Source organism: Mauremys mutica, chromosome 1, assembly GCF_020497125.1.
Source record: "Mauremys mutica isolate MM-2020 ecotype Southern chromosome 1, ASM2049712v1, whole genome shotgun sequence".
Classification (NCBI taxonomy): Eukaryota; Metazoa; Chordata; order Testudines; family Geoemydidae; genus Mauremys; species Mauremys mutica.
In genome coordinates this window covers 319536527-319824884 of record NC_059072.1, presented here as the reverse complement: position 1 = coordinate 319824884, position 288358 = coordinate 319536527, and the positions used below count along the sequence as shown (strand labels likewise).

The window sequence follows — 288358 nt, the reverse complement described above, 5'->3', positions numbered from 1 at the left end:
CAGCTGTCCTGTCTCTTCCCCACAGCCTCACCTCACCCGCTGCCCGCTCCTCTCCGTCTCTTCCCCACGGCCTCACCTCACCCGCTGCCCGCTCCTCTCTGTCTCTTCCCCACGGCCTCACCTCACCCACTGCCCGCTCCTCTCCGTCTCTTCCCCACGGCCTCACCTCACCCACTGCCCGCTCCTCTCCGTCTCTTCCCCACGGCCTCACCTCACCCACTGCCCGCTCCTCTCCGTCTCTTCCCCACGGCCTCACCTCACCCGCTGCCCGCTCCTCTCCGTCTCTTCCCCACGGCCTCACCTCACCCGCTGCCCGCTCCTCTCCGTCTCTTCCCCACGGCCTCACCTCACCCACTGCCCGCTCCTCTCCGTCTCTTCCCCACGGCCTCACCTCACCCGCTGCCCGCTCCTCTCCGTCTCTTCCCCACGGCCTCACCTCACCCGCTGCCCGCTCCTCTCCGTCTCTTCCCCACGGCCTCACCTCACCCGCTGCCCGCTCCTCTCCGTCTCTTCCCCACGGCCTCACCTCACCCGCTGCCCGCTCCTCTCCGTCTCTTCCCCACGGCCTCACCTCACCCGCTGTCCGCTCCTCTCCGTCTCTTCCCCACGGCCTCACCTCACCCGCTGCCCGCTCCTCTCCGTCTCTTCCCCACGGCCTCACCTCACCCGCTGCCCGCTCCTCTCCGTCTCTTCCCCACGGCCTCACCTCACCCGCTGCCCGCTCCTCTCCGTCTCTTCCCCACGGCCTCACCTCACTCGCTGCCCGCTCCTCTCCGTCTCTTCCCCACGGCCTCACCTCACCTGCTGCCCACTTCTCTCCATCTCTTCCCCAAGGTTCCCCCGCCTGCTACTCACTCCTCTCTGCCCCCTCTCCCCATCACTCACCTAAGGCAGAAAAAAGTGATGGGCCCATAGCCCTCTGGTCCCCCCTGTTCCAGGAAGGAAGCAGAGAGGAGTGAGCAGCGGGCGGGGGCAGAGGGGTTGGGGGAAGAGGCAGAGAGGAGCAAGCAGTGGCCAGGGAGAGGGGGCTTGGGCAGAGTAAGGGTGGAGAGTCGGGGGGGGGGCTCAGGGAAGGAAGCCAAATGGGGGTAGGACCCTGGTCCAGGTGTTGGTGGCTCTTCTGACTTCTAAGGAGCTTTTTGTGCTCCCGCCCAGCCTCCTCAAATGCAAGTGTCACGTGCTGCCTATGCTGCTGAGGATATGGGTACGGCCCAGCATGAGATTTACACCATCTCCCCCAGATTTTCAAGGACCAGTCAGAGCCCACTGGACACTGCTGGGACTGTGACACTTTCCAAGGCTCAGGCCCCTCTCTCAGAGCGAACCCATTCCAGGACGCCCCGCCCTTCATAAAGAAAAGAGAACTTTCCCCGGGGCTCCCACCGGCTTCTCCGGGATCAGTTGTATTACTGCACTAGATGCCTTGCAGTACCCATCTCTGCCACTCCGGATTTCGGGCTATGTGGAGCTGCACTGCCCCATGGGGAGATTGTCCTGATGAGATCCAACCGTCAGGCCTGCATGTTCACATGGGGACGCATGTTGCACCAGGCTGCCACAGATGGGCTCTCCTGCACACCAGCCTCACTTGGTGATCTTCCTTCCACCTTGTTAGTATCTTGCTCTCTACAGGGAGCTGAAGCAAGTAGTTGCTGCACTGTCTAGAAGATATGGTCTCCTATTGTGGGAGCATCTTGCACAAGGTGGGGAAGCTTCTTCTGCATCCCTACTTGCTTGCAATCTGGCCCAAATAAAGCAGTGTACCCTGCTCAAGCAGCATGGGCCTTCACCCCAGGAGCCAGGCTGCTACACTGCAGGGGCTGCATGTGGCTGAAAAGCTGCAGTTTGCCATCCCTGTTTGACCTAACTTCTTCTAACGAGGAAGCTTTCCATGCTGCTAGGAAGCATATTCTGCCACACCACAGATTTTTTTAATTAATCTCTTCTTCATCACAACTAATCTCCATCCAAATCCCACTTTAGATTTTAAGCAATCACAAAACATAGGGGTGTAATTCTCTAACAGAAAAGCATTTATGCTGTACAAGGTCCCTTTATGGGATCTTGGGAAACAGTCTGATGTAAAATAATATTTCTAATTATCAATGATAGTAACTTCTTGCTATTTCCTTTGACTGTTAGCTCCATCTTGTGGCTTCTAAATCACACTAGGTTTTAAAAAAACATCAAGAGCTAAGGTAAACTAGATTGATGTAAAATGTTACTTTTCTATGTTTAAGTCACCTAACACTCAGGAGAAAGACATCTTTTCTTCAGAATGTAATGATATTCATAGCACTAATATTGCCTCCCTTATGGGAAAACAGTATACTTAGAAGGAATGCACAAATACAGAGCAACCTTGATTATCCGAACATCACTACACCCAAACCTAACATTAGGTCACGGCCCCTGTTTATCCAAATCCCCAGTTACCTTTGGTTGTGGTGTCCCCCAAAGGCTTTCAGATAATTGGTGTTCTACTGTAATATAACAGTCATTTATATACTGCATTTAATTCCAAAGAGCTTTAAAAGCAATGTACATACAGTGCTACTAAATTACAGCCACTTCTGAGATGGAGAGGGTCCATTGCACATGACTGAACAACTGGGAGAGGGAAAGTTTTGGTAGAGAAGATCTGGGTTAACTCCTGTTCTTCTAAAAAGCCCTATAGGATCTTTAACGTCCATGCAAGGCATACTGCAACTCGTTGCTTAAGGTCTTACCCACAAGACCCTCACAGTAAACTGGATGGGATTTAAAAAAATCTAAGGCCTGGTCTACACTGGGGGGGGGGGGGTCGATGTAAGACACGCAACTTCAGCTATGGGAATAGCATAGCTGAAGTCAACGTATCTTATTTCAACTTACCTCCTGTCCTTATGGTGCAGCATTGACGGCCTTGGCTCCCCTGTCGACTCCGCTTCCGCCTCTCGCCCTGGTGGAGTTCTGGAGTCGACAGGAGCATGTTCGGGGATCGATTTATCACATCTAGACGAGACGAGATATATTGATCCCTGATAGATTGATCGCTACCCGCCGATCCAGTGGGTAGTGTGGATGTACCCAAAGTATTCAAAACCAGATGGTAAAGTCACTCAACTATCCCCTCTTGGAGGATATACAGTTTGCCCAAATGATGATACTACCACATGCTTTCTCTAGTTATATCCCTGCAAGGAACTTGCTTTATATTTTGCAATCCTAAGCAATCTAACAGCTCAGTAGAATAGAACGAATATTTGATTTTTCAGTTCATGGGCCAAACTGAAAACCCTGAAAAAAGTTGCAGGTGGGTTTGAACCCAAACTGAACTTTTTCAGCTTTTCATTCAATTTTGGGTCATTTTCTGGTATTTTCCACCCTTTTAAAAAAATAGCTACATGTCAAAACATAATGCAGTTTCAAAACGAAAAGTCCAGCCATTTTGTTTTGGCATGACTGAAAGGAACTGTTTCAACTTTTAAAAAAAACCCAACAATTTCCATTTTTCCAGTCAAAACTATTAGCCAAATCTGACCCAAATTCACATTGTTTCAGTGCCTAGAAAAACACATTTTTGGTGTAAAAATTTTGCTTAGCTCTACAGTTCAGATGGAAGAAACCCAACACACTGTGTGTGTATTACATTTGAAATATACCATGCCCAATACATGTTAAGTTTACAGTACTAATAGTTTACTGTTAAGGACAAGCAATTAGGCAGATTTGTATTGGGAGGGCCTATTATTCACCAGGGAATATTCAACGGTAGAAACATTTATAATGGAAATAGTAAGGGCAAAATAAACTGATGGGGAGGGAAGTGATGGAAACTGCAACACAGATGTTCAGCTCCTCGGCTTATGCAAACTGGTATAGCTCCACTGAAGACTTCAATGCTGCTATTCCGATTGACACCGTATATCACCAACCCTAAGTGTTCCCAAACAAGTCAGAGCCCACCAAAATCATGAGATTGGCTTAAAATTCAGCAGATTAAATGTTTTCTTTTTATTTGTCTTCTGGTCTTGAGCCTTTAGGGTTCACATTTTCAAGCTTTTTTTCTGCAGCCATGAGGGCTAGAAATGTAGGCTGCGCTGGCTGCAAGTTGACCTAACATAGGTTGACTTAAGTCTGTAGAGTAGACATGCCCTTACTTTAAAAAAAAAAAGAAGGCTGAAGTTCTCATGTACCAACATGATTCCAGGAGCTGGGGCTTTAAGTAAAATACCTAATATTGTGGCATTTCCAGCAGGTCTCTGCTCGGGTATCTGCATCCACATGTTCATGCAAAATGTTCCCCACTACAGGTTGCATAGGAAATTATGCAATATTTCCTGTGACAGTTCCACTTACCGCAGTGTTCTCTCCCTACATCTTCATGATCTTCAAATTAATATATAAAAACTAGTTCTAGATCTTTCCTTGGAAAGAAGGGCAATAGTCCCACTCTGCATGTCTCTAATAGTCCACATCCCTATCCATCTCTGTGGCAGTGTAAATGTTACCCATTTCAAAGAGCAATTAAAAAAAATGAAGAGAGTGAGTTTATTGAAGACTTATCCAAGCCGTATTCTGCAAAGCTTGATTATAGGAATACAGTAGTCCATCACAACAGCAAAAGCACAGAAAAACTGCAACTAAGATCCACAGGTGTATGCTGACAAAAGTTTTCAGTTCTCATTTCATTTGTCGGATTGCTTTGGCTTGGATGTGAATGTTCTGGTAAAGCAAACAGAGACAGAGTCTGATATTAGTTTCAGCAACATAAATCTGGCATTCCAAACTCCATTCAGCTCAAAGAAGCAACTCTACATCAGTGTATCTTGACTCAGCACCTTGGCCACAATCAAAGGCTAGAAAAGAATCTTGACAGAGTTAATGAATACAGACATTTACATTTACTAGTTTAATGACAATTACCTAAGAATAATTAAACGAGAAGTAAACTCTGTTAATGTTTTGTTGGCACAGTTTTATTTGGGAGCCATAGAAACATAAAAGGAAATAGAAGATAACTGTTGCAGGGGTTGACTCTGCAGACAAACACTGTATTTTTGAAGCCATTAGTTTGGGGTGATTTTACAAGGTGTTTTACATTTTTTTACTACTTTTAAGGAAATTAAATTGCTGTGCTTTTCTCTATAGAATTTCATGAAAGGCATATAAACCCCCAGTTCTTGCAGTGGTTTGAAGTCTCCATTTATTTTTTCCTGTAGAACTTCTGAATAGTTTTGCATACAAATAATAAAATTGACCAGCAGATGTCACTTCTGCGTCAGATACAAAATGTCCAAAACGTTCAAAAAAAGGTTAAAAATTTTGACTACATTTGAATGAACATTTAAAAATGTGATGAAAATGGAAAAATGGAGAATTTAAACAAGGAAGTGTTATTTACTCCTTCTCATAACACAAGAACTAGGGATCACCAAATGAAATTAATAGGCAGCAGGTTTAAAACAAACAAAAGGAAGTATTTCTTCACACAACGCAAAGTCAACCTGTGGAACTTCTTGCCAGAGGATGTTGTGAAGGCCAAGACTATAACCGATTAAAAAAAAGAATTAGATAAGTTCATGGAGCATAGGTCCATCAATAGCTATTAGCCAGGATGCACAGGGATGGTGTCCCTACCCTCTGCTTGCCAGAAGCTGGGAATGGGCAACAGGGAATGGATCACTTGATTCCCTGTTCTGTTCATTCCCTCTGGGGCACCTGTCATTGGCCACTGTTGGCAGACAGGATACTGGGCTAGATGGACCTTTGGTCTGACCCAGTATGGCTGTTCTTATGTTCTTATGATTAGCAGTAAGGTTTTATTTTTAAAAAAGGGAACAAGTTAACCGGGAAGCACTGAAATGCCCCACTAAGGAACAGATATTTATTGTCAGTGGGAAATGCAGGATGATTCCCCTGAGAGGTTACAAGTTCATTTTAGCTCTTCCTGAAACCCATTCTCTTTGTGGCCTTGGAGAAGTCACTTAACCTCTCGTTACTCCAGGCTGTAAGGGCCTGTTCCTGTTCCCATTTAAGTCAGTGGGATTTCTGACCTCAGTGGGAGCAGAACTAGGCCCTGAAATGGTGATAATGACACAGATGTTATGAAGAAGAGTTAGTGTTTTAAAGCATTATGAATCTCTAACATAGCTACAGATGACTAAGCAATTTAAATATTTATTTATAGAGCTTCAACAACAGGATCACTTGAGAGCTTTGGGAAAGAGGTTCTCTATTCACTCCTCAATAGGCACAGGCAACACAGCAGCCCTGCAACCTACCCCCACCATCCTACTCACTGCGCCTGAGCAGTCGTTTGGAGGGCCCAGCTCTCTGCCTCTGCGTGGGAGGATAGTTAATTCAGTCTCCATCCCTGTTCTGTTTTTAGCCTCTTTAACACTGTGGTCAACCAGGGTCCCAGTTGTGGAGGGGTTTATTAGTGAGGGGGACCACGTACCTAATAGGAAGAGGACATCAACTCCTCTGACGTAGGCTGCCGAGCAGCCATCAATTGACCATGATTCCTGTTCTCTACCAATGTGTGAAGATTTGAGCTTCATATCCCAATGTCAACCCTCCAAAATTATGTATCTCGCATTAATGAAGCTTTCTGCTATTTTTTCCTTTAAAAATCAATTGAAAGCCGCTCAACGTTGTCCGGCTTAATTATTAATGAGCACAGAGCTGGCTAATAGTATTTGCACAGCCTTTCTGTAAACCGTTTAAAAAAAAAAGAGTCCCTGAGAGTCTCGTATTGATTTGAAATATCAACACACCTCTTGGCCCTTGTGTCTTACTACAACAAGTTTGGAGATAGCCAAGATTACGCCCAGCTCAATTTATCATGAGGTAATTCTGGTTTCATCCATGCTCTTGATGCAGTTGAGGTACGGCAGAATGCCAGTTCCTTTGGCTAAACCTTTCCCATTGAGGGGTAAAATTATACTCGCCCCTGCGGAGACCCTTGTGGGAGGGATTTAGAGGGATCAGGAAACTCCACAAGGTTCATCTCCTGGAATTTCCTTCCATCTGCCCCCTTATGTAAGAGGGCTTGGAGCTGAGTATGGAAAAGACAGGGAAGGACCTCTCCTCTCACAGAGAGCTATCTGCTCTGCATCCCCCCTCCATCCTGTCAGCACAATTCCTGCAGGAGCTGCTGCTGACATTGGCCAAGCACTCTGGACTTAGGAAATTCCTTCTTATAGCCTGATCCACTGCCCATTGAAGTCAATAGGCATTTTTCCATGGACTTCAATCTGCTTTGGGTCAGGCCCTTTGAGAGGGTCCCCATGTGGAACATCAGTGAACACACTTAAGGAGCATTAACAGGGCTGGACAGCCATATGTCAAGGGAGGGAGATGTGCTGTGGAAACCCTCCCTTGAAAACCTGCAGAGCAACTAGCCCGATGGTGCAACTGTGAAGGGGCTTCTGTTGGGACCCAGCAAGAGAAAAGATGTGGCAGAGATGGGACTCCTGCCTCTTCTATCCACTCCCATGCCAGAGCCACCAGAGCTGAGTCCCCTCCATTTGCAGAGCAGACGGGATGATTTGACCCTAGATTTCCAATGCCTGGGAATTAAACACCTGTATCTGTGTTGGGGGCCAGAAGGTCTGGTCTGAGAGCTGAGCTCATTCAGGTTCATTATTTGTGAAAAATTGGCAGCCCAGGTGACAAACTAGCTGGGCTGAAGCTTCAGCCTAAACTTTAGAAACAACTGTTCTTCACAGTTCTGTAAGCCGATTCAGCCTCTACCTGACCACAAGGGGAGATAGAGGCTGAGCACATGAACTGCTTTCAGATGGACATTTTTGACATTCCTTAGACATCTGTCCCTGTTCTGAGGAGGGCTACTCTGCTCCCGCCCTCCCTCACTTCCCTGGGCCATAGGGGTTATAAAAGCTGAAGTTATTACTGTTCAGCATGAGTGGCCTCAGCTTCTCATCTGAGAAAGAAAGAGTGAGCTAGTTAAATACATGTGGAAGTTTTGCACTCTGCCGAGGTGGACAGCACCATCCGCTGTTCCTCCTTGACAAACAGGAGGCTTCAGGTAAAATGATGCTCACTTACTTTTGAAGTAAGACCACACTGCAGCTTTAGTTTAACACTGTAAGACACAACCTCCTTCTACTTTGTAAAAACAGGAGCCTTTTGACCTGGCCCTTTTGGTTTTAGATGTTTACTTTGCCTGGGGAAACAATATGAAACAATTAAAGAAACAAGCAAACAACAAGAGGTGTAATTGTCCCTGGTTTACATCAATCACAAAATGCCATCAATGTTTCTAACAATTCACATGGTAAGACTATCAAGGAATAAGATTTTCGGGGCAATTTCAACTGTACTGATGCCTGGTAAGTAAATTGATGACAACACACAATCTCTAACCTCCAGGAGCTTTAATGCCATGTGCTGGAGCGGGGGGTGGGGGGGGTGGGGTAGAGAAAGGGAGCAACCATCATTACGTCTTAATAACATTATTGGATGTATTGTTATTTTGATGTTGTATTTAAAAAATAAAGACAAAGTAAAAACAATCAGAGCATTCATTATTCTCAGACCTGTACAGCAGATCCAGTCTTTGTTTCCAAATTATACACCCCAGGTTGAGCTGAGTTCCCTTTGGTTATTTCTACCAAGTAGAATAGATAATAGACAATACTCAAATGAACCTGATCCTACAGATGACATTAAAATCCCATCATTGTGGAGTAATGACACGTCCCTCCACCTGGCTGCTGAGTTCCTTTACTCTGCCAGAAGCAAGAGAGAGGAGGATACAGGGTTGGACCTCATCAACCCTCCTTACTGCTGTGGCCCTGGGAGGACTCAGACCCCTGCAGAACGGTGACCACTCTCCCAAAAGCTGTGAGGAGGGGGGAAGAGAGGAGCACACCTTCTTCCAGCAATCATGACAATTTTTCTCTGATCATTCTATTTAGTGGGGTGTAGCTTGCTGTGAGGGGCAAGGGCACGAGTCTGGGGTTTGGCCTAGTAAAAGAGGGCAAGCCAAGACGTGAATATTAGTTGTTTAGCATAGTGTACTCAGTGCTGTACGAGAGACAAAGATAAAGACTGTCCCAGTCCCCAGAGAAGGTCGAGTGTTCTGAGAAATCCAGAGGAGGGAATAAAGCAAGTTACTATTTCTGTTGTTATATTATTTAATTATCAGCCTGAGAGTTTTCAAACAGCCCAGCCAAGCTCCCTCATGCTTCATCTGCTTTCTGTCTGCTTTGATAATGCAATGCAACTGGCAGGCTCCTCACTAGCCTCCACGTGGTGGCGCTGTCTCACCAGGCTTTGCAATGTTTTCATTCTGCCTTAAAGTAAGGAAAACAAGGGACCTACATAGCTGGCTCCTCACTGTAGGTCAGATCCTGTGGGGTGCTGCAATTGATGTTAAGCACCTGAGCACCTCTCCAATGCCACTTGGGACTCAATTTTCAAGAGTGACTAGTGATTTGAAGCATCTCAATTTTTGAGTGCCCAGTTTGAAACACCCTAGAGGGCCCTGGTTTTCAGAAAGCACTGAGCACCCATCTCTGAGAATCAGGCCCATTTAAGGGGCCCCAAGTTTGGCTTCCAGAGACACTTTTGAAAAAGCTAGGCACCGAACTCACTGCAGGATCAGGCCATAAAGCTGGATTCTGCAAAGTGCCAAGCACCTTCAACTCCTGGGTTCTGGGGTTCTTTTCCAGCAAGAATCACCATTTCCATTCTATAGCAACGCCAGAAGTGCTGTCTCAGGGAGCTGGTCTCAGAGGCAGGCATTTCTCTATACTCGATACCAGTCATGTTAACATCCCGGTAAACATGTTTTCTTTTCCAGGTACAGCTTGTAGCAGTATTTGCCCAAATTAGAGTGAGTTTGCTCTGCAAACTGCACTTACCTTTACCAGATACAGAGCAGCTGTTCCCTTTAGGTTCTCGCAAGGGCTCTTGTTTGCATAGACTTTTGTCAGCAAATATACCACCCTAAACAAGCCACTCACTCGTACTTTCCAGTGCTGATAGGGGAGTCATGAGCCCTGGCAAGACACCTTCCTCCTTGTCTTTTCATTTCATTAACAGGCAGCTGCCCCCGCGCCGGCGCCACCAATGATTTACTCACACCATCAATCATGTCGCGGGAGTTGACCGAGTCTTACAGAAATATAAAAGACAGCAGCAGAGGTTATTAATTCTTCCCTCAGTGAAAGCATTTTGATCATGCAAAGCTGACCCTCTCTTCATTCTCTAAATCTCCTCCTGGGAATAAATATCTCCCTCATCACAATGCTAGACAACACCTGAAGTGACAGAACCCCCACATACACCCAGCACCGGGAGAGCTTATCATGTAGCAGCGGGAGACAAGAACCCTGAAAAATGTCCAGATAGTGATGTTCTCCTTTGCCCATTCAGCGATGGTAAAGCAAACGGGTCTGCATGTGGGCTTTGCTCCTGCTCCCACTGAGAGGGACTGAGCTCATAATGTCTGGCTTTGGCCTTCTCCCTCAGTCACAGTTCTACCCCTCCCCCCACGACACACATTCTGAGTCCAAGGTGTGGGTCACTCCTAGAACAGGGGAAAGTGAATTTTACCAGCCATTTCCTGAGAAACATCCTTAGAAGAATCAAGGTAACTAGCCCAGGGACGTTTCATACCTGAATCGTGCTCATCAACCCAAGTTTAATCCTGCCATGCAATTACAGGAAATACTTCCTTAGAATGGCATTTGGTTTGTCACAGAATCACAAGATTCTGCTGTCCTTCTGCACCTTGAGTAATAGTTTACTCCCCAAGTATGCTGTTTATTTATTATTTGTATTACAGTAGCACCTAGAAGCCTTAACTGAGACCAGGGCCTCATTGCACAAGGCTCTGTACTTACACATGGCAAGAGACAGTCCCTGGCCTGAAGAGCTGCCAGTCTAAATAGACAAGGGACAAGAGAGACGGTGGCGTATTATCCTAATTTTACATTAAGGAACTGAGACACAGAGACATTAAGTGACTTGCCCATGGCCACCCAAGAAATTCTCTGGCAGAGCCAAGAACTGGCCCCAGATCTCCTGAGTCCCCATTCAGTGCCTGAACCAGAAGGCCATCCTTCCTCTCCATTTGATGGTTCAGTGATGAGTGTGAAATCTGTTTGTAAAAGTTGTAGCAGATGAATAATTCATATGATTTAACATGCTCTTCTGGCTGCTGAAATGACACTGGCTAGCACAGTGTGTAGTGTTTCATTGATGAAGATTCAGTATGTTAGGCCAGAAGCAGATTCAAAGAAATAGGATGATTACATTTATTTCTTTGAATCTGCTTCTGGCCTATGGCCCAATACACACGCACACACCATAGAAGCCAGCTGAGTTGGTAGATCGAACTGTAGACCAGCTACATCAGTCTCTCTAACATACGGAGAAGACAGACAATTCCTTATCAATCACAGTTGAGTTGCCACCTAAAAGAGGAACGAAGGCTGTTGCCATATTCCCTACAGCAGCTGTTTCACATCTGTTGCAATTAACTTTGCTGGGCACAGGCTCAGAGGATACCAAAAGTGCTTATCAGTTGTACCTGGGAGAGAGAGTTCTGGTGAGACTGGTAGTGACAAGCCCATCCATAAAGAAGATGGGTGGGGCCTGCCACAGATTAAGGCATTAAGGCAGTGCAATAAAATAAAGACACAAACTACACAGAACACATAGCATACACAAATCAGATAATGGTTACAATGATACTTAAGGCACAGAGAGACTCTGCATACATATGTATACAAGCCCTACTACAACACTGATATATAATACTGCACTTATACAATGCAGAGGATGGAGCCTCTCTCTCTATATATATATGAAAACATTTCACATTTGTACATGGAACAATTTAACATTACCATTCTGTGAGCACTGATCAAACAGTCACAGAATGTTGTGGGGTGGATCTCACTGAGAAGCAGGCATCCAGTTTTATTTACAAGCACACCCAGACAGTCTTAAAATAGACAGAAAATCAGATACACTCCTTCAGACTCCCTCTGAACCATCTTTTGGTCCTTCTGCTCTGTCTGGACACAAAAGAGTGATGGTTGACCAGGCTGTCTCACTGAGGCTGCTGCCTCAGAATGCCGTCTGCTGCTTCTGTGGCTGTTGTCTTCTAGAAGCTTTGGTTGCTGCTGCTTCAGGTAGCTACTTCTCTTCTCCTTGCTGGTTAATCTTCTCTGCTTGGTTTCACACCCACACATCAGCCAGCTAGCTGTTGTCAGTCTTATATTCAGTGTCTGGCCTTCCCTGATTGGTTGCTTTTCCATGCTCAGAAATTAGCATAGATCCTCTCTGCCTAATTATACCGGCTCAGCCAATCAACTTGAATTTATCAGCCTGGACCCCAATCCTGCCTAGATCCTCCTTCTAGCTATTAGTATAAGTCCTGGTTCTAGCTCCACCCTTCAGGCATTTGGAAGGAAGCTGAGTCATGCCTGTTGAACTCTATTTCACCCCTATTTCTTAACTGCCAATGGTCAACTTAGTCTGTGTCCTTCATTTTGACGTTTTCTAATAGAGAATTATTGCAGTGGCCATTTTGGATTTTTCACTATAAATTATCATTAATTATTACTTATTTAAAACCTTATTGCTAAAACTAACTATTTATTTTATGCAAGCTAAAGCGTTATGATACTGTCACCACCATTGTTATGCAAATTTGGAGAGGTGATTTTCACAATGTTTTAACCCCTCTTTCTAGCTGTTTTTTTTCTGTGTATCTCTGTCCTAGGTGCTGCAAGGTTTTTCAGAACAGCTAAAAGCAAAATCTCTGGTTTCAGAAGTAGCCAGGTAACTAGAAGAAACTTCCTCCTTCATCTGAGGGGGTCTGTGGAAAAAAAACCTTTAGTTTCAGTGTGACCACTTGCAATATTGCTCTGAATTGTCATGTTGGTTACTGCAGTATGTCCAACTACAGGTGACATGAGGAGGAGTAACATGAGCACTGGACCCAATGTTCTATGCCACGTTGACAGAATTCTCATTCATTGACTTGGCTTGACATTGTCTAAGGTCATTTAGCCAGACATCCTCTGAGAAGAGTGCTTTATGTGATTAGATTCTCTAACCTCCCATCCTCTTTCCTTTTATTAATCACACACCAAAGAACTTCTGTCTTCCAAGTGCTGCTCAGGCTAAATCAATCAATCAAAAGCAAAAAGGCAACAATGGTACATGCCTTCATCACTTCTCGGTTGTACTATTGCAATTTAGTCTATCTGGTGTGCAGAAAGATGGTCACATTATCTCTTGGCAGGATAGACAGGTACACACCCATCGTCAGCAATGTCCCATGCCCTCAACTGGCTCTCCGTTCATTTCCAGGCCGGTTCAAAGCCCTGGTATTAATCTAAATGGGCAAAGCTCTGTCAGAAGCCATCTCCCCATTAAATATACATTGAGAGATTGGGGACATTGCAACTGTCAAGAATCAGGGTGAATACGGGAAGCATCGGAATCAGGGTGTTCTCAGAAGAGGGCTGTAGTCTGTGGAACCCTATGAAGGATTGAACTGAGCCCAGGACTAACAGTGTTCATGAAAAAAATGCAAGACAAACCTTTTGCATTGTTTGTCCCACAATAGTGAGACAATTTCTCTCAGAGGAAGAAGTTTCTGCATCCTCATATTCACAGTTGAAACCCAATCTACACCCTCTATGTAAACGATAACTGTGAAGAAGAACATGGAGATACCCCTTTGGAGCTCCCTTCTGACATTTTTTAATATTCTTTAATATTCTGCTTTTGCATTTAGGGTATTTTTACACTGAAAACAAAAGGGTGTTCTTAATTCTGGTTAGCTAAGCCAGGTTAAAATAGCAATGAAGACATGGGAACATGGCTTTTAACTTAGGCTAGTTAAAGCCAATAGGGGAGCCTAGGGTTGACCTTGAGCTGCTAACTCAAGTTAAAAGCGGAGTTGCCATGTCTTCACAGCTGTTTTCACCCCAGTTAGCCATAGTGGGTTAGCTAATCCAAGCTAAGAGCACATGTTTTATTTGCAATGTAGACATACCCATAGATACTGCCATAAGGCAGCAGTGATTGCTGCCTTACAAGAGTGAAATGAAGAAAATCAAATTGAGGGGTCTGGACAGCTTAGCTGACTGATGCTGTGATACAAACCCTTACCCTGTAGGCATTACTAATTCAAATCCAGTTCAGGTCAGTAGTGACTGAAACTGTTGCTATCTGATGACTGTTGAGTAGCCTCAGTCCAATTCCCTTTGGGCAAGTGTCTCCATCACCACTACTGGCACTAATTGGTAATCCTGCTGGCAGCCTCAGCAGAAGGGTCAAAGACTTGAATAAGCCAGGAGTCTGAACTAACCTCTCACCCCTTGATCCCTCAGGGTCAGTGCTGAGGCATATTGACAGGGCGGTGTGTGCTGGACCTGTTCTGGCTCAAATACTCAGACCTGTCAATCAGGCACTTTTCAGAAACATTACGTTCACACCCCCACAAAGGCCATGTGACATTTCTGGCCATAAATAAGGCTGTTTCGTGCACCAGGACAGGTTTGACGTTGCCTGTTTCTTATAGACACAATTAGAATATTTTACCAGGCAGAAATATTTTCAACAGATGGCTTTCACTTTTCAAGGAAGTGTTTGTAACATATGTCTCCGGCGGAGCTGGCAGGCTGTCTGATGACCTGCTTCTGAGGATTCCAGCCCATACGGACAGCTGTGCACAAGAGAAGCAGCAGTTGTTGTATTATAGCCAAATGAGTATGTCAAGAAACCTAGCCAATGACATTCTAAGAGCAGATTGTTTTAATCAGACATTCTACTAAAGAGGCAGAAAACCTGATTACCATGTTATCTACTCTTCTCAGGCTGGGATTCACTTTGATGTGACAACCAAGTATAACAGTCTAGTGGGGGTAGGGAGGAGGAATTTACACAAACTTAAGAAAAGGCTTCAGCAAATGACATGGGTCCTGCCAGGGGGAGGCTGAAAAGAAAGTGATTGCAGAAGTGCTCTGTGAGACATGGATTTTTGCCCACCCTTTGGGACAGACCTATATACTTGGTCATCTTTATAATGTACAGTAAGTTCTTTGGGGCAGGGAGTTTGTCTCAGTATTTGTCCATATTGCTCCTAGCACAATGCAATACCAAATGCTTGTGATTACTAATACTTATTATTTTTAACAATAACCATAGACGCTATGGAGAATGATGTGTTTTTCCAAGAAACACTTAAAACAACCCCTGAAAAACAGAAAAAGGCAAATGTATGAGTTGGATAGCTGTCCATAAAGATGTAGATAATACTCTAGCTAATACATGACAACTTGTAAGCACTGCACCTTGCCATCTGGACAGGGAAAGAAGCAGAGGCAGCCTCGCTGACAGAGAAGTGATTGATCAGCACCGAGAGGCTGTGAAAGAACAGACTAGTGTTGCAACATTGATTTCTCTCCTTTCCACAGAGGCCATTAGACACTCTGGAATCAATGTTGGCATCTCCCAGCAATATAAAGTACTGTTACGAGCTGGATGAAACCTTATGATGGGTTAAAACCTCGTTCACACTGATGTGGGACCACATCTTTTGTTTAAGATAGTTGTAAGAGACAGCTAAAGGTCACACCTAAAACAAGGCCTATTAGGCTATGTCTACATGGTAGAATCCACTCCAAGGCAGTGAGTGTCAGAGCCCAGGTCTACAGACTTGGATTCCCGGGCACACGCCATGGTGCTAAAAATAGCCATGAAGACATTCCTGGCTTGGGCTGGAGTTCAGGCTCTGAAGCCTAGGGAGGGTGCAGGTTTCATGTGGGGATCTTACTTATCATGAAGAAGGTGGTGGTGGTGTTGGGGGAAGGGTGCAGTTCAGCTATGAGCAAGGGTGGCTCCAGGCACCAGCGCACTAAGTGCGTGCCTGGGGCGGCAAGCCGCGGGGAGGGCACCTGCCAGTCGCAGTGAGGGCGGCAGTCAGACTGCCTTCGGCAGCGTGCCTGCGGGAGGTCTGCTGGCCCCGCGGTTTCGGCAGCAATTTGGCGGTGGGGATGCTGAAGGCGGGGAACTGGTGGACCTCCTGCAGGCATGCCACCAAATCCGCGTTACCAGTGGACCACCCGCAGGCGTGCCGCCAAAAGCCGCCTGACTGCCGTGCTTGGGGTGGCAAAATACATAGAGCCGCCTCTGGCTATGAGACCTTACGAGACTCTTCCACAGGGCTGGAATCTGCAAGTGAGGAGCGGGCAGGTCACATTGAGAGGGGGCAGGGGTTTGGGGGTTGCCCATTGTCTCCTCCACTGGCCCAATTGTGTTTTAAATAATTCAGCAACGGGGGGGGGGGGGATGTGGGCTTTGAGTGGGCAGTAGTGGAGGACGACAGAGTGTGGAGGCGGGTGTTGAATCCTTTGCTACAAGTGATGTTATTTTAACAATAGACACCTTTATTGCTAAGGATTACAGTGCACCGTGGTGTCCAGGTCACAAAGTGGTTACAGACCAAAATAAGCAGAGAAGGACCTCAGGTGACTGTGGGGAGCAGATTGGAGGAGGGAAGGAAAACCTTCTGCATTCAGATGCAAATGCTACAGTAGCCAGAACTACAATGAGATGCAAGTTGTCATATTGGAAAGACTCAGCTGGAGACCTGCTGACCAGAATGCAGACTCAAGTGATTGTCTGTCAGAGGTCACTCCAGGGTCAGAAAGATGGTAGGAGTTTCAATGACAAAAGAGGAGAAACTTGTTCAATGCATACCCTCAACCCTCAAACAATTGCTTATTTCCTTAAGGAAATCTGTTACGTCATTGTCACTGTTCTGCAGAGGTGCACGATGTATTTATTTTTCCAGTATAACTATATCTTTTTCCATTTGCTGTTGAGCTTATATTTGCTGCTCATAAGAAGTCAATAAATCATCATCATCATCATCATATTTTACTTTTACGGGGAATGCCCTTCATTCTGAAGGCTATCACATCACATTACATATATATACACACAGCACAGTTGAAATGCAGACGTCCCTGGAGCAGAGAGTGTCAGCCTATTGGCAGGCCTCCTGCTGCACCACAGTAAAGATAGGGGAATTTTGGCTTAGGACACGAAGGCTGAACCCTACCCTCTTGCTATGAAATCTTCACTGTTCACCTCTAGATCTCTGACTACAGTAAGCTGCATTGTAGCTATTTCAGAGAGACGGAAGGAAGAGTTCACCCTTCTAGCATTTGATGTGACCTTGTGGCTTCAGGGAGTAGATCTGCTTGAAAAATTGTGAATTTAATTCCTTTCAACATGGAAGTGAAGAATTCCTAATGTGGACTTGGGCCAGGCTCCCAGCTTTCTTACAGCACTCCTTTCCACTACCCAGGCTGTTTCTGTCCTGGGACACAGAAGCTGCTATATTTTCAACAAGGCCTAACTCCAACCTTAGGAACTTGCTCTGTGGGAAATGACATTCTACAGGGGAAACTCTTTCACAGAACATGAAATCTCTTGGGAGGCTGTGTGTGTGTGTTGGGCTAAGAGTTAGGGACTGGAAGAAAAAACATAACTAGTGATAAGAAGGTCTACCGTGAAGTATGCCAAGAAAGTGCAAAGTCTTTGTCAGTAGACACTAAAGTGATGATGATTAAACAGTTAAAATGAGATAAAGCACAGTATGGATCAATTCCGCTCACCTTACTCACATGAGCAGTTCCACTCAGAACCAGAGGGCAAGCTCTCATTGCCACTTCACATGTCTTCCTTGCTCTGTGTTCTCACAGCTTTATCCGAGCTTTGGAAATGCTACATAAAGTTGTTAAAATACTGTTTATCCCTACTGCTGACTTAAGTACTTGCCAGTCAATGGGATGACTCACATGTTAAAGTTAGGAACATGTTTCCGTCCTTTGTTGAATCAGGGCCTTAGGTCCTGATCATGAATGATTGTGAGCATCTCTTGCAAGGCACACCTGGAACACTGGTCGCCCCATCTCAAAACAGATATATTAGAATTGGAAAAGGTGCAGAGAAGGGCAACAAAAATGATCAGGGGTATGGAAGAGCTTCCATATGAGGAGAGATTAAAAAGACTGGGACTTTTCAATTTAGAAAAGAGATGACTAAAGGGGGATATGATAGAGGTCTATAAAATTGTGACTGGTGTGGAGAAAGTAAATAAGGAAGTGTTATTTACTCCTTCTCATAACACAAGAATTAGGGGCTTACTGAATGAAAGTAATAGGCAGCAGGTTTAAAACAAACAAAAGGCAGTACTTCTTCACACAACCTGCAGAACATGTTGCCACGGGATGTTGTGAAGGCCAAAACTATAATGGGATTAAAAAAATAACTAGATAAGTCCATGGAGGATTGGTGCATCAATGGCTATTAACTGAGATGCAACCCAATGCTCTGGGTGCCTGTTGACTCTGGCTGCCTGAAGCTGGAAATGGACAACAGGGCATGGATCACTTGATTGTTCATTCCCTCTGGGGCACCTGACATTGGCCGCAGTCAGAAGACAGGATACTGGGCTACATGAACCTTTGGTCTGACCCTCTATGGCTGTTCTTATGTTCTTATTTCTGGGAACCACTGAAGAAGAAACTGAACACACTTCTCATGCGGCAGCCTGCCATTGGAGGGCACCCTAGGCTTGTCACAACTCAGAGTCTAGTTAATTCAGTTATATGGATTTAGTAATATTGGACCAGATTCAACCACGATGATGCAGGGAATTGCAGTTTACACTTCCCTACATTAGCCGGAGCCTCTGCCCCCACCACTCTCACTCAGGATTTCTACCAGGCCAGGCAGGTTTCAGTAATGGCATGAGCTCCTTAGGAACTGACTGGTGAAGACTGCAGTAGGGACACATTACATCAATATGTTCCCTGGCAGCCCTAGCTCTGTCACCACCCAATCCAGCACCATCCACTTTTTAAGCTGCTTTGTCCCTTAACCGGAGGGGAATCATGGCCACTTTTCACCACCAAACCTTCTGCTCCTGGAAAACTTTCCAAGACTGGGGCATGACAGCTGGATTTCTACTGCGGGAAGCCAGTGTAGTGAATTTGGACCCCATAGTATATAATAAAAATGTATCAAATCACACAGGAAAAACATGAGGCTATATCCCCAAAGTAGCTCACTTCTTAAGATAGGGAGAAGAGTTCTTTCACAAGTTAAAGTCAGTCCTACAAGCTTAGCCACTGCCCTGTAAAATAGCAAGCAAGCAGAAACACACGTTTCTCTAAAACTTTGGTCAATTATTTTGACCATCATCCCACAATACAGCAATGTGCAGCAGCTGTGGACTGCAGCTTGTGTCAGGTGCCTGGGCAGCTTAAGTGGCTTTCCTAATTAAGATCTTTAGAGTGAAGAGCTGCCCAAATAATGATTGAAGTGGCTGCTGCCCAAAACATAAGAAGTTTGGCTTGTGGACTCATCTATTTTTATTGCTTTACTTTTTCAACAGCTTCACTCAGCTGGAATGTGATGATAGACATTGCTTACTATCTATCTCTGGGACTTATCATAGAATCATAAGAATTAGGGCTGGGAGAGACCCCAAGAGGTCATCTACGCCATCCCCCATGATGAGGCAGCACCAAGTGTACCTAAGACCATCCCTGAGAGATGTTTGTATAACCTGTTCTTAAAATCTCCAATGACTGGGATTCCACAACCTTCTTAGGTAAACTGTTCCAGTGCTTAACTATCCTTATAGTTAGAAACTTTTTTCCTAATAACTAACCTGAATCACTGTTGCTGCAAACTAAAATGACGACTTCTTGTCCTGCCCTCAGTGCACATGGAGAGCAATGTAGCACTGTCCTCTTTATAACAAGATTTTGCAATTTTGAAGACTTATCAGGTCCCCACTCAGCCTTCCCTTCTCTAGACTAAATATGCCAAATTCTTTCAACCTTTCCTCATATATCATGTTTTCTAAACCTCTTAGTTTTGTTGCTCTCTGTAGCCCATAGAGTTAGAGTTAGCATTTATTTTGTTCAGCAGTAATGCAAGGAACCTACAGGCCTGATTCCTGGAAGAAACTCGCTTCAGGAGTTAGCATAAGGCTTGACACCTGTGAACTCTGGCACAGATAAATGGCCTAACAGTCCCCACTAAGTTCTGGAGAACTGGAAGTTGCTGGCAATGCCCCTACTTATACAGCCCAAAATGCCATTAGCCTTCTTGGCAACAAGGGCACACTGTCGACTCATATCCAGCTTCTTGTCCACTGTAACCCCTAGGTCCTTTTCTGCAGAACTGCTGCCTAGCCATTCGGTCCCTAGTCTGTAGCAGTGCATGGGGTTCTTTAGTCCTAAGTGCAGGACTCTGCACTTGTCCTTGTTGAACATCATCAGATTTCTTTTGGCCCAATCCTCTAATTTGCCTAGGTCCCTCTGTTTGCTATCCCTACCCTCCAGCGTATCTACCACTCCTCCCAGTTTAGTGTCATCTGCAAACTTGCTGAGGGTGCAGTCCACGCCATCCTCCAGATCATTAATGAAGATATTGAACAAAACCGGCCCCAGAACTGACCTTTGGGGCACTCCACTTGATACCAGCTGCCAACTAGACATGGAGCCATTGATCACTACCCATTGAGACCGACGATCTAGCCAGCTTTCTATCCACTTTATAGTCCATTCATCCAGCCCATACTTCTTTAACTTGCCAGCAAGAATACTGTGGGAGACTGCATCAAAAGCTTTGCTAAATAAGTCCTCACTAAATAAGTCCTCCCAGTGTGATGGTGAACCATTAATAATTACTTTTGGATGACTGTCTTTCAATCAGTTATACACCTACTTTATAGCAATTTAATCTAGACCACATTTTCTTACTTTGGTTGTGAGAATATCATGTGAGACTTTTTCAAAAGCCTTACTAAAGTCTATATATATTATATCTATTGCTTCCCACCATCCCATGCAGTAGATGTAAAATATCTGGAATTTAGTCAAAGTCCCACATGATATTCTCATAAACAAGCCAGGGAAATATAGTCTAGATGTAAATACGAACTATTACTAAAAAATTACTGTCAATAATCACTAAGCCAGTTATCCTGTCAAAGAGGGAAAATTCATTGGTTTGGCATGATTTCTTCTTGACAAATCCATATTGGCTATTACTTATCACCTTATTATCGTCCAGGTTTGAATAAACTGATTGTTTAACAATTTGTTCTAGTAGCTTTCCAGGTATTAAAGTGAGGCTGACTAATCTGTTATTCCCCCCGTCTTCCTTCTTCTTCTTTTTTGAAGATGGCTCCAGCTACTGTAGTTAAGGTGACCAGATGAGATGAAGAAAATATCGGGACACACTGGGGGGAGGGGCGGGGATCCACCAGCGGAGCAAAAAAAAAAAAGCCGAGTGCTGCCAGCAGAGCGAAATATCGGGACAAATTGAGGGACCTAAGATCGGTCGGTCAGGACGCGGGACAACCACCCAAATATCGGGACAGTCCCAATTTTATCGGGACATCTGGTCACCCTAACTGTAGTGTCCAAGCATCTGACTCACAGTCTTTAATCTATTTATCTTCACAACACCATTGTGAGGTAGGGAGTGCTCTTACCCCCACTTTATAGATGGGGAACTGATGCACTTAGAGACTAAATGACTTACCCCAGCTCACAGAAGAAATCTGTAGCAGAACAGCGACTTGAACGTGGGTCTTCTGAGTCCCAGGCTAGCTATCTTTAACCACTACCTTTCCTAATGAAATATGACTTCAAGAGTATATTTCTTGCATTATTTTATTATATCAGTTGTTGGTAGTTGCAGCTGAAATTAAGGCTGCAAAGCAGTTTCCCTTATAAACTCCTGTTTTCATATGCTCATCACTTTTTGGAACATTTGCCTTTCGGACTAAAATTTTCCATGTGTTGTGCTGCCCAAAGAGCACTTTCCCCAGTTGTTGTTAGATTATTTTATTGATGGCCTGGAGTATTCCCTGCTGAAGAAAATCCTACAGGAGGTTTCTGGGAGAGGAAATCTTAGTGAGGAGTCCCTGGTGGTAATTCCCCCACATTGTCCCACTGGCTTTCTCCCATGGAGATAGCTGCTCTAGCTCAAACTGAAGTTACGGGCTTGTGGCAGGAATTAGTGGCTGAAATCCTATGGCCTGTGTTATATGATCTTAACATTCCTCTCTGCCCTCAAATCTATTACTGTACTTGGGCTGCATGAAAAGGTGGAATTAAGATTAATTCAAATTCACTGAATAATAAAGAGCCCTCATTTGTATCTAGTGAGTAATTGTATGGAGTTATTCCGTAACTCTTAGTGTATGTAACAAGAACGCCAGACACATAAACTACGCTGAGTTAATGCAGAATCAAATCTACACCAATTTACATAATGAGAAAGAAATCTAGAGGGGCCTTGTACACCTAGTTTCTCTATTGTGTCTTTTCTTACACCCAGTGGATCATTTTTTATCTGGGCCTATTGTCACCTGTGTGTACGGGTGAAAAGACAGGAATGCTAGAGATAACTCTGTAAACAGATAATCTATGGAGGGGCCAAGACCCAACAGATAGGTCAACAAGCTGGCTTAGCACAGGAGACTCTGAGTGAGACAAACCAATCACATCCAATAGCCTGGTAGACAATTGTTACAAAAACCTGAGGTGCTCTATTTTCTGTCTTAAGGAAAAATTGCATATGACCTTTGCCTGCGTGCTACTGACACAGTCATGCAGGAATTACGAATGCTGGGGAGTGTGTTTGTGTGGGTGTGTGAGCACCCTGCAGGGATATGCTTTTGAGAAAAAGGAGGAAATTCCAAATACTTTATTTAATCTTTTCAGGGCCATCGGGCTTTCCATGTTTTTGTGACTTAGCAACATACTACAGTGAATAGCATGGCACTGATTGCACAGCAGTGTCTGTAGTCTCTGTGTCTTTGGGGGGCACAGCGTTATTTAACACACATTCACAGCTTGCTACAACCAATCTTTGAAGTCAAAGCCAAGTTGTAGCTGGTTGTGCCATGTGCACAAGTGCTTTTTTGGGGGGGGAGGGGTTGGGGAGAGGGATGTAGAATGTGGAGAAGGCTCAAGTTTCTTATCATCATTGAAGTCAACTGGGGTTTAACTATCGATTGCGATGGAAGCAGGACTGAACCCCATATAAAGTCCATCCTGTATCTAACAATACCTTTAATTCAAGGGCCAAAGTTTAATTCCCTTTGCACTCCCCGTTACCAGTATTGAGACTTTGTGCAGTGGCTACCCAGAATCCCAGTAAAGAGCACAAAGGTTGTGCAAGTCGGGACTGGATGGACCAAGGGTGTGGCCATCGCTCTGCTTCCCTTCCACAGTGACCAACAGCGCCATGCTGGCATGGAGGGAGTGCACACACTACACACTGTAAGAGCGGCCCAGCTGCCACTCTGGCCTGCACTCGCACAGAGCTGCTGAGAGACTTCTGGCTCAGCCCTCAGCATGTGGCACATCCATAATAAAAGGTAAAGAAGGAACCAGAGCCCATTCTGCATCTGGTTTTTTGGAAAGTTTCTGTTATTTCACAGTCTATAGGGCAGAGAGGCCTGTGTGAGTAATGACGGTGAATGTCAATTCCAGTAACAGCAGGGGAAGTGAGTTGTGGGACTGCCCTGTCCAGCAAAGTGTCTAAAAAAGTGATGTCAAACTCACTGAAAGTTCTGTATTTAATAATGGTGCGTAGCCAGGGGATCAGTTCAGAACTCTCTACTCCCTGCAGTGCACTGTGCATGCCTCCTGATGTCAGTAGGGGTTTGCACCGAGGTCAAGGGGGGAACACAGGTGTTGTGCAGTACCTACATTTTTAGTTATTTATTTGTTCAGTGCCTTATTGTCCCACACATGACACATACTCAATGAGAAAATATTCTCTTCCTTAAACGCACTGCAGTGTTTGCCTTTTCTTTCTTTTCCTTCCCCATCCTCTTTGTCGTCCTTCTCTCCCTCTTCCTGGTCCATGTGACTCCCCTGTGTTCTTTTCTCTGCCAGTTCCTGTGCTGCAGCAACTCCCAATTCCCAGAGGGAGCTGCACTCCCATCCCATTTCCTATTCCAATCCCCGAAACAATCAGTGATTCAATTATAGCTAATGTTCACACTGAAATATCATTTAAAGTTGATCAGATTTAATGGGGGACATGAAAGTTCACCCGTGAGTCACTTTTTCAGGCTGTCTGCAGGCCTCGCTGCTTGGGTTACTCTTGGTTCATGTTTAGAAGGTTCTCCATGCAGCCAGAAGGTCTAGAAACTTTTTTTTTTAAATGAAAGCTTACGTGGGCTACACTGATACATTATATGGGCTGGATCTGGCCTGCATGTTTCACACCCCTGGTCTAAAACATCCTTAGGCAAAGCAAGCGCAGAGCAGTCTGGTTTTTGTTCTTTTGTGTTTTTTTGTTGAATGTGCATATTATATTAGTACAGAGGGGGGGATAAGAAAAGGTTGAGTTTTAAGTTAATGCAACAAATCAGAGCTATTGCTTGGGTGATCTAGACATTAACTTCAATTCTCCACCTCATTTAGCATGTCTTAGGGCAGCTCCATCTTCCTCCTATGGTTAGAAATGTCAGGGTCCACCTGGGCTGTTTTTTGTTGGTGCATGTATCTGCCTAACATCTCATCTCTGCTTTCTACACCAGCCTTCACACTCCCCAATGTTCCCGCACGCTCCTTGCTCCCCGTCAGATTTCCCCTATTCCCTTTCCTGTGCTCCCATCTAAAACCTCCTTTCCACGCATGTGCAGGCTGCCATGGCCATCACTGCTGCTTCTAGTGGCTCTGCAATCCTCAACAGTGCTTGAAGAGTGTGTGTGTATGGGGAGGGGGCACGAGAGATCACAGACCCTGCAAACTCTGCCCCCCCCACTCCTCCCCCAAAAAAGATTAAAGTCGAGTTGAGTCAGAGAGGGGCACACTAAGCACTGTCATACCAAATATCTGCTCCCAGATTATGATAGACACCCTCCTGCTTTATTTCAGACCATTTTGAGCACTGTTCCTTAATGACTTCACAGCTCTCTTCCAGCTGAACTCACAGATTTCTAGGGACAATTATTTTAGGCCAGGGGGCAATCAAAGCAAGTCCCATAGCAACTGTTAGCAGGGATGGTATGAATTGGGGATCACTTAGCAAAACTAACCACAGCTGATTCCCAGTGCCACTACCAGGATCCTGTCACTGTACGAGGAAGGGCAAAATTCTAGTGCTGGTTCCATGGCACTAGTTAATAATCAGTGTTCTCTTTATCCAGCAAGGGTCAGTCTCCAGTTGAGCTTCCTCTCTGAGTTAGCCACCACAAGTGCCAGCTGAAGTCATCAGCTCGTCAGTGCTGGTGGAGGTCTAATTTTTCCATTCTGTTTTAGAAGGCAATGCAATATCAAGTTCTCCAGAGGTAATGAGCTTCTGATTCACTTCACCAAGTGCTGGGGCTCACGAGCTTACCGGTGTAAAAGCTTTCATCCCAGCTGAGCCCAATATTGACAGGATGCCTGGTTTTCACTATGTATCCTAAAATGCAAGCTGCCACTGTTTATCTGGTGCTATTGCTGGACTTCCATCTGCTTCTTCCTTTTCTCCTCCTGACCACACTGCATAATGCAACAGCCAATGGGATTTTCCATCAGGGATTTCTCCAGCCTATTACATCCTTTTTCGCTCCTGTTTTTACTTGATTAATAAGATCATATACAGAAACATACACCTGATCCACTGATACAGTTGCTTTATTTTTTCATCCTTGTCGCTATGGTTTTGGCACTGATTAAACAATACTTGGTACAAACGGAGGATAAACTCCTTTTCAGATAATAAGGCCCCATTTTCCCTTCCTACATGAAAATCTGTGGGAGGGGAAATCTGCTATAAAAATTCTGAGATTCACAGAGATACTTATTATGGGAGGAAAGATGGTCTTGTCTTGTGTGTAAGGTACTAGATTGGTGCTCAGGAGAGCTGTGTTCAGTTCACAGCTCTGCTACAGACATCCTGAATGACCTTGGGAAAGTCCCTCTGTCCATGTCTCCATTCCCCAGCTGAAAAATGGGGAGAATATTTCCGTCCCCCCCACAACCTCATGTCTTGTCTCTTTAGACTGCACATTCTCTGGTGAGAAATATCTCTCATTGTGGGTATTTGCTGTGTGTAACATAATGGGGTCCTTACCTTGGCTAGAATTCTAAGTGCTACCGTATTATGAATAATCATAATAATGATGCAAGCTTCAAAGAGGAAAGAGTGGTGACCCCATGGAGTGAAGGGGACACTGCCTGAAAATCCTGCAGCTCCATGGGAAAGGCAGAGCACACTTTACTTCTGGGGGAATTCTGTGTCACTGTACACATGCAGAATTCATGTCCCCCGCAGATTTCTTTGCTTTCCCACAGAAAAATGCTTTTCTCACAGGGAAGCAAAGGGAAGCCACAAAAGTGGTCATGCACCCCTCTCCAGCAGCATGGGCGTGTTGTTTCGAGTGCTCAGAACAGCTGGTGGAGAGGTAAATCACTGCTGGGGGTGGGACTTGGAACACCCCGGCTGGTGAAGTGAAGTGCTCAGATACTCCTTGGATACCTCAACAATGGGTAGGATGGGAATAGGAATCTCGACAGACAGAACACCATACAATTGGAGTCCTGAGCATGCAGCACTCACCCTAAGAATCCCACACAATCTAACAGAGAGGATTTAGCAGACAATGAATGCTTTTCTCCCTAGCACCCTTTGCTCCAGATTCCCAGTTTTCTTCTATCCAGCCAAACAAGAGAAAAAGCCTCGAGCCTTAAATTTGGGTGCTGACCTCTGCTCTGCAATCTTTCAGGTATGACGCAGGGTGGGGAAGCTTACTGACTTTGAGGTATGTTTATAACAAGCATGGCAGAGGTAGAATTGGTATATTTAGACCTGATTTTCATAAACCAACATATAAAGGAGCACGGATGGGAAACAGGAGAATTTACAGAGAGGGAAACACTTGCTATATTTAGAAAGCTGTAACTGGGCTCAGTGTACAGGTTGGTAATCATTTTCTTGCTACAATAAAGCCACATTAAACAGTGCATGTGAACGCCACCCTTACTGTGGAACTCTCCTTAAAGGTCAAGCATTTTGATGACAGCTGAGGTTTATGATGTCGAGAGCTGGTGCTATTACAGAGCAGCATCACCTTATGCTGAATTAGAGATAACATCTTTCAGATAAGGTGTTCAGCCAAGAACCCCTCAGTCCACCTCTACCTGGCCAGATGGGAGTTAAAGATCTCAGCGCTAAAAAAACCAAAAGTAGGTTATCTGTCTAATGCACCTCTATGGTCCTTAATGCTGCAGTATCTGAGCACTTCACTAACCTTGTAATGTATTTACCCTCACAACACCCCTGTGTGTGGGGAAATGAGGCACAGAGAGACTACATGACTTGCCCTAGGTCACACAGGAAGTATGTGGCAGAGTTGGGCACTGAATGTGGGTCTTCCAACTCCCAGGCTAGGACCCTAGCCACAGGCACCGACTTTCATTTTTCTGGGTGGGTGCTCCACCCCCACTCTGCCCAGGCCCCACCCCACTCCACCCCTTCCCCCAAGGCTACACCCTCATTCCACCTCTTCCTGCTCCTGCTCTGCCCCCTCCCACAGTGCCTCACTCTCACCCCACCTCTTCCTGCCCCTGCTCTGCTTCCACTCCACAGCACCTCCCGCCCACCACGGAACAGCTGATGGGTGCTGAGCACCTCCCGCCCACCACGGGTGGCTGGTGGGTGCTGAGCACCCACTATTTTTTTCCATGAGTGATCCAGGGCTAGAGCACCCACAGAGTCGGCACCTATGAGCCTAGCTACTGGACCATCTTCCATCAATATCCAAGCCAAGGTGACCCCACTCTAAGTTTAACTGGTTTTAACATCCAGCACAGGGGGCTTGACCGCACATCAACACAGATGCATAACGTGGAGCACAGAAGTGCAACGTGAAAAGTGTCAAGCAGGATAAGCAGTGCAGAGGAGCCTGATTCTGCTACTTCTTGGCCATCAAGTTATTCCTGCCTAGTAGCAAGAACACAACCAAAGAAGGGAGCACTTCATGTGCATGCTGAGCATCACACTGAAACCCATGTCTGCTCAGAGACAACTCTCTCACCTCACTCCCCAACTGTTTTTTACCTGATATTCTTGTAAATAAAGAATAGGGACACAAGGGATCTAGAACTTGTTAATACTTCGTGCAGAGAGTTACGTCTCATGCTTAACCTTATTTTCTCCCACAAGTAACCTCCCCTCCCACCTATGTTAGAGCACAACAAGCTTGTGCTCCCTGTTGTGAACCTCTCAAGGACTTGTAGGATTAAGGCCCATTTAACCACATAATGAGTATCATTACTGCCTGCATAGTCACTGTTCTACCAGCAACTGACTCACTACTCGGTAGGGTGCTTTGAGATTACTCGCATAGGAAAGGCATACTGTTAAACTAAGTTCTATTGCACAAGGATATTTGGTATATGACTTACACCACCACTGCACAATCAGAGTGCAGATGACTTCATAATGTTGGGAGAAGACCACCAAAAATGTCGCAGATTGGTTCCCCAAAAAGGTTCAGGAAAGACATAAGAACTCTCCACACGGGGCCTCCTTTGTCTTTGTGTTAATACTGGGTACAAATTGTGAGAGTCTATTTCTCTCTTGGAAGAGTCTGGAAAATGCCAGCATTCTCCGGGTTAATCACCAGCATTCTCCGTGTTAAACACATTCCTACATTTTTAAAGAGCAGCATGAGTCAGCCTATGACACAAGAACCACAGAGAATGTGGTGGGCAAAGAACGTGAAAAAATAACCCTCTGTAAATACAAGATGGATTTGTGCTTGTTTGCCTCAGCAGCAGCCAGGAGTGTTCCCCAAGCAGCCCCCGGTCCCATAAGACATACAGGTGATTCCAATCCTGGGAAAATTGGGACGTTATAAGCTGCTGTGTAAAAATAGCGTCTATCTTTGCTTCCCTTTTAACAAGATTAGTCTTGCTTTTCTCTCGGTCTTTATTTTGCTGTCTACTGGCCACCTCTTCACTCTCACACTAATGTGATTAGCTGGGCATGTGGACCATACTGGGAGCTACTGTCACAAAGATCTCTGCTTACTTGAGTGCACCTCTTTCCTGAATGAAACATCTTGTGTTTATAGTCACAGGGGGTATTGTTAACTCTTGGATTCTAATAGAAAGGGATATTTACAATCCCCCCATAAAAGTGGATTCAGGGAGACATTTAGGAAAAAAACAGACAGAAGACAGATGTGTTTCCTACCACAGATGCTGAGGAGGGTCAATTGTTCTGCATATGTAATGACTTTTTATGGTTCCTTACAAATGCCCTTTTACACTGCTAAAAAGGTGCCAAAGTCAAATATGTATAGTCAGTCACCACACACAATTTAGAAACCTTACAGGACACTACAGCTTTATAACTTGTTAAATATGTTAGAGATGGACCTCCTTCTCTCACTGTCTATATGTAACCATGAAGGAGAGTTTCTTACTGCACCGAAGAACTGCCATGTTATTGTGATTTCTAATGTCTTCACTGCTGTGTAGTTCTCATTTTTTCCCTAGATCATATCTTGAGTCTTCTGCAGCTTGTTTACCATCAAATCTCTCTGATTAAGGTTTAAGGAACTTCATGGATTTGTTCAGAGAGGTGCACAGTGTTGGTCTTAAGTGTAGTTGGAGTAGGAAAGGTTGCTAAATTATGAGCCTACATAGAATAGGTGATCAGTCAATAAAAAAGACCTGAATATAGACAGGGGAAGAGAGTTGAAAGATGACAAGTTGTGACAAGAGGTTTGGGTTCAGTGAATATGTGGGAAATATATAGTACAAGGCAAATTGGCATATGCTATTTAGAACAGCTGAGAATCTGGCCCAAGTTACTAATTTCATGTATTTGTATTCAGTCTTGTACCCGGTGAGCCCAGAAACACTCACGGATTTCAGTGAGAGGTTCGACTAAGAGCTGCAGTGCTGAGCCCTTTGTGAATATTTACACAGCAGATTGACCATATTTATTTCTAACCATGGCAAGAAAAGGCTCGGTAATCTCCTGAATAGCTAGCTGTGCATTGTCAGAGATGAAAGATATAGTTTATATAATACATAATGGAACAGTTATAACAAATGGGTTAGTTTCTTCCTACCCCAGTTTTCATCTCTGTCTCCTCTTTCATCACCTTGGGCTGCTTGTTACTGACAAATAAACTTTCACCTAGAATTGTCTAAGAATTCTCTTGACATAAGTAGAGTGCAGCATGTTTCACTTCATTTTAATTCTGTCCAAACACCATTCCGTTCCTTATTATGTGTTTGTACAGCACCTAGCACAATGGGGCCCTGATCCATGATGCCAGCCCTGCTGCAATACAAGTAATAAATAATAACATGCTAAAGTTATATTGTATTGTATCTATGAGCCTATTGGGAGAGGGTGAACAGGGAGAAGCCAGGCAATGTGGTATATTCTGCACTTGATTTTGTGGACTATAGCTAAACACCTCCAACTTTAAGAGAACGGTGATTTTTAAGCACAATGAAATAGTAAGGGTTTCAGTAGGGCTAGCTGAAGCTTTTGCAGAGCTCTGGGTGGAGTTTAAACCCAATCAGCTCCCTCCTCATTTATGCCCAGGTCCCCTAATTTCTGTGTAACCTATCCTCAAAGACAGAGACACAAATCATGAGTAGACAAATGATTTTCAGGTGCACAAGCTGGAGCTGCCTAGCTGAGACTTTTCCTCCATAGTAAACTGGGTATAATCTAGAGGTAAACTGCTGCTACGCCAACACTCCTATATGGATATACCTGTCATGCTGCCTCCCTGATACATGTATGTGCTCTTGAATAAATACATGGTACCGATGACTACCCCAGTCACAGTGGATAAAACAAGGAGTGGCTGAGACTGGGTGTTCCCCTTGGGGGAAAAAAAGAGCTCTTAACTTTGTACTTGATGCTTAGATAATATGGTAGTGGTGGACACATTAGAAATAATCTGATACATCACTGCAGTCTTCCCAGCCAGTTAGCGTGTGTGATTAAATGAAATCAGAAAAAAATTCAACACCAAGATTACCAGCTATGTTGTCTATGCTGCCCCACAGCACCAGTGAGACTCATAGACAGTAATGCTAACGGAGCACAAGTGCATTATAGGAAGGGCTGAGAAATGCCTTTAATTTTAGGCAGCTGTCTTTACAAGTTCTTGATTTCAAAGTATGTATTCAGTATGAGAGCCTAACTGTGCAGTCCCTACTCAGCCAAAACTCCCATTAATTTCAGTGAATAAATAACATCAGAATTAAGTCCTAGCTGTGCACGTTTTTTCCCCCTGTCTAAACGTGTGTGTAACACCAGAAACAGTCATTGCTTCATTCCCATGTCATAAGACATTGACCATTCATTACCCATATCTCCTCCTGTCTAGAAAGAAAACAGACCATTCTTAGACCTGGATGTTTTCTTTCCCCAGGTAAATAATTAATAAATGAAATAACAAACTGCTGCTTGTCTAATGCACACATACAACAAATGGTACTTTCTTTGCTTGGAAATGAGCCTGGCAAAATCTCATGGGAACAAAAGAAGTCTTTAAAAAGCCAAACTTTAGCTGCTGGAAAAATCTTTACTGAAATGACTGGAACAGACAAGTTTAACAAAGCGTTGAGTCATTTTTTTGTGCTTTTCTCCAGTAATTCATTGGTGAAAAGCCAAACTCAGTCCTCTCATTTTCTCTTTAATTGTAGGAGAGCTTAGTTCCAGTTCCACTTCCACTTCCACCAAGTTTTCTTCTAATACCTTTGGTTAATGTTCATCTTGGCCCGGTCACTTGTTCAACATACTAGAATTAAGCTGATGATCCAGGTTAGTGAGAAGAAATGGCACCAAGGATACACCCTGCAACCCATTCACCAAATCAGAGATGGGCGGAAGATGCAAAATTGAGGTATTTTGGAGAAGAGTGAGGGATCTTTCCATACACTGTTTGGGAGGCTTTTCTAGCTGTCAGTAATGGGTGGTGTATATTTAATGTATAAATATAGATTAAATTGGCATAAGGGAAAATGCTAATATACATGCAACTGAGATGTGTCTATTTTCTTTAGGTTCTTATACCATGCCCATCACTATAGCATCTTATCTTACGCCCCCCAAATGTATATTTTTAAAATCACATACCCACATTTGGGGTAAAATTCTGCCTTTAGATCCACATGTGGCTCCCATTAATTTTGGGAAATGAGACCAATCATTTCATTTGAGAAAATATTCATATTTCCCTTTTTGATGTGAGAAGAACATTTACATTTTAAAGGGGCTGTTGATCATAAAAATTCCCTTAGTAATGGCCTGGAAATCTGATGTTAACCCTGTCACAGACTGCTGCTTTTCACCTGTCTGTTCAAATTGCTAGTCATCTTGTACACAGACACGGAGGGCCCAATCCAACTGCCATCAAAGTCAAAGGAAGACTTTTCCATTGATTTCAGTGGGAGCTGAACCAGGCCCAGGGGCATTGTGGGTCAGAGCAGGGAAGTCAGATTGCATCTCTACCTGGTTCTGATGCAGCTGGCCCTGGAATGCTGTGTGGCGTTCTGAATACTTCGTTACTGGATAGTTTGGATGGAATTCTGAAAGGAGGAACAAAAAATCACTGTGGGCTGGGAGGGAAGGGATTAGTAAAAATAGTTAAATATGAACAATCAACCACTGTGGCCCTATTGAAATCAGAGGGGCTCAGAAAAGGGGCCTGCCCAAGTGGAGCTCATTGCAGGATCAGGGCCTTAGTTGTCATCTAGCTAAATTATGCATATTTTAATTCCTTTAATCTTTTCCCAAATTCGAGCTCTCCACAGCCATAATCATTTGTTTCCCTCTTATCTCAATTGCCTACAATTGCCATTGGCCCAGGCGAACAGTTGCTCCTGACAGCACAGGGTCTGTATTCATGGCAGCACTACATGAATCAGGAGGCACAGCCCTGCCATAAAGACCAACGGCTGGAAGCAGTTCGGAAATTAAGACAAGACTACGTTCTTGGCCATAAAAAATTTGCTCCAGGCTGACTCTTGCTGAACAAGGTGTCAGCGCCAAAAGGTTTTTTCACCATTTGTCATAAAATGTAGTTTAACCACCTTTAAGTTTCAGGAGGTGGGGGGTGTTCAGGGGTGTGTGAAAAGAGCGTATCTCGGAATGTGCTACCATTTGAGCTCAGTTTTGTAGATGCTCCTCCACTTACTGGTTTTATACTGACTTAACTCTATTGTTCTCAGTGGCACAAGTGATCAGAGAATTAGGTCCAAATAAACTAGACTGAGGACTGATTTCGCATTAAAAAAAAAAAGTAAAATAAAGGCCACGATTTTCAAACACAGCCATCTAAATTAGGCTTCTTAAGCCACAGCTCAGCAGCTGATTAAAGATATTTAGGTACTGTACCTAGATATGTTTTTTGGAGAGTAGCTTTAGGACCAGTCTTGAAAATTCTGCCCAAAGATAGCAAAGTTACTTTCTGAACCTCATTATATTGGCTTAGGGTGAACATACATCTCATTTTGGCAGGGACAGTTCTTTTTTAAGCCCTATCAAGGTCGTCCTGACTTTTTTGGCACAAGTGGGCATTTGGTCCATTTGTTCTTGCCAACTTGATCAGTTGGGCCAAATTCACCACAGTACACTGCCATATAGTGAAGCCATTTTTCAGCCCCACTTCAGCTGTCTGCTAACAGAGTCAGGAGGCCGGAATGGAGCTGTGTGAGTAACAGATTTTTTGGGGGTCAGCAGCAATTCCAAATAAAATAAATAAATAAATAAATAACTTGTTTTGGGTTGAACCAAACTCAATTTTTTTTTCAAAATTTCCAGCATATGGAAGAGTGGAAAAAATGTCACTGCTGGTTGAATGAAAAGTCTTCTTACAAGAAAATCAAAACGTTTCATTTCAATTTTGACCATTTTTACATAGTTTTGATTTAAAAAAAAAAGTAAGGACATTTTGAAACAAAAGAGTAAATGCTCACCAAAATATTTAAATTCAGATTTTCTTTTCACCCAGAACAATTCAGTAAAACGGACAAATTCACAAAACATTCCAGAATTGCAGAATCTGGGTTTTTCACTGAAAAACAGTTTTGGCTGAAAAATGTCACCCAACTTTAGGAGACTAATGAGGATCTGAATGTAGATTTGCTTGGTTAAGAGTACGTCTATACTGCATGCCTCTATTACATGCATAGCCCCTCCAGCACAGGTATAAAGAGCAATGGAGACCATGAGGCAGGGTTTACAGTAAAGACGCATCTCAAGGGCCTGGGTATAAACCTGAGTACACACCCTACAGGGCTCTCTACTCATCCAAGATGTGTCTCCCTGCTGACATTGCTAGTTTGAGCAGTGTTGTGTCCCACTGCCTCCCTGCTGCCTCCCCTCGTCCCGAGCCTTTCACTGATGCATGTAGCCACACACTACAGTGTGGATGCAGCCTGCTTTTCCCCGCAGCGTGTAGCTACATGTACACGACATGCCACTGACAGTGGTGTGTAGTGTAGATGAAGCCCACACGCAAAACCCTTTTGTCTGATCCCATGTATGTAAACATTCACAATGACCAGAGTTGCTGATGTTGGTGGGGTTTATGTTGGGTAACAGCAGAACATTGGGCTATATTCATCCCTGGTGTAACCCTACTGCAGTCACTGAACTTGATCCCTGGGGTAGATTACAAATACATTAACAAGGCACACACTCAGTGCATGCTCAGAAGACAGATCCTCAATCCCATGTTAAGGGGGCATTTACAATTATTCACAGTTTACTCTCACAGATAATTGGCCGCTTGCATATCTCTATTTGCCATGGCAAAGGCTGATTTAAACTGCTATGTAAAGCATTAATTAATAGAAATTTTGCCTTCATTCAGGCTCAAAGAGAATGACCAGCAAAGCATTCACACATTGAACAGAGCTTCTGGAAAGGAGTCTGCCGGCATCCCTTTATCAAATGCAGCCCACTTACACTGACCTTGATAGCTCTGGTGGCTGCACTGATCTCTTTTCCCACATTCTCTGTTTTTAGATTTCTTCCCAGTATGGAAGTACATTACTGTACTCAGCTCCTGCAGTACAGCACTTTTCTTTCACTGTTTATTGTTGCTCCTGGGTTTTCTTTAACATGCTGTCGAATACCAGGGGTTCCTGTGCACTTCGGTTATGCTGCTGATCAGTAGCTATCCTGAATTAGGGAATGAATGCTAACATTAGCACATACTATATATACATTGGCCTAAAGTCTCCTTTACAGTCAAGCCACATTACACCATTCTGGCCTCAAAGTGGGTGTAAATTACATTTCTGCCTGCTTTAAAGCCCCTTTACACTGCCAAAGTGCTATAAAGAGGCCTTAGTGTAAATGAGGATGAAACCAATTACGTATATATGTAACACAGACACCTCCTGGGTGTGGTGCTCTGTCCCCTCTAGTGGCACCGAGACCACTTAGAGAGAGCGATTAATGAGTTTGCGCTACATCTTTAGCTAACATCTTTTAGCTCCTGGGTAGAGGCTCATGCACTGAGTTCCAGAGGTCCCTGGTTCGATCCCACCCACCGATGACTGGGGTCTGTCAGTGTTACAAGTGGGGGCTCGTCCAGGATTTCAACTGGCAAGTCTCTGAAGCTCAGGATGCGCCTCCTCAGCTAGGGGAAGTATGTAACCCACACACCTTCTGGGAGTGGTGTTCAGTCTCATCTAGTGGCACTGAGACGAGAAAGAGAGACAAGATGAGTCTGCTAGCAGCCAGTTGGCTTTTGGCTCATGCACTAAGCTCCAGAGGCCCAGGTTTGATTCCAATAACCAAGGTCTGTCGGTGTTACATGTAGACGTTATATACTATATGCATGTGTGTACGATGTACATATTGGAGACAGATTTAGAGATAGACCCAAACTGGTCTCCCTCATCAGTGTTCTGATTTAGGGCACCAAAAGTGGGCCCACTCCCTGAAATGTTGGATCTAACCCAAGTTAGAAACCAGAGATAAGTCCCTGGTCTAAAGTTTGCGGGCAACTTCCTCCATTGATGATTTCACCAGGCAAGAAGATTGGCAGATGGCCAAGATTCAGAAAAGAGTTTGGTTGTTTATGTGGATGTCAAGAATACCCAGAGTTATTATAATGATAACATTTTGTGGAAGGGCTATTAAATCTCTAACTATTAGAGACTGGGATGAGACTTTACTGATTACCCTACCTCTGCCTACCATGGGGTCTGACACCTTCCTCTAAAACATCTGGTACAAGCCACTACAACACACTGGACTAAATGAATCTGAGGTCTGACCCGCTATGGCAACCCCTATGTTATGTGGATTGCTGGCCCCAAGCCCCACCAGCTATGGAAACAGAAGGCTGCATCAGTGCTGGGAAAATATTCAGGGATGGAGAACCAAAGCTGTTGTGAAATGGAGGATTCATAAAATAGGGGGAATGTACAAAACCCCAATGTCCTAGCATGACGAGCTATCCCGCTATTAGGGGCTTTGTCTTATATAGGCAACTATCCCCTCCCCTCTAAAAAAAGTGCCTCGATTTTTCACACTTCCTATCTGCACCTACACTTAGGACAGAAGAATCCCAGGCACCACTACAGGCTGGGGACCAACTGGCTAAGTGGCAGTTCTGCAGAAAAGGACCTGGGGATTACAGTGGATGAGAAGCTGGATATGAGTCAGCAGTGTGCCCTTGTTGCCAAGAAGGTTAATGGCATATTGGGCTGCATTAGTAGGAGCCTTGCCAGCCGATCGAGGGAAATGATTATTCCCCTCTATTTGGCACTGGGGAGACCACATCTGGAGTATTGCATCCAGTTTTGGCCCCCCCCCTACAGAAAGGATATGGACAAATTGGAGATAGTCCAGCGGAGGGCAATGAAAATTATTAGGGGGCTAAGGCACATGATTTATGAGGAGCGGCTGAGGGAACTGGGCTTATTTAGTCTGCAGAAGAGAAGAGTGAGGGGGGATTTGATAGCAGCCTTCAACTACCTGAAGGGGGGTTCCAAAGAGGATGGAGCTCAGCTGTTTTCAGTGGTGGCAGATGACAAAACAAGGAACAATGTTCTCAAGTTGCAGTGCGGGAGATCTAGGTTGGATATTAGGAAAAACTATTTCACTAGTAGGGTGGTGAAGCACTGGAATGGGTTACCTAGGGAGGAGGTGGAATCTCCATCCTTAGAGGTTTTTAAGGCTTGGCTTGACAAAGCCCTGGCTGGGATGATTTAGTTGGAGTTGGTCCTGCTTTGAGCAGAGGGTTGAACTAGATGACTTCCTGAGGTCTCTTCCAACCCTAATCTTCTCTGATTCTCTGATTCTTCTATGATTCTATGAGAGAGCTCTCCCATCGACATAATTACTCCACCTCCCCAAGAGCTTCTCCCACTGACATGGCACTGGCCATGCTGGCTCTTAGGTCGGTGTAGATTACCTCAGGCTTTTCCACACCCCTGAGCGACTAAAGTTATACTGAAGTAAGCACTAGTGAGTACAAGGCCTCAGTGGGAGCTGCCCATGCTCAGAAGTTTTAAAAGTCAGGCTGCGCGGTTAGCTACTGTATCAAGGCATCACGGCTGTCTGGCCAGACTTAGCACTCCCCTCTCTGGTGGTGGCAGGGCCTGAGGTAAATCAGTCTCACCCTGGACAGTGTTTGTCTTCCCCCTCTGGGTTTACTTGTCAGTATTTTTGAGGGAAGCCACAGGGCAGGGCCAAGAAGTGCGCCTCCACCAAACAAATATACAAACACAAAACCAAAGTGGCTTTCCTTTCCATGCCTCCTCACTGTGGGAGTATTGTCCTGTTGTTGGCCCCAGGGGTGTCAGTCCTTCCCCTACAAAACCAGCACTCAGTTTTAGTTGTTTCCCCTATCTCCCTGCTGCCACTAGCCTTGCAGCACTTGTCTCTCCTCTCTCTCTCTCTCTCTCTTACCAGAAGAGGGGTTTAAAAGGTCTCAGGCAGCCCTTAATTGGACTCAGGTGTCCTTAATTGACCTGAAGTAAAACCTTCTCAGCTTATAGGAAAAAAGGCCTTTATCATTCTAGGCAGGGGCATGTGCAAGGGGGGGACAAGTAGGGGCATGGGCCCCCCTCAATCAGCAGGGGCACAGAACTCCTCTGGGTCCAGGGTGGGGAGAGCGAGCTCCTCCGGCCCTGAGGCCGCAGGGGAAAAGCTATCTCCTCTGGCCGCTGCGGAAGAGTGAGCTCAACCGGCCCTGGGGCCTTGCGGGGAGAGAGCCAGCTCCGCCGGCCATAGCAGGGAGAGCCAGCTCCTCTGGCCCCAGGTGGGAGATGACAGCTCCTCCGGCCCTGGGGCCACAGGGGGAGATCCAGCTCCTCTAGCTGCCTGTGGAGAGCAAGCTCCACCGGCCGCAGAAGGAGCCAGCTTCGCTCGTGCTGCGGTAGGGAGAGGCAGCTCCTCCAGCCAAGGTCGGGGAGGGGAAGAAGCAGCTCCTCCAGCCGCCCGATTCTAGGGCTAGCAGACCTATCTTCCACCACTCTCTTACAGCAATCAGCCTGATGGGTCACACTACCTACATGGGGATTTGGATGTCAAGACTTTAGGCATCCTGAGCCTCAATTTCAGAGGAGGAATCTCCTGCTACAGCTCAGCACCACTGAAAATCAGGCCACTTAGTTAAGTACCCAAACATGGATTTAGAGGCCTAACTCTAGGCCACCCACAGTTTGAAAATTTTGCCCTATATAAAAATTGCTGTCTCTAATATTATTCATTTTCCCACATTAGTTCAATGGCTCTACCGAGCAGCTGGGGACAAAGATCACACAATTACAATCTGTTTTCTGATCGGCTTTGTAGGAGCCCTACCATCAACTTCCTTCCAATCCAGCTATGCTCTTCCTTTCACACTTACCCCAGCGCCACTGTTTATTGCTAAAGGTAACTGGGGGACAAGACCAGGTTGCAGTGTGATTTGGTTGCATGTAAAAATTTAAATGAATCAACAGATCCAGAGAGAGTGAGAGAAAAAAACTGCGTTCCAAGGAGCTGGAAGACTTAGCAGACAGTGAAGGGCAGGAGGTGATTTCTCTCCTTGCTGATTTAGTCTTGGGCTTTCAGGGGTGCTTTAGATAGGTTATGATCCAATGCACATTGAGCTTGGATTGCATTGATTTCATTTCCCTCTATTTATAAAATGGCAAAGGATCAGGGAGCTATTAGCTAATGTACTACTTGGTACTTTGCTAGCTGGACACACCCCATTGAGTCTAACTAATTCTCTCAAAGGTCGTGCTAATGCTTTCCATCTAGAGGGGATTAAAATGGCCTGTCTCAAACTTCTGACTCTCCAGGCCTATATCGGCATTTGCCGTAGCATCTAAATTGCTACAAGATTCATCCTTTTCAATGCACCTTGGCAGCCTTTTGGTAGCTTCTATTTATCAGTCATTCCAGTGGAAGGTTGCTTAAAGCTGGACTCCAACTATATTCCTGTAGTTCACCTGAGCCACCCCACTGCAAATGCAATGCTAATGTTTCCTTTGGGCCATTTCACATGGAGAAACAGCTGACTGAAGACACCACTTCCTTTGGTAGTTTGTTCCAATGATGAATCATCCTCACTGTGGAGGGCATTTTTCTCCAGCCCTCAAAACATTTTATGGCTCTTTGCTGCTCATCTCCAATTTTTCAACATCTTTTTAAAATGTGCACCCCCAGTATTCCAATTTCAACCTCACTGATGTTGTGTCACCTTCCCACCCTATTTACTACTCATATGTCTAATGATGGCTTTAGCCATAGGCAGCAGGTATAATAGGCCAGGGGAGGCTCTAATGACTGCGTTTCCCCTGGGCGGTGGGCAGGTTGGGTCCGGGGAGGGGAGGCACGGTGCAGCTGCGGCCCGCCCCCGGCTCTTATGGGTGGGGGGAGGCTCGGCTTGGGGCTTTGGCTAGCCTGGCTGGGGCTTCTCTGGGTTGGGAGGGGGTGCTCCAGGCTGCAGCTGGCCCAGGGCTCGTCTGGGCAGGTAGAAGGTGGGGGCTCTAGGCTTTGGCCAGCCTAGGGCTCCTCCGAGAGGGGGTTGGGGGGAGGTTCAGGGCTTTGGCCAGCCCGGGGCTCCTATGGCCGGGGGGGTGGGGAATCTCTGGGCTGCGGGGGGGAGCTTGTGGCTCCGTCCATGGTGGGGCAGGGGGTCTCGGGGCTCTGGCCGTGGGAAGGGCCTGGGCAGAAGGGTTGGAGCCGAGGGTTAACCTCCCCAGAGAGGGGCTCTCCCTGCCACCCATGGCTTTAGCATGATCATCACAGCATCATGCTGGGAGCTCATGTTGAGTGGCTTGCCCAGTATGTCCCCTACATCCTTGCCAAAGTCACTGCTTTCCTGGATACAGTTCCCCATTCTGTAGGTGTGGCCTGCATGGTGTGGTGCTAGGTATATGATCTTGTATTTGGCTCTGTTAAAATTTATTTTGCTTCAGCTTCCCACTATGCAGCTCAGACTGGACAAAGCTGGAGGCTTTCCACACAAAATGTCAACATTGTATATTGGGCATAAAGTGGAATGACTTCATCTGTAATGCAGATGTTTATGGTAATTCGGATCTACAGACTACTGGGGCCATTGTCCGCAGGTGGTGCCTTGCGCTTTTTGGATATGTCGCAAGGATGCCAAAAGATGTTCCAGCGAACGCTGTTCTCCGGGTTGCTTGTAACATCCGGGATAAAATTCCACCAACCGAGGGGTGGAGGCAGCCCAAAGGCAGACCCCCTATTACATGGGTTCATCAAGTCTGTTCCGATGTTGGACTCTCAGGCTGTCAAGCCTTTGCGGTTGTGCAGGAATAAACCAAATGGCAAACGATCGCTACAGCCGACTGTCTGGCTGAGTGTTGAAGGAGAAAAAGAAGCTTACCAAGTGATCCAGATTGCTCTGTATGACTGCCCTGTCCTTGTCCTTATTTACCACTCTGCCAGTATTTTGTCACCCACACATCTGATCAGCAGTGATTTTATATTTTCTTCCAGTTAATTGATAACAATTATTTTAAAAAGTTAGTTCCTGAGAGCCTCTTCAGACCCCTAGGATCAAGTACCCGCTCCCTGTAGCACAGCAGGAAAAGACCATCCAGCCCTGGTGTTACATAGGGGCTAAGCACAGAGCAAACACATGCTTAGGAGCTGTGTTATCCATAGGCTTTGAACAACACGTGGGGGTCAGCAGTGTGAAAATGCACTACAGTCCTGTAGTGTAGACAAGCCCCAACTGTGTGTCACTCTCCCACCCTGTAAAATGGGGATAGTAAATGAAACCTTGATTATCTCTATTTTATAGTTGGGGAAACAGAGGCACACAGAGGTGAAGAGACTTGCTCATGATCACAAAGTCAGGAATAGAAAATGGCAGGACTTCTGATTGCCAGTCCTGGGCCTTAGCTCAGATTATCCTGGCCTCTCTGCTTTAGTCTCAGTCCAACTAGAAGTTTTCTTCTTCTCCGTGTCCCTTAACTCCACATCACTACAGGAAACATGATTTTCTGTTAGCCATCTGGCTTTAATGCATGTGGATGCCTTTCCAAAATATGTGCTCTGGCTCAGTAACATGTTATGGCTTTGATGGAGGAATCACTTGGTGACATTTTAGGCCTGTGTTATACAAGAGGTCAGACTAGATGGACATAATGGTCCTTTCTGACCTTAAAATCTATGAATCTGCACATTTTTCTGCTGTGAGTAAGATAATTCTGGTCATATTTTCGATCATTCACTTTCAGTTGGAATAATAAAGCAGTACTTACAACCACACTCTACTCCGGGAAGTTTATTTATTCAGTATTGGCTCCTAATCCATAGCACTAAATTCTTCTTCTTTCTCTGAGCACATGCTTTATCTTGCCTCCTTTGCCACCTCCTTCCCCACTCTCTCTTCTAACAAACTACCAGCAATTTGCAGTAACACAGGGTAGAAGCAGGCAGAATTATATAAAGAGAGCACGGGAGAGACAGGGTGAGTTAGCAGCAGATACACAGTCATCTGTTTATCTTTATTAATGAACAACCTCAGAGAGGAGTGCATATATTTAGCACTGGAAAAGCAATTACATGTTGTCTGCATCCATAGAGTGGTGTGCTGTTGTAATATTTCACAAGATAAGCAGCATCAGGGATGGTTGGTGCTTGGATAAGTGACCTCTAAAGAAAACAATGTGCTGTGGGTGGTTTAGTAGGAAACACTTCTGTTTGAGTCGGTTTGGAATCAGGGTGCTGCTGGACATGCAGCTTTTTGGAAGAGACGGAAAACGATGCTAAAGCACTCTGGTGCTTGAAAATCCTAGTCCCAGTCTCCTGGCCAGATGCCAATGTAAAAAGCTATAATCTGCATACCCAAACCTCCTTTGAATATAGGACGCTATCTTAAATACCTGTCCTCAATAGCTTTTCAACAGCTCATAGTAATGCTGCACAACTATCACCTTCCACCCCAGAGGTAGCTGCATTTCAAAAGAAGACAAAATGATTCCTCTTTCATGGATCTGATTCAAAACCCAGTGAAGTCAATGAAGTTGACAGAAAGACTCCCAATGAGCATTGGCATCAATCCTATAGGTATTAAGGATAGCCTTATTAGATCACAACTGATCAGACCTTTCCAAGAGGTACTTTGTATAAGAAGAGCGTACTATAAAGGCTAATCCTATGGTAAGGCATTTATCACCCTTCTGACTATGTCTGGAATGGATTTCAGGCCAGCCAGAGAAGTGAAGGATTCCGGAGTTTAGACATCTCTATGATGGGCTTCATTGTAAATCAGAAAAGCGAAAGTAAAGATTTTTTTTTTACTATATATTAATTTAAACTTCAAAATGAAGTTGTACCAACTCCAAACAATTAGAACGTCTGTGTTTAGAAAATGTTGAAAGGGGGGAGGGAGGGCCTTTCAATAATTTTTTAACATATTTTTTCAATGTTTTGTTTAAGCGGGAAATTTGTCACAACCATTCTTTTCCCATGAACAGTTTCCGTTTCAACAAATCAACATTTTCCCAATGTAAAAGCCTTTCATCAAGAAATTCCCACCCTGCTCTAGATCCGAGGGTTAGCTCCACTGCCGCTGTGAGGCTGTGAAAACTATGAGCTCAGCTATGAGCTCCAAGGTGACCTCTGGCCACTTGCTTAATACAATCCAAAGAAAAGGCTGGATTCAGACACAGCCAGTATCTCCTGTTGGAGCTGTTCCACTCTGTATAAATATTCATTGAGCCAGAAACAAAGATTGACTCTATAACCTGGTGGGTAGAAGCCTGAGGACCAAATCCCAGTGCTGGCTGATTCAGTTCAGGGACCTGAGCTGGGGTCTCCCACATCCAAGAAGACTGTCCCAACTACTGGTTATTCTGGGGTCTCTATCTCGCATGTTTTTTCACAACAAATTTCAAAAGGCCTCATTTTCCTTCTGCACAGGAATGAAAATGAACTTCAAAACCTTGCAAATTTTTGCAAAACAGAATTATTATTTTCCAGTCAGCCCCAGTTACTGCTCCTAATACACTTTGTGGGTCATGGAGAAAAACAAATACATATTCTATGGCAACCACTTCTAATACCCGACTGCCTCAATCGTGACAGGACAGGTAGAGGATCTAGACAGGGGCACCACGCAGCCTCATAGTTCAATTCTCTCTGAACAAAATTGTAAAATACCTTTTCTTCTTCAATGGGAAACTGGCTGACTGACTGACTGAGTTAACTACATGTCACGAGAAGAGCTATTATGCTTGAGTTTTAAGAAGTCATAATACATCACTGCATACAAGTGTGAGAATTAGGGTGAAATCTCTGAGAGTATAGCAGAGATAAGCGTAAGTGCATGGCTAAATCCATTCGTAATCCATCAGCTCATGAAGAACTATAGAATATTCTCTGTACTGTTGATTAAGCATACACAAACAGAGCTGAATGTGTCATTCACAGCACAAAGCTTACTAGATAAATTCAACCTCTTTTTCTGCTTGCAAACTGTCCCTAAATTAATTGAAGTACTTGTGGCACCTTTAGAGACTAACAGATTTATTGTAGCATAAGCTTTCTACAATAAATGTGTTAGTCTCTAAGGTGCCACAAATACTCCTATTCTTTTTGCGGGTACAGACTAACACAGCTATTACTCTGAAACCTAAATTAATTGTAATTCCCTTGAACTGACTCATTGTTTGACATTACTCAATGCAACGTTTTTTATTCTATAGCCCGATTGCAAATAGTTTGCTACAAGAATTCAATATTCTATATTCAAAATATAAACTGTGTTGGTTAGTAACGATGATACACAGATCACATAATAATGTTTGTGTTGCTTGACTGGACAAGTAATGCCTATGGACAGGAGAGGGATTGAGTATGTTATTGGGGCTGGAGTGAATCTCTTTGAGAAAAGCAGCAGATAAACAGGTCTGAGGGAATGGCATAGCAGGTGGCATGGCCGGGGAGGTGTTAAGAGAGCCTGAGGGAAACAGGAAATGCTCCAGCTGGAGCTAGTTATAACTGAAGGTATATAAAAAGACTTCGCTCTCCAAAGGAAATGATTCTGGTCAGGGAAAGGATGTTTTTATTGAGCAGCAAAGCTCAGTTCTGCACAACCTGAAGTACCTAGCCAGAAAAGTCTGTATTACATCCCAGAGAGAGGAGTCTCCTGCTGAGAATGGATTGTATATTTTAAGGGACAGCTGAAGCAAGCTAATTCCCAAGTGTGAGCTGGACTTCTCTGAGAGATCAGGGAACTGATTACCCCCGTAACAGCTGGGGACTAGAACAGGCGGAAATTATTTCATCAAGACATTTTTTGTACGAAAAATAACTTAATATAATACAAAATTGTTTTGGTCAATTTGGTTTTTTTTGTTGCAACACTAAGAAAGGGTTAAAACTGATTTTTTTTCTTTTGTTAAAAACTAAAACGTCATACGAAGTGAAAAGTTGTTGGTTTGAAGCTATTTGCAGAAAACATATAGCCTATTTCACCAGCTTTCTAGGGGAGCTTTGAGGTACTAGGGAATTAAGAGTCCTCTTTGGGGACTTTTTAAAAAAAAAGATCTTGATTGTGTCTAAGCTGGTTGGTTGGCAGACAGAGCCATTACAGCAGGAGAGGGAACTTCAGAAAACAGCATTCCTCTTCCTTTTTGGATCACACACATTCTAGGAATAAGGCACATTATGAAGAACGTGAAGGAAACCTTTGGTCTAAAAATAAACCAGCACGTGCACAAGGTCTAGTTTTTGGGTGCACTTAACTTCAGTGCAGTTACTCCAGGTTTACATCTGTATAAGCAAGATCAGACTCAGGCCCTGCTATTACAGATACTCATCCATTATTATTTATTTATAGCCACACATGGAACCAGGACCCCCAATAAAGGATCAGGGCCCCATTGTGCTGGGTGCTGTGCAAACACTAATAAAAAAGACAGCCTCTGCCCTCAGACACCTTGGAATGTAGGTTGATGAGCAGCAGACAAAAACGGGTGGCTGAAACAGACAAATGGGTTGAGGGGACTTGGGAGGATGAGCTAACAATAAAAGGGGCAATGTCTGTGTGACAGCAGAAGTCTCAATTCACCACTTGCCTAGGCATTGTCAGGTGGCTGTGTTCTGCAGGCATCATAGCAGAGGTACATCTTTGTTATCTGAAGATGTCTAGCCTATATAAATGCATGTTTTTATTACTGTTTCATTCCTTCTTCCCTCCATCCTTTCTTCTGATTGCTTGTTCCACCCACACTCCTTATCTTGCCTTAATTAGGTGATTAGGTCTTTGGGGCAGGGGTTTGTCGAGCCCGTATGCTGACTGCATTTCAATAGAGGGTATGTCTACACTAGAGACCTTACAGTGACACAGCTGTACCAATGCAGCTGCCCTATTGTAAGGGCTCCCGGTGGGCCGCCGACATAGCGCTGTCCACACTGGTGCTTACGTAGGTCAAGGAGGTAGTTTTTTCACACCCCCGACAGACGGAAGTGCTAGTGTAGACAAAGCTATAGATTAATAAACTGTTAAGTAGAGCAGGTCAGCGGTTTTCTGACACAACATTTTTCCACCAGGAAATGCCTTTTTGTTAAAATCAAAATTTTTCCACAGGAATGTATCAACAGGGATGAAATTTTGTTTAGAAAAAATTTGGAAAAGCATTTTGATAAGGTGACTCAAAATATTTCATTGACATTTTTTGAACAGAAAGTTTACCCTTTTTTTTTTCAAAATTTGATCTTATCAAAAAAGATTTACATTTTTTGTAAAAGTCAGGATTGAAACAAAACTGTGACCTGAAATGATTTTTCTTCATCAAACATTTCATTCTGCAGGAAGTTTTGAAATGTTTATGTTCCTTCTAATTCAGAACAAAACCAAATATCATAGTCACAGGATTTCCCACAAACAAAAATTCCGAGTCCTGCACAGCTCTATTGTTAAGTCAATATTGTTAAAATCCTTTCATTCTCCTTCTCTCCCAACAAAGTCATAACTTGGTATGACCATCCCATTTGCTTCCTCTCATTCACTATGGGCCTGACCCTACAGTCTCTGCTCAGAGCCAGCTTGCACCTGACCCTCTTAAGGGTGCATAGGGAATGTTAAGTCTGTCTTTCCTTAGGGTGCACGATATTTCCAAGGGGTTGGACAAGAGACAGGGCCATTGTCACACCTCTCCCACTGCACTGATGCAAGCTGAGTGTGCAGTGGGAGTGCACTGGCATTGCCTCTCTGAGATGGGTGCACCTAGAGACATTCTCCTTGGGCAGGGTGGCTTTGTACCTCCCTCTACTCTGGGCTGTCACAATCAGACACACTCTAGCACTCAGGGGATACTGCTCTAAAACTGAACCGGAGTTTTACTGCAATAACTACTGCAGGATCTGGCCCCATGTTTGCTACCAATTTCAAATTAGCATTTCAAATGGCCAGCAGGATTTCTAGCTTTCCCCTTTCCACCTGCCACTAGAGAGCTCCATACAAAAGGGAAGTGCTGTATATTAACTAGCAATTATATTTGTGTGCATGTTTCTGTTACCGGGCATGGCCATGAGAACACTCCCTGAACACACATGCTGTTACTCTAAGTTATGCATTTAGAGGACGGAACAATCATTCTCCCTCCACTAACTATTCTTCTTGCCATTACAGTGAATATTCCATTATGGAAAAAAAGTCATATTGAATGTAACAGGGATTCAAGTAAGTGGGTGTACAGAAAGTTAAGTGCTCTATAGAAATCCCTCTGAGCACCTATAGAATTTTAAAAGCAGTGCCATACTTTCAATAGTTTTTGAACAATCTTATAGAAGGGACATAATCTCTATTAAATATTATACAATGGTTCAATAGCATAGACAAATTAGTTTTATGTTATATTTCATAAGACTGTTCCATGACTGTTTTCATCTCAATCATATCTTACGCAGCTCAGTGTTACTTTGTATACCAGTGAAAGAGAGGTAGCCCTGAGGAAATCCTGGCTCTGACAATGGACTTCCTCAGTAACCTTGGGCAAACTGCCTAACCTCTGTGCCTCAGTTTGCCCATCTCCAGTATGGGGATAATGATTGCCTCCCTCCCAAGGCTGTCTGAGGATTCCTTAAATGTCTGTAAAGGGTTCTATAAGTATAACATTCTCCCCCCCCCTTATCTTTTACTGACTGGTCTAACAGACGTTTGAAGACAAACTGAAAGACAAACTCTTCTGAGTACTCTGCTTATCCACTGTACAGAGAGAGTATACCGAAAGCAGTATTTGGGCCTTAATTTGCTATGAATGTAACCAAGTTACAGTTATGCAATTAGCCAGGAAAATAGCACATGCAATCAAATGAGGAGAGAATGGGACCACATGATGCTTATGTGCAGAAGGGGACTGATACAGCAAAGTCCTAAGCACTTCGTGTGAGATGGTGAACACGCTCAACTCTCACTGAGCCACACACTGATGTCTTACATAAGGGCAAAGCAACAATTTTTACTGACAGTCGCAGATCAATTATCCATGCACTTGGCTGCTTCCGCCCTCCCCTCAAACCTTCCTTATGCACTGGGTGCAGGGAACCCACTGTGCAAGGTCCTGCTCCACGCTCACGCGGATGAGCCTCTAACAGCTCCATTGCAGTCTGGGCTCTCCAAACCTGTGTGCATGGTCACAGTTCGCTCCATGGAATAAAGTTATTTAGCGAATGCAGTTGATTGACATTGCAATGTCATGGGAGTCTTGCTTCTATATTTCTAAAACCAAGTCTTGCTAGAATAAAACTAGGACCAAAAGAGGAACCATGTCAATATAGATCAATTTTGGCAGTCCAGACAATAGTGATTTAAAAAAAAAACCGAACCAAACCAGGCATACAAGTAAATTACTTTCAGTATGTGAGTTGGTAGAACAAGTTAGAGAACTATAAAATCTTGATAGCTAGTAATAAATGTTTCTTTGCCATGTGGGTTAAACCAGTTCAAAGGGAAAACTAGGATAGAGGCTTTTCTTTTTTTAGATACCAGCTGCTGTTAAGTGCAGTCAATCACTCAACCCCAAGTTAGAAGTGGAGTTTCATTTTCTTGCCACTAGGTGCCTCTGTTTGATCTTGATAAGAAACTATGTTCTTTCCCTTTTATAACTACAAATAAAGTAAGATTTACAGTAGGGTTAAGATTACAAGATAGGGTTTTCAAAAGCACTCAGCACTGGCCTAACTCTGCTCCCACTGGGGCCAACATGTAAGGCCCCAATACAGCAGCTGGCTGCACAGGTGCACACTGCCGCTCATGTGCTCAGCCAGTTGCAGGATTTCGGTCAAACACAAACACAACTATGCAGAGGAGGAGCTCATGCCATTCACCCTAATAGGAGTGGCCTGCCATGCGTCAGGGCCCTCAATGAAACCACACAGGTGAATCCGTTGAAGGAACAGCTGGGAAACCTTTACCTGAATTTTACTGAATAAATGATATTTTTCTTAAATTTCAAAAATAAATTCCAGTTGTTCGTTGTGATGGCACCACATTTCTGTCTTTGTAGAAAACTGGCCCTTCATGAATACAGAGTTATGGGCCTAATCCTGCAGGCTTCACTCAGGCCAAACTTTCACTGAAGCCAAAGGGAGTTTGGCATCTGTGAGGAGTCCATAACTGAACCCAAAGTTATCACCAACAGACGTGCCTTTGTCCTGGAAATACAGACACTAGGTGCCAATCTCCTATGGGCTAGAAAACAGTGGTTCTCAACTTCCATCCCGCAGGCCGTGTGCGGCCCAATCAGCATATAGCTGCAGCCCATGTGACATCCTCAGGGCCATACAGGCAGTATATATATTTTGTGGATGCGGCCCACATAACAGATGGAGAGCTGCATATGTGGCCCACAATAGTAAATGGGTTGAGAAACAGTAGGCTAAACTGTGGCAGGCCCTTGCTCAGTTGCATTGGATGGTGGCCCAAGAAATTTCCCTTTCTTACATGTCTGACACAAGAATTGCTCCCTGCGTGTGCATATAGGGGCACACCTCATCCAATAGTGGGCAAAGATGCAGAATTGGCCAAATGCCCAGAGGGAACAGCCAGCACCATTCTAATAGCACACTCCCATCACAGCAGGCACAATCCCTCCCTGAGCTGTCTGTGAGGTGGCAGCAGCTCTGAGCTGCTGCTTATTCAAGGCTGTGCCTCTAAGGCCCAAACTAGATGTAGAAAGACAGGCGTTTGGTCACTGCTAAAGTGATGTGTTGTTCAACCAACTGCTTTTGAGTTTCAGTGAATAGAAAAATCTTTTTATTCATAAGGGGTAAAATTCATGCTGGTGCATGGGTCCTGTACAATACCCATTGCACCAGTTAAGCCAGAGGCTGTGCTGGGGTGGGTGCAACAGGTAAATTAGCCGTGCATAGGAGTCTCTGCACCAGCTCTGACTATACTGGCATGCAGGGGAAATGGCCCCAAGATGTAGGCTTGTGCAGCTCCAATGGCCTGAAAGCCACATGGAGGGGGCACAGAAGGGCAGAAGCTGTTTTTCCAGCCCACAAACTAGAATCCGCAGCCATATCAGAACAGTTTGCAGCCTCAGGGTTCTCTAGGACTCTTTGCTGCTCCTGGCTTCGTAAACAGCAGCAGCTGCCAGAAATGCCTTCTTCCATCTACAACTGGCCTGGAAGCTATGCCTCATCCTGCCAGGTGCTGACCGGGCCCAATTATCAACTAATTTGTGACCCACCCCCCTTCCAGGCTTAACTACAGAACACTGTACCGGGGAATGACAATGACAGCCTTGGAAAATGTCCAGCTGCTTCTACATGCATCCCAAAACTGCATGGGGCTTTAATTTCAAATGTTTGTAACAATAAACATCAAAATGACAAGAAAAGAACCCAGATTAAAATATGGGAGAGGGATCTGGACAAAGAAATTGATCTGGATCAGTGGGTCTCTGTATGTGAAAGGGGATATCCATCTTCAATTTGTGTAGCTCATAAAGAAATTCTTTTATAAATTGCCACATAGGTGGCATTTGACTCCAGATAAGCTTCATCATATTTTTGCTACTAGGGAGGTGCTGTGTAGAAGGGATTGCAAGAAGAGGGAAATATACTTGCACCTGTGGTAGCTGTTTCCAGGAATTAGTTTTGGGAGGAAATTATTAATGAGATTAACGTTTTATGAGGAAGTTACAGGTTCCTAGAGATCCCCTGACCTGCTTAGTTGGTGCTTTAGTAAAAGAGCTACATTTTTTAAAGAGCAACAAATTACTTTTTTTTATTTTTAGCAGCAAGACTTTGGCTTGCACATGACTGGAAAAATGTGACTCCTCTTCCTCCTATGGAATTGTGATATAGTAAAATATGGACTGTCCTTGTGTACATACTTGGTGTGACATCTTTTCTATTACAAGAGAAGCTCCACAAAGGGCAAGTGTTTAGAAGTGTGGTCACCGTTTTTACCAACTCAGAGGAGAAGGGCTCTCCAGCCAGCAAAACATAATCTTTAGCCTGATTCTTTGACTATTAACCTGATCTTGAATAAGTAATGTGTGATGTAGTATACTAATGTTTTATTGTAACTTTGCCTTAATAAAAAGTTTCAAGATGATCTCAATATATTGTGATAGCATTCAATTTGTATTTTTTCCTTAAAGTCAAACATACTTAAGAGCTGTAAGCTTCTTGAGCTACAACGGATTTGGGTTTTGATGCTGTGTTCCTTGCACACACAGGACTCCTGTAGATTTCACTAGGACTTTTAGGTACACTCTAAATGCAGGATTGAGCCCCTAGTCTTTTAAAGGTGTTGCCTATGGTTTTTCTTAGGTATAAGAATTGGATTCATCTTGGACTGGGGTGCTGGAACAATTTGTATAGTGGAGGTGCTGAGAGCTATTGAACTAAACTATAAACCCTGTATATAATGGAAACCACTTCAAGCCAGCGGGTGAGGCAGCACCCCCTGCACCCTAGTTCCAGTACCTATGGTGGGAGAGGTCTCTTAGTATATGGTCATACAGTGTAGGTTGTTCAGTGTTTAGCACAAGGGTTTCCTGATTTCTGTTAGGGCCAATAAGCGTTATTGTAATATGGACAATAAATAATATTTCTGACCTCAGCCAGGTGAGTGGTATTCAAATTTTGATTTCAAACTCAAAAGCAGATGCAATTCTCCACATTGTTGGTACTTTAGAGGGATGTAAAAGTTCTTTATTAAGACTTCGCATGATGTATTATATGTTTTAGAATACAGTGGCTAGAAGCTACTGTTTATGTGACTTGGTCTCATATAAGTGGGAAAACATTTTGCAGACAGGACAGTGGAAAAAGCATCAATTTCATCTCCACAAACGGAGCTGTCCCCAAGACAAAGCAGCCAGGGCCGTCGAGAGAAATTTGAGACTGCGGTACATCATGTTCACTGGCCCCCCACCCCCCATTTCACTTTATTTACACAGATGTTACAGACATTCTCCCCCCCCCCCCCCGAGCATGGGACCCTGATATAATTGCCCCCCTTTATCCGCCTTCTCATCAGCCCTGTAAGCAGCAGTGGAGATTATGGACCCACGTACTAGGTTGAAATTAGGAGAAAATCTGCTTAAAAGGGACAAGATAGTAAGAAAAATACGTATCTTCAGTCACACAAAGTACCGTGATTTCTGACTCTTGATTTCTTCTATGTAAGTGGGAGCAGTACATCTAGAAATACTTAAAATAGACCTACCTACTAGGCAGGAGCCAGCAGAAAAACCTGCCAGAAACATGTTATTGTGAAAATGTGCCTTCAATACACATTCACTCCATTTATGTGCTTCTTGAGCACAGGAGAAAGCCAGTCTATAAAGTTCCTGGTGGCCTAAAAACAGAAACATCTGTTCGAGTCAGCTTGCTTGGCTGAATATAGCAGCAGGAAAGCCCAACTGATTAACTCTGTCCTCTTCCTAATGTGTTTTTGTAGTTAACAGAAATCCCTATAAAGGTCTTTTAAGGATACTGACATCATTACCAGCCAGACATAATTCTGTAAACAGAGAGATCCAGGAAATATCACCCTACTTACTAGTTACCAATGGTATCTAGTTTACACAATTCAAATATATTTCATCTGCCATCACCTACCTGTGAGACAAACAACCTGTATTCTAATATAGAAAGAGAGGGAGAATCAATGCATTGATGAAAAGAAGGATAAAAATGGTAGTACTGAGTGGGGGAGAAGGGCATTGGGAGAGCTCTCCAACCTCACAGCCAGATCTAAACTGTAGAAAACAGTGCAGTGGATTAAGGCAATATAGTAAATATAGGAGGCAATTCACATCAGAGCCAAGTTGATCCTTCTCAATGTAAATAATAATTACATCTCTTCCCCCTTCTTTCTTCTATATGTATTTTCTTAAATGGATGCTGTTGGTTTTTTTCTTAGCTTTTTCAGCTTGAACATGAGGGGTCAATATCTCAGCAGGTGTAAACTGACGTGTCTTCACTGAAAGCAATGAAGTTACACTGATCTATGTCAGGTGAGAAGCTGGCACCATATTTGTTAACATACTGATATCCACCAATCCAGCATTTCTACTGCACACACACAAGGGAGTGATTTGTTGGAGAAGGACTGCAGTGCCAGGCTAATGCCATTGATCTTTTAAAAATAAAAAATTATGGGGAAGAATTTAAGGGGAAAATGTATGTGAAGAATTATATGGTCTTTACAAAAAAGTAATGGGTCAAATGTTGGGCTCTTATTCCACAACACTTTAAAATTAATTATTATTGACATGTTCATGGTTCCATAGTTAAGGGTGAGTTGAGTTTTGCACTGAAAGCAGGGATTTGATCACTTGATTATGTATGAAGACTAAAGGGTATCATCCCTAAAATTACAACATTTAATCTTTGAGCCAAATGAGTTTTCTGAGAATTTACAAGTAAATCTGCTAATTAGTTTATTAGTTAAAATTAATTTTAAAATTGCCCATTACGAAATTTAGTACCCAATGTCAAGTCCTTTGTCTGGAATTTTGAATTAACTTTGTAATAGAACACCACAGATCCTTCAGAATTCCCCTATAGTGAAATCTTGTGCATAGGCTACATTGAGGGTGGGAGGGGCTTTGTGTTTTTTTTTCCTAATAGGATTACAGATAATTTTTCCTAGTTACTCTTCATAACGGAAAGTTTCTCCACCAGCAGGATCTGATGAATAATATATCTACAACAGGGAATACCCTGTAAAATTGCAGGCTTTCAAAATGGCTGATACCACCCATCCTTCTCAGTTAATTGGGGTCACAATTTACCCACCGTTAAGTGGCCATTTTGAGAGAGTGGTGTATATCTTCCATTGTTCTCAAGGGGATGCAGGCCACAGGCTGCTCTTAAAAAATGGCCCCTGGTTTCATGTTCATTGGAAACAATGAAAGGTAGTGACCAGTTTCAAAGAAGGCACATTGTATTGCTTCCTGCTGTTAGTGATACAATAGAGGAGGAGGAGGAGGAGGAGGAGGGGGAGGGGATTAATGCATCTTTACAAAGTAGGTCAATCTAATCTGGAACCACAAACCTTAAAACATCTTAATCATAAACAGATGGTTATTGCATGGTGTCACTGAAAAGCAAAGTTAAAGGTTATCTGGGTGTCCTAATGGTGCATTTCCACACCTCAAAATGATTTATTTTCAATTTAACTTTAACTCTGAAGTTCTTGGGTTTCTAACACCTGGTTTTGGAAACATTCCTATAATGTATTCTGCAAGTTACTGACATTTACTCTCAATCTTCATCTTGGTTTTTGTTTGGAAATTCATTGAAGGCCCAATTCTGAAATTCTTATTTATGCTTAGTAGTTTTGGACAGGTCAGGGCAACTACACCTGTATGTCCCCTTTGTGGTCCAGCAAAGGCACCCAATCTCAGGCTTCCAGTTCTGCACTGTTACCACTTTTGGGTGGAGACCGACATCTCTCTACGGGCCATTCCCAGGCTGCACAGTTCCCTGCCTTCACTATGTATTTTCCAGCCCAGACAGATTGCCCAAGGACACCTGCTTGCTTTCTCTGCAGAGACTGATAACTGAAATATAAGTTACAATACAAATCTTTCTAAACAAGCCTACTTTATTCTTAAGGTAAAAGGCATTAAAAACCTACACACCTGCTAATAAGCTTACTAATTATCATCCCATCCTAAGGGTTTCTTTGCGGTTACAAGTTCATCACAGCTTCAGCTGAGAATAACCACACAATCTTATGAGGCCTCAGTAGGCCCAATTCTCTCCTAAGGATTGGGGCCTGGCCCTCTCTGGACCAGGGGTCCCATCTGTTTGCTGTATCAGGAAAAAGGCCCTGAGTCATCTTAAACCCAGACTTTTTATCCAAAAATCTTTTCTTTGTTGGTCTCTGGAGAATCCAGTTTGAGCTAGTATATGCATATCTCCCCAGGGGATGCTTCAAAGGCTGATAAGGAAGTTCATCACCTCCCAACTAGAGAAGGTACACATAGTGCAACACCACATACACAACTGCATTTTTAATACAATATACCCAAAGGTATTAACCCTAATTCAGTAAGGTTTAGCTTAATTCAGTTAAGTGTATGTTAATTCCATAAGGTTTCTTTAGGATATTGTCAGTCTGTCACAATTCTTAATCACACAAGTGGTTCCACTGAGTTCAATGGCACCCTCAAGTGCTACTCAACATAAGGGTTGGGGAATCAGGCCCTAAATATTTGTCAAGCTTTCTTTATCAGGCTGAAGGGAAACACAATTCCCCTTTAACATTCAGAAAGTGAAAAGTTCTATGCTGAGTTGTGCTGGATCAGTTCATTGAAATGCCACGAAAATTACCTTAGGCACTGGGAGAGGGACAATTTCTCTTGCTGCCATCTGTCAGAAAAATATTTTCCCCTTTTAATATTTCTTATAGAGGAAGGTCCCGCCAGAGCTTGTACTCACTTGGCAGTATGAAGCTTTTTAATGTAAAGCCTTTTGTCCCTTAATCAATGGCATACTGGTATATAATCTAATCTCATGTAAGCAAATAAGAGACATAATTAGTCTCATCTCATCTTCTCCAGCTCTGTCCTATCTCTATTACTCTCTCCCCTTTTATATTCACCCTACTGTTTCAGTACCTACAGTATTCTTTAAATCTCCTGTTAACTATTCAGAGATGTTGCTTCAAATACACTGGAAAGTGGTGGTGTGTAGAACAGAAAGAAAGTTTTAATAAAACAAATATTATTCTTGGCAAGTAAAAAGAAAAAGTAAGTTTCTTTGCTATCTTCTGGGAACTTCTATAATAAACAATAATAAATAAATAATAATAATGTATTATTTGTACACCTTGAAGTCCCAACCAAGATCCGGCCCCATGTGGTGCTAGTCACTGTACATGCAAGGAGACAAATCATAACCCAAAAAGTTTATAATTTAAACAGACAAGGCAGACGATGGGTGAGAAAAACAAGGAAGTATTATCATCCCTGAACAGAGGCATAGAGAGGTTAATGACTCACCCGAAGTCATGCAGGAAATCAGTGACAGAGCTAGGAACTGAATTCAGGTCTCCCAAGTCCCAGTCAAGAACCTAAGCCTGACCTGAGAGATGCTGAGTTTTGTCATTTCCTTCACATTTTGAGGCCCTATGTGGCAGCCACAAATCTTCAGTCCAGAGACAACAGAATGGGATGCACTTTGGAGTCTGTGAACAGTGATGCCTAATCAACTAAACCAATCACTGTGGTATGACAAGAGGAATGCCCTTCCCTTAGGGGCTAAGTGCTTCAAAACTCCAGTGAAAGAGGGACTGGGTAGAAACCAAACCCTGGTCCTCCACAGGTAGGGGCAGACTTATTGGAAGTCTTTTGATTTAGAACACATTTTTCAGATCAGAAAATTTTATTACTCCACAGATTTTTCCAATGTTTTCCCTCTGTGGACCACTGGCTAATAGAAAGAGCCTCTCAGAGACCAGTTCAGTAATTCCCCCTAAGCTTTGTGAGACACCACTTCTAGAAATATTGCACTAGTCAGCATTATTGGGATAGGACAAGAAAGGAACATTTATACTAATGATTTCCCATCATCCCTCCTCTAGCAGGGTTTTCTTTTGCCTCACCTTGTTAGTAGAAGTTAGAACCATACATTGATATGTTGACTCATTGCTATTGAGATACTGTGGCAGGTGCAGCTTGCCCTGCATATAAGGGATGTGAGACGGGCTCTGTGGAAACTAGGACAATGCAAATACTGGAGAAAATCAATTGGAGAAACAGCCAAGCTATGCAAGGAAGTTTAGGCTGAGGTTTATGCTGTGCTATTATTTTTGAGTTACCAATAAAACCAAGCTACCAGAAGGGGATGAGTTTAAACACTCAGAATCTGTGTCCTCTTTTGAAGATGAGTTATACACTCAACCTATCTATTCACCAACAAAAATTTTACTCCTGCTGATTTTAAAAGTCTCTATATAGAGATATAACTTTATGTATATGAGTAGGATGGCCTTAAAATTTAAAGTTTGACAATGAACTGAATGACTTTGTCAGTAGATTAAACAATGCTAACTGCAAAATCAGATTACAATCCAAGATGGCTAATACATGAGCAGACTGAGAAAGGTATAGGAAGACAAACAAAATTTGTTTATTGCATGAGTAGGAAATTAAGGTGACAACCAGGGTTATTCAATATAGCATGAGCTCTCCTAGGGCTGCATAACAAACACCCATCCAAGAAAGAAAGCTTTGCTGGTGGATTTTTACTAACTACAGCTCAGAATATAAAACATTTTAATTGCAACATTTGTTTCTGTTTTATAGCATCTAAAATTGGGTACATGATAACAATGGAGAAGTTAAAGTGTGTAAGAATAATCTTAAACATTCAGCTATGGTACCTCAAATCTTCTTATGTGAAAGGCCTGTGCCCCATGGCATTGCTTACCCCATACAGCTATCCTAACTTGTGGTGGTAACTGGTGTTTGAGGCGGTTTGTATAAATAAATACATACACACACACTGTATTTTGCACCCCAGGCAGGGAGTTTGCCCAAGGATTAGATAGCAGGTAATCAGGCCCCTTCTTGAACTAGGCACATCAGGCACCCCTTGACTTTCTGCACCATTGATCCAACTGCTGTTAACACACCTTCACCCAGAAACTGTTACAAGGCATGTTGACAGAAGGAGCCACTGATAATTCTCTACACAGGCGGCTCATGGCCGCTTCCTGGCTCCTCCAACTGCTATAGCCAGTCGGGGAACAGAGCAGCGGAGGCTGGACTCGAACCCTGAGCTGCAGGCTCCCAACCCTCTCCCCTAAGGCAGGTCTCCACCGCCCCCCTTTAACACGGACTTGCCCCTCCCGCTCCCAAGGGAGAGACAGATAGCGGGCTACAGCGCCTGCGCACACTCTTTTATCCCAGGGAGCGCCGCCTCCAGGCTGCGTCCTGACGCTGGCTCGGGAGCACGTGACGCCCGCGGGCCGACGCGCCTCTTTGGCACGCGCACACAGCCCAGCAGGGGCTAATCCAATAGCAGCGCACAGAGGTCAAGCGGGCGCGCGCCGGAAGATAGGAGCCGAGAGGGGACACAAAGGAGACGCCGGGCGGCGCCAAGACTAACAGCGCATCACGTGGTGTCAGCATGGCCGGGGAGGAGGAGGAGGAGGAGGCTGCGGCGGGAGCGGCGGCCGAGTGCGTGCAGAGCCGGCGGTTGCCTGTGCGGGGCCTCGTGGGGGAGTCGAGACCCGCCGCGGACTGCGCCAAGCGCTTCATCTGCTCCTTCCCCGACTGCGAGGCCACGTTCAGCAAGGCCTGGAGGCTGAACGCGCACCTCTGCCGGCACACGGGGCAGGTGAGAGGGCGGGGCCGGGGCTGGCACTGGAGGGGGCGGGGCGAGGCCGCTCTCCTGGGCTGGGCTCTGCTCAGTGTCTCTCACCCCAAGAGCCCAGGGCTGTGGGAGCCTCTGCCTGCTGCGCTGCCCTGGCAGGGTGAGGCTCTGGGCCGACCTGCCAGATGAACCAGGCCTGGCTTGCTGCCACCTGGGGCTGCCCGTGGGCAGGGAAGCTGGCAGTCTGCATGGTGCAGCTGGCATGGGGCTAGCAAACGTGTGCTCTGAGCCTCATGCCTCTGCCCGCCTGAGAAACTGTCGCAAGCTGCCTGAAGTGCTTTGAAGACAAGTTGCCAGCACTGCTCACATAATCCCATAGAGCCCCCAGGACTGGTGTGTGCCAGGGGCCTGTGCCTCAGATGTGCAAGCTGCCCTATTGTGTGCTTTATGGGACCCTTTCCCCCCCCCCCCCCCACACACACACTGTAACATAGCCCTGGGGAGGGGCAGCAGTGTCTAACTGGGCATTTTGCAATGGCATAAGGCAGGAGTTGAGGGAGATCAAGAAACTTTAGGGCAAGGAGCTGAGCCTTCTCTTCAAGGCGGTGACTTATTTCAACAGGAAACAGTTCAGAGGAAATGATGCACTAGACATGCAGCACTTACTGAGCACAGCTGTGTAAATGGGCATTGGGACTCCTGGGTACCATTTATAACTTTGCTGGGCAGTATCAAGTTGGAAATCCACTATTTTCACCTGAAAAATCTGGTGTCTGCTGTTGTCACAAGCAACCGCTGTGATTACTGTGAGTGAGAGAGAATAAAAAACTCCTTGTTTTTCTCATTTTATTTTGAAGGTTTGGCAACACTGTCTAGGTTTCACTTTTATTGAGGGTACACACCCTTCCCTAGGTTCTGCATGAGGATGTTTACCATTCATAGTAACAGTAGAACTTAAACTGGAAGTAACCAAGTCACAGACAAGAGTGTGAATTGGGGGGGGGGGAAGGGGTGACTGAGCATGTTTGGTGATGGTATGCTCAGATTGGTTCAGAAGCCCTTTCTAAACATAACAGAAGAACACAAACACTAAATTGCCCTTTAAATTAAAAAGATTTTTAAAAAATCCTGGTATAAGAAAGGATATTCTCTCAGAAAATTGAATTTAAAAAATTGTCACTTAAAAAAAGCCCCCGCTCACATTGCACTTTAACCTGTCTGTGCTTTAGTCTTCTTATCTGTGAGGTGGTGGTACGCTTCACTTGGACCCTGATCCTTCAATTGACTTTGAACAGATTCCCTCTCCTGTCCTTTTCCCCTAGTGAAATCATTTGGGGCTCCCTGGGTTTGCATAGTCAATTGCAGGATTGGCAACATATCTCCACAGCACTTTACAAACCTCTGATAATTCCTCAAGCTCCTTGGGTGAAAGAATCTATAGAAATAGAAAGCATTGTACCATGTTAATAGCCTCCAGCAATTTAAAAGGACGCTATCTATTTGAAATCTAGTTAGTTAAAAGTAGATCCAGGTCCTTCAGGTGTCTGCCCTCCTACCAAATTTTGTGGCTTAACCATCAAACTTCCCTATTTTATTTATTTTTAAAGTGTGTGTGCTTTCCCATGTGGCTGTATGGAAAAACCAAACAAAAAGAGGAAACTAACTTTAGTAAAATTGACTATATTCAAAATGCTGTCAAATACACAATGTAAACAAAAACTGCATTAGTATTTTTCTCTCTTTCAGTTAAACTATTGTAAGATCACCCTGTGCTAATTCTGAAACATTAATCATCTTGTAAGAAACTTGTCTGAACTCTAGAAATAAACTCAAAGGCTTATGGGTACAGATTTTTGGCATTTTCTTAAATTAAAAAAAAAATCCAGATTAAAGTTTGAGACTCTTCTTTTTATCTAGGAAAATATTTTAAATGGGTTCCCATAACATTCAGTGTGCGCAACCTGAGGATATAAAAATGCTTTAATTGTCTTAAAAAAAAACCTTATGCACGCTAATGAATATTTTAAATATTTTCTGTAACTGTTAATGGTTTAACACCGACTAAACCTGTGCCCTGTATGCTTTGATTTTTTTCTCATGGTTCTTAAATGCACTGTTTATATGGGGAAAAAAATCACTTGGTTTCATTAATATAAGGGCAGCGTCTCCTGAAAATCAGTCTCCTAAAATAACGTACTTTTATGATTTTTTTTAAGCAGTCTCTCTCTCTCTCTCTCTTTCTTTCTGTCAGAGACCATTTATTTGCAATTATAATGGTTGTGGTAAAGGTTTCACCAGAGACTTTCATCTTACCCGCCACTTTCTTACGCACAGTGGGGAAAAACCATTTGAGTAAGTATTGTACTTGTTTCCTTCAGGCGCTGAAATGATGATTAACTGCTGTCCTACAGAAACAAACTAAAAAAGAAAACTTACATTCAGGAAAGCCAAACAAAGTATAACACTAGTATGATTTCAGTGTCATAGAAACCAACACGAGCTGGCATGCTGCTTCAGTCTAGTGAGCCATCTAGCTTGGTATCCTGTATCTGGTAATGGCCCATACCAGATGCTTCAGAGGATGGTGGGGTGGGAGGAATCCATAGTAGATGTTTATGGAATACCCTGTCCTTCTAGCACCAAGCAGTTAGTAGTTGGCTTGTGCAATGATGCCTGAGGGTTCTAGTTTATCTAATCTAAGGTAACTTTGCATGTTCTCAGTACAAATACCAAATCCTTTACTGGAATCCTACTAAGCTCTTGGCCTCTCCTTGCTGTCATTTAAACTTTCCTGTACTACTAAAATCTTCCGAAATCACTCCTTTATTTTTGTAATATGTTAAAAATGCATATTGCTATGTACAAAATTTTACATGCCTGACTAACTAGAGCTGGGTGGGAAATTGTTTTCCCGTCCCAGGAGAATTTTTGAGGTTTCATAAATTTTTCCTGTTGCGTAAGCAGATGAAAAAGATGTTTTACAGGTGTTTGTTTTCTTTTTTGTCGTCCCCCCCCCAATGAAACACCTTTGCCTGATTCAGAGCAGGGACTTGACCCTTGGTCTCCCACTTTCCAAGGAAAGTTTTTAATCAAATCTGGTAAATTCCCATGAAGGTTTTGGTTTAGAGAAAATGACAACAAAATCATTTTGTCAAAAAATTCCCAACTAGTTCTATTACTAATACAAATGGGAGGATGTAACTATGTATTTCTTACTCTTAATGAGGTCACTGAAGCAACTGCGTAAATAAACTTACCAAATAATTCTCTTACATTTTTTGCAGCTGAACCAAATTGAAAATGCAAAACCATATTAACTTGGTCAGTCAGGACTTTTGTGCTAAACAGGATTGGGCATGGACAGAACTTGGAATACTAAGAGAAACAGGTTCTGTAGGATGTTGGTGATTCAGCTGCTAGTATTTTGTCTTTGGCTCACTTCTTAATTGAATGTCCCAACATAGCTAGGGAGCACTGCTGCTGAAGGGCCCCTCTTTCAAATGAGACATAAAACAGAGAACACTGGTGATTGTGTAAATTTGTAGTGTTACTCTTCGCTGTTTAAACTACCACATATTGCCCCGTTTCAGTGGGTGAAGTGACTTCTATATAGGTTGAACTCTCTTGGAGCTTTCAGGATGAAAGAAACTGTACAATGATAAGACTGTTTATTAAAAGATTTCAGGAATTTTTAATACCATAATACTATAAAGCACTCCAACTTTTCTAACGCTAAGTACAAACTTCCAAGAATTGGTGTGGGTATGTGGTGGTCTGGGAGCCAGGAACCCCTAAATTTGAATTTTTGTGCTGACAGGGATTTCCACTGTAGCCTTAAACGAGTCACTTATCCTGCCATTTTATCTTTTAAAATATAGATAATACTCTGTAGGATGGTTGTGAGGTTTGATTAATGTTTGTGCAATATTTTGAAGACGCTGGTACGTTCATTTAAAAAATATTGACTTATGTGTATATAAAGAATTAAACTTGTTGCTCTAGCTCTTTCCCTTCACTCTCCCGATTATCTGAATACAGTATTAAGAAAATATAATTTATTTGCAGGTGCACAGCGGATGGTTGTAATCAAAAATTTACAACAAAATCAAACTTGAAGAAGCATGTTGAACGCAAGCATGAAAATCAGCAAAAGCAGTATGTAGTAAGTAACTCTTTGCAGCCTCCACTTAATTTAGTTAACCAAATATTTCAGACCCTGGAAACGTGAGTGCATGTTCAAATGTTGTTATAAAAAAGACGGTTACTCACCGTTGTAACTGTTGTTCTTCGAGATATGTTGCTCATATCCATTCCATGTAGGTGTGTGCACACCGCATGCACGTTCGTCGGAAGACTTTTACCCTAGCAACTCAGTGGGTCGGCTGGCGCCCCCTGGAGTGGCGCCACCATGGCCCCGGATATATACCCCAGCCGACCCACCCACTCCTCAGTTCCTTCTTGCCGGCTACTCCGACAGTGGGGAAGGAGAGTGGGTTTGGAATGGATATGAGCAACACATCTCGAAGAACAACAGTTACAACGGTGAGTAACCGTCTTTTCTTCTTCGAGTGATTGCTCATATCCATTCCATGTAGGTGATTCCCAAGCCTTACCTAGGCGGTGGGGTCAGAGTGAGATGTGGTGGAATGTAAAACCGCCGAGCCGAAGGCCGCATTGTCTCTAGATTGCTGGACCAGAGCGTAGTGTGAAGCAAACGTGTGGACCGATGACCAGGTCGCTGCACGGCATATCTCCTGGACCGGTACGTGTGCCAGGAAGGCGGCTGAAGAAGCCTGAGCCCTGGTAGAATGGGCAGTGAGATGGCCCGCTGGGACATGGGCCAAGTCATAGCACGTACGGATGCATGCTGTTAGCCAAGAGGAAATCCGTTGAGTGGAGATGGGAAGGCCTTTCATACGGTCCGCAACTGCCACGAAAAGCTGGAGGGACTTACGGAAGGGCCTTGTGCGGTCAATATAAAATGCAAGCGCCCTGCGGACATCTAGGGAGTGCAACCGCTGCTCCCGTAGAGATGAATGAGGTTTAGGGAAGAAAACTGGGAGGAAGATGTCCTGATTGGTATGGAAGGCCGAAACTACTTTAGGGAGAAAAGCGGGATGTGGCCGCAACTGAACCTTGTCCTTGTGAAAGACAGTGTAGGGTGGGTCTACGGTGAGTGCTCGGAGCTCGGAGACCCTCCTGGCCAAAGTAATAGCCACCAGAAAAACTGTCTTCCATGAAAGATATAGGAGAGAGCAGGTTGCCAGCGGCTCAAAGGGCGGACCCATAAGCCTGTTCAGTACTAGGTTAAGGTCCCAGGTAGGGGCAGGACGACAGACTTGAGGGTAGAGGCGTTCCAACCCCTTGCGGAACCTAGCAACCACCGGGTGAGAGAACACAGAGTGCCCACCCTCGCCGGAATGGAAAGCGGATATGGCCGCTAAGTGGACCTTCAGGGGAGATATGGCGAGGCCTTGCTGTCTAAGGTGCCAGAGGTAGTCTAGAATGACTGGAACGGGGACCTCCGAGGGCACAAGAGTCCTTGCCGCACACCAGACCGAGAAACGCTTCCACTTGGCCAAGTACATGGACCGAGTGGAAGGTTTCCTACTACTGAGCAGGATGTGCTGCACAGGGGCGGAGCAGCGCAACTCCGAGGTGTCTAGCCACGCAGGAGCCACGCCTTGAGGTGGAAAGCCGGGAGGTCCGGATGGCGGAGACTGCCGTGCTCCTGGGTTATAAGGTCCGCGCAGAGCGGGAGGGTGATCGGTGGAGACACAGAGAGGCTGAGCAGCGTGGTGTACCAGGGCTGCCTGGGCCACGCTGGAGCAATCAGGATCAGATGAGCCCTGTCCTGTCGGAGCTTCAACAGAACCCTGTGAACTAGTGGGAACGGGGGAAACGCATAGAGCAGTTGGTGCTTCCACTGAAGGAGAAATGCGTCCGAGATCGATCCTGGTGAGTGGCCCTGGAATGAGCAGAACGCATGGCACTTCCTGTTCACGCGCGTCGCGAACAGGTCCACCCGGGGAAAGCCCCACTTGCGGAAGATTGCATGGATAATGTCCGGTCTCATGGACCACTCGTGGCACAGGAAGGATCTGCTCAGCCGATCCGCGAGAGTGTTCCGAACTCCCGGGAGAAAGGATGCCACCAGGTTGATCGTATGTGCTATGCAGAATTCCCACAACTCGATGGCTTCTAGGCACAGAGGGGAGGAGCGAGTCCCTCCCTGCTTGTTTATGTAATACATGGCCATTGTGGTGTCCGTAAAGACGGAGACACAACGGCCTGACAGAAGCTTGAGGAATGCATGGCATGCTAGGCGAACCGCTCTGAGCTCCCGTACGATTATGTGAAGGGAGAGTTCCTCTGGCGACCACAGGCCTTGGGTGCGCAGGTGGCCGAGGTGGGCTCCCCAGCCGAGGGATGATGCATCTGTGGTCAAAGACAGGGTGGGCTGCGGCGGACGGAACGGCAACCCTGCACACACCATGGAGGGGTTCAGCCACCAGTCGAGGGATCGAAGCGCACTCGGCGGAACGGTGACTAAGGTGTCCATCGTGTCCCTGCTTGGACGGTATACCGAATGGAGCCACGACTGAAGAGGGCGAAGTCGGAGCCTGGCGAATTTGGTGACGTACGTACACGCCGCCATGTGGCCCAGTAGAGCAAGGCAAGTGCGGACCGAGGTCGTGGGAAAGGCCTGAAGGCTGCGGATGATGGTTGCCAGCGCCAGGAACCTTGGCTGAGGAAGACAGGCCTTGGCCAGAATAGAATCCAAGGTCGCTCCTATAAAGTCCAGCCTCTGAGTGGGAACCAGGGTGGATTTGTCTACATTGAGCAGCAGGCCGAGGCTCGTGAACAGGTCCTTTGCCACTCGCACATGCTCCCTGACTTGATCCCGGGAGGCTCCCTTGAGGAGCCAGTCATCCAGGTAGGGGAACACATGGATCCCTTGCTGACGGAGGTGGGCGGCCACCACTGCCATGCACTTCGTAAACACTCGAGGCGCTGTGGAGAGGTCGAAGGGAAGGATCGCAAACTGAAAATGCCGATGGCCTGCTACAAAGCGGAGGTATGGCCTGTGCGGAGGAAAAATGGCTATATGAAAGGAAGCGTCTTTCATGTCGAGGGCAGCATACCAGTCACTGGGATCCAAGGACGGGATAATGGTCCCTAGGGAAACCATCCGGAACTTTAACTTTATTAGGAATTTGTTGAGGCCGCGTAGGTCTAGGATAGGCCTGAGACCCCCTTTTGACTTGGGAATCAGGAAGTAACGGGAGTAGAACCCCTTGCCCCATTCCTTCCTTGGCACCTCCTCTATTGCCCCGATGTCGAGAAGCGTTTGGACCTCTTGTAAGAGGAATTGCTCGTGAGAGGTGTCCCTGAAGAGGGACTGGGAGGGAGGGCGGTAAGGCGGGGTTGAAGCAAACTGGAGGTGGTATCCTTGCTTCACGGTGCGCAGGACCCAGATGTCCGAGGTCAGGTGGGACCACTCAGAGAAAAAATGAGAGGCAGTTGGAGAAAGGAGGGAAAGGATCCTGAACTGGAAGTGGTATGCTGTCCCCAGGCGCGCCTTCAAAAGGACGACTTCGGGTCCGGTTGCGGTTTGGAGGGGCCACGATTTTGGCTGGATTGAGGGCCCGAAAAGCGCCTGTGGCCTCCGCGTCCTCAGCGTCTGCCGAAGTCTTGTCTCTGCCTAGGGACAGAGTACGGGCGGAAGAGCTGGGGGCGATAGGTTCGCCGCTGGGTCACGGGAGTATGCATACCCAGGTTACGCATAGTAACCCTATTGTCTTTTAAATTCTGGAGTCTGGTGTCAGTTTTCTCCGAGAATAAATCCTTGCCCTCGAACGGCAAGTCCTGAATGGTATACTGGAGCTCGGGCGAAAGGTTGGAAGCCTGCAGCCAGGAGATGCGCCTCATGGTAACATCGGCCGCCAAGGTCCTGGTGGCGGAGTCCGCCGCGTCCAGGGAAGCCTGCAAAGAGGTCCTGGCCACCTTTTTCCCTTCCTCAAGGAAGGCCTTAAACTCCTGGCGGGAATCTGGGGGAAGCAACTCCCGGAATTTAGCCATCTCTGCCCAGGTGTTATAATCATAGCGACTCAGCAGAGCATGCTGATTCGCTACGCGCAGCTGCAAGGTGCCCGCCGAATACACCTTGCGGCCCAGAAGGTCCATCCGTCTGGCCTCCTTGTATTTTGGAGCGGGGGCCGGCTGTCCATGGCGCTCCTTATCATTGACGGACTGGACCACCAGGGAGGAAGGAGGAGGATGCATATACAGGTACTCATACCCTCGGGATGGCACCATATATTTTCGCTCGACTCCCTTTGCCGTCGGCGGAATAGATGCCGGCGATTGCCACAATGTATCTGCCTTAGCTTGGATTGTTTTAATAAACGGCAGAGCCACTCTGGTGGGCGCGTCAGCCGCCAGGATGCTGACTACAGGGTCCTCGACCTCTGGGACCTCCTCCACCTGGAGATTTATGTTGAGGGCAATTCTCCTGAGGAGGTCCTGATGTGCCGCAAGGTCTACTGGGGGCGGGCTCGAAGACGATGAGCTAGCCACTGCCTCATCTGGCGAAGAGGAGGACGAGACGTCGGGGGCGAGGGCATCCTGCATCTGCTCCTGGTCTTATTGAGGCTCCTGCTCAAGGTGCATCGGTGAGGTGGATGCCTGAGCTAACTGGACGTCCATGCCAGCTGGGGGAGGACGACTAACCGTAGCCTCAGGGGCACGATGCTCTGAAGAGGCGGCCCGCGAGGGAACCAGAGGAGCACCTTGGGCCTGATGGTACGCCCATGGTGTCCAAAAGGGCCACTGCTGAGCCCTTTGCTCTTGGGAATGGGCTTCCTGAAACAAGCCCTCCGGCACATCCGCTTCATGGTCCTGGGAGTAGTAACTTCCCGCTTGGGACGAAGCCGACGGATGCCTGGAAGGCCACGGCGGAGCAGAGAGGCCTTGGGCCGATGTTCCCACCAATCTGGTGCTCTTCCGCACAGGGGATCGGTGCTGCGAAGAACTCCGGTGCCGAGAACGAGACCGGGACCTACGACCAGCCCGGTACCGGGAGGTCGACCGGGACCTGGAGTAGCGACGTCGGGAGCGGCTCCTGGGAGAGCGGTGCCGGGACCGTGAGCGGTGCCGCGGATAATAAGACGGCGACCGGGATGGAGAACGGTGCCGCGAGACTGATCGGCGCCGTGCCGTGGAGCGGTGCCGGGACTGCGAGCAGCGTGAAGAGCGGGAACGGTGCCGGGACCTGGAACGCCTGCGGGACCGCGATCGAGAGCGGTGCCGGTCAGGAGCGCTGACAGAAGCCGGACGAATCAGGGCTGGCTTCCCGATTGACTGGATCACCCGCACCGGCGGTGCTGGGGGTGGCGGTGGTGCCGGGTCCGACAGCGCGATCAGGTCCTTCGCCACTTCACAGACCTCCGGCGTGGATGGTATAACCAGCTCAACCACAGCGGGTGCCGGGGAGACAGGCGCCGGACTTGACGGCCCCTGGCAGACCGGAGTCGACGGTAACGGCTTAGCAGGTGCCGCGGTGGCAGCAGGCACTGGGCGGTGCGACGGAGCCGTGCCCTCGTGCCGCGCTTCGGGCGGTGCCGGAACAGCAGGGGTCTTAGCCTTCTTTGCTCTGGGAGAGAGCGAGCGCCTTTGGCTTGACTTGGGAGCCGGGGACGTCCGGTGCCGGGAAGGAGTGGGCGCCCCGGTGCCGAAGAGGAACTCCTCGAGTCTGATGGTGGCGCACTCGGTGCTGAGGATGGAGGGGTAAGAGCCGCCTCCATAAGGAGCTGTTTAAGTCTGATGTCCTGCTCCTTTTTAGTGCGAGGCTTAAATGACTTACAAATCGAGCACTTGGCAGATATGTGCGACTCGCTGAGGCACTTCAAACAGGAGTCGTGCGGATCTCCTGTGGGCATTGGCCGATGACAAGCTGAGCACGGCTTGAATCCCGGGGAGCCGGGCATGTGCCCCGGTCCCGGTGCGGGGAGGGCCTAAGCCCTGAACCCGACTAAACTCACTAAAGACTAACTTAACAATTAAGAACTAACTACACTTATCTAAATTCCAACTAAATCTACAACTATATACACAAAGAGAACGAGAACTACGAGAATGTTAGGGAGGTGGAGGTCAGCTAAGCTGCACTCCACTGTTCCAACGACCGACACGGGCGGTAAGAAGGAACTGAGGAGTGGGTGGGTCGGCTGGTGTATATATCCGGGGCCATGGTGGTGCCACTCCAGGGGGCGCCCAGCTGACCCACTGAGTTGCTAGGGTAAAAGTCTTCCGACGAATGTGCACGCGGCGCGCGTACACCTACATGGAATGGATATGAGCAATCACTCGAAGAAGAACAGTTGCATATTTGGTACTGAATTTGTAATATTAGCAAAAACTTGTGGATTATATTGGCCTCTCTCTAACCATAACCAATTTTAATTTTCCAAACAGTGTGACTTTGAAGGTTGTAGCAAGTCTTTTAGAAAACATCAACAGCTAAAAGTTCATCATTGTCAACACACCAGTGAACCTTTTTTCAAGTAAGTGAATAATTTTAATAAACTGTAGATGTTCCCATATACAATATTTAAGTGAAATAAGGATACAAGATCTTCAGTGTGGGTGGATGATACAGGATACAAATAATCTACTTTGATTATGGACCTTTTCTATGTAAACATGCTTGCCTTTTTATTTTTAAGGGATGCTGTTAGGTTAACTTCAGACTTAATGGCTTCTGCTCTACAGACATACGTACAAATGCATGTGTTGAACTATCCCTTCACTTTGCCAGTCTATTCTGAGTAGCAGTCCTGTGCTCCATAACTGGAAATACTTTGTACATTCAATGCTTTGGATTTGTTACAGCATCATCCAATTGCATAGTTTACATTTTACATATAAAGTGTAATCCATAGGTAGAATAGCATTTTCCTTTACTAGGTTGGCTTCCCCATTAGGGAGTAGCTGCTTAATTAACACAGGTGAGTGGTGAGCAAAAGTGAGTTAGGTGTAAGGACACAATTGGCTTGACTGAAAAGTACTACCTTTGTGGAGTTGTACGTCTCCATTAGCAAAGCAAACCCATATTAATTGATGGAAGCAAAATTAGGTCTTTTATTTCTTATAGGTGGAATTTTCTTATGAGTTTCATTGTTACTTCTAACTATATGTAGCATAACTGAAGGAGGCAGCATAGTCCACGGGCTAGATTACAAGAACAGGAGACAAATGCCTGTTGGTTTTACCCCACCCCACCCCCAGCTCTGGTATTGACTTGTTGCACTTGCCTTGGGTGTATCATTTAACCTAACCCCATTTTACAGGAGAAACTACCTCACAGGGATGACATGAAGTTTAACTAGGCTTTTAGTCTTGGATGATACTTGCTATATACATAGAAAATGTTTCATAATTACAACAAAGTTGCAGCTGTAGAGTGGATCAGGCTTATCAGAGCTGCACTGTGTAGTGTTCTATTATAAAAGAATATGGAGAATCTTTTTTGAAAAAATACATTTGATTGCACCCTTCTAATTGCTTTTGGCTCATTCGTGTCTTTGCTTTGCCTTGTTTGTTTTTAATGTGTTTAACACCTAGATGTAGTCATGAAGCATGTGGAAAACATTTTCTGACTCCAAGTAGACTAAAACGGCATGAGAAGATACATGAAGGTAATCTAGTTCTCCCTCTTGCTTCAGTCACCCTGAAGTAACCGCAAAACTAGCTTGTTTTTCAGTGTAGCCTGGGGGCTTGGAGATCTACAACCAGATCTAGACATGGCCCTCACTTCACGAACCAAACAGTCTAAATTGACACAAAACAGCACAGACTAATTGGATAGCTGGCTGAGGTGTAATTATAGGGTGTTGCAGTATTCAGTGTGTAACTTCACTTTTAATGTAAGTGAGAACATTCACAGGCTTGGCAGAATAGCTCCAAGTGTTCTTAGTCATACTGTTCAGGTAGGTCCTTCCCAGATCACACTTTCCTTCCCTCTGAGATTATTTTGATATGATGGTCCAGTGGTTAACGCACTAGCCTAGGACTTGGGAGACCTGGATACTGTTCCCTGTTCTGCCACATGCTTCCTTTGTAACCCTGGGCAAGTCACATAGGTCTCAATTTTTAAAGTTATTGAGGGGGCCTAAAAATGCAGATGTGGGATTTTTGAAAAGTTCCCAGGTGCTAACTCCCAACTTCTGAAAATTGCACTAGGCACCTGAATGCCTCTAGCATTCTGCTCTGCTCAGCATTGCAAGGCATAAGTGACATAGTAGTTTACCTCATTTTCAAAAGTGATTTAGGTACATACTCTGAGTTCCATTAATTTTCAGTAAGATTTAATCTTGTGCAAATTTAGGAACTTTAAATTCATGCCCACATCATCCATACAGGGGAGTTACAGCACTTTGGTGCACACAGCTACCTTACCCCAAATTGGAGGGCAGTGCAGATATGCCTTGTCTCTTTTGAAAATGAGACTTAGTTGGCTGTCATTTGTGCCTTGCAGTGCTGAGCAGAGAAATGCCTAAATATCTTCAAAAATCTGGGCCTAGCCTCTGACTCCATTCCTCATCTGTAAAATGGTGATTATAGTACCTGCTTACCTCAAAGGGAGGCTGAGAATGAATACATTAATATCGGAGTGCCTCAGGAGCTAGTGATGGGGGCCATATAAGTACCTAATATAAGATAGAATTGTGCTCAGTTTTACCTCCCAAGTCAAATGACTTAAACCTAATTTAATCATACCTGATGCAAACTTGCGTCTTGGCAAATCAAAGATTGGTATGTGGCTTACACTGGTAGAATGTAAGAGGACAATTATCACAAAATCTAGGTACAATTCCAATAGCTTAAGTATTGTACACCCAATATTTGGTTCCAGTCAGCTTTACAGTGTGCCTAAGTGTGCTGTTCTACCCCATCTCAGTTCTTAGTGGGAAGCCGTCGAAGAACTGAGGATAGTCTGTGGGCCTGGCACTCTCTGAGTGCCAACAAAGGAGCTAATTGCAATGCCACTTCATAATGAGGTATCTTAATTCAGAATTGGACTGAACTACTCATTTCACATAGGACAAAGAGCCAGTGGCTTTTGGCTGCTATGAACGTGAAGTATGCTATATAGGTAATTGATGCCATATCTGTATATCCTAGCTAATTCTCTGAACCCTTGCAGCCCTCAAATTAAAACGAACATGCTGTAGCAGCCTTACACACTGAGGCATGCTGCACATGCTGTGGATTTTAAGTATACATTAACAAAACAGTTCTCTTTATATAGCTTGTGCACTTAGCATGAAAACAGTGTGGCTGTATTAGCATTGTTATAGAAACTTTAATTTTACATCTTCTGGTAAGTGTACAACTCCTGTGTTGCACTCAATTTTCCTGCCTTGAAAACTGAATTGAGTAAAGGAGGGGCAACTTCAGAGTCTTGCCGCTAACTGTATCTTGGTAGCAAATTTCATTTTTCTAAATGAAAGAATTTGCAGACTTTAGCAATTTAGGGAAAAATCTCCAAAATCATGAGACTGGCATTGTGTCCAACTCTCTTCCTGGTCTGACAGAGATGATAGCGCTTTTTTTTTATTTTGGGGGGGGCAGGGAGATTATCTCAGCAGCCGCCTTTGCCTGTTAGGCTGTGTGAGTGCACAGTGATGTCCAAGTGGGAAAAGGATTCATTATCCTTAGCTAAAACCATTTCATCCACTTAATAGAGTGACACTTTTCAATCATAAAACTTAATCAAATTGTTCAAGATTCAGAAATATCACTGTGCCAAGTTTCAAAATTCTTCCTTTCTGAAAAAGTCAGTTAAGTGGAAACTTTTTTTTCCTTTTTGTGGGAGGGAGAGGTAAGAGGAGGTCAGGAAGAAGATGGGAGTGCTCAACACCCCACACCTTCTCAAAAGCCCTTCACACTCAGATGACGAGTTTCCTTAACCATTCAAGCACTGGAAGTTAAGAATGACTTAGTTTCACTTATCTTGGACCTGTATTGAGCAGGTGTATATGCTTATCTAACATTTAGTTGACTGATCTTTGGCAAATTCACACATTTTAGTGTATTTTAATAGGATATGCATGCAAAAAAGACAACTGTTCATTTGTTGGGAAAACATGGACAGAACATCTAAAACATCTGAAGGACTGTCATGCAGGTAAGCTCAGTAAAACTTGCTTTTACAGTTCTATACAGTGGCTTAAGTTCAGTGCCCTAGTGTATTGGATAAGAAACCAAATACTAACTTAAAAGGAAATCTCATTAAACATTTTGCCAACCTGCTCTTTATTTTTTTTATAAATTCCTTCTTTAATTATTCTCTATATAATTTATTAATTACAAATTAATACAGCTTAATATGAGATACTTCTATACCATTCTGGCTAATCTGTAATTGAAAAATACTACTCAAGTCTGTCCCATTTGCCCACTGATCTGATCATGTGTAATAGGATATAGTTCCTTAGTACAAGATATGAATAGTCTAGGATGGGAACAACATGAAACAGCCCCTGAATTTCCTTCAGTTAGTGAATATGAATTGTAGACTCTCTCATTCTAAAGGACTGACTTGAGTTATTTAAGTCAGAACCTTATTTTTTTTTTTAGTAAGTTACTCTCTTCTTGTTTTTCACCTAGAGCCAGTAATCTGTGGTGTATGTTCCAAAACTTTCAAACGCAAAGATTACCTTAGACAACATCAGAAAACACATGCTGAAGAAAGAGAAGTATGTCGATGCCCAAGAGAAGGCTGTGGGAGAACTTACACAACTGTGTTCAATCTTCAGAGCCATATTCTTTCATTTCATGAAGAGAAAAAACCATTTGTTTGTGATTATGCTGGCTGTGGGAAAGTGTTTGCAATGAAAGTAGGTATTGTAGACTGCCTTAAAATCCAGAGTATCTTCTCTTGGGTCATGTCAACATAACTTTCTTCTCAATTGCAGCAAAGTCTTGCAAGGCATGCTGTTGTACATGATCCTGACAAGGGAAAGCTGAACTTAAAAGTAAGTCAAGTACTTCTACAAACACCTCTGAGCCATTTCCTCTCTCTTCCAGGAGCAAAGAGTAAACTAATTTAACACATACAATTATATAAAATGTCTTTAAAATTAGTATTAAAATTGGAAGCTAGTCTAGCTACTACTTTATTTTATATAGGCACCCTGAAGACTTCTGAATTTAAATACTGTAAAGGAGGGCAAAGAATAATTGAGTGTTCAGATCAGGATTTTTTTAATCTATAAAGTAGAAAGGCTGCTAATACTGTACTGTGAATCTTTTATAAGGCAAAACAAACTCGTCCTAAACGAAGTCTGGCCTCTCGTCTGAGTGGATATATTCCTCCTAAAGCACGGCGACGAAAGGTTGAAGCGGCAACAGAAAATAAGGCTCTGAATAAACCTGCAGAAAACGAGTTACCAACTGTTGAAACACTGACTCTGCACTAGAGACAACTTCAGCCAGAATTGACAATTGCTTTATTATCACATGGGTCAGTTTATAATGGCTTATGTAGAAAACTGAATATTTTGTTTTATAATCACTTCAAGTATTTGATTAAAATCACTGCAGTTCACTTGGTTCAGTAGTTTCATTTCCAGTCTCCTTGTTCAGAATGTCTGTCTGTTTTTCTTTTTCCATTTTCCTGTACTCACCAGCTTCTTTGTCTGACATGTGTCTCAAAACACATGTGCTCTTTCCTTCTTTAATGACTCTTGGCTGGGATAAGTAAGTAGCTTTCTCAGGCATAGTCTGGACAATCTGATCAAAGAGAGCCAGCTGAAAACAAGAAAAATAAAAATTTGGTTATATTAACAATGGGATTTAAGCAGGCCACTTACTCCTAGTAATTCTTCAGAGTAAGTGAAGAGAGATTAATATGTTAAGTCTGGTCTACATCTGTGGCAGTTTTTCAGTTAATCTGATACACCATTATCTCTGTGCTGCACTCATAGTCCAAATCAGAGCTAATAACTTATGTCTTCTCCTAGTTCTCTTACTCTACTCATCACCACAGTACATGAGGCTTTTAAAGTGCTACAGCCACTACCGAATCTCTCCATTTTAGAAGGCTGGTTCAGTGAAGTTCCAGTAAGCACATTCTCCTTTACAGCTATATTATCTTTCCACTTGATTTTTAAGTGAAATTATAAGCATAGTGTGACCATGAAATCTTTTAATAGAAAAAGTTAGCCTAAGTTTAGCCATGCAGTTGCAGTGGTAGGCTGAACTAGTGACTGAGTGAAGGAAACACTTCTAAAATAAGCTACAAAATGTCAGAAGTAGAGAACCTGTCAGGTGGGGACTGTGAATTTCTCTACTCTGATAGTCCGTCTTAAACAAATTCATAATGACTGAATGGTGTCATCGAAGATTCTGTTTTGTACCTGCACAAGTAGGGGGAGCCCCATTCTCAATCTTTCTTGAAAAAAGCATTTCATTAAATCTGTATCAAAATTTTGTTCCGCTTTTAAAGTAAATCATTAACATTTACTCACACAAAGAATTGCATCACAGTGAGACACTAAGTCCTGTTCTCCTAAATTAGCAAATAGACCCACCATGATCAAATGTAAGTCACTGCACAGTAATGTGTACTGAAACAAAAGGAAGCATGCCCCAGAAGCCACCCATTGACCCTCCAGTAAATGGAATTGCTAAAGAAGGTACTCCACTAGGAGTGGGGAGGCAGAAGCTGGATGTTTTGCATTTGTCAGCAAGGTGGCCAAGTACAATAAGCTAGCTTTCATGCATATTTGTGGAAGAGAGTCATAGATTCCAAGGCCAGAAGGGATCATTGTGATCATCTAGTCTAACCTTCTGTAGAACAAAGGACATAAAACTTCCATAGTCTAATTCCTTTTGAACTAAACCCTCTCTTAAAAAATAAAAAATCCTCTTACATTAACAAAGTGCCAGTGAGGAAGAATCCACCATAATCCTCACTAAATTATTCCAGTGGTTAACTACTCTCAGGGTACGTCTACACTACGGGATTATTCCGAATTTACATAAACCGGTTTAACAAAACAGATTGTATAAAATCGAGTGTGCGCGGCCAAACTAAACACATTAAATCGGTGGTGTGCGTCCACGGTCCGAGGCTAGCATCGATTTCTGGAGCATTGCACTGTGGGTAGCTACTCCGTAGCTATCCCATAGTTCCCGCAGCCTCCCCCACCCCTTTGAATTTCCGGGTTGAGATCCCAGTGCCTGATGCGGCAAAAATCATTGTCGCGGGTGGTTCTGGGTAAATGTCGTCAGTCACTCCTTCCGCTGGGAAAGCAACGGCAGACAAGCATTTCATGCCTTTTTTCCCTGGATTGCCCTGGAAGATGCCATAGCATGGCAATCATGGAGCCTGTTTCGCCTTTTGTGACTGTCACCGTATGTGTACTAGATGCCGCTCATAGAGGCGATTCAGCAGCACTACACAGCAGCATGCTTTTGCTTTTGCATGATAGCAGAGATGGTTATCAGCCATATTGTACCATCTACCATACCATAAATTGGTAATAAGATGATCGTGGCTACCAGTCCTTTTGCACTGTTCCATTTGCTGCTGTCATAAGTGCCCCTGGCTGCTCTTAGCCAGGGGCGCAAAAGCCAAAATTGGGAATGACTCCCTGAGTTAATCCCTCCTTTTTGGTATCTAAAAATAGAATCAATCCTGCCTAGAATATGGGCAAGTGTACTAGAGAACCACTGTATCAGAGAACCAGAGAGCACAGCTGCTCTGTGTCAGATCCTGCAGAAATTATGAGCTGTATTCTATTCACAGGGGGTGCTCCTGCAACAACCCCACCTGTTGATTCCGTTCTTCCCTCAGCCTTCCTGGGCTACCGTAGCATTGTCCCCCCACTTGTGTGATGAAGTAATAAAGAATGCAGGAATAAGACACAGTGACTTGTTAGTGAGATATGAGTGGAAGGCAGCCTCCAGCTGCTATGATAGTCCAGACAGGACAGTAAGGAGTGTGTAGGAGAGGAGCCCAGCATCCCTCTGCTAGTTCAGGGGCACTTGAATCTTTTCTTTACACATGAAGGGTGGGGGCTGATGGAGCTCAGCCCCCTGTTGCTATGACGACGATGGTTATCAGCCATACTGTACCATCTACCAGGAAAAATTAGGACCAGGCGCCCTTGATCGACCTAACATGCTAGTCAGCATGGTTACCAGTCCTTTTGCACTGCCCCATGTGCCAATAGGCTGATGACGAGGACGGATACCAGTCGTATTGTACCATCAGCCAGCCATAGCGTGGGGGGAGCAAGGATGTTGGTGTTGAGTGCTGCACCATCGCGTCTATTTGCAGCATTCAGTAAAGATAGGGTGACATGTAAAAGAGTCAAGAGAGGATTGTTTTCCCTTTCACTTCTGGGGGTGGGTGGGGGGGTGCGTAAATTGCCGAGCTATGCCCTGACCCACCGCGGACACTGTTTTTGACCCTAGAAGCATTTGGAGCTCAGCCAAGAATGCAAATGCTTTTCAGAGACTGCAGGAACTGTGGGATAGCTTGAGTCCTCCAGTCCATGAGCGTCCATTTGATTCTTTGGCTTTCCGTTACGCTTGTCACGCAGCAGTGCGCTGAGTCCCTGCTATGGCATCTGTCTGGAGATATTTAAAAAATGATTTTGAATTTCGTCTTCTGTAACGGAGCGCTGATAGAACAGATTTGCCTGCCCTTACAGCGATCACGTCCGCATCGTCCATGCGGGAGCTCTTTCTTTATTTTGATTTTTAACTGCATCACCACCCGTGCTGATCAGAGCTCCACGCTGGGCAAACAGGAAATATTCAAAAGTTCGCGGGGCTTTTCCTGTCTACCTGGCCACTGCATCCGAGTTCAGATTGCTGTCCAGAGCGGTCAGTGTTGCACTGTGGGATACCGCCCGGAGGCCAATACCGTCGATCTGCGGCCACACTAACCCTAATCCGATATGGTAATACCGATATTAGCCCTACTCCTCTCGTTAGGGAGGAGTACAGAAACCGGTTTAAAGAGCCCTTTATACCGATATAAAGGGCCTCTTAGTGTGGACGGGTGTGGCGTTAAATCGGTTTTACGCTCCTAAAACCGGTTTAAACGCGTAGTGTAGACCAGGCTTCACTGTTAAACAGCTAAACCTAATTTCCAGTCTGAATTTGTTTAGCTTCAACTTCCAGGTTGTCTAAAGCCTGGTCTACACTACGCGTTTAAACCGGTTTTAGGAGCATTAAACCGATTTAATGCCAAACCCGTCCACACTAAGAGGCCCTTTATATCGGTATAAAGGGCTCTTTAAACCGGTTTCTGTACTCCTCCCTAACGAGAGGAGTAGCGCTAATATCGGTATTACCATATTGGATTAGGGTTAGTGTGGCCACAAATCGACGGTATTGGCCTCCGAGCGGTATCCCACAGTGCACCACTGACCGCTCTGGACAGCAATCTGAACTCGGATGCAGTGGCCAGGTAGACAGGAAAAGCCCCGCGAACTTTTGAATATTTCCTGTTTGCCTAGCGTGGAGCTCAGATCAGCATGTGTGGCAATGCAGTTAAAAATCAAAATAAAGAAAGAGCTCCCGCATGGACCATGCGGATGTGATCGCTGTAAGGGCAGGCAAATCTGTTCTATCAGCGCTCCGTTACAGAAGATGAAATTCAAAATCATTTTTAAAAAATCTCCAGACAGACGCCATAGCAGGGGCTCAGCGCACTGCTGCGTGACAAACGTAACGGAAAGCCAAAGAATCAAATGGACGCTCATGGACTGGAGGACTCAAGCTATCCCACAGTTCCTGCAGTCTCCGAAAGTATTTGCATTCTTGGCTGAGCTCCAAATGCTTCTAGGGTCAAACACAGTGTCAGCGGTGGGTCAGGGCATAGCTCGGCAATTTACACACCCCCCCACCCCCAGAAGTGAAAGGGAAAACAATCCTCTCTTGACTCTTTTACATGTCACCCTATCTTTACTGAATGCTGCAGATAGACACGATGCTGCAGCACTCAATGCCAATATCCTTGCTCCCCCGCCCCTCTATGGGTGGCTGATGGTACAATAAGACTGATACCCATTGTCATCATCAGCCTATTGGCATATGGGGCAGTGCAAAAGGACTGGTAACCATGCGTACTAGCATCAGTGAGGTCAATGAAGGGCGCCTGGTCCTAATTTTTCCTGGTAGATGGTACAGTATGGCTGATAACCATCGTCATCATAGCAACAGGGGGCTGAGCTCCATCAGCCCCCACCCTTCATGTGTAAAGAAAAGATTCAATTGCCCCTGGACTAGCAGAGGGATGCTGGGTTCCTCTCCTCCACACTCCTTACTGTCCTGTCTGGACTCTCATAGCAGCTGGAGGCTGCCTTCCACTCATATCTCACTAACAAGTCACTGTGTCTTCTTCCTGCATTCTTTATTACTTCATCACACAAGTGGGGGGACAATGCTACGGTAGCCCAGGAAGGCTGGGGGAAGAATGGAATCAACAGGTGGGGTTGTTGCAGGAGCACCCCCTGTGAATAGCATACAGCTCATAATTTCTGCTGGATCTGACACAGAGCAGCTGTGCTCTCTGGTTCTATGATACAGTGGTTCTCTAATTATTACAGTCTAATACACTTGTCCAAATTCTAGACAGGACTGATTCTATTTTTAGATACCAAAAAGGAGGGATTGACTCTGGGAGTCATTCCCAATTTTGGCTTTTGCGCCCCTGGCTAAGAGCAGCCAGGGGCACTTATGACAGCAGCAAATGGTGCAAAACGACTGGTAACCATGCTCATCTTTTTACCAATTTATGGACTGGTAGATGGTACAGTATGGCTGATAACCATCTCTGCTGTCATACAAAAGCAAAAGCATGCTGCTGTGTAGCGCTGCTGAATCGCCTCTGTCAGCGGCATCTAGTACACATACGGTGACAGTGACAAAAGGCAAAACAGGCTCCATGATTGCCATGCTATGGCATCTGCCAGGGCAATCCAGGGAAAAAAGCCGCGAAATGCTTGTCTGCCGTTGCTTTCCCAGAGGAAGGAGTGACTGATGACATTTACCCAGAACCACCCGCGACAATGATTTTTGCCGCATCAGGCACTGGGATCTCAACCCGGAAATTCCAAGGGGCGGGGGAGGCTGCGGGAACTATGGGATAGCTACGGAATAGCTATCCACAGTGCAATGCTCCAGAAATCGACGCTAGCCTCGGACCGTGGACGCACACCACCGATTTAATGTGTTTAGTGTGGCTGCGCGCACTCTATTTTATACAATCTGTTTTACAAAACCGGTTTATGCAAATTCGGAATAGTCCCGTAGTGTAGACGTACCCTTACTCTAGACTAACTACGCAGTAGAATAATGCAGTGTTAAAACATTTCTAGGCAATGTGTGAGATTTACTTGTGTAAATGCATTGTTCAGATTATCTCTGAAGAGACAATTAGTCCTGAAGGCTGGTGTCTGATAAATGGAAATAACTTCACTTAAAAGGAAGCAGGTTTTTGCCCTCTGTACTAATGTCACAACCATCACATACTGGTAAGAGTATACTGTCAAAGGAAGAAAGCAATATTATACCTGGAAACACTTGGCACTGGTAGCCTTATTTAATACATTTGGCTGATCAACACTTTAAAAAACCTTAATATAGCTTACCATCTTTTCTGGTCCATCTGCAACATTTCTTTGCTGTACAGAAATTCTGACATGATGCTTCTTATCAATCCACTGCTGAATCTGTCTAATTTTGGTCTCTAAGTCATGTTTTGCAATAGTTGCAGAAAAAGTTAACTCCTTCAGCTGAACAGGCCCTGTTAAAATATAACCAATAATATATAGGCTTCAAACTAAGTTTAGTAGTGTTGTGTACACCCCTATTCTGTGTTCTAATGCACTGAGGCTACTGGGGGGGAGAGGAGAAAAGTACAGGTCAGACAAGTGTCTTCATTCTAAAGAACCCATCTTGCCTACTCCATTAAGAGTTCCCTGTCTTACCTGTTTATCATTCTTTTTGCATACTCACAATACCTTATGTCCTCATATCCTGCTCATTACTGGGCCACCGCCTCCTATGCCGCTCCTTATGGTTGGAACATGTTCCCTCTACCATTATGGCAGGCCTTTCCTCCTTCAACATCCCTCTTAAAGAGCTCTCTTTTCCATAAGGCTCATAACCATTAACCAATACTAAACTAGAGATGTGGGGTGGTGGTGGAAAGGATAACAATCTTACAGTTAACATTTCTAGTCACTCAATCCCTGTTCTTCACACGAACCAGGTTTGGTCAAGGCCTGTCTCAGATGAGGCTGAGTACAACTCAGGTACTTAACAAATAAGGCTGGTCCAAGGTGTACCTGGCCATGAAATGTATGAATTCCTAATTATGCTATTTTAAATATAAGAAGGCTAAGTGTTTTCCCACTGTATAGTTAAGTGGAAAAACTTTTAAAAATTAGTCATCCCCCTCCACTCCATTCTGTTTCAAAAGATCAAACAGCCTTGAATTCTGTTAGAAATATGTCCCTGTAATAGCATAAACACAACTCATTCTCCCACCCTCTGCATATGCTTTTAAATAGCCATTATTACAAACTTCTTTTTGTAGGTGTTTTAACAAGAGCTAACCAAAGCTGTTACAGTGGTGTTACTGCAGTAGCTCATCTGTCTCAAATCAGTAGTAAATAGCAGAAAACATCAAAAAGCATGAACAAATTTCTTAGTTTGCATGAGGATAACCCAAGACAGTCAGACATCACTATATACAAACACTTTCTCAAAGTGCTCCATCTTGCCAAGTTATCAACCCAATAATTTAAACTATGGGTACAGAATGATTTATGAGGAAAAAGTGAATAATTTTGGTTATTTTATATAAAAAAAGTGGAAGGGTCCATTTGGAACACTGTAAATACATTGCTGTCAAGGCTTCCAGATTTTCTCTCCTTTATGTCGAGCAATGTTTTGTGACTGTCGGTGACAAAAGCATGCTTCTTATAGATATGGCATATTCAGTTGTGAAAACTGTGTGTCATTTATAAAGACGTTTGCATTCATAAAAATGAATGATAATTTAAAATAACAAAAATTCAATATGAATGCCATGGTACCAGAATCTAGGTCATTCATTTATAGAAGTACTTAAACAAGCCAAAATATTAATTATGAGAGCATAACAGAATGGTTTTCTACATTAACTAGACTAAACTGATTTTTGCTTTTTCAGCATACAAACCCAAAATAACATGGACTGTGATGACAGTACTCTGGATTTCATTGATGTAACAAACAGGATTTGATCTACTGCCACTACTTCTAATACAGCAATTTTTGAAGTGTTTAATATTATATTAGCAAGGCACCTACCAGCTTTTGAACTTGCTTTTTGCTTCTCTCTGCGTTTGAGCTGCTCTTCGTGAATCTGTTTCCCAGTCATTAGTCTGTACACTGGAGGCTCTTCGTTTTCACGCAGTGGAACAAGCTTCAGATCACGCTCATTCATGAGTCGAATCACATCTCCTCTGTGCATATTTCCTAAGCTGTCCCCATTTTCGCTAATTACATGAAGGATCGGCTGAGGAATTTTCCTCCCAATGCTTCCAAATGTTTTTTGGGCATTTGGGTTTTTTTTCTTTCCTTCTGGTTTCTTTTCAGTTTCTTCAGTTGTACAAAATGATTTTGTAGGTACAAACAGAAGTCTCCTTTTAGCCCCAGCCCTCACCATCAGTGCTTGAGAGAATGTTGTCTTTTGCATGGTTTGCACCAAAAGAATGTCCAAGTATTTACTTATGCAACTAGTTTCATTCCTAGTGGCTTGATGTATTAATTTCCTTAGGCAAAGGGCAGCCATTCTGAGAAAATGGGGAAAAAAAGAAACAAAACAAACCTCTAGTCATTAGTTAAAAGACCTAAGTCAAGGTTGGCAGCCCATATTTTTAAACTATCCTTTCATTTGTTTACAAAGTCATGTATTTTTTGATTTAATAAGACTCAAGGTGCACAGTCATCAGTGACCCTACAACAATAAAGTGTTCATACAATAGAGAAAGAAGGTTTGGCGGGGAAACCATTTCAAGCTTCTGAAAGGTCATTATAAATGGAGTTTTTTTCCAATATTTTAAAATGTAGGGTCTAAACTTACTTTAAAGAACCCCAAAGAGTTATGTGAGCTAGCTGATTTACTATTGTAACACCAGATAGTTTGTCATAGTCTAGAGAGGTGGGTTTTGCTTTTAGATAAAGGCTTAGCATTTGAAGTTACATGCACAAATGAAGGAAGTTGGATGGAAAATCTGACAGTGGACCCTCTCTCCTGGTGCTGTTGGCACCCTCCTTGATTAGAATATTTTCTTACACTGACTCAGGTCCACTAAGACACTCAAGAGTAGTTGAGGTCTGTGCATCAGATCTCTGCAAAGTCCTTATTAGTTCATCTCCCTGAGGTTTATAGGAGGCTTGGAACTTAAAAGAATGAGACTTCCATGCATAATCTTTGCACGTGCGGTTAAAACGTGACCATTATCATCTCTATAGGAAGCCCATAGAGAGGAGCACACATTTAGCCCAGGGTTGAAATTGTCCTTTAGTATACAACCTATTTCTTACATCACTGACTCAAAACAACAGTAATAGTTTATTTTCCGCAAAACATGAGCTACCCAAACTTTGTCCCATATAAGCAATCAAAGAAGGATACTTGGCAGTTTTGCTGTTATATGTGTTAAGTCCTATTGTCATTTCAGTAACCAAACTAGAAAGCTCTGTCATCTCTAAGTTCAGACATATATGCAGTAATAGAGCACTGCTGCATCTATATTAGTGGTTTAACTTGTCAAGCTATATTGTTTTGTCAAAAGTTGAAAATAAAGATTTGCTGTTGACAATGTTTAAAGGTGTGCACAATCTTGTTACTGTATATAGTGAGTTAGGACAATATCCTGATGTTTCTCCCTACTCCTCCAAAGGCATTTAAAGAGCTTACACAGAGAATGCACTCAACCAAGAAACGTGGGGAGAGTGCATTTTACTATGGCTATCCCAACATAGCTGTTAAAATGCTTTTTCTGCCCAAGGTGATGTTTGTGAAGCAGGCAGACTCGGGAGAGGAAGGTAAGGTAAGAGTTTGCTACAGGCATATGGAATGGAGTAGTATTTCATAGAGTATGTCCACACTGCAGTGTAAACCCAGGCTCAAGTCTAACCTCCCTTCTGTCTACACACAAATCACACTAACAGAGAACTCAGACCCAAGCTCCCAGGACCCCACCAGGGTGGGGGGTCTGAGCCCAAGTCAAGCCGGGGCTCTGGATTCAAACCCTCTTGCTTCGCAGTATAGACACAGCCCTAGTAGATGCATGCTCCGGGAGTCTGCCAAAAGTATCCCATGGGCCAACTTTCTTTGTCCTCTGGACAGTCAAGTTTGGTGGTCAGTAAAGTTTTCCCACACTGCACCATGAACAAAGGGCTACAGTGGCCAGATTTTGGGAGGGTGCTAGGAAGTCTGAGATATGGTTGGCTGGACAGTGTATAGATGCTGGAAACCTCAGGTTGGGACCCAGGGCTTAACAATTCCTAACTGGGAGTCACAAATGAATGTAGAGGCTCAAGCCCTAGGTTAACCATCTCAAGGGCTGCTAACTCGAGTTCTACTAATCCTGGGCTTACATTGTAGTGTAAACATCCTAACACCCACATAACTCCATGACAGAGGTTCCTGGCTGCGGAGAGCAAGCAGAGATAGGTGCTTAAGTCTGCAAGAGGGCAGGGCTTACAACACACTCTTCTCCTTGATGTCTCCTATTGCTTAGTTTAGGCTGCTCCCTGCCTAGCATACTGGCTTTTGTGAATCCCACTCTTAGGACCCTTTCTCTCCACATACATTGTATAAGGAGCCTAGGCATGTGAAGCCCCAGGTTAGGAGTTGTAGCCTGGATCCCAATCTGGGGCTCCAGCATCTACAGTGCACCATGTGGCCTTGAGTCCAACCACCCATATCCCATAGCACCCTCCCAAAAGGTGGCCCCTCTAGCCCTTTGTGCATGGTCTAGTGTGGGAAAGCTTGACTGGAAAGAGGATAAGAAAAATCAACTCATGGGATACTTTTGGTGGACTGCAAGACCATGAGTCTTGTGGGGCTGCATCTACACGGTAAAGCAATAAAGTTGAACCCTGGGTCGTGGCTTGACTCAGGCTCAGGGTATGTCTATACAGCAAAGAAAAACCCACATCTGGCTTGTGCCAGGTGACTCAGGCTGCAGGGCTGTTTCATTGCAGTACAGACTTCCAAGTCTGTGCTGGAGTCGGGCTCTAGGACCCTGCAAGGTGAGTCTAGAAGTAAGTCTACACAGCAATGCAACAGCCCAAGCCCCGCGAGCCAGCTGGAGTTGGCAGCCCCTGTGATGGTGTGTAGATGGAAGGGGGTTAGGTTTGAGCCTGAGTTTGAACCCTGGGCTTACACTGGAGTGTAGACATACTGATGGGGTCTGCAGAATCAGGGCCTATGGTTGGCACAAGTTTTGAGATGACTCTCTCCTTCTATGATTGGGGGCCTATTGTGTTAGGTGCTGACCAACCACTTAGTAAGAGGCAGGCCTTATGCTCAAGAGCTTTCAGTCTAAATAGACAACAGAGAAGGGTCAAAGGGGAAACAGAGATTCAGTGGCTTGCCCAAGGTCACAGAACAGTGGCAGAATCAGGATTAGAACCTAGATCACCTGAGTCCCCAGTCCTGTACCCTACGCACTGCACCACATTGCCTTTCCTCTAGTGTACCTGATCATAAAGAATGTCACATGCTCAAACCAAAATGTATCCTCCATCCCAAAGAACCTGGTATTATTTCACTAATTACTGACCAGAAAAATGTAGCGGCTCAAGCCCTAGGTTAACCATCTCAAGGGCTGCTAACTCCTGTTACCCCAAACATGCACATCATTTCAAACTTTGTTCTCCTTGTCTTCCTTATTTAGTGCCATGAACTAACATTTTAAATTCCATATCTGCCCCACCCCCAAGAAACCCACGCTCATTTGCTGCGGGAGAGAAAAGTATCTTTTTACATCAATGGATTTTGCTACTTGTATTTCTGGCAGGGGTGCATATTTTGCTCTGTGTGTGTTACACTCTCTGGGAAGGACCATGCACAACTGGGAGAGGATATTTTACTATGAGTTTTACAGTGTCTGGGGAGGGTATGTGTGTCCAGAGAGGAGGGTATTTTGCTGTGTGTGTATGCTGACGGGATACATGTGCATGCTGAGAGGGAGGTGTTTTGTTGAGTGCTGGGATAAGGTATTTTGCTGTGTGGGAGTGTGCATGCACATGAGCAGGGAGATATTTTTTTCTGTGCACAAGGGCATTGGGAGGAGGTATTTTGGGTGCGTGTGCGCTGGGAAGGAATACTTTATAGATGGTGTGGGAGGGAGTATTTGGGATGTATTTGCAGGCCTGTGGTGGGAGAGGGTATTTTTGGGGGGTATTTGGGGAATGTGGGAGGGTGGGCTGATTTAAATTATAATGATTTAAATCACTGATTTTAATCAACTTTTCTATTTGTACTTCAGTTCTTTTCTAAAGAAAAGTGCAGACTCATCAGTTGATATAATAATTAAAACATTGATTTACAACTAATTAGAGCCTTTATTCTAGATTTGGTACTTTTTTTTGCTATCTAGTAGAGTACACTATAACTATATATGTACTTAAGCAATTATTTCATTTAATGTTTTCAGACTCTTATTGATTGTACAGTTTTAGTATGTTAGAGAATGGTGAATGATATATTGCTTATTTACTAGATAATTAACTTTTTGCTCATGACTTCATAGAATCATAGAATATCAGGGTTGGGAGGGACCTCAGGAGGTCATCTAGTCCAACCCCCTTGCTCAGACTTGTCAAGCTGCATTAGGATGGTAACTAATTTAATTAAACAGAGGAAACAGCACACAACATTTATTTGTATTATACAAAACAAGCCCTTAATATAGTACTTGAACTATTTTGCTATATTTATAAAACTTGATCTCAAAAGTTAGATGTTTTCCCCAATGCTTTCTTTATCAAGAAAAGCAGCCTTTAACTCAAAGTTCTGATCAAGGCTCATGGGTTCAGCATACAGTATTTATTTTTTCTTGACATGTTTTAAGAGATTATAATAAGTTTAGGTTTTAGCATATTTTGTATTAAATTCAGATATTTTTAACAGTTTAATATTTTAAAGAAAATCTTATAATTTAAATAACGAAATAAACAATTCCAGTTTAAATAAAAAATCTGATATTTTTAATCCATTTTTATCCACCCAAGAGAGGGTATTTTGGGAGCGTTTGCTGGGTATTTAGGAAGGGTGCTGGGAAGGGTGTGAGTACTTTGAAGTGGTATTTTGGGGGTGCTGGCAGGGGGTATCTTGGTGGTATGGGGCATGGTGCTGGGAGGGATGTGTTGACTGGGAAGAGGTATTTGGGGGTGTTGGGATGAGTGTGTGCGCTGGGAGGGGGTATTTTTGGGAGGTGCTGGGGTGTATACTGGAAGGGGATATTTGGAGGTGCTGAAGGCGGTACCTGGGTGTGCTGGAGGAGTGTGTGTACTGGGAGGAATATTTGAGGGTACTGGAGGGGCTATTTGGGGTGTACTGGGAAGGGGTACCTGGGGGGTACAGGAGGAGTGTGTGTACTGGGAGGGGTATTTGGAGGTGTGCGTGTACTGGGAAGGGGTACCTGGGGCGTGCTGAAGGAGTGTGTGTACTGGGAGGGGTACCTGGGGCGTGCTGAAGGAGTGTGTGTACTGGGAGGGGTATTGAGGGGTACTGGAGGAGTGTGTGTACTGGGAGGGGTATTGAGGGGTACTGGAGGAGTGTGTGTACTGGGAGGGGTATTGAGGGGTACTGGAGGAGTGTGTGTACTGGAGGGGGGTACGTGTACTGGGAAGGGTACCGGGTGAGTGCACTGGGCGGGGTATAGGGGGGTACTGGAGGGGGGTACGGGTACTGGGAGCGGGGTGGAAGTACGGGTACTGGGGCGGACAGTGTCGCTGTCCGGGACTCCCTCTCCCCCTGGCCGGGCGGCTGGGGCAGGCCCGGGACGTCAGCGCCTCCCTGCGGCCGCTCCTGCCCCGCGGCCCCGTCACCGCTCCCGGCCGGGCTCCGAGGCCCCGCGGTCGGGCCGGGCCGGGCCGGGCCGTGAGGCGCTTGGCGGCGGCGCTTACCTGCCGGGCCGGGCCGGGCCGGGGGATCCGGCAGCGGCGGGCGGTGCCAGGCGGCGCGGAGCTGGGCCAGCTCGGGAGGCTGGGGGCGGCCTGCGCCTGCGCCGCGCGGGGCGGGGGCCTGCAGGGTGCGCGCGGGGGCGGGAACCGCGGGGTGTCTGCTGAGACTGTGCCCGGGCCGGGGGGGGGAGGGGGGCCAATGGCCTTTGCTGGGGGGGACACTGGGAGCTGCAGCGTGTTACTGTCTGCGGTGGTGTCCGGGGGCCCGTGCGTGACTCGGGGTCACGTGTGTGTGATGCATGTTGGGAGCAGCTCGCTGGCTGCTGCTGAGCTGTACTTTTGTGTTGCTATTTGTGCATCTCTACAGGGGCTGAGAGTGGCTGCGCTGGGCTGGAACGATGCACGTGTTAGTGTAGAAAACACGCACAGATAGGTTGTTGCAAGGCAACTTACATCAACCTAACTTGGTCGTGTAGATCAGGCCGGAGTGTTTAGAAATTACCAATTGTTTTACTAAATAAATAAATTTAAAAAAAAAGGAAGAGAAGGGGATCCTGGCTTCCACCCCTCCCTGACAGAAAATTGCAACATTTTGATTTTAACTTATAAAGAAAATGAGACTGGGTGACATTTTTCCATATAAGTTTGCCATCATTGCTTCAATTCTTGCAGTAGGTTGAGGAAACTTCGTAGTCATTTTATGTAGCTTTTGCTAAATTTGTCTGTAATTTTTGTGTGTCTGTGATTCTTCAGAGAAAATGCAGTGTGTGCAGCTCTGTATAAAAGGAAAAAATCTTTTCTAAATCAATTTCAAATCTGAACCCCATGTTCAAATGTTTGGGGTGTCTATGAGCAACTCTAAAGCCACCACCTTAGATTCCTTTTTAAAACTCACCTCCACGGTAATGAATACAGAAAACTGCCACTCATGATAATGACAAGGTAGGTGGCAAGTTGTGTTAACCGCTACAGCTAAAAATTGTACATCCATTTATTCTATGATTAAACAGCCTATTGTTTTTGTTACCTTGCTTCCCAGCCTCCCTCACTGCCTGCTTTTCTGTTTCATCTACCTGTTTTTTAGATTGTAAGATCTTCAAGGAAGGAACTCTCATTTACTATATCTTTGGACAGTGCTTAGTCCAGTGGGCCCTCAGTATGAAGCTATTGCAATATAAATTATTAATAATAATTTTCAAGACCCCAGTTACATCCTTGAGAGAGGAAAGACTCTGCCATAGGGAAAGGAGTGACAGAATGTGATTGATACTGCTTTTTTTCATCTGCAGAAGGCAAAATATTTTCCTCTTGGAATACAGATTAACCTGCACAGGTGTGGAACTCAAGAGTGCCAGCAGCTGCTGAGGATAATTTTGGCTGAAGCAAAAAAGATTGAATTACCACTTTATTTTTTAACCTTGGACTATGCAATGTTAAATAGGGGGAGATTTTCAAAGGCCCAAATGACAGTGTCTTTGAAAATCTCCTACATGTACAATTTTTAATGTTAGCCTGAGATATAAAGCAGAGGCGACACATGGGGAGAGGACACACAAGGCCATGTGCCCCCACAGATTTCTGACTTCCATTTACAACAGCTTCTAGGTGGTGCACCCCACAGTTTGAAAGCCTGTTAATCTGGCACCAGTCCCATCGGCATAATGAGGGCAAAGAAAAGAGGAACTAACGAGGCATGCACCAGCACTTGGGGTGCTTGCAGAGTGGAGCCATTGTAATCTAGTGTGCTCAGCATGAGCGACTGAGTGTTGGGGCTCTCCATGGAGTTGGGCAGCCCACAGGGGGTGGGCGTGTCAGGGCTGTTTCTGGCAGCAGGGAGCTGGGCTGGGAGGGAACCAGCAGATCCATCCCCACCTTCCTTGAACCCGCCATGGATGCTGGGCTCTGCAGTGGCTTCAGCCGCCATGGTGCCTGGTCAGAGGTGGCTCAGCAGGGGCAGGCACCCCCTGCAGGAGGAGTGGCGCCACATGTGGTTGCTGCTTTGGGCACAAAGCCTAGGGGACAGAGCAGCCCTGTGTTCCCTGGGGCCAGGGTCTGGGCTGAGTGGGGCAGCGGAGTGGTGAAGAGGGTTCTGAGCCCCTGCCTGCGGGGCTGCTGCAAAGCCTGCGAGTTCAGGGCAGGAACAGGCTGGAAATCGCTTATCTGAGGGGCAGAGAGGCTCCCCCATGCCAGTGCTGCATGGGGCTCCAGGTGGCTTTGGCACATGTAGGGCTCAGCTCCCCCTGGCCTGTGCCCTGTGTGTGGGGGAGGGCCTTGGGCTTTCCCAGGGCACCAGCCCAGCCAGACGCAGCGGGGAAGGAAGGAGCCTGCCAGCCAGGCTGCAAGTGTGGTGAGTGCTCCCGCCAGGGGTTGGTTCTCCGCACGGCGCTGGGAGCAGGATGTGCCCCGCCAGGGGTTTATGGAGGAGCGGCGGGGTGGGGGACAGCAAAAGGGGGTACTAGGGGAGGAGGCAGAGGCGACATGTGTTAGGGGGTAGGTCATGGGCTGTCTAAGCAGGAGTGAAACCGCCAAGTAGCTCTGTCGCCCAGCTTGCACCCAGCCCCGGGATCCTGCTCATCAGCCAGGGCCTCTGGGATCTGTGTCATGAACAACTTTCTATTGGCAATAAGCTGAGGCTGCTGATCCCTTATGCCAGGGCTGCTTAACCCCTTTGCTTAGACACTGCAGAGGTCAAGAAGAAGATTGCTGCTTTTTTGTGAGTCAAACATACACTGTTCGTGATTTCCCTGATGATCGCCTTGCTGTGCATGGCATCTACTGCAGCTGGTAGCAGAAGCGACACGTGGAGCAGTCACATGCCCCACCAGAGCCTTTAAATTGTGCCCCCCACACTATCAGCAGTTACGGATTGTCTCTGCTATACAGCTAATGCACAGCTCACTGAGCTGGGACCAAACCTCGATGCTTAAAAGCAAGACATTTCAATGTGCAGGAAGTTATAGTCCATCATTCTAAACTTGATTATATTCCATCATTTTTAAACATCCAATTAAACTATCCCTCCACCAAATAAACAAACTCATGAAACTCACATGACATCTGCTGCCATCACATTGATCTCTTTCCCTCCCCCCCCCGCACCCCCGCACCCCCGCAGGGTGTCTGTCTTGTCTGTTTAGATGGTAAGCTTGTCAGGGCAGGGATTGCCTATGTTTTGTACAGGGCCTAACACAATGGGGCCCTGATCTTAGGTGGTCCCTAGGCACTACTGTAAATAACATGATTAATAATAACACTGTCCCCCTCCCCCACTCTTTTATCATATCATTCTCTGTCCAGTCCAGTCCACATCAGCCTCAATAGCCTATTTGTCCACTTCTTCCAACAACGGTCTCCATGTTTTTCCATGTGACCCCCTAGCGTGGATCTCTCTTCTGAAACTGGTTGGCAAGGTCACTATCCTCCCTTCATTCCATGGTTATAATTTATCTGTATCACAGTAGTGCCTAGATGCCCCAGCTGGCGTCAGGGCCCCATTGTCCTAGGCACTGTACAAACAGAATGACAGTCCCTGCCCGGAAGAGCTTACAGTCTAAGCAGACAAGATGGACAAAGGGTGAGGAATGGGGGTATAGCCCACAGGCACCGCGAACAGTATCATGGTCTGCAAATGTCATGTTAGGTCCACGATTTTATTGATTATTTTTTCAGAAAAAAATACACGTGGGCTCTTGTTGGGGGGAACTAAACAGAGACCTGAAACAAGGGAGAGGGGATACGGGAGGGGGATGGAAGGAGGACAGTGAGGCTCCCATGAAGTAATCAGTGTTTGAAGGTCCCTGCTGCAACTGCTTGTCTGCTCCTTATATTTCTGGCTGGCTCCTCCTAAGAGGTTCTTTCTTCCCCAGCTCATGCAGCCTCGCCTCTCCCCTAGCTACATGGTGAAATGGGAATTTCTAATACCTCTTTAAAACTCCTGCCTCACCTTCCAGAAACTAGTTGACTAGTTAATCCACTTATTTATTAATTTTATTTAAAATATTGTTATTGAGTAACCACATTACCTTATTGATATTGGCCCAGCTTTCCTGCCTCACTACCTTGTTTTGTTACTCCCCACAGCATGTCTAATTTCAGACAGGTTTCTATCCTCGGGGCAGGGATCGTGGGTAAGGCTGGGAGTCTGTCACGGAAGTCTCGGGAAAGCCCCTGGCGGGCCGGGCCGGTGTGCTTACTTGGCCTGTCTGCAGGTCCAGCCGATCGTGGCTCCCACTGGTCGTGGATCGCTGCTCCGGACCAATGGGAGCTGCTGGAAGCAGCCCAGCCCACCATGGGCTTTCCCTTCACAACTGGCGACCCCTGTTTGAGAAAGCCTGATATAAAAACTGGTGACATGCTGGTCATGAATATCTTTGCATGATATATGTACTGGTTGTGTATGAAAAGTTATGTACGTGTGCTGGAAATATGATCTTAAAATATGTTTTTGAGGCAAGCCTGCCTTACACAAAGGAATGTGGATTTACCTGTCTGGGTCAAGCTTTGTAAGCCATAAACAATCAAAGTATATTTGCAAATAAAGTAAACAAAGCAATCAAGCTAACAAGCTGGGAGGAAACAGCTCGTTGAGCACAGCAGGGAAGGCACTGGAGTAGAGTTAAAGAAACCCCTACAACAACCCAGTTCCTGTTTCTCTGCCCCCTCCTCCCCAGAGCCCAGCTGGGGGGCCAGACACTCAAATCCCCTCTCCCCAAGAATCCAGCTGTAGCCCCCTGAGTCCAGAACTCACATCCTCTGCCCCCCAGAGGCCAGCTGCGGAACCTCCCCTGGCCCAGACACCCCACCCCCCACCCCCCAGGGCCCAGCCACGGCCCCCAGCACAGACACTCACATCCCTTACCCCCCCCCCCCAGAAGCCAGCTGCGGGGCCCCACCTGGCCCAGACACTCACACACGCTACCCCCAGAGCCCAGGGAGTCAGAGGGAGAAACAGCCTGATGCTTGATTCCAGGCTTGCATGGAGTATCATGTGCGCTGCCACCTCCATCCTTCAGGGCATGCTGGGAATTGCAGCTGGTGTGAACCCTCCAGTTCCCTCTCCCTTCTCCGGGCCTTGTCTTCTATTTGCGAGCTGGGCTCTGTTGGGTCCAGCAGCCCCTAGTGGCGGCCAACATCTCTGCAGCCCATGTCTGTGGGGGAAAGAGGAATTTCTGCATGCACAACATTAATTTCTGCAAAATTCTGCATTGTGCAGTGGTGCAGAATTCCCGTAAGAGTAATACCATGAACACCTAATTCAGGAACAGAAGTTTTTCCAAGCAGCCGTTAGGCCTGGAATTGGACAAGAGATAAGTAGAACTCAAATCCATACTGTATTGGAAATATCTGTTTATGCAACTTTTTCTATTTTCCAAACAATATTCTCTAGGAATTATAGGGCAAAATTTTCAAATTTGGGTGTCTACAGTTATGCTCCTAAATCCATATTTAATCACCTAAATAGAAGTGTACTCCTTTTCAGAGGAGCTGAGCACCTGCAGTTCCCAATAGCTCTCTGTGCCTCAGGCTTCCCATTTGCAAAATGGGGATAAAGATGCTGTACTCCTATGTACAGTGTGTTGAGATCTATGAATAAATGATAAGTACTCTTACTACCAACATTCATCTCAGTCTTTGTATCTAGCTCTGTCAGGCAACTCATTTGAAAAACTCCCTTGCACCAAAGGGAGAGAACAGGATAGAACTTTACATATCTTTTTAAAACACACAGTTTTAGTACATACAGACATCCAAATGATGCAAAAATTCTCAATACATGCATTTACTGATTCCTAGAGACTACAATAATTCATTCGTTAACTTTCTATCCCTAGGCTTTGAAAGGTATTTCATACACACATTTCCATTTCTCTTTTCTAACAAGAAAAGGCAATTAGATTTTTAAAAACTAGCAAGTGATAAACAATAACTTCTAAATGAGCCCCCATACATAATGCAAGAATCCAGTTAAAACAGGCTAAAGTTTTGTTTTGTTTTTGAAAATCTGTCTTTTCTATGAATTAAAAAAAAAATCTTTTGAAGATGCATGCCCTGCCATTACGTTGCTTATACTGATTTACTGAATCCTGGCAAAGGACTGCTTATACTCAGTGAAAAGAAAGGCTGACTGAATATATTAGAATGTTAACCATAAAACAAGCCTGTGAGTCCCCAGGGTGAAATACAATTAAAGTTAAAACTTCCCAGTGTAGCAGGTTTTTTAAAATGTCTAGTTTTACATCTTGACTGTATGGAGAGGACTTTCCACTGTACATCTGAGACATTGTTCTGCAGCTGCAAGTTGCTGGGTTGCAAGTTGCTGGGTTCAGCTGCGAAGATTTTAAAAGCTGCTTTGTTGGCAGCCTAGGACACATCCGTGACCTTATTAAAGTAGAAGTGAAAGCTCGCTCTCTCTCTTTTTTTTTTTTGCAACAGTAAATCTACTAATTTTACAGTCAGTTGAACAGCAATGGATTAATTTGTTTAAAGTCTGCATTCACAAAGAAAACGTGAACTTCACTGCCTTGAATACCCTAAACTACAGTGTGATATTTGAAGGGTAGAAACTATTACAACTTGCCCTAGAATGATCCAGGCAGTTCACTGTCACCTGCTTCTCAGCACAGGTGCTGACCTCTCAGTCTATTCTGTGCCTCCTGACAGACTAGCAGCTAGGCTGAGCCTTTGTGTGCAACAGAGAACTCTTTTCCAATGACTGGGCCAGTTTTCTTCAGCAGCCACAGGAAGCAGAATAAAGAAGAGGTTAAGGGGCACAATGAGGGTCAGTATGGGTTAAATTTAGTTAACATCAGAGGTTATAGCTTTTAACAATAGCTTGAAGGAAACTTATTTGAAGATGCAATTTGTTTCTTCTTTGTCAACCATTATTTTTTTTAACTCTATTGACAGTGACAGCTTAACAAAGTTTTTATATGCCAGGGTTTTTCATCCTTTAGAGAATAAAGAACTGTGATGCTAAAAAGAGATGCAGGTGGAAGACTTGATAAAGCTTCCATGATTTTCCAATTGAGGGTTGAAAGTAGGCTCCCTGCTTGGCTAAGTCAAAAATAATTTGTAGATGTTGGGGAAAAAAACAACACATTAGGAATGAAGGAGCTTTTGCATGCAAGTTGCCAGTGGCAGAGTGTTTTATCAGCAATATTATAACTGAATAGTCTCTGTGTGTGTTTTATTCCAAGATAATCTAGTGGGGTTTTTTTCCATCTACTACTAAACATGATCAGAGCAAAATCCTCTTAACAAAATTCCTGATTCATCTTTCCTTAATATTTACTGGTTCATAACGTATGGAGCTAGTTTCCCCCTGCCCCCGCATTCAGTAAAGAAAGAGATGCGTTGACTGACAGACCATGTACTACAAAATGGTCTACATGAATATTCACATCACTGAGTTCTCATTCAGTTTATTAAAATGCAAAGGTTAAAATGCTCTCTAAACTCTTTTTTTTCAGAGGATACAAGTAAAATGCATAACAAACATTCAGGTCGACCTTTTATATTACTGTGTACATACTGGAATTACAAAGCTCGTGCCAATCAATCTCTTCTTTATGTTACATATTCTAGTGGAAAATAAGAACTGTTTGTATTGTGCTGGATAAGTCACTTAATTGTTGCTCTGAATCCCTGAACTTGAAATCCTAAAATTTTATTTAATTAAATCTGCTGAGAATTAATCTTTAGTATAAACATATATATTTCATTAGCCTTTAAACAAAAATTATTTGGATATTATGATGCATGCCACTGTGATCTGTGCATTAGAAACACATAGGCCCAAACTTTGTGTTGTTTATTGGTGTGAACGTCGGTACATTCATTGGTGTGAACTTTAAATTGAGAACTTTTGCCCCTATATAGCTAGATTATAGCTTTTGTAGTGTACAATAACAAATAACAGTGGTGTTCACTAAGGTAAGCTTTTCTCTGTGAAATAGGTTAGTGTATATTTTCTGGCCACTAAGAGCCAAATTCTTCTCTTGGTCACACTAGCTCAAATCTGGAGTAACTCCATTTAAAAATCACTGGAGTTACTGATACACCTCTACCCCGATATAACGTGACCTGATATAACACGAATTCGGATATAACATGGTAAAGCACTGCTCCAGGGGGGCTAGGCTGTGACTCCGGCGGATCAAAGCGAGTTCGATATAACGCGGTTTCACCTATAACTTGGTAAGATTTTTCGGCTCCTGAGGACAGCGTTATATCGGGGTAGAGGTGTATTTGTACTGGCGTGACTGAAAGCAGAATTTGGCCCTAACGTTGGGTAATGCACATTATTTTTCATGATTTTACAAATTCTGCCCACAGATAAGGGACATCTGGGAGTTTCCAAGGAATCAATGCAAGAGAGACACTTATGGCAGTTCTGTTATTTCCGATTTGAGTGAATTGTGCCACCAGATGGATGTGTGTATGTGAAGGCGGCACTGAGATGGATGATGGGCGGGTGTAGTGGTAGTAACCATGTAAGGCTGTCTCTGTGCATAGATCTGGGGGAAAGGGGCACAAGCTGGCCCAAGTTCTCAGGACAGTGCATCTCCCCGCCGTGGGCTGCACATCCACAGGGCAGCCCCACATCTAATCTCCTCATCACAAACAAGGAACATAAGAGACAAACCGGCATTTTAAAAACAACAACCAAAACCTCCCCTTACTATTCTGCTCACAAAGCTCTGCCAAAACTGAGCTGCGAGGGGAATAGAAACGTCTTTTAAAATATTTAATGCTGCCATTTTTCTTCTGAACTGTTCTTAGCAGCCTTAGCCCGTTCACTTCAATGGCTTCATGCAGACAGCAGGCATCAACTGGCCCACGCAAAGTGGATGCTTGGGTAGGAGAATTGCAAAGCAAAGCTAATGGCAATACTACTGCTGACACGCCATGTTGAGGGTGTTTGTTTATTACAAATCATTGATCTATTTTTAATCGTAGTGCTAGTGCTGTTTCATTTATGGCATTAATTTTAGAGTAGTCTAATGCTCTAGTTGGTAGGGCATTGGGCTGGGGGTCAGGACACTGGGTTCTGTTTCCAGCTCTGCTGCTGCCCTGCTGCGTGACCTTGTGCAAGTCACTTCACCTTTCTGTTTCCTCTCCCATCCTTTGTCTGTCTTGTCTATTTCGACTGTAAGCTCTTTGGGGGCAGGGATTGTCTCTGGCTATGTGTTTGTGCAGTGCCTAGCACAATGGAGTCTCAGTTCAGGCCTTTTGGCAGGAGTGTCATGTAAATAAATAATAATGGAATGTTCCTCCCTGAGGAAGTCTGAACAGCCAATCAGGATTCCCCAATGAGCTGAGAGCTGCACTGACAGCCTTAACAAAATAAAAGTCCTTCAGAAGACTGAGGATTCCTGGATGCTGATTAATTAGTTAATGTTTGTGTAGCCCTTTGAATAGAAACAGCATTAGGTAAGTGTTAATTATGATATCTGTGTAGTTAGAAAACAATTTACAATGCTGTAAATACTTCAAATAATGCTAATGGAGTTTTATTCAAAATCTCAGTGGGGATCTTCAGAACTTTATTGGCTTACATTTTGTTATGAACTTAATTTGCCATAAACCTAAAATTGTTTTGTGTGTCTGCCTCTCTGTCTCCAGATTGAATTCAAGTGCCCTGGGATACTAGTCAGATCCTCAGCTGCAGTAAATCACCATACCTCCATGGAAAGCTATGCTGACCTCTACCAGCTGAGGATTCGGCCCACTGTTAATATTACATGCAAGAGAGTTATGATCTTAGCGGAATTTTATAATTTTGATTCTCCGCTAAGATCTCCCTTCTATGGGGATGTTCTTCCACTAGATCTAATATTTACACTATTAAAAATTAATGATTATACACTCAAACACCATCTGCTATGAGAACAAAAGTGTTCATGCGAATTGATTGCTCTTGTTTGTGGCTCCAGTGTTTCCATCCACAAAGAAAACAGAGTGCTTCCAGTATGTCAAAATTGTACCTATGGAGAATTTTGTCTGCTTTCATGCAGACTGCAGATCTCAGTCATGGTCAATTCCTACAGCTCTTTGCTTCCAGACAGTTCTATCTTTACACCAAGCTTGCTCTCAGAGAGCCCCTAAGGCAACCTGTCTGCAGCTGGGCCAACTTCCAGAACCCCACTTAAGTTATCTCTAGCCAAGTTTTTGCTCATACATGGCTTCCCACAGCAGCAGCTTGCTTCCACCTTTGCCCTGCTTAGCTCCACTATTAAATCCCCGTCCCACCCACTATCTCTGCTGTAGGGTCACTGGATGGCATATCTTCACTGTTGCTGCAGGAGATTCCACAAACCTAACTTTTTTTCCTAGCAGAATTTTCACCCCCTGAAGGAAGGACAGTCTGCCAGAGTCCATTGGCTTATAACATGCCTAGAGTTAGGGACTATGGTCTCAGCCCTGTAAGTGTAACAGGACCCTTATACATCCATGGGCTCCCACCAAAATCAACTGGACTCCACGTGATCCTAAGGTTCTGTCCTTGTAGATCTTGTTGCAGGATGAGAGTCTTAAAAGGAAAGCTCCTCAGAAGATCCTAGTGGCAAAAGCCAGCCCAATGTGTTACTTCCTTCCATTTTCAGATAGGTAAGACCAGGGGTGGGCAAACTACAGTCCAGGGGCCACATCTGGCCCACCAGCCAATTTAATCCAGCCCTCAAGTTCCCACTGGGGAAAAGGGTCTGGGACTTGCCCTGCTCCCACGCTCCAGCCGGGGAGTGGGGTTGGGGGCCGCTCCGTGCATGCTGCAGCTCTGCGCGGCTTCTGGAAGCAGCAGCATGTCTCTCCTCCAGCTACTACACATAGGGGCATCCAGGGGGCTCCACACACTGCCCCCGCCCCAAGTGCCGGCCCTGCAGCTCCCATTGGCCGGGAACTGAGACCAATGGGAGCTGCAGGGGCAGTGCCTGTGGACAGGGCAGCGTGCAGAGCCACCTGGCTGCACCTCCATGTAGGAGCTGGGTGGGGGGCACATGCTGCTGCTTCTAGGAGCTGCTTGAGGTAAGTGCTGCCCGGAGCCTGTACCCCCGTGCCCCTCCTATGCCACAAACCCTGTGCCCCAGCCCTGATCCCCCTCCTGCCCTCCAAACCCCTTGATCCCAGCCTGGAGCACCCTCCTACACCCCAAACACCTCATCCCCAGCCCCACCCCAGAGCCCACACCTCCAGTCGGAGCTCTCACCCCCTCCTGCACCCCAACCCCAATTTCGTGAGCATTCATGGCCCGCCATACAATTTCCATACCCAGATGTGGCCCTTGGGTTAGACAGACAACCAAAAGTAACATTATTCTGTTCTACTCTACAGGTTTCTATACCATGCTCATCACCCTAGTATCTGAGCACCTTCCACTAGTGCATTCGCTGTTGGTTATCCCTTGCTAAATTGCTTTTCTCTTGCAGCTATTATTAACTATTACTTATGTCAGGCATCTCAAAGGCTAGTACATACATGATCATCCAATCTGAAATATAATGAGGCAGTTCCTCTGCATTGTGTCTGAGCAGGAAGTTCAAGGGTTAACTAGTTCATGATTGTAAAGCCCTTTAAAAGTGTATAGTGCTCTTTAAATTCTAAGTATTATTTTATTTATTTACTTGGATTTATGCAGCACCAACCATAGCACAATATCTAGGCATATTTATCAATAACATTAAAATCACAGAGTTGAGGATCTCTTACCATCAGTACCACCTTCCATTTAAACCTGGGGAATGGAACCACAAGCAATGTGTTAGAGCTCATATTTTGATGTAAAGCATAGAGGGGAGCAGTCTCTTAGTTACCAGGGATTCAGAAACCAGATCAGCACCAACCCCTTGAATTGCACTCAGAAATTAATGCACAAGCTAGCATCAAATTCTCCAATACATCACAACTATAGATGGGGCAAATAAGATTTAGCAGGATCTAATCATACCATAGACATGACCACATTAATTTTAGTAAGGTTTGAAGAATCACAAGAGAACTCTTCTGTAAAATGTGCTCATTAAGTAACATTAGTACTTATATACAATCATACTGATCATAGGAGCAGCTCAAAGTACTTTACGAATGTTAATATAATTAGCACTCATGATAGCACTTTTAGCTAGTCAAAGGACCATACAGACCTATCCGAGTAATCCTCAACAAACCCCTGTAAGGTAAATAAGTATTATCCTTGTTTTCCATTTGGGGAAACTGAGGTGAAGTGCTTTGCCCAGGGCCATACACGAAGAAAATGTCAGAGCTGGGATTAGAAGTCAGGACTTTTTAACTTTCAAACCTGTAAGTCATTCCTCCAGACCAAGCTGCACCCCAATTTAGCCTCACTCTGCCACTGGAAATGGTAATATCCATTCTAGCTATTTTATGGATGTGTAACATGAGGCATGGAGAGGTGCAATGTCTTGTCTAAAAGCACGGAGCAAGGAAAAAGCAGAGCTAGGACTAGAAACCAGGACAATTGACTCCTTGTGCCAGATTCTAACTATTAAACCCAACTACTTCAGTGGAATTTGAGGGCTCTGGGTCAATGACAGGTTATCACTGTACATTTGCTTTTGTTTATACACTTGCATATGGTGCTAATGCAAAACTTCTTGTATCCATTACCTCATGAAATAATTAATTGCAACTCTTAAGGTTATATATATTTGTGTCTGGTGAGGACAGAAAAGGTTCTTGAACAAGGCAAAGATATTTATGTATAGTTATGTACCATCCTTATAATAAATATCTGGTAAATACATATAGATTGTCACCAAATTCTTCTTTTTTTTTAAAGCATTAATAGAGCTGGTTGGAATATTTTTGCCAAAATGAAATTTCTGCAAAATATGCTGTTTTGTCAAAGCTGAACCATTTTGGTTTCCGTTTGCTGGGAAGGTTTTAGGGTGTGAGCCTCTATAGGCTGGATCTCTGGCTGGACTACATCTCCCCTGATGCACCACACTCTTCCCACCTTGGCAAACAACCCCAAGTACATGATGTGAGTCGAGCCCAGCCCATCAACGGAATGTGAACATGAGTCACTCAAAGTGTAACTCCCAGGCGGCATTTCCAAATCAAAAGATATTGGGTTTGGGGTTGTTGTGGTTTTTTTTAAACAAAAAGTCAACATTTTCCATGGACAACAGGCACTTTTTGGGGAAAAAAAGTGTTTAGTTGAAAACCCACTTTTCCATAGAAAACCAGTTTGGGGAGAAAATTTTACACCAGCCCTAGTCAATAAGTATTCAGGATTCAAGTTTGTCAGAAGCGAAAGCACCGCATTTTTTATTAACTGTGTGAGCAATCAGTGCCGTCTGAGTCTGCTCAGACTTTTGGAAACATCTCATTTACGCTGATCATACACAAGGTATGTCCACACTGCAATTAGATGTTCACAGCTGGCCTGTGCCAGCTGACTCGGGCTATGGGGCTGTTTTATTGTGGTGTAGACGTTTGTGCTTGGGCTGGAGTCTGGGTTCTAGGATCCTCGGAGATGGGAAGATCCCAGAGCTCAGGTTGCAGCCTGAGACTGAATGTCTACACTACAATTACACAGCTCCTTAGCCTGAGTCAGCTGGAACGGGCCAGCCGCAGATGTCTAGTTGCAGTATAGACACACTCAGGTCGTCACTTCCATACCAACATTGCATAACTGCATTTGGATAATCGCTCCCATACTAGTAACTACTTGATACCTCTGCAGTCACAATGGTAGTTTTGTTGACTGGGTGAAAGAGAACTTACAGAACCTGCTTTTCCTCTCTGCTTGGTTGCAGGGTTGACATGGAAAGGGTCTATTATCTGGGGCAGCCATACAGGGACCGGCACTTCAACAAAGGGTTATGGTCATGTTCATTATATGCAAATTTGCTAGAGCATTTATCTAACTATTCATGAACATAATATAAATTGGTACATCAGCATAGCTCTTATCTGATCCAAAATATTTCTCATGTAAAAAAGCTATGCTGGAAAAAGCAGTTTGGCCATCTAAAGAAAGGATGAGCCATACTCATCCCTGGTGTAACTGTATCGGAAACATCAAATCTGCACCAGGGATGAATACGAATATCTGCAAAAACAATCACTGTACAAGTGATTTACTCACTTAAATAGTCACATTAAACAAGTTAGTCCTAAATTCATCTTGTTTTACTTGATTATTTAAATAAACAACCTTCTTCTGGCTTGACTGATGTGTCTGAAGTTTTTCTTTTCTAGCTTTCAAATTTGTTTGTTTGTTTTCCCTACACGAGAAATGTTTTGGCTCCGATAGTATTTATTTCATGTCTTTTTACCACTGTGCTTTATAAAAAGGCAAGTATTGACCTACATTTGCATAGATGGGAAGTTAATAGGAATTTTAATAAACGTACCAACTACAATATCAACAGATATTTTAGATCAATATGTTATACATCTTTATATTAGCATCTGCATTTGTGGAATTATTTTGGCCATAGGAAAGTTCCCCCATTGTTAGATTAATGCAACTGAACCCTACTGAGATTTTTAAAAATGATAAAAATTGAATAAAAAGGCCATAAAGTTCAAACAAGCCTGTGCCCTAGTTCATGTCAAAATCGACCTAGAAACAAACTTTCATGACAATTATATTTCATACTCTTTTGCTTCTAGGGGAAGCAATGTTGTAATATTTTCATTAAATGCAGAATATTTTTGGTTTGCAAAGGATCAGTTTGGCCTTGTCCTGCACACACATACCCGTGAGAGTAACTGTACTCATGAGACTAGTCCCACTGATTTCAGAGTCACTGAAAACCTGAGTAAAGTTATTCATTTGAGTTCCCATTCGACAAAGAATTTAAGAATGTACCTAATTTCAAGAGCTTAAATCAGTGGCACTTCTCCCATGTGCTTAATGTTAACCATCTCTGTAAGGGTTTGTCAAGATGGCGAGTTAGGGCATGGCAAGCTGGGGTGTGAATCTACATTGCAATTCGCTACCTAGACAATTCCTAAAGTTTTGCAGAATCAGGGCATTAGTTATTTCTGGTTACATGAGACGTGTGGTGCAAAAATTAATAACAAATCAAGTTTAATCCTGGGGAGGGGAAACTTTTTACAATGAACGCCAACTACAATCTCACTTACAAAATGCATCATGGGCTCATTACTATCCAGAGAAGAGAGGGCTTCAGTTTGTAAGTCTTGCCTGAAAGATCTGCATAGTAAAGTACGTAGAAATCAGTGTCTCTATCTTGAGGATGAAGGGCTGAGTAACCCTGCCTGGTTTTGAACCAGTGGCTCCAGGAAGACTAAAATATGTCAAACCTACTAGTTGAACTACCAGCCATTCCCTCCAGCTGAGCCTATCATTGCAGGCTTGGCTGTGAGCCTGCTCTCCTTTTCTTTGTAAATCGTCTTTGCACAAAATACTTTTGCCAAATCTTCCCCAATCCAGCCCATTTCTCCATTCTTACGTACTCCAAGACTCTCCAACTGGGCACCGTGGATAAGCGCAGAATTAGGGTAGAAAGGAGGATGCAGAGCTGCTCTCTACTCCTTCAAACAACAGGCGGCATCTAATATTAATTATACTGCTATACCAGTAGCACTGTACAGTTCAAAGCAGTGTGCACACAGTAACAAATTAAGCCTTACAGCACTATTGCGAAGTGAGGAAATAAATATTATTTTTCACATGTTACCGATGGAGAAGCAGAGGAACAAATAAAAAAGATCAGGGCCCAATTCTGCAACCTGGACTCGTGTTGAGTAGAAAGCCTGCAAGTGAGCAGTCCCACTGAACAGCCTGTGCGACTTGTCCAGGGCCACAGAGCAAAGCCATGTCAGAACCCAGCTCTCCAGATTGCCCAGCCAAGCTCACATTGGCCCTCAAAGAAGTGACAGTTAATCTGCATCTCAGCTTTCAGTCCTACCCTGTACACACACTGCGACCTCATTGTCTGAGGCTGCAAACCCAGAAAGAGCCGGTCAAGTCCTCATCTAGAACCTCCTTCAGCTTGTGCAACAGATTGGTCACAGTATGTGATTCTGGCAATTCCACATGCCTGCGATGGTTCCTGCTGGTGGCTGCTGTAGCACTGACTCCTCCTCATTGCCTTGTCCAAATGTCCACCACACGGCTGACTCCATTGGATAGCTCACACATATTCTGTGGTGTTAATGGTCTGAGAACTGGTCCCTGAGTCTGTCCGGTGAACTGTCTTTCCCATTCATCTTCCTTATTATTCCCTTTTGACAGGGGGAGAACTGGAAGTATGGAGAGGTATGGCAGCTTGCATGAGATGCCCTGTGGTCTAATGGATTAGACATGCACCTATGGAGGCAGAAGACCTGAGTTTTATTTTTAATGACTATGTGATAAAGAAATAGACTTGTTAAAATAAGACATTTTTCTTTATACCTAAGCAAATCTTATGCAAGAAGTGTATTGCTTGCTCTGCCACTGACTTGTTGTATTGCCCTGGGCAAGTCACTCCACTTCTCTGTGTGATTATTTCCCCTCCCACTCTATGTCTTGTCTGTTTAGACCAGGGGTCGGCAACCTTTCAGAAGTGATGTGCCGAATCTTTATTTATTCACTCTAATTTAAGGTTTCGCGTGCCAGTAATACATTTTAACATTTTTAGAAGGTGTATTTCTATAAGTCTATAATATATAACTAAACTATTGTTGTATGTAAAGTAAATAAGGTTTTTAAAATGTTTAAGAAGCTTCATTTAAAATTAAATTAAAATGGAGAGCCCCTCGGACCAGTAGCCAGGACCTGGGCGGCATGAGTGCCACTGAAAATCAGCTCGCGTGCCGCCTTCGGCACCCATGCCATAGGTTGCCTACCCCTGGTTTAGACTGTGTGACAAGGCTCACTCACCACTATGGCGCCTCCTGCTGGCTGTCCCAGGGATTAGTTCTGCTAGCTAGTGCACCCTCTTCTGGTGGTGTCTCGCTGCCATCACTTCTGCTCCAGGACTCATATCACTCCCAAGACCATGTTGTCCTCTTCATGACACAGCTCTCCAGCCATGTCATGCTTTGTTCTCCCCACTTCCAGGGGAATTGCAGTCCACTATCCAGCCACCTCCCTCGGTGACAAATGCAGCCAATTATCTGGCTACTTCCTTAGTGATGGTGGTGGGGACCCAGGCACGCCCACTATTCTGGGTCCCAGCCCAGGGACCCTGTAGATGGCCGCCACTTGCTGCATCCCCTCTGATGCCTCTATAGAGCTCCCTGGGCCACTTCCCCATGGCCCCAGAACCCTCTTTGCCCTTGCCTCAAGGCCTCAGCCTGCAAATCCCTGCAGCCAACCAGGAGCCATCTTTGGCTCCACCCGGTTGCTGCTAGCAGCACTGCTCTGTCCAGGCCGCTAGTTCCCGGCTGCCTGGCCAGGAGCCTGATCTTCCCTCATCGAGCTCCAGTCAGCTACTGGACTTGCTCTGCCCTGCAACTCTTCTTATCTGGGCCTCCCTGGCCCTGATTGGCTGCTCCTTGCAGCCCCTTTCCTACTGGCTGCTTTTCGCGCAGCCACCCTAAGATTCTATTAACCTCTAACAGGCCAGTGTGGGGCAGATGCCTCATCTCAGACTGAAAGCTGTTTGCGGTAGGGGTTGTCTCTCACTATGTATTGTACAGTGCCCAGAGCAAAGGGCCTCTGAGTCAGTCAGGGACTTTAGTCAGGTGAGCTGCTGGGTGGCAAGTGTTGCCTGAGCACTGCCTGAGGACACATAGGCCTAGGTTCAAGGCCTGTAGAGCCCTCTCAACTGGGTCAGACCTATGGTCTATCTAGTCCAGTATCCTGTCTTCCATCAATGGCTGGTGTCAGAGTGAACAGAACAATTTATTGAGTGGTCCAGTCCTGAAGAAGACAAAAGCTTCCTGTGCAGCAATAGACAATTGTACTTTGTAGGTTTCCTACATGAATGCATGATCTGTATCCCAAGTCAGAAGATATTTAATAGTATAGCAATGCCTAGAAATTGACCACAGAGCCAGTGCTAGCCCATTGGAGCCCTAAGCAGGAATCCCCACCGCCCCCAATACTAAAACAGGCAAGTTCTCATAATAAAAAGTGAACAGGGAGCTCCCTTGACCTGCTCAGAGCCCCAAACAATTGCTCAGTCTGTTTATGCCTGGCACCTTCTTTGATGGACTAGTGAGAGAACATAAGTATCAGTTTATCCATTTTAAAATCATCTGTATTGTATCTTCACTATTTTCCCCATAAGTAAGCTTGGAAGGATTCAATTTTTACTGGTAAATGTTGGTAAATATCAATTTCACCATCCACACAAACTGACGAAATAGATATTTCCATCGATAGCAATCAAAATATACAGACAGGCAAGGTAAGAAAAATGCTGCTTGAGAACTTAGTAGAGTTTGATTTAAGGATATTTACTTTGTATATTTTGATATGTGCTGTTGACAATTTATGTTTTGATAGTTATAAAGCTTTAACTTTTTGAATTTCAATTTCTACTATAATTATTGTCCAATCCCCTATTGTCTGTCCCCAGAATTTTGTGCAATTGTGAAAAATGAAATTGATAAAAATAAAAAAAAAAGCTTAAAAATAAACCTGGATATTATCTGTCAAAATTATAAAAAATGCAAGCCTACCCAGCAAGGCCAATCACAGAATCCTGGAATGTAGAGAAAATAAACTGCTAGGACTGAAAGTTTGTTCAGTTCCAAAGGTTATTATGACTTTGTCAGTTTATCTTCTTAAAGTAAAAGTAAGAAAAGAATGAAATTTTTTTTGCATGGTTACATTAAAAAAAACAACACCTCCCTTACTGCCTCTGGTTGCAGTAATAAGCTCAATGTGCTAATGAGAATCTCCAGGGAGAACACTGACAGGATTAATTAATGAGTGGATTTCACTTTAATATATGTACAAGCAATTTTCTAAATGCAGATGGCACAGTCCACCCTGATGGGAGCTCTGCCTAGAGCCACTTATACAGTAAGTGTCTGGGGAAAGTGGTTAATTTGTAAAATGCTTCATGATACTGATGAGAAGAGAAGTAATACTTATGTTTGCTTCCCAATGTATTATTCATTTCACAACTATCTGGACATTTAATGTCCTTCTAGATGTCCACTGTTTCCAGATATTTTCAGTAACTCACATTGCTTTAAAAGAAGTAACTGCTATAAATGGAAAAGAATGAGTGTGGCATGTCCTCTGTTTATGTTACCACTACTTGTATATTCTTCTTGGAAACATGCTTTTCCCCCCAAGTTTAAATATTTTATATCATGAAAATGCAGGAGAGTGGCAATATCAACTCTTTGATTATATTACAGAATAAGCAATTTAATACACATTGTCGTATTCAATCCTGCCCTCCAGCATATGGTAAAAATAACAATTCTAAACATCTTGGTAAGGAATTATCTGCAAATAACTTGCCAAAATGAAAAAAACCCAACTCTAGATAGGCCTTAATGCTATCCTCAGCTGGTGTATATTGACATAGCTTCTCTGACTTCATTTACACTGAGTATCTGGGCCATGGATCATATCTACGTCCATACCTCCTTACCTGTTGAGGTTCAAATATAGGACACGATCTGAGGCAAACACCCCAAATCAAGGCTATGCAAACAGACAAAAATATTAATGTCAATAGTAATACAGTTGCCAAGCAGTAGCAAATTTTGGGCCCTTATAGGTTAGTTTCCCATTGAAAGAGAAACCAGAGATGCAGAGTCTGGATATTCTTAATGTAAGTAACTTTGTTTCGTTACACAATTCTTATTTATATACCTACAGCAGTCTTAGAACAGAGTTGATTACAAACAAAACTCCTCTTCCAGAAACTTCAGCTCAAACACCAATGCCCAATTCCCAGGAAGCAACTTTGCACCAAGAATTGATTCTGGTTAGGGAGAGATTAAGCTACAGCCAACTCTCTTGCTGTTTGCAACAGCTTCCACAAAAAGAAGGAACATCACAAAACTAACAACAATAGAGCATTTCTTCAAAGATGACACTGTTTACATGCTGAGAAAAATAATGTGTACAATATGTAAATGTGCTGTCTGGTGATGCTCACAATAATAATACCATAACATCAATATAAAACAGAGGCAAATTTGCATCTAAGATCAGGCAACCTTCTGGATTAAGGATCACTTCACAGGTACAGTATGTGTGCTCGTAGGCTCTGTGAGGGCTGTATGCATTTAAGAGGTGAAATTCTGTTCCTATTGAAATCAATGACAAACTCTGATAGGGCCAGGATTTTACCTAAGAAGTTCTATGTTTATAAAATTATAAAAGTGGCCTTTAACTTCTGAGTGGTGTTCAGCAGCCCCAAGTTATGTCTGTATTGGAAGCTATAACGATAACTTTAATCAGTGAAACCTGCTGACATGAAGAACTACTGTAATTCTGCTGCAACTTTTGTTTGTAATAAGATTTGCATGTGCATTCTAGCTATTGTCCTTTCAGTCTCAATGAAAATAACTACAAAACCCGATCAGGATCCCAGCAGTAGATGCAAACTCCGCTTAGGACCCCCAGTTCTTCCATTCAAAGCCATTGTAGCTCCAGATGCTGTATCTGTCAGGTTCTCCTACAGCTGACCTTGTCACAGGCAATGTTGTAGCACCCTTTGTTTTGTTACTCATGCTACCAAAACCATCTCACTCAACTGTACCTGATTACAAAGTTCTTGAACATCACACATTCTAGATACCCCAGTACCAGGGAAGCTGCAGTGCCCAAGAAGGAGCCTGGGAGGAACTGTGACTGAGAGAGACAGTTCCTCCCAGGGCACCATCTTGTAATGTAGGAAGTAATTTACTGCTGCTTTGAAAAGGGGGCAGCATGCTTCCCTCAACATGGCCAGAAATCTCCACTGAAGGTGGGGAGCAGGGACATGGCCTCACCTACTTCCTCTACTTGTCCACTGGAGTCAGCAGGATCCCCATGCTGAACCAATATCCAAGTAGCTCTAACATCTCCTTACTCCAACCCAGGTCCCCTGTGGAGTGCATTAGTGCTAGTCACAACTTCACCCTTTAGCTTGGATCCTTTGTCACAGACTTTAAAGGCCCATATTACACACTTGAGTCTCAGAGGACTGAAAACTATAACCCTAATATTGTCTTTTCGGTTTTCAGATAACTAGAATGGTCGTGGTTAGGGTTTTGTTGATTAAAAAAATACTATTTATAGAGTTTAATTAATATATTTGCAGATAAAGATCATGGACCATATAAATAATATCACAATATTTTCATATCAAATAATTTAAGATCTGTAGTCCTACTTCTGAAAGGAGAAACAGCCAGTTAAATACAGAAAAAATGAACAGTTTAATCATATCAATCTGAAAAAAAGTAACTTTAAGTCTCAAATCAGTAGCCATTAGTTAAGTTGCCAGACTGAGTATCTTGTAGAGAGAGAAATTCAGGGATGGTCTACACACACACCAAGATTAAGCCCGGCTTATATCAGGTTAGCTTGCACCTGTACATTTGCAAGATAAATTGATCTAAACCAGACTTAAATCAGTTTATGAGTGTCCACACACACAGTTGCATCAGTTTGATTAAATGGGTTTTAAAAAATAACATCAGTTGCATAACAGGTGCAAAACATAACAAATGCTGCAACTTTGCACATGCAGGCCACAGAAAACAGATGAAAAGGAAAAATAGGACGAAATCAGACAAATTGTGATAAAATATGAAATGTTTTAAAGTTCTGCATTAATTATACAATCCCCTCCCTCTTCCTTCTCTTGCTCCTGAAAATCAAGGATCTCACTCTGATCTAACTCACAGAGGTTTTACACAGGTGTAACTCCACTGACACTAATTGTACTTCACTGAACATATCACTCCAACAGGAGTCTCACTCCTGGATTTCAGCTCCCTAGCGCGAGACTGGGAGAACTCCAAGTTCTTAAAAATCCTCAGTTCTTAAGGTAGTGGAAGAGCTATCCTGGTACTCTATCATAGATCAGCTCCGATTGTAATCTTTTTGAGGCAGGCACCATTTTTTGTTCACTGTTTGTACAGCACCTAGCACAATGAGATCCTGGTCCATGAATGGGGCTCTTAGGTGATCATCATTATCATGGCAAATCCCAAAGGGAGCAGCCTCCTTGACGATTGAACACCACCTGGAGTGATCTCTGGCTATATCCTTAAGGTGATATGTCTGGGTATTCAGTTTGTGTCCATCACTGGCAATCTTATCATGCCACTGAAGCATTTGGAATCCATGAGATTGCTGGCCCATGTAGCAGCATTTCTTGGTACACATGCTTTGGAATGCATTGATCGTCCATTTTAATAATATGCCCATACCGAGAAAGCCACCAAAACTGAACCAATGTGGGTGGAGGCAGTTACTGGGTTTGACTTTGAATATCCTCATTTCTGATCTCATCCTGCCATTTAACATGGAGCAGCTGATGAGGTGACGAGAATTGAAAATGTCCCTCCGGTGTTTTTCAGCTGTCTTCAGTGCCCGTATTTTACTTCCATACAACAGTTGGTATAACCCTAGTTCTACAAATCCACAGCTTTGTGGCAACCTTGATATTGCATCATGACCAGTAGAACCAGAGTCACAGGGCCCATGTTCCCTAGAGGGACTGTTACTGACAGAACACCAGTAGAACAGAGGAGTTAAGATGGAAGCAACTCAGCCACAAGTACATAGAGTCCCCAGGCTTTAATAAAGTTTCACTTGTTCAACTTAAACTGCATTCAGCGTCACGCTTTGTGAGTGAAACATGGCGGCAGCGTCTGAGCTGTGAGTTCTCTGCAGTGCAGCAGCTGGTAGTGTGAGCCAGGATTTTGTAGTGACTGACCTGGTGGAAGGAAGAGTTTGAGCAGGACACTGACCTGGTCGTACAGGAGAACAGCAGCAGGAGAGTAAAATGGTTACTCTGCCTTAGTGAGCAGCAAGGCAGGGAGATCTGCCATACTTTGCAGCTCACCACTGCCTCAAGCCTCACAGCACTCCTACGAGCCCTGGGGAATGAGTGCTCCCCAAAGCAGAACAAAACCATGCAGCAACACAGGAATTACACTAGAGGCCAGTGCAAAGGGGAGGGGATAGACCCCATGCTGCAGCTGCCTTACACACACTGGCTACAATTCTGGGGATTTGATAGATCCCCTAATCTGGAACAGGACAGTCTGCAGCACTTGGAATCGCCACTTGCAGGAGCAGGTGCTTTGGGAAGGCATTCTCACCTTAGACAGGTGCTTAGCCATGGGGTGTGCAGTGGAAACCTTGAGAGAAATGATGAAAGCCCGAGGAGGCACAACACCCCCAGAAGTACAGGCAGAGAGACAACAGCAAGGGAGAGCAGGTGGCCAGGGTTCCACACTCACAGTGAGATGAATTTACTGAGGGAGACAGCATGAGCGAGTAAAGGAGAAGTGCCGCACACTAGGACAGCATTGCAAGGAATGTGGCAAATTGAACCACTTCAGCAGTGTGTGAAAGTGCAGAGGAAGGTCCCAGAAAGATTCAGGCAGACTTGTACAAGAGGGGGATGGCACATACGATAACCGCCAGCAGAAGGAGACTCTGTTACCACATGAGCTGCCCTCCCTACCATGGGAAAGGTGGGAGTAGCCTTATTTACCTTCAGAAAATAGCAGTACCTGATTACAGTGAACTACTATTCACATTTTGGGGAGGTTGAGTCCTTGCCTGAAACAAGCAGCAAGTCAGTGATTGACAAATTGAAGGCCCACTTTGTAAGATATGCATTCCAGACACCATTCACTGACAATAGACCCCAGTTTGCCTCAGAAATATTAAACGGTTTTTCATGCAAATGGGAGTTTGACCAACACACCTCCTCCGCAGCATACCAACAGAGTAATGGCAAGGTGGAATCATCTGGAAAAAAATTGTTGTGAAAGGCTGTTTCTTCTGGTTCTGACCCCTTGCTAGCATTTTTGGCACACAGGAATACCCCATCCAGCGGTGCCAACCAGTCTAGTGCAAATACTGATGGGACAAAGGACCAAAACCTTGCTACCAATGAGGGGAGACCTGTTGCAGCCAGAAGGATGGTGATACTGCTAAGAGGAGATGGTCAGCAATCAGAGAAAGCAGGCACTAGAGTACGAGGGTCAGCCAAGGACCTACTAGCCCTGGAGCCAGGCAGTCCTGTGAGGATCCAGCCATTAGAGAGACACTGGAAAGAGTGGACTAAGAGTTGTGAGGGGCGCAGTGACACCCAGGTCATACAAGGTGACTATACAAGGGGGACAAGTGATCCAAAGGAACAGGGGGCACTTATGAGCCACCAGATGTAACACCCAGAGAGTGCCTGCAGAGATACAGTGACCATCACAAAATGGAGACACAGAGATCCATCGGGAGGCCAACCACAAAGGGAAGGAGGAGACTCCAGAGAGAGAGAATTTGCTAGACTCAGAGACAACTGAAAGGGAGACAGAGATAGCTCAGTCCTGGTGTGGTCACTTGTTGAGAAGACCAAACTCTCTCAGAGACTGTGTAACCAGACTCCAACTCGGTTACGTGATAGCAACCTCTGGTCAAAGAGACATGGGATGAGGGTCTGGGCATCAATATTTTGTTAATGTTTGTATGAAAATGTTTGTAAAATAGGGAAGATGTGTCATGATCAGTGGAACTGAAGTCAGAGGGCCCAGGTTTCCTGGAGGGACTGTTACTGATGGTCAGCCATGTGGACAGAGCAGTCCACAGGGGTTAATAAAGTTTCACTTGTTCAACTTAAAATGCATTTCACTTCACACTGTGAATGAAACAGATGTCATAACATCCCCACAGAGGCCACGGAAGGGCCTGCAACATGGCAGCGCTGCTGCTAAAGAAGTGGCCACATCTTTTGAGCATTCTCCAGCACTATTTGTTGCAGCTGTTGGCCAATCTGTTCAGACAAGAAGTAGCATATGTTGGTCTGGTTATTAATTCAAATAAAACTAAGTCCCTGGCCTTTACCTTTAAAGAAGGCTCCAGCTCCAGATCACAACCAGCTCAGTATTAACCTGTCTGGATGGGACATTGAGCATGCGGCTCTTGGGTGGTACCGCAATATTAATAATACGACATCATAGTCAGAGAATCTATATAAGGTTACTGTCTTTGGGAAGAACTGCAGTTGTATGAAGTGTTTGCAACAGTTTTTTCACTAGCTGATCCAAAATACAGAACAACAGATTGTTTTGTGACATTAGCAATAAATGAAAAAAAAAAAAAAACGATACTAGAGCTGAGTGCCAGCCAGTCCACACAAAATGTTCAGTGCAATAAAAAACAGAACTCATTTCATAGACTGGGCACAAAATGAGCCCATGTGACAAAACTGCACTGACGGGGCTGTATAAAGACAGATACCACCCTGGAGCAGCAAACAAAAGCTCCAGCTGGTGAATCCACCAGAACAGCCAAGCAGGTCCCTGCGGAAGAAACTGTTCTGAGAATGAGTGTTGTTGTGATTAGAAAGCTGTACTGGTCCAGAGATTGTATTTATTGATAGAGTGGCAGAATAATCCAGTGACTGGTAAAGGGAAGGCTCAGGCTACCTACTCTGATCTCCATCCTAGACGTTTCTTTTTGTGTATTTCATGAACTAGTTATTTATAGTTTGTATTATGGTGGGGGAGGATTACGCTTTTTTCTTCCCCAAAGGGAAGATGTAATGAGCAGCTATTAAGAGTCATGTCCACAGACCACTGCACAGGCAGCAAGTTGGCCCTCAGTTCTACCCCAAGAGCCCTAGACTCTGAAGCACTCTGGTGGCCATTCCACAGTCATTGCAGATGCATTTGAAAATGGAGGGTTTCTCTGAATTAAATGCAAAAAGGAATAAACCAATCAATTGTGTGCTATTTATTTTGAAGTTCAATTTATTTTACACTGGCCGCACAACTTTCGTTTTCAGTAAGCTACATCTTTAGCTTTCAGAGTCAACTAACTATTAAGATGCATGTGGCAGTTCATATCTCTCAACTGCTGTTTCAGACTGTCTGCAAACGTAGGAAGTCCTCACTACACTTTTTTACATTCAGCTCAGGTTGTAAAGGGCTCAGGTTGCAACCAGGAGGGTTAGATTTTTTTTTAAAGAAAGCTGAAATCCTGAGCAGTGTTTTATGCAAGGGGTGAATGCTACAGCAAATTCCATGACTGTAGAATATACAGGGCCCATCGATGATTCAGAAAAAATCTTAAACTGGACATGTCCAGAGAGCAAAGAAAGGGGATGGGATTCTCTTTTAAACTACCAAAACTGGCAAACTCCAAAACTCAAGGCAGCCAGAATCTTTGCATCACTTACATTTGTCAGATGCTGCCTGACATGCCGTGCAATTGAGATGGATGAGATCAGCTTGTTCAGTAGTGACTGATGTGGTGGCTACAAAATGGAGCCAGCAGGAGAAAGTAGCAACTTTCATGCAAAAGTAGAGGACTTTGAGGCTCAACTGCTGCTAGGAATGATTGCACAAATGGCACCCACCACAAGCCACAGGAAGAGAAGCATGGGCTGCAACAGCTTGAAATTGCAAGGGTCAAGAATTGCATGGGAACTCAGATACCAGAGATGGTGAACAAATGAGCTGGGGACAAGCTGTAGGTCAAAGAGAAAAAAGAGGGGGAAGAAGGAAAATGGAGAGAGTTCTCTATAAACTCAGCACAGAAATGTTACTTGTGTGCGGCTTGAGGTCATTGCCCAAAATGGTGCTGCTCAAGATGGGAAGTGAGTTGGGGCTGACTTAGAGCGAGAGGAGTTTTCCAGTACATGGCAGAGCAAATTAACAGCATCTTTCCCACTGCTGAGTGAGTAAGTCAACTCTGTTGCTATTTGGTGGATACGGAAGCTTCTGTGCTTACTGGATAGCAGCCAGGTTGCTGGTAAACAACTGTATGAGCTTTGAAAGCACAGAGTCCTAGGGGATGCGCTTTAAGGACTCTGGACGTTTTGGAAAGTATCTTCTCCAGGCAATGAATGAACATTGGGTGTCCATGCTGCTCCTACTAGATCCATTAGCTACTTTTGATACCATTGACTGTGAGGTGGGGACTCACTTGTGAAACTGAGCAGGAGCAAATGGGGTTGCCCTTCTGTGGTTCATTCCTCTCTCTCAAAGATTACAGTGGATGGCTGTGAGCAATTGCACCACTTCCCCAAAAGCTTTCACGTGTGGGATGTCTCAAAGCTCCACCTTCTCATCTCTCTTATTTAACAGGTATACAGGCCGGTTAGCATTGTTAGTGAGGAAGCCTGGTGTTTTCTCTATGTGGATGACACATGTCTTATGTCTATCTTTTCCACCCCCAAGATAATGCCTTACTCAGTCCTTAGTGTCTCATTGTCTTCTGTACTTCCCCATCTGTCTATATCCATCTGTTGTCTTTTATCTTGTACTTAGATAGTCTCTGACCCAGGGAGTTACAGTCTTTTTCTTCTGTTGTACAGTGCCTAGAACTTGATCCATGACTAAGGCTCCTACGCACTATAGTAATTCAAATAATACATAAAATAAAATTATTAATAATAATAAAGTCTGTAGCCAAAGAGATGGAAGTTCTAGTACTTAGTCTGGGCAGAATGAGTGACACATTTGTGACTTGACACATTGCTAATTGTTTGGCTATGAATCAAAGAATATATATGCTGGTTTTACAAGTACCAAAGCTGTGACTGACCTATGGTTATCATTACCAGACACAGAGCAAGAGAACCATGTGCTAGTTTTAGTACTTGTGACTTCACATCGAACTATTATGGAGTGCGGGTAGCCATTCAGCAGTCAAGGTGAAAACGAGCTTTCCATTATAAGCCTGTTTTTTCTCAATACACTCCCTGATAATTTCCTCCCAAAGAACCCAACTCCCCCTGAAATCTCACGTGGATACCTCATCCCAAAGCAGAATTGTTTGGAAAAATCCAAAAAGGCGGTGGAAAGTTAGGCTGTTTAAACTTTGCCCTCTTGTTGACTTTCAGAAGCATTTCCTAGCTTTTATTTTTATTTTTTGCCCATCATAGCTCCAAAATGGGATGGCCTTCAAACTCCAGATTTGTTTCATTTTGCTGTTCTTGCTGAGAAGTGCTTTCTGGTGTCTTTGGAAGAGAGGAAGAAATGGGTTAATTATGAAAGATCTCTAATATAAACAGCTTTATAATATAAATCCCTCATTAAGGTAGGCAAGGGAGGAATTAAACTAGGGCCAAGATGTTCAAAACTGGGTGAGAAAAGTAAGGCTCCTAAATAATATTTTAGGCATTGAAATAAATGGCTTGATTTTCAAGAGTGTTGAGCAGCCAGCAGCTCCCATTGGCTTCAAGGAGTGCTCACACCACTTAATTAAGTGCCTAAGTATGCACTTGGAGTCTACCTTTACAAACAACCATTTACAACTCGACTGCCCCCCTCTCCCTTTTTATACTATTTTGATGTTGGGGCTCATTAAAACAGTTTGCTACTTTGTAAATTCCCAAACTGATTGCAGATTTTATAGCATACAGGAAAATCTGCTAGCAAGTCACAAGGCTCTGGCTTGCCTAAATTAGTAAATAAATGTACATCGTTGTGGAGCTATAGGGCCAGAGTTGGTGCATGTGGGCACAGCGCCTGCAGGATTCAGTTGGATTTAACTCACTTTGACACCAGAGCTGAATCTGTTCTAGTCTCTTTATTTCGTAATAAATTACTAAACGGACTGTCAGATTTAATATTCAATCATAAATGTCTAATTAAGAAAAACGCAAACCACTGCTTCATAAAATCTCTGACTAATAGTACTAATAAAATGTCATAAAATGCAATGAATTTTGTGATAATGCTTTCAGCAACTAATTACCTTTCATTATCTTTAGTGTTGAACTGATCGGAGTACTAGCATCTAGGCTAGGATGCGCTAATATCATTATGACTATCTGCTGTGTATGTGACATGAACTGGCCATATGGAAGGGGAGCGGGAAAAGGCATTTGTGCCAAGTGTCAGGCATCTCACATTAGAGATGGGGTTCTCAAACTGGGGGTCGGGACCCCTCAGGGTCACAAGGTTATTACATGGGGGGGTCACGAGCTGTCAGCCTCCACCCCAAACTCCACTTCTCCTTCAGCATTTATAATTGTGTTAAATATATAAAATGTGTTTTTAATTTATAAGGGAGGTTGCACTCAGAGGCTTGCTATGTGAAAGGGGTCACCAGTACAAAAGTTTGAGAACCACTGCATTACAGAGACAAGGTGGGCGAGGTAATATCTTTTATTGGACAAACTTCTGTTGGTGAGGGAAACAAGGTCACATGGCACTCATGCATATGGCAGCCCGGCCTGCAGACATGGATGGCAGCTATAAGAGACCAGGGGAGGCTAAGTCTCCCCAAACAGCCAGCTCATCACCTTTGGAGTATGCCGCCCCCGCGAGGGTGCCCGAGCCATGACCCTTCCTGCACACAGCTCCGAGGCCCTGGTCCTGCTCATCTTCTTCCCCCGAGACCCCACCCTCACTCCCCCTATTCCCATCTCTGCTCTACCCACATGGGGGCTTCGGGAGAGGGGGTGAAGAGGTGAGTGGCCAAGTGGGTGGGGGGCTCAGGGGAGGAGGCAAAGAGGCGTGTGCAAATGGTGAGTGGCCAGCGAGGCAGGTGGGGTGGGCCTTCAGGGAGGGGCAAAGAGGCACAAGGGGTGGGGCAGACGGGGCTTGGGGGAAAAGGCGCAAGAGGCTGGTGGGTGGGCCTCGAGGGAGGGGGCCAAGTGGGGGCAGGCCTCGAGGCGAGGTCACAGTCTGGGAGCACACAGCCTCCCCAAATGGAGGAGTCACACGCCGCCCATGGCTGCAGATCAGGTAATATCTCACCCCTGTCGGGATGGTGGGGAAGGACACTCTAAATAACGTTTGGCCTAAAGCTGTGTGAATAACGGAGTGTTTGATTCAGTGTCCAAATGGAAAAATAGAAAAAAAATCATTTTGGGTTAACCTGAAACAAAAAATTGTCAAATTTTGTCAGCAAACTGAAAAAGTAAAAAATGTTGATTCAGGCTGAACTAAATGTTTCATTCAACCTGAAATGAAATATTTAGGTTAATTTGAGGGTTGTGGGTTTTTTTAACCTTTAAAAAAAAATGAAGCAAACTTTAAAACAAAAATTCATTTTGAATTAAAAAAATCAAAATGTTTTATTTAGAAATGTCAAAACAAAACATTTTTATTTTTTTCTGAATTTTTTATCAAAACAATTTGGCAAGTTAAATATGAATTTGAAATATGGAAATGAATATGAATTTTTCAATATGAAAATGAAAGTATCAACATGGCTTTTGTAAAAAGAAATCATGCCTCACCAATCTATTAGAATTCTTTGCGGGTGTCAAAGAATGTGGATAAGGGGGATCCAGTCAAAATAGTGTACTTGGATTTTCAGAAAACCTTTGACAAGGTTCCTAACCAAAGGCTCTTAAGCAAACTAAGTAGTTGTGAGGTAAGAGGGAAGGTCCACTTATGGATAAGTAACTGATTAAAAGATAGGAAACAAAGAGTAGAAATAAATAGTCAGTTTTCACAATGGAAAGAGGTAAACTATGGGTCCCCAGGGATTTGTACTGGGACCAGTGCTATTCAACATGTTAATTAATGATCTGGAAAAGGGAGTTCAAGATAGTTAAGTCCAAAGCTGACTGTGAAGAGTTACAAAAGGGTCTCATGTGACTGGGTGACAAAATGGCAGATAAAATTCAGGGGAGGATAAGTGCAAAGTAATGCACATTGGAAAAAAATAATCCCAACTACACATATATAATGATGGGTTCTAATTTAGCTATTACTATTTGAGAAAGATCTTGGAGTCACCATGGATAGTTCTCTGAAAACCTTAGCTCAATGCTCAGCAGTGCTCCAAAAGGCTAACAATATTTGGAACTATTAGGAAAGGAATAGACAATAAGACAGAAAATATCATAATGCCATTAAATAAATCCATGGTGCACCCATATCTTGAATACTGTGTCCAATTCTGATTGCCCCATTTTACAAAGGAATGGAACTTTAAAAGGTTCAGAGAAGGGCAACAAGGATGATCAAGCATATGGAATGGCTTCCATATGAGGAGAGACTAAAAAGATTAGGGGCTGTTCAGCTTAGAAAGAGACAACTAAGGGGTATATGATAGGGTCTATAAAATCATGAATGGTGCAAAGACAGTGAATAGAGAAATGCTATTTACCCTTTCCCGCAATTAAAAACAAAACAAATCAGGGGTGACCTGATGAAATTAATAGGCAGCGGGTTTAATACAAACAAGAGGAAGTACTTTTTCACACAATGCACAACTAACACATGGAACTCATTGCCATGAGATGTTGTGATGGCCAAAAATATAACTGGGTTCAAAAAAGAACTAGAGAAGTGCATGGAGGACAGGTCCATCAATGTTCTATTAGCTAAGGTGGTCAGGGATGCAACCCCATGCTTGGACAACCCTAAACCTCTGACTGCCAGAAACCAGAAGGAGAAGACGGGGTAGATGACTCCAACTGCCCTGTTCTGTACACTCCCCTGAAGTTCTGGTACAGGCCACTGTCAGAAGACAGGAGACTGGGTGAGATGGCCCATTGGTCTGACCCACTATGGGCATTCTTATGTTCTTAAAATGTTTCAATTGACCAAAATCTGCAGTTTCTGTGTAAAGAAAAGCTTTGTCCAAAAAATTTCACCCAGCTCTATTTTGGCCTAAGGGAAGGTGCCAGGGATCCTAATCTCTCCTCCCCCCACTGACCGATGCTTAGCCTGTGGCATTCAGAACCTTTATTACTGACCAACACTTTGTAGAAGACAGGCAACTATCATTCCCCCATTTTGCAAATGAGGTAACTCAGGAGTTGCATGAGGTCATGTCAAGCAGAAAAGGAAATAGATAGACTCAAACTTTAACCACTTGGCCACACTTCTTTGCAGAAAGAACATGCTTGGCCAGGGCCGGATTTCCAGTTAGGCACAGTAGGCACGTGTTGAGGGGCACCAGTGTTCTAAGGGCGCCTAAAAGTTAAAAGGGGGTTAAAAGTTAAAATTAATACATACAACTCCCCTGTGGGTGGCCAGACCCCTGCTGTGGGTTGGTGGCTGCCCAGCATGTGGGGCTGGAGCAGGGTGAGTGTCTGGGTTAGTCCGTCTGGGGGCGCTGTGAGCTGTGGCTGTGTGGGGACAGCTGTGGAAGGTGCTGGGAGCGTCCCAGACCCTTCCCAATCTTGGCCACTCCTCTGCCTTCTCCCCATGCCGGGGAGGAAGAAGGAGGGGCATGGCCAGCGCCCCATTCACTTGCATGGGCAGAGCCAGAGCATGGCTGGCAGGCTGCGGGAGGGATGGAAGACACCTGGGGTCCACTCACCATATAGTCCTCCCTTTGCATCTTGCCTGGGCCGGGAGTGTTGTGCATGGTGGAGAGTCTCATGCCTTCCCAGGGAGGCTGTGTTTATATTTCTTTTGGTTTCATTTTTTACAGAAAACACGAAGTACAGCTGTAAGCAGGGCAGGCACTGAAGGTGCTGTGCCTAGGGGCACGTAAGGTGTAAATCCGGCCCTGTGCTTGGCAACACTGGCAGTAAACACTGCTCTAACCACTAGACACACTGCTTTCACAGCCAGAAACAGAACCCAGCAAGCTTAATGCCCAACCAAGGGGCAAAGTGACATGTCTCCCTCTAGGAGCTGGTCCACATTACAGCCTAATTCTGGTACCAATTACCAATTTAGCTCAAGGGTATGTGGTCTGTGCTGTGAATATGAAGAGCCTGGAATCAAACTGTACTGATGGTCCAAGCAGGGGAAAAAATAATATATGGCCATGTAACTGAAGTCTGTAACATAATTCCTACACCCTCAGAGACAGCACTGAGGTTGTATGAGTAACTGGAGTGCTGGTGTTTTCCAGCTTTTAAGCTTGACTTTGCAACCTTAACATGCTTTTAAAGTTGTGTTTTTGATGTAGTCTATGCACATATATAGCAACACCCTCTTCAAATAGCGTTTGTTAGCTCCCGGCATTGCTACTGGACTACAGAGCATTTCACCCAGGAGTCACCATTCTGAATCCAGCATTGGTGGGCCAGGAGCTACTTTTCACCACGTCCGCTGGATATTTGGTGGCCCCTCTCTGAGAGGAGTTGAGTGGGTCTCAGTTCCAGCTCCCACATCACAAACTCAGCCCAACTCGTTCACTAACTGGCGGACTCTACAGAGGGGGCCAAGAATTACACAGCCTATGGAGACTGGAGTCCCTCTGCTACTACCTAGAGGAAGTTCCCCAGGTCAGGCATGGGATATGCTGGCAGGGGAGGTAGGAAGCTTACTCTACTGCAGCCTTGTAGGTAAATTGAGGGCTTCATTCACCAGGACTGCCAAGCCTATGCCTTTCCCCAGCACTAAATCCATACAGCTCTCTAAAATGAAAGCGGCTATATACAATTTTTTGCAAATGTGCAAATTATTTCATTATATAATTAGCATAAAATGCCACACACAGAGCTGTCTAGAACTTGGCAGCTATGGAAGTGTCTGATGCCATTGGAAGAAAGCAAAAGAGAACAGATCCTTTTCCTAATCATCCTTCCCCTTCCTGGCCTAGGCGAGGCCTCCATTAGGGCCAGCCATGAGGAAAAAGAGAGGAGCGGCAGCCAACCTGATCTGAGGCAGGTACCACAGAGAGTGTGCGCTGCCTCCTCCTGACTATTGCAGTAGCTAGAACAAAAGATTATTTGGCTGAAGCTGAAAATCAGAGTTGTGTCTGGAACTCATCCACATCCCTATTCACAGCCCACCTCAGTACAAGCCTCGGCTGCAGTAAATGCATAGAGTATTCTTAGCTTCTTCATATCCTTTACAAGTATATACGTTAATCGCTGGTAAATTGGGAGCTTCTCTTCTCTCCATCTCATAGCACAAGAACAAGGAAACAAGCAATGAAACAGAAAAGTAGCAAACTCAAAACCGATCAAAGGAAATAACTTTTCACTCAATGCATAATTAGACCTTGGAACTCATTGCCACAGGACATCATTGAGACCAAACAAAATTCAAAGAGAGATTGGACAGTTATGTGGATAATAAGATTATAAATAGTTAATGCTGAAAAAGAGATTTGGAAGGGACATAAAGCTTTGGGGGGAAGCAGATTATCTCATATCTATCTAGTGTGGAGTTCCTTCATGTGAAGCATCTGTGCATGCCACTGTCAGGGACAGTGGACTAGCTGGACTATGGTTCTGATCTAGCCTGGCTTTTCCTCTATTAGCAATGCAGGTGTGGCGGCCTTACATGAAACAAAGGGTGGCTTGTGCTGAAATCTTAACCTGGGCTTGCTTTTGACAACTCTATCCAGTGCAATGCTCACATGGTGCTCAATTAGATCATTTAATAAACCATCTCATTTTGTGTTGTTTTATGTAAAGCATTTTATTTGTGCTTTATTTACTGTACTGCTTTGTCTTCCTTTAAGCTCAAACAATACAAGTCACTGGTGTGCTGTTATTGTTGCCTCTAGAATGTTTACTCCTAGCTCCCTTTAGGACCTAAAAGGCTGAAAACTGCATCATAATTGTCCAATTAGTCCTAATGCTGCGTAGTGTTGACTGTTTAGTTACCACATATTGTGTACAGAACTAATTGTGGTGAAAGCAAATGAATGGGAAGGAAACAAACAAGCTACTAGAAAATAATTACTTGGAGTGTTTCTTTTTAGTACCTGTACAGCAGATTTCATTATAGTCAACAGCTTCTAAAGCTGCTTGAAATAGTGGTATTTGTCATTTTCATAGAAACTTGATAATGACATTAATTTATCTTAATGGTCTGTTCTATTGTTATAAATAGTAAAATTAGCTTAAATTGTCTTGCTTTTGCTGGTTTTGGATGGCTCCAAAGGGCCCCACAACAGCAGATGAGTAGATAATTTGGTGTGCTTGACAGATTTCCAATAATTTGTTATGTGGAACATGAGTAATGCTAGTACCATTAATGTTCATTTTCCTCTAAATTCATTACTGCCCTTTTCCCTTTTATCTTTTTTAATGTCTGGGCCATTTTTCTATATTTCAAGTGGAGCCACAAAGCCTATTCATATTCAGCTATAGTAGCTATTAACATTCTGCACATAGTGAACATCATGTAGAAAAACAACTCTTTATGAAATGATGAGGTTTGTGGCTATTTCTGATGGAAAGCAGACAAAATGGGTTGCTTGCTGGTAGTAGGGATTGGCTATAATTATGTCAAATGTAATTTTAAAGAAATTTAAATGTTTTCATTTTTATGGCAAAGGTAAAACACACTTCACAGGGATTCTAAGAAGGTGTAAATGCATTAATAAAAACTGTTCTTCTCCTTTAATATCACTCCTGTTTAAACTTCACAGGGAATTTTAGCCAAGGCGATTTCTCATGCAATCTTTTCCATACAATTTAATTCTGATTAGTCCTGGGAAAGTGTTAAAATTAATGATAATTTTAGATAGATTCGCTGAGATGATAATCCTCACAACAAATGGGAGAGCATTTCACCAGTGAAAAATGATTTTGATTCATGTTATTTACTCTTATTTCAAATCAACATTTATTGGTTTCCCTCACAGCTGTAATAAGTGTCTATATTTTTGCTGAGATACAGAACAAAAGAAAAGGGGAGGAAATAGATTAGCTTGCATGATGCTCTCTCTCTCTCATGCATATAGCAGCAGACACAAAAACACACTACTGGAGCTGGCCAGTGAGTTATTACAAAAAGGCCCCAATATTCACAGAAAAGGAACATCTTGTCAATATCTGTGTGAATGTAGGTTTGCAAGAAGGCCCAAAGCTAGCCATCGTGATATCAATTTCATTTCTCCCTTCCTGATTATAAAGGGTCCAGGTCCAGCGACTCTCCAGAGAGCAGAAACAAAACTGTGTGCGTCTTAGGTAACCGATCCACCTACCATGAATAACAGTCAAGCAAATAGTTTGCAAACAACCGATCAAGCTGAAAGGGTGTTTGCATGAAGTGTCAGGAATAATGGGTAAAAATTAAAAACTGTTCATGGAAGATTCACAAACAGAAAAAAGGCTATTTGCCGCTAATAGTTCCCCTCTCCCCCTACACTTGTCTCATTAGAGGTTCCTGAAATAATAAAGTACCTTGTCAGAACTGCCAGCAGTTTTATTTATTTGCGCATCAATGTTAGTAGAAGGGTAAAACCTATCAAACAGAACGAGAAAGTGAAAATCCAGGGAAAATCCTACCCACTTAACCCTGGGTCACAAAAGCTTCAGAAGAGCGGGTTAGACAAACACTTGCCAGGGATGGTCTAGATAATACTTAGTCCTGCCTGGAGTGCAGGTGATTCTATGCTTAACTCAAAGTCAGTTATTGGACTGTCCCGTGGAGTCCCAGGCAGATTGCTAAGCTCTGTGGCCCTGAACTAGAAACATCTCCCTAATCAGCAAACTGCTTCAGCACCTACTTAAAGTTAGCATGTGCTTAAGTCTCATTGAAGTAAATTAGAGTGAAGCACATGCGTAAGTGTGTTCTTGAATGAGGTCCTTTAGGCGGTCTCCTCAGTTGAGCTGCATCGGAAGTAAGGTGCAGGGCAGGAAGGGAGGAGGCAGTGCCATGCAGTGCTGCTCACAGCACTGAAGCTGCCAGCTCCATTAAGAGCAGTACCTTTATCCTGATCACAGGGCAGATCTCCACTCCTGTGAAGCTCAGGAGCTCTGCAAGGAAGAAGTTCTGAGAGCTTCCAGTCTTTTCAGGAGCAGAGCTGTGCTCCATGCTTAGGGCCAGGGGAAGGGGCGAGACAGTTAATAGAGATGGCTGTTTCAATGGGCACAAAGGCCCCTCTGCACAACTCTGTCTCTCCTAGATGGCCCTTCACTGCCCATGGAGCATTGTGTCTCTTCCCTGGCCCATGTCCCATTCTGCTTTAATGACTCAGCCTCTCTCCGAAAAGGAGAGAGGCTTTTTTTCCTTACCTGTAAATGATATTTCTCTGGTGAAACAAGGTCAGGCCCCAGCTTAGTGGGTTTTTTTGTTTGCATGACACTTGAACATGCAGCAAACGATCTCCCTGTAAGGATTGTTTGGGCTTCAGTCCAACCTATCTGGAGAGCCTGCTGAGTGCCCTTGCTACTGTCATTAGAATGCTTGCAGACTGCAAAGGAAACAAACCCATGGATGGGAGGACTTGATAGCAAAGAAAGGCGCTCAGCTCTGTCAAGGCCGCTTTGATACAATGAGCAAGTTGTACACCGTGAGTCTGAATCCAGAGCTAGCCAGCGGTAACCACGGCAGATGGAAACTCCATCCAAGGGAGGACACATGACAAACTTGGGGTAGCAGCACCAAGAATTTGTACAAAAAATGAGAGAGGGGGCCTTGTGGAGTGAGCTTCTCAAACTCACCAGACTGCATATACAGCTCTCTGGCAGACGGGGCCCTGGCAGACCCCACCTGACTGGAAAAACTCTCACAGACACAATTGTTTATGTTTTGGGAACATGGCTTTCCTCCCCACCACTGTGTTCCCGCTCTGTGTGTGGTAACAAAGGAGCCTTCACTCACACACGTGGAGGTAAAAACAAATCAGAGCTTCCTTTGCCCCTCACACCCTCCCCTGTGCAAAAAAAGCCCTGAGTTTCTTCTACCTCCACTCCCTAAACAAGCAGTGCCTCTGTGCACCTTTCTGCTAGGCGATAGGAGAAGCAACCATTCCAACTACACCCTCAAGGGGCCTTTCTCCCCTGTGTTCGTGGGAGGCCTCTGTTTCCCTGGTCAGATGTTGCTAAAACTGCAGGAGAGGGGAAAAAAAAGCATCTACTGAGGAAGCCTGAGTTCTGGGTGTAGAACTCTGGGACAAGGGTGTTATCTGAAGTGCGATCAACACTCTGGATTGAGAGACCTCACTGACACCAGGAAATAAAGGGCTGGAGATCCCCTTCCCTGGATAAAATATCATGACCGCTTAGGCAGACTGCATGGTAACTGACCTCAGGACCCACCCCTTTCTTTCTGCTTTATAGGAACAGAAGTCTGGCCTTGGAAAGGAGGTGGGAGGATCCTCATTTGCCTTGTCAGTTTGAGTCTTCTTCTTTTGTATGGCTTAAAAACAGCAACATTAGATGTCCAAGTCTAGGGTGGTGATCCAATTGAGTGCCTCAGATGGCACCAAGTGCATGGCAGACATACCTGCAGAATATGATTGTTTGGAACATTGGTTGACAGGATGTTCCATAGTCTGAAGTCCATTTCTGCAGGACACATAGGATCGTGTCTCAGTCCCCATTCCCAGAGGAGGTAAGAGCATTTGCCATGTGATATGCAGAGGTAGTTCAAAGTGGACCATATTTTCCGTGGGAGGGAAAAAGCCACTAGGTTCTTCGGTTGTGTCCTCGATGTGATGTTTGCTCAGGACATTGACATCTTTACACCTTGTTCACCATTGATCTTTGGGGGGAAATCCTGAGTCTTTGAGATCATGGACTGAAAGTCAACCAGGTTGTCTAGATTTTAGTCAGAATCTCAGTATGTTATTTAGGTCTTTGTGTACTGGGAGATCCTCATTCCATTGAATAGGTGGGACTACCAAAGAATTCTCATGCTGCAACAAATTTGGGGAGAGTGGATGTGCACCAGTATGGGAAGCCACGATTGTGGCACTGATTTTATTGTGTCTGTAAAGATTTGCAAGGCAGTGTTGAGAGTCGACGAGTGATTTGTGGGAGCTGTGTCTCCAGATGGGTGAGCAGTTTTCTGAGTTGTGTAAACAAGGGCTAATGAAGAGGTCCATAGAGTTTTTGCATCAGCTCCCCAGGTCATTCCTGCCAGTTCCTGGGTAAGGTTTATGTGCATCTTGATTTTTGTCATGGATATTTTTCAGGTGCTAGTGATATGTGAGGCTTCAGTCTAATGTCACACCAAGATATGTTGGGGTGGGATCACGTCTTACCTGCTGGCCACACAAGTCCACATGCAGTTCTGCCCTAGCCTTTTGATTGTTTAAATGAAACACCTAAACAACAGACTTGGTGGTGTGCGGTTTTAGCCACCACTGTGAGATATATTCTTCCATGGTTTGAAGGTCCTGGGTTAAGATTTGTTCTATGGTAAGTAAATCTTGTGCCTGTGCAGTCAGAGCAATGTTCGGGCCCGGGTAGGTATAGTTATTATATTGTCAAAGGGAACCAGGACTGGCCTCCCTGGTACCCTCTGAGGGCAAACAGGGCTCTACACGTGGATCTTCGCTCTAGAACAGCAGTTCTCAATCTGTGGGTCAGGACCCCAAAGTGAGTTGGGACCCAATTTTAATGGGGTCTGACGAATGCGTCTGACGAAGTGGGTATTCACCCACGAAAGCTCATGCTCCAATACGTTTGTTTCTCTATAAGGTGCCACAGGCCTCTTTGTTGGTTTTTGAATGGGGTTGCCAGTGCTGGCACTAGACTTGCTGGGGACTGGGGCTGAAGCCCGAGCCCCACTGTCCAGGGCCAAAGTTGAAGCCTGAGCCCCACCGCCTGGGTCCAAAGCCCAAGTGCTTCAGCCCTAGGTGGCGGGGCTCAGGTTACAGGCCCCCACCTGGGGCTGAAGCACTTGGGCTTCAGCTTTGGCCCCCCTGCCCAGCGTGGTAGGCTCAGGTTTGGCTTTGGCCCTCCCACCTGGGACTGCGGGACTCAGGAGGGCTCAAGCTTTGGTCCCCCCTCCTGGGGTCATGGGGCAATTGTTGTTGTCAGAAGGTGGTCACGGTACAATGAAGTTTGAGAACCCCTGATCTAGAGCAATGGAACCCTGCCTTTTCCATACTAGACTGTCCCCTGTTCCTCTAGTCAGCCCCTCCATTTAGCAATATGGAAAGCACAGAGTAGCTGGAGCCCCCCAGGGTGGGAAGTAATCTGAAGAGACGCACTCAGAGCAAGCCAATGTCAATCAGTGAAGTATTCAGCAAGGGCAGAGCTATATTCAGTGAGGAAAATCTTTGTGTGTTCTCTGAGTTCAAACAACTGATTCAAAATGCTGCCATGTGACAGCCAACAAACTTCGGCATGGAAGAGAGCTGTCAATATCGCATGTCTGTTTCTTCATTCATAGGTTATAACACCACTAGATCATGCAGTCTGGACTCCCATCTGACACAGGCCATAGGTTATCATCCAGTTACTCCTGTATTGAGCCCAATAATGTGTGTTTGTCTAAAGCAGGGATCGGCAACCTTTGAGAAGTGGTGTGCCAAGTTTTCATTAATTTAAGGTTTCGCAAGCCAGTAATAAATTTTACATTTACAGGGGCTGGCAGACAGAACCGTAGACTGGCAGCAGGCTGAGTGGGGCTGGTGGACGGAACCCCAGACCGGCAGCCGCTCAGCCCGCTGCTGGTCTGGGGTTCCATCCACCGGCCCCTGTCAGCCGGAGTCCCGGCCACTGGCCCCACTCAGCACCCGCTGCCGGCCTGGGGTTCCGTTCATCCAGGCTGGCAGCAGGCTGAGCGAGGCCGGTGGCCAGGCCCCCGGCTGGCAGCAGAGTGCCACTAAAAATCAGCTCGCGGGCCGCCTTTGGCACGTGTGCCGCAGGTTGCTGACCCCTGCTCATGCGATTTCCTGTTCATGTCTGGTGTTTGAGGCCTGTGGCAAAGAGAAGATGGTTTGCCCAAGTCTGAGGTGATTTGGATAGGCCGTTTTTGTGGTCTGACACTCATGAAAAATATTTTTTGTACGGTTTTTGGCACATTTTTTCTCAAAAACAGCATGTCCTAGAAACTTCAAGTAGGACTTATCTGTGTAATCTTGATGCACTGCAGGGCACAGACCCAACACTCAGACTGGGAACGGCACACAGTACAGGAGAAGCTATTCACTGGGGAATTAGGAATATCAGAATTATCTGTCAGATCAATGTCACAGGGGCCCTACTCTGCCCCCGCCTTTGTACCCACAGAAACTGCACAGAGTCTTCCAGGTGTGTTCTCAGGGAAGCTTTATTTCAAGTCCCCCCCACCCTTGTCCCCCTGCTCCCACCTATTTACAATGTTTGTCAAGCTTTAGGCCCTCTCAGCAAGACCTGAGGGGAACAGAGGTCTCCTTAGTCTCAGCCTTCTCTGTGACTAACCCCTGCTAGCCCTGTTCCTCTCTTCTCTTCTCTCCTCTCTCCCCTGGCACTTTCTTCCTGTGTCTCTGCTCAGCCCTGGGCTGATGGGCCAATTGACTTCATTAACCCCAATCATCTTCTCCTATACCTGCTCCTATTGGGGCACCAATTAGCCTCTAAGCCAGAGGTTCCCAAACTGTGGGGCACACCCCCATAAGAGGGCATGGAGGAATGTTCTGGGGGAGCGCAGCGGGGCTGAGGCTAGCCCCCATGGGGGAGGGAGGGAGCACCAGCCAGCACCACCCCCACCGCCAGCTCTACTCCAGCAAGGGCCTTGGCTCATGGGCCCACACCTGGTCCCATCCCCAGCCTCGGCCCAGCTCCACCTCCGGGCATAGGCCCGGCTGCCGGCCCCCATAGTAGCCCAGCTGCGACTCTGTTCCCATCCCCACCCCCAGCTAGGGTTGCCAGGCATCCAGTTTTCAACCGGAACGCCCGGTTGAAAAGGGACCCTGCTGGCTCCAGTCAGCACCACTGACTGGGCTGTTAAAAGTCCATTTGGCAGTGCAGCAGGGCTAAGGCAGGCTCCCCGCCTGCCCTGGCTCTGTGCAGCTCCCTGGAAGCAGCCAGCATGTCTGGCCCCTAGGCGCAGGGGCGATCAGGGAAGCTCCGTGTGCTGTTCCCGCCCCTAGCGCTGGCTCCGCAGTTCCCATTGGCCGGGAACTGCAGCCAATGGGAGCTGTAGGGGCAGTGCCTGTGGGTGCAGGCAGCATGCACCACGCAGAGCCACTTGGCCCCTCCAAGATTCTAGGGGCCAGACATGGCGGTCACTTTCAGGAGCAGTGCAGAGCCAGTGGAGGCAGGGAACCTGCCTTAGCCCTGCTGTGCCACCAACTGGGAGATGCCTGAGGTAAGCACTGCCCGGCTGGAGCCCACAACCCTCACCCCCTCTTGCACCCTGAACCCCCTGCCCCAGTTTAGAACCCACCCCGCACCCCCACCCAAATCCCAATCCCCTTCTGCACCCAAACTCCCTCCCAGAGCCCGCATCCCCTCCTGCACCCCTACCTCTTACCTCAGCCCTGAGACCCCTCCCACACTGCAAACCCCTCAGCCGCAGCCTGAAGCCCCCTCCTGCACTCCAAACCCATCATTCTCAGCCCCCCCGCCAGATCCCACACCCCCAGCTGGAGCCTGCACCCTCTCCTGCACCCCAACCCCCTGCCCCAGCTCGGAGCCCCCTCCCCACACCCTGAACCCCTCATTTCTGTCCCCACCCTAGAGCCTGCACCCCCAGCTGGAGCCCTCCCCCTCTCCTGCACCACAGCCCCCTGCTGCAGCCCAGTGAACGTGAGTAAGGATGGGGGAGAGCGAGTGATGGAGGGAGGGGGGCTGGACTGGGTGGGGCATGGCCTCAGAGAAGGGGCAGAGGCGTGGCCTCGGAGGAAGAGGCCGGGCAGGGGGTGGGGCAAGGGTGTTCAAGTTTTGTGCAATTAGAAAGTTGGCAACCCTACCTCCAGCCTTGGCCCCAGCCCCACCCCCATCTGCGGCCCCAGCCTCAGCCCCCTTACCTCTGTCTGCATCCCCACCCTGGGAGTTGTGGCCCTGTTCCCAGCCCCGCTGCAGAGGGGGCATGGACAAGGGTAAAGGGGGTGGGGGGACATGACCCTGAAATGTTTGGGGATCGCTGCTTCAAGAGATCAGAGTGCAGGCTGACCAATTCATGCTCTGCATTTTGTCACACTCAGGTTGATTTTTAAAAAATTATCACGTGACTGGAGGAGATATACGCTTTGCTAAACGATGAAGAAATCAGGCCCCCTTTCCCCCTCTGAATTCCAGCCTTTTACCTGGTGAAGCTAACTGGTCCATGTTTGTCTCAGAGTTTCTGATTATCTTAAGAGATTGCTACAGGGGCAGAGTTAAGGTTGTTCGCTTTAACTATAAGGTGGTAATGCCTTCACTGTACCTTCCATACTTTCAAATGTTTGCATTTATTTTATTCATCCATTTCCAAAGGCTCTTTTTTGTAATTTTTTTTTTAATTCTAAAATTATGGCTGTGTACTCTGAAGCTACAAAAAGATTTTGCCTGGAAAAAGTACTATGTGGAGAAATGGACTGACTTGACCAACACATTTAATTAAAATAGTTGACATTCAACAGCTTCTTGAGATCTATTAAGTGACACCCTGTTAATCACACTGGGGTGGAGCTGGAAATAGAATTCTGTGTTTGTTTTCTGAAAGCCTCTGTCACAAGATGCCAGCTTGAAGCTCTGCTCCTTGGTAATGTTTTATCTGCTTGAAGTCTGACACCGAAAATCACATGGAAAGAATAGCAAATATGCATTACAAAGAGCATGGGTTTTTTGTGCACAGCCTTTTTCCTTGTGATAAGAATAATAGATTTTTTTTTAAAGCAGCACAATCAATATGATAAGCAAAATCTACTACAGAGTGCAGGTGAAGCTTTCCTAGTCCTTTTCTTTGGGGATGGAAGGTCATGCATTAGTGATGTAGTAGATCAGAGATAAGTTCATAAAATATTTACCTAAAATAGCATGTGGCCATCTGACTGTTCATTTATAAAATAATAGCTCTGAAGAATGAAGCACAAGCTACAGACCTTATTCAATTTCGTTGACTTTGCTTAGAGTCCATTAGATTATGTTATGCGTTGTGCTAAGGAAGATGCAGCATGTCAGCAGCACATAATGGAGCATGAAAGATAAATAATTATAGGGTCACCCACGAGAGCTGCTCCAAGTAAAGGTCTCTTAGCGTTTCCATTAGACATTCTTGTTTTGGTGCTTTAACCATGCAGCTGTAAAACTTTGATTTGGGCTGAGATTTGCTACAGAACACCGCAGTGCAGGAGCAAGTTTGTTTTACCGGTTGTCCCAGACTTTGGTTCGGAAAAGAGGCCAACTAAAAAGTCTCCAAATCCACCCTGACATAAGAAACTGTGAGTGTCATGGTTTTATGATTAGTGGGCTGGGGCACATACCTTATGAGGAGAGGCTGAGGGAACTGGGGTTATTTAGTCTGCAGAAGAAAAGAGTAAGGGGGGATTTGATAGCAGCCTTCAAATACCTGAAGGGGGGTTTCAAAGAAAATGGAGCTCGGCTGTTCTCAGTGGTGGCAGATGACAGAACAAGAAGCAATGGTCTCAAGTTGCAGTGGGAGAGGTCTAGGTTGGATATTAGGAAACACTATTTCACTAGGAGGGTGGTGAAGCACTGGAATGGGTTACCTAGGGAGGTGGTGGAAAATCTATACTTAGAGGTTTTTAATGCCCGGCTTGACAAAGTCCTGGCTGGGATGATTTAGTTGGGGTTGGTCCTGCTTTGAGGGTTGGACTAGATGATTGCCTGAGGTCTTGTCCAACCCTAATCTTGTGTGATTCTTGTGTCAACAATCCACATACTGAGGAGTAACCACATAGGTCTTGACAAGATTGTTGCAGTTGTGCTGTGCCATTAGGGTCTTCTCTGTCAATAATCCACTGAGTCAGGAATCCAGAGAGAAAAGAATATATAGATAGTCATTGATGCAATCTGTCTGTTGAGTCAATGATACAGACCCTAAGAGCAGATTTACACAATAGACCATAATAGCTGTGCAGGAGCTTTTCTTTATCTCAGTGGAATTTACAGTAACATCTTAGATAGACACTCTGAAGTTTTTGCTACTGTTCTATCTTGTTTCTAAATTTATTCTATTCCAAATAAACACATAAATCCAATTAAATGTAAAGATAGAACTGAAACCCATCGGTGTCCCGAAAAGTATGGATTTGCTCCTCAAACGGGTTTGAGTAGCCCACATCCACCTACGTGCCTCTGTTACAGCTAACAGCATCATATCCCCTATCTTTACTCTTGGGAGAGGGACCAGAAAAAGTTGTTTGTTCTTTTTGTCTCTTGTTCAGCCTTGAGCTGCAATTACTATTGATGAAAGCAAGAGTTCAGCCACACGTCACTGAGAACTGCTGAAAACAAGACTTAGTTGTATGTGGGTGGCAACTGAGCTTGCTGATTCTTGAGAAACTGTCTTATGGAAACTGTTTACAGCCTTCAGCAGTTTTGCATAATAAATGGAAAATTATCAAAATGTAGGCCCTCTCAAAGTTCCTGAGCCTTCCCACACGGACCCCCACACAAGTAGAAATTTTCAGCTGGCCTAATAAGGGGGCATAATAATTATTGTTGATTTGTATTACTATAGCACCTAGGAGCCCCAGTCATGGACCAGGACTCCATGGTGCTAGGTGCTGTACAAACTGAGCCCAAAGAGCTGACAGTCTAAGAATGAGGCAGGAGATACAGATGGACCAACAAGGGAGCTCATGGAAACAATGGGACAGCTGTGGTCAGTGCGCTAGGCAGGAGTCTACGCACACCAGCAGCTTAACTTTTGTCAATTTTTTTGTAGGCATCACAGCAAAGGAGGATAATGAGGCAGCTCTGTGGATATTTATGGGGAGCTCTTCCCAAGCATGAAGGGCAGCATGAGAGAAACCACAAAGGTGCTTGTATGAAAATGTATCCAGTGGGCGACGGAGGCTGGTCAGAGGCCAGGGCTGACAACTTGATAGTGAGTGAGAGACAATAGGTAGGACAGGGATAGGCTGAGAAGGGCCTAGACAGTGAAGATAAGTTACTTATGTTTGATATGATGGAGAAGGGGGAACCAATGGAGGGATGCAAAGCAAGACGTGGTTTGGTCAAAGCAATGAGCTAGGAAACTGATCCATTTTGGATGGAGACGAGTGAAGCAAGATGGAATTTGAATAGAGGATGTTGCAGATGATGAGAGCCTGAATGAGAGTTATAGCTGCGTGGATGGATCAGAAAGGCCACATCTTAGAAATGGTATGCAGAAAGACTCTGCAAGATTTAGACACAGTCTGGATGGGAGGACCTAGAGACAGGGTGGAGATGAAGATGACACCAAGGGTACAAGCCTGAGTGCCAGGGAGATTGATAATGTTGTCCATAGTGATTGAGGATTGGGAAGGGGGATTAGGAGCTCTGTTTATGCCATGTTGAAAGACTTCAGTTGTCTTCAATGCCTTTGACTAAGGTACCAATTTCTTAAAATAAAATAAAAGATGCAGATTAAAAATAAGATGCACATAAGGGCTGAACTCACACCATTGGGGCATATTTCCTCTTCAGTAAAGGGAAAAGCACTAGAGTCACAAAACCAAGCAAAAGGTGGTGGGTGGTGGGTGCTGCTGCCCCTCTATACCCAATAGCCCTGTATTCTAGTGTAATGTTTCATTTGAAATCTCTGCTTTGCAGCTGGGAGCCTGCTTCCGGGCCAGCTCTCTTGGAGCCAGCGGCGCACTAAACATAACTGTGTAGCCAGGGTAGCACGAGCTCGTTGCCCAAGTACGTGCCCAGGGTATGGGTGAGTTTGTATTCAGGCTGTTAGCTTGAGCTTCCTCCTGTGCATGTCTGTCTGTCCATCTGCCCTGGGAAGCACACTCCCAGCTGCGGCCTAGACGTACCCAGGTTAGGGTTATCTTTGTGACTGGCAATCCCCACATAGCGGGAGTGTGGAGGATCTTCCCAGAGACTTCTAAGCAAATATTTGTGAGGTGTGTCTGCATCCATCCTGCCTTGCACTGTGGCCTCTCAACTCCCACAAGCTACAAAGATGAGGGCTAGGGCTGTTCTTTGAAGGGAGTCTCTAAGGAACACAGGTGTTCACAGTGCTCAGCTCTTTCAGAGGCCTGGCTACTGGGGCGCTGCTGCGCAACCATTCAGAGTGAGAGTCAGCGAGCTCAGCAAACTCGGCAGGAAATGGATTTTTTTTTGTGGATATTTCAATACATAAAACGTGGAATTGTTTCTCAGTGTCAGCAAACGCCTGCAGAGCTGAAGTGCCCTGTACATTTCAACACCAGAGGACTTTCTAGACTCTAGCTACTTAGTGGGAAATGGGCTGCAATAAAAATTAGTGACTGAGCCAGCAGTGATGTCCTGAATTTGTGGGTTGTTTTTTAAGCACTTCATGGGTGGGTGGGGAAGAGAATGGGGGCCACGAGCCTCATGGAGGATGCTTGGGAAGGCTAAGGCAGCATGGTTTAGCGGATAAGACACAGAGTGAGAATCAGGACACCTAGGTTCTTTTCCTCGCTCTGCCACTGCCCTGCTGTGACATCTCAGGCAAGTCACGTCATTGCTCTGTGCCTCAGTTTCTTCCCCATCCTTTGTCTTATCTATTTAGAATGTAATCTCTTTGGGACGAGGACTGTCTCTCACTATGTGTTTGTACAGCACCTAGCACAATGGGGCTTTGAGCTTGCGTGATGCATTGAGGCAGAACCATAATGATTATAATCCTAGGCTTTGAAGGAGTGGAGGTTGGAAGCATGGTGAACACTGAGTGTCACAGATGGATAGTGCTTCTGAAACTCTTAAAACCATTTGCTATTGAATGAAGCCTTGGGTGCATTATTGAAGGGCTGTGATGAGGAGCTGTCTGACTAGACCATGTCCTCTAATGATCAGAGCACTGGCTAGCAACACTGGCTAGTGGTTCAAGTCCTGGGTTGGCAGGAGAGGAACTGAGGCCTTCCCATGCCACCGGGTTCCAACCCAGGGCTCTGGGGCAGGCAATTCATGTGTGTGACCTGGGTAACAATATCACCCAGCCTAGCCTCTAGGACCCACCAGAAAGGCAGCAGGAGATTCCCTCCTCCAGCCATGAGCAGATGCTCTGCTGTCTCTTCTGCGGTGGCTCTGAGTTGAGGTCTGCTTTGTGGCGGCATGGGGCTCCTACTGTATTCCAGCAGGAGCTACCAGTGCAGGTCTGCTCCATGGCACTGACCGCGCTTACTGAGCTGTGCTGCGCCCTTTTAAGCTCCACCCCCATTGAGAGCATGCCCAGCAGGCATGGCTGGGCAGAGCCTCCTGTGACCAGAGCTGCTCCTTAACCCCTTGTCCCCCAGTGTGGGGGATGAACAATTCATCGCAAGGGTTAATCTTAGATAGCTTTAGTACTTCATATTCTTCTCCTTTAGGAGCTCAGCTAATTGCTGGGTAATGATCAGTCCTGAGGGTGTACAGTATTGTTCTGTCTTGGGGCAAGTTTTTTCGATATGAACATTTTCACTGTGTCCTGAATGGTCTTTGAGTTGTTTTTTTGTTTTGCTTTGTATCTATCTTTGTCTTGATGATGGTATTTTTCTTATTTTTTTTAAAAGGATCTCAATTTAAATGTTCCGTGGAAAATCTGCCACCCTGTCACAGACCAGCTGGAAAACTGTCTCAGAACGGAGAGTGGGGAAAATGCTACCTATTGAATCAAGGCTTCTTCCTTCAGAACCAAAACATTTTCTTTGGAGGGCTCCCCTGAAAGTACTGGCCAGGCAGACTCATTCCTGTTTAACATGTAATATCTGGCCAGATAACATCCCAAAGTAATAAGGCTGCAAGCTACACGGTGACGTTACATTCCTCAACCATCTTGCATTCCTTTCCCTTGCATCGCATTTTCCAGTTAGAGATAAGCAAGTTGCAGAACACTGAGAAAAAGAAAATTTGCTGTCTACGGAGTTTGAGTTTCACTGGAGATACAGGAACTGGACACCACCAAGTCTCTTGAAACATTTCTTTTGCTCACACATTTACTCGCTGGATTTTTCAAGTTATACAGTCAAATCCATTTGTGCCTCTCAGGTCAGATTCCAGCTATTTTTCTCTGCATCACAATACTCAGGTTTAGTTTTCTTTTTCAATGTCCACTTTCTTTGTAGGTCTCCTACCCCCAAACTACAGATGGGAAGAGAAAAGCTCGTTGAAATAGTTAATGATTTGTTAAACCCAGGGCCGGTGCAAGGAAGTTTTGCGCCCTAGGTGAAACTTCCACTTTGCCCCCCTCCCCCAGTGCTGCGGCAGCTCTCTCCCCCCCCCCCCTGAGGCGCGCCCCCTCCTGCAGCAGCTCCCCCCATGCCCTGAGGCGCCCCTGCTGCGGTAGCTCCCTCCCCCCGCCCGGGGGAGCCATGCAGCACCTCCCCATCCCAGCTCACCTCTGCTCCATGTCCTCCCCGAGCACGCCGCCCCCGCTCTAATTCTCCCCTCCCAGGCTTGCAGCGCCAAACAGCTGATTGGCGCTGCAAGCCTGGGAGGCGGGAGAAGTGGAGCAGAGACCGCACGCTCGGGGAGGAACCACTGTAAAAAAAAATTGGGGGCACCGCTTTTTCGCGCCCCCAAATCTTGGTGCCCTAGGCAACCGCCTAGTTTGCCTTAATGGTAGCACTGGCCCTGGTTAAACCGTTACATGTTAAAACAAGATACACCCAGCATTTTAGGAAATACACACAAAAAGGGGTTGCATTGTGTGAATTATTTTCCTATTTGAAACACAGAATCTTTCTCAAATGGCTTTAAAACCCATATTGTGGTAATGTATCCAGTTTGTTCCATTAACTACTCACAGAATCAACTGGAGAACTGCTGTTATTAATTTCAATGGAAAGATAAAATGTGGTTCATTTTCTATAATTGCAGGCCCATAGCCTAAAGAGCCAGCAAAAGCTTTTAATCTGAGGCATTTTTAGAAGGGTCTGATCAGAATTACATTTAACATCTTCATAAGGTGAGTAATTATGAAAGCCTCAATAACAAAGATAGTCAAAGAGCTGCACTCAGGATGATCTAAACTTCCTATACTGTAACCAAATGGCTCTCTCACCCACCCACCCATCCACCCACACATACATACAATTACATAGCACACGATCTGCAACATTCAGAAATACGGCTTTGTTCTGTTTTGGGATGAAGCGGTCTCCAGAAGATTATTAGCACATAACCTCAGCAGGCCTGAGAAATGCACCACCCCAAGGTAATTACTAGTGGAGAGATTTACCTGGGCCTACAGGTTATCCTAATGCTTTCACCCATCCTTCCTGCTGGGTCCTGTTACTCCCACATCAGTTGAGCTTTCCTACTTTCCACCTACTACTATTGTTATCCACCACTGCTTGGGCTGCAGAAGAAGCAAGGGTTCTCCAGGGAGAGCAAACATTGCTCCATAACCAGCCACAAGAGGGTGCTAACGTATACTGCCTGTTGGCAGCACAGTTGCAGAGGCTGTGAATGTGGACTGAGCCATGTTGTCACCCCAAGTCAACAAGACCCCTGAGGAGGTTCCTGAATAAAAGGTCTCCCACATAAACAGCAAAGCTGTCGGGGGTGGGGGGGCAGTACCATACCAAGGGTGTTAATTAAATAGCTACCTGCTCTGCTGAAGGACATTGGGTTTTGAGTGTGCTGCAGCAAACCCTCCAAGGAATGGTTTCTTGTACAAGTGTGTGCTTTGGACAGAAGAAAGGAAAAAGAAATCCTTGAAGTTAATATACAGTTTGAAAAAAGGTGAGTTAAAGCAAACAGCACAATAGACAAAAGTTACAGGTTGTGTAAAGGCAATAAAAATACATTAAATCATCCTAAAACAATGATATTTGCATATATTAAATCAGATCACTATATACCGCTCTATTAAAGTGTCATCCAGTAAAGGAATAGAAGCACAAGATTGCCAGTAAATCTCACATGGCTGGAAATACACAGAATTTCTTACCCACTAATTCCTTTCTGTGGCCAGGTAACTCCAGTCTACACGAATGGGTAATCCCTTCTTCACATGTCAGGCGGGCGTATTGATCCTGCATCTCTGAGTCTCTGATTAGTGCTTCCCCAGGTAGGAGCTGTGCAGTGCTGGAGCGAGCAGGCAGTGGCCAGACTGAATGGGAAGAGAGCAAAGCTGAAGATACAGAAGGGTGAGGGCAAACCAGAGGAAGCACTTTTGACTCCGGGGGATTGGGACATGCAAATAAGCATCCTTGAAAAAGCCACGGCTACATAGTCCCCTGGATTGAGGGCCCCAGGGTCTCCACTTTGGATTTCTCTCACACATATTGGTTCAGCCATTTTTAGTTTAGTTCTGGGCAAAAGCCCTGGGGTTCTGCTAGGACAAACAGCAGCCCGGAGTCATCTACATGTAACCACAGCGACTTCCAGAGTCTTGATGAGAAGCAATTGCTGTAGGGTCCCTCTGGCAGGCAAGATGGGAAAGCTCCTGGAGTGGAGCATGGCTCGGGGAAAGGAGAGTTCTGAAGAATCCTTCCCTTCCAACCAGCAGGGCCCAAGTGTGCTGTGGGATTAAAGCCAATCACTGGAGAAAACCCACAACCCTCACTCCTTCAGCAGCTGGCAGGGAGGGAAGGCAGAGACTGACTAAAAGAAGTGCTGGGCTTGCTGGTGCGGAGGAAGGAGACGGGAGGAATCTTTGACAGGAAACATTATCATGCCGGGCCCAAAGTGATTTTGCTGGCTGGGGGTGCTCTCAGTTTGAGAAATTAGATCTGGAAGAGGCTCTGAAGGAAGCGGGCCCCGACACACTCACCTGTGCTGGGAAGAAGTTCCAGGGAAGGCTTCTTTCATTCTGAAATTCAACATCCCTGAAGAGAAAGGGTCCTTTAAAAGCAACTGCTGTCAGCTTCATTTGACCAGAAATGTCCCCAAACCACGGACAAAGCCAAAGGCCACTCACAGCTGGTGCTGAGCAGCGCCTGCTGCTTGTAGCTAGTTCAATGGCATCCTGTGCAATGGTAGAATCATAGGACTGGAAGGGACCTCGAGAGGTCATCTAGTCCAGTCCCCTGCACTCGTGGTAGGACTAAGTATTATCTAGACTATTCCTGAGAGGTGTTCTTTTGTAACTGGTGTTTGGGTTAGTAATGGCAGCTGGCCATGGGTGACTGTTGTACTGTTCTAACATGTTTACAAGTAAAGCATTTTATATCATCAAGAAAGTGTATTGCTATCAGTGTATCTCATCAGACAATTATGATTTGGAACAAATTCCCTCTCTTGAGGGGAGGGATAGCTCAGTGGTTTGAGCATTGGCCTGCTAAACCCAGGGTTGTGAGTTCAATCCTTGAGGGGGCCATTTGGGGATTGGTCCTGCTTTGAGCAGGGGGTTGGACTAGATGATCTCTTGAGGTCCCTTCCAACAATCTATGAATAAAGCTAAACCCATGATCAGGAACAATTAGGAATTACTAGGCAACCAGAGGACCCAACCACATGAGCAACAGCAGAAGGGACTCATTCACCTGCACATCTGTTACTGATATATGTGCCAGCACTGCCTCTCTGCCAGGTACATTGGCCACACCGGACAGCCTCTACATAAAAGAATAAATGGATACAAATGAGATATCAGGAATGGTCACATACAAAAGCCAATAGGAGAACACTTCAATCTTCCCGGGCATTCTATAACAGATTTTAAAGTAGCTATACTTGAACAAAAAACCTTCAGAAACAGACTTCAAAGAGAAACAGCAGAACTAAAAATCATTTGCAAATTTAACACCATTAATTTGGGCTTGAATAGGGACTGGGAGTGGCTGGCTCATTACAAAAGCAGCTTTGCCTCTTCTGGAATTGCCACTTCCTCATCGATTATTGGGAGTGGACTACATCCACCCTGATTGAATTGGCCCTGTCAACACTGGTTCTTCACTTGTGAGGTAAATCCCTTCTCTTCATGTGTCAGTATAATAATGCCTGCATCTGTAATTTTCACTCCATGCATCTGAAGAAGTGGGTTTTTTACCCATGAAAGCTTATGCCCCAATAAATCTGTTAGTCTTTAAGGTGCCACCAGACTCCTTGTTGTTTTTGTGGCTATGGACTAGCACGGCTACCCCCTGATACTAAGCAACCATTATTCCTCTAGACAGTTAGGTAGAGCAATTCACACATCAATAACTTCCTTATATGAAGCCATACTGTGAATCATCGCTCACCCCACCCCCATTTCATAAGTTGTTGTGTCATTCATAAGTACGTTGCATAATAATCAAGCCCCCACCCTCCCCAAGCACTTAACCGCACCCAAATCAATTCACTCCATTCCGGCCACCCCAAGCACAGCCATAGAGATATTATTTCCTCTCTTCCATTGGGCCATGCAAGTCCAAATGTAGGAGCATGAAGCATCCCTGACTTCTGTTGCCCTGGTGCATCCAGGTCCAGCAGAAGTAGATGCACTTTCTGGCTGAGGGTGCTGATTCAGTGTCCCTTGATGTCATAGGTCCATTCAGGGGGGAATGGCTGATCTCTTGCATCACAAAGATAGTGAAGAGTGCAACAAGCCACTGTAATGAGGACAGCGTTGATGACATTGCAATACAAATGGGTCTGTAGACACCTCCAACAGGATTTCCATCTACCAAAAGCCCATGCAGCAACCACTCTACACTTGATGAGAGTGTAATTAAACTGGCTGTTGCCAGGGCCTCTAAAATCCACGTACAATTTCATAAGCCAAGGCTGAAAAGGAGTACATGGGTCCCAGAATAACGGTGGGGACAGTAACTCCATTTATGACAATGTCATTTGGTGGGAATAGTGTCCATGAATGTAGACTCCTGATCAACGAAATCCCTGGCACCATGAACTTTCTGAGTGCAGCTCACGTTGATGTTCACAAATCGCCCTCTGTAATCCACGAGGGTCTGCATAACACGGGAGTAGTACCCTTGGCAGTTTATGTACTCATGTGCTCCTTGAGAAGGGCAAACTAAGGGCACATGAGTCCCATCAATGGCCCTGGTGCAGTTTGGAAACCCCCATTCTCCCAAAGCCAGCAATTACCTCAGGAATATCTTTTATGCCCAATACCCTCAGGTACACCACACACCTGATTGGCTCCAGGGCCGGTGTAACCTCTAGGCGAACTAGGTGGCCGCCTAGGGCGCCAAGATTTGGGGGCACCAAAAAGCGGTGTCCGGTGTCATGGGATTCAGCTGAGCAGGGCAGGGCGGGGAGTGAGGCGTCCATAACAAACCCGCCCCCACAGCGAGGGGTGCCACGCAGGATGGTCAGTGAGAGTCTGTGACGGAGCAAGGAGAAGACAGCCGGCCAGGCACGGTGACCAGCGCGGCTGAGGGACGGAGCCGTTGGGGGAGGGAGGACACAGTTCTGAGCTCAGGTGAGCTTCGCCCTCCAATGCACCACGCCTGGGGCCAGGTGCAGCCGCCTCCTGGGTCGAGGGAAAGTGAAACTAAACCCTGCAGCGCGACGGAGGGGAAAGGGTTGGTGCAGGTGCCGCTTCCAAACACCGACCCCCCCCCCAGGGCACTATGCCAATGCGGGGAGCCGGCCCTGATCCCCAGGGAGATCCTCACCTGCTCCTTGGGAGAGTCCGGCTCTGCCCTCCTTGCCTCTGGGTCCGCCCCTGGAAGGAGGGCGAAGTACTCAGAGCCTGGGAACGTTTAGATACCCTGCGAGCTGGGGGCATTCTCAGCCTCCTCCTTGCTCATAGGTTCCCCTGGGCCAGAAGGGACCGTTGTGATCATCTACTCTGACCCCCTTGTATTAATTCTAATGAACAATGCCACATCATGCAGTATTCATTTTTGAAAGGTTATAATAAGCGACGCTCGGGGGGGAGGAGCGGCGCAAGGTGGACATTTCGCCTAGGGCGCAAAATATCCTTGCACCAGCCCTGATTGCCTCAGAAATGTCTGCCACCACTTTTCACCCAGTCGACTTTGCAACACCAAACTGGTTAGCAACCAACCTGTAGCAGTCTGGGGTAACCAGCTTCCTCAAGGTGATAGCAACCTGCTTCAGGACCAGCAAGGGTGCCCTCAGGCATGTCTTCATGCTGGTGTGTCAGGGCAACTGCTCACAAAGCTCCAGAAATGTGCCTTTCTTCATGAAAAAGTTCTTCACTGCTGGTCATCTCAGGTCTGCATGACTATGTGATTCCACCACTCTATGCTTGTGGTCCTGCACCTGACACACAGGTCTATGGCTATACTGTGTACTGAGCAGCATCAGCCAGTGCAAGTCTGCCATGCCTGGGTACATCTCCTCCTCTACCTCCTCCTCCTGCTCCATCCAAAGTGCTCTCAGGTGCCTTTGGTGGGTTGGAAAATGCTGCCGTAATGTCCACCAGCACCTCATGGAAGCTCTGCCCATTTCCTAACAGGTGTGAAAGTGCAGGCAAGAGATCTTCTTGAAAAGGGGCTTCCTCTACATTGCTCAGCAGGCTGGGTTGGTGGCTGTTCCTGTAACATGGAGGGTGGGCAGTAAAGTTTTCCCACAAGAGCACTACCTTCAAAGGACAAGAGCAGCCACGTTTCGGGAGGGTGCTAGAGAGTCTGACATATGGTTGGTTTGACTCAGGTCTGTGTGCTGCAGTGTGGATGCCAGAGAACCAGGTTTGAGCCTGGGCTAGAAAATTCTTAACATAAGGTTAAGAATCAGTGTAGACGCTCAAGCCCTGGGTTCTCTAATGTGCATCAGCTGAAGCGAGTCCCACTAACCCTGGGCTTACATTGCAGTGTAGACATGCCAAGTATCATGTGACTACCTGTCAGGTAGATAGTGCAAAAGTTTTTGGCTCCGTGAGGGTGACCAGGGCCTAGGACAGAACTGGCAGGCAGTGCTCCACAGAGATTAGCAGAAGGCAGCCACCTAGGGAAGATTAGCAGCCAAATCTCCAGACTGGGAGCAGCAGACATCCCTGCGAAAAGGTCTGTGGGAGACTTTGCAAGGGAGGTGGTATGAAGCCCGGGGAAAAGATCCAGAAAAACCTTGGGAAGCCTGGTGTGAGGGTGAAGGGTGAATACTGTTTAGTTTATAAACCAGTCCCCGCAGCGTGGGGCTGGAACAGCAGTCGTGCAGCGTGTAAATACCTGACAGGCAGAGGACAAGAAACGGGGCACAGCAGGGAACTCTCAGTGTGGACGAGGACATCCACCCTCTCACAGGCCGCACTGCCTTCCAGTGACGAAAGAGTGGCTCTTGCAGTTGGCAGCATCTTATTTACAGAAGCGACAACTGGGTGGGACTTTTCCATTGGCCAATTCCTGAGGAAGGATGGGCTCCTGCCATGCGCTCTAGGGTTGAAATTGTTAAAGCATTAGCCACATGTATAGTGCTCGGGGGGAACCCTTTGGGGAGCAGCTGCAGCAGGAGATCACCTGAGGGAGATGAAGGAGAGAGCAGAGCTGTAGCTGGGACTCTCACGGGCAAAAGGAAGCTAGCGAAAGGGGTGAGGGCACCATCATAGCCTCAGCTATTACTTGAGGGCTCTTGGAGACACTGGCCTGCCCTGGGTGGTGGGAAGCATGAGCCCCGGGAGAGGCGCAGCACGTCTGCATACACTACAGGAGAAGGAAGCACAGGTGACCTTGCTGAGGATCCCCAGATAATCTTCTGGCTTTGCTGCTGCTCTTTGTCCATGCCAGTCCCTGTCAAAAGGGATCTGGTTATAAGTCTTCATGAAATAAAATGGTGACTACACGGCCATGGCCCCAAGGCTCAGAGCAGGCCTGGGCGCTCTCAAAGGGAAATCATATCTGAGCAAGTGGTTGAAGTCCTTCTGTTGCTCTGCACTAGTGACATTCCAATGTCCCTCAGTGAAAGCCCTTCTTGGAAACCACGCCTCCCAGAATTTTACTTAAAAAGGAAAAGGAGGTGGAGGGCAGGACCTCTGGACAGTTAAATACATTTAGTTCTTTACCATTGTACTTGAATATCTTGCTTTTCATTTTAGCTTTCTCATGGTGGCGGGGGAAGGGGAGGAGGTGGAGAGAATTAAAAAAGCCAGAGAACTTACAAGTGAGGATGGAGGATATTTGCTAGTTCCAATATAGGTAGGAGACAAGATTTTCAAACCTGGGTACATAGCGTCAAACTCCTAAATCTATGAATAAGGCACATAAATAAGTGGCTTGATTTTTCAAAAGTGCTGATCATCAATGGGAGCTGCATGGCCTTTTGGGAAGTCAGGCCACTTAGTGAGATGTGACCAGAACAGGGGTTCTCAGGACAATTTTTTTGGTGGCCTCACAACTCTTGTTGGTGGCCACTCTCACACTTTTTCCTAAAATACTTAATTAGCTTTAGGAAAAACAAATAAATATACACAAATACACGTCCAAATCATAGTAATTAATTTATTGCTAGCTAGTAAGTCTGCTGTGAATAGTGATACTTGTATGTTTGTTAATATCACTGTTCACAGCAGTAAATAAATTACTATGACTTGGACATGTATATTTATTTGTTTTTTCTAAAGCTAATTAAGTATTTCAGGGAAAAGTGTGAGAGTATCACACTTTTCACAGCAGACTTACTCAGCCCCTGAAAGCCTGGGTACAAATTAAGACCTGGATGGGGGTTTGGGGTAGGCAGAAGCCAGGGGTGATGGGGATGTGGGGGCTGGAGGAGACAGTGGGGGGACAGAGCCTGAAGCCCCATGACTGGGGGATGGGGATGGAGCCTGAAGGGGCACGGCCAGAGCCCGGGACCAGCTCCTGTGCAACCAGAGCCTGAAGCCCTTCGGCCAGAGTCTACCACCCTGCTCATGGTGAAGCCCAAAGCCTGAGCCCCACTGCCCCTGGGGAACTCACCAGCTGCCTGCCCCTCCAGCATTGTGCCCCAGGCATCTCCAGTGGGGGGCAGGGCCCAACCCCTGCTTGCAGCCCCAGCAGCAAGGCAGTGCATCCAGGAACAACAGGGAAGGGGAGGGGCCACTGCTCTGCCCCCCTCACAGTCCCTGGTGACCTCACGTGGCCACATTTGAGAAATGCTGGCCTACAAGGGGCTTGGGAGCCTTTGCAGCACCCATTTCTTCAATCTTGGTGCAAGTTTTCTAACATTTTGACTGGCAAGTGTTGGCAAACACAAAATCCTGGTTGGAATTGTACAGGTATTACAATGGCTGGAACACACTTCTTCTCAAATGTGTTTAACAGTAAAAGAAAACAAATGCTGCCTCCAATGGGGTATTATGAAGTGGGTGTCTGGTCCTGAGCACCTAAAGCTTTTGGTGACTTCAGTGGGAGCTAAGGACATTTTCTACTTTGCTGGATCAGGTCTCAACAGACAAAGGTGGATGATTCCGGCGGTGGAGTGAGATCCACCGAAGAGCTGTTCTTAAGGGAAATGGGGTCATTTCCCCGTTTTTCAAAGCCAGACACTCTCCCCTAGCATCTCCCCCTCTCATTGGAAATCTGGGAAGTAAACGAATAAAAATAATAAAACTCATTCCCCTCTGTTGTGCTGTTTCTAATCTGTATATACACAGAGGACTTCAGGGTAGAGATGGCACGTTCCCCAAAAGCTACATTTTAAACTTAAGTGGCTATTTCATAATATAACTTTTTGTTGTGCCACTAAGAAACTGATGCCCAGTCCAAAAATGTAATGACTGTAAGGCTCAATTGTACACCAAGTGGCTGTACTCTTATTATAATCTGATTAAATGCTTCTTTTTAGTAACATTTTGCAATCACTGTAGAGCAAATCCTGGGACCAAAGCCATCAACAACACTAGCTTTGGTTTGCTAGGATGGAAGAAAATGGCAAATTCAGGTACAGGTAAATTGTGTCTGAGCATTATATGGTATGTAAACCTGCTAACCCTTCCTCACATGACTTCAATGGAACTACTCATGTGAGTAAAGCTTTGCAGGAAATCCGTGGTGTGTGGTCACTGGCATGCTTAATAATGGTTCACTAAATGCATCAAGCATGGGAAGTGGATGACCATTCTGCATGTCAATGACTAGCATAATGGGGCCCTTCTCCTTTCCTGAAGTCCCTAGGCATTACTATAACTACAAATAATGACATTGCTTGTCTCAGATTGATCACAGTATTATTGCTTTTATTGAATTTGAGGAAATCTTCTCATGTTTCTTAGTGGTAAAGACATCATCTCCGTTATGTAAAATATTTAGTTTAAAACTAAACTGGATTAATCACTAAAAAGTATAATGAAGGAAACAATCTGGACTAGCTAATCTGACATTTCCAGCTCTAATTTCTACTATAATTTGGTGTTCATATCTATGGTATTTATCACTGATCTTCAAAGACTGAAAGTAGTATCCACAACGTATATGATATTCATAAAATATGCCCAGTATTCCACCTATAGACAAGAGCTTGCAGATAAAAAGACGCGTATGGCCCACTTTTAGTCAAACTACATTCCTCTTTCGTGATCTTTGAATTCAGGTACTCAAGAAAACTGTATTTCACCAAATATACCTTTTGAAGTATTGGAGGTTTTACACCACATTCACCCTCATGGTATCCAAATACCTCAATGCAACATCAGTTTTAAGCGGAGGCTGCTCGATAGCTTCTCAGATGCATTGGCTGATAATATTTTAGTGTTATGCAAATGCAGATCTGAGTTCAGACTCTAACTGTAAGCAAATAATTACGATTCAGATCTTTTGAGACCCCTTTACCCCGTCTTAATGTAAACAGAAGGAAATCATTTGAGAGCGCATGTCCTTACTACAGATGTTTAAGAACTGAATTTACCAACCGAGCCACATCTGCAACCACAAAACAATGCCAAATACTGTTTGTGGGGCAACAAATTCCATGAATGGCCTCAAGCTTGGGGTCACACTTGTGCCATTTCAAAATATTACAGTAGCTAACCTGCCTGGCAAGCCTCTAGATATCTTTGAGTTACAAATTGTCTGGATTTTTTCTCAGCAGCGATATAACAAAGAACCAATCTTTACAATCAAAATTGTTGTTTATCAGAACACTAGCAATTGCACTGAATATGGTCAGGAGTTGGCAACCTTCGGCACGCAGCCCATCAGGGTAATCTGCTGGCGGGTTTTGTTTATGTTGACCGTCCACAGGCACAGCCCTCTGCAGTTCCCAGTGACCACGGTTCACTGTTCCCAGCTAATAGGAGCTGCAGGAAGTGGTGCAGGCTGCAGGGTCATGCTGGCCGCTGCTTCCCGCAGCTCCCATTGGCTGGGAATGGCAAACTGCAGCCACTGGGAGCTGCGGGAGGCTGTGCCTGCGGATAGTTAACGTAAACAAAGCGTCTCGTAGTCCACCAGTGGATTACCCTGATGGGCCAGGTGCTGAAGGTTGCCGACCTGTGGTATATGTACTGTACAATTCGTCTTGAGAGGCTGGGGCACTAAGCAACCCTGTACTCACATCCTATGTGTTACTGTAATAATCTTTGTACAAAATATGCCTTCGGAGTATCATTTGAAAACTAACAACTCACTGATCATTAATATTCTTGGGTGATGTGTATATACTGGAAGTATGACTGTAATGTGTGTAAAATAGGTATATCAGAGGGCATTGTTAAACAGGTCCATCTTTGACCAAGTAACGTAGATTTGATTCTCTGACCAGCCTGATATTCAGGCAAAGACAGTGAAGGTCCATATTTACATATAAAGCAGACACAAGACCATCGAGACAGCAGGGAGAGATTGCTGAAATGCAAATTGTTCTGTTTCCTGCCAACTCAAGTGGAGGAAGAAAGAGCATGGAGTCTGGTGGTGAAGGAAGCTCCATGTTGCCATCCTCACAGCTTGAATAAACTTTACTTTGGGGGGTAACCCTCAGAAGAATCCATTCCAAAGGTTTAATGGTCTATAAAGACAGGGGGACTGAACCTCAAGTGATAAGCAACTGAATCAACTGATTGTATACAATATTATAAGAGTATATAGTGTGAGTTTTTTTCTGAAAGCTAATGACACACTGGTGATCAATATCATTGTGAAATGTATGGTATTAACACAATGCAAGAGTTATGGATATTCACTGATATTAGGCTGTAGTCAGCCCAGATGCAAGGGAGTGTCACAGCCATCTACTTGTCTCCAATGTAAATTAAGCATGGTGGAATCAGAAACAATGGAAGCCCCATTTACATTGAAAGCATACAGGGCAGGAAACCCATAGGCAGGGAAGAACAGCATGAGGTCATCCTGCCTCTTGAAATAAAGTCTTTGAACTTTGGAAGATATAAGGACAGAAACCATCTCTGGCATCCATCCCTAGATAGGCACAAGAGGCCAGAACTCTTGTAAGCTGAGAAAGATGGGTCCTTCCCCCAAGGAGGGAAGAGAGGGTTAAGTCTTTGGAACTGAATATAGGTGAGAAACCTGCTTAGATAAAGAGCTTTCACCTAAGGAGACTGAAAGTCAGCCATGACTGGGAGGAAGGGCTGGTGAGAGAAGCCATCTTGAACAAGGCCAGTACCTTGCTAAATTAAGTTTTTGATTTTTAGATGCCTGTTTTCATTTGTTTGTAACCTGTTCTAACTTTATTCCTTATACTTGAATTCACTATATCCAATGTATATTTTGTTAATAAATTTAGTTCATTTATAAACCTTGGTGCTGTGTTTAAAAGATAGGGTGTGCTCAGACCAGTTAAGTTAATAAGCTGTGACATATTCCTGTGTCTGTAGAGGAACAAATGAACCATATTATTTCTCTTAACTGCCCAGAAGAGGGCTGGACATTGTAGAGCACACAGTTTTGGGAAAGTAGGGGATTGAAAGTGTGTTGGGGCCACTCTGCAAGTAGTAACCAAGGCTGGTGGAAGTCAGAGTGGGGATGTAAACAGGCTGCTGGGGTCAGAGCTGATGAATTACCCCCCTCCCCAGACACTCAGGTGTGATCTGCATGCTTGTAGGCTGGTTGTGAGCATCCCAGGCTGGAAGCAAGAGCAGTAAGGCATTGTAAGGCACCTATGGATGCAGGGCAAGTAGTGACACAACACCTCTCTGGTCTGGAATTGCATCCCAGAACTTAAAAGTGGCCCAGGCACATAATATGAATATGAAGAGAAAAATATCTTCAGTATTTAACAAGACTCAAGCGAAGATCACTACGGTGAAACTTGCTTTGTTTACAGTATTGTTTGCTACACAGCAAATCTGGAAAGTGGGTTTAGATTTGCATGCATTTTAGAAGAACTTTCAGTTTTGCAATATTGAATTTTTTCCTCAGTTGTTCTTGATTCAAATAAAAATTGATCCAGTGAAATCATGAACCTGCAGATTTTGCTTCATTAGTATTCCAGGAGGCAAAATAAACTGTTTTATAATCTTAGCTAAAGAGCCATATGATTGCTTAGGCTGTTACTTTTGGGAAGACAAAATAGACAGATTACTAGGTCCAGGACCTAATGGAAGTGTGTGTGTTCAGATGCAGCTGCTATATCAGCCTATACATCAAAATCCTTATCCTTTCACTTTCACACTAGACAGAAGTGCCAGAGTTGATATATTGGCAAATTCTGCAGATTTTTCTTTTTTTCAGGTAATCTCTTATCCAGTGTAAGGCTTCCTTAATCTTCTACCTACTGGGCCATGTCCTATCAAGAACCACAATCTAGGATCTGGCCAGCACATCTAGTGAGGGCTTAACCAGATCTTTAAAAAGTTGCTCTTCACCTTCCTTACACAGAATGACTCCTGCTTGAGGGCATAAAGCTGTCTTTCCAGCAAGGTTGAGTTGTGTTTCCCTGTGCCAAACCTGGCTCATGGTAGAGTCCTCCTGATGATCAGCACCCTGGTGGTAGAGTACTAGAACATGTAGGTTTTCCATCATCTTCTAAAGCTTTTTGATATTACTCACTGCTGGAATGCGAGTTAGACAGATAACTGAGGTGTTCCAGTCTGGTGAGTCTCATATTCCTGTTTTCTTATGAATGTGCTCTGAGATTTTTCTGTGAAGTTCTATAACTGTATTTTGTGATTAACCTGAGAGAAATATATCCCTAAACTGAAGGTGATGAATTCATTTACATACATTCTTTGTAAAGAGACACAATACTGAACTGTTAAAATGGGCAGAATGGACTTTTATTTTCATTCATTCTTCAATAATTCCACACAATTAGATAGCAACATCTGAAAAAAAACCTTGAAATAATTTAAACAGAAGGCACAGAAGAATAAACCCGATAAACTAACCACAAGATCATAAGAGAAACCCGCCCTTCCCCCTAAACATTAGTTCAAGAGAGGGAGCCCCTCGGAACAAGTTTCTGTCACAAGACATTGTGATCAAAAGCTATTGCCCAGTGGAACAAAATATATAGCACAACTTAAGCTTAACTATGCTTTCATGATACAAAAGAAAAAAAGGGCAAACGGTTGATTTTTGCTCAGATTTTGAGTATGATGTCACTTCAAATGAAATATTTTAAATCCAACACACTGGTAACTATATTTCGTAAATGCTATGCAAAGACATAGTTGGCAAAACTTTGCATTAAAAACAAAATATACAGTTAAACTATTTTTGGATGGGAGGAAACTTGTTCTCATCTCAGCTAGGGATATCAAAGGATATCTGACTGCTTCAAAAAAAATATTCTCTATACAGTAATATACTGCATGGGCAATTGATTTGTGTCCTGATAGTGTGAAAGCAAACAAACATCATACACCACAGAGAGGAATAAAACTACTTCATTCATAAGAGCTTTTACATTTTTTGCAAGAGATGGTAGCTTTATTTTTTAAACAAAGCTACTTGAATCAGTGACATGCGATAATATGCCCCAATAGTATAGCTGCTAAGTCTGAAAATAAAGTTCATGCTTCACAATTGAAATATGCAGTGATTATGAAATACATTCGCTGATAATTAATACCATCGTTATTACAACAGAGAGGTCATTCATAAATTAGTTCAGATTCTGAACTTGGTTTCTAAATGGAACGCTTTTTCAAGTATGCAGAACATTAACAATGTACAGATTTTGCTCCAGATCAACACATTAGTTGGTGTGTTTTTACAAAAGGACGCTTACCCTGCAAATGTTATGGACAAAGCAAAACCTGCAAGTACAAGGCTTGCTTTAAAAATGCTAAACACAATTAAAAGATATAAAATCTTATAGTTGTCAACAATCGAGTGGCAAGCATTTGCCAAAGAAAAATGATTTCTCAAATACGAGACAGATCTTTTCAGCATTTTATACGAAGGCATTTGTCAGCAAATAACAGAGTAAGTAAAACTTTGCAGCTCCCTTTGCACTTGGAGTCCAGCCTCCTTACTTTTAAACGGTAACGTACACTGTCATAAACAGCCTTTTTTTTTTTAAATACCTCTCTGATTTACAGGTTGAGTCACAATAATGTTTCTACACAAGAATAAAAAGAGCTACTGACAATCACAATATAAACTGTAAAAATGGTTTTAGTAAAAACGTTCATCAAAATTTTCTGACATAGCAAAACATTCATTTGGAAAGTAAACTCTAATACAGCAGGCCGTTCGATCAAAGGTGACCCAGGCAATTTTATTGTTGCCAGCATTCTGACTGATTACTTCCATATTCCTTTGCATTATAGGATACAAACTTTGTAATATATTAAATCGTTTTCTAGCAAAGAGCCAGATTATTGCACTTTATAAAAATTCCAGTAATATCAGGCTTTTGTCCTACTCTTTTGTGAACACTGATGACCTGCAACAAAAACCATGGGACCAAACACTTTCTTATGAGTAAGACAGGTCCTTGAATGGTTTTAACATACCGGAACAAAATGAAAATATTTACAAAAAATGAAAAATGCATTCCTTTTTATACCAAATTTTGATTCACAGCAGCAACGGGTAGAACTTTAATTGCATTACTGATGTGAACCTTCTCTCAAGGAGGAGAGAGTACATAGCTTACCATTTTATGTTTCAATTTGGAAAAATACTAAGAGAAACTAGAAATACCACAGAATTCTTCTGCTGACTGTCAGACTATTACTGTCTAGGAAGGCTTAACGACAATAACATCTTAATGTGCATGTGCCAGCTCTTAAACAATGAGCACAACAAATTCGGTAGATATGGCTGTTTCAAGATGGCAACATACGTACAGTAAAGAGGTTGAGAATTCCCCCCCTTTAAAAAAAATGAATGTAGCAGTTTTTGGCCCTGCTTATTACCAGCTGTATCAGTAGAAAAAAAATGGAGGCTTTATACCAGCCACGTAGAAAATCAGCTGCTTGAACCAAAGCGGTTTTACAAATCTAGATGAGGCTTCCAGGCCAGCAAACAACAGTCAAAGTTACTTTGTTCCTCTGCTCTTTCAGCATAGGAACTAGTGAGGAATGGCTCATGCCCACTGTGGATAGTCCATTTACAGCAACAATCATGTCACCACACCTAAAAAAGGAAACAAAATGGAAAGCAGCTGATGAACAATGATGCACGACAACTCTAACACGACAATGAGTAACAGATGGCATTTCATAGTTAGGGACTCAGATTTCTATTGGACTTGGAGTTCAGCTGCAAGAGCTAAGAGCATTCAATTAAAAAAAATGAAGTCTGACCTCCCATTGTAATTAGTATAGGGAATTCTTGAACCCCTGGGGTTCAACTCTGGCGTAATTCCAACACTAGCTTTAAGAGTTTGCCTGTGGAAAGATACCAGGATTGATGCAAGAGTGGGAGAGAGAGAGAGAGAAAAAGTCATCATTTGCCAGGGTTAAGTAGGGGATAATAAAAACATATATAGACAGACTTATAATACACATGTTTATATGATAAAAACATATACATGTTTATAGGGTTTAACACATATTTACATATAATATGCATTTATTGTAGCTTGCAAAAGCAGTGACATCTATAGTTAAGATTGCTCAACACTTTCCAACATAAGACCTTGTTTTCAGTTGCTTATAACTTTACCAAACTTAACCATTCAGGTTAAAGTTTCCCATGCCAGATGTCTGCCTCAGGGTGTGTATATAGCTTGAATGGCTAAGTTTGGTAAAGTTACACACACACACACACACACACACACACACCTCTCTCTCTCTCTCTCTCTCTCACACACACACACACCCCCCTGGTATGGGAAACTTTAGCTTGAATGGTTAAGTGTGGTAAAGTGTGCATACAGGAAGTTTCAACTAAAATGGCTCAACTATTTCCAAAAATGAGGTTAAGGGAAAATACGTTGTTTTGCCCATGTTAAAAAAATTCCTACAACCATTTCATTGAGAAGATCTACTGTCCCCATGCTTTGGAGCAGAGATTTAAAATTAGGCAGGGAAAGCACTTTTGCCACCCATGTGAAAATTTGCCCAAATTTGGTCAAGTTATAAACATCTGACAAATCTCAGTTTGTACATGCTTGATAGACACTTGTTTGAGTTTACCAGCTACGTTCTCTTTAGATTATTTCTGCACTCAGCATGCTCTATCTCAGCGGTTCTCAAACTATGGGTTGGGACCCCCCACAGTGGGTTACGACCCCATTAAAAAGCCAGCCCCAAAGCTGGCGTAGAGTTGCTGGGGCCTGGAGCGAAAGCCGAAGCCCGAGCCCCACCGCCCGGGGCGGCAGGGCTAGGTTACAGGCCTCTATCCCCACACTGCTCCTATCTGTGACTTGACAGTATATGTTCTATTCCCACAGGGCTACTGAGCATGCTCCAGCACTGCATTGCAGGGGATGAGGAGTAATTTCCCTGCAATTGCATCTCCTGACTATGGGGGACACCAGAATTCTCTGTCCTTTATTCTCAATATTCCTTTTGCTCCTATATAGGTGGGGTAGGAGGAAGCAGTGTGACTCAGAGTAGTGAGGAGCAGAGTGAGGGGGGAGAACATTTCCTAACTTCTAAGGTTACAAAGTCAAGTACTCAATGCTCTTTTAATATAATTTTTAATGTAATTGTATATTAAAATAAAAATGGTAATGTATAGGACCATAAAACAAAAACTACAGTATGCTTAAGAGCCTGAGAATGTTATTTTATTTGATATTTAAGGGCCTTTAAAACTTGTTAGGATACTGGTATACAGTCTTAATGTATATGAGCAGGGAAACCCCATTCTCAGGAATAAGGCATGCAAAATTATAAAATGAATTTTCTTAAGCCACTTTGTAGTGAAATAGAAATACAGAGATTATTGCGCAGCAAACCTCCAAGAGCCATACAGAGCTCCCAAAACCACAGAATATCACTTTTAGCAGCCTAGCTATTGTTATGATCTGAGTCATAAGATGGCCTCTAGTTACCGCCATATCATTGGAAACATGCATTAAGCTGTTCTGAAAAGAAATTAAGCCTTCCTTAATTTGTAATCATCATGATTCATATCTACTCTGTATGTAAAACAAATATGGTACAATCTTCTACTCATGTTATCAAACCTTCGTGATGTTCAATTTACAAATGAGGGAATCTTTAATAGGCATTTCAAATCCTGCATTTGGAAGGACCCTAAATTCCAGGGCTGCCCGGGGGGGGGCAAGTGGGGCCCCCACGAGAGTTTTTCAGGGCCCCTGGAGCAAGGTCCTTCACTCTCTCCGGGGGTCCCGGAAAACTCTCGCAGGGCCTGGGTCCCCGGAGCTTCTTCTGCTCCGGGTCTTTGGCGGCGGGAGGGTCCTTCCGCCCCGGTAGAAGGACCCCCCACCGCCGAACTACCGCCAAAGTGCTGGGTCTTTGGTGGTAATTCAGTGGTGAGGGCCCCTGCCGCGCGTCTTCGGGACATTTCAGCGGCGGGTCCCGGAGCGGAAGGACCCCCCACCGCCGAATTACCGAAGTGGGGGCCCCCTGCTGCTGAAGACCCCAGGCCCCCTGAATCCTCTGGGCGGCCCTGCTAAATTCAGCCAAAACAAACACCCTAAATGCCAGATTTGGGGATCCTATTAAAGTGCCATATTTGAAAATTGGACCCTACATGTTGATTGCCTCTCACAGTGATCTTGACCAGATACTGCTCTAGCCTCTTCTCCACACCTCTATTATAAAATGAAGCTCCTCTAGCTTTGGTAATCCTCCTCGAAGTAGGCAGAGAGCATTATACAACATGCTCACTTCCCGGCTCCAAATCCTGGGCAAGATATTTCCCCCCTAATGGAAGAGTCAAGGAATCAGTAGAGGTGATGGGGGAGATGGGTCAAATCAGCATCACTGGCTGATGGTGGAATGTGTTTCCAAAGAAAGGTGGGGGAAGGAAGAATAATTGGGACTAGATGCTCCCACAAGTTCTGACTGATCCCACTTCCCCCAGCCAAAAATCCTTCTGATGTCTCAGCACTGCACCTAATAGACTTGCCAAGCTGCTATAGGGAGTTGGCCAGCTCCCAAGAAACACTGGATATTAGTCAGTGGCTCAAGGGATATATGTATGTAACGAATCACTTCATGCAATATGCCTTATCATCACTCTGTCCATTCGATTTCTAATACCATTTCAAAAGATGTGGTAGTACTTACTTTAACCTTCCATCAAAGTATGCTGGAGTTCCAAGAACAATCGTTTTAATGAAGAAAGGCTGGTTTGTGTGATTCTCCTCATATCCACCAACGATGCTAAAGCCCCAACTTCCTAAATTGCTCCTCCGTAGCACTACATCATGGCAGCTATGTAGGCCGCTGTGGGGTGAGATTGTAGAGTGGAAGGAGAAAAAAAAACACGCCATGTAAATATCTTCACGTTATGTGCAACACTTGCTCTGTCGCATCACTGCAATAAGCATGAAAGAGAAGGGGTAATGGTGGGGAAAGGATGGTAATTAACAGTGTTCCCAGGATGAATCATCTTGTAATATTTAACCATCTTGACTACTGTGTGCTTAGAATTACAAAAAAACCTCTGGAGGTAAAAAAAAAGTATTAAACATAAAGAATGTACTGTTGGAATTATTGCTTAAATACAGTTACATCTAGAAAGTGACACTTCTAAAATGATGTTGTGGGGTTTCATATTTATCCTCCCCACCTCCAATCCCACTAGCTTCCATATCCAATGTGTTTTATTTGCAAAACGAAAGATGATTTTTCTGTCAGTTTAGGATTTTCCATCTTGAATTTCTATCTGTCTTCTTTCTGTCTCTTCCTGATTCATCACTACCAGTAATGAAATTTTTGCAATCAGATGACAGTTTTTTGGATGATGCAAAAGCCAGAGTATAAATAATTCAGATTGCATTTGAGTAGCTGTATTGGCTTTGAAATACCTACAGTGCGCTAAAGATTCTTATGTCCCTTCATGCTTCAACCACCATTCCAGAGGACATGTGCCCATGCTGATGATGGATTCTGCTTGATAACGATCAAAAGCAGTGCAGACTGACGCATGTTCATTTTCATCATCTGAATCAGATGCCACCAGCAGAAGGTTGATTTTCTTTTTTGGTGGTTCGGGTTCTGTAGTTTCCACATCTGAATGTTGCTCTTTTAAGACTTCTAAAAGCATGTTCCACACCCTGTCCCTCTCAGATTTTGGAAGGCACTTCAGATTCTTAAATCTTGGATCGAGTGCTGTAGCTACCTTTAGAAATCTTATACTGATACCTTATTTGCATTTTGTGAAATCTGCAGCGACACTGTTCTTAAAACGAACAACATGTGCTGGGTCATCATCCAAGGCTGCTATAACATGAAATACATGATAGAATGTGGGTAAAACAGAGCAGGGAATGTACAATTGTCCCCCAAGGAGTTCAGTCACAAATTTAATTAAACACATTTTTTAACAAGCATCATCGGCATGGAAGCATGTCCTTTGGAATGGTGGCTGAAGCATGAAGGGGCATATGAATGTTTAGCATATCTGGCATGTAAATACCTTGCAATGCCTGCTACAAAATTGCCATGAGAACGCCTGTTCTCACTTTCAGGTGACACTGTAAATAAGAAGCAGGCAGCATTATCTCCCATGAATGTAAACAAACTTGTTTGTCTTAGCAATTGGCTGAACAAGAAGTAGGACTAAGTGGACTTGTAGGCTCTAAAGTTTTACATTGTTTTGTTTTTGAGTGCAGTTATATATATAAAAAAAAAATCTACATTTGTAAATTGCACTTTCATGACAAAGATTGCACCACAGTATTTGTATGAGGTGAACTGAAAGATACTATCTCTTTTGTTTATCATTTTCACAGTGCAAATATTTGTAATAAAAAATAATATAAAGTAAGCCCTGCAGACTTTGTATTCTGTGTTGTTGAAATTAATATATTTGAAAATGTAGAAAAATATCCAAAATATTTAATACATTTCAATTGGTATTCTATTGTTTAATAGTACAATTAAAACTGCAATTAATCATGATTAATTTTTAAAATTGTGATTATTTTTTTTTAGTTAATCACGAGTTAACTGCAATTAATCAATAGCCCTAACATATTATATATATGAGAGTCACTTTCCTGACCATCACCACACTTTTAAAAGTGGTCATGCATATGCAAAAGTGTTGAATTAAAGAATATTTTTCTTTTCATAGAAAATCTTTATTCAAATCCAGACAAGCAGAAAATGTTGAGGTAGCCTACCCGTTGCTTCTCTACATTAATCATGTTGTGCCATGCATTGGAGCATACAAGACATAATTAAGCAGCAAAATGTGGTTGTTTGTAGTATGTGAGCAATAAATGACAGCCAGCTCTTGTTAAGCAGAGTTATTTATCAGACTTGAAAGCAGTTTCCTGTAACTGTATAACTCACAAGACATTCTGACTGTTTTACAGGAAGTTACATACACACATCTTGCACAGAAAAAACTAGAGGAAATCAATGAGGGCCTGATCCTGAAAGCCCTTTTTACCAAAGGAAGTGGTTTGTTACTATGTGTAGTTATAATCACTTCAGATTTATATTATGGTCTCAATGCTGATTGTCAGATTTGGTTTCTCCCATGGTTAGTTGCAATGGGAGATTAACATGGGTCATGATGTGAATGTATCTGATACGACCCCATGTATGGTCACACTTGAGCCATGCACACAAAACTGATACTGAACTCAAATCAATCCTGTAGGATCATCAGAGGGACTTTGAGAGCGACTCCCACATTGTCGCGATACTGCCTCACGGGGATTGCATCACCATCAGTGAGGCGGGATGCCTTCAGTAAAAAGGAGACAAAAACAGGTGCATGTTTCAAGACAGCCACTGAATGGACACATTCCACCACCCAAGAGGTGGAAGTCCAGGAAGGGCTTTGCCTCTGTAAGTCCCTTACCTCAAAATACCATTGTGGAAGGCTACGGAGTAACAAAATGATCTTGGAGAACCTGGTTCTTTCAGAACAACTCCCTCTAGCTACTGACCTCAAATGAAAACAATGGTGTACTCTAAACTGAGTGAGAGCTGACGTGGCAAAGACTGATGACAATATGACCAAGGGGAAGCCGAGGAACAACTCCAGATGTGAATGCGGAGAGCCTAGGCAAAACACTTGAACGCTGCCACAGTGCCCCGTCAACATCCCCTACTCCAGAGGAACTACTCGAGGTAAGTGACTACAACAGATCGTGGCTGTGGTTTTGGAGCAATATGCTATGATGATGACTTCAGGATTTCATTCTGTTACCATCACATTCTACATGCTCTCTGTGGTTACATCTGCAAACCGTGGGTGTAATCCTGGAAACCCTTACTATTAAGGACAGCGCTTACTATTGTGCACAGTGTGACTGAAGTTAACAAGACTATGCACAGTATTAAGCACTATCCTTGATCGTAAGCGTTTCCCAGAATTAGGCCCACAGTTTGTCGTTATAACTACCAGAGAGCGAAGAATGGGATGAGAAGTGAAATCTGGTGATATCAGTCAGGCCAAAAGTTAGGAAAAGGAAGTGGGTTTGCTGCAGGTGTATTTGTGCTTGATGGAGTTGGTGGCTGGTTTTCTGAGTTATATATGTGAGTTTTGTGAATGCAGATTGATCTTTTCTAACTTCTTTCTGCATGTGTGCCTAAGACCTGTATGATAAAAGTCAATGATCAGTGAAGGTTATATCCTTCATTCTATGAAGTTATTCATTTGCCTTTCTAAGCTTTGTTTTGTATATTAATATAGGGTGATTTGGGTAAGTGCTCTATGTTTCCTGTTTAAAACTCGGGCTTAACTTGGGGATCAAAAGGACAGCTAACATCGATTGGGGGAATTGAATTGGTTAGTGTTAGACTTTTCCCAGGTTTCTGAAGGGATAATCAGTGTTTTCTATCTTCTGGCTGGTTAACAGGATACTTTTCTGTACAATCCAGAATAGGGTGAAGCATGTACTGTAACTAAGCTGTTCTCTGCTATAGAGTTTAAATCAGTTTTAACATTATATTAATTAAAACTGCAGCAGCAGCATAAAGTAAATCCCCACTAAAATGAACTGTTATTGCATCTGAACGCATGTATAAGAAACAAACCCTTCAACATGTTGCTTCAGCCCTATGTACGTCACACAAATATTTTATAGCAAACTGAAAAATGTCAGGAGAATGACACAGCCAAATGCAGGAGTTAATATTATAACAGCAGTGTAAACATGAGTTTAAACAGATCATTCATTAACTAGTACCTGGGAAGCCCCAGCCACATGACCCAGGAGGGTGACCAGCTAGCATCATATTCATTTTCGCTGATTGTGCTTGGTTGTTCCTCATTAGTCTGGTTTTGTTCTTCAACAATCTGGACCTCCAGTGTTTTGAGTGCCACCACTGAAGAAGCAGCACTGGCTTTGAGCATAGCCACTGCCTCACTATGACTTAGATTGGTCAGGTCAATGCCATTAATATTCAGCAACACATCACCTGTTTAAAAGGCACAAATAAGAGTGTAAGTCATGTGGCCTATTGAACAGTTGTCTTCCTGTGCTAATACCTGGCCTGTACACATTACTCAGTGCCTGTTCACGCCAATGTGTTATCTCCCTGGGCCTAGACAGTCAAAACCAGTAACTCTTAGAGCTGTGAACTGCAGTGTATTCACTTTGCAGCCTTATACAGACAATTTAAACATTATAACGTGTAATCTATTTCACCGCGACATATCTCAGCAGAAACAGAAATGCTGTGCCTGGCTAGCATGCTCTGCTATCATGCAAATCAGAGGTGGAAATGATCTATTAGGTCAGGCACCTCTCCTGCCTCAGAATAGAACTGACCCCTATGGTATATCCTCCAGTGCTCTGTTCAGTCCACATTTAAATGACTTGAACACTGGAGCTTTCAACACTCCCACTGGAAACTATTCTCACCACTAGGGATTTTTTGTGCGACTTTTCCAGCTTTGTGTTCCTTTTCTTAATATATTCCATTCCGCATAGTCATCCCTCAGGGTTTAAAGGGAAGGGGGAAAAGGAATGGCAAAAGGTGTAATGTACCTACGAGGGAGAGGGGAAGTCTTGCAGAAGGTAACACAGCAAGTGGGGCATGAAAAGAGTATCCCCACTTGCACACTTCAGTCCTACTGCATGTCTGTGCTTTACCAATTGGGAAAGACAAACAGGGATTACAGGAAAGACTAATAAGGGAAAATCAGCTCTGAGGAAGCAAGAGCATCTGTAAAAAGATTATAATGATCTGGAAAGAGTCAAAAATACAAAGATTGCTGAAAACGATTTTCCTTGAGAATATTTGAAAAGAAGGAGAGAGTCTCTTATTGTCTGAGTGGTTACAGTATTGCTGCTGCAGTGCAGAACAAATCAGCAAAATCCAGGACTCAGTTACACAAGATATAAGAATCAATCACTTTCTAGAAACTTGCATAGCAGGGAAGGCTAATTCCTTTTGCAATTGCAGCTTTAACATCACATAAGGAAGAAAAATCACAATTGTTGCTTCAACAAATGGATTTTTAAATAATGTTTAGAAAAAGATCCTGTGCACATTTGTATACTGCATTTAATGTTCCTACCTTACACTGTCGTGAAAAATATCCTCCATTACCTCATTTTAAATCTGCACACTTCAGTTACTGTTCAAACTTTGCCCTAATGTCAGTATGGGCCCATAGGATTTCTAAGTCAGTGCAGTATTGCATGGGGTTGCATTACGTATTTATGTGATTTAAGTGCATGTACAACACATTTGACAAAAAATAAATCAGGAAAATGTCAGGCTGTACCTTAAGTATTATCCCATCAGGATTACCAATGTCATCCACCCCACACCTACTCCCACCCCCCCAAATACCCTACCCAATTCCTTTCCTCAAAAGCCGGGGATAACAGATGCCCTGTCCTGAAGATCAGCAAGCTTAGTTTAGGTCTGACAAAGGATGGAGAAAGTGAATTACAGAAAGGACGGTCACTTGCTGAAAATGCCCTGCTATTAGCACAGTTAAACAAGGTGCCTGTCATCAGAACAGATCAGTTTAGCTGAGGTACTGAAGACTTTACACAAGGAGAGAGGTGGTTTCTCAGACAGCTACATGGCCCAACCCATGTGACCCAAACCAAAAATAGGATGTGTGCACTGAGGTGAAAAACACTAGACAAGATCCTTAACTCCTAGGGGGATTACAGTCAACATTACACAGCCATTTCCCAAGCCAGGGGAAACTGTGGCATTGTACATTGAATTTCCATAAGTGGAATATTTGAGAGAAGCATTTATCATTGCTACCCTACATCTGTTGAGAAACCTTATGATACCTTGCAAACCAAATTCATGAACAGAATAATTGAAAGATGCACATGCTGCCATTTGAGTCAAATCCTACCTCGTTTGATCCTGCCATCTCTTGCAAGACAGCCTTGAGGTTGCACGCTAGTAACAAAAATTGGCAGTTCACCACTTTTGCTGCCTCTACCTCCTGCCACTGTCATTCCAAGGGATTCATGTGGTTCTTTTTTCACAGTAATGTGCTTTTCTTGGCATGTAACACACTGGGAAAGAATCTGCAGGAACACAACAAAAGATACTTTATTTTAAAAAATTCAAAATTGATGCTTAGTAGGATCCTAATCTATATTTAGGTAGCTAATGAGAGCAACCTGATTTTCAAAGGTACAGAGAGCATGCAGCCAGAGCCGTCCCTAGGGTATGGCAAATCGGGGCAGCCACTCTGGGCCCTGCACTTTGTGGGGCTCCGCGGCTGCCACCCCGAATAGCTGAACCCTAGGGACGGCTCTGTGTGCGTGTCGTGTGGGGGACATTATGCGGGTAGGGGGGTGGGGTTAGAGTGCAGGGGGCCAGGCTGGCTGGGGTTAGCAGGGGGCCTGGTGCTGGCAGTGGGGGTCGGGCCTGCACTCACCAGCAGGAAGCAGCAACAACCACCCAGCCCACTCCGCTCCACCCCGCCGGCTCCCGGTGTCACTCAGGGGAGGGGGCGGAAGCCGGAAAGAGGGAGAGGGAGTTGTCTCGGGCCCCAACCCCCGCTTGAGACAGCCCTGCCTGCAGCCCCTATTGCCTTCAATGGGAGCTGCACGTGATCAGCACTTTTGAAATATCAAGTCATTTATTTAGGTACCTAAATATGGATTAGGAGTCTAACTTTAAGCAAACCCAGGGTTGTGAGTTCAATCATTGAGGGAGCCATTTGGGGATTGGTCCTGCTTTGAGCAGGGGGTTGGACTAGATGATCTCCTGAGGTCCCTTCCAACCCTAATAATCTGTGATTCTATGATTCATTTTTTACATTTCACTTCTAATTTACTTACAATATGTTTAGAGAGGATATCACTGCACTTGACATTGAGGATCTGCAATGTCAAGTTTTGGTGCTGCTGCACAAAATCCATATGTTCATATGGCTAGCATCATGGCACTGAGAAACACAGGACTTTGATGTTTAGGTGGAAGTCACACTTACTAAGTGCATCATTTTTGTAAGTATCATATGGACCAAACTCTACAGACTCAATGTGAAATGAAAAAGCATATGTACTTTAAGGGTCACAAGCCGACAACTTTTAAACAGTTAATTTTTATATATGCAATTTTTTTTTCTTTTCCAGCTTGTCTCCAGAATCTGGTTTACCTACGTTTGGCTTCACACCATCAGGAACTAAGGGCTTGTCTACCCAGGGAGTTATTCTGCAATAGCTATCCTGATTAACTCCATGTGTGGACACTCTTTTTCTGGAATAAGATTGCTTTATTCCCAATTAGTTTAATCTGCTTTGGAAATAGATTAGACTAATTTAGCATACAACACTCTTGTTCCAGAATAAGAGTGTCTCCACAGGGAGTTATTCTATAATAGCCATTCCAATTTAAATTAATCTTAGTCCAAATTAATTTGCCTATGTAGACAAGCCCAAATGTATTTTATTTGCTTAAAAGCCTTGATCCTCACGTACTTAGTGATATATTCAAAGCATTCCACATTTACCTCCACTGATCATTGCAAATCTATAGAAGATTTAGAGGTAAACTAAAAATACAGAAATAAGAAATTACACCAGTTAATCTTCCAGTGGCAGTTATATCATCTCCTCCCCGTGTATGAAAAAAGCGGTACCCTTTTATATTCCCACTACACAATGCCAGAAGTAGTTTAGTATTAGAGTGGCAGACACATACCACTGTACACGTATTAAAGTCAGCTTACTTTTAATTCCATCAGGCTTTGTGACCATCTACTTGTTGGTGCTGTACAATTATGTAAACAAAATTCTTTAAGACAAAAAACTTCAACAACAACCTCGGCTTATCCTTACATAAGAGAGGAGTGCAGGTGAACTATACGATGAAACCCCCTTGGCTCTTTTCTGAAATCTCTCAAATTTTTGGAAGAAAATCCTGGCAAAAACCTAAAGTGCTTACAATTTAAGTGACAGAGACTGAATTCGGTTATCAACACCGTTTGTTGAAAAAGGATATAAAGGAGGTCTATTAAAGACCTGATACTCTAGGTGATTATATGATTCATTTAATTTGAAGAGACAGAAGTCATATTTTTGAAACTACCAACATGTCTGAAGCATAAGCTCTGAACAGCATTTTATTTTTATCGTAGGTCTTCTGCATAATGCCACACTAGATTCATGGAGTCTCTTCATTCAGTCCTTCACCCCGTCATATAAAATATAAGCCACCAGTACCCATGCAGTAGCCACAGCTCTCTTTCCTTTGATTCAGGGAAGGGAAAACATGACTTTTTCCACCACAGGCAATGACAATCTGTTTATATTACTCCTGGGGGAATTCTGCGCCACTGCACAATGCAGAATTTTGCAGAAATTAACGAGTGCACAGAATTTCCTTTTCCTCACAGAAATGGGCTGCAGTGCTGCTAGCCGCCACTGGACTCAGCAGAGCCCAGCTTGCACATAGAAGACACTGCTGGAGGGAGGGAGCTAGGGGGTTCCTGATAGCTGCAGTTCCCAGCATGCCCTGAGGGAAGGAGAGGGCGGCATGCAGGAAACTTTGTGCAAACCTGGAACCGAGCATCAGGCTGTTTCTCCCTCTGGATCCCTGAGCTCTGGAGGGTGAGGGGGATAGGTGTCTGGGGAAGTGGGGGGGCTCCACAGCAGGGCTCTAGGGTGTAGGTATCTGGACCGGGGGGCCCTGTGGCTAGGCTCTGAGGGGGGGACGGGGTGTGAGTGTATTGGCTGAGGGGGCCCTCATGGCTAGGCTCTGCGGGGGGAGGGGTTGTGGGTGTCTGGTCCCCTGGCTGGGCTTGGGGGGAGCGGGAGGGGCAGAGAAACAGGAACTGGGCTGTCGTAGGGGTTTCTTTAACTCTACTCCTGGGGGAATTTTTGTGTGTGTCTGTATTGTTACAGACATGCCTGCAGACAGGTATTTTGAAATAAATTACCAAAATAATTGAAACTGGCTTGATTATATAGTTTTATTTTGACAAATAACATTTGCAGAATTTTGCAGAATTTTTAATTTTTTGGTGCAGAATGCTCCCAGGATTATTATATGGCTGATGGATATGCTCCAGCTCCTGGGGCCTTGCAGTTCAATGGCTTGCACAGCAGAAGTCCAAAGGATGCTCCTGAATGGCAATCCTTCCACATGGTGGTAACACATTACTCACTTTCCCACACACGATTCCAGAGCTACAATTTTATCTCATTCACAAGACTTGTGTGTGTCGCTGTAGCCAGCAAATCTGAATACCATCAAATGCTATTACATTTTCTTTTCAAGTGGAGAGAGAGAGAAACACTAACCTTATGCGAACTGTGTCTGCTGTGGAACAGCTGCTGCGCCTGGTGCTGGCTGCTGTTTTGAGGCCCTGCTTCTCGGAGAATAGCGACTGTCTGGGATTTCACTGGTCTGGAGATTGTTAAATTCACCCTTTCCCCACTAGCCTGAGGGATATACATGCAAAAAGAAAATAATAAAGTTCTTACTGTATTGTTATTAATTACGAGATGAGGGATGGTCTTGTGGCTAAGGTACTGAGCTGGGACTTGAGAGATCTAGGTTCAAATCCTGGCACTGCCTCAGACTTCCTGTGTGATGCTGGGCAAGTCATTTATTTTTTCCTGCCTCAGTTCCCCATCTATAAAATGGAGATATTAATACTTTCTTTTCTCTCCCTTTCTCTTGTCTGTTCAGACTGTAAACTCTGTGACAGGGTCTGTCTCTGTGTGTACATACAACACCTAGCACAATGAAGCCCCCAGTTTCAGTTCCGTTTCAGGCACTTCTGTAATACAGGGAAAAAAAAACAAGAAAAGGGACTGAATACACTGACAGATTATGATTTTATAGTTTTCAAAACTACTCAATGTTTCAAATCTTAATAGATATTTAAAAACAAATTATTTACCTAGAATAAGTAACTTTGTAAGCAGATTCAGAGAATCTGTTGAAGTAGTTGGAGAGAATATATAATCAGACCACCAAACTGTGTAGTTTTTGGGACAATGCAAAAGCTCAGTGGTTACCCTAATATTCCAAAATCCCCAAATAGAAAAACTGACCTCTTCAAAATCTCAATATATTGAAAAACTGACATAAAAATAACACAAGATTATTAGAATTTCCCCCTAATTACAAGAGATGATATTTAAGATGAAATTTAAATTATACAAGCAAATAATCCCCACCAGTATCACAAATCTCCAACTGCTGTTGGAGTATGGAGTTAATCAAATAGTAAACAACAGTATTCTACATAGTCCCAGTGTTTAGGTAAGGTGGTTTACTGGATGAGTACATAGCTTAGAATCAGACCCCCACCCCCACCTCCAGCTTTTCCATTGATTGGTTATGTGACCCTTAGGCAAGTTACTTCCTTTTTTAATCCCCAATTTACAGATAGGGAAACTGAGGCACAATGCTACCTACTTTCATAAAGCTTTTTGAGATCTAGAACTAGAGAGTGATAATTACACAGCATCATGATCTTCCTTGATTTCTTCTATTAGACTCTAGACTACACTGAGATCACCTCATACATATGAATAGTCTTATAACTTTCAGTAAGCTATGGCACACCCTGGAGGAGGCCAACACTTTTTACTTCTGGCCACATCGGTTCAATTTCTAGATTATTGCACCGTGGTGTCTAGGAGCAAATAAGTGATGGTCACATTAACACCACCTTATACCGAAAACCTACCGACCGCTATGCCTACCTTCATGCCTCCAGCTTCCATCCTGGGCACACCACACGATCCATTGTCTACAGCCAAGCACTGAGGTACAACCGTATCTGCTCTAACCCCTCAGACAGAGACCAACACCTACAAAATCTCCATCAAGCATTCTCCAAACTACAATACCCACATGAGGAAATAAGGAAACAGATCAACAGAGCCAGACGTGTACCCAGAAGCCTCCTACTGCAAGACAAACCCAAGAAAGAAACCAACAGGACTCCACTGGCCATCACATACAGTCCCCAGCTAAAACCCCTCCAACACATCATCAGGGATCTACAACCCATCCTGGACAATGATCCCACACTTTCACAGGCCTTGGGTGGCAGGCCAGTCCTCGCCCACAGACAATCTGCCAACCTGAAGCATATTCTCACCAGTAACTGCACACCGCACCATAGTAACTCTAACTCAGGAACCAATTCATGCAACAAACCTCGATGCCAACTCTGCCCACATATCTACACCAGCGACACCATCACAGGACCTAACCAGATCAGCCACACCATCACCGGCTCATTCACCTGCACAACCACCAATGTAATATACGCCATCATATGCCAGCAATGCCCCTCTGCTATGTACATCAGCCAAACTGGACAGTCTCTACGGAAAAGGATAAATGGACATAAATCAGATATTAGGAACGGCAATATACAAAAACCTGTAGGAGAACACTTCAACCTCCCTGGCCTCACAATAGCAGATCTTAAGATGGCCATCCTGCAGCAAAAAAACTTCAGGATCAGATTTCAAAGAGAATCTGCTGAGCTTCAGTTCATCTGCAAATTTGACACCATCAGCTCAGGATTAAACAAAGAATGGCTTGCCAACTACAAAACCAGTTTCTCCTCTCTTGGTTTTCACACCTCAGCTGCTAGAAGAGGGCCTCATCCTCCCTGATTGAACTAGCCTCGTTATCTCTAGCCTGCTTCTTGCTTGCTTATATATACCTGCCCCTGGAAATTTCCACTACATGCATCCGACGAAGTGGGTATTCACCCACGAAAGCTCATGCTCCCAAACCTCTGTTAGTCTATAAGGTGCCACAAGACTCTTTGCTGCTTTTACAGATCCAGACTAACACGGCTACCCCTCTGATACTTGACCCCAGGAACTGTGTACAATAGAAACCTCTCAGAGATAGCAATGGGAACTGTTTGACCCACATCACAGCAAAAGAGCTCTTCAGCAAATGGGAAGAAGATATAAAAGGGGGACAATGACATCATGGTGGGACCTCACTCTCCCTACAACACCACACCTGGAAACACCTGAGGGGCAAGGACTGAACTGTGGGAAGTGATGGTCCCAGGCTAGAGGGATTTTTAGCCTGTGTATGAAAACCTGGGAAATCCAAGGCACCTTGTGCCTTAAGAATCTGCCAGCCTCTTTATCACTCATGGTGAGAATTTGCTAATTCATATTCTACCTATCTAGTGTGTTAAGCTCAGTTTGTGGTTTTGTTTACTTGCTAAGGTGATCTGTTTGCTCTCACTTATAATCATTTAAAAAATCTATCTTTTGTAGTTAATAAACTTGTTTCTTTTTTGTCTAAAACCAGTGTGTAAAAATTATAACTTGGGGGCAGAAAGTTGTTCCATCTATCTCTCCACATTGAGGGAGGGGAGACTTTTATGAGCTTACGCTGTACAGTTCCCTGTGCAGTGCAAGATGGTATAATTTTGGATTTACACTCCAGAAGGGGTGCGTGCCTTAGCAACTGGGAGGTGCCTTAGCTGAGCCTTCCCATGCAGAGCTGATCTCAGCATCTATGTGAAGCTGCAGCTGGGTGTGTCCCTACCTCGGTGTATGCTGGTGAAAGAGCAAGCTTGGAGAGCTTAGCAACTTATCACAGCACACAATGTGAGAGTGAGCCCAGGCTGGTGGGTCAGGTGGGCTCAGTGGTACCCCAGTTCTAAGTGGCACCCTGGGGGGAATCTGTCACATCACCCCCATACAATAACCCCAAACATCACTCTGAAGTCTAGAAAGTCTGTTGAGTGAGTGGGAAGGAAATGGAATTAGCTAAAATCATGGCTGGGAAGTCTTTTTGTTTGGAATATCACTAGGTTCAATCATCACTGGGATTCACAGTTTGTTTCCATCCAATTTTTAAGTTCTCAACTGTTTTGTTTGTTTGTTTTTAAAAACACACACAAAATTACCTGAGCAACAGCACAGGCTTTCAGCTACTAGTAATGAGTAACATCTGCCAAAACCACTATACAGTTTAGGCACAATACACAAGTTGTTCTGTACTGTACTATGCCATTTTGGGGTGAAGTGTGGTGATACTTACAATAAGTGTCTTGACATATAATAAATTTTAACGTTTCAGACTGAATAAAGTACCCGTTAGAGTTTACCTGGATAATCTGAGCAGCAAGTTCCGGTGTCCCATGTTTCAGGTCATGTCCGTTGATTGCGAGTACTCGGTCATTGCTGCAGAGTCTGCCATCTTGAGCAGCCAATCCCCCTTCCAAAAGGTCGAGGATAAAAACTCCTGGCTCATCTGTTCTGCGCACTAATTTAATGCCAAGCTGTTCACTAGAGTCTCGTTTATGCAGCGTCACCTGAAAGCCGTCTTCTCGCAGCGAAGTGATGTCAGCATGGTTGTGTGTCCGGCTTCCAAATCGTCTCTCTCGGAGCACCGTGAGATGCAGCACCATGCAGGGCTGGGAAAGAACAGCTCGAGCATGGTTATGGGACACGTTGCTGATGTCAAAGTTATTGACCTGGAAAACAAGAAGTGAAACAATACTCATATCTGTTTACTGGTTTCTAGATGTATCAATAAAATCCTTGCCAAGTTCAGAGACCCTGTTACAAACCTCTAATAGTCTATACCTGGAATTATCTTCTTATCCCACTGTGCTCCTTCCCTCTCTTCATTCAATTCTCTCCTAAATAAACACTTTTTCAGCTGAGCCTGCAAAGCTAACCCACATCAACATTACGCTATCACTACTGCAATTAACACTAACTTTCACCACATTCTAAATTACTGCCATCCTCTCCGTCTCTCAGTGCATTTATGTCTGATCATCCTGGGTCTTTCACCCTGTATGCTCAGGGCAGGAGCTGTTTGGTCACTTTAAATATGAATAGTCATTTCAATCTGTAAGTTTCAGGAGTGAAACAGACAAATATAACCTGGTAACAAATCCCTGAAAACGGGAATTTATAATGGAATCTCTGACAGATATTTTATTCCAGGACCTCTTTTGATAAATATCTAAGATGTTTCAGTTATTAATCTGTATTACAATTGGTAACTAACTTCTTTTGGTTGATAGATGACATTTCTTGACACAAGTGAAATGACCACCAATGTCATATAGGCCTACGAAAGTAGAGTTTATATGGGAAATATGTTAAAGGAAGCATATTTTTTCTGGTCTCTTCCAAAAATGAAAGAGAAACCTGAAATTAAATACAAGTTCAATTTAAAAAACAAACCAACCAACTATGAACAATTGTTTTTCATCCACTGAGTAATATTTTTAAGCCCTAGTTGTCCTTGCCTTAGAAGGCATCAATAGTCTACTTCTTATACATTACTGTGTTAATTCTAAAACATATTAAAGCAAGCTGGATGTGAAAGCAAAACATCTATTTCTTCCACACAGACCTTCTAAGTGAAACACGAAGTATGTGAAAAAGTGCCAAACACCTTCTTTTCAGCGTTTAGAAGATGACACAACAGGAGCTCAAAGTCAGGTGTCCTTGAACAAAGACATATTTCTCTTTACCTTTCTCTGCCAAAATAAAGACCTACCTCAACTGTGCATTATAACATCATATCATGCGTAACATAATGGTGCATCAAAAAGTCCATAACGCCACAATGCAACATTGTAATCTGAGAGGGATGAGGTGTGGAACATACTGTCAGAAGTCTTAAAAGAGCAACACTCCAATGCGGAAACTACAGAACCCGAACCACCTTAAAAGAAAATCAACCTTCTATTGGTGGTGTTGTCAGATGCTACCGGTATGGTGCTCTGCTTTCTCCAATGTTGATATCACTTGGCTGCGTGCGTGTGTTCCCTCTGTGTGCTGCCCCAGCTCTGCGCAGATAGCTGACACAGCAGACCCGACGAGAACCCCCAATAACCACAGAGTCTAGTAAGATGCAAAGTCACGTCAGCTAGGTTTATTGCGATCCTGGACACAATGGCAGTTCCCTGTAGGTTTCTTAGCCTAACTCAGGGCATACTACGAGAAAGTGCCTCTTGGCAATGGACTCAGCTCAGTCAGTGGCGGGACTTTCCACTGCCCCCTCGGCTGGACAAAGACACCGCCCCAGGGATGCATTCTTATACACAGGTACAAACAGGTTACACATCACTTCTGACATATTGAGGTGCAACCCTTCCACGTAGCAAGATACAACCCCTCTACATATTAAGGTGCCGCCTCTCACCTTGTACATGTTGGTTCGATCAAAACAACTCTATCCATCATATTACCCTTTTGCCCCTGTCATTGATGGGTCGGCCTGTTCCTTGTTATCTGTGGAATGTTCCAGTATAGTGTGTTTTGGTACCATGTTTATATAATACTACACTAGGTGAATATATATTTATGCAACATCAGCCCTTTTCTCGCCAACTTCTGTGAACAGGGCCGGCTTCCAGCTCACAGCTTGCCTTTTGCTTTTAGCTAAGGCTTGACCATACTTTAGTTCAGGCCTCAGGCCTCAACTGGGCCTTTATCAGGGCCTACACTTACTATAGATGGCATCTGACTCAGATGATGAAAATGAACGTGTGTCAGTCTGCACTGCTTTGGATTGTTATTTAGCAGAACTGGTCATCAACATGGAGCCACGTCCTCTGGAATGGTGGTCGAAGCATAAAGGGGCATACGGATGTTTAGTATATATGGTACACAAATACCTTGCAACGCTGGTTATAACAGTGTCCTGCGAACATCTGTTCTCATTTTCAGGTGACATTGCAAATGGGAAGCGGACATTATCTCCCACAAATGTAAACAAACTTGTTTGTCTTAGTGATTGCCTGAAGAAGAGTGGACTTGTAGGCTCTAAAGTTTTGCATTGTTTTATTTGAGTGCAGTTGTGTCAAAAAAATAATAATTCTACACTTTTAAGTTGCAAATTCTCAAAAAAGAGATTGCACTACAGTACTTGTATGAGGTGAATTGAAAAATACTATTTCTTTTATCTTTTACAGTGCAAATATTTGTAATAAAAATAATATAAAGCGAGCACTGCACACTTTGTATTCTGTGTTGTAATTGAAATCAATATCTTTGAAAATGTAGAAAACATCCAAATATTTAAATAAATGGTATTCTATTGTTTAACAGTGTGATTAAAACTGCGATTAATCTAGACTTTTTTTTAATAGTGTGATTAATATTTTTAATTGTTTTACTTTCTTAATGGTTACATAAAATTACATACATTAAATAATATTAAGTTAGATATTTAAAATGTTAGGCATGTATTTATAAACAATGAATTAATCAGATTTTTTAAAAAAACTCTGTTGATATGAAATATACAGTACATTATAATTTTATATAATAGTATTAAACCTTGTGCCCTCAGTCAAGTATTAAAGGTTGCCTGAAAAAGAAAATACTTCTCCATTTGGGTGGGCAAGAAGTGTTAAAGTTCACCTTACAGTCCTATCCAGCTTGTCTAAATTTCTCAGATAACGCTCTCTGAAGAGATCTTCAACTGTCCACTACTAAAGCATGAACATATAACTGCATACAACACAATACCTAGTTTTGGTCTGCAAAAGCCAAGCCTAGTAAATTTCATGAGCCAGCTTAGCACCAACGCAGGCCAATTCTGAGCAAGGAGGCCCTTAGGTCTTCCACAGAGTCTGGTTTGTGTCTTCTGCACCTCTCCACACCCTGCTTCTATATGCCCTTCTTACAACGGCAAGGGGATTCTACTGAACTTGCTTTCAGAGTTTGCAGAGCTTCAGTGTTATCAGGTCTACAGGGTCTCTACACTGCAATTCCATTTTTTTCCCCATCTAGAGTCACTTGACAGATACTTATAGCTTTTCGAACCATAACTGCCAGCTGCTCAACGACAAGAATTTCTATCACTTCAAGAGGCTCACCATTCTGGCAGCTAATGGCACAGCCCTTGATTACCGAAAGGCTCTCATTGGCTGCTGGGGTTAGTGACTGGATATAGTATCCAACCAACACCTTCAATTGCCTGGTTTTGAACATAGCTTGGGTTACTTTTTGCCAACCTCTGTCATAATACTCTGCGGTAGTAAAAGGGCTGGTTTCTCTAACGTCAGGAAAGGAAGGTTTTATTTTCTGAAGTCCATGCTAATTTTATTTAAAAGATACTAAAATTTCCCAACCACGTCTACCTGTTGGATTTTGTATACATGTGTGTGTGTGCGTGCACGTGTGCGTGTGTGTAAGTAAGGTGTAATTGTCCAAAGTTGGCAATGAGGGGGCATTTACTATGGTATGTCGGATCCAAAGGACAGCAATATTTAAAGTAGCTGAAAATAAAATTAAAGAACTCATTTAAAATAAAACAGAACCAGAGCTTTTAATACTTTCTTTTGCTATTTCCTCATTCTTCTAGATTTATTATATAATTATAAAAGATAATAACCAAAGTTATTTTATCTGTTAATTTTAAATAGGAAAAATAACCCTAATATTCATATCAGAACATTTCAAATCACATCAGTGAAGGACTTCACCACAACATTTTTGTTTTTAAACATAATTGTTGATTTCAAGTAACAAGGAATGGCAAGGAAGCTGCAGCTGAAGGGAACATGACAGCCTAGTTAGCATAATAAACAAGGCAAAAATCAATCCCGTAACTCACAAATGCAATTGCAAAAGGCAAATTAAATTAACTTCCTAACCAAAAATAACCTTTGCTTTCTTCGGAGGGGGTGCCTATACCTCAAAAGAAGAGGAGGAGAGCCTTAGACCATTAAAAATAGAAAATAATACACTCAGTCTTTCTTATCCATTTTAAAAGCTATTGAACAGAAATAATTATAGGAAGCCAAGCCCCATGAACTATGTAAATCATTGGTATCAGTACTGGAATAACAGACTCTGCTCAGTCTGAATAATAATTTGTTTTTAAACTAATATTGCAAAGCTAACATTTACACAACACAGATTGGCAGGAGAACTACCACCATCTCATAACATAAAGTACAGCAATGATTGAATGCATGCAAGTAGATAGACAATTTAATTAGATTCCATACTTGAAGTATTTGGTCTCCAGCAAGGAGTCTTCCATCTCTGGCAATGATCCCATCTCGATAAACCTCTTGAATAACAATGTTGATCAAAGGAGTTTCATTGCCACCCACTATGCTAATTCCTAACTCAATATAAGGATTGGACCGGTGAATTTCAATTGTAGTGATTTCTCCTTCCGGCAAGGTAGGTGGCTGGTGGGTTGCTGACAAGTTTAAAGAAACAAATAAAGAAAGGTTAATATATTTCATACTCCAGTACATTTTCAACACTGCAAATTATTGGAGGACAATATAGGCACACCAGATGACAATGGTATAATACAAATAAAACAAATTGGATCGGCTTCACTGTTTGCTGAAACACCTTGGTTAAGAAAAAGATAAAGACCTAGAATAAGTGATCAGTATCCATGCACCAAGAGAAAACTTAGGTATTACTTTAAAAAGAGGATATTCAGAACCCTTTGGGACCTAAACTTTAAAAATAATTTTCTTTATCAATTAGCCCTCCCTTAACCAGTTCCACAGGGCAGCAACAGCTGTCACTGATTTACAAGGTCAAGGCAAGAAGCAAGCACACCTCCAAACACAAACACAGACAGCTACAATGGAAGAGGAGGATGCTAATGAATGGTGAGTACACAGGCTACAAACAGGAAAAGGAAGGGGAAAGACCACCTTCCTCTGTGGTAAGGCTCAGTGTTTCCTCTCTAATATCGCAGATGCTAGAGGTGTTACTGTTAGTTCGATGCAGATGGATGCAGGAGTTACTCAGTTGCCTTTTCGTTCGAACAGGACAGTATTCCATAGGTGGGAAGCCTGTTGATCCAGGGGGAAAAAATCTCATCTTAGAAACCAGATTCAGCAATTCTATAGAAAACATTGCCTCAATGTAGCTATCAGACCAGAACAGAGACATTAACGTGCTCTACAGTACCGGATAGCTTTGTGTTATAGCAGTATGGTACTATTGCAGTAAAAACAACAGATAGATCTTTCCCATCTAATTGTGTTTTCATCCAAGTGCTACATTTTCAAGTAGAGAACTCTTTGGGGGAGTTTAACTTTCCAATAAAGAATCACTATAGGACAAGCACAGCAGTTGGAGATGTAGGGTTTGTTATTTGTTTGCAGGAGTTAAACTTACAATTATGTCACTAAGTTTCTAGGTTTGATTTAGACGGATCAAACAGAGAATTGAAAGACAAACATGACATACTGTCTGCTACTGTGCTCTCTTCAAAGGCAGGGTTGTCAAGGCCAGACTCATCTGTCCACGCAAGAAGAGTAGTTGGTGTAAAGTTCTGATCCACGGGCACTGGTCCCGTCCCAGCATGGTCTGTATCTGGAGATAAAGTGCCTGGGTGATCTATCAGATTAGGCCCATTTTCATTCTCAGCTTCAGTCTGCAGGTTGTTAGATTTCCTTTTCTCCAGTACAACCCTTCGATGGGAAGCTCCAGGACACCTAAGAGATAGACCATCATGTTACTTTCAAATATATATGAAAAGTGGCCATATTACACAGCACAAAAAGCCTGAACATTCCAGTCCCAAATTTCCTGCAACCCACTTCCAAGGCTCTCCAAGTCTCCAGTGCTCACTCCCTCCACGTTCCCTTGTCACCAGCACGCCTTCCAGTCTATGTCGTACCAGTCTCTTGCTCCCTTTCCAGGCATCCTTTCGTTTGCCGTCCATAGAATGCCCCCTTCCTCATTTCCAAGAATAGGTATCACAGTTCCATGCTACCCAATCCCTTATTCTGAGTCCAAGCCCTGTCCCCTATTCAATTTCCCTCCACACTTCCCCTCCCATCACACCAGTCCATGCCTGGAATAGGTAGTTTATCAATTTGTATTGCTTAACAATTTAAAGCCTGCTTCTGAGTCAGCTCTATATGAGCATGGCCAAGGCTGTAGCCAAAAAACAACAAATAAAGTGGGGGTGGGAAGGGAAGAAAAAAATACTACATCCTCCTGTCACTTGTGCGTGCATAGGTTTTCTGAACAGAGCATTTCTCTACCCCAGGCCAGTATACAGGGAGCCAGAACCAGGGCTTTCTTCAGCATGGTTAAAAAGACAGCAAGCAACAGATAATTTCAGGCTAGGAAATAAAAAATGCACCGTCCTTAATTTACAAAGTTTCCTTTTAATTAGTATAAAGCCTTTTATTTTCCCAGCTCCTCTTGCTTCCTGACCTATAGTTGGGTTGGAAACGCACATTTTTCCTCCCCCCCACCCCCACCCCACCGCCACTTGGTCCTTCCCTCAGCATTCCACGACCTCCTCTTTATAACTGCTTTAATGAGCCCCTAGTTAAGCTGTTCCCAATCTACTTTAGTGGCTTTTTGTTTGTATGCACAAAGGGCCTATACAATGTTATGGTGATCTTTCATTTATATAATCATCTTACATTTACATAATGCCTTTCATGTACATTGGTGATCAGGTCTGGACCTGGGTCTTATGTCTCATCCATAAGATGGAGTGTTGCCAACTCATGATTTGATTGTGAAACTCGTGATTTTAGATGTTTTTCTTAAAGCCCCAGCTCTTGGAGTCATGAGAATCTCAGGGCTTTTTTTTTTTTTTTTTTTTTAAGAATATGTTTCTAGCCCTCATGGTTGCAGAGCAAAGATTAAAAATGTGAGTTCCAAAAGGCTCAAACACCAGAAGACAAAACAAATTTATTATTTTTTAAAATTTCATGATTTTTAAGTCAATATGATATTTTTAAGTAAATATATGATACCTGATTCATAATTTTAAATGCTTGATTTGGTAATACTGAAAATTTTCCAGCAGCACAGTGCCCCCTAGCACCACACTGGGGTTCAGTACCCACACTGAAGGAATCGAGTTCCACTTACTGAAGCACAAAGATTACTGCCTATAGAACCTGAAGCTTCCCTATAAGTCTCATTAAAATATTGATCTGTTCTAATTATCAGTCTAGCTCAGGGGTCTCAAACTCAAATGACCCCGAGGGCCGCATGAGGACTAGTGCATTGGCCCGAGGGCCGCATCACTGACACGCCCCTTTGCTGCCCCTGGCCCCACCCCCAATCCACCCCTTCCATGAGGCCCCGCCCCTACCCTGTCTCTTCTCCACCTCCTCCCCTAAGTGCGCGGCTCCCCGCTCCCACCCCCTCCCTCCTGGAAAGTGCTAAGCGCCACCAACAGCTGTTTGGCGGCTTGGCGGCAGGAAGCGCCTGGAGGTAGGCAGAAAAAAAAAGAAGAGTAATATAGTAGTATAGTATTAAAATATAGTATGCTATTAAAAGTCAATTTATTAACTTTTTTATTAACTTCTTTAACTGTAATGTGAAACGTCAGTGCTAATTTTGACGTTTTGTCAAATTTTGTACTAATTTTGGTTATGTCATTGTGACAGTGTTGGTTGACACTTTAATGTAGAATCTACAGTTTTAATAAATATATACACTCAGTAATGCACCTCACTCAAAGGACAAAACACGCACTTAGATTTACTGCCTAAGGCTCTGGGAGGGAGTTTGGGTGGGGGTGGGGGAGGGGGTCTGGAGTGCAGGCTCTGTGCTCGGTGCAGGCTCCAGGCTGCGGCAGGGGGTGGGGGTGCAGGCTTTGGGACGGAGTTTGGGGATAGGAGGGGGTGCAGGGGTGAGGGCTGTGGGGCTGAGGGTGAGGGGTTTGAGGCATTGGAGAGGCTCGGGGCATTGGAGAGTCTCAGGACTAGGGCAGAAGGGCAGGGGAAGGGCAGCCTGCCCTGGCCCTAGTGCAGGGGGGCGCTAGGACCCTGCGGCAGCAGGTGATGCCGGAAGCCGGCATAGCGGAGGAGTGGAGTCAGCCTGAGCTCCCGGGCGGTGAGGGGGCAGCAAGTGGGGGCCGGGAGACACTGGGGGGAGGCGCGTGGGGGCAGCAGGTGGGGCCAGGGGAGAGACCCGGCCCCAAACATTGGGGAGCAGCGCGCGGGGAGCTTAGGCACAGAAAATAACTCGGGGAGCGGGGCGGGGTGAGGGGAGTTTGGCGGCGACAGGCAGTAAGTGGGGGACAGGGCGGGCTCTAGGCACCAGCGGGCCAAGCACCCGCTTGGGGCGGCATCCTGGGGAGGGCGGCAGATGGCCCCGGTGGACCTCCCTCAGGCATGCCTGCGGGAGGTCCACCGGAGCCGCCGACCCGCAACCGCCAGAGCGCCGCCCCCCGCCCCAGCAAATCCTAGCCGCGGCTGGGAGTTAAAAGGCTCTGGGCTCCCCGCCGCGGCGGGCAGCCCGGAGCCCTCTGATTCCCAGCCGCGGCTGGGAGTTAAAAGGCTCTGGGCTCCCTGCCGCGGCGGGCAGCTCGGAGCCTTCTGATTCCCAGCCGCGGCTGGGAGTTAAAAGGCTCTGGGCTCCCCGCCGCGGCTGGGAGCCCGGAGCCCCCTCTGATTCCCAGCCGCGGCTGGGAGTTAAAAGGCTCTGGGCTCCCCGCCGCGGCGGGCAGCTCGGAGCCCTCTGATTCCCAGCCGCGGCTGGGAGTTAAAAGGCTCTGGGCTCCCCACTCTAGAGCTGGCCCTGGTGGGGGAGCTCCGCGGGCCGCAGGGAAGAGCTCCGCGGGCCGCATGTTTGAGACCCCTGGTCTAGCTCATGAGATCTATAGAGATCACAGGGTATGGATGCTGGGTAATCTAGAATTTTATTTCGATACCATTAGAGATGACTTTTTTTTGTTTAGAAATATTTTTGAAGAGTCCTATCTATGTCAAAACTACACCTTTACAGCCTGGTGTCAATTCTTCCAGAGGGTGTATTTCCCGTATGTATTTGGCAGATGACTAAAGTCTTTTTAAAAAAAAAACAAAAAAAAAGGTTTTGGTATTATTTTCCTAAATAGGAACTTCAAAAACTGAAGTTAAAATTAGGAAATTTTGATAACATGCGAAGCATGTTCAGTGATCTCAGTGTACTTTTCATGCAGTATTCTATGTGACTAACCCATTAAAACATAATTAATCCAATTTACAGATAACAAATGCTTGTTAGAAGAGCTTCATGAATGAGCTAGAATGGACGATGAAATGCCATTCAACCCCCAAAAGTGTTACTGGTCACTAAACTCGCAGTCATGTTGCCAGCAATGTAACTGTCTTGTGAAGGCAATAATTTATTTAATTCTGACATTGCCACATCTTTAAAAATCACAAGTGAGCTACAAACCCTTGGACTCGAGTTATCTATTTGTTTTGGCAGTTTGGGGGAGGACTCAAATAATCCTTCAGGAGGAGGGGTTGAGTTGCAGAGATCTCTCTTCCCTCCACCCTTTCTTATGCAAGCTAGTCCTTGACCTGGACTATAGACCTAGAATATCCCTCTATCCTATCACAATATACAGATTCTGATTACTATACAAATAGCTGAAAGTCTGTGCTATTGCACAGGTGTAATTCAGAAAGTTGTGTGTGTAAAATACCAAAAATGGCTGAGAACTAAAGAATTGGATGGTAACAGATTACAGATCACTATGACAATTGAACCTAGTGATAGTCCAAATAAAACTATTTAATCAGCTATGTTTGTATCTGTCCCCCTCACTTCACACCGACTCAGCAGACATTCTAGGCTACAGGGTGATGTTTGGGGTTATTACGTGTGTTAGTGGTGTTTCTGTGTAGGTGATTGTGTTGATTTGTGTGTGTTGTGCTAGGAGAATTGTGTGGATTTGTGCAGGTGGCAGTTGGGTATAGCACCTGGTCCAAATAATCCCCCATCTGTGCAGTCTCCCTCATACAAGCAATGCAAACGTGGCAAGCAAATTAGCTATAGAGTAGAAAGCGGTGATTGGTTGAGTTACCTGATCTCACAATGCTAGGACTCTAGGCATGGCATAGATACATGTCATGATGATACTGCAGCTGCACACTTCATAGTGTAATTAGTAAAGTCAAATGGCTGAAAACGTAAACATTGGAAGGCAATAGACTATGAATCCCAGTGATGATTCTACCTGGTGATACTCTGAACAAAAGAGTTCTTAACCATACTTGTAGCTACTTCCATCATTTCACACTAGCACAGACACTTTAGGCTTCAGAGTGACATTCCCGGAATCTTATTATCTAGATAAAGGGATTTATCATGCACAGTATGTGTGCATTATTCAAATATTGAAGCCATGCGCAAGTTACGCAGACCATTCCAGACAAGTGGCCAATACAAATTCCAGACCATACCACATACCTTGACCTATTTTGTTTATTCCAAGTATTTTGGAGACCCAATCTTGAAATCTGTTGTATATGGGTAGCCTACAGTGCTCAGGCAGAGTCATGCTGAAGTCAGTGGGTCTCTGTGAGGGCACAGGGATCTATCTTCACACAACAAGCTACATGATCATAACTTCAGAATGTAAAATGCATTTTACTGGCATTATTTTTCATATTATACTATCTGTAAAATCAGGCCATCTTACTTATGAATAATAGAAGAGGTGGTATTAGCATTTTTTAAAAATCTCCAAAATGGTCTAAAATAGATTTCCCTTAGATCATGGTGCCATGTGTGTAAGAGGTAACGTATTATGACCTACCAGGACTAGGAGCAGCAGGTCAGCAGCAAACCCATGCATTGGCGGTATCTATTTGCTTTGGGAGTGCGGGGGGGGAGGACCCAAAAAATCTTCGGGAGGAGGGGTTACATTGTGGAGTTCTCTCTTCCCTCCACCCTTTCTTGTGCAAGCTTGGAAGCTGGAGGAGGGGTGAGAGCAGCAATAAGGACCCCTTCTCTCAGTAGCCAGGAGGGTCAAGAGTGGGAAAAGCCACAGAAAGCTCCTTCACCCTTCCAGCAATTGGAGCTTTGGAAGGCTAGAAAAGCTTCAAATGCATCAGACACTTAGTAGCTAGAGGCTGATATGAAAGATGAGCCCCCAAAACAAGGGCCAGGGACAGCATCCTGGTAGGAATCCCAGCACTTTCCTCCTTCCCAGCAACCGAGCGTGGCAATGAGCTAGGCTTTCACCAGGGCATCCTGTTGATGGGAACACAGCTTGTAATCTAGGTGAGAATAGGTGTTAAGCAAGGAACTTTCAAACTTCAATCCTTTGGATTTTCCTTACTTTTGAATAATAGGTTTTGCATTTATTGCAATGATTTTTTCTGTAAATCTTGCTATAGTCATGTATGAATCTACACATTAAATATGCTGGTTTCCAGCCACTGAGCAACTCAAAAGGTTCTCCTCTGGCAAAAGAGGCTTTTATAAAAGGTTTACATTTATCTTTCCACAAAGAATTCCTTTTAAAGGAAGCACTAAATGTTCAGTAATGGGGGATATGGAGGAGTGTTATGGTACCTTCTGAAGTGGCTACACTTTTTAATACTGGATGGCAAGTTGTGGCTCAGCTTAAATAAAAATAATAATAATAAAACCCCCTAAAACAGGGCCTTAACCGTCATGTGAACCAAAAGTGCTTTGTGCTAGACCAAAGCTGTACCTTTCTAGAATGGAATTTGATTAGATCTGAAGACTCAGTAAGTTGAATTTAAATCAAATATTGCAGAAGTTAAGTAAGGTTTTCTTGGACCTGTGTCAAGTAAATGATCTTTGATAAAGTAGGTACCAATACCATGGTTAGTTATTAAACATTAACAAGATTTCTGAATGCCACATGCTCAGGAAATAAAGTACAAGGGCTGACTCTAAAGGGCTGTGGTTCCCAAGCAAATTTGATCAACCTGAAAAACTGATAAATCAAGGGGATTCTAAGTAAGCAATGAGGTAACTTGGGGTGATTATTGACCGTGAAATCATCAAATTTGTGCCTCATGCTTCTAATATCCTTGATAGAATGGTTTGCATTTACCACACACTCTGGAGTTGACTGGTGGATATTATGAAATTTCTTGCAGCCTTTCTGCTTAAATGAAGCCAATTATTATTTCACTGGAAATTTTAATTCTGAGTTTGAATGTTTTTAACAGTGAGGCTAACCAAGTATATTTCATTTCTTAGAAAAGCAGGCATGTTCATCCGAGTGCTCACTGAAGCTGGTTTGTAATATCTATGACAAAGATTACAATAGTACTGAATTGTACATTTATCTAACATTTAATAATCAGTAGTAGTATTTTATTGGAGTCACCAATCCTTATCAAATCAAATTCAAGCTACGCATTTATTGCACCTTTTATGCCAGTAGAGGTACTTTACATAAAGGTATTCCAATGTTTACAAATAAGCTATATTGAAAAACAACTTTATCAGGTATAAAAAATGTGTGAAGGAAGGTTATCAGTAGCAAACGTCAACAGAAAGAGAACTCCATATGCATGGTACACAGCAACTGAAATGTTGTTACAGACTGACTGATGGGAATAATGATTCAGTTTAAATTAGACCTCATTATATGACTTGTGCATTAGACACACAATGATTTTATATAGTGCTGAAGTGTGTATGCATGGTGTTTTACACCAAAAGTGACAAGTCCCTGCCATGAGGCACTGACAATCTAAATTTCACTCAATTGAGAAAGAAATGACAAATAATGGAAGAAAGCTAGGAAGGTTGAGGACAACAACAGTGAAATATCATTTGAACTTAATGTTCGGGATGCATCTTGTTATTTTCTCTGTTTTTTTTTTAAATGGGATTTAATATATTAGGGTTATACAGTTAGCCAAATCAGATTTTTTTCACCATCATGTAGATTAGATGTGACCCTGCCGTGAATGAAGAAAAACAGTGAAAGTTGCTGTCAGAAAGCTGAATGCAAATTAAAAATAGTTATTTCACTGGGGGAGGGGGTTGGACCTTTTTCCAAAGAAAGGCAGAGATAGAATTCTATGGAAACCTCCACTTTCAATAGTGTATGTAATATGTTGTTTAAAATATAAAAACACGATGCATGTGTAAAGAGGCTCGAATGAAATAACATCTATGGGTGGAAAAAATAAATCCTGGCATCAGATGCATTCCGTATTTCTGTTTTATCCATCACCTCCCTCTCTTCATTTAATGCTTGACCATATTCCTCTCCTATTTTAATTTTAAGAGCCCCAAGCCCTTTAAAATGTGACACTTATTAGGGGTTACATATTCACAAAGCTTTCCAACACATTAACTCCTTATCACTGTCATACTTCAGTTCCTCACACCAAATGTGATGAGATGCCCACATTTTTGTCCATGACTCAAATTTGACTCTGTTTGGCCCCATTTCAGTTCATGAAATAAGAGCAATAATAAAACCCTCTAAATGTTTACTGAAAATATCCTGAAATATTGTTTAGAAAAACAAAAACAATGAAATGCCACCCAATGAAACAAAGAATGTTAACATTCTTATTACAGAAAATGACAGTTTACATGTAAGAGTGAAATACTACCTAGACAACACAACACAACAGTACTACTAGACAGTACCTTCCTTAACTGTGCATATAGCAGACATTGGGGGGTCAAGTTACATAACTTCATCTTCTCTAATTTGGTTGCTTGTATTTTTTTCCCCCTTTATCTTGCTCTCCTTTCAATATTTCAAGATATTGGGAAGTAAGAGGGGAAAGAAATATAAAATTACCAGGTTTATTTTAATTTGTGTAGCAGAAGGCCCTAAACCAGGGGTCAGCAACCTCTGGCACGCGGCTCGCCAAGGTAAGCACCCTGGCGGGCCGGGCCAGTTTGTTTACCTGCCGCCTCGGCAGGTTCACCCGACCGTGGCTCCCACTGGCCGTGGTTCACCGTCCCAGGCCAATGGGGGCAGCGGGAAGCGCCGCGGGCCAAGGGATGTGCTGGCTATGGCTTCCTGCCACCCCCATTGGCCTGGGACAGCGAACCATGGCCCAGCCTGCCAGGGTGCTTACCCTGGTGAGCCACGTGCCAGAGGTTGCCGACCCCTGCCCTAAACCTTTGAGTGATATCTTACAAAGAAATCTCAGAGGCCATCGCTTCACCAGGGTAGCAAGTACAGTATACATTCAAGCAGTCTGGTGAAGTTTTAAGGTTTTCACTTCCATTCTTTGTGGGCCACCAAGCCCTCAAATAATCCCTTTCAGTTGCTCTATAGCAGCCATTTTTACCCCTCACCCTATAACCACATTATAGCACAGTGCCCTGCAGCTCAACTCCTTTCAGGTCTGGAGACAGACCACAGAGCAAAATCAAGGAAGATACTCCAGAAATTACACCTCCCAGGTTATATAGAACAATCCACCCTGTCTGCTCATAAGGGACCAAATCCTGCAAAGTGCTAAGTGTCTTATTCCTATTCACTGGGAGTTGACGATGCTCCAAAACTCACAGGATGAAACATGCAGAAAAAAAATCAAACCTTTTATAAGTGCATCTGCTACCCCTCAAAAAAAAAAAAAAAAGAACCCAAGCACAGTTAAATAATGAGCGACTGACTTGTTCCAGGAATAGATTTGTCAATAAACATCTTCTATACTTAATATTTGACAAAATTTGACTGTATAAAATCCACACAATTTAGACTGCTACTAAAACTATCCTAACAATACAACAAGCTGTACTAGACAATCCCCTCCATTGCTCACCTGTTTTTGAGATGTGCTTCCAGCTCACATCGTTGCATTACCTCCTGACATACTGAAGAAAAGGGACACAAAACAAACAATTTGTCTAACAGTTTATGTACGAGAATACTGGATTTTTTGCAGAGTTTAAAATGGAGCTTTTTTCGATCCAATGGACAGAAATCCTTCTCCTGCAAAAAGTTTCTTAGGCACTTGTAGCAGAACGTGTGTCCACAAGGGGTGTCTAATGGTTGCAACAAAGGCTGAAGGCAAATATGGCAGACCAAGTCATCATCCACTTCATTCTGATAGTTGTACAAATGATTCTCCCTTGTCCAGTGTTGCTGGCCACATTCAAAACACAGAGGGTTCAAGGAGGAAGTCTGCTCTACTGAAACCATCTCATCATTTGTAGTACCCATTGTACAACATATGGTGTAGGTTTTGTTTCTTCATCAATTAGACTAGTTTTGTAGTCTTGATTTTTTACAGTAAGGTGACTTATTCTTATGCTCTTTAATGAAAGGTCATTTTTCTGCAACATACAAGAAAATTAAAGTTATTCACGCTGTGTTACGAATGAGCAATATGAAAATACTGATTAGAATAGTTTAAATTGCTCCAGTTTATCAAAATACACCTCTACCCCCATATAACGCTGTCCTCGGGAGCCAAAAAAATCTTACTGCGTTATAAGCGAAACCGCGTTATATCGAACTTGCTTTGCTCCGCCCGAGTGTGCAGTCCCACCCCCCCGGAGCGCTGCTTTACCGCGTTATATCCTAATTCATGTTATATCGGGTCGCGTTATATCGGGGTAGAGGTGTATATATTAAAAATGCCCTAATTAGCTTAATGGATATACATTTTTTTTCCAGAAATCCATCATAAAAGGGTTAAAATGAAACAAATCCATAACATTAATTTTGTATTACAATAGAAACATTTTATTGCTATTTAACAGCTGTAATGTAATACAATTCCAATTATTGTATCCAAGAGGATTGTGGGTTAACAGCAAGGGCATGTTATACTATTTTAGATTAAAACAAAACAATTAGTTTTACTAACAAAAATATATTCCATTGTAAATTGAGGTTATGAGGCCAATTAATCAAATGTGTACTCCAATACACGAAGAAATGCGTTTCTTCAGCAACCTCAATAGCTGTTCAGTCTGTGGCATCCCATTAACGAAACACTGTCCACAAGCCACGTTGTGCCTATATGTTTTTAATTAGTGGATTACTGCACACTGAGGTTAACTCATTCTACCCAATATTATACATTTGATTCAAAATGTAGTGAAAGACCAGGGAAAAGGTATGGCGTAAACTGATTATAAATTGTGCATAACTATTGACACTACACAATCAATATGTTTGCTTTTACATCTAATGAAGTTAAACATACAGCACACTCACACAGAAAGAATTTACACCTAGCTAGGATACTTAAACATCAGTCAAAGCCAATATTTAGTCCTTGCTTATTATGAGATTTATAGCATGTTCTAACATTCCAGAGATTTCTATGGAACATTAACAGATAGCAGTAGCAGAAAAGCGGCAGTGGAGGATGAGTAGGAAGCCATTTATAAGCAGATATTTTCTGACTCCAACTATTAATTACAATCAACACCATTCCTATTCTTTCAATACCCAAACATATAATAAACAGGAAAAATCTCAGTCATCACAGCTCAGGAAATGTCACTGGACCAATCTGGTTACTTCAACAACATTGGCTCCATAATCAATGTCTTGACACCAGACGTCATGATTTCTGTGTTAAAAAAGACAGGTGAAGTATCTCACTGGAGCTTATTAAAAACGTAAGTGACTTGTACTGCACTCCTTTACAGAACTCAGTCCAGCATCACATGATGAATATACCAGTGAGATACTTGATAAGGCAAAAGATGACATTATCAACCTTTGGGAGAGAGGCTGATAAAAACTGGGTGACTGGGCAACAAAATGGCAGATGAAATCCTGTGTTGATAAATGCAAAGTAATGCACATCCACTCAATATGCAGTGGCAGTCACAAAAGCTAACAGAATGTTGGGAATCATTAGGAAAGGGATAGATAAGATGACAGAAAATATTATATTGCCTCTATATAAATCCATGGTACGCCCATATCTTGAATACTGCATGCAGATCTGGACGCCCCATCTCAAAAAAGATATATTGGAATTAAAAAAGGTACAGAAAAGGGCCACAAAAATGATTAGGGGTATGGAACAGCTTCCATATGAGGAGAGATTAATAAGATGGGGACTTCTCAGCTTGGAAAAGAAATGACTAAGGGGGGATATGATAGGAGGTCTATAAAATTATGATTGGTGTGAAGAAAGTAAATAAGGAGGTGTTATTGTCTCCTTCTCATAACACAAGAACTAGGGATCACCAAATGAAACTGACAGCAGGTTTAAAACAAACAAAAGGATGTATTTTTTCATGCAACACACAGTCAACCTGTGAAACTCTTTGCCAGACGATGTTGTGAAGGCCAAGACTATAACAGGGTTCAAAAAAGAAACAGATAAGTTCATGGAGGATAGGTCTGTCAATGGCTATTAGCCATGATGGGCAGGGATGGTGTCCGTAGCCTCTGTTTGCCAGAAGCTCAGAATAAGTGACAGGGGATGGATCACTTGATGATTACCTGTTCTATTCATTCCCCCTGAAGCACCTGGCATTGGCCACTGTTGAAAGACAGGATACTGAGCTAGATGGACCTTTGGTCTGACCCAGTATGCCTGTTCATATGTAAAAAGAATTCTTAATATATGAGGAGCCTTTAACAAAAAAAAGGCATCAGCACATAGAAGTGAATAAAAAAGTAAAGCAAGAAAGCTCTTAAGTGTGTAAGTGTATGTAGGGTTTCCACTGTGCTATTCAGAACTATTACAAAAACATTTGTTTTACAAAAAGTTTAAGGTCAGGTCATAGATAAACATTATTTACTCAAGTTATACGTATGTAGACACACCTGAGCACCAGGGGGTGCTTCTGGTAATGATATTCCAGTGGGACTCTGAAGAATGACATACAGATGACAGTACTTTTAGGGATAATATAATGGTGTTCTTATGATGCTGAAGTCACCATGACTCATAGGTAACTCCAGTACAATGGCATGAGATCTCATAGCTCTGGTGATAACCATGACACACACACGGATCTGATCTGCAGCACAGATGTTAAGTATGCCTTGCCACAGTCTGATCACCTCATCCATGCTGAGGTCTGGGTCTTGTTCCACCTTTCTAACAGGGTGATGGACCCGCTTTGATGTTCCACCCCTGGGGACTCATGGATTCTGTTGGGTTCCAGAACTTTTCAGCAGAGAACAGTATCCAGACACTGGATCAGTGAGTTGACAGGCTTGTAATACGTTACAACTACTTGTTGTCTAAGACTGTTCTTGTGCATATCCTCTCTCCCTACGCATCCTCCTCTTGGGTCACCATGGGTTATTGACGGACAGCATGGCTGACAGATGGCACAAGAGTGAATGAGACAGGAGTACTGATGGCAAGAGACTGGTATTGAATCCATTACAACCTCAGGAAGTTGTGATCTGTGGTGGAGACTAAAAGATTTTTTCTCATTCACCCTATTTTCTCTGAAGTCCCCAAATAGAGGGACTGTTCTGGTTACAGAGGATACCTCACTAAGTGGCACTGACTTCAAACTGGTTTCAGTTTCTGCAGATAGGAGCAATCTAATAAACAACAGTATATTATCTCTGATCTCATGGCAGCTGAGTCAGAGGAGGTAGCAGACCCTTCTTGCTTTCTTAAATATTATGTTCCTTTGCAACTGAAGGCTCCAAGAGAGAGCCGTTTCCCAATGTTGAAAGGATCCATTCCCTCCATGGCCAGTGAAAACGAATATTCAATATCCTATATCCAGCATGACTATGTACAACTGCTGAGATGTCTGTCTCCTAGAATTATAGTATCAGCTAAAGAAAATTGCAAACAAGAGAAAAAAAGATGTAGGGGGGAAAAAAGCAAAAGTTTTCCAACTTTGTCTTTCAACACATATAATTCACCAAAAAATAAGTCTCCTGGGATTTTTGTGAGACAGCAGAATAGCACAGGTGATGCCCTTGTCTGTATAATAAAATGCCTTGTCCCTTTGGCAACAGCCTGTGACTGGATATCCAACTGTACAAAAAATATATAGCAAGCTCTTTTTTTTGGTCTAAACTTGGTCTTACTTATAGGTCTTTTGGATCTGATTTACTGATATAACTACAATTCTCAGTGAATCATCTTCTTCTCTTCTTGTCTTAAAATGTTGTCTGTTTGGGTGGGTTTGAGGTTTTTTTTGGAGGGGAGGGAGGGAGGAAGGGAGGCATAGTTTCAAATGCCATGATTTTCACCTTTTTTCCCGGAGCAATACTGTAAAACATGAAGTGAACAAGGCTCACAGCAATAGCTGCACCCTCTCTCATATGAAGGAGAGTCCTGTCTCCTTCATGCATGACAAAGAACAGACGATTGCGTCACAGTTTAAAGACAAGTATGTATTTCTAAATGAATGCCTGGAAGAATTTAAACTAGCCAGGTTCAAAATCTCACATTAAGAAATTATTGGAGGATTAGTTCTTAGTAATTATTTATCATTTTTCAAACGGTACAATATATTTTTCCCTGGTCCCAAAATACAAATATATTTTTAAAAATTAACTGTTTTACATTCTCGGTTCCTCTTAAAATTTTCACATCCCAGAGTTTCCAGTTACATGTGCTACTCTGCACCTTTTCTTTCAACAAAAGGAAAGACCAAATGAGCTCCCTCTCAATGACTGCCACCGTTGCTCCTTTGCTGTACTCAGTGGCCTCCCTGCATGGCATCAGCTTCTCTCCAAGACAGACCATCCAGCTTTCATTGCTATATAACTAATTGAGATAACAATTTATTTTGGAATGGACATTTTCTCATTAAATATAATGTATATAAAACCAATCAAACAATATCCAATTGAAAGCTATGAAACCAAACAGATACTGAAAAAATAACCCGCTCTGTTCCCCCTTGTTCCAGGGCTGTTCTATGCTGGCCTGTTCCCACAGCCTCAGGGCTTCTCTAAATTGGGCTGGCTGCCAATAGCCCTAAGGTGCTACTCTACTTGCTGAGGTAGAGATACCCAAGCCACACCCTCTTTCCCCAGCAGCTCTGGGTAGGGAAGGTGTAGGAGTTACTCAACCCAGCCATGCCTAAATACAGGGCATCCTACTGCAGCCAGATAGAGGAAATCTGTTGTGGCAGGGTGATGCATAGCTGCTCTAACACAGCCCAAGAGATAGCTAGATGAAATAAAAACTACACGAACAAATCACAGCGCCTCATTCATCAACATGTTGGGTCACAGGATACACTGACTAAGGACAATATATATGTTATAAAAGAGTCAAAATGTACTTTAAAGATTTCTGAATTCTCTTCCGTCCTGGTTCTTGTACTGCACCCATCACCATGCTAGCTGAGTATGAGATAGTTAAATAATATTATATGTATTCTCCAAAATTACATAGGATTTTACATTTTCAAACCGTCATACAAATATAAACTAACCTTCATACCAGCCAAAGGGTGCAGGTAAGCACCACCCCTGTATTGTGTAGATGAGGAAACAGGGATAGGTTAAATCACTTGTCCCAAACTACAGCAGAGCCACGATTAAAAATGATAAATTCCTGGTGTCATAATTTCAGGGTAACCACACCTGTATCTCCCTACTCTGTGGGTCCACTCCAGGAGTGCCCACTCAGGTCTCCAGCCATCACCTGTCTCTTGTCCCACTCCCTTTTGATTGAGGGCTTTACAGGCTGCACAGGTCCCTGCCTTACACTGTGCTATCACCAGCAAGCCGGTCTGCCTAAAGGTCAGTGTAACCCACACACCTCCTGCGTGTAGTGCTCTGTCCCATCTAGTGGCACTGAGACCAATTAGAGAGAGATTAATGAGACTGCTCTACAGCCTTAGCTAACAGCCAGTTGGCTTTTATCTCATGCAGTAGAGGCTCATGCATTTAGCTCCAGAAGTCTGATCTCGCCCACCGCCGATGGGGGTCTGTCGGTGTTACATCGGTGCCTGTGCTTTGCTTTCTCTCCAAGGGCTGTGAACAGTGAACTGCCAGCAGTTACAAGTTGCCACACAGTTCTTTCTAGGCAAGGACCTTTATTCTTATGGTAAAAGCATTATAGAGAAAACATTAAAAAAAAATCAAAGTACACTAAAAGTTTACCAGAGGTCACCATTAGTCGTACAGGGCTACAGTAGGCCAAAGTCTTCCCAATCCTTCTGAAAGGGTTGGGGCCCCCTTTGGACAGAAGGAACTGTCCATTTGCTGGATCAGAAAGAAGTCCCTCAGTCAGTTTAAACACAGCCTTTTTATATCAAACCCCCCCTCTCTTTGTTGGTCTCTGGAAAACCCAGTTTGAACCAGTATATGTGAGCCTCCTGAGCGTGTGGAACCTCATCCGCCATTGGTTTTGGGTTTTAGAGAAGCTGCAGTAATCCTACCCCCAGAGTTGTATACAATACCTGACCCATAGTGACACAAACCATTTATAAACTAAACACAGTATGGTCCATATATATATATACTGCATGGGATTGCATTATCTGTCACACCTGGTTCCCTGTGCAATGTTCAGTCCAATATCATGCTTAGCAGGAAATACAGTATCTAATTTGGTGACTTTGAAAGCTGTTTCAAGTAGGCAACAGTATGATTAGATAATTAGAGATGGCAGAAACTGTTCCATATTTCATCTCATCATATTTTTCATTTCAAACATCTGGCGCTATAGAACAAGAGCAGTGCTCCATGCCAGTCCCCACTGCCTACATTGCCTGTCAGCCTGACTCAGCAGATACGGCTTCTGTTTTTATTATTAAAAATGTACAGTAAAAATACCCATGTAAATGAGGCAGAACTAGAAACAATACTCTGATGGCTTTATAACATCTGTATTAATGATTCAGATATCTGGGGCTTCACCATATTCATATGCAGGAAAACAGATTTTAATGTAATTTTAAAGTAATCCTGTAAGATTTTACTCTGAAAATACTAAAAGTTTACCCCAATTCTAACTTTGGGTATTTATTATTATTATTTATTATTTGCATGGAGCATAGGAGCCCCAGTCATGGCCCAGGACCCCATTGTGCTAGGTGCGGTACAATCACAGAAGAAAAAGACAGTTCCTGCCCCAAAAGAGTAAATATAAGAAAATATACAACAAATGGATCTAGATAAGGGCAGTACAAGGAAACAATGGGACAATATTGGTCAGCATGATAGGTTGTGGTCTCAGCACACCAGCAGCTTAATCATTGTCAAGTTTTTTGTAGGATCTAAAATATTAAAATGCTATGCTGCCACAGGAAGGAGTCTGGCAAGTCAAAAATCAATAACGTTGCTGGAGAGGCAGAAGTGCTGACCAAAGCCTTGGCAGATTTCTGTTAAGGTAACAGTAACACACTTTTAGTTGAATCCTTTCAGCCAACATGCAAATTTTCAGACTGATGTTCAGTCCTATAATATTCAGGAAAATTAAAATATTAAGTTTGCAAGAATGAGCAGGTCTTTTGTATTTCAAGCAAATAAAATTACATCCCAATGGTAAGTTTTGTATTTGGTCAAAATTATACTGGAACCAAACAATGCTGGGCTCAAATTACTGTCATCGATTTACATTGTCTTTTCCCCCTATGCTAAGTATCTACATTCCATAAAAACAATGCCCATAGAATAATTATACTATACAATTAAAACTGTGCTCATAGTAGACTGCATTTGGACAGTGCATTGACCTCACAAAACTTCAGGAACACGTTGCAGACAATGCTTTTGTTTTTATGCTTCTGAAATTCAGTCTTAGGGTTTTTAAATAAGTCACATCTCTAAGAAAAGTACTTTCAGCTACTTCAGCAGGAAGGCAATTTTACTGCGTAACAAATGAAGCATCACCTAAATCTGGTGAATGCAGATTATGGAAGAGTCAACACTACTGAAACTTGCATTTCGTATTTATGTGTGCTACGTTTCCATAGTAACAAAAAGCTACAGGCTTTAATTACAGTAGCTCCTTTAAACAGGGGTCTCTTGCAAGGACACCTGCTGTATGTTTTCTTATAAAAAACTAAGACTCTAGAATAATTGGATCAATGGAATATCATTGTAACTTTACAGTCTGTGATCCACTTGTCTAGACTGATAGGATCCAAGTAGTGATCCTGTCAACTAAAGGAAAGATGCACAGGAAGGAAATGCAGGTACACTCTAAATCGGGGTGGGAAAACTATGGCCCGTGGGCTGCATCCGGCCCCTCAGACCCGCCGGGGAGCAGGGTCAGGGGCTTGCCCCACTCTGTGTGTGCCTGCCCCTTTTGCAGCATGAGGGAGAACCTGGCGCATGCCTATCTCACATGCGCTAGGTTGCAGCCCCTATTCTGGCTCCTCCAGAACCTCTTGTTGCGGTTCTGGCTGCACTTTTCTCTGTACCTGTTCCTTTTTGCACACCCCATCCATGGCCCCACGAAGTCGCGAGACCTCCTAGTCAACCTCCTCCTGGTCCTGGCCAAACTCTCCATCTACACTACCAGGAGGAGGATGCTGGACGAGGGGTGCTCTGCAACTGTGGGGAGTATTTCCGTTCCTCCCTAGTTTCATGCATCCGGGCAGAGTTCTACTGGGCACCGGCCGCTGGCTCCCTTGACACCTTTGGGGAGCAGTGGGTGCTGTCCAGGGTTCTCTGCTCGGTGTCCCCATCCGGTACCTCGTTTTGAACCTATGACCTTCACCTCGATCCCTGTTTTTTCATTTGTTGTCCCCTGTGCTCATTTGCTCCCTGGGTCCAGTAGTCCCTCCTGCTAGGCTGGGGGAGGAGCCTTTAGAAGTGGGTACGGGTTTCCAATAAGACTCCATGTGTGCTGTGGCTCCACGCGGCTCCTGGAAGCAGCGACACGCCCCCCCCCCTCCAGCTCCTACACGTCCGCAGGTACCATGCGCTGCAGCTCCCATTGGCCAGCACCGCATGTCCATGTAAGAACCGGAGGGGGGACATGCCGCTGCTTCTGGGAGCTGCTTGAGGTAAGCGCCACCTGACCTCCTCCTCCTGCGCCCCACCACTCTGCCCCAGTCCATACCCCCTTCTGTACCCATAACCCCTCATTTCTGGCTCTACTCTGGAACATGCACCCCCAGCCCAGAGCTTGTACCCCCTCCAACTCCCCAATAACTTGCCTCACAGCCTGGAGCCCCCTCCCATACTCCGAACCCCTCTGCTCCATCCCCAGCCCGCAGCCATCTCCTGCACCCCAAACCCTTCATCCCTGGCCCCACCTCAGAGCCTGCACCTCCAGCCAGAGCCTCACCTCACCCACTCCTGCATCTCAACCACCTTCCTCAGCCCGGAGCCCCCTCCCCAAACCTGAACTCCTCATTTCTGGCCCCACCCCAAAGCCCGCAACCCCAGCCGGAGCCCTCACCCCCTCCCACACCCCAACCCCAATTTCATGAGCATTCATGGCCCGCCATACAATTTCCATACCCAGATGTGGCCCTCAGGCCAAAAAATTTGCCCACTCCTGCTCTACATGAAAGTAGCTTGGACGGTGCCAGAAAGGAACCCTATTAAACTGGGCAGCAACTATAAAAGACTAAATATTTAGTCAGAAGTATTTGTTCAAAGTGTGCAAAAATCATCACCTTCCACAACCCATTTAGAGGGAACCCTCATTTTTGGCTCAGGAGATTGCAATAGACCTACTCTAATCAAACAAAGCTTAATGGAAACAGGAGAGATGAGGACTGGTACCTCATAGGCCTCTTCAATAAAACACCAAGTTCACTATAACAAATACAGATGCTACATCAGATAAAAGTCTCCAACTCAAAGAAAAGGAGAGATCAAAGAAGAGAAATCTTTAATTAAGACGCTATTTTTTGTGTATATATTAGACATAAGAAATTTGGAAAATTTAGACCGAGCAAGAGACCCTCAAAAAGTTGAAGAAAAAGAGAAACCAAGATGTACGGTAGAATAAACAATGGTGTGAAAGCAGGAAACACCAAGTTGTTTTGTTTTTTTTAAACACTTTATCTATTTGATGCAAAAACATCCAACCCCATCTGGTGACAATCACCAAAATTATGAGCTCTCTCTCCACCCTTCAAGAACCTACTTCAACCACTCCTGACTGAGGCAGGGAGCAAAAGACTCAGACAAAATTGTGCTAACACATGCAGGACTTCTTAGAAATTTAAAACTAACTTATTGTGGAGCAGGGACACAATATAGGGATTCATGACATGCATCCGACGAAGTGGGTATTCACCCACGAAAGCTCATGCTCCAAAACGTCTGTTAGTCTATAAAGGTGCCACAAGACTCTTTGCTGCTTTTACAGATCCAGACTAACACGGCTACCCCTCTGAATATAGGGATTGTGGTACAAGGGTAATATGAGAAGCAAATTTGACTCACACAAGAAACCTAATAGCCGCATTCTGGGCACAGTGGAGAAAATATGTACAGAAACAAGAGGAAGGCCAACATACAATACTTTATAAATAAAAACAGTCAGTGTGTTTGTATTTAAAGCATGAAAAAGTTTATGTCATTTACAGAAAACAAATGCTCTGTCCAGGCTCTGTTACTGAAAACTCAAAACAAAATATTGTAGTTGGATAGAGTAAAAGATCAGTCTAGAACATCAAAGCTTTCTAGAAAAGCAGGCCCAAGGTACCTTATACTAGTGCTTTGGACCAAATTAACAGCAGAATGATCTGAATTATATTAAAGATAATGACCACTTGTTGCTGTCAAATACTGAATTTCAGAAGATCAACTTAAAAAGCAAAGCAAACCTGCATACCAGAATCAGACATAAAATACAAATATATTTTGGTGTCATCTGCATAACAGTGAAATCTTATCTCAAAGACTTTAAATAATGGCAGAATATTCTGAAAATAGATAAAGAACTAGAGAGAAGTACAGAACCCCCAAGAGATGCTCCATATACCAGTAGTCATAGTGGGACATATATTCAGGATCCATAAGTGTTTAAAAATTCTTTACATTAAAAAAATCACATCAAAACAAGGACATAAGAGTTCAAACTAAGACCATAAAACATTCAAGGTGCAATGGGTCTCTATCTTTTCCATACCTGTATTGTGACCCCATATTACAACACAAAAAATTACGGGCGCTCACTCCCATTAACCAGGAAGAAAGGGAAATGGTTGTGAATCCTTGCTTATGACTCCTAGGTTCAAAACCCACATTATAGTGAAATAGTAGTCAGGATATCAAAAGCCAAGCTGGCTATTCTGTGGCCATAATAATCATATGCCATAATGCCAGAATAAATATGCAGAACTTTACAGACCTTGCCCATGGCTTCTCTTATACTATGAAAATAAAACACAAACTTGCCATAAACACAGACTATATACCACAGGAACCTATGGATGTGTCACCAGTATACTTCAGGCAGATGAAACTAGTAGGTGAAATTTTTTTCTCTCTTCAACACTCTGTTGTGTTCTTCTATCAGTAAGAAGAGTAAAGTACATTACTTTTGAAATAACAAACTCAATTTCATCTAATAAGGAAAACAATTGCATTCAGGATTATACATTCACCAAGTCTGAGACCAAGACTTGTTTGTTATAAAAACAAAGTTGTTGGTTTTTTTGGTAAACAAGTGCAAAATTTAAATAACTTGATTGCTCTCTTAGTTGAAAAAACAATTTCCCCAAGCTTAAGTAATTCAGCTAAACATGGCTTTTCTCCAAAGTATAGAAAAGCACCAACACAACCTTTGATTAACATCACTGTAAGGAGTAGGATTTTATGTCTGAGAAAAAAATTAGTATGCCTGCAGTCAAGAAATTAACAGCAAGGGGATAATTAGGCAGACTGCTTCTTTCTTACTGATTGACTGAATTGCGGAGGGAGGCAGAGAGTGAAAATTTTGCTTATCCATGCATTTATTTTCTACAAGACAATCTATCTAACAGCTTTTAACATCTGGGTTGCCCTTTCTACTTGGAGAGATTAAGACAGCAGAAAGCCATCAATCAAGAAGCTAAACCTTCTATAAAGCCTACTCCCATGTATCCTGTTCCCAGATGACAGCTTCCACAGAAAATCAGAACAACTTTAACTATATTAAACATAATGGGCTCCTGGCTACCCAGAATGTAACATATAAAAGACATGATTTGGTTAAATTATACAGATTTTTAGAAGCCAGAGGCAGGTGAGAGAAATAAAAAGTGAAGTGTGGCTATATTCCCTTTTCATCTTGCTCGAGAGGTGTGTCTTAATTGGAGAGCAAGCCCCAATCACATCACTATCCTAAGGGTCTAAATGAAGACACCCCCAAGGAGATAACTATCTTGGAGCTGCCCTGGAGAGAGGGTCAAGGTCTCAGCAGCCGCAAGAGGTGAACCCAACACAGGCAGGGTGGGGAGAAAGAAAGAATCAATTGCTTCTTGCAAATCCTCCCAGTGGAAGTAGATTCCAGAGTAAGAGTTTTTAGGGTGTCTGTAGGCAGAAATAGGAAACCTGACCCTTCAGACAAACTTACACCACCTTCCATGACAGACACCTACCTCCTCTTTGGCTTCCCCTTCTCTGCCAGTCAGTCAAATTCTGGATGGCAGTGGGAGCTGAAATTATTCTGTGAGGCAGATTATGCTCAGTAACAAGCTCTTTGGCTCAGTAAAAGGATAAGGAAACTAGGTAAAATATAGGATCAAATGAAAAAGCACACTTATCTAAGATGGAAAATTTCTAAGGAGATCTAAACCAGACAGGTGGGAACTCTTGGTTCTGCCCACTCTTCTTGGTGTGAAGGATGGATTCCTGAGGCAAAGCGAGAAGATAGTCAAGGGGCTGAGCCATTTGTAAAAATCTGAGAGCTATGGACCTGCCTTAAAAAGACTTCCTTTAAAAAGTGGAAGTCAAATCCTAGTGAGGCAAATAGAAAGGAGCATAAACACTGCCAACTTAAGTGCAAGAGTGAAATAAGAAAAGCCAAAGAGGAGTTTGAAGAACGGCTAGCCAAAAACTCCAAAGGTAATAACAAAATGTTTTTTAAATACATCAGAAGCAGGAAGCCTGCTAAACAACCAGTGGGGCCCCTTGATGAATGAACTACAAAAGGAGCGCTTAAAGACGATAAAGTCATTGCGGAGAAACTAAATGGATTCTTTGCTTCAGTCTTCACGGCTGAGGATGTTAGGGAGATTCCCAAACCTGAGCTGGCTTTTGTAGGTGACAAATCTGAGGAACTGTCACAGGTTGAAGTGTCACTAGAGGAGGTTTTGGAATTAATTGATAAACTCAACATTAACAAGTCACCGGGAACAGATGGCATTCACCCAAGAGTTCTGAAAGAACTCAAATGTGAAGTTGCGGAACTATTAACTAAGGTTTGTAACCTGTCCTTTAAATCGGCTTCCGTACCCAATGACTGGAAGTTAGCTAATGTAACGCCAATATTTAAATAGGGCTCTAGAGGTGATCCCGGCAATTACAGACCGGTAAGTCTAACGTCGGTACCGGGCAAATTAGTCGAAACAATAGTTAAGAATAAAATTGTCAGACACATAGAAAAACAAACTGTTGAGCAATAGTCAACATGGTTTCTGTAAAGAGAAATCATGTCTTACTAATCTATTAGAGTTCTTTGAAGGGGTCAACAAACATGTGGACAAGAGGGATCCAGTGGACATAGTGTACTTAGATTTCCAGAAAGCCTTTGACAAGGTCCCTCACCAAAGGCTCCTACGTAAATTAAGCTGTCATGGGATAAAAAGGAAGGTCCTTTCATGGATTGAGAACTGGTTAAAAGACAGGGAACAAAGGGTAGGGATTAATGGTAAATTCTCAGAATGGAGAGGGGTAACTACTAGTGTTCCCCAAGGGTCAGTCCTAGGACCAATCCTATTCAATTCATTCATAAATGATCTGGAGAAAGGGGTAAACAGTGAGGTGGCAAAGTTTGCAGATGATACTAAACTACTCAAGATAATTAAGACCAAAGCAGATTGTGAAGAACTTCAAAAAGATCTCACTAAACTAAGTGATTGGGCAACAAAATGGCAAATGAAATTTAATGTGGATAAATGTAAAATAATGCACATTGGAAAAAATAACCCCAATATGATGGGGGCTAATTTAGCTACAACGAGTCAGGAAAAAGATCTTGGAGTCATCGTGGATAGTTCTCTGAAGATGTCCATGCAGTGGGCAGAGGTGGTCAAAAAAGCAAACAGGATGTTAGGAATCATTAAAAAGGGGATAGAGAATAAGACTGAGAATATATGATTGCCCTTATATAAATCCATGGTACGCCTACATCTTGAATACTGTGTACAGATGTGGTCTCCTCACCTCAAAAAAGATATACTGGCACTAGAAAAGGTTCAGAAAAGGGCAACTAAAATGATTAGGGGTTTGGAGAGGGTCCCATACGAGGAAAGATTAAAGAGGCTAGTTCTCTTCAGCTTGGAAAAGAGGAGACTAAGGGGGGATATGATAGAGGTATATAAAATCATGAGTGATGTTGAGAAAGTGGATAAGGAAAAGTTATTTACTTATTCCCATAATACAAGAACTAGGGGTCACCAAATGAAATTAATAGGCAGCAGGTTTAAAACAAATAAAAGGAAGTTCTTCTTTAAGCAGCGCACAGTCAACTTGTGGAACTCCTTACCTGAGGAGGTTGTGAAGGCTGGAACTATAACAGTGTTTAAAAGAGAACTGGATAAATTCATGGTGGTGAAGTCCATAAATGGCTATTAGCCAGGATGGGTAAAGAATGGTGTCCCTAGCCTCTGTTCAGCAGAGGATGGAGATGGATGGCAGGAGAGAGATCACTTGATCATTGCCTGTTAGGTTCACTCCCTCTGTGGCACCTGGCATTGGCCACTGTCGTTAGACAGATACTGGGCTAGATGGACCTTTGGTCTGACCTGGTACGGCCGTTCTTATGTTCTTTTCCCTGCCAACAGGCAGGGGTAATCAATATATTACAGGTTACCAAACATTCTCAGAGAAGTCCAGGAAACACTTCAGACCACAAAGCGCCAGGCACTTTATGCTATGAGGGAGAAGTGTGAGGGGTTATAGAAAGGGAACAAAAGGGGACTTGAAGCTTCAGTCACTTGCATCAACCGGCTAAAGGGTCATCACTAGAAAGCACTTTAACTGGCCTACACAGTCATAATAAAGGAATGCTTCTCCAGAGATCTGGAAACTATTTACCTGTTCCCAGTGCATGGTAAATATTTCCAGGATGGAGGCAGCTCCTAAAAAAATATTTACCTTCTTACATTATATTTTCATGGCAGACTTAGCTATCAAATTAGCCTACATCAAGTAAGAGCTGCAAATTAGCATTTGAATTGCACAGAATGACTGTATTAACTGCAGAGTGATTCCATTTAGTCTGTAGCACAGTGTGATTGTATTAGAGCTAATGACTTGTGCTACACCCCCTGGTGGATCAGTCAACTCAAGTTAAAAACTACCAACACCCTGAAGTTATGAGGTTTTAATGTGTGGATAGGATTTGAGTTAACAGTGCAGTAAAGACAAACCCCTAGATGGTGGCTGGTCACACCTGGGTTAGATCACCTGAAGTGCTCACACTCAAGCACAGATCACCCGAGATAACTCTGCAGTGAAGACCTACCAAATGGGTGTTGCTGTAATATAACCAAAGTTCATATAGTAAAATAGTGTATGACCAGACAAGAGAGGAAAAAAAAATTAGAAATCTGCATCAAGACATCCCCCGACAATGGCCTGACCCAGCACCTCTAAAGTAAATGCAAGGTTTGTCATTGGTTTCAATAGAAGCAGGACTGGCCCCACTTTAGGCCCCAAACCTGCACCAGATGGAAGTCTCTTGCACAGAGCCTCACTAAAGTCAACAGGGCTCTGCACAAGAGCTGGGGTCCACTCATGAGGAATTCACAATGCAGCCTCAGGTTCTCCTTGGTTTTTAGTTCTTCTGAATGATTTTCTATTCACTTCACGACACCACAGAAGTTTCAGAATGTCATAGGTTTTAGCAGTCGGCATGCTGCAGAAACTACGGACCTTTCTGCAAAATTTAAATCCAGAATGCCATGGAAAACACTAGGTGTCCTGGTTCTGAGTAACTGGAAATTCTTATGCTGCCTAGTTTTAAGTCAAAATCTTTACTGAATGCAAAAGAAATTCTAAGGACAAAAATACAACATTGAAAATAAACAGATACGTATGTGATACAAATCTATACAGTAATAACTTGAGACTTGTGAAAGAAAGCTCAGATGGTTGGGACATGTACATTGTATGGAAGATGGGAGATATGCTAAGTAAGCATTGAACTGGATACCTGAGAAAGAACAGAGAAAACGAGCAAGACCAAGGATGAACTGGCAGAAGACAGTGACAGAGAATACTGAATGCGGTGGCATCACTTGGGAAGAAGTACCACAGTTAGCAAGCGACTGCAATCAGTGAAGGAACTGGACTGCCCAATGTGTCAGCATCACAGGAGGAACTAAGGTCTAAGATATATGTGATATAAAACTACCCAGTAGTAACTTGCTACATTTAGTGAATATTATGAGATACCCATAAAACTTTCTTTTAATAAAATTTTCACACACACACACACACACACACACACACACACACACACACACACACACACACACACCAACCACTTTAGCCAGGATTTTAAAAATAGAATTCACACAGGAATTAAATCTCTGTGTGGCTATATTCAAAGGAGACAAAGAATATACAAATTAAGATAACATTGCATTTTTATCAGTCAAAAACTGGGCATAATACACTTTTTTACTCCAGTCTTTAATTCCACAGCCATGAAATGTGCTTACAGACTTGTAAGGAGTTTTTATCAGATAAAACTGTTTTTCTGAAATCCATTTCCATATCCATTCTGTCTTAAAGCTTTTTACTTCCACACCCTTAAAATCCTTTCCCCAGTTACTATTGTGGCTGATTGCAATTAAAATAAATAGTAATCCTCGGGTCATCAGGATCCACAGAATAGCAAGTTTCTCTCAACGGTATGCAATGCGTTAAACAGTACATATACTGGAGTGGGAAGTTTGTCCAGTAGAGTACATCCCTTGTATCCTACAAGACTGTTCTTGGGAACAAAGTATTTCCGTATTTCAGTAAGAGGTTATTGAAATACAGTAGAACACTGGTTTTCAAACTTTTTTTCTGGTGACCCAGTTGAAGAAAAATTGTTAATGCCTACGACACAACAGAGCTGGGGATGAGGGATTTGGGGTGTGGGAGGGGCTCAGGGCTGGGGCAGAGGGTTGGGGTGAGGGCTGCGGGGTGGGGCTGGGAATGAGTGGTTCAGAGTGTGGGAGGGGGCTCTGGGATAGGTCAGAGGGTCAGGGCTTTGGGCTGGGGGTGCAGGCTCTGGGGTAGGGCCCAGAGATGAGGGGTTTGGGGTGCAGGAGGGAGCTCTGGGTTTGGGAAGGCTCCTTGGGGCAGGGGTTTGGAGCGTGGGGTTGGGGCGCAGGCTTACCTCGGGCAGCTCCCAGGCAGCGGCGCAGCTAAGGCAGGCTTCCTGCCTGTCCTGGCACCACGACCGCACTGTGTCCCAGAAGCGGCCAGCGGCAGGCCCAGCTCCTAGGCGGAGGCACGCAGGTGACTCCGCACAGCTCTCGCCCACGGGTACCAGGCCCCCCAGCTCCCATTGGCTGGTTCCTGGCCAATGGGAGTGCGGAGCTGGTGCTCAGGGCAGGGGCAGCGCGCAGAGCCCCATGGCCCCCACTGCCTAGTAGCCAGATCTGCTGCTGGCTGCTTCCGGGGCACAGCGCGGTGTCAGAACAGGTAGGAACTAGCCTGCCTTAGCTGGGCAGCACTGCCGACGGGACTTTTAACAGCCCGGTTGGCGGTGCAGACCAAAGCCGCTGCGACCCAGTACCTTCCATTCTGTGACCCAGTACTGAAAACCACTGCAGTAGAGGGTTCAAGTGTAACTGAGCAAAGATGTACAGTGTTACCATAACACAGCAACTAACAGAACAGATTCTGATACACATTCTAGGTTTACTCTTAAACTTGCCTGGCAGTCTGGGGCCAGATGTTAAGCAACTTGTTTCCACTAGATCAGATGGTATGAAAGCCTAATTTTCAAAACACTGGACACAGAAGGAAAGAATAAATCAGTCCTACACGCCAGCAACATCTCTGCTCACTTTTCTTGGAAGTCTAGCTCTTTTTGTTTGTTTGTTAAAACTTAAAGAAACAATAGAACATGAGCATGAAAGTGAAAATTGCTACTTTGTAATTGAACAGTAGTCAGACTTCATTTCATACTTACAAAAATACAAAGCATCTGGGAGATACAGAAGCCGTAACAAATTTTAGGAAAACCAAAGAAAAAAATGAAAGGTAGAATTACAAAAAATAAGTAACAGGTACTAATGCAGAACACTAAAATAATTTCAACTAATTACTGGTTCATAAAACTGGTGTCGTCGTAGCCGTGTTGGTCTAGGATATTAGAGAGTTCAGATGAGTGAGGTAATATTTTTTATTGGACCAACTTCGGTTGGTGAGAGAGACAAGCTTTTGAGCTACATAGAGTTCTCCTCCAAATTGAAGATGGGCTCTGTGTAGCTCAAAAGCCACCAACAGAAGTTGGTTCAATAAAAAAATATTACCCCACCCACCCTGGTTCATGCACGCAACAGATATGGACAAGTACTTCATCCCACTACTAAATATGGAAAAAAATCTAACTGGGAAAAATCAAGGGGCTCTCATTTGGATTACAGCTGCAGAGTTAGCAAACGAGGGATGTATCATGCTATGATAACATTTACATTGAATGTCAGCCAAAATAGATAGAAGCCAAGATGTTAAAAAAATGGATGCCTAAGGTTAGGAACCTGAAACCATGTTTAAGCTCCTAAATAAATGGCTTGATTTTCAAAAGTGCTGAGGACCCTGCTGCTCCCATTTACTTCACCGGGAACTGCTGGCTCCTCAGAACTTGAAAAATCAGACCACTTATTTACAAAGCGTAACTTCATGCATGCACATTTGAAATTCTTGGTCAATGTTCCAATGACAGAGGGAGAATGGATGAAAACAGTCAACAACATGGGGAAGCAGTCAGCCCTTTCCTCCTTCCTCCTATGGTCTTCTAGGAATGCTTACATTTGGCACTGCAGATTCTAACAAGGATGCTTTCGACTATACTCCCTCTATGCTATTTGCCCACCTCCTAAGGGCTATGTCACAACTTCCAGACCTACTTTGGGTACTTATGGTTATGGTCTTGAAGCATGGTACTGGTCTTGAAGCATGGTACTACAGGATGCAACACTTCTGAAAGCAGTTCTTTAAGAAATGATGCTCTAGCATTGGAAATAACCTGCCTATGTGCACGTAAGACACAGAGAGTTGGAAATTCAAACTTTTCTTATCAGGGTTGGTTGGCATAAAGAGAAAATTCTAATTCATCTCTCTTTCTAAAGTCTATAGAACTTTCTCCCCATCCCAAGCTAAATGTTCCAAAATCTTTTTGTAACAAATAAGATACCTACATAAAGTAATATTTTGCATGTCTATCAAGATCTCAGTGTGAATGCAGTGCATATTAGAAATGGGCATGGAGCTTTTGACCGGTAGATTACTTGTTCAAAAATCCAGATCTGGTAGTGAGTCAGGGTTGCCATCATCTCACAGAAACTCAGTACTTTGTGTGATAGGAGTCTAACTCCAGTCCCCAAAGGACAGGTGGAGCCTTTCTACACAATTCACGCACAAACAACAGCCTTGCTGGTAGTCTCATCGGAAAAGCCACATCGTAACTGATTATGGAAAATTAACTATTTTCAATTCTCACCCTTCTAGGTGGCCCCTTCCTGGTCAGATTTGAGGCATGTTGGCAGGCAGTATGAGGAAATCAGCACTGCTGCTGCCCAAACTGTTCCTGTTCTGTGGCGAGACAGAGAACTTCAGTCTCATAGGCTGTCAGTCATCAGCTTTATAATAATTAATTTGCAGGCAGAACTGTGTTAACCCAGAGTTAAGGTTCAGCAGAAATAACACTAACCTTTTTGAAAATGTTCTTAAAGGATTGTCACACTTTTAAAATTAAAAAACAAAAAACCCTGAATTTTAGTAGCTCTGGGAACCAAAAATTAACATTGCACTTTAAAATTAACAATCTAAGAACTAGAGATGTAAAACCCATCTTTGTCCATCAAGAATACACAATTTCATTTAATCAGTAACATAACTAAGAACACTTTGTGCTAGAATACCTTACTCTCAGTTGTAGTGTAATAGAAAACATAAAAAAAAAAAAGGTGAGAACCATCCATCTCTCTAGTGACTACTCAACTAAGTCAGCTGTGAAAAGAACTTATTCCACCTGTGGTTAGGAAAAAAAAAATCCAGGGATACTGAAAAGTACTTTAGTTGAATGATCTTGGGTCTTGTCTACAGACTAGAAATACTCTACAATAGAACAGTGTACTGTACTAAATGATGCATCCGAAGAAGTGAGCTGTATCCCACGAAAGCTTATGCTGAAATAAATTTGTTAGTCTCTAAGGTGCCACAAGTACTCCTGTTCTTTGTACTGAAAAGCCACTTCTAGCCAAGCCACTTCCATTTCCGAGCTTCAAAACTGAAAACATCGGAAACATACAGACTTGCGGGCTGTCTACACAGATCAGTTTAAGTAAAGGGTGTGATTTTAAACCATTGCAAAATCCTGTGTAGATACTTGTTTTGAAGAATTTCATCTCAGTTTAGCTTAAGTTAATGCCTTTCTGACTTCAGATAAAAGGAAATAAAGCATTATTAAAATATAATTGTCTATACATGATTTTGCATTAGTTTCACTAAAGCTTTTTTTAAAAAATGATCTAAGTTAAACAAGCGCAACTTTCTCATGTTGACCAATTAATAGAATCAGTATTTTTTCATTCTTAATTTGAGTATGACATGATTTGTGAGATTGTTACAGTTCAAGGCCTGATCTCATAGGTGTTCTGTGTTGGGACTCTGGACTTTAAATAGGAGTTTTGTATGGAAAAGGCAACAAGATAGAGAACTAACATGATGGCTCAAATACATTTCATTTGGGCTATCTTTTGGAGACAATAAATGTGATGATTTCACTATAAAGTATTGCCCCACATTAATTATTAATCTGATTATTGTTGCTCACATTAAGTTTAATAAACAAATAATGCTAATTTTAAAACTCCTAGACACACTCTTTGCCATTTTATTTTTCTATAGTTTCTTCCATGTCAAAATGCTCCTTAGTTTAGTGATAGTTAAAACAATGGAAAACCACAGAACAAGGACTAGACTACATGCAAGCCTGGGCAGTTGCAGGGACATGCGGGCCAAGGGGTTTCCCACTGGTCTGATAAATACAAGGGCAAGGGATTGATTGGATCACAGGTGTGTGTCTGTGTGTGCGAGACAGAAGCACCAGAAACACATCAGAATGAGACAGAGAAGGCAGTAAGGAAGTCCCAGAGGAACACTTGCAGCACGTCCCTGAGAAAAAGCTAAGAGAGCTTTGGAGAAGAGTGCTATCTTGGATAAAAGCTTGGAACTGGGAGCAAAGAAACTGTATCCTGTTTGATTTCTATTTTGTCCAGGAAAATGGTACTTTATTTTATTTGTAAATAAAACAGGATTGCATCAAAGAAATACCTGACTCCATCATCAATTTCTCCGCTTAACAGAAACAACCAAATTTTTGTGTGACAAAACTCCAAATTTTGGCTGTTTGCATCAAAAGGACTAACAGTATTATCTTCTATAAAGACCTCCATTTGAAAATATCAGATATGACTGCTTCAAAATACCCATTCATTATCTCCTAGCTTGTAATTTTTACTAGCAGAAAGTTCTGTAAGATGGACAGAATTAGAAAAAAAGAAAACTAAATAATAGAGGAATGCAGTTTTGTTTCAAAATGTCTTGATTTACTTTTCTTTTTAATTTAGTAGTGCAGTATTTTGAGTGAAGTTTTTAGGAGGAGATTCTTCACATCAAATTTTTGGACTTATTTTGCAATGGACAGAAAACAAAATGAAATCAAAACCTTTTTTCATAAGGTAGCTCAAATTACTAAATTAAAGTTTAACAATGTTTCTATGCTGGCTACCGTGAAACCTCATGGACAACTGTACAACTATTACTGTATGTATCCTAGGAGACCAAAGCGATCTCATGTTTAAAGACTTAATTCCATACCCGACTCACAATACAAATCACATGGATCTATAAATAAAACAAGCAGCCTTGACAAAGGAGAAAGTTGATGTTTTATTTTGGGCTAGAATGTATGTTAACCTCCACTTATGGCTTATTATAAGCATATTGTTTCCTATTGCATATTATCTTTCTTCCCTCCCCATGTCCCCTACTCTTTCCTGACTACAAAGGTGCTAGAAATCTCTTCTTGCCTTCCTAAATATTTTTTTTATATTATATATATATATATATATATATATATATATACATACATATATATATATATATACATATATATATATATATACACACACACACACATTTTTTTTAAAAGAAACTTGGATTTTTCAAACCAGAGTGGCTAGAATTCTCTGATCTTAAAAATATATCTTGTGAAAATTACCAAAAAGGTCTCGTGTTCTTATAATCTAAATTCAGATTACTGACCAGACTGTCCAGCAAGACTAACCTGTAAAATACAACATGCAGAACCTAATAATTTAGGAAGGCATCTTCAAAAATACAGATTTTTTTAAATGAAATTAAAGAGCATAAAACAGCTAATTTGAGACAGATTACATTTGTGTAGATTTTACATCTTGTCTGAATATTTTGTGCATTTGAAACATGCAGCATTTGAAAATATTTCCTGTAATTCTTGTTTGTCATGCACATCACTGGCTCTAACATACAATTAGATAATCTAAGTCCAACCTCTGAAGCACAATTTCTTAAAAAATGCAGAACAGACCACAGGAAACACCCAGGTAGGATTTCTTACAAATCCTCTGCAGACAGAAAGGCAGACAGCAGAGAGGATGTATTGCAAAACATGCAAACATAAAGCATGCCAGTACCCTTCCTTAATCTTTTTTAGTCACATATTTTTACTCTTTCATTTCAGAATTTCGACAGAAGTATAAACATACCTGCACAATATGAAGGAAAAGAACACCACACATCATTGTTCCCAATGGAGAAAGAGGATATCACATGATGACAGTGAACTTCAAGGGAAAAGGTTGTCAGCATGCTGGTATAAGTGAATACACCAGTGGGTAATTAAAATAGGACCAGCCCCCTCTATAACTACTGGAGTGTAACATAGGCTTTGATTTATTTAAAGCGAATAAACACAACAGATCTCATAACGCTGTATGATGCTAGTTCAGCCTCAATAGCTAGAGTTCACATAAATACTAGAGTGGCACCTGCCAATGGTTAAAGGATCTGTATTTAATATGTCTTTTTCAAAAAATAATAAATCAGACGCTAAAATTAGCTTCAAGCAGAAACCTGGCCAAGTTCTCATGAACATGTAAGGAAATAGCATCATGATATGTAATATGCAGCATTTTAAAGACACATCAAGAGCATGTATGTATCACAGATAGCAAGAACAGCACCATAATACCTCATGCATATTAGCTGTAAATCACTGACAGCATATTTCTGAGCCACTGTAGTACATGCTGTCCTACTGTATTAACAATATTATGTAAAGCCTGGTGTGTGGAGTATACCGGGGTCGGCAACCTTTCAGAAGTGCTGTGCCGAGTCTTCATTTATTCACTCTAATTTAAGGTTTCGCGTGCCAGTAATACATTTTAATGTTTTTGAAGGTCTCTTTCTATAAGTCAATAGTATATAACTAAACTATTGTTGTATGTAATGTAAATAAGGTTTTTTAAATGTTTAAGAAGCGTCATTTAAAATTAAATTAAAATGTAGAGTCCCCCCCTGGACCGGTGGCCAGGACCTGGGCAATGCAAGTGCCACTGAAAATCAGCTTGTGTGCCGACTTTGGCACCCGTGCCATAGGTTGCCTACCCTTGGAGTATACAAACTCCACACTGGGCTGGAAAGGGTTAAAGGACAGTACTGGGTCCAGGTAGCCCCTCCCCCCCCGCAGAACATGCTGCAACTGGAGACAGGGTTGAAAATGGAGCAACCCAGCACAGAAAGGGGAGCCTGAGGAGGAGTGCAGATGTAGCGTGAAGGCTCCTGACAAAGGGACTGGAGAAGCATTCCTGAAGGAACAGGACTGTATGCTGAGCCCACTTAGGGCTCACGGTTTGGTTTCTTTTTCATTTTCTTTTTTCTCTTATCTGGGACCAGAAGTTGAAGAAGGAAAGCGGAAGTGGGAAGTGACTAGGGACAGTAGCTCAGAGGGCCCCTTTAGAGGCCAAACACTGCTGACCCTCCTATGGCACTAGGTCACAGCCCATTGGAGGGGGCAGGTCCAGGCTCCCTTACCACAGCTCCGAAGGCTGAGTGTGCATTAACCACTAGGCCATCCAGCCCATCAAGGACCCAATTATACCTGGCCTGACAAAATAATGGTCCAAGAACATTTAATGTCTGTTTCTCTTCCCTGCACACTTTTTTATCTAAAAACCCCTACTATTAAAACAGGAGATTAAACACAAAAGTGATATTAAAATTCTCCTACAACTGTGCGTAGGTGATGAAAAATATCTCAGGGCAGTTTGATCTTATGTATCATTTGTGTTACAACATCTAGTCACAATGAAGAATTCAGCATGGAAAGTCAGGCTTACACTCGAAAATTACTCTGCTTTTGTTGCTTAAAAAGGGACTCAGTCTCTCTCACAGAAGTCTGTTTTGTATTTTTAACACTAGATATATTGCATACTAGCACAGCTATTAACTACAAACTATTACCTCCTACATCATCAGCCACTATTTTTATAACGCTGAATATTTTATTCTTGGACTTCAATAGTCCCCTCTTTTCCAGTTTAATATGTCCCAGTTATTGTAATAAACACTGTGCTATACAGAGAAAAATTATGTATAATAAATGTAATAGGCATCTGAAGATGACATTTACTATTTCCTTTAAAGATACACGCTTATTTCGGATTCTTTAGTTCACTTTATTAACAAATACCAAACAGTAGAAAATATGCTCTGGTTCTAAAGGTCTCAAATGCAGCCTCTTGGGGTTGCTTCTGCAGACTTTTGGGGTCACTTAGTGGCAGTCTGGTCTCTATGCTGAGGGGGGTACTTCCCTCTCAACACCTGTCATGTAATGATTAAAGCAACACAAAAGTGGCTCCTCTTTTTCCTTGCAGCTTGACATAGGCTCATAGGAATGACATTGGAGAGGTGTCATAACCAAGGTTGCTGGTTCCTTCTTGGCTAGTAAAAAGGAGCTGCACGGTTCAGATATAGTATCTCCCTGGCTGATAACTCTGGAGCCATCAAAGTTAAATAGAAGGGCTTGTTGGGCTGAGAGTGTCATCCCTGCACTCCCACAAGATAATAGAAGGGACATGGAAGGCATTAAGGAGACCTTGTCCTTCAATTAGAGATGATGGTCTTACATACAACAGTGCATCTTATATATAAGATCACACACATGGGCTCTTCCCCAAAGAGCTTACCTTCTGCAAAGCAACTGGGAGTGGAAGCTCCCTTGAGGTATCAAAGGTGAAACAGGAAAGCTCCCTCTGCTATAAGGGAGGAGGAAGACAGCTAGGGCTTTCTTTCTTCTACTCTTTTCTGCCCTTCGATAGGGGTGTACACAGAGGTGACTCCATGACATGGCACTGCAGTAATTTCTGTAGGCTACTCAGCCCCACTGGAGGGTTTAAAGGGAAGGAGAGAAAAAAAAAGATGGATCCAGAACAGGGAGCACTAATGTACGGAAGAACGTAGCTGATTTTTACTACTTCCCCTTTCCAGAACACCATACACATCCCATATAATGCACTTTGTAGGATCTTAAATAGAAATACTTAATTCGTTTTACAATTCTCCAACCTCTCTCTTTATATGGGAAAAGCTTCCTTTCAACTTTTGCAATCTTTATGAAAACTGAAAAGAATCAGCCTTTAAAACGCTAAGAAAACAAAGCAAAATACATGCACTCCCTCCTTTTTCTACCTTTGGATTTTTCTGTGGTAAAAACTGAATGTTCCATTGATATTCCTTCTTGCATTCACAAAACTCAAATAACTTTGTGCTCCTACTCTCAGATATCAAAGTCAATTTGGCTGAACATGAAACAGAATAACATTTCAATTTATAAGCCATCCATCTCCCTCTCTAACAGCCTAATACAAAACAATCATTTATACCTGCTATGGGGCATGCATAATTTAAAACTGAATGGGATCTTCAGGCACAACAGTCTCCACTGAAAAGTTGTTGACTAGACTAAACGCATTTCCTTACAGACACACAGATACCGAGATAAGCCTCTGTGGCTTGTCACTGTAGTAACATTGCTATGCCAGGACATCTGCTGCCACTTTCTAAATCAATGCCTAGGGATCTCTGGTCTCACCTGTCTTCTTCTATCAGCCGCCCTGGGATGATATAAACAATTTTACATATAAATTAGCTCTCTGCCCATCCACTGTAGGTCAGCCATTTCCAAATACAAACAGTAACATTAACTACTGTTTCCAACAGTGTCACTGTAAACTAGGTCTCTACTTAAAATAATTAATTAGTGTGTAGTGTTTTATATGTAACAATTCCTGATCTAATAGTAGGAGTACTTGTGGCACCTTAGAGACTAACAAATGTATTTGAGCGTAAGCTTTCGTGGGCTACAGCCCACTTCATCGGATGCATAGAATGGAACATATAGTGAGGAGATATATATACATACAGAGAACATGAAAAGGTGGGAGTTCCCCAACCAACTCTAAGAGGCTAATTAATTAAGATGAACTGTTGTCAGCAGGAGAAAAAAAACTTTTGTAGCGATAATCAAGATAGCTCATTTAAGACAGTTTGACAAGAAGCTGTGAGGATACTTAACATGGGGAAAATAGATTCAATGTGTGTAATGGCTCAGCCATTCCCAGTCTCTATTTAAGCCTAAGTTGATAGTATCTAGTTTGCATATCAATTCAAGTTCAGCAGTTTCTTGTTGGAGTCTGTTTTTGAAGCTTTTCTGTTGCAAAATTGCCACCTTTCCATCTGTTACTGAATGGCCAGAGAGGTTGAAGTGTTCTCCTACTGGATTTTGAATGTTATGATTCCTGATGTCAGATTTGTGTTCATTTATTCTTTTGCACAGAGACTGTCCGGTTTGGCCAATGTACATGGCAGAGGGACATTGCTGGCACATGACGGCATATATCACACATTGGTAGACGTGCAGGTGAATGAGCCCCTGATGGCGTGGCTGATGTGATTAGGTCCTATGATGGTGTCGATTGAACAGATATGTGGACAGAGTTGGCATCGGGCTTTGTTGCAAGGATAGGTTCCTGGGTTAGTGTTTTTGTTCTGTGATGTGTGGTTGCTGGTGAGTATTTGTTTCAGGTTGGGGGGCTGTCTGTAAGCGAGGACAGGTCTGTCTCCCAAGATCCTGAAAGATGATACCTCACTCTCACAGATCTCCACAAATGTATTACTACTAAAAACCTCAAGATCCAGAGCAGTAAAACTCTGAGACTTGTTTATAAACAATCATAATTCTGTTGTGTATAGAAAATTAGACTGTATTAAAGACTGATCACAAACGTTTTTCAAGCTTCTTCCACACTTCAACAGCTTCAACAATTCAATGTGAATTCCACTGTACAGAAACAAATATCATTGCTAGTAGCTTAAATATGTGAAGTAATTCTTCTACACACCAATTCAAATTAATATTTGTTACCTTCTGGCAAACAGTCAATATCCCTGTCTATTCTCTTCAAAGATTTTAATGAACTTGGGCTTCTCCCAAACAAACTTCTAGGCAAATTCCAAAGGTATTCATCCTTACTTTATGAGGATAAAACAGCCACCACCTTCACAGCTGCTAAATACAAACAGAAAATGGTTGCTGCAAAACAATTTAAATCATATAGGCAATGCAATCTCTGACATATCTTCTGTCTGAGCCTATTGACAGAAAGCCTGCACCATGTACCAAACAGCCATTTGTTACCACATAAAACAAGATTTTTCAACCACACTGGCTGCACAGTCATAAAACTAATCACATGGCACTTAGAATCAAAAGGTACATGAGAGAGAGAATATATCATTAGCAAATCTAATAAAATATTCAGCTCAATAGGTAGGTAGGAAGGATGACCAGGTGTCCGGTCAAAAAGGGACCCTGGTGGCTCCATCAGCACTGTTGACCGGGCCATTAAAGGTCCGGTCGGCAGTGCTGTGGGGCTAAGGCAGGCTAGTCCCTACGTGTCCTGGCACTGCACTGCACTCTGAAAGCGGTCAGCAGGCCCTGCTCCAAGGCGTGGGGGCCCCAGGCGCAAAGCCTCCTGCCTCCCTGCCTACTAGCATCGGACCTGCTGGCCACTTCCGGGGCATGCGCAATGTGGTGTTAGGAGAGGCAGGCAGCCTGCCTTAGCCCCGCAGCACTGCTGACCAGGAGCCACCCGAGGTAAGCCCCAACCCCCCCGCCCCGAGACCCCCCCCAAGCCAGAGCCCCCTCCTGCACCCAAAGCCCACATCCCCAGCCCCACCCCAGAGCCTGCACCCCAAGCCCAGAGCCCATACCCCCTCCTGTACCTCAAGCTCCTACCCCAGCCCTGAGCCCCCCAAAACTGGAGTTCCCTCCTGCACTCCAAACCCCTCATCCCCAGCCTCAGCCCAGAGCCTGCCCACCCAGTCCAGAGCCCTCACACCCCCCTGCACCCCAACCCCCTGCCCCAGCCCAGAGCCCCACCCCAAACCCAGAGACCCTTCCTGCACCCCAAACCCCTCATCCCTGGCCCCACCCCAAAGCCCACACCCCCAGGCCAGAGCCCTCACCCCCCTTGCACCCCAACCCCCTGCCTCAACCTAGAGGCCCCCTCCCCCAACCTAAACCCCTCATCCCTGGCCCCACACCAGAGCCCTCACCCCCTCCTGCACCCCAACCCGTACCCCTCCCACATTACAAATTCCTCGGCCTCACCCCACAACCTGGAGCCCCCTCCTGCACCCCAAACCCCTCATCCCCAGCCCCACACCAGAGCTCACATCCCCAGCCGGTACCCTCACCCCCTCTGGCACCCCAAGCCCCTGCCCCAGACCAGTAAAAGTGAGGGAGGGAGGGGGAATGTAGTGAGTGGGGGGAGGGGCCTCATGAAAGGGGTGGGGCTAGGGTGTTCGGTTTTGTGCCATTAGAAAGTTGGCAACCCTGCTTGGAAGGATTAAATTTTTATTGGTGTATGTCTGTAAATGTTGCATTCACCATACCCACACAAACTGATTAAAAAAAATTTCTATCAATAATCAAAATTTATAGAAAGCCAAAGAAAGAAAAATGCTGCTTGAGAACTTAAGAGTTTGATTTAAGGATATTTACTTTGTATGTTTTGAGGTGCAATGTTGACAATTTTGTGTTTTAATGCTTATAAAGCTTTAACTTCTTGAACCTCAATTTCTAATGTCATTAAATAATTATTGTCCGGTCCTGTTCCCGCCCCCTCAATTTCCCACAGTTGTGAAAATTTAAATTGATAAAAAATAAGGAAGAAATGATTTAAAATGATCAATATTATCCAAAATTACAAAAAAAAATTGAATTTGCCACACCTATGAATAGGGTTGACCACTAATATCATGCTGTCCTAACAATGCTCTCAGCACTTCTTGTAGTACACACAATAGATTCCCTGTGATCATCACATTGTCCATCCGTACTCATGTATCTGCACTCATGGGATAGTGTCTGAAAATGATCTTAACACTTCATCGTGCAGGATACATCCAGCCACTGCAAAGCCTGATGGGGGAGTATAGTTTGGTTGAAACATTTCCATTTTCTTTATCTATGGATGTTAAATAGACTGAAAGGGAATGTCCACCAGAGGCTACGTCCATCGAGCTACTTTAAAAACAAGCAATACACCTCTTCTTAGGGATGGGCATTTTCTAGAGAACTAAGACTCTCCTCAGAGGTCTCGTTGCAAAGTCCCAACAAACAATAGTCTTGTAATCAAGTCCAAACACGAACAAAATGCCCCCAGGGTTTCTTCCTCCCAGGGGTTCCTGCTGAGTTTTCAGACTCTCTCTAGAGATCAGACATTTGTGTGGTACTCTAACCAAGTAGAGTTCTGACTCTGTCCGGTACAAAGAATATCAGCAGCTCCAGTCACAGTTCTGTGGGAAGGAGGTGGTTTAACTCCTATATCCTTCCCCAGCATTACCCAACAGGAAGGCCAAAAAAAGTCACAGCAATTCTGGGGCTACATTTCCTAGAATTCTCTCTTACTGGCTAGGGAAAGAAGAGCATTGCCCTCCCAACACTTCAAGGTTCCAGATGTGAGGCTTCCACAGAGTTATTAGCTGCCCACGTCCTCTTCAAATCACAAAATACAACTCCAGGACCACCCACTTCCTCTCTCTGTTGTTGTTTCCTAAATCTGTGTTTGCAGAACCTCCCACCCTCTCCCTGCCCCGGAATATGGTAGACTCCCCTCCACAGTCTTAAAGGACCATCTGTAGCAATATGGATTGCTAGTATAACGGGGTATTTACATACTAATTTTGAATCTGAGCTTTTGTTGTTCCCACAGTTAACAAAGACATTAACAAAGACTGACTTGTATTTTTTTACATAGATGAACTTTTTAAATATTCAACTTCTTAGTTAAAAAAAAAAATCTATGTGAAATCTGAAATTCTACTAAATCAGTAAATTAAAGTCCAGAATATCTACTTTTAAAATGACTACAAAATGAGAATAACCAGAAACATAAATAAAAAAATTTAATCTTTTAAAAACTGATTTTTTTAATAAATAAATTTGTATCCATACTGAATTATAGTATTTTAAACCCCTTCATTTAAAATATTCCTTTACCTTATTTTTGTCCAGGATGGTACTTTTGCCTGTGACACCCAGTCTTATAAAACCTGGGCCTTAATCCTGCAAACACCAAGGAGTGTGCTTAATTTTACTACAAGGAGATGTCCCATTAAAATCAGTTAATGTTACATCTTTAAAATCAATGGGACTTTAAAAATCAGAGTAGTAAAGTCAAGTACGTGCCTAAGTGTTTGCAGGATTGAGGTCCGGAGGAGCAAAAAACATAAAACAAAGACCATCCCTAGCTAGGGCCCTGATCCTGCACTGTGATCCATGTGGATGGACTGCTATGCTTGCACAGAACCTCAGTGAAGTAAAATTGGTGAAGTTAAAGTCAATGGGAGTCTGTGCAGGAACAGCAGTCCTTCCATGTTTTTTACAGAGGCTAATTCCTGTGTTGCCTATTTTGCTATGGAATTTAGATCCTGATGATGCAAAAGAATCTGGAAGGGCAGACCTCTTACATCTCTGTGGAGTCCATTTGACGCCTGTGTGTATCCAGTTATAACTGTTACCCAAAATTGGGCCAGTTAGTAAGTTTAGGGAGGACTAATGACCCACCAGAGTTTGGCAGAAAGCAGCATATTTATTATATTGATAGCAAAGCTCAAAAAAGGAGGGGGTGGAGTGGGGGGGGTCACACTCACACTCGCATACTCACGATCCCAGGACAGGCATGGCACTGGAGATGTCACGATCCTTGAAGGTAAGCGTCCCACAGCACAGCGATGGACGGTGTGATGAAGGTAAGTCTTCTCGAGGCACGATGGAATGCAATGCAGCAAACCACTGGCCAGATGGTCTGGGCGAAGGGCCTTCACGGGAGGTACAAGCTTGTGAGTGCACTCCTGAGCACATGGCCCCTTCCCCTTTTAAGGGCCTGCTCCTCATGGCCTGCAACTAGAGATGACTTAGCTGCATCTGGTTGGTCACACTCCACTTTAGTCAGTGTCCATGAATTGGGTGTGTGAGCACTGCCTAATTAGAGTCCCAGGGCTTGGCTACACTGGAGAGTTGCAGCACTGGTGGAGTTTCCAGCGTTGCAACTGAATCACCGTCCACACTTGCAAGGCACATACAGCGCTGTATCTCCCTGGCTACAGCGCTGGTTGTACTCCACCTCGACAAGGGGAATAAAGACTATAGCGTTGCTGATGCAGCGCTGCCCGGCCAGTGTGGCCACCAAAAGCGCTGTTATTGGCCTCCAGAAGTATTTGGAGGTATCCCAGAATGCCTGTTCTAGCCACTCTGCTCATCAGTTCGACCTCTACTGCCCTGGCCTCAGGTGACCAACCATCAGACCCACCCTTTAAATGCCCAGGGAATTTTAAAAATCCCCTTCCTGTTTGTTCAGCCAAGTGTGGAGTGCAATCAGTGAATCTTTCCAGGTGACCAGGCCTCCACGCGCCAAACGAGCCCCAGCATGGAGCAATGGCGAGTTGCTGGACCTCATCAGTGTTTGAGGGGAGGAAGCTGTGCAGTCCCAGCTGCACTCCAGCTGTAGGAATTACGATACCTTTGGGCAGGTATCAAGGCCATGCTGGAAAGGGGCCATGACCGGGATGCGCTGCAGTGCAGGGTTAAAGTGAAGGAGCTGTGGAGTGCCTACTGCAAAGCCCGTGAGGGAAACCGCCGCTCCGGTGCTGCCCCCATGACCTGCCGTTTCTACAAAGAGCTGGACGCGATACTTGGGGTGACCACACCTCCACTCCGAGGACCACCATGGACACTTCAGAGCAGGGGGAGGAGTGAGGGTACTGGGGTGGGGGGAGACACCCCGGAGTCCCTGGAGGCATGCAGCCAGGAACTCTTCTCAAGACAGGAGGAAGGTAGCCAGTCGCAGCAGCTGGTACTTGGTGGAGGACAAACAGAGGAGCGGGTTCCTCGTAAGCGGCTTTTATTTTCAGGATGGAAATTTTTCGGGAGAGGAGGGAGGGTTAAGGCTGCATGCATGCATGCCTAGATGCGGAATAGCGCATGGATGTGGTCTATCACATCCGGTAATCGGCCTCAGTAATCTCTTCAAAAGTCTCAGCCAGAGCGTGGGCAATGTGCCTGCGCAGGTTTATTGGGAGAGCCACTGTGGTCCTTGTCCCAGTCAGGCTAACACGTCCGCGCCACTGTGCTGCGAGGGGTGGGGTGGGGGACCATTGCTGCACACAGGCAAGCTGCATAGGGGCCAGGGTGGAATCCGCATTGCAGTAGAAGACCCTCCAGTGCTTCCCAGGTGACCCACAGCAGCAGGGCCAGCTCTACAGTTTTCACCACCCCAAGCAGCACGCCAAATTGCCGCCGCGGACAGCGGGGGCAGTCCATGTGCCCTTAGGGCGGCAGGCGCGTTTCCGCGGCGGCGGCAATTCGGTGGCAGCTTCTATGTTTAGCTGAAGCCACCCCAGACAGCTAAACATAGAAGCTGCTGCCGAATTGCCCTCACTGTGGAAATGCACCTGCTGCCCTAACGGTGCTCGGACTGCCCCCGCCGCCCGGGGCGGCAATTCAGAGCGCTGCTTGGGGGCAAAACAACAGGGACTGCCACCTCTTGCAGAATGCCGCCCCAAGCACCAGCTTGGAATGTTGGTGCCTGGAGCCGGCCCTGTGCAGCAGCGAGATATCTTCCAGGATAAACTCCTGTGGAAAATGTTGGGATAGTGTTCAGTGTAGGTGCCCCCTGCAGCTGTTTGCTTTCCCCAACGCACAGAAACCCAGAGGACAGTACAGCCCTGAAACAATCAGTCCCCCTTACTCACCATTTCGGGGCTCCCGTGGGTTATGTGTGCTCTCTCTTTGGAATGGGAAAATTATGCTATTGTGCCCTCCTTAACTGCGGGGGAATTACTCTGTTTGGTATAAACAATGTTGCCTCTGTTAAGTGTTGCATTTTGCTTTTACAGATGCAACCTTGAGATCTCGGCTGTCCGTGTTATCACCGGCTGAGAGACTACAAAACCTCCGGAAGAGGCCGCGAAAAAGCAAAGAGGACATGCTGCACGAAGTGATGCACCAATCTCTCACAGAGAATCAAAAAGCGCAGGAGTGGAGGGAGAGGGAAAGCAGGATCCGCAAGAAAAATGCAGCGCAAAGGAAGCAATGCACAGAGTGGCTGATAAGCATCCTGGAGCGCCAAGCGGACTCTATCCAGGCGCTCGTAGCCATGCAGGCGAAGCACTACTGCCACCAGCCCCCCTGCCACCCTTGTCCCAAAGCTCTTTCCTTTGTGTCCCCATATTAGCTCCACACCCCCTTCCCCAGCATCCGGGTTCTTACCACCACCAGCTGCCTCCAACACCTGTACGTTCACCAACCAGCCCTGAGAACTACGACCCTTACCCTCTGCACTCAACCCTCATCACCATGCAGTATAGCCATTCTGAAGTGCAGCACTCATTGCACAGCACTCCAGACAGGACATATGCAAACCTGTGATTGTACAGTTCCCCACCCCACTCCCTTGCCCTTTCAGATTCCAAAAAAGTTGTGTGTCTTTCAATAAAGTAATTTTCTTTTCAGTAAATGAATTTTTGGCTTTGAAAACAGTCTTTATTATTGCAGAAAGTTAAATATACCTTAGCCCAGGAAAGAAACAGGCACTGCAAATCAGCTTAGGAAACACAGATTCCTACTAACATTGTAACCACTGCACTTCACTCCCAAGCAAGGCACCAAACATTACTGTTGGTTTTCAGCCTCAAATTCCTCCCTCAAGGCATCCCTAATCCTTGCAGCCCTGTGCTGGGCCTCTCTAGTAGCCCTGCTCTCTGGCTGCGCAAATTCAGCCTCCAGGCGTTGAACCTCGGAGGTCCATGCCTGACTGAATCTTTCACCCTTCCCTTCACAAATATTATGGAGGGTACAGCATGCAGATATAACCGCGGGGATGCTGCTTTCTCCCATGTCCAGCTTCCCATACAGATATCACCAGCGTCCCTTTAAACGGCCAAAAGCACACTCCACAGTCATTCGGCACCGGCTCAGCCTGTAGTTGAACCGTTCCTTGCTGCCGTCAAGGCTCCCTGTGTACGGTTTCATGAGCCACGGCATTAACGGGTAAGCAGGGTCTCCAAGGATCACAATGGGCATTTCGACTTCCCATACTGTGATCTTCCGGTCTGGGAAAAAAGTCCCGGCCTGCAGCTTCCTGAAGAGGCCAATGTTCCGAAAGATGCGTGCGTCATGTACCTTTCCAGGCCAGCCTGTGTAAATGTCAATGAAATGCCCACGGTGATCCACAAGTGCCTGAGAACCATAGAGAAATACCCCTTCCGATTAACATACTCGGATGCTAGGTGGGGTGGTGCCAGAATAGGAATATGCGTCCCATCTATCGCCCCTCCACAGTTAGGGAAACCCATTTGTGCAAAGCCATCCACAATGTCCTGCATGTTCCCCAGAGTCACGGTTCTTCTTAGCAGGATGCAATTAATGGCTCTGCAAATTTGCATCAACACGATTCCAACGGTCGACTTTCCCACTCCAAACTGGTTTGCGACCGATTGGTAGCTGTCTGGAGTTGCCAGCTTCCAGACTGCAATAGCCACCTGCTTCTCCAGCGGCAGGGCAGCTCTCAATCTCGTGTCCTTGCGCCGCAGGGTGGGGGCGAGCTCCTCACACAGTCCCATGAAAGTGGCTTTTCTCATCCAAAAGTTCTGCAGCCACTGCTCATCATCCCCGACTTCCATGACGATGTGATCTCACCACTCAGTGCTTGTTTCCCGAGCCCAAAAGCGGCGTTCCACGGTGCTGAGCATGTCTGTGAATGCCACAAGCAATTGTGTCGTACGTGCTACGCGACTCGCTATCATTGTCGGACTCCTCACTGTCACTTTGGATCTTAAGGAATAGCTCAACTGCCAAACGTGATGTGCTGGCGAGACTTGTCAGCACACTCAGCAGTTCAGGCTCCATTTCCCACAGACCGAAACAGAACCGCGCTGCACAGAAACTGTGCAAAGATGGCGCCAAATATGGACAGAAACACAGGGATTGCTGGGATGTGAAGCGATGCATCACGGGGCGTTGGGACAGGAACCAGAATGACCTGCACCCTCCGCCCCCTTCCCACAACCCATGGCGCCAGAATGGGAAGAGGTGCTCTGTGGGATAGCTGCCCATAATGCACCACTCCCAACACCGCTGCAAATGCTGCAAATGTGGCCACACTGCAGCGCTGGTAACTGTCAGTGTGGCCACACTGCAGCGCTTTCCCTACACAGCTGTACAAAGGCAGCTTTAACTCCCAGCACTGTACAGCTGCAAGTGTAGCCAAACCCCCAGACACCTTGTCTACGTGGGAGCTCTTCTGATCTTCCAGCTGTTCAACCAGCCCATTCATCCCATAAGCATTCCAGGAGGGAGGAGTGGGGGAAAGCCACTTCACAGGTATTCAAAGAGGGAGAGGAGATGGGGGGGGAGGGTTATACAGAGCATACAGATCACTGCTGCTCCTACAACAATCCACAGAAATTCTTCACTAAATCAATTCCAGAAAGCTATTAGCTAATACTTCTAATGGCCAGAGATGGGGCACTAGATGGGGAGCACTCTTTCCCAGGTGTCTAGCTGGTGGGTCTCACCTACACATCCAGGGTCTAACTGGTCACCATATTGGGGTTGGGAAGGGGGTTACCTTCCTCTGCAATGTGGGGTACGGGTCAGTTGCTGGTTTGAACTATAGTAAATTGTGGATTCCCTTTAACTTTGAAGTCTTTAAATCAAGATTTAAGGACTTCAGTAATTCAGCCAGAAGCTATGGGTCTAGTACAGGAATGGATGGGTGAGGTTCTGTGACTTGCAATGTGCAGGAGGTCAGATTAGATTATCATGATTAGAGCCCTACCAAATTCACAGCCATGAAAAACGCATCACGAACTCTGAAATCCGCTCTCCCTCTGTGAAATCTCATCTTTTACGTTTTTTTACCCTATGCTATACAGATTTCATGGGTGAGACCAGCAGTTCTCAAATTGGGGATCCTGACCCAAAAGGAAGTTGCAAGGGAGTCACAAGGTTATTTTAGGGGGTCGTGTTATTGCTACCCTTACTTCTGCGCTGCCTTCAAAGCTGGGCGGCTGCTGACCTAGGGCCCAGCTCTGAAGGCAGGAGCACAGAAGTAAGGGTGGCAATACCATATCATGCCATCCTTACTTCTGTGCTGCTGCTGGCAGTGGCTCTGCCTTCAGAGCTGGGCTCCTGGCCAGCGGCCATTACTCTCTGGCTGCCCAGCTCTGAAGGTACCACCGCCATCAGCAGCAACGCAGAAGTAAGGGTGGCAGTATCACAACCCCCCTACAATAACCTTGCAACCCGGCACCCCACAACTCCTTTTTGGGTCAGGACCTGTACAATTACAACATTGTGATATTACTGGTGGTGACTCTCCTTGTATCTAGTTGCTTGCCTGTATTAAAAAAAAAATAAAAGTAGATAGTTTACTAATATGGACAATTGCTACAGTTGCCATTGGTCTGTTATGTGATCGTGAAAGGGAAGCAGGTGTCCAAGAAAACATTTCTATTAAAATGTAGTCCATATTACAGACATTGAGAACCCCTAGGCCACCAGGTAATGGCCATTCAAAAATGTCTCTTGTCAAAATAAGGAAGCAAACTATTTTTCCCCAGGTGGTTCCTGGCACTATGGGTCCAACTGTGCGGTCAGTGAAATCAGTTGGCGCTTTACTAGCCACTTTACTGGGGAAGGCTATATTATATATTATATTAGGCTATAATATAATATATAGGGAACCCTATATCATATATTTTAAATAATGTAAAATGCACCAGATATAATAATCCATAGGCACATGAATAAATCATTCACACAAAAATTGGTGAATGGATGTAAGCAAAATGTCGACTGTGCTGTTGAAAGAGAAGTACACAGTTAAAAATCCATTTTACAACATGTTAACATTCACTCATGCCAAATTTTCTTGAGTTAAATTTATTTTTCAGAGTTACAAAGAATCCCCTGCACTGATGTGCATTCAAAATTAATTATATAAAAAACTCCTTAGTAGTGAAAAAAACCTATATATTTGGAATCTTTCCCCCCCCACTTGTATTCATGTTTATGCTTTATTAAAGTTTAGTATTAGTATGCTGCATGACTACATTTCTTTAAAAAAAAAATCAATTCAAGAAGATATCTTTCCTTCTCAAAATTAATTTGCAGTTTAACTGGTCTGGCTGTTCCTCCCTGTCACAAAAATCACATAGTGGCATGAACTCAAAGTTCAAATCACTTCGTTTTCATCATCATCAAAAGCAACCTAAGAAATGTTGCCATCAATAGTAAATTCACATGAAGCTGCATTCCTATGGCATGTTTTGTGCATAGCAATCAATTCGTAACACAATCTAGTGTTTAAAATTCAGTTTATTCTTCAATTACTCTGCTAAGTTGACTCTAATTTATTACATTTTCTGGTACATTTGATTTTGGATATTATAACATCTTGGTTCATGCCACTAGAGAAGAAACAAAAGCCGGGATGCCTGAGGACAGATGAGAGTAAAATATCAACAGCCTGGAAAAATCAAGAATATTGCTGTCTGTTTATGTTCCTATATAGGTCTTTTCAGCATTAATGCTAAAAATATCAACATTTCTTCACTACAGAAATTACCATACAACCCATACCCTTGAAGGCCATTAAGAAGCTGCATCTGGTGCAGAACGTGCCAGCTCAGCCACTTAATAGGGAGTACATTTAACTGTAAGCTTTTTGAGGCAGTGCAAAGGAGAATGGGAATCCCAGGGCCTTTAAGCATTACTGTAGTACAAATAATAAATAAAACCACCATCACAAGGGCTCATACAGTCTGCATTGGCTTCCTATATGCTTCTGGGTCCAAAGCAAGTTATTAACATTGACTTTTAAAGCCTTACATGGTTTAGGACCTAGCTACCTGACACAATCCCTCTTCTCCAGCACCTCTGCACTGCAACAGCTGAGCTGGAAATCCCCACAGTGTGTTTTTTGTTGCTATTGGCAGTGTTTTCGGCAGAGGGCCTTCAACTCTGGACTAGACTTCCCCCATGGGCTTGGAAATTAAGTACATTAACCTTCAGGCACAGCACCAAACCCATCTGTTTACTCTGGCTTTTGCCAGAAAAGCAGGATATTGTTACTTCAACATGTCATCAGAAGAGACGTCTAATTTGCTTCTTTGTTATATTATGTTTTGTATTTTTTTTTTTAATATGGAGATACACCTATCTCATAGAACTGGAAGGGACCTCGAAAGGTCATTGAGTCCAGTCTCCTGCCTTCACAACAGGACCAAGTACTGTCCCTGACAGATTTTTGCCCCAGATCCCTAAATGGCTCCCTCAAGGATTGAACTCACAACCCTGGGTTTAGAAGGCCAATGCTCAAACCACTGAGCTATCCCTGTAATAGGATTTTTTTTTAATTTATATGTATGCTGAAGAACACTGGGATAAGGACTTTTTTTTTTAATAAAAACATTATGAAAGCTTGTAGTGATTGCGATATTTAGCTTGCCAGACATTTCCCATTATAAAAGATCCTTGCAACCATTTTCTGTAAAGTTCTAAACGCTTCCATTGTTTGCTCTGTCCCCTGAAATTCCATTCAGGATTGTGGAAACATAAAATATTAAAAGCTACTATTTCTCTTCTCACATTTGTGTTGCTCAGGAAAATTTGGACATCGTCCCAAAATAACTGAGAATGAATATTCTAAGGTCAGCCACACAAAACTGCCACAGCACAGCACCCTCCACCCCCTCCAACTCCCACATTGTACTGGGAACACCTGGGACCTGCCAGAGCAGCTGTAATGGAGGAGAAGTCAGGCTGTGCTTGACTTTCCCCAACCACCCCTACCCCCTCGTCCCAACACATAGGCCCAGTAGCCCATTTCTCCCCTTGGGGTAACAGCTTCCTTCTGCTGCCATCTAATCCTACAGCTCAAGCAGTACTGAAAGTTCAGAGTTCAAACCTTGCTGAAGGTACCTCATGGGAGGGGGGGTTGTTATAGTTGCACATAAGGTAAAAACATTCAGTTAACTGCAAAATTTTGATAATCTGTAGTCATTAATTCTCCTGGTACTTATTGCAGGAGTCCAGTTGTCAACCCCGGTATACTAACTAAATTCTTATTAAGTTGATTACATTCTGCCAACTTAAATTCTTCCCTAAAGTTTCAACAGGCTATGGTATTCTTTGCTATTTCCTATTCTGAACTCTTTGTGAGCTGCTGCATCCCTCCCCAGCCATGTCTGCATTTCAGTTGTGGAAGTGCCCATAGTCTTGGTGCACCCTAGCTCTTGTGACTGCAGTATGTCAGAGATGCATAATTTATTTATGCTGAACAGCTCTGCAGAAGGAACATCAGAAAAACTGAGGAATCATCTCCTGTACCTCTCATATCCCAGAAGGAACCACCTTCAACAAGAAATCATCACATATTCCCAAACACTGGAAAGAAAATAAAATCCAGAAACCTACCTGAAGATCATGCAAGCAACCCAAAACAACTATCAAAAAAACCCAATGACAGCCATCCAACAAAAACAAAAAATGGAACCAACAACTCCACAACGCACAGAACGCTACTTCCAAAAGAAACCATGATACCACAGTGCACTACATGGACACTACATGATACCTCAACAGCATCAACTTATCAAGACTACCCCTAACTGGAGCTGAATTATCTGTACTCTCCAAGGAACCAAACTTCTGCCCTGTCACAGAACCTGACACCATATTGACATTTGGAGAACTAGAAGAATTATTTCGCAGACTCAAAGAATTCTTTCACAACAAAGATGACATCAAAGACAACTACCTCGTCCCCACTAACAGTCATAAGAAAAAAGAATCATCTGACTGGACATCCCACAGTGGACAAAACCACACACTTGATCATTACAATGATTGCTTCAGGAAAAAAAATTGACTGTGAAATCCTTAACATTACATCCACCACAATCTCTCTACTGCCAAGAAGACAGCTATACAGTCCCTGAAATCCAAGCACCAGATAGCAAGCAAACCAACAGACAAACGGGGTTCCATCTTGATCTTCAACCATAATACCTACGTCAAACAAGGCCAACTGACAATTCTCCAACACCATATACTATAAAGAATTCAAAGAAGACACCACCCCACAACACAATTCACCCAAGAATTTAAGGATATCATCAAATTCTTTCCCAGACAACTCCAAAATAAACTCTATAACCTCATCCCCCACCAACCTGCCCAAGGGACATTTTACGTGCTTCCCAAGATACACAAACAAGAGAGCCCAGACACACTCATCAAAGCTGGCCATGGCATCCTTATTGAAGGAATATTGGGAATCATAGCAACCATCCCCAAACCACTCACCACACCACACAGCTTCCTCCAGGACACAACTGACTTCCTCCAGAAACTCAGCAACATTAACCACCTCCCTCAGAGCACCATCTTTGCCAACCTCGATGTCATCTCCCCATACACCAACATCCCTTCTAATGATGGCATTGTTGCCTGCCTCAGAGATCTACAAGACAAAAGACTGCACACAGATATCCATCCCAAACTTATCGCCAAATTCATCCATTTCATCCTCACCCATAACAACTTTACATTCAACAACAAACACTTTGTCCAAACCATGGGAATAGTGATGAGCACTATGATGGCTCCCTAAAATGCCTCTTCTTGGGCCACCTCAAGGAAGAATTAGTGGATAAATGCAACACGGAACCAATGATATATCTGAGTTACATGGACATTTTCATCCTCTGGACAGATGACCTAAACTCCCTCAAATTTTCAACTTCAACAACCACCATGCACCCAGCAAACTCTCTCTGGAACACTCCCATACCAGCATCAACTTCCTGGACCATGATCAGCTTCAATAATGGAAACCTACAGACAACTATATACAAGAAACCGCCAGATCACCACACTTACCTTCACAGATCCAGTAACCACCTCAAACACAGCCAAAAAAAAACCTGTTACCTAAAGCCCGGCAGTCAGAGACCACAGAATCTACTCCAAGGAGAAAGTCCAGGATATACACCTTAACACACTTAAAACTGCCTTCATCAAATAAGGACATTCCACCAGAGAAGTAGATTGCATCATGGAACAGGCCACCCAAATAACCTGATTGAATCAGATTCAGTATGGTGTAACAAAGTTCCTCCTCTACCTTGGTGGGTCCTGCGCTTATTGGCAGATTTGCTCACCTCAGTGATCTTCCCCTCTGGTGGAACCCACAGTCCGGGTCAACTCCTCCTGTGTCTGATCAGGAGTTGGGAGGTTTGGGGGGAACCTGGGCCCACCCTCTACTCCGGGTTCCAGCCCAGGGCCCTGTGGATCGCAGCTGTCTATAGTACCTCCTGTAACAGCTGCATGACAGCTACAACTTCCTGGGCTACTTCCCCAGGGCCTTCTCCAAACACCTTCTTTATCCTCACCACAGGACCTTCCTCCTGGTGTCTGATAACACTTGTACTCCCCAGTCCTCCAGCAGCACACCCTCTCACTCTCAGCTCCTTGCTCCCAGCTCCTCACACGCACACCTCACTGACTAACTGGGAGGTTTTTAACTAGTTCCAGCCAGCCCTTGATTGGCTTCAGGTGTCCCAATCAATGTAGCTATCTCCACTGCCTTCTAGAAAGATCTTAATTGGCCCCAGGTGTCTTGATTAACCTGGAGCAACTGCCATTTGGCTACCATGGTGCCAGGGATTTGTTTAGCCTGGGGCTAACATACCTGTTCCTCAATACTTTACTGTAGCCATCTGGCCTTGCCCCATCACAATGGAAAAAACAAAAAACCCTCCAACTGCACACCCCTAGTTATGATACACCATTCCACACGGGAAGCCATATGTGGTATCTTTAAACAATTACAACCCATACTTGATAGGGACCACATCCTGAAAGAATTCTTTCCTGAACCTTCCGGTCTTCAAACAACCCCTCGACTTCTCCAAGTTCATCATCAGAAGCAAGCGCCCCACAAACCAGGCCACACCACAACACACCTTTCAAGGTCCATGAGTCCTACACATGCCTATCAAAACACGTAGTGTACCTTATCCACTGCACTAACTGCCCAAACAACAACTATGTAGATGAAACCAGACAATCAGTATGTTCTTGAATGAATTTACAGAAAAAAATGATTCAAGACAAAAACCTGTGGGTGAACACTTTTCACAAAATGATCATTCCACATCTGAACTCGCAGTCCTCATCCTCAAAGGAAACCTGCACAATGTCTTCAAAAGACGAGCCTGGGAACTTCAACTCATAACTTTGTTAAACACTAAAAATCATGGACTCAATAAAGACACTGGATTGATGGCTCACTACAACAATCTATAACCCACAAACCCTTCCCTGTCCTATGACCACAGAGGTATTAAGTGCCCACTTCACCTTGAATGGTCTCTTACAACATGGGTTAACTCCTTGTGCTAAACAATCTGTTCTACCCTGTCTTTAGCTGTGACACTCTGAGTACCTTTTCCAGACCTGAAGAAGAGCTCCGTGTAAGCTCGAAAGCTTATCTCTTTCACCAACAAAAGATGGTTCAATAAAGGATATTACCTCATTTGCCTTGGCTCTCTAATATCCTGGGATCAACACAGCTACAACACCACTGCATGGAACATAATGTTACTCCACAGGTGTGAAGACAATAGTTAAGTTGACGTTTACTATGACAACTTATGTCAGCTTGTATCATGACACTCTGGTCAGGTTGGGGCATTTTCCATAGCATGCAACAGAGGCTGACAATGTGCACCCAGAAGAGTAGGATTTATGTATAAAAGATTTAATAAACTACTAAATCCCTCTGTAAACAATGGTAATGGTATTAACAGTTACATTTGTTCCACAATACATCATTCATGCTGGAAAAAAAATTGGGGGGAAACAGAAGGAAGTTTTTAAAGTAAAAAACTTGGTTTAAAATATTTTTCTCTAACAGAAACCATAATTAATCTATGTTAGATTCTAAACCTCTTCCAATCCATTTGTTAAAGCAGAACCATTTTTTTCCATTCTCAGATTTAAAAAACACACTTAAACCAGAAACTTCTGGAGTTTTTAAGATTTGCAGAAATAAGGTGTTGCCCTTTTATTTCAAATATTGGAAAGTTGACTAACTTTCAAATAGGAAACTTGAAAGGCAAACATTCATCCCCTATTAATGCAACCCTACAAAGTACTGTTTGTTCCTTAAAAGGGTTACAGCTTAACATCTGAACTCTAAAAAAATTCAGCAAAAAGTTACACTGAAATATTAAACTCTCCTTTAACAAAAGAGAAGTCTACATAAGTGTTTGCAAAGTGTTTGAATAATTGTACTTTATAGTTTGTCATACTGTATTTCTGAAGATTTGAAAACTGAAAAACATTAATACAATGAAAATATTATGGACTCAGTCAGGGTAATATAGACATATTAATTGAATTATATTAATTTTCAAATCTATTCAGTGTTTTCTATATTTTACTGATGCAAACAAATACGCAGAAACCATATGGAGTATTCTACTCAACTACATTTTATGTAACAGATGCTATGGCAACTGAGGATATAAACACAGTAACTGAGTATCTTGTATAAACAACCTCTTTGACAGGGATATGGATCACACAGCTTTCATATTTTAGGCAATACAGCAATCAAACTTATTACTATGAAAAGTTACTGGTAGCACTAGAAGATTAAAGATATTCCTGAAGATAAACAAGTGCAGGCAAAAGCAATAAGTTAACGAGCAGTGAGTTTGTCAAAAGTATTTTGTATCAACTTTCTGTAAAATATGTACAATAAAGTTAACTACACATAAAAACCTTAAAATTAGAAATGACAAATTCTTCATGAATTAAAGAATGTGGAAATTTGACTTGATCTAATCAAAAAAATGAACTAGAACCACACACAAACTTAAAAAATAATTCAGAGAAGCTTTCCATTAGTGAGTCGATATAACTGACCCCAAATAAAAAAGGTCCTAAATTGAGCTCAGAACAGGAAAGAGATTGAAACTTGGCTGATAAAACAATCCTAATTTCAAAAGAGAAGGAAGGAAGGAACTCAGAAGTGATGATCCAAATGTTTACCAAAACTCTGTTTGTAAAGGAAGTTGTGTTACAGAGCATTGCAGCAAAATGACAAAAACAAAACAATTCAACAGAAAAACAGGACAATTGAATTCAGAACTGTATCTGTTTTTAGAAGACATGCACTCCTGTCAGAATGGCATACCGGTCATGTTTTGGCACATTTGGATTGGCCTGGCTTATCTGTAAGAGCCAGAAGTCAGATTCCTCTTGTATGGTGACTGCAGCTTTCTCTGCAGACTTTGTAGTTTCATTTTTTTCTACACCTTGTCTGAAATGTATAAACCATGCTGATTGTATAGTCCTTGCATAACACCAAACTCTGCTTCTGTCCAAAAGACTAGGCAGTGCATCAGAATCCTATCTTCTGGGTAATTCACAGCTGAAAACAGAGGTTGTTACAACCCTGGCTGAGCTTGTTGATAGTCACCAGGTTGATGTACTGGACCAGAACCACAGATCTCATGTGCTTTGAAGCCTACTGTCTGGACATGGCTTAGATTCACTATGTTTAAGTTTGGCCTTTCAGGCACACTCCTGGGGACAGACTCAAATGCTGGTACCAATGTGGGATGTGGAACCAAGCAATCCAGCTGCCCTAGGTCTCAAGACCAGTGCTGCAAGGTGGGAAGGTCCCAGAGCTCAAGCCCAAATGTTTCACCACAGTTAAACAGCCCCGTAGCCCAAGCCTCATGAGCCTGAGTCAGCAAGCATGGCCGGCCATGTGTTTTTAACTGCAGTGTAGACATATCTCTGAGAACTCCATGGGTAACTGCTAAAATTTCCAAGATCGCTTCCACTAGTTCCTTAAGTATCCTATGGGGATGTACTTGTACTCATCCTTAGCAATCTGTCCATGTTTCCACTTTTTGTAGGATTCCTTTTTTAATTTCAAGTCATTAAAGAGCACATGATGGATACCATGACAACATCAAACAATATTTTGAAACATCCTACCAATAATAAATCTGGGACTAATTTACAAGATTCCTAACAGTGAAAAAACCTGCATCTATTCTAACGGTTTTGTAACAACTGAAAACTGATGGATGTCAGACTTCACCTCAAACTTTCTCATCACATATCAGCTTCAGGATGGTATGGCACTTTGTAGCAAATATTACTGGCCTTGACACTTTTCAGACAGTTCTACTCTTTATCAGAGCTACGCTTTTCTGGCACATATAGCTTGATGCAGAAGAAACTACAGTGCACAGCTTCATTTCACCCTCTCGTAATCCAAGATTTTTGCACCACTATCCGCTTCAGTGATCATTTCCCCATAGATTCTCTTTTTCTGCTTACATGGCAAGACACCCTAGGTCAAATACATAGACAAGCTATGCCATTGATTCTCCCTTTCACGGCTACTGTATCACCTGTTTTACTTCAGTGGAAAGCTTCCCCCAACCCCCACCCCCACACCAAGTAGAAGAATCAGATCTGATAAGTCACCAGTTAGGAGCCAAAATATATTTCAAAGTGAAAAAACTGTAGAATCACAATACGATTTATGCAGTACTGTACCTACAAGTGGACTAAGTGCAGCACATGGGGCAAAAATTTAATTTACCCTGTGTTCATTTCCATTTAAAAGCAGAACATAAACCTGAATATTTGATTGCATCTGATGTGTAAGAGATGCACATACTGAGACAATGTAAAAATATCAGGTGCTTCCATTGCAATTAGTTTGGCAAAACTAAATAAATTAGTAAATGATACTTTTCTCTTTGTATTAGTGAGGCTAAAACAAAGAAGTTCAGTTCTTGAGTTTATTCAAATTGTTTTATTTATATAGTGTTTTCCACTATACAAAAGAACCATATGTAGAACAGTTGAGGGTCAATAGTTATAAAAATATAGATTTAATATGCAATCTCTTTAGTCATAAGTAAAGTCTCAGTAACTTGAGAAGAAAAAGTGTCTTGCAACAGAAAAAAATGAGTATGATGGGAAATATCTATTAAGTAGTGGTGAGACTGTGATATACCAGGGTATAATCCATACTAATCAGTAGCTATGTCACCCCTGTCCTGTAACCTGAGGTTCCCTTTACAATGCCTTGCTGTAGTAGCTTCCAACCAGGACTGCTCAGGGCGTCCAGCACATAAGTCACTCCCACCTGCCTGTGGGTGTTGCAGCCAGACAGCCACGCCATGCCTCCTGTCAGCCTTAAAAATTAAAACAGGGTGACCCCAACACACTCCCAGTCTCAGATTCCCCTCCACTCCTTGAAACATATGTACTGTATTGCCCAGCCTTCACGTGGATAGTGCTAATATATCATGTCTGTTACTCCTTTAAAGGAATAATATACACACAATTTGTTACCACAAATAAAGTTACCCAGACACTTCAACTTGAACACAACAGATTAGATAAGACAATAAAACAAATGTATTAACTACAAAGAGAAAAATTTTAAGTGAATACAAGTATTGAGGCATAAAAGTCAGAAATGGCAACAAGAAAAATAAAGATAAAATGCTTACTGGTGCCTAACAAACTAGTTTATAGATTCAAAGCAAAGTTTTCTCATCACATGCTTTCAGCAGTCTTATTGAACAAACTCTTTAGGTGAGGACTCCTCCCCCAGAGTCCAATGGCTGCTTCCTTTGTCTCTTCTGGTACAGTGAATGTGATGGGGGGGGAGGTGTTTGCCCCTGCTTTTTATCGTTTCAGTCCCCCTCTTGAAAAACATTTCCAGCTGGGAGCCTGACAGGTTGTCTGTGTGAAAGGAAGGAAGGAAGGAAACACCATGCTGTTTCTGTGCTAAGATGTAGATTTTTGCCCCTGCCCCCTTTCCTGCCAAAGAATGACCATTTAGCAGGTAATGGTCCATCAGCCTTGTTTACATCTGGCTGAGGAATCATCTTACCCTTTGTCTCTGAGGAACTGGTTTGGCCACTGGCCAGACTTATCTAGAAAACATACTTTTAGTCAGTTTATGTTTATAACTTCACATATAATGATGCTATGTGCATTTTGCCATGGTATTACTGAGCAGCAAATTATAAGTTTTCACATAACTTAGAAGACATACTTCATACAAAGATTATTACAATAATGTGTAGGGTGTTAACACAGGGTAATATTATGTCACAGAGGGTATGTCTACAGAGCAAAGAAAAACCTGCAGCTGGCCCATGCCAGTCAAATCGGGCTCATGGGGCTGTTTCATTGCTGTGTAGACTTCTGGGTTTGGGTCCCAGAGCTCCAGCTTCAGTCCTAGCCCGGAAGTCTACACAGCAATGAACAGCACCGCTTCCCAAGCCCTGCGAGCCCAAGTCGGCTGGCATGGGCCACATGTGGGCTTTTCGTTGCTGTGGAGACATACCAAAAAAGTACAGGGAAGAGAGGGGAGTAGATAAATATGCATTAAATTCAAAATGAACATAAAGAACCAGCCGCACAAGTTCTCATATTTTAACAGCTGTTACTTTGATTTTTCTCCAACTGAGTAGGAAAAACCTAACACGGTCCCTACTTATGTGAGTGATATACTGTAGATTCTCAGTGCACTATCCATAGGTTTGGAAGGATTAGTTCTTTTTATTGGTGTATGTCAGTAAACATTGATTTAGCCATCCACACACATACCAACAGAAAAATATTTCCATCAGTAATACTGAAATTTACAGATAGGCAAAATAAGAAGAATGCTGCTTGAGAACATATTAGTTTGATTTGAGGATATTTACTTTATATATTTTGACATGTGATGTGGACATAATATTTAACAATTATAAAGCCTTAGCTTTTTGAAACTCAGTGTCTACTGTGATTAGTATTGACTGACCCCCCCCCATAATTTCCTGCAACTGTGAAAATTTAAATTGATAAAAAAATTAAGAAAATGCTTTAAAATAAACATTGATATGATCTGTTGAAATTATTTTTTAAAAAAGTTAGTTTTGCCAAGCCTGACTATCCACAGTCATGTACAATTACACACAGCCCATATGTCCTCCTTGAAATCTGATTTACTGTATAACCTACCACTACAGATCAGTCACCTTTAAGAATCTATTCCTTGGCTGCGAAAGTCACTATCTGGTATGTTATTTGGAAAAAAAAAATCAAAATACAAAAGGGTTTTTAAAAGTATTGTTCGGCACACCAAGTGAAACAAGCGGCAAGAACCACCTGCACTGGATTCAAAACATACTTGAACTGCTTGACTGAGAAATAGTCAGTATGTCTACAGTGCAATTAAAAATGCACAGCTGGCCCGTGTCAGCTGACTACAGCTAAGGGACTCAGGCTAAGGGGCTATTTAACTGCAGTACAGCCGTTCGGGATCGGGATAGAGCCCAAGCTCTGGGACCCTGCAGGGTGGGAGGGTCCCAGAGCTCAGGCTGCAGACCAAGCACAAATGTCTACACTGTAGTCAAACAGCCCCTTAGCCCATGACATCTGGCATAGGCTAGCCACGGGTATCTAATTGCAGTGTAGACATAACCAGAGAGAACTTACTTTGGAACAAGAAAATGGCAATTACTTTGGGCTGGCAGCTAAAGCGTGACCAGAACAAAATATACCTACAGATGTTAGATAACAATATTTCACTTACAGATCAGAAAAATTCTCCACGCATTTCATCTTTCAAAGTAACTACAGTTTTGCCTTTATTTACATCTACCTCTACTGCTTAGGAAAGCTTTGCGGCTACATATGCACCTCAATGCCACCTGATAATTTAGTGTTCACACTCATTCTTAAATAGCAAAGAAAACCACAAAAGATAGAATTTGGAGTCTTTTGACTGCAGTAGTCTTCTGCCATAAGGTTTAAAGGGGATATTGTTCATAACAAAGGGCTCTGGGGTTGCGTATCCTGCATTCAAGCGGAAGTAGCATGTTCTACATATATTAGTACAGAAGCAACCAGAGCAATACCAAAAGAGGTTGCAAAAATGGAAGAGATAAGGAATACTGACTTGAACCTTATTGCAGTTACTGATGGCAACTGTTCTTTTTCCAGCATCATCTTCTGATCAAGCAGTAAAAAGAGATGAACAACACAGACTTCCTGACATAATTTCCATTGGACCTGTGAAAGATCTTGGAAGATAATGCACTACAGTTTCATATTCTCACAGCTATCACTAGAAGAGTTAGCAAAACTAGAAGATATTTCAATAATACTTATATGCTCTCAAAGAAATATTTCTCTCTGTGCTTTGATGCACAACTGTGGGGAGCACCAATCATTTTTCCCCAACAGCTACACAAAAAAGAATATCTGACAGAACTACACCACCCCAGACAGGAAAAATTTGAAGTTATCCCTTACCTTTCTGCAACTATTTTGTCCTCCTCGCTTCCTGCACACATCTCTTTTCAGCTGTGTTTTAATTCAATACATATATTGGTAGGTATAAGTACATCATAAGCATCACATTTTCTCAATATCCTTTTTATTTTCTGATATTTACCACTGTTTGTACCTAAGATTTAAGACCTTTTAAAAATGGTATCTAATTATGAAATGAATATGTGCCTCACCAGTCACCATGATTTTTGCACTACAGCCAATAGTTCTTACATAAATATTTGTCTATTCTATCTACCATTAGTTACGTGTTCCCAAACCTCTGCAATGAAATATAATTTTTTTCTTCTCTAAAGGAATGGGTGGAGAGGGAAACAGTTAATTGTCTATCTTTTCATCCCAAATTAAGGCATCTTCATCCACTGGACAACAAATATCAAATCTGCAAATAGGAGGATGGATATCCTCTCACTTACGTTAGCCTGTTTCCTGACCTAAAGCATTTCCAGCTTCCCATCTAAACAGGATACCGTGACTTAGTTATTGTCACAATTTCTGTTCTCTGAATTGGGCACTTATTTTTAAACTGCATCCTGAAGAATACATTTGCCATGTAAATTTGGGATGCTGACCTAGGGATTAAGAATATCATTTAAATAAAAAAATCTATCAGAGTGATTTCAACCCTGGAGTTCTAATAGGCTTTCACTCTTCTTTTTAAGTGAAGGGGGGAAAGATGGTTGAAGGCAGATGGCACATGGAAGGAGATGGGGGGGTGGCATTTCTCAGGCTGCCTCTTGCCAGGATGCCCAGCAGCGAGGAGGCAGCAGCTCCCTCTGGCAGTGGCACTCACCATGTGTCCGTGCAGCATGGGGAGGGAGAAAGCAGCAGGGCGGTTGGCTGAAGGCTGAGCAACCCCCGCTACCTGGGGCTCTTTCTCCTTCCCTGCTGCTAGAGTCCCAGCACTTCTTGCTGCCTGCTTTGCAGACTGCCTACTGAGGTGAGTCAGAGTGGCATCTTCAAGATTGGGAAGAGGAGTGGTGACATGGTGCTCAGTGCCAGGCAGCTCAGGTGGAGCCCCATCCAGCCTAAGAGCCTCGGGGGTGAGCAAGGGAGCAGGCTGGGGGGCAGCGAGAGTGGGAAAAAGGGGGTGTACCCTGCAGCTTCAATGCAACCCAGCAGCAGGGGGGTGCATTGAAACTCCAGCAGCCTCCAACGTGCCTATCAAGGAAAAGGAGATTTGGGAGTGTCATATTCCCCCTTCCAACAAAAAAATGACTGATAAATAATTCTCCAACTTTTTGTTAACTGAGATGATCCAGCCCCAAGCACCATCCCACCCTGGCAACACCCACCCTGATGATGCATGGGGGACTGTGCATCCCAACTGTGTTGCCCCTTTTGTTGGTCTTATTTTGAACACTTGCTAAATTGATTGAGTATAGTTCAGGCAGGGAGGGGATACCTGCAAGCTCTGTAAGGGGCTGGGCAGCCACGGGACAGAGAGGAGAAAGAGGAGGTAGTTGCTACTGTGTATTGTGTACATACATATCAAGTTTCAGGGCATGGACACAGAGGAAACATAGAGGGTGGTCACGTGCCCCCACAGAACCTTTTAATTGTGCCCTCCCCACTATCCACAGTTATGCGTCACCTCTGGTTGAAGGGTTCTCTACTGTACATATTAATAAAATATAAGTATTTTACAGTATTGGGACCATAATATGCATACATAGACAGATTCAACTGACATTCGACTCAAACATCTGATTTGTTTTTGTTATTTAGGGTAATGGAAAGAAATAAGAAGTTTATATTTCAGAAAAAGTAGAGCCTCCAGAGATCCAAATTACGATATATAAGAATAGCAGTATCATTTCTAGCTTCATTGTATTTATTTTATTTTATTTTACTTTATCTGCTCTGACCTATTTCACTATGCCAAATGGTAGTACAAACAAAATTTGGATAATTTTTAAGAGGCTACAGTAGATACAGACCAGTTTCAGAACTTAATTACATTTTTATAAAAAGTGAGAATGAAACTGCTTAACAGGGGTGTTGTAAGGCTTCATTCATTAATTGTGCAAAAATTTGCTAAGTTCTTTGGATGGAAGATGTTGCAGAAATGCAAAGTATTATGTTAATTTTTGAAACCTCACAAGCTAAATGCCATTCTTCTGAAAGACTGCATAATTATACACATACAGCCATAACTTTTTACTGTATAATCCATAAACTATCCTACAAACATATATTTAGAACTTGGTTATGAGGGTGTTGACATTTAGAAACAAGAAAAATGCTTAGATCTGCAAAACAAATGCTTTCTTACATTCTTCTTGTACTGAACAAACGTTAACTTAACTAGATCAATATGTATTTCCTTGAAGCTCATGACTTCATCTCTACTTTTTTTCCTCCATCCAAAATACTAAAAAGGGCACATGAAATAAACATTTTCAGGCTTATTTATGGAATTAATATCCATTGACGCAAATGTAAATCTAAAACAATATAATGGTTTACAACATAAAAATCATATAATCAAAAAAACTTTTTTAAAAATAAAAAACTATGACGTTTATATTATTGCAAAATATGCTGCAAATATGAAGTCAGGACATATGCAATCATACTGCCATCAATAGGGCAACAATACTGCTAGCAGAGCTATTGGAGCTGGCATGTTGATTGGATTCGACACCTACACGAACAATAGGTTTCATGAAAAATATGAAGTGTTTTGGTATTAAGCATGGATGGTTAGGTTTATTCCACCAAATTTATTCCTGTTAAGCCTGGATCTGCAAACATTTATGCACAGGTTTAACTTCAAACACAAGAGTAGGCCCATTGGCGCCAATGAAAATACTTGTGTTTAAAATTAAGCCCACGAATAAGTGTTTGCAGAATTGGGACTGCAAAAGGCATGCATTACAACATTATTCTTTATTGCACTATAGACACCATGACCCAACAGTTACATAATTAAATAATGACAGTTGAAAGGATTTAATTTTCATCTTTAAAAGGCAATAGACTTTCTGAACAAGTAACTATAGGTCTACTATAAGGCAATTAAGAAGAATGCAAGTCAGTGATGTGATATTAACCAATTGTTATTGCAAATAAAAGTCAATACAGAGTTTTCAAATGCGAGACCAACCACTGACCGAGATTTCATGTCCTCTGTTGTCTTCTACAACTCCAACAGAGAACATTTTGTTTTTAAATGACTGCAGTTTTCTTTTTAGTTACAACTGTTAGTACTTAATAAACAAACAAACTACATCTTACTGATGCCTGAAATCAATTTAGATTAATCCAATAACTAATAAACACACTCTCTTTATATGTTTCACTTTTAGTTTTAAAGTGATACTCTCAACTGAAAAAAACATTGGTCTGAAAATGTTTTACCTCCTATTATTATTATAAGTGCAAGACTAAAATAGCAAGAAAATGGAACAATATAGATTTTCTTGCTATGTGCATTTGATTATACATAAAATTGTCAATTTCACTCTTTCCTCTGTACTGTCGATTTCAACTACACCTCTACCTCAATATAATGCAACCCGATACAACACGAATTCGGAAATAACGTGGTAAAGCAGTGCTCTGGGGGTGGCTGCACACTCCAGTGGATCAAAGCAACTTCAATATAACACGGTTTCACCTATAATGCAGTAAGATTTCTTGGCTCCCAAGGACAGCATTATATCGAGGTAGAGGTGTATATGAAGATTTATTTTAAAAAGTACAAAAATGAAATTATAAAACATATGAGTGAGCAGGGAGACTTCAACTTATCTTTTGAAGTAAATTAAATTTCAATGGGATGGTGGTGCTCCTTTACATCAGAAGCTAACAAATTTGCTTGTCAGCAAATAAGTACATACGGTAGATATATGCACAGATATATTTTGTTGTTGTGGTTTGACACAGGCTATATGCACCATAGCCCTTATTCTTAGACTGTTCTGTGCAGGTGGACCCTTATGCCAATACCTTGAAGTTAACAAGGCTCCTGGGAGAGCAGACCCTTGGCGCCAGTGCAGCTTGCAGTACCATGGCCTATAGTTTTTGTAATCAACAACAAGAACAAAAACATGGTGCTCACTTCTCTTGCAGAATTGGATCCATGGTTCATAGCTTTGTTTCCATTTTGAGGAAATTTGTTTTAATAAAGTCACAGCAGCATATGGCACTAGCATCTTTATTTTCAAAGTGGATATGGAGTTGGACACTATTTCAAGCCATCTGATGTTTCTTCCTAAGCCTCCTTGATCTGCTATCTGATTGTATACTTAGGATAAAAATCAGCAAACCAAAAGAATTGGGAAGGGGAATAAATATCAGCCATTCAAATTGTTTATTTAATGAAATGAAGAGTCTAGCTCAGAACAGCTTCCCTTTTTAAGAAAAGGTCAAATGCACTTACAATTTTGAATTTATTTTCAGAGACTATCATCAAACATACACCAGAACTAATCTGTAACAAATGTTTTAATTTTGTATGAAGAACAAAAATAAACCCATGATATAATATAATTAAAAAAGGAATTAAATTAAGCTCAGAAGTGCTTAATAGCGGATTTCTACAGATGTAAACAATCAAATAGCATGCATTAGCAACATGGTAAGGGACAGTCATATTTGCCACTGCCACATCTAAAATAATTGGTTATTCACTTAGCTGACTGAATACTACTATTTTTTTTTAAATAAAGAATAATTTCTAAAGTATTCCTTGGAAAAGTTCAGTTGTTTAGCAGAAGACCACCCTATCTTTTACATTATTTTTCTGATAGAAAAAAAACTAGAGTTCAAAAAAGGAAAAAGCATTTGTTATTTTAAAAGTAGACATCTACATTTAAGTTCTGAAATAGCTGCCTGCTCTACATGCTTCAGGGAATGTTTACATATACGTCTATGGTTTTCTTTGGCAGGGTTGTAAAACACACAACCTTAATCCAGTTCCCGTAACAGAAGCTTGTTTACAGCTGTTCTTTCTTCCTCCAACACACTCAGTAATTCAACTCCTTTTCAGACCTTAGTGCTCTTTCATAAAATTATATCAGAGTAAAATAGATGTATTTCAATATCTGACAGAATAGTCAATCCTCTGTACATAAGCTAAAGCACAAACACATCAGTTTTGGCGCATATGCAATTTAGGATTAAGTACAGTCTTTAGCACAGAACGACAGTTCAGGTTTGAGAAGAGAATTGTTGTAGTTCCTGGAAGACACCTACTGTGCAGTTCCATCCAGAAAATACCCATTTTTCTCTTTAAGTGCGTTTAGTATCACAAGCACCAGGAAGAAACCCCATTTCTTCTCTTCAGGGATGAGAAATGGCTACAGCCAGCGACAGGGGTCAAAGTAACCCCTCTTCTCTCATTATATTTTGGCAACCATGACATTGCCTTTGCTTTTCTCTATCCTCAGAACGTGTGGGGTTTGTTGGTTTTGGTTTTTCCCCCAAAGGTAATAACTTATTTATATTCAAATTAAAATGTGAATATATATAAAATATACATAAAAACAAAGTCAAGCTGACGGTCAACAGACATATTTAGGCAGCCTCTACTTGCAATGCAGGATTTATCCAAATCTTCTGTCTGAAAGGTATGAAACGTAAGGGGGATTCACAGTCTCCCAGTGACAGTGATGGGAAATGCAGTATGTCAGAATTTGAAGGAGCATAGAGGGAAATCACCACCAACATATCAAGAAATCTGCCATGTTAACTACTTATGCTAAACAATCTGTTCCATCTTGTATTTAGCTTTGACACTCTGAGTACGTTTCCCACCAAGAGCTCTGTGTAAGCTTGAAGCTTGTCTCTCTCACCAACGTAAGTTGGTGCAATAAATGATATTTTCTCACCCTGCTTGTCTCCCAGTAAGAGGCAGACTTACCCACCCCACAAATCCCTAACATGGAGAAGGGGCTGAGAGAAAACTATGGGAAAAAGGAGGAAAAATCAGTCTCTCCCCCCACCCAGTCCTTGATCAGGTTGAGAACCAGTGGAGATCGCTAATGCTCTTATTTACACAAACATAGAACAAAACTTTGAACTAATCCAGAAGTTCTGAGGTATGCATATTATTAGCCTATATAAATACATGTCCTCATTACTTTTATTCTGGTCTTCCCTCTCTCTTCTCATTCTTATTGCTTGCCAGACTTACTGCATGTGTTTTAGGCCCGGATCCAACCTCATTTGCATAGGCTGACCCCTGTACCCCAAGCAAAGCCTCAGTAACCTCAACAGGACACTATGTGGGGGCAGGAGTCCATCCAAGCAGATCAACTTTCAGGATTGGGACCTAAAAGCAGTAAGCTCCTTTGAGGCAAGTACTGTGTCATTTTATGTGTTTGCACAGTGCCCTGCACAATGGGGCCCTAGACCTGACTAGAACCTTAGGGCACTACTGCAACAGCATACATAAAGAATAATGATCTTCGAGAAAGAGGGACAGCACAATGGGGGATGGAGGAGGAGATATCATTATCAACACCCTACCCCCATCTACCACTGAGTGGGGACTGGGAGAATTGTGCCCAGGAAGAGAAGTGAGTAATCATCATCATCAACACTCCCACACATCCTCCCCCAAAACACACCCTGTCCCCGTGAGAGAGGAGAGGATCCTCCCTCACAAACACAAGAAAGAGAACTGGGGAAAGGGGAGAGATTATTTTCATGCCTTCAGATTTCAAGCACAATCACTATTTGTGGTCCTGAGCAGAGGTTTTTACTACCCTGGTCTGATATTAGGCTAACGCAGCAGCCAGTTGACACAAGCCCACGGGGGTGGAGATGTCACCACCAGCTCTGATACACTACGGAGCCCAGGAGGCACCAGCCAACCCGCAGCCACACTCGGGGAGCGGGGCGCCCAGCGCTCCACGGGCAGCCCAGCGGCGAGGCACAGGGCGCGGCGGCACTAGGAGCGCGCAGCCTAGCAGCGAACTTACCCCGACCGGCTTGCGCCGCCGCCTCCTCCTCCTCCTCCTCTCCGGCCCGGACTCAGCACGGCGCCCGGGTCCTACTCACCCCGCGGCCGGGGGCCGGCTCCCTGCCCCCGCCCGCGGCGGCTCCGCCTCCTGCTGTCACCGCCGAGCTCCGGGCAAGGACTTCGCCGCTACACCTCCCCTGGGCGGGCCGCCTCCTCCCCCGGGCGGTGCCGCGGCCCGAGTGACAGCGCGGCTCAGCCACTCAGCCGCCAGGCCGGGGCCGAGCAGAGCTCCGCAGCCTATGGGAGCGGGGCCGGGGCGGGACCCGGCTGAGGAGGCGACAGCGGCCAGGCGCTGGGGTGTCCCCGCCGGTCGCCTGATTCCAGCCGCACACGCGCCCCGCGGGGCGGAGTGGGGCAGCCGCGAGGAGAGGTTAACGGGGGAGGAAAGGGCAGGTGGGCGTGGAGGGGAGTAGGCGGTGGGGTGCGGGGGAAGCGAGCGGAGGAGTGATGGGAAGGGGATTTGAGGCGGGTCTAGCAACAGCTGGACTTAGGGAATGGGAGATATTAGGCATGAGATGAAATGAGCGAGGGAAGAGACCAGGAGGAAGCAGTAGGATGAGCGCTGGATACATAAAAGGGGGATTTTTTCCCCCTTGCAGGCGCCCCATCCTACCTTACCAACAGAGAACTGTGACTAGCTACTAGAGGCCGCACTGGAAACAAAAATGAGCTTTCTTCAGACTTTCACAGCCTGCTGAGTTACATGGAAGGCGAAGCCACAGTTGCAGCCACTAGTGGGGATGAGGGTAAATAACCCTTCCCCTTTTGCACCCCGGTTACTGTCATGTTCATGTCCCCCTCAGTGCAGTTTCAGACCGTGTGTATTTTCACCGCTGCGCCCCCTTTGCCTCCAGCTTCCTTCCCCAGTCACTGGCACCTGAGTCATTGCAACCCCACTCACCAGCCTGCTGCCGCTGCCCGCCCTGAGCAGTGGGTAACCTCTGTAGCATCACTATTATGCCAAGACTCGGGGCGGGGAGAGGGAAAGACGCCCTAGGGATGGAGGTTTGGAGTAAATTGTTGGGGTTTCTCTCTGTAGCAGGGGAAAGGGGGCGTCATGTACCCACCAAACCCCTCTGCGCCCGAGTGCAGAGAAGAAGCGCCTGAGCACACAGCAACCCCCCGCCATTCTCCAGAGGGGAACTAACCAACGAGGGGGAGGGAAGAGCCTATGGGCAGCGGGTGCTGGGGGGCCTCCTCCCCGACGAGGCGAGTCGGGGTCGGTAAAGCCATAGGGGGGGGCTAGCCGCCACCTCCAGCACATGGGGCAGCAGCAGGGGCTAGGCCCGGTGGGCGGGACCCGAGTCCCCCCGGGCTCTGCCCGCTCGGGCCCCGCTAGAGCCGGGGAAGGTAGCAGGCACTCAGGGTACGCGGCGCTCGCTTCCTCCCAGCTCCGGCTCGCCCCGCCCTTCACGGGGTCCTCGCACCCGCCGCTCCGCTCCGCCCCTTCGCTCCTCCCTGTCCCCAGCCGCGAGCAGTGGATGGGCCCGGCCTACGTCTGTACCTGAGCCGCCGCTGCGGTGTTTCTGGCCTAGCGGGGCCGCGCCGCATCTGCCTTCGCCCCGCCGCCATGGAGGAGGACATGGAGCTGGAGAGGTGAGAGGGGCCCTCCGGGGTGTGTGTTCCCGGGCGGTGGGGCGGGGTGGGCCCGCTGTGATCTACGGCGCCTGCCTGGCGCACTTGTTCCCTTCCCTTCAGCACTGGGGGATGGGGCAGGGGAGTGTGGGGGAACTGCAGGGATGAATGGGGGGGGGATTACCTAGATAGTTCCCTCTTGAGTTTTAAAAAGTTCACTTCTAGACCCGCCCCGTGACATCCTCCTGGTGGGAAGGGGTCATGTGTGGGGCTCGTGGTCACTCCTGTGCCAGGCCTTTGGGGGAGGCAGCCCCATGAAGGGCTGGTGCTGGACCCAGTAGCATACACATTAGTCATGTCACCTCCCTCCTCAGTCTGGAAGTGCCTAGCTAATCTTTCAGGTAACAAGAGCTGATTTGGAACTCATCTGCTCGCTCTGGTGTGGGGCTTGATGATGTAAATAAGCTGCCTCAACGGGTAACATTTGTAGTGCAGAGGGACCATTAGAGAGCCTTTAAGAGAGAAGCTGGAGCACTTTTGTTTACTGTCTGGTGCTGCTGATTAGAGTGTTTAAATTTAAATTATTGTATGCCATATAATACAAGTTTAATTTTTTTAAGGGGGTTGCATTAATGTGGATGCTTACAGTTTCACTTACCTAAACATCAAGCCTATATGGGGGAAGGATAGCTCAGTGGTTTGAGTATTGGCCTGCTAAACCCAGGGTTGTGAGTTCCATCTTTGAGGGGGCCATTTGGGGAACTGGGATAAAAATCTGGGGATTGGGCTTGCTTTGAGCAGGGGGTTGGACTAGATGACCTCCTGAGGTCCCTAATATTCTATGATTCTATGATTTGGGAGGACAGGGGTCCCAGTTTACAGAACACAAACTTACATGCAGGAGACCTTTGGCTTTAGTTTGAGAATTAGAACTGTTTTCCTATTCCTACAGCATCAAATATATTATACTTTTACCTGTCTTAGACTATATAAGTGGTTTCCACATCAGTGTTGAAGCATATACAGTATACTCCCAAAAAACATTTAAGATGTACTTTGCAGTGCATGGAATGAGGTACGATAGTATTCCAGGATTTCTGAGGCTGCTGTTCTCTATGGGAGCCCTTTATCTCCCTATTGCAATATCATTTCTCTGTCCCTGTTGTGAGGCAGTAATCTGATTCCAAGTGGATGCATTCAGGAGAGTAATTTATCACAGAGGGAACTCAGGTTATTCATGAAAAAAACAGGGGCATTGAAGATACTGCTGACTTTCTGTTGAATTCTGAAATCCTCTGTTGGATTGGCTCAAGTTACCTCATTGTTTTACTCTGTATCCCATGGCCTGATTATGATCTACTGGAACAATATAACTACCAATCTCAAAAGTGAGAGTAGTGTGCTCAGAAGACTTTTGGGGCACCTGGCCCACAATTGTGGAATATGCTTCTGGGAAAACTGAGCCTTGGTGTCTTCATAATAAAATGTAAACTCAACTTTTTCAAACTCCTTACTTTGTTAAGGAAAGACATACTTGTATAAAATAAATTAAATGAAATCTCTCTATTAAATGAAGAAAGTCATGCCAGTACCAGTTATGATTGCAACTAGATCACAGTGGAAGTTGGAAAATTAATAAACCTTGTTTTGTTAATTGAAACAAGAAAAGCCTAATCTCTGACTTTGTATTTATAGTCAGATTCTGGCTACATTGACTGGAATTCTGTTGGGATGAGATAATTCATTCTACTATGCAAATTGACTCATATCATATCCAAATAAACACATTCAGTTTAAATGCAGGTTCATTTAGTTGACTATTCAGTCATAACAGACCTCTGTTTTACTTTCTGGTTTGGAAATGGACCAGAAGCACTTTATTGGTAAATCTTGTTGGTTTTATGCTATTTATTGTAGAATTGTCTGGGAGGAATGACTGAAATAATAGTTCTGCAACATGACTTGTCAACACTACAACTAAACAATGTATAACAGAATCTCATGTGAGATTACCTGTTAGCAGTATGTCTAACAATGATATCATGGATAGCATGCTCTTCCAGTGTGTCTCACACTCAAATATAAGGAACTAACTTTGTGGCTCCATTTAAAAAAAAAACAAAAAAAACTTGTTGCCCCAACTATCTGCTTCCAACTGATATTGTAGCTGAGACAAAGATAATAGTTGTGCTGGTAGAAGTGAGGGGATAATTGGGCCTAAGAGAATGTAATGATCCATTTACCTCTATAATTTTTCAGTGAGACACCTCTCCCCTGTGATCTTAAAAAACAACCACAACTGCACTGGTCTGAAATATCAAACTAAATAAGAATATGTCATGGTGAGGGGTGGTATGAAGTTTTTATCGGCAAAAGTTTGTGATGGCCGCATTACTTGCTGTAGCAAATCTAAACTATACCATCATGACTTCTACATATGCCACACATGTTACAGAAAAGCTATTTTAGGGATGCTTTTAGAGAGTTTTAAAAATATTTATTTGAGCTATTTTTAGGTGCCTTAGCTACCATGAGTCCAAGTGCTCAAGGAAACATACAGGTTTATAATGATGACTTAAAATAGTGTTTTCTGTATCTACAAACATTATATGTTTAAATTCTGTTATGGACATGGACACCTTCTAGGTCTAGAGCAACTGCTGAATCCCACTGGGAAGCTAGTAGTTTTCCAGACAAAGAAAAACATTTTAATTATTTGTCCACATGCAGCTAAGATTACAATCTGGTGGTCAGACAAGAGAACTTGGTTGTCCAAAGTTTCTGGCAGAGACTTCATTCTCTCAGGAAAATTAAATTGAAAGATATTTTCTGCTTTGATGGTCTAAAGTAGTAATACTCAGACTGAGGCTTGCAAGCTGCAAGTAGCCCTTTAGTGTGTCTCCTGTGGCTCTTTACAGCTCATGATATAAATGTGTGATTTAATTATTAACCAATCTGGATGCTTTTACTATGTTATTAACCAATTGTAGTTGATAAAATAATACTTGGTCAGTCATTTTACTGTGACTATATCTATCTTCCCCCATCGTTTATATATATATATATATATATATATATATATATATATATATATATATATATCTCCATCATGCTATTAATATGAATACTTAGTACTATAATAAATGAAACAATGAATTCACACTACTGTGGCTCTTTTGGGTAATGTTGATTGCTAATTTGGCTCCTTAACCACTGAGTATCACTGGTCTAAAGACAGTTCTCTACATTCAGTTTGTTCTGGTTTGGATTATTGTGCCAGGTTTTCTCACTTTATTCTCCTTTTTTTACTGTCATTAACTCACTTGGTCTTATGTTCTGTATTTTTCTTGCTTAAAATGTTACTGTCAGCAGGAATGATGGTTGCTGAATTGGCTACCTCTTGTCATGTGACCCTTACATAGTCTGAGATTTAAAGCAATAAAAAAGCAGCGACTACAAATACACGCAGGTTGTAAATAAAGCCAGGCTTCCCATTCACCTTCGCCGCTATCTATGGGAAGTATCAGATATGCATCCTTCCCCTCCTCTCTCTCCCCCCAATAATTTCAACTTCTTTCTGCTGGAAATTAGAGGCTGGCAGTTTCTCCTGAACATCCTACTATTAATTATATTGGAGAATATCCAGGATCTAAATCTAAAACTTTTCATAGCCATAAGATACTAGGCCAAATTCCAATGAAATGTAATTGATGCTGTGAGTATAACTTACACTCCAATGGTTAGGTATACAGGGTTATAAAACAACTAACAGAAGAGTGTCAAGGTATCTGACAGGGCTGGATTATTTTTCACCTCCCCTGTTCTTACTCTTTCCTCCCTGTTCTACACCTTTGGCATGTTAGTTATTCACAACACCATTTATGTCCCTGCCCTGAAGATTTTGCGTTCTAAACAATAAAATATCCTACGGTTAAGATATCCTGCCTTGGGCACTAGAACAACACAGTAAATACACGGTCTTCTGGGAATATATTAGAGGTTGTTGGAGAGAGAGTTTTGGATATATTTTTCCTCACTCATAATCTCTTCCACAGTTAAAGCTGCCTCCTAGTTGCCAGAAACATTTCACAACTCCTGAATAGCATCTCCTACTAGAACTGCCTTCAAAACCTAGTTTGCAGTGTCATCTATTTGAAATTGTTTGTTGCCGTAAGGAATAAGGCCCTTAGCATCTGGAATAAACTCCTTTATATTATTGTAAAACAATGAGATATAACACTAAGAACAGTCTTACTTTTTGAAGTGCACAAGTTGCACTTAAAATTTAAATCCTTAAGTTATAAAATTGCATGTTAGAAAGGAAGCACAATTTAATAGCTAAAAGTAATAGTTAGACTATAGATCTAGCAATCATGAGATCTTGGTTCTGTATGTAGGTCTGCCACTTGACATTGGTTATGTAACGTAAAGGTGATCTGCCAAATAAAAACAGGATGAATTTCTTTATGGAATCTTCACTAATCAGGCTGTGGGGGTCATTCACCCAGAAAAAAGCTTAAAATAACACTTTTTTAAAGAAGTGATCTATTGTCAACCTTAAACTGTTTAAAGACAGTGGAATTCTAAATCAGGTGAGTTAACTCCAAACTCTCCTAAGGCATGCTTTCCATTTGATTCTTATATGCCTATGTGGCATATTTGGTGTTTGTTTTAATCCTGTTTCTTTGCTGTTCAGTGTGGCATTCCTCAGGCTCCATTTTTTGAAATCCCTTTTCATCAGTTTCTGTATATATCCATTTAATTATTTCATGTTACAGCCAGGGTGTCCATTGTTAATAATGTCCCTTATGTATGTACCTCTTTTTGCTGACTCTAGGACTGGCATCTTTGTCCTGTGCCAAAGCTTGGACAAGTTGTAAAAATAGATGTCAGGATCCTCAGGTGTGTTCAAAAAACAGCTAGCCTCTCCATTTCCAGTTAAATTCATGCATACTAGAATGGCACTTGTGGTATCAGTAACACTATCATCTTGAGCTCTGATCTTCAGAGCAAAACAGGGTAGAGTCTAGTCAGTTCTTGAATGTATTTAATGCTGCAGGAAGTGGTTTTGAATATTCAGTTACATGATTCTCTCTGTCATTGCTGAATCAATGTTCCATCTGGTTCTAGGGGACATAGTATCTGAGCACCAGAGCATAGCCTTTAGTTTATTTACAGAGAATTTTGTGATGTTGCATTGCACCGCCATGGGTTGGGCTCTGATTGCTACAGTTGCAGGCTCAACATGGTGAAATTGCTTCTAGATCTTTTCTCAAATTTGGAGGCTTCAGGAACACACAATATCCAGGTATAATGACCATATAAACACAATCACAAGTACAAAGTCTTATCTGTACTACAAGTTTTATTAAAGCAATAAGTAAAGTTACAATTACCTGTGTGTTGTCAGATGCTGGCGGCATGTGAGTGTTCTGTCAGTTTGCTGTCCCAGCTCTGCTCAAATAGCGGACACAGCAGACCTCGATCGAACTGCCCAATAAAACCACAGACCCGTTTCTGTAGCAAAGGCACTTGGCCAGGTTTATTGTCGATGAGTTATGATATTATGTCCTATACATGCTACAAGTACATTTAATACATGCGTGGCCGTGACAATGGACACAGCTTAGTGAATGGCAGAACTTTCCATTTCCCCCTAGGCTGGCCAAAGACACTCGCTTTGAAATTCCTTTTTATAACAAGTTACGTATTGCCCCTCTGACATGGCTAGTTACTGCCCCTCCGACGTGGCTAGTTACCACCCTTTACTATGTATATGTTGGTTCAATCAAACATCTCTATCCATCACACTGTCATCCTGACCTTATCTTTAAGAGGGGGTCACTGTGTCCTTGTATCATCTTTGGGGAGTGTGTTTTACATCATAATTCTGTATTGGGGTGTTCTGGTACCACCCTTGTGGAATGTGCTTGCATGGGTGTCCTGTGCCTCTTAGGACTGTATGTGTTTTCACAATACCAGCCCTGTTCTTGCCAGGTTCTCTGAGCCTGCTCGCAGGCAGAGCCTGACTTCTGCTCACAGCCTGACTTTTTCTAACTTTGCTTTATATTAGCAGGACTTGACCACTACTTTAGTTCAGGCCTCAGGCTTCTTATACCAGACCTTATATCTCAGGCTCTCCCTTTCTACTATACCATGCATATATAAATCCTATGAAAACCTACGCAATAATTATAATTGTAGTCATTGTGATGGGTTCCCCCCTGGGGTGCCACCTGGAACTGAGGTACCACTGAGCCCCCTGACCCACCAGCCGGGGCTCCTTCTCACACTGTTATGCTGCGACAAGCTGCAAAGCTCTGCAGCCTGTAGTTTCACCAGCATTCATACAGGTAGGGACACACCCAGCTGAAGTTACATGCAGGCTCTCTGACCAGCCCCTGCATGTATAAAGCCCTTATATAAATCCATGGTACGCCCACATCTTGAATACTGTGTACAGATGTGGTCTCCTCACCTCAAAAAAGGTATTCTAGCACTAGAAAAGGTTCAGAAAAGGGCAACTAAAATGATTAGGGGTTTGGAGAGGGTCCCATACGAGGAAAGATTAAAGAGGCTAGGACTCTTCAGCTTGGAAAAGAGGAGACTAAGGGGGGATATGATAGAGGTATATAAAATCATGAGTGATGTTGAGAAAGTGGATAAGGAAAAGTTATTTACTTATTCCCATAATACAAGAACTAAGGGGCACCAAATGAAATTAATAGGCAGCAGGTTTAAAACAAATAAAAGGAAGTTCTTCTTCACGCAGCGCACAGTCAACTTGTGGAACTCCTTACCTGAGGAGGTTGTGAAGGCTAGGACTATAACAGTGTTTAAAAGAGAACTGGATAAATTCATGGTGGTGAAGTCCATAAATGGCTATTAGCCAGGATGGGTAAAGAATGGTGTCCCTAGCCTCTGTTCAGCAGAGGATGGAGATGGATGGCAGGAGAGAGATCACTTGATCATTGCCTGTTAGGTTCACTCCCTCTGGGGCACCTGGCATTGGCCACTGTCGGTAGACAGGTACAGGGCTAGATGGACCTTTGGTCTGACCTGGTACGGCCATTCTTATTTTCTTATGCATAAGAAGGCTACAGCCAAGGTAACTCCCAGCTCCCCAGGCGTGCACCCCCTTTGGAGTATAAACCCAAAATTATACTGTCTTGTGCTGGACAGGGAACTGCACAGCGTAAGCTCATACGGTTCACCCCCTCCCTTAATGTGGAGAGGAATATGCAACAGCATTTGCCCCTAGAGCTATGATGCCCATACACTACACTCCGACTCACTGGTTTAGCTAAAGCAGAAACAAGTTTATTAACTACAAAAGATAGATTTTAAGTGATAAGGGATAGCAAACAGATCAAAGCAGATTACCTAGCAAATAAAACAAAAAATGCATACTAATCTTAATATACTAAATAGATTGGATATGAATTAGCAGATTCTCATCCTAAGAGATGATACAAGCAGGCTTCAGATTCTTAAGGGGCAAGCTGCAGTTGCTTTACAGCTTGGAATGCCCAGGTGTTTCATTCACAGGCTAGACATCCCTTTAGCCTGGGTCCAGCACTTTCCCCAGTTCAGTCTTTGTTCCTCAGGTGATTCCAGGAGTCTTCTTGTGTGGGGAGTGAAGAACCACAGATGATGTCACTCCCTGCCTTATAGTTTTTGCATATGACAGGAACCATTTGTTCCAAAGCTTGGTTCCCAAACAAATCTGTAGGAAAAATACTGGCATACCAAGATGGAGGCCAGCATCCTGTGGCCTGGTCCCTTGTCCTTGTAGAGTCATAGCAGCCATTACTTACAGGCTGTTTGGAGCATTCTCAGGAAGGCTCACCAGGTGGGGGATAAGCTTCTCCTAAGACCTACTGTTGTTTCTAATGGCCCATTGCCCTGAATAGGCCCTTCCCCACCCACTATCTAGACTGAAAGTCTGGTGGGTGTTGCCCAAGTGTAACTACATTTGAAAGACAAATACGTAGTCAACATTTATAACTTCAGATACAAAAATGATACGTGCATGCAAATAGGATAATCAGATTCAGCAAATCATAACCTTTTCATTGACATCTTTCATGACCTATTTGCATGAAATGCATTTATAATTATGCCATAATCATATCATAATAATATCACTGAAGAATATGGGATGCACTGTCACAGTCATACTCGCATCCTGAAAGGTATTCTAGGGTCTGCTGGACCTCTTAAAAGATGATCATCAGTAAAGGGACAGTTCCTGCTGGGGTTTTCACATAGGTATTCCCTTGGGTCTTCCCACTCTTACCCAACCAGGGTACTCTCTTTTATATTGTAGTTCTGACCACACCTAACACCTTATGCACGCACATGCAGGTGTCAACCTTATTTCCCTTATCTGAACTTGCACATTCCATGAATATTGATTGGGATGCCCCATTTTTCATAGGTTGTTTGTAGTTCCTCTATTCTCCTTAGCATCTACGCATGACATGTACCCTGTGGTCAAGATAGACATTCAAAGGTCTTACAGTCAGGTGTCTCATGGTCTTGGACAATACATTGCGGCCTATTGCAATACATTTTTCCATAACCTCACCTATTGGCGCTTCTTATGCAGTAACCTTGTGACCTTGCTGGCATAGGATTGTTCCTAGGTCACCCACTCATGTCAAGCTTTCTTAAGCCTATGGCAGTGGTTCCCAAACTTTAACAACCTGTGAACCCCTTTCACTAAAATGGCAAGTCTTGCGAACCCCCTCCTAAAAATGAATATTTCCAGGGATTTTCTCATTTACCTGAATATAAATTATAAAAGCAGTGATCTTGGAAATATAAAATTTGTTTTTATGACATTCTTATTACACACTAATTATTATTGTGATCCTGACCTCTGTTTGCCAGAAGCTGGAAATGAGCGAAAGGGGATGGATCACTTGATGATTACCTGTTCTGTTCATTCCCCCTGGGGCACCTGGCACTGGCCACTGTCGGAAGACAGGATACTGAGCTAGATGGCCCCTTGGTGTGACCCAGTAGGGCCATTCTGATGTTCTTATTTATCATTACAGTATTTTTATTACATTATGAAAATGGCAACAGTCTTCCAGGATCTCACTTTTGTAGCTTGTATCACTTTGAATAAGCCTGTTATAAGACAAGGCTCCTATGTTTCATCAAAGAGTATCAGATGTGAAACAGCATGAAGGTATTTAAGAAGCCAACTCAAAGAGTTCCTCCTACACAAGCATTCAGGTCTTGAGCAGTCCAGACAAACAACGCACGTTACAACAAAGGTTAAACTTGTTCATCATAATAATTTAAAAAACAATACTAGCTGCCTATTTAATTTTAAAAACAGCAAAAAATATCCACCTCCATTTCCATTTCTTATAAGAAGTCTTGAAGTTTAAATCTCCTCAGTGTGATAGATACACTTGCTTTGATCCTCTTAGCTCTTGGAAGTCCAGGGGCTTCTGTGCTGCCCAGGGTTCCTAGGGACAGGTCTGTCCACCATTAGGGAATTTTTTTTCGAGAACCCCCTGTAACATTTCGTGAATTCCCAGGGGTTCTCGAACCCCAGTTTGGGAACCACTGGCCTATGGCCTAGTCTGGCTATGCTAAAATCTTACAGGTCTCATCCTGTTGGCCTTGTGTTTCAGCCATGCTTTACTAATACCTAATACACACTCATCACTCTTAAATACTTAATCTTATACTTCTATAATCCTACAATTTAAATCTGTTTAGCATACATTGATTATATATTAAATTGATCCATACATGATAAATGGATGATCAAATGAACTAATTGGCTATAACAGTCTTTCAGGTGAGTCTCTAATGATCCTGGTCAAGTCATTGTTCCCAGGGAACTTTTTAAAGAGATGTTAGTCTCTATGTTCTTTGATAAAATGAGCCATCTCTAGTTTTGCAAAATGCTGTACTGATTTTGGTACCTGATTGTGCCCACCCTGTAAATGGTTGCATTGTAGTTGTGAAGCAATTCCTGTTTGAGTGTTACCTGTATATGCAGTGTTGTTATATCTGGGTTGGTCACAGCATATTAGAGAGACAAGGTGAGTGACTTTATCTTGAATGGTCCCTTGAAATATGTGTGAACTCTTTATGGTAAAGAATTTGTTCCACCTCTTATTTAGCTGTGACACTCTGAGTCCATTTCCCAGACCTGAAGAAGAGCTCTGTGTAGCTCGAAAGCTTGTCGTTCTCACCAATCAAAGCTGGTCCAGTAAAAGATATTACCTCACCCACCATGTCTCCATTGCCTGTATAGTTCATAATGTACTTTAGGATCCCAGCAGATGAAAGATGCTATTATAGTTGAAGCTAGCAGAGATGGTTAGAATTAAAATTACCTAACAATTTCCATCATAAGAACCTGTTTTCAGTTGCATATATCTTAGTTGAACTTAACCATTCGGTCTAAAACTTTTCATGTTAGGTGATTTTCAGCAAAATTGAGCCATCCCTTTCCAAGAACGAGGTTAGGGAAATATATTTTGTTTGGCTTGACTTTACAGCCTTAACTTCCTTTTTTTCTTTATATAATATAAATTTGTGTAAAAATTCTCTAACCTAATGTATTCTTTGATCATCACTTAAAATATGCAGCAAAATTTTAATCATTCAGGGTATAAGCAGACTAGGGACCATCCTTTCCTGCAAGGAAAAGAACCCCTTGTTCTCACCAAACTTATCTCACCAACAGACCAATCTATTATAATTATTTTGGTCTTCTTCCGGTCATTCAAAAATATGCAGGTTTTGGATGCTGTTTGCTGGTCATGTTATAAATGATGCCAGTATTACCAGTTGTGGCATTTCTATGTAGTATTCCTTTGGGATCAGACTATGCATCAGTTTTATTAATTATAGCTCCCTATGTGCTTTGGGCTCTTCTCCTCGTGTGGCAGTTTTGACTGTTGTATGCTAGTCATTCCCTTCCTTTATCTGGTATTGCAGTTGCAAGAATGTTTGTATTGTACCCAAGCTTTATAACTGGAGACAGCTAGGAGTGCTGAGTCCCCGAGAGTCCTTTTAAAAGCAAATATAGAACCTTATTTGCACAATTGTGAAGCCTTTGGCAGATTTACTGGTATGTATAAATTCAGCATATGGAAATACGTTACATGGAAGATACTCTTAAGTGTTTATACCACTCTTTTCAATTGACTTTCTATAGTTCTTGTGAGTCAGGAGGGCTTTCTGAAGACACAGCAACACAAATTAGTCTACTAAAAGAGGATTATTATGGATATAAAGACTCTAATTAGCCAGGAAGCGACAGACCAATGACAGACTGCTGGGATGGGTGTCAAGTCAGTCTGAGTTGCAATATCATTTATAGATACAAACAAATCAAAATGCTTGTATTTTGTTTGTTAGTTTTCATATAATCCAGTTCTATTAGCTTCACCTAATTGATTTGTAGTGTTTCTAAGAAAATTGTAACTAGTTTATATTATTGTAAAAGTATATTGCTTCAGACACAATTCTTTCAAGTATGATTAAATCATAAAATAACATGAGGATCACTGACTTTTAATGTACCTTTGACACAGATCTTTCAAAGAACAGAATTACAAAGAATTTTTGCAGAGTGCTGTGATGAAAGTCAACACTTAGACTTTTTGTTTTTCTATTACAATCCTGTCTTTTTGAAGGTTTGGTATCCTAGATATCTCTAAATACATTATGTTATCTCATGATACATGATTTATCAACCTAGATGCAGATTTTTTTTTAATTCTCTCAAACTTGCCTTCCTCCACTATTTTAAATAGTTTATCATCACTCTCTCAAGGTAGAGTGGAGAAATGGCACTCTCAAAAGAGGAAATTTGGAAGTTCTCTACTGAGGCATTTGAAAAGGCTATTTAGTTTTCTATTTAGATTTTAGGAGTTAAAAAGCAAAAAAAGGGGGTGGGCACACCACTCGTTTCAATAGTCAGTATGTTAAACCTGAATTTTACTTAAATAAATGTTATTGAGACTTTGTAAGATTGCCAAGAGTAGCAAGATGGATCACAAGATAGCCCTCTGTTAATGTTACAGAAATAGTACGGAAAAGGATGAAAGGGCCTGACATTAGCACAACCCGGAAGATAATTGGGAAACACTGTGGGATTGATTTACAAAAGCACATGAACAATTGCATGTCCTGACTTGCACATATAGTTGTAACTCTATGCAAATTGGGTATTTGCTTATGCATATGAGCATTAGAAACAAATGGCAATTTCCATATGCAAATACCCAATTTTCATGAACAATTATGGTAATTGCATGTGTAAACTAGACACACAACTGTGCACTTACTTAAAAAACTAGCCTCAAACTATTGAGGAACAAAGTTGTCATAAACAGTTAGTTCAGGGTTAAGGTTTTTTTTTCTACCTGTGAACACCTGACCAGAGGACCAATCAGGGACAAGATAATTTAAAATCCCTGTGGAGGGAAGTTTTTTTTCCTGTGTCCTTTGTTTGAGTGACTCGCTAGTTGGAATTAAAGGAGTCCAGACGTCTTAATCAAGTCCTCTCAGAGTTCTGCAATAATTTCTTCTATTCAAGCTAGTGAGTATTAGAAAGGGAACTAGTATTTTTATATTGTTATTTCTGTATTTGCAATTGTGTGTTTTGCTATAGAATTTCTTTAATTATGTACTGTTATTGCTTTTACTGAGAAAGAAAGGAGTGGGGATTCTCTCCAGAGATAGATAAGTTTAGACCCTGTGTATTGTTCCATCTTGGTATTACAGAGACAGGTACTTTCTTTTTATTCTTTAATAAATCTTTTCTGTTAAGGACTTGGTTGATCTTTCCTTGGGTGAATTCTCAGGGAAAGGGGAGGAGGGAGGAGGAAGGCATCCCTCTGTAGTTGAATCCCAGTATCTCTCCTAGGAGAAGGGAGGGGGGAGGAAGCAGGGGAGAATGGTTTACTTCTCCTAGGTGTAAGAACTCCATGGATTTGGGGCTCTTGGGATCCCCAAGGATTTTGGGGAAGGACTGTGTCCCAATACACGTACATTATTGGGTGGTGGCAGCTTTTACCAGATCTAAACTAGGATTTTAGTTTAGGGGAGTCCATGCAGGTCCCCATCTTGGAACCCAACAGCTCTAAGTGGGGGTGAGACCTATGACATGGTTGGCAGCGGTGACGAACCTGAGAGCCATACAGAGGCAAGGCTTTTCTACCAAAGGGAGTTTTGAAGCAGTTTTCAGGGTTGGAAGGAATCTTCAGCTAGGTTGGCTGGAGGGAATTAGGTTTTCTGGCAAGGCTTTGTTACAGGAGACCCTATACTGAGAGCTACTTAGCAAGGGCGAGAGACACTGGTTAAACCAGTTTGTCTTACTCTTGGGTGGAGGGGGAAAAAAAATTTTTTCTTTCTCGGTCAAAAGCACAGTCAGTGGCTGTGAACAGTCACTCCCGCAGAACACAATTTGCAAAACAATAGATTTGATTTCTCTTTGTTTAGTCGATGATAGACAGGGTTAGGAACTGAAGCAAGCAACACAGTACATTCCCTGACTGCAGAGGGGTGTGGCCAGCACCAGAGGGCACAGACATGAGTGATACACTTGAAAAAATGGACCTTGCTAGATTGCAATTACAATTACTTGAGGCAGAAAAGGAGAGGGAGGAAGCTACCCACCGGAGGGAGGAAGCTAACCACAAGAGGGAGATGGAGATACTACAAGCCAGGGAAGCTAACCACAAGAAGGAGATGGAGATACTACAAGCCAGAGAGGCTGACCACAAGAGACAAATGGAGTTAAAAGACGAAGACCTGGAAATAGCAAGGGCTACCCCACCTGTTCCAGCCCAACCCAACAACCCTCCTCCAGCCACTGTTCCCCATCCCAAGAAATTTCCCACCTACAGGACAGGTGATGACGTTGAGGCCTTCTTAGAAAACTTTGAAAGGGCCTGCATTGGGTACAGCATCCCTGAAAACCAGTACATGGTAGAGCTGAGGTCACAGCTCTGTGGAGACTTATCAGAGGTGGCAATTGGTAAAGTCAAACTGATAATTTTACCCGGAAGCTGGGGTGTTGTATAGAACTTTATAATAGTGCTCTACTTATGAAGTCAACAGGTGGGAGATCTGACAAAAGAAGCTCCCTCTTCTGGGGCACCAATCAATCAGTTATCCTATACTTAAATCCTCAAACCACACTGCTTCTGCAAAGCCTTTCAATAATAAATCCCCAAAGAAAATAGTGATGTGTGTGTGTGTATATATTTATATACCTGCAGTTTTTAAAAAATAGACATTTTGCTCCACCCGCATATTTGTCTCTCTGACATAGATCATAAACCTTTTGTGGCAGGATTCTTTTTTTCTCAGTGTATCATGTAGCCAAAGAGCACGAAATACTTAAATAAATTAATACTAGTGACTGATTCTGAAGACCTGACTAGGGAATTTCATGTCATAGAGTTGCTTGGTGGAAATGATTATAATGTGGTAAAATGTTTCTGTGATAGCTGGATGGAAGTGGGCAGAAACATCTTTAATCTTGGGAAACCACATTTTTGGTGCATTTTAAGGCCACAATGTAGCCACACACTGGCATATATTCTAACTGGCTGTATTTAGCAGCAAGGTCAAACTTTTTCCATTATTAAATAGACAAGTGCAAAAGGCCATCTTGACTGAAGAGATTAAAACAATATTGATAGAAAATTCTTTATAAAATGAAATAAACAAAGAAAGGACAATCAACCCTGGCAGCTGAAAATATAAAATTCCCTTTTTTTTTTTTTTACAAACATGTTCTAAAGGGAACCAGTAAAGACGTACTGTAGGACAGAAACAAACTGATACCCCAACAGGTGACTTTTTGCACTAGCAGGTCCTTATCACAATGCTCAGTGTATCTTGGTCGGCAGACATGAATTGTTATGTAGCTGAATAAAATGTTCTCATTAGATGCTGAAAACCTGTTTAAACAAGTATACTGAAGTGGGTGCATGATTGGGCACTATGATGATGTTAAAACCACTAGTGTTGTGCTTGCAAATTTAAACAATATAAATGGTAATAAGCCATTGGACATGGATGGTTTATACCTCAGAATAATAAGATACATCCGTGTGAGGATGTAGCAAACCAGTTAGCTTATATGTTCAGTCAGTCTAGTACCACATCAGAGGTTTGGAGAGTGGTTTATATTACCCACCTGTTTTTCTGTTAACGTGAACCAAAGGCCTATAAACTAGTTAGTCAACGCATTTCTACCTGAGACTAAAATTAACTAGTCTAAAGAGCAGACTAGTTTGTGGCTCAAGGTTGAAGGTACAGGAATTATAAATAGTAAGTTGCATAGTTTTACAAAGTATAGATAACATTTTTTAATATGAGTAAGACTATTGACAAAGAGAGTGCTATGATGTTGTCAAGGAACCACATAAATGCATCAGTTTTAGGCCTAGTCTACACTACATGGTTAGGCTGACGCAAAATAGCTTACATCAATTTAGTTTTGCATGCATTTATGCGCAAATTGGTTTCCCACTGCTGTAAGCGACCCATTATGCTAACATAGTAATATCACCTCCCCGAGCAGCATAGAGCCACAGTCAATGTATTTTGCTCCTGGGGGAATTCTGTGCCACTGCACATGTGCAGAATTCATGTCCCCCACAGAAAAATGACTTTCTGATAGGGAAGCTGCAAGAGCAGCCGTGCACCACTTCCTAGCTGCGCAGGTACATTGTTTCAGGCAGCCGGCGGAGAGGTAAATCATCACAGGGCTGGGGACACCTCAGCTAATGGCTCCTAGCCTGATCAAGGATCAGCTGCTAGTCCCGACTGGGCTGGAGGCAGGAGAGGATGGGAATTCCTCTTCCCCTAGAAGGAGTGACTGAGGCTGTGTCAGACTCACCCCCAGAAACGTCCCCCAGCTGCAGGAAGCTCAGCATCCTCCCCTGCTTCCTGCCCTTATCACTCCTCAGCTACAAGGGGGAGGGGTCACTGTATGGGGAGCTGCTCCCCCATCCATCCAACCCCCAGGCATCTGGACCTCCCATACCCAGACACCCCAGCCAAGCCTCACCCCATACACCCAGAACCCCCTTAGCCCTCCATACCCGAACCCCACCCCATTGAACATAAGAACATAAGAAAGGCCGTACCGGGTCAGACCAAAGGTCCATCTAGCCCAGTATCTGTCCACCGACAGTGGCCAATGCCAGGTGCCCTTGAGGGAGTGAACCTAACAGGCAATGATCAAGTGATCTCTCTCCTGCCATCCATCTCCATCCTCTGACGAACAGAGGCTAGGGACACCATTCTTACCCATCCTGGCTAATAGCCATTTATGGACTTAGCCACCATGAATTTCTCCAGTCCCCTTTTAAACATTGTTATAGTCCTAGCCTTCACAACCTCCTCAGGTAAGGAGTTCCACAAGTTGACTGTGCGCTGCGTGAAGAAGAACTTCCTTTTATTTGTTTTAAACCTGCTGCCTATTAATTTCATTTGGTGACCCCTAGTTCTTGTATTATGGGAATAAGTAAATAACTTTTCCTTATCCACTTTCTCAACATCACTCATGATTTTATATACCTCTATCATGTCCCCCCTTAGTCTTCTCTTTTCCAAACTGAAGAGTCCTAGCCTCTTTAATCTTTCCTCGTATGGGACCCTCTCCAAACCCCTAATCATTTTAGTTGCCCTTTTCTGAACCTTTTCTAGTGCTAGAATATCTTTTTTGAGGTGAGGAGACCACATCTGTGCACAGTATTCGAGATGTGGGCGTACCATGGATTTATATAAGGGCAATAATATATTCTCAGTCTTATTCTCTATCCCCTTTTTAATGATTCCTAACATCCTGTTTGCTTTTTTGACCGCCTCTGCACACTGCGTGGACATCTTTAGAGAACTATCCACGATAACTCCAAGATCTTTTTCCTGACTCGTTGTAGCTAAATTAGCCCCCATCATGTTGTATGTATAGTTGGGGTTATTTTTTCCAATGTGCATTACTTTACATTTATCCACATTAAATTTCATTTGCCATTTTGTTGCCCAATCACTTAGTTTTGTGAGATCTTTTTGAAGTTCTTCACAATCTGCTTTGGTCTTAACTATCTTGAGTAGTTTAGTATCATCTGCAAACTTTGCCACCTCACTGTTTACCCCTTTCTCCAGATCATTTATGAATAAATTGAATAGGATTGGTCCTAGGACTGACCCTTGGGGAACACCACTAGTTACCCCTCTCCATTCTGAGAATTTACCATTCCTACCCTTTGTTCCCTGTCCTTTAACCAGTTCTCAATCCATGAAAGGACCTTTCCTTTTATCCCATGACAGCTTAATTTACGTAAGAGCCTTTGGTGAGGGACCTTGTCAAAGGCTTTCTGGAAATCTAAGTACACTATGTCCACCGGATCCCCAAAGAACTCTAATAGATTAGTACCATGTTGACTCTTATTACACTCTTGCACTTAAGTTGGCAGTGTTTGTGCTCCTTTCTATTTGCCTCACTAGGATTTGACTTCCACTTTTTAAAGGAAGTCTTTTTATCTCTCACTGCTTCTTTTACATGGTTGTTAAGCCACGGTGGCTCTTTTTTAGTTCTTTTACTGTTTTTCTTAATTTGGGGTATACATTGAAGTTGGGCCTCTATTATGGTGTCTTTAAAATCTATATCCTCCTTTATCACAAGGCACTCTAGTTCACCCATCTTATTATTTAGACTTCTGGCATTTGTGTACAAGCACTTTAAAAACTTGTCCCTGTTTATTAGCCTGCACTTCTCATTCCTCTGCTCCTGACTATAACCTGGAGATTCTCTATCATCAGACTCTCCCCTAAGAGAAGTCTGTGTCCGATCCACCGAGCTTTCAACCCCTGCATCTGGAGCCCCCCTGCACCCAGACCCTTTGCCTCCGGACCCACCCCCCTGCACCCAGACCACCCCACATTGAGCTCCCTGCATTCAAGCCCCCACCTGATGAACTCCACCCCCCTACACCACCCTGAGCCCCCGCATCCACATCCCTACACCACTGACCCCCAGCTAGCTGCACCCAGACCCCCACCCCATCAAGCCCCACTCCCCCAGCACCCAACCCCCCTGCTGAGACCCCACACGCCCAGACCCCTCCACTGAACCTCAACCACTTTCACCTGGAAGCCCCAGAAGAGTCCCATTGCCCCTGCACCTGGAACCACCTTCCCCCAAATACCCCCAACACCTAGACCCCCCCCCACTGAGCTGCCTGCACCCAGATTGTCCCACACAGACTCGTCTCACCCCACACCTGGATCCCCCCACACTTAGATTCTGTTGAGCCTACCTGCCCCACACCTGGTGCACCTGGCATAGAGGGGCAGGACCCTAGGGTGTTTCAACACAGTGAGTGTGTAGACACTGTGTTAGTTATTTTGACACAATCTGTCCTCCAGCAGCTGTCTCTCAGTGCCCCACACTGACTGCTCTGGTCACCATTGTGAATTCCACTGTCTAGGGGTCATGGAGACCAGAAGGTCCTCTTTCCCATGAAAGCCCTGCTAATTTTTGAAATTCCTTTTCCTGATTGCCTGGCTTGGTGAACACACCCAGCAGCTCTCCATTGTTGAATACAGCTGCCCGGCTCACTGTGCTAGTTACATGCTCCAGACATGCTCCTGGATACTGGATCTCTTGGGCTTGTGTGGGAGAACAGGCTGTTCAGGCACAGCTATGGAAAGAGACAATGAAAGGGAAAATGATGACTAGTTGCGACCTCTTCCATTTGAATCACTACCTTACACAGATTGGTTGTATTGCCACTTCAACATATAAGCCAGCTTTTCTGTACTTCCAAGAGTTTAGTTTTTTTCTTAAATGGTCTATAAATCTGTTTTTAATATTTTTTTTCCCTTTTCATATCTAGAAAGGCAGTAGAAGAGCTGCTTAAAGAGGCAAAGCGTGGGAAAACCAGAGCTGAAACAATGGGAGCTATGGGTTGGTAAGTTCTGATACAAATTGAATAAAAATATTTACCGTACCTTTAAATATAGATGGATTGAAAAAAAAAAATACACTAAGCAGTGTAAAAAATTTAAACCATATAAACTTTACACTTAACATCTGGCAGAGCTTTTATCTCCAACTTTTAGTTTTTAATAGCATAACATTAAAACATTTATTTTATTGACTTTACAAATAGATTTCTCCAAACATGATAACAGGACATGCAAAAACTTTAACTCCGCTGACTAGGGTAGAAATTGAAGAAATTTCTGCCTGAGTGAAGATTGCCGTACCAAGCATTTACAGAATATACCAGTTGAACTACAAGTGGCACTTTTTGTAGTAGCAAGTTCTTATCACGATGGTCACTGTATCAAATTTCAATCCAAATATTTATGAGCCTGGGTCATATTTGATAGTTAGTTTCAACATAGATGTAGTTGTATGTTGGCCAGTAAATGTTCATATTTGTGCTCAGGTTGGATTTTTTTTTTTTTTTAAGATTAAAAATGCTAATGTCATAACAAACTTTACGACACATATTTTGAATATAAATTGTCCTTTTGCAGTAAATTTCTGTTTAAACTACAACAGTCTATAAACTCAAAGTAAAATACACTTTTGGAAGGTGGTTTTTTTGCTCAAGATTTTTAATGTAATCTTAAATAAAATCCAGGGGATTTTAATTGACCTTCAATTAATCTTAATGGAAAGAAAACTAAAATTGTTGATACTTTTAGTATGCATTATGGCAACTATTAATAGCATTATTTTGGAATAAAAAGCAGCATTTTAATTTTCATAGTTATTCCTTCAAAGTGTACCTGCACATAGTATTGTAATACAATAAATTCAGTGATTTGATCAGAGGAATGGTTCATCTGTCTCAAATTGGTTTTGAAGTCTTTGATATCAGGCACTCTTAAACAAATTTAAGACTATTCACACATGCAGATTGCACCAGTTTAGTGAGACCAGTTTCTAACCGCTTTAAATCCATTTGTAGACAAAACAGCCCCGACTCTCGCAAATGGAAGCTATACACCTTGAGTAATGGTATGACCACACCACCAGCAGGCTTCTCATGTGATTTGTTTTTCAAGTAGCTGCAAATGGTAACTTGCTTAAAAGAATCAGTCTTTTCACATAGGTTTTTCTAGACCAGGGGTAGGCAACCTATGGCATGTGTACCAAAGATGGCATGTGAGCTGTTTTTCAGTGGCACTCACAGTGCCTGGGTCCTGGCCACCAGTCCAGGGGGCTCTGCATTTTAATTTAATTTTAAATTAAGCTTCTTAAACATTTTAAAAACCTTATTTACTTTACATACAACAATAGTTTAGTCATATATTATAGACTTCTAGAAAGAGACCTTCTAAAAATGTTAAAATGTATTACTGGCACGCAAAAAATTAGAGTGAATAAATGAAGACTCGGCACACCACTTCTGAAAGGTTGCCAACCCCTGGTCTATACTTAAAAGTTACATCTACATAGCAATGTCAGTTGGGTGTGAAAAACCTCACCCCTGAGAGATGTAACTATGCTGACCTAACCCCTGGTATAGACATGGCTAGGCGAAGAGAAGAATTCTTGACTCATCTGTTGACCTAGCTACTGCCTCTTGAGGCAGTGAATTTCGTTCACTGATGGGAGAACCCCTCCTATCAGCATAGGTAATGTCTACACTGAAGCGATACAACGATGCAGCTGCAGCTTTGCTGCTATAGCATTTTAAGTGTAGACATACCCCTAGTCTTAGACCTGGTGTACTCACAGGGATTTATATCAATTTAACTATTTCGGTTAGAAGTGTGATTTTTATATCAAAATAGTAATGTGGTACAACCCTCTAGTGGGGATGCAGTTATATTGGTATTAAGGTGATTCTAACTGTATCCCCAGTAGCGGGTTGTACCAATTTAAGTACATCTGTTTCTAAATCAATGTAGGCCTGGTTTAAGCTTAAAACTTACATCAACATAGCTACGGCGCTCAGGGATATGAAAAATCCACACCCTTGAGCACTGTAGATGCACTGTAGACTCAGCTAGATCAATGGAAGAATGCTTCTCTTGACCTAGCTACCTTTGCTCAGGGATGTGGAGTTCCTACAGTTACAGAAAAACCTTCCATCACTATAGTCTGTCCCTACACTAGTCTGGATCTGTAAAAGCAGCAAAGAGTCCTGTGGCACCTTATAGACTAACATAATGCATCCGACGAAGTGGGTATTCACCCATGAAAGCTCATGCTCCAATACGTCTATTAGTCTATAAGGTGCCACAGGATTCTTTGCTGCTATCTTAAATTTGCACATCTGACCATTTCCCGTGCATACTGCCCACTAATCCATCTTTTCTGTCCTGCTTGAGCAGTCCAAACTCTTCATATTCAAAGTACCACCATTTAAAAAAATAAAAAGTGTGTCTATCAAATGCTTTATTCTCCCTCTCTTCAGTATCTTAGCATGACAGGAGCCTGGACTGGATTAAGAAAGAGCAGGGAATACTGTCTTGAAGATGATGAGTTGCTCTATTTACTCCTAGATCACTAAAACCTAAAGATTGATATCACGATAATGAGTTATATTTATCCCTCTGCTGCCAAGCTCTGAGGGCTCACTTCATGCCAGCACAGACCCCAGTCCATGACACCTGTTTCACCTGGACTGCAGCCCTGCTTCAGCCTCTTTCTGATCTTGGGGCTGATGAATCCCTCCCATCAATTTTCCTCCACAGAGGACTGATCCCTTCATTCTCAACGTTGTGCAGGCAGCCACTGTACCATCAAAAACAAACAATGAAACAAGATGCTGTTTATTTAAGGAGATTGTTTTATAAAAGCAGGGACTGTCTTGCCTCGTATTGTGCCATGCATATCAGTGCTAAAACAGTACATTTGCTTAAAAATAATAATGAAAAGCTAGTGCAAACAGACAAATGCAAAGCATTTAAAGTTTTCATCTGGGCACAGGCTGCAAAAAGCTACCCTAATACTTTAAGAGGCTTAAGGTACAAAGGTTTAAAGCTGGTGGTAAGTTTTCTGACATGTTGGAAAAAATTCTGAGCGTTACCATTCAGGCCTAGCCTTGTCAGCTATCGTAGCTTGTCCTTCCAGTCTGTGCGAATGCTTCCATAAAGTCTCCTCTTTCCAGAAGCTGTCTGGCTGCTTTATACAAAAGACAGGCTCTTTGTAAAGGAAAACATACAACCACCCCACTCCCACTCTTGAAAACTTATGTTATCTGCCCAAACTTGTTCTTTGTTTACTTCTCTTTCTGTCCTTTGGCTTATTCCCCATTCTCTCAGGAAGGCTGGTTAACTCAATCCAAATCTCTTTGAACTTGTCTGATCTTGGTCCTCATTCCCACCTGCATTGAGAAGCCATTCAGTCGGGACAGAAGTATGGTTCACACAACAAAGCAAATGCTTACTGTTCTGTGTTGTTCAGTACTTCTGAATTTATCTTGTGTCCCAGCATATCTGTCGAAACATTCCCTGAGTGTTAGGAGTTTGAAATGGAAGCCCTATCCTATTGGAAAACTAGTAATTCCACCTTTCTGGTTACTTAAACAATGAATCTCAGGGTTTTTTTAAGGTATTTAGGCATTGCAGTGCTTGGCCTTGCAATACCTAACTGATTTAGGAGCCTAAATATCATTTCCAAAAGGATTTGGGCACTTAAGAACCTAAATCCCATAGGAATTCAGGCTCCTAGGTGCCTAAATCCCTTTAAAAAATGAGATTCGGGTTACTAAATCAGTTAGGCATTGCAACATCAAGCACTACAACTCCTAAATGCCTTTCAAAATCGGGTCCTTAATGTCTAAATCTTTCTACCCTGATTTATGGAATAGCTATTTTAAATAACTTCTTTGAAGTTATTTGTACTCCATTTTCTCATTCATCTGGACTTATGCGGCTGAAAGATCCCAAATTTACATGCAACTAAAATGCTCTATTCTGTAAATCACAGAAAATAGATGTTGTAGCATAACTCTTTCGTTGGAACTCTTCTGGAATGACCTGCATAATTCCCTTGAGGCTTTACTTCAAGAGTAATTATCCATAACTCTTACCAATCAAACATTTATATCACCACATATCATCATGTATTCTAGATCTATATAAATAATTTCTTTAAATACAGAAATGAAACTGCCATTGGAGTGAAGCTTGATAACTGTTTAGCAGTGCTATGCAAATTCCTGTGGGATATGAATGAATACTGTATCCAGTTGAAATTAAGGGAGGATGCTAGATGTACAGACTGGAGCTGCAAGTAATAATCTCCCCTGTACATTGGGGTTTAATAGCCCTAATTTCCCAGAAGTAGTCATAGGCTCTGAATGACCGCAAATGATCAGATGTATTTCTTATATTTCATACAAAACACTCTGCCTCCAACAGCACTGTGGTCCCTAACATGATTCTGGGTCATTCATTGACAATTAGAGGACAGAGTGCCACCTACTGAATTAACTTGTAGAGAATTTTTTTGAAGGTTTTCAACCTGCACATGAACTCTAAACAAAGAAAGAGAGAAAAGATGTCAGTGCAGCTCACAAGGGTAAAACAAATCTCAGAAACTTTTACAGCAGAAAAAAAAAATCTAGATCAGATACTGAACAATCTCAGTTTTATTCAGTGCATGTGTTTAGTAGATGACACGTGTATGGAATAAAATATTGTAAAGAGTTAATCCTAGCAAGAGGAATGAAATAAGTGCAAAATATTTAGTTAGTAAAACTAGCTGATAAAAAGAAAAATTGGTATGTGCTAGAGACTACTGGATGAGCTGCTACATAACAAAGATTAGAAACGTAAGAGGGGAAAAAAGGGGATTGGTATCTTGGGTTTTTTGAAAAATAAACTTTTCTTTTGAAAGATGTTTCATAAGTCTAAGTTAAACACTTCAATAGCCTATCTATTTTATTACTATAACTGCTTGATGTTCCTAATGCAAAAATGCCTTTTACTTTCTAAATTTCTCAATTCATTAAATAAACTACACTGAATATGTAAAATGTGATCTTGCAGCCCTTTCCCCTCAGACTTGAAATATATTATTATACAAAAATCAGGTAAGTTAAGCATTGACAAATAATTTCTAATATGAACTATGCAAGTCCACATATATAGAATGTAACATGAGCTTGTCTCCACATCTTTTTTCTCTAATCTGTATTTCCTCTCTATAAAAGTAACACAACCATTCTGTTTCCAGCCATAGGACTAAGCTAAAAGGGGAATAGGAACATCCTAAATGTCTTTTTCTGTACTCAGAGTTTACACTAGGTGGCATGCAAGGAAAGCCAAAATGACAAACTTGAATCTCTCTAAAAATTGTGGGGAATTCTCATGTTAAACTTTTATATTTGTGTTAAGATGTTATTTTATGATTACTTTGAAATGTCTTTACAGGATGAAGTGCCCTCTTGCAGGTACAAATAAAAGATTTCTTATTAATACTATTAAGAACACGTTACCCTCCCAAAAAGAGCAAGACCAAGAACATGAACAGGAGGAGGACAGTAAACCGCCTGAGCCAAGTGAGAGCAGGAAAGAAGAAAAACCAAAGAAACATAGAACTTATCCTTACACACCCAGCTTTCAGGCCAGAAGAAGAGTCAGCTATTCTCCTCCTAGGTACCGGAACAGGAGCCGGCACACAAAGGATAAGTACGAAAAGTGACCAAGCAAACCGAGAAGGTGATGAATATGTGCTGTTATAAGCCAAGAATGTAATTAAACCTTGAACTGTGGGGATGTTTATTAGTCTTTAAGAAGAAGATCTTGTTCAATACAGATCTCTTAGCTTTTGTGAGAAATAATCTTGGAGTGGTTTTATAGGACTTTATTTGCGGCTCCTTAAGAGAAAATAAAGTACAACATTAATTTGTTGATTAGTTTAGAACTACGTACTTCTCCCTTTTTCTCCCCATCCCTAATTAAACTTAGGGACTTGCTCTCAGTGGGTGTTGCAAGTTAATATATTTCATTGTTCAGTATGACTTTTAGTCAGTTTACTTTTTTGGAATTTAATGTAAGCAAATGTGTATTTACATGCAAAATTAATGGTAACTTTAATGCTAAACTCCGTTAAAAAACGTCATTTGTGTTGATGTTAATTTTTCAGGATAGATCAGATCGGAAGAAAGGAAGACTTGAGCACTCCTAGCCCACATGTACACTTTCTGTAGCTTGTAAGAGGTCAATATCTATCTACTGAGAGAACTGCTGACTTCTATAGATACTTTGTTTAGTGTTAAGATCAAATTTAAAATGGGCAATGTTAGCTTTAATACCTAGGAGGAATTATCTGTAATATGTAATATGGTTCACCTGTTCGCATGTGTTCTACAAACTGATCAGAAGGGATGACAAACAGCAGTAATAAACTACAGATGCAATACTTCTGTCTGTATTTAGACTTCCTTCTTCAGAGGAAGTAGTGTGAAAAACATAGAGACAGTGCTTTGAAACAACCTCAGCAGCTAACATCACCATGTCTCTATCCAGGCCTGTGAATTTTACAGTTAGATATAATACCAGAGCCACAGAGCAAGGATTAAAAAAATGTTTTCTAACCACTGATGTAATAACTTTCAATGCCTGTATGACAATTTTGTAGTGGTAAAATTCTAAAATTCATAAATGTAATTACACATCAGTATACTCTGTATGTCTTTATTCTCTGTGTTCTGATTACTTGTTTTGTGAAGCATTTGGGATTTAAATATCCTCAGACATAACTATTTGAATGAGCATATGGCTTAGTTTTTGTTTCAAGTGAGTTGAGAATAAATCTGAAACCTGTTAACTGAGGATGCATCATGTATCATCTGTAAACTTGGGGAAAGTGAACATTTTAAAATTGCTTGAGTCTAACTTTAGAATAAACCTAAACATGATAGCTTAAAAATATTCTTGCATAAGAGGACTCAGTCTTTTTAAAAGGCTTCCTTATAGAGATATTGCCAGATTTCATGAGCCACAATATATAATTAACTTTAAATAATATTCATTTTTCATTAAATTGAAAATAAAAAAAAATTATACTGTAAATTCAAGTCATAAATATTACCACCATTTGAATTCTACTGAGTATATCTGCCAGTGCTTTAAATAAGGGTTCATTTCAGAAATGTATGAAATTAGGACTGTGTCATACCAAAGAGGAAATATAGAGGTAAAAAATAAAAGTTATGACCACATTATTTTTTCCCGCTTCAGAATTGTGAAATTCAGTGTTTCCCCTCCATGGAGAGGGGAATTGGCTCATAGCTGCTGCCAGAGACCAGGCCATGTGGGCCCCCTCCCCTAGGGGCGAGCATGGACCCTGACCCCTCCAGTGAGAGGGAAAGTGGTCTTGAGCACACCCCTCACAGGTTTCTGAAAAACAAAATGGGGAGAAAAAACCTTCCTATTTCTTCCCACAGTGAGGCTCACTGTTCTGCTGTGGGGAAAGGGAAGCTGGGAAGAGAACTCTGTGAGCAATTATCAGAGGGGTAGCCGTGTTAGTCTGGATCTGTAAAAGCAGCAAAGAGTCCTGTGGCACCTTATAGACTAACAGAAGTTTTGGAGCATGAGCTTTCGTGGGTGAATACCCACTTCGTCGAAGTGGGTATTCACCCACGAAAGCTCATGCTCCAAAACTTCTGTTAGTCTATAAGGTGCCACAGGACTCTTTTCTGTGAGCAATGGTAGCAACAGATCTTGGCTTTGGGAAATGGAGTGAGAAGGGTGGTTTGTTTGAGGGGGAATAGTAGTTCTGGGCTTCTGAGGATGGGTTATCAGTTTTGTGTCTTATCTTTTTTAGATTGTAAGCTCTGCAAGTAAAGAACTGTTCTCTAGTCTGTTTTTACAATGCCTAAAACAGTGGGGCATCACTCTTGAGCACACCACCTAGATGTGACCAAAATGTCCCCCTTTCCTAGAAGGCAGTGCTTCTGATCTGATGAGGTACTCTTCCAGATAGGATTTCTTTTGCGTGTGCATGCTGTGACATGTGCTTGCCAGTTCATGCCAAGGCCTCTAGGCCTCACTGAACACTGCCAAATGCGTAGCTGGAAAACAGTCTGGCTCATCTCCGTATTAGCGTTGTTAAAATAGATTTTAAGTTTATAAGTAGGGCCATATGAAATTTACGACCATGAAAAATGCATCATGGACTGTGAAATCTGGTCTTCCCCATGAAATCTGGCTAGTGTAGGCAGGTTGCAGTTTTCTCACCCTTCTGCGCTGCCTTCAGAGCTGGGTGGCCAGAGAGCGGTGGCAGCTAGTTGGACACTCAGCTCTGAAGGCAGTGCAGAAGAGAAGGTGGCCTGGTATGGGGGCAGGGGGTCATGACTTTTGGGGGTAGGGGGCAGAGCTAGCCTTATGGGTAGGTGACCGCCAAGGGTGCCATGGTCAGGGAAGCACCATGGTCACCCTCACAGACTCATATGCACACAGCCCAAGGCCCCTTTAGCCCCGAGCTCTGGGCCTGGAGCCAGGGAGGGGTAGGGTTGGGGGCTCCTACTATGTGCCAGGCTCCAGCTGCTAGTCCTTGCCGGACTGGGGAGTGATGGGACTTCCTCTTCCCCTGCATGGGCTGTTCCCGGGACTTGGTCAGACCCACCTCCAGGAACCTCCACTGGCTGCAGGAAGCTCCACGGCTGCTAGCTGGTAGCCCAGATCTGACTGCAGTGGTGCCATCAACAGCAATGCAGAAGTAAGGGTGGCAATACTGCAATCCCCCTATAATAGCCTTGTGTTTCTCCCCCCACCGATTCCCTTTTGGGTTGGGACCCTCATGGTTACAACACTGAAATTTTAGATTTAAATATCTGAATCTGAAATTTAAAATTTTTTAAATCCTATGATCGTGAAATTTACTAAAATGGATGGTGAATTTGGTGGGGCCCTATTTATAAGAATGTGTTTAGTGTTTAGACTTGATGAAATGCTTGTAAGATGCTCCATGTATTGATCTGATTTATAACATCTATATCCCATGGTATAAAATTATGGTGAGTGTTTGCATTGTAAACGTCTGTAACTGTGTAACTTCCCAAATAGGAAAGAAGCATTTATTAATGTAAAGTACTGGTCTTGTACACAAGAAGGCCCATTGAAACCAAATGAGGCACTACGAAACATCAAAGGACAAAGACTTTGTTGATTGCCTCCCCATACCCATGAAGAGGAGACAGGCACAAACACTTGTCCCATGAGTTTGAACTCTGGGGGAATGAAATAAAAATCCCTGACCAGAAAGAAGTGTATCACTGTGCTGCTTGGAATTTGGAGAGGGCAGTATTTCTAAGCATAAGCAAGGGATCCCCAAGCTGCTTGGCTTGGATTAGCTCTAGTGGACATAAAAAGCTTACACATCATATAGCAGTTTTTGTTAACTTTTGAAACCTAACACTGTAACTCATTTCATAGCATATCAGGGTTGGAAGGGACCTCAGGAGATCTAGTCCAACCCCCTGCTCAAAGCAGGGCCAATCCCCAGACAGATTTTTGCCCCAGATCCCTAAATTGCCCCCTCAAGGATTGAACTCACAACCTTGGGTTTAGCAGGCCAGTGCTCAAACCACTGAGCTATCCCTTCCCATATGTTTACCTCCTTCAACCTTGTAAATAGCTCTTATTTTTTCTTAGTTAATAAATCTTTAGTTTATTATAGGATTGGCTATACATGTTACCCTAGGTCAATTGCACCTTAAAACTCACACCAAAGGTAAGTGACTGGTCCTTTGGGACTGGGAGTAACCTGAATATTGTTGTGGTTTTTGGTGTAAGGGACCATCTGTCACAAAGGCAAGTTTGCCTGGTTGGCAAGAGACCAAAGTACCAAAGGGGACTGTCTGTGACTCCATGCTTAGGCTGCTATAGTGCTTGAGGAGTTTGTTTGTTACTTGGTTGGTGAAATCTCAGTGTAGAATTCACAATCAGTTTAGGGTTTGTGCCCTGTTTCTTGACAGTCTGCTCTGAGGCTGGAACTCACTCACACTTGTGAGCTACTCAAGACAGCTTCACATGCATGTCTCTACCTTTTCTGGTTTTTTTCTCTTTTTTCCCCCCTCCTTTTTCTCTCGTCTGTCTAGGTTCTCATAATGATATCCATCTGAGCACATCCCAAAAGAAAATTCACAAGAAATATGCTAGTGGTCTAACTTTGCTCCCTACTTCCCCTATGGTTGTTGGAGCTATGCAGCTTTAAAGAAAATAACAATAACAAATACCTATTGATTTTTTTATTTATCTTCTGCCTTTCTCCTCCTGTTCCTTGTTGAGTTTAGTTGCAACTGTGAGAAAGGTTCATTGAACAAAGTGAGTTTTATGCTTTATTCTGAAAGCCATGAGTTTTGTGGTCACTCCCCTTCTCTGGTAATGAGTTCCAAAGCCTTGTTTCTCATGACCTTCAGCTTCTGAGCTCCCAAGAAACAAAGTTGTTGGATAGTTGCTTTCTGTAATGTCATGGGCCAACTCCATAGAGGGACTTGATAAAATTAACAAACCTTGACTTTTATCCATTATTCCGTAAATAGCCAGTTAGTACTAAACAGAACATTGTCTGCTGCCTTCTGAACTAATTGGCGATTTCATGATTTGGGGTGCTTGTCCCTAATAGGGTGAGCTGTAATAGTCCAGCGTTGTGGTCCTGAAGGCATGGATCTCTGTAGCTAGGTCTGGGTTCCCTAGGCTAGGAGTTCCCAGACAGTGGGCCATGACAGTCCTGCGTGGTCTGCCATGGGCAGAGTTGGTGAGGGTGAATGGGGGAGTGTTGCCTTCCCCCAAACTGTATACATTGACTCAGGGCCAGAGGAGCTCAGTGCCCCTGGTGGGCAGCAGAAGGCAAAGCAGAGCTGCCAGGTGGTGGGCAGAGGAGGAGAAGGGGCCAGCCCTGAGAGGTGGTGGCTCACAGGGCAGCTGGAGGGTTTGCTGCCATAAGCAGAACTGAAATTCGGGCCACCTGCTCTGTCGCGGGGCCTCAGAGCCTGGCTGGGAGGGGTGACAGGGCGTGGCCCTGGCTCCCCGTCCTGGGGATGGGGAGAGGCCTGCAGAGGCACACTGACTGATGGGTTTGCACTGTCCCAAGCCTGCACCTGCCACTGTGCCAGGGAGCGCAACACTGCCCCCCACCTTGAGAATGAGGCTGCAGGTACCCCTTCCAGCACCCCCAAATACCCCTCTCAGTACACACACACCCCTCCAATACTCCCTAGCTGTATCCCCTCTCCTCCCCTGGCAGTGTCCTCTATTAGGGAACTTCAATATGGTAACCCTATGGCCATTCCCACTTTGCCGCACCCCATGATCCCTGGCTATTGCGCCCCCTGGAGTATCAGCCCCAGGGACCGGGCTTGGCAGTGCCCCTCCGTTTCTGCCTGGAGACTACAACGCCGTGATCAGGACCATCAAGGGAACAGCGGGGCCCAGCCTGAGCAACCTGCCTCTGCCCGGCATTGGCAGCCCTCGAGCCCTTTCCTAATTCCCAGGGAGTGGGTGTCTGAGGCAGCCAGAGTGCTGGGCAGGTGCCAGGCAGGGCTGCCAGGTGACCAGCTCAAGGGACTCAGCAGGCTACTGAGGTGAAGAGTGTTGGTGGGGGCTGGCACCCGCTGACCCCTTCGCCCTCTTGCTGGCCCTAGTCCCTGCTGCGGCAAGATGTCCGTGCACGCCGCTGGGGCCCCTCTCCTTGATGGATGGGTGTTAATAGTGGGCCACCGTGCCTATTGAAGCAGCACAGGTGGGCTTTAGGGAAAAAGTTTAGGAACCCCTGCCCAATGTTACCCTCCCACCAACATTTTGTCACATTTTGCCGCCTTCTACCCCCACCCTACTTTTCTTTCTCCTTCCTCAAATGATTCTAGACATTAGATATTAGGCATCTGAAGCCGGTAGTACTACTGGCTCTCTGTTGGGACAACACACCAGCCTGTTTTGAGGAGAAGGTAAAACTGACTTCAGATCAAGGATATGTACATAGAGTGCAGTGATATTGCCTAAAATAGTCCCTCTGGCAATTCTTCAATAAAGGTGAAAAAGGAAGGGGGGGGAAGTATTATTTTGGGTCTTTTCAAGCAGCCACTGTACTGAGTGGTGCTGTGCTTCCAATTTACTAAGTCTCCCATGGAAGGGATACTTTTGGCTGGTAGCCACTTCAGAGAAACTTCCATCGTGGGGTCATGCAACTGTTTCCTACTGGCAGAACAGGCAGACTGCTCTTTCCTGTGCCTCCGCTTCTCCATACGCAATGATCTCTGTGTGCTGGTGGGAGCCATAATGTGGTAGTACATTTTTGCACTTCTCCTCAGAGGATATTAGAGCACTTTACAAATGCTAATTTTGCTTCATAGACTCTGTGAGCTCACTAAGGAAGAGAGAGAGAATTATTTCAGCTGCCCATGAAAGACAGCTTCCTCTTGGTTGGAAAGTGGTAGCTGGTTAACAGTTTACACGCCAACACTATAACATTCTGAAACAGCAAGGGGAAATCAGGTGAAGAGAACAATAACAATCATAGTTTCCTGTATTCCTTGTCTTAAAAGCATTATTCTCTCATGTTATAGGACAGGGGTGGGCAAACTACGGCCCGGAGGCCGCATCTGGCCCTTCAGACATTTTAATCTGGCCCTTGAGTTCCCACCAGGGAGCGGGGTCAAGGGCTTGCCCCGCTCCACTCAGATCCTGGAAGCAGTGGCATGTCCCCTCTCCAGCTCCTACATGTGGGGACAGCCAGGGGGCTCTGCAGGGGCAACCCCGGCCAATGGGATCTGCAGGGGCAACGCCTGCAGATGGGGCAGTGCGCAGAACCGCCTGGCCACGCCTTCGTGTAAGGGAGACATGCCGCTGTTTCCAGGAGCTGCTTGAGGTAAGCGCCGCCTGGCACCTGCACCCCTGATCCCTCCTGCACCCCAACCCCGTACCCCAGCCCTGATCCCCCTCTGAACCCCTCAGTCTCAGCCCTAGAGCACCCTCCTGCATCCCCAACCCCTCATTCCCAGCCCCACCTCAGGGCCCGCACCCCATCCCACACCCCAACCCCCGATTTTGTGAGCATTCATGGCCTGCCATACAATTTCCATACCCAGATGTGGCCCTTGTGCCAAAAAGTTTGCCCACCCCTGCTATAGGGACACGTTTCAGTCCCACCAGTGAATGTCGCTATCTCTTAAGTGGATTCTTTGACCATTATATTTGCAGCATAGATGAACCCTTAAATGCCAAAGTAGTGGTAGGAAAAGGTATATATTTTTTTAAAAAACTTTGAATTGTGACTATATTCTTTGTAATAGGTTTGTTGGGCAAATAGCGGAGGCAGTTAGCTTTCCTCCCTGTTTCAGCAGTACTACAGGGAATGACAACTGCTCCATCCTTTTGCTGTTGAACAACCAAAATGGGGCGAGGAGAAATCTACTATCCTTGTTATAGTGTATGTATCTACTTTTAGTGGAATAACAGAAGTCAGAGATCCAGCACTGACATTCCTGGCCTTGTCTTTTAGATTTGTAAGCTCTCTGGGGTAGGGACCATCATTTGCTTTGTTTCCATGGTGTTTAGCTCAATGGGACCCTAGCTCAATGGGACTCTGTTGCTCTCTAGACACTACCAGACTATAAATGTTAATAATAGACATGAGTGCTCTTATTAAGTTTTGCATTACCGGGTTAATGCTACAACAGTACCAATAGGGGGCTGCCCCAGGTACCCTTCCTTAGTTCCCTCTCTGAGTGCGGTGTCTCACAGAAGGGAATACACACACCAGGCTGTTACCTTTTTCAAGCATCTACATGGGGCCAGTTCAATGGATTATTTATGTGGTCTTGTCAGTTCACTGCCCTGTCCTACTCCCCCTACACACAGATCCCAGCACTGCAGAACTCTCTGGGATGGACTAGGAGGGTAGGTGGACAGTGCTGCAGAACTGGGTCCCTGAGATGATCTGTCTCAAAAGAATCATTTTAAAGCACTGGACTGCTTTAAGGGTGATACTGTCCCTGTAAACATTTGTAGTACAAGTTGACTTTTTAAAAAACAAGTTAAAATGATTCTAATTTAAGGAGGGCATTTAGTGAAAAGCAATCAAGAGAATTGCTGTCTTTCCAAACTTATACTGGAGATTCAGTTATTTTATTTTGTAACTTTCAATTTTGATTTGTTGCTTGACAAGCTAAGATAGGAGAAGTTCCTCAGCGCTAAAAACAAAGGCTGTGGGCAGCAGAGCAGGCCAAAGAATGGGGAAAATCATCACAATTTTATTTGGTGGAACATATCAATATTTGTTGGGTGAATTATCCACAATCAGTAAATTATCCATCAGATGAATGAAGATCCACCAGATTTGAAAAGAGAGCAATCTGTGGTTACTAACTATTGCAATGTCATCTTTCCATATCTGATCCATGATCCATTCAGCCCATGGCTAAAATGTTGTTACCATCTGATGGCTGTTTCTCAGTCAAGTTCAGTGCAAGGTGTCACATCGTAAAATTCATGGTCATTGTAGTTGGTCAGGGAAGAGAGGAAGAAAGGGTTTTGAGAGATTCTTTCTGGGTTTAATTCCTGGCTCTGCCACAGATTTCCTCTTTGACTTTGGGTAAACCTATTATTCTTTCTGTGCCTCAATTCCCCATCAGTAAAGTGTGGATGACGATAATGCTTCCCTACCTCAGAGAGGTGGTTGTGAGGACATATTAATTAATGCTTGTGAGGTGCCTCAGATGCTGTGATGATGGGGAACGTGTAAGTATCAACACAGATAAACAGATGTAACTGTCACTAACTGGCTTTCTGAGGTTGCCAGCAATGGTGTCAAACACTGAATGGGGCTGGAGACTGAACTGCCATCTTACTGCTGTTCTTGCATGAATAGTGTTTAGGGACAGTTTGGGGAAACATAGAGCAAGGCCAGTGCAATGTTTCTCCTAGGATAAATAATGTTTCTTTACTATCAGTCTGGCAACTCTTTACTCAGTACATTTGCAATGACAATGTCAGAAACGGGGGTTTCTCTACACTGCAATTTAATATCAATTTTAACAAAAGCATACTGCAGTGTGATAGAGTAGCACCTGGCTGACCTGTAAGACTATAGAGAAATGAGAGTGGGAAGGAAAGATGAAAGTTTGGGAGGAAAGGAAGGACCAAAACAATGTTGTACCCTTTTTAAAATAAAACAAACAGTTTGCCATTCAGAAGTTGTTTCACGGTTTTTGTAGGTTTTTATTTGTTAAAAAAACCAAGAATTTAAATGAAATAATGTCAGTATAGTAATAACTTGAAGGTATTTCCTGTTAGCTTGATAGCTATGGGCTTTTAAACTCTACCTCCTTTTGTTTCGTAGTTTGCTACAAACAACTGAGGGCTTTGTTCAGCATAGGATACCATTATTACTATAACTACAAGAATTTTCAAGTGATTAGAATATTTAAAAAAAACATTTAGATGGGGGAAAAATCCCTAAACAGTAAATTTATATCAAGATAATATAGTCAACATAGAAAACGAATATACATGTAATCAAAATATGTAACAGTGGATTTTATGGTACACTTTTATATGCTTTGCCGTCCATTTTTTGTTTTAGGAAGGATTTAAAATCCACAACAGGAATATTACAATGTTCAATTCTTCTTAACTTCATCGTACAGGTTTTTTTCTCCTTTGGAACATCAATTTGAGTTATTTACAATGCATCATAAAAGCCATGAATGTCCATGAAAAGGCTGACAGATTTGATGTATGACGGACTTAAGTTTAAAAACAGATTTTTTTTCTAGCTGTGAAATAAATTGTGGTTCTACACAGAGCAGCTTGTTGAGGTGCAGTTATAATAGAGTTGCACAGTGATTATGAAACAACCACTGAAAACTAGTTAACAAAGGAGATGTAAATGTTTTTAGATCAATGGAATAATGTAGCAGGAGGGGGTTGCTTTTTTCTGCACAAACAGAACTGTTTTTTGTATTTATCTGCAAGTTGATTAGTGAGAAGCACATTTCCTCTTCTGCCCTATCAGAATGCCAATTAATAATAATTTTTCAGCTAATGAAACTGGACAAACACAAAAGTAGGCTTTCTTTGGGTAAGTAGTAACAAAATATATTTTGATTGCATTCAGAGAAGAATATTATTCAATGTGCTAATATAGGGCCTGATCCACCAATTGTTTACTCATATCAGTGGTCTGTGCTCATGTCGTTATCCAGTAATTGCTCACAAATGAGGATTTGCACAATCAAGACCACACCATCTTTGCATAAAACTACCTGTTTTTGCATTAACGTGGGCTATTCCATTTGCAGTTGTTTAGAACAGAGGTTCTCAAACTGGGGGGCATGGAATGTATTCTGGGGTGGCGTGGGAAGCTTTAGGAAAGTGGCGGCTGCTGGCTGGGCGCCCAGCTCCAAAGGCAGCTCTGCTGCCAGCAGCAGCAGAGAAGTAAGAGTAGGAATGCCATACCATGCCACCCTTACTTCTGCATCGCTTGTGGCACCATTACCTTCAGAGTTGGGTGCCCGGCCAGCACCCTCCACTTTCCGCTCTGCTTTCAGGTCTAGGCGGTGGTATATGTACTTGTTTGGCGGGGGGAAGCGTAAACAACTACAGACACAAAGGGGGGGGTGTTCAATCAAATAAGTTTGAGAAGCACTGCTTTAGAACAGCTTTTGTTGCTTTATTTACTATTGATTGTCAACATAAAAAGGGACATAGCTTTCATGGATGAACTCACAAATCATTGAAACATTTTTAGAGCAAAAAAATAGTTTTTTTCTTTAATTTTCTAGACAAATAATAAAGCGTCTATAATATTTAAAGTTTATCAGACTGTCAAAACTGTAAAAAAATACTCCTATTTTATGTTTAAAATATTTAACAAGCTGTACTTTAGCTACTCATATGAAGTGTTACCACTGTTATATATTGATTTCTTGTCGGTTTAAATGATACAGAAAAACTGAGGTATGGCCTTCTCCATTTTAGCATCAAAAGCCATTTTTAATAACCTACACTGCAATCCTGCCATTTACAATACATGAGTGGGTGGCTGGGCTGCTGTGGACGCCCCTAGACTTCAACCTGCACCATATGCAGCAGCAACCAGACCTTTTAGTAAAAGAAAAATGAGGAAAAATGTTCCACTCTCCATACAAAGATTCCCAATGGCACTTTATATATTTTTCAGGATTTTTAATTGTATTTGTTGTGTGTTTTAAATGTAATGAACTCTCCAACAAAGACAACACAGGCTAAAACAATTATAACCCCTGTAGCTGGTCACCTTGTAGATTAACAAAATCTTGGGGAGTGAATTTCAGATGTGAGGAACCCTGATGAAAATAACCTATTGCTAGCACCTTCCTTTTCACCCCAGTTTGCCTTTTGCAGCACCTTCTTTTTCTGGGAAACCTCCTGTTGTTTGCCATAGGGGAGTCACAGCCCAGGAGCTGTGAGCAGGTCCATCACAGCAGGACTATAGCTTGCGAATGTTCACACTTCTCAGGGAAGTTTTGTGTGTTTCATGTAACACATGCTGGGTAATGATATAAGAAATCTCCATTTTTCTAAAACTAAACTGGCTATTTAAGAAAACTATTTAAAGAGGTGTTACAACTGTAGCAGGCATTCCAGCCATGGACAAACAGACTGACTTCCTAGTGCCTCTTCCAACCTCTTCCCTCCACCAACCTGTGCTCCTCCCTCCAAGTTCCATTCAGATTGCTACAATGGGGACTTGTAAGGGAAGCATGAATGTAGGATCTATCTGTGACAGGTTCCCCCCAGGTACGACCTGGAGCTGGGGTACCACTGAGCCCTCAGACTCACTAGCCTGGGCTCCCTCTCACACTGCTGTGACAAACTGCAGACTGCTCCCGGTCCTACAATCCCACCAGCATTCACAATGGCAGGGACACGCCCAGCTGCAGTTACATGCAGGCTCTGACCAGCCACTGCATGAACCAACAATAGAGAAGCTACAGCCAAGATACCCTCAACTTCCCAGCCAAGGACCCCAGAGGTGTACCACCCTGCCCTGGTCTAAAGGCTGACCAGTGTGAATTTATTACCCAGTTTGCCCCTCCCTCGATGTGGAGCGGACAGTGCACACCAGCCTTGTTAACTGAGCTGAGATTTTCCCCAGACACTTCATTAAAGGCACACTGGTTTAGATAAAACATAAAACAAGTTTATTAACTACAGAAAGATAGATTTTAAGTGATTATACATGATAGCAAACAAATCAAAGCAGATTACCTACCAAATAAACAAAAATGTAAACTAAGTCTAACAGATGGATAGGATTTGAATTAGCAATTTCTCACCCTGACTGATACAAGCAGTCCACCAAGTTTTCACATACAGGCTAGAAATCCCTTTAGCCTGGGACCAGCACTTCCCCTGGTTCAGTCTTTTTTCCTCAGGTGTTTGAGGAGTGATGCCAAAAGATGATGTCACAATCCACCTTTTATAGCTTTTCCATATGGTGGAAACCCTTTGTTCCAAACTCAGTTCCGAGTCCAGTTTGTGGAAAAATACAGGTACCAAAATGGAGTTCAATGTCATGTGGTCTGGTCACATGCCCTAGCATGCCCTGCTGAGTCATAGCAGCCATTACTTCTAGGCTGGTTGAAACAGTCACAGAAAGGCTAAGCTCTTCCACAGTCTATTGTCTTTGTTGATGAGACATCAGCACAGTCTGGCTTCTTCATTGTTGTACCTTAAAGACTAGTTGAGGTTGTGAAGGCTAGGACTATAACAATGTTTAAAAGGGGACTGGATAAATTCATGGTGGCTAAGTCCATAAATGGCTATTAGCTAGGATGGGTAAGAATGGTGTCCCTAGCCTCTGTTCGTCAGAGGATGGAGATGGATGGCAGGAGAGAGATCACTTGATCATTGCCTGTTAGTTTCACTCCCTCTGGGGCACCTGGCATTGGCCACTGTCGGTAGACAGATACTGGGCTAGATGGACCTTTGGTCTGACCCGGTATGGCCATTCTTCTGTTCTTCTGTTCCCAGAGTAAGTGCATTTGAAATACAGCTACATAATCAATATTCATAACTTCAGATACAAAAATGATACATGCATACAAATAGGATATTCATATTCAGCAAATCATAACTTTTCCATAGACACCTCACCAGATATATCTTTGTACAAGATGCAACAAAATTATGTCATAATCATATCATTATGAAGACTATGGGGTGCAGTGCCTCACTATGTACAGATTGGAAAACCTGCTTCTCCCTCATCCCAGTCAAGAGCACATACCTCTCGCATCTTATTTTCCATATGCAGTCCAGAAACAACATTTTTGCCCTGAAGAAGAAAGTGCAGTAAAGTCCATCAAACCTCTTTCTATGGACTTGAAATCCCACTATACCTTCCCTATTTACCTTCTATGTCAATTAGGTATCCCACCTTCCAGATACAGAATTAGGGCCAGTTTTTCATTTAACCTAAAGCTCCTTTACGTGCCTTTACAATGTAAGGGAGACAAAGTAGGAGTAAATTACATTTAAACCAACTATAAGGCCTCTTTACATTGCCAGAGTGGTGTTAAAGAGCCCTTGGGGGAGGGATAACACAGTGGTTTGAGCATTGGCCTGCTAAACCCAGGGTGATGAGTTCAACCCTTAGGGATTTGGGGCAAAATCAGTACTTGGTCCTGCTAGTAAAGGCAGGGGGCTGGACTCAATGACCTTTCAAGGTCCCTTCCAGCTCTATGAGTTAGGTATATCTCCATAATTTTTTTTTTAGTATAAATGAAAATTTGGTCTTCCAGACGCAAATCCCAGAGTAGTATATTCATCTGCCCAGTCTAATATATTGCTAAGGAGGAGAGAAAAGAATCCACATGTCTGCAGAATGTTGTACATTTTCATTTAATCATTTCAGAAATTTCTGAAGTTGTAGATGTTACATAGGTAGTGGGCAAGTAGTAGGGGCAGAGTTAAGGTTGTTTTAGGAATGTGCAATGTGATATTTTGCAATGAAAATAAATAGGAAATGAGTGTAAACAGAGAAAAATGTTTTTCCATAGTTCATGATGCTTCTCTGTGTTCAGAGAATGCATACAGAGAAGAAGAGAGCAGGGAGTGGAGAAAGAACATAGAAATAGAAAAAGTGAAGAGTCATAGGAATAAAAAACAGCAGAAAGAAAAATGGAACATGTGAGCGTGAGGAACAGGCAGACATCAAAAGAGCTACAGTGGAGAAATAGATGTATTTTGAAATTGATTTTTTACAAATGTGGCAGGAACATATTTTGGATGGTCTCTGTTAGCATTTTTCCCCCCACACACACACACATACTCCCACCTATATCTACTCCCCATTTCCTATCTCTCTTTTCTTCTTTCTGTCTCCATGTTTCTTTTGTGATGAATTGGATAAGCCATTTCAAAAGAAGCCTGTCAGGGCCAAAGAGTTTGGCCAACTCTAGGAACTCTAGAAGCCTTTGGAAAGAAAAAAAAAGTTAGATAATAACCAACTCCTAATAGAACAACTGGTATTTTTATTTTCTTTTACAGGTTAGTCAGAACTAAACAACAACAACAAAAAAGCAAAAAAAAAATGTATTCAGAAAAGATGATAAAATAACATGGAAAATATGTCATATACATTGATGCTGTGGCCTTATTTTGAATATTGCATTCAGATTTGCTCATTTTATCATAAAAACATTAAGAGCTATAGTAGTAATAGAAAAAGGTTGAGAGAATGGCAAGGAAAATAGTGAAAACTGTCAAATTGGGTGACTAAAGTTAAGCACTCCATATTTAGGCCCCTATGTAAAAGTGTTTCTCCTTCTTCAACCTGGTCCACTGCAGGAATTTCATGATATTGCTCTCTCTCTCTCTCCATTTCTAATGCCCCCCTCACCATTGCTTATTAGTCAGAGACTATTTAAATTTCTAGATACAAGAGGAGGGATTGAAGAGCAGCTGCTGCTTCATTCAAATATTGAGAAAACATTCTGTTTGGAAACAATTTTGCTTGTGTGTATTATTTTCTGTCCTTTTCCTTCAATCTTAATTTACTAAGAATTGTTGTGGACAGGCCCAGTTCCTCTCCTTGAGGGAGTCCAGAGAGTGGTGTTGGGTGAGTACTTGGCTGCCTGATGGACACTCTCACGCTGAACACTTCAAAGTTGCCATTTGATGTCCCTTCTAGTAAACACATATATGAGATTCTTAAGAGGATTTGTGCGTGCTGTGGTACCTGAGAGACACCCAGTTGTATGGGCCAATCCTCAGCTGGAGCAAATCAGTGTAGCTACACAGATTTACAGTACAACTAGGCTGCTTTACACCAGCTGAGGATCTGGCCCTTTCTCCACCTGAAGTAATACTTGTGGACTAGGGGAGGAAGTCAGAAGTAAGGGCAGAAATTTCCCAAGCTCCCTAATTGATGGCATGCACCCACCATTTTCCCCTCAGGATCATAATATTTTGGGGAGGGTGGAGGGGAATCACGTTACACCATCAGCTGCTCCTGACTGGCCAAGAGCATTTTTTCTCATCTCTCTTTGGCTAGGTGTGCCACCTTTTCTTTCAGATGTAGACCTCACTACATCCCTACGCTTGTCACCTTGAGACTAGACTACTGCAATATACTGTACATGGAAAATTAAAATAATATGGAAACTGTTGCAGAATGCAGCTCCCTCCTTGTTAAGTAATGCTTCATGCTTGCAGCATGTTACATTGGTGTACTGAGACCACTCAGTGCACAAGAAAGACACTCAACTTACAGTACCGGAGGCTGGGAAGCTGCTGCTACATTCAGCTATCTAATAGAGTGTGTGGGGGGAAGCCCTCTAACTAAACAGGAAGTAAGGGAAGGATGGAGCATGGCTCCAATCCATAATATTCTGAGTAACACAGTTAACCCCTTGAAAACCACTTTACTACATCCTTCCTGTCTTAATTTACAGCCCGATGTGCTCTTTGAAATCACCAGGGGCTCTTCTCTCTCTGGTGGGTTTGCAGCTCTCCTCGGCAGCTGGCGCCACCCTCAGGGTGGAAAACACTTTCCCCAATCTCCTGGTCCAGAAATTCTGTGGCTACAGGGCCACCCAGAGGATTCCGGGGGCCCGGGGTCTTCGGCGGCGGGGGGCCCTTCCGTTCCGGGACCCGCCGCCAAAGTGCCCCGAAGACCTGCGGCGGGAACCCCCGCCACCGAATTACCGCCGAAGCGGGACCCGCTGCCGAAGTGCAGCCCGGTCTTCGGTGGTAATTCAGCGGCGGGGGGGGGGGTCCCCGCCGCGGGCCTTCGGGGCACTTCGGCGGCGGGTCCCAGAATGGAAGGGCCCCCCGCCGCCGAAGACAGGGCTGCGCTTTGGTGGTGGGTCCCGCTTCCTCCCCGCCCCAGCCCCAGCCTCTTACCCCCGGCTGCCTCCTCACCCGGAGTCTCAGCACCTCGCCTGACAGCTGCAGCGTGTGTCCGGCGGGGCCTGAGCTCCGTCCCGCTCAGAGCCACGTGGTGAGGGGGTGGGGCTGCGAGCTCCACACCGAGCGGAGGGAGCTGAGCTCAGCCCGGAGCTCCCAGCCCCGCCCCTCACCACGCGGCTCTGAGCAGGGCGGGGCTCAGGGGACCCGGCGGAGACACGGCGCTTGATGCGCTGAGGCTCCAGGAGAGGGGCGGAGGCGGGAGCCTCCGCTGTTCTCTTGGGGGGCCCTGCGGAGCCCGGGGCCTGGGGCAAATTGCCCCCTTTGCCCCCCCCCTCTGGGCGGCCCTGTGTGGCTACCCCTGTCTTGGGCATTCCTGGCGAAACTGTGTCATCTCCTGACCTCAGCTGTCCAAGTGGGCATCACCCAAGAGAAAAGGCTGTGCTGCTTGCACGTCACTCCACACGCAGACATGATCCTGATGCTGAATTTTGACTCAGCCATCATTGAAATATTTTAAAAGACCAGGGTCCCTAACCCTTCTTTAAAAATGGCTAGGTGAGCAGCCTGGACTTCCTGGAGTGCTGGTGTTTTGCTAGGGTCTAATTTGAAAATTTCCTCCCAATTCAGTTTTAATTTTTGCAACCAATCTCTACCTAACAAATTTTGCCTTTGTCCCCAGATCACTAGCTCTGCTAACTTTTTCTTTGGTGTTTATATTTTACAGGGACAAGCACAGAACCTACCACCTGGATGGATTCTCCAGTGTAGGTATGCAGTATCTCTCCTGCATTCACAAGTTGGCTCAGTCCTGCTTTGCAATATTGGTGTGTATGTTCTTTGATCACGGTAGCTGAAGCCTCTATATCTACTTCCATTTGTACTGACATTATTTAACTCTAGCATTACTTTGTCAGGTTCCTTTAGACACTACGTTGTGATTACCTCCTTTCCAGGCTCTTCCTCCCCCTCAAGGTAAAAAGGCCTCTGCTTTCTTCCTTTTCCTCTGGTCCTTTGGGGTCTACCTTCCTGGGCTTGAGATCGTGTTTGATGGTTATCTTTGCATGTTCTGCCTAAGTGTCTAATCTTGGGGGATTGTATGGCACTGGGACAGTTTAAATTTACAATCTGATGCAAAATGAGCTCTTCTACAACAGAAACACCCCTCAGGTGCTGGAGCCCCTTTCATCTGGCTTTGCATTTTGTTTCTTGAATCTGTTTGATTGTTCCTATAGTCTATGTGCAAACCCTGTAAGTTTTCCACTGCTGCTTCCATTGCTGTTGCCAATTCTGCTGTTTTGGGCCAGATTAAGTTCCCCTCTCCCAGCACTTCTCTTTGAATTCTTTCATTATTAATATCACAAACAAATCTGTCCCACAACATATCCTCTAGGACATTTCCAAATGAGCACTATTCTGTTTTAGCTCTGCCACATCCACAGATACAGTTTCACCCATACTCCTTATCCTATTATGAAATTTATAATGTTATACAATAATGCTTGGCTTTTGTGTGTAGTGCTCTGTTAAGCTCTTTTGCAGGTCTTCTAAACTTTTATCTTCTAGTTTCTTCTGAGGTTGTAACAAATTCCTCAAGAGAGAGTAGGTTGAACTGCCACAGTCACACAGGAAGACTGATTTCTTTTGGTCTGGGCCTATAATCTCATAAGACAGAAAATAGTGACCCAATCTTTCTATCATAGAATCCTAGAAATGTAGGGCTGGAAGGATCTTGAGACGTTATCAAGTCCAGGGCCCTGGCAGGTCCAAATTGCCTCTTCTGCATTAATCTCCTCAATTTTCCTGTAAATTGCCATTCTTATATTTTCCTCATTGCCAATTTTGTAAAGGGTCTGCTCATGCACAAGAAGCACACACTGCTTATATTACTGCAGATGGGGAATGTGCAGATATATTCAGCTAAGCAACAAAAAGAATGGGGTAAACATCTACTAACTGACATTTGTGCTCAGGCTGGAACCTGGGCTCTGAGATCCTCCCTCTTTGTGAGGTCCCAGAGCCCTGGCTCCAGCCCAAGCCCAAATATCTACATTGAAATTAAATTGCTCAGTATCCTGAGCCCTGTGAGCTGGAGTCAGCTGACACAGGTCAGCTGTGAGTGTTTAACTGCAGTGTAGCTATACCCAACATGAGTTTGGGCAAGTCACTTAACCTCTCTGTGGCTCAGTTTTCCAGATGTAAAATGTAAATAAATAAAATAATAATACTTCTGTATTTCCTACCTTTATCTGTCATGGCTATTTGGGTTTGAAGCTCTTCAGGGAAGGGACTGTATTTGTACAACACCCAGGACAACATGGGTTCAATCTTTTTTAAGCCCTGTAGATGCTACTTTAATGCAAATAATAATAAATAATGTTGCTTAAATTAATTTGTCCATTATCAACTTAATTATTATAATTTTATTTGCAGGGAGTTTTTAGTGGCCATAAATGAAGACTGTGCCACTTCACTAAGATGGGGTAGTTAGGTTCTTCTTTTTGTGATCTAGTCATGAGCATATCAGTTAACCAAAGTCAGAATATTCTAAAGCAGCATATGTCAAACTATGAAATAAATGCTTTAAAATAAATATCTGGCAGGATATGCTATAGTGTTAAAGATCTACTATTGAGGTACCGGGTAAAATTGGAGGTTATTAAAAGTAAAGTATCCTCATCATGTTTTCATTTTAGTTATTTTAGTTGTTAATTCATTCACTCTTCCTAAAGGATTTACAGTTCACTAAGGATTTGTATTTAGTGAGGGAGCAGGAAAGGGGGAATGCTGGTAGGAAGCTTAAAAGTGAATTGTTAGACTATATCTCCATCTCACTGTTCAGTTTGTAAAACAAATTCTTCAGGCAGGTGCTTGAATTCACAGACTCTTTAGGGGGAATTGCTCAGCCCCAGGAATATACTGGTTAAGGGAAAAAAAACTAACAACATCAGCTGCTAGTAGGGAAAAGCTAATCATCTAAACTTTACTGCGGGAGAGGTGCAGCTGTCAAAGCAATAAGGTAAATGAGTCTTAGACTGAAATGTTTTTTGCAGTAGAACTCTGCTCCCTGATAAATAGGGGAGATTGAACTATAGCACCATCCTACTATTCCTTGGTAATGCACGATTTTGGGGCTGACTGGGTGGTCTTAAGTCCATTGCCACAGTGGCTACATCGTCGATACCAATCAAGGCCCCGCAGCTGAGACCCTGTGTGACCTGCTTCAGCAGCTTTTTTCAAACCCCGATTCACTCATTTGTGTGGGATGCTTTTCTGCTACTTTATTTATGGGATTACATAAATAAGCCATTAAA

At 43.6% G+C, this 288358-nt stretch overlaps 4 protein-coding genes and 1 long non-coding RNA gene across 7 annotated transcripts; 2 read left to right on the top strand and 3 right to left on the bottom strand.

Moving 5' to 3' along the window:
• Positions 1-3822: 3822 nt before the first annotated feature.
• LOC123362209 lies at positions 3823-8715 on the bottom strand. Its single transcript, XR_006576369.1, has 3 exons — positions 8547-8715; positions 8056-8173; positions 3823-4707 (listed from the first exon to the last, which is right to left on the bottom strand). It is a non-coding gene; the product is annotated as an uncharacterized LOC123362209 (long non-coding RNA).
• Positions 8716-58006: 49291 nt separating this feature from the next.
• GTF3A (general transcription factor IIIA) lies at positions 58007-73969 on the top strand. Its single transcript, XM_045017033.1, has 9 exons — positions 58007-58380; positions 60608-60708; positions 62422-62518; positions 68833-68921; positions 69982-70055; positions 72464-72547; positions 73030-73259; positions 73338-73397; positions 73680-73969. Exons 1-9 carry the CDS (start codon positions 58171-58173, stop codon positions 73839-73841), a joined length of 1107 nt encoding a protein of 368 aa, XP_044872968.1. The 5' UTR covers positions 58007-58170; the 3' UTR covers positions 73842-73969.
• Positions 73855-87707, bottom strand: MTIF3 (mitochondrial translational initiation factor 3). The gene is made up of 4 exons (XM_045017042.1): positions 87580-87707; positions 81742-82226; positions 80034-80188; positions 73855-74172 (listed from the first exon to the last, which is right to left on the bottom strand). The coding sequence occupies exons 2-4, from the start codon at positions 82223-82225 to the stop codon at positions 73957-73959; spliced, it is 855 nt and encodes a 284-aa protein (XP_044872977.1). The 5' UTR covers position 82226; positions 87580-87707; the 3' UTR covers positions 73855-73956.
• Positions 87708-150335: 62628 nt separating this feature from the next.
• Positions 150336-243099, bottom strand: LNX2 (ligand of numb-protein X 2). 2 transcript variants are annotated; one of them, XM_045016994.1, is made up of 11 exons: positions 242995-243099; positions 184556-185069; positions 175269-175516; positions 174728-174868; positions 174053-174252; positions 169175-169543; positions 165366-165506; positions 161960-162137; positions 159816-160047; positions 155731-155889; positions 150336-152659 (listed from the first exon to the last, which is right to left on the bottom strand). In XM_045016994.1, exons 2-11 carry the CDS (start codon positions 184954-184956, stop codon positions 152524-152526), a joined length of 2205 nt encoding a protein of 734 aa, XP_044872929.1. In that variant the 5' UTR covers positions 184957-185069; positions 242995-243099; the 3' UTR covers positions 150336-152523. The 2 variants fall into 2 exon arrangements, with proteins under 2 accessions (XP_044872929.1, XP_044872938.1); XM_045017003.1 differs by lacking the exons at positions 174728-174868; positions 242995-243099 and adding an exon at positions 242053-242139.
• On the top strand, positions 242579-269480 carry POLR1D (RNA polymerase I and III subunit D). Of its 2 annotated transcripts, XM_045017021.1 has the most exons (5): positions 242579-242839; positions 243485-243689; positions 262571-262645; positions 268077-268364; positions 268792-269480. In XM_045017021.1, the coding sequence occupies exons 1-4, from the start codon at positions 242797-242799 to the stop codon at positions 268345-268347; spliced, it is 594 nt and encodes a 197-aa protein (XP_044872956.1). In that variant the 5' UTR covers positions 242579-242796; the 3' UTR covers positions 268348-268364; positions 268792-269480. The 2 variants fall into 2 exon arrangements, with proteins under 2 accessions (XP_044872956.1, XP_044872947.1); XM_045017012.1 differs by having other exon boundaries at positions 242580-242839; positions 268077-269480.
• Positions 269481-288358: the final 18878 nt, after the last annotated feature.

Coding starts and splice junctions, on each gene's coding strand:
- LNX2 (XM_045016994.1), bottom strand. CDS start 184,956: ATGGGTACTACAAATGATGAGATGGTTTCAGTAGAGCAGACTTCCTCC. Junction 160,048..161,959: donor AGATGGCAGGATCAAACGAG/GTAGGATTTGAC, acceptor CCTTTTAAACAG/GTGATGTGTTGCTGAATATT. Junction 152,660..155,730: donor TACTTTGATGGAAGGTTAAA/GTAAGTACTACC, acceptor TTCCTTTTTTAG/GTGTGGTGACATGATTGTTG.
- MTIF3 (XM_045017042.1), bottom strand. CDS start 82,225: ATGGCTGCCCTTTGCCTAAGGAAATTAATACATCAAGCCACTAGGAAT. Junction 80,189..81,741: donor AAAAGCAAGTTCAAAAGCTG/GTAGGTGCCTTG, acceptor ATATTTTAACAG/GGCCTGTTCAGCTGAAGGAG. Junction 74,173..80,033: donor CAGATGGACCAGAAAAGATG/GTAAGCTATATT, acceptor TCTTGTTTTCAG/CTGGCTCTCTTTGATCAGAT.
- GTF3A (XM_045017033.1), top strand. CDS start 58,171: ATGGCCGGGGAGGAGGAGGAGGAGGAGGCTGCGGCGGGAGCGGCGGCC. Junction 58,381..60,607: donor TCTGCCGGCACACGGGGCAG/GTGAGAGGGCGG, acceptor TCTTTCTGTCAG/AGACCATTTATTTGCAATTA. Junction 73,398..73,679: donor AGGGAAAGCTGAACTTAAAA/GTAAGTCAAGTA, acceptor ATCTTTTATAAG/GCAAAACAAACTCGTCCTAA.
- POLR1D (XM_045017021.1), top strand. CDS start 242,797: ATGGAAGGCGAAGCCACAGTTGCAGCCACTAGTGGGGATGAGG. Junction 243,690..262,570: donor GAGGACATGGAGCTGGAGAG/GTGAGAGGGGCC, acceptor TTTCATATCTAG/AAAGGCAGTAGAAGAGCTGC. Junction 262,646..268,076: donor ACAATGGGAGCTATGGGTTG/GTAAGTTCTGAT, acceptor ATGTCTTTACAG/GATGAAGTGCCCTCTTGCAG.